General features: G+C 37.6%; 1 protein-coding gene across 1 annotated transcript; it reads left to right on the top strand.

Moving 5' to 3' along the window:
- The first annotated feature begins 84795 nt into the window (after positions 1-84795).
- Positions 84796-88376, top strand: LOC149266249 (dioscorin DB3L-like). Its single transcript, XM_089407606.1, has 3 exons — positions 84796-84936; positions 87718-87969; positions 88263-88376. The coding sequence occupies exons 1-3, from the start codon at positions 84796-84798 to the stop codon at positions 88374-88376; spliced, it is 507 nt and encodes a 168-aa protein (XP_089263732.1).
- The last annotated feature ends 199982 nt before the right edge of the window (positions 88377-288358 follow it).

Genomic DNA, 288358 nt, shown 5'->3' with positions numbered 1-288358 from the left:
ATCCTTTGAGTATCAGACTAGACATTACCATTCCATATTCATGTTGATGCCTCTCAAACAACAGTTGGGGTAGTTTTGGGACAGAAAGTGGACAAGGTACCATATGCAGCTTACTATGTTAGTAAGAACTTGGCTCCTGCTGAGTTAAACTACACAGTGACTGAAAAAGAATTTCTTGTTGTCATCTACACCATCAACAAGTTTGGGAAATATATTACCAAGTATCCCACCTTTGTACATATTGATCACACAGCAATTAGGTATCTGATGAATAAACCCATTACTCCTGGTCGTATTACAAGATGGCTTTTTTTATTTCAAGAACTTGACATTACCATAGTAGATAAACCAGGAAAGGACAATGTGGTTGCTGATTTTCTATCTAGACTGGAAGGTAATGCTAAAGGTACACCCATAGAAGATATTTTTCCAAATGAGCATCTCTTTGCAATTTCTGCTAACACTCCGTGGTATGCAAATATTTCTAACTATCTTGCTACATGGAAGGTACCTTGTCACTTGTCATACAGGGAATGACGGAAAATTATTCATCATTGTCCCTGATATTCATGGATGGTAGGGTGCCTTTTTCACATAGGGATTGATCAACAAATTTGGCGTTGTGTATCTGAGGATGACATCTATGAGATACTGAAGGCTTCCCATGATGGCCCTTGTGGAAGACATTTTGCAGATAAAAGAATAGGCCACAAGGTGCTGCAAATGGGATATTACTAGCCTTCTATCTTTCGTGATGCTTGAGACTATGTCCGAAGATGTGACAGTTGTCAACACATGGGACAACCTGGAAAATCAGATGAGATGCCACTATAGCCCCAAGTAGTCCTTAAACCTATTGAGAAGTGGGAAATTAATTTCGTTGGACCTTTCAACCCACCTTCTCATCAAAAAGTTCACATTCTAGTTGTCACTGAATATGTGACTAAGAGGATGGAAGCTAGAGCTATTGTGAAAGCAACAGAACAAGTGGTTCCAGATTTTCTTTTTGAAGAGATTTTTGCTTGATATGGTACTCCAAGGGAGATTGTTTCAAACGGAGGGGCACAGTTCACGTCCCACATGATAGTAAGGATTATTCATAAATATGGGGTTAAACACAGAGTGACAACTCCTTACCACCCCCAGGTGAATGGATAGGTAGAAAGTACAAACAAGGTATTGGAAAATATCTTGAAAAATACAGTAACAAGCGATCGCCGAGATTTGTCTTAAAAACTTCTAGAATCTCTCTGGGCATATAGGACAACATGGCGGAATACAACCGAGTTTTCACCATTTGAGTTAGTCTATGGGAAATTCCCCTTGTTTCTGGTACAATTTGAGATCAACACGCTCACAACAGCTTTGGAAGTAGGATTAGACTTATCAGAGGCCCAGAAACATTGGCTGGAACAACTCAACGTGTTAGATGAAATTCATTTAGTAGTTGTCCAGAAAACTACTACTATTCAACAGTAGAGAATGAAGTGGCATGATAAATTTATCAAGAACAAGGTGTTTCATACAGGAGATTGGGCATTGCTCTATGATTCATGTTTCAAATATTTTAAAGGAAAGCTTTGCACTCACTGGACATGACCCTATGAAGTGGATGCTATCTTTGACAATGGAATAGTCAGATTGGTTACAATAGATGATACTCGTACTTCTTTCATAGTGAATGGACATCGTCTGAATTTATACCACCGTCCAAATTCTATGGATTCCTTCATCAAACATATCTCTAATAAATCTGGCTAGATGGTTTTTGGTGCAAAAAATGCTCTCTCTACCTTCTAAAATAATAACAATAATAATAATATGTTGTTACTGCTTACTTGTTTGTCTTTTGCAGGGACAATGATCAAAACGTGACAAGGAGGAGCTGAAAGAAAATTTTCCAAGTAATAGTTGATGGTGTTACTCTGTCGGTGTTATTACTCCACCGTTGTTGTTACTCTATCGGTGTTGTTACTCCACCGTTGTTGTTACTCCACCGGTGTTGTTCCTCTGCCACTTTTGTTACTCCACCGGTGTTGTTCCTCTGCCACTTTTGTTACTCCTGAAAATTTTTCTAAGTGTCGGATGTTGTTACTCCATCAGTGTTGTTACCCTGTCGATGTTGTTACTCCGTTGGTGCTATTACTCTGCCAGTGCTGTTACTCCGTTGGTACTGTTACTCTGCCGGTGTTGTTACTCTGCCGATGCTGTTACTCCTTCGGTGCTATTACTATGTCAATGTTGTTACTCTGCCATTATTGTTACTCCATCGATGTTGTTACTCCGACGCTGCTATTACTCCACTGGTTACTCTGTTGTTACTCCACTATCAGGTAGGTCGCTAGGTATGCATCCATTTAATTTTACAGATTCAATTAAAATATTCCATTAATGCGACATATACATGCCACAGATGGCCACATTTAATTTGGGTGGGCCCCGTCATGAATAAATGACAGTGTACTTAAACTATAGTAATCATACATCATTAGTAAATCTGATGCAAATAGTAACCCAAAAATACAGTTATTTTTTAGTAATGTCCAGGATGCTTTTGAATTTGAATTATGTACGCCAATAACCTATCTGTTTTTTTCCCAATGCATCAAAATTAATTACTGTAATTATTCCATTGTATTGCTCTAATTTGCCATCATTTTTTGCATTTTCCAAAATCTACCAGCCACTTTCACTACCCTTTTACCTCGTGCCCCCACCATGCTGTTACCATTTTCGCTATTAGTGTGGATTGCTGCTACTCTCTCCCCAACAGCCGATTGCATCGATCGTGATGTTACTATTTCTATAGCGATGGGTGGGTTGGTTGTGCATCATGATCTGGAGGATACCACATTGGTCCGCAACGCTAGGAAGTGTGGTAGAGCTACGTCAATGTAGGTTGGGACGTTGATCTTGATAGGTTGCAATGGTTCGACAAAGGAATTGCAGTAGAATTCGCACTCAACTTGGGCGAAGACAGCTCACGGGTTAGACGGATAGAAACCCCTGTCATAGAGGAAGCTATCGCAAAGGTTATTGGATTACCCTAGAAGGGACAAAGCTTGTTTTCATGAAGAACCTCCCTCCCGGAGTTCCCTAGAGCATTTCTGCAGGCTGGTGAGAGTGTCATCCAAAAAGGCTAGGGGTATGACTGAAAGTCATGCATCCATGGGGCAATGTAGTAGGTTTTGTAATGAAATACATAACTTGTGAAGGGAGGTACACCACTATATTCAAGTATCACTTTAAGGTGTTAGCTCACCTCCGATTTCCATAGTAGGAGGCCTTCTCATTGAACAAGCCTTTCTTTTTGTTAAAGAGCTTCCAACTGATGGTGCAATCTACTTGGCACTCACGACAAGTTGGAGCAGTCATTAGCAACCATGAACTGTTTCAACTACTGGTTATGCATGCACTAGCCCAGTTTCAAATTCTATGGGAAACATTCCAGGAATCAACAAGAGAAGAGATAGCAGCTGTTATAGATGCTAGGGAAGAGGAGCCGAAAGGAATGGAGGAGGCACCAGCAGTAGAGGATGAATATGTAGACCAAGCAGAGCCACAAGAGATGGAAATGGAGGTCGAAGAATCAAAGCAAGGAACAATGCTTGAAGTGTAAGAAACACTCGAGGCTGTTAGATAGGAACCAACATCGATTGTGTAGCCGACGGAAGAAGAGGTACGGAGCAAGGAAGGTCTGAGATGGAAGACATTATCAGTATCACAGTTGAAGCTGTCACACAAGAACCAACCTTGAATGTGGAGCTGATGGAGGAAATTGTTAGTGTCACAGTTGAGGCTATTCCATAAGAACTAGCCTCGACCATGGGGCCAATAAAGGAAGATAGACCAGAAGAGGAAAGATTTAAAAAGGAAGAATTTGTTAGTGCCATAGCCAAGTCTATTCCACAATACCTAGCCTCGATTGTGAGGCCAATGGAAGAAGACGGGCCAGGGAAAGAGAGGCCCAAAGAAGAAGAGACCATGGAGCCGATAGAGGAAGGAATTATGGACACAATGGATGGGGTTGACACAGTGATACAAGAGTTGACCTTTATTAATGATGTGCCATAGGAAACAGTGCCAGTGTCATCTGCTCAGGAAATGTTGGATACGGGTGGTGGTGTTGCACAAGAAGCAGCACCAACCCATCTGGCTCCAGAAAATGTGGAAGAATTAAATCCTAAGGTTGACACTACTCCACAAGAACAAGTGTCAACCGCGAGACAGGAGTCCACACAGCAGGAAGACTCGGGCTAGAGCAGAATTGTTGCAGATAAGGGAAAATACCTTGACGACACAACCGGGATAGGTATAGACCAGGCACAAAACATTTTTCAACTTTCTTTTTGTGCCCCTATTTCGAGAGGAGCGAGGGTGTCTCATTATCCCCAATGCTCAAAGAAGGACGTTGTTGTTCCTCTTATTCTGAAGTTTGATGGTCTGATTAAAGGTCTGATTGCTACCAGTATATTGGCTGCAGTCTCCTAGCAAGATTTTCCCGAAGGACAGAGGGAGGAAGAACACCCCAGAGAACCACAAGAACAACATATGGGTGACGAAGGCATTTTTCAGGCAACAGATGCCCTGGAACACAGAAGAGAGGAAGAAGCAGGTTCTTCTGAAACAGGGGAACTAGGAAGGGATATTCCAGTCAAAATGCTGGTGTATACTCCTCTGGTCGACCGACCACCTGCCAAAACAGCTCCAGAGAAGGTTAGGGTAATTGCTAAGAAGGAGGTAATTCCTCTTTAGGAAGGGGGACCAAGCAAGACAGTCCCAACAGATGAACCTGTGTATACTCTCCCGAGTAATCCACCACCTGACGAACCAGCTGCAAGGCTAGTTGAGGTGGTTGTCAAGCAAGAAGTAATCAAGAGAGAGGAACAGAGGGAGGAGAACCTACCAGAAAGCCTAACTCATATTCCTATTATTAATCCACCACCTGTTGAACCAGCTGCAAAGATAGATGAAGTGGGTGTTAAGAATGAGTGGATAGAATTGTGTGAGAAACAAATGTCATCCCTTAAAAAGAAATACCAGCTACAATTTAAGGATACGATGCAGCTGAAAACAGAGTTTCGAAGGCTGAGAAGGCAGGTGCATCGACTCAAGAAATAGGTAACGAAGTATAAACGACAGGCTAAGAAGCCCAAATCTATGGTGGTCGAGGCAGAAACACAGTAGACAGTATGCCGACAACCTCTATTGCTACTAAACGAAAACTATCAAGCACTTGTTCGAAGGCTGTGAATTCTCCTTTACAGTTGAGATTCAAACTTGGAAATCCACCACCACCCACTACCAGAATGAGGTAAAAAGAGTCCTGAAGCAGGTGCCCAAGGCTATTTTTGAATATGTAGAGTATGTGGACATATTACGGCTGAGGTATGCGAAGCAACAACTCAACGTAGAATGGTTGGAAGAACAAGTGATGGATTTGAAGGCTGACAAAGAACAAATGTTCAGCCTGGCTCAAAAGGTAATGGCATGCCACCCTCCTACTTCTAGCTATGCCTTGTTCTTGCATGAGAAATCTCTTTTCTTTTGTCTAGAAAGCATTAAGGAGGAGATTAGTCATGAGATCAAGGACAGTGTACAGTTCCTTTGTATATTGAGAATCTGTGACTTAGCAACCCAACACTTGATGTGTGAGCTCTATCTCCATGGATAACTCCTACGTTCGGACATAGAATTTAATCTGGTCACATATGTGGGGGACATTCATTTAAGGGCTCTTACCTCTACACTCTCAATCAGATAAATTTGTAGAAGGCTTCTAATATGCTTGAGTCAAATCAAAACATGAAGCCTCTTATGATGAAAGGAGAGCATGAAAGGTCAATAACTATGTACAATAAGCACACCACCTTTTTAGAGATAGAGGGAAATAGAGAACGAATGCTGAGGCCCTTTCAAGATGAGGCCCTTGATAGTTGTCAGAAAAGGTTGATGATGTCACCCACATCTATCCAGAACAAGGAACCTTTTGGAGAACCAAATTTTGCACGGGCACTAAGTCAAGTGCCAAGATATGTGGCATGCGTCCAAACATGCGGGGTCCAGTGGATGGGAATCCGGTTCAGGTTCCCCGTCATTTGGTTTCCAACAGAGCACTATACCCCAGCATATAATGTACCAGATGATTGGTGGAAGGAAGTTCTTCTCTCAGAGGGATACAAGGTTCCAGGAATAGACATGGCAGAAGAATATGATCTCGCCCAACTCCATGAGGATCACAGCCAATCTAACCCAAATCTGTGGAGGCGGCAAGCTACATGAGTACATGCAGAAGGCTAGTTTGGGGGAGATGTTGGGCACCAAATCTACTTATCTCTTCCTCACATTTCCACCCATCCTTTCATCCTTTTTGCACTAATTGACATGCATTTATTATGACAAACCTATGAGGTAACCCTCCTTTCTAATGCTTATTGGAATATTTAATTGGTGAAGTAAAGTCACGAGGGTTTTGCATATGCGAACTCCTAAAACTTGTTATGTCCGTAGATTCCGATGAACAAGTATCACTTTCACAATATGTAGCAGCAGTTCCGCGATTCACAGCAATTGTTCGGCAACACTGAGACAGCATAACCAACTCACAACTATTTTCAAGCCTATTTTGGATCATTTCTGTTCTCGCTCTCTCAGCAACTAGTGTTGTTCTAAACTATTGTATATTTTGGGCATTTAGTTGCGATGTTTTGGGGAATATTTTATTACCCATGTATTCTATAAAAGGGGTTTTATTCCTATGCAAAGGGTTACCAACGTAGAGATATGTATTGTAACATCTTCTTTACATATTAATAAGATACAAGAGATCTTATTGTTATATCTTTAGATGTAAATTAACGCATACCTTATCAGAGAGTTGGGCCCGCTCTTCTGATCAGGTGTTGCGCATTTCCTTTTATGTATGTTGTTTTACTTGTTGTGCTTATTTATTTATTTCTATTACAGATCTCTATATATTGTTGTGAATTCCTTTTAAGTTCCGCGATTTGATTTCTATTACTGTTACAATGATGTTTTGATTTCTTAATCACGAATCCTTGGTTGATGTAAGGTTGTAACCTTTCCCCTACATATACCTTGTGTGTTACCTTGAAAATTATATTCACTAGGATTGATGAATTAGTTTAGGAAAGGGTTGAATAGTTTATGCACACTCGAACTCCAAAAAATCCTACAACACCTGTATGGGCGAGGTGCATAATCGATGAAGGTCTTGAGCTGGCAAGGGTTATGAGAATTTATTTGATGCAATTTATAAGGTGGGATTTTCCAATACCAAAAGTGCCTTGGATTATCATTCTTAGAGAAGGCATGCTATCCTTCTTAGAGAAATGATTAGAAATAATATTTAGATCTTTTCTTTGCATTGCAGATAATGAGTAAAGGCTCATCAGGATATGTCTATGTGTTTGAAGAATGTGTTATTCTCAATGAATTCTCAATGAATTGTATGCCTATTTCCTGTATATCTAATTTGATAGTGGTATGAGTCCTATTATGCTTGTCATCAAAACCATGAAGGCTGAAAATGTAAGGGTCATTTATGAGGAAGTTATTTGTAGGGTGCAATTGGGAGAGTAATTCTCGTTCATTTAACTCCATGGTATCTCTAGGATGGGTTTCATGAATAGTTGAATTATCATTTGCAATAGGTCCAACATCAAATAGTGTGTGGTTTTGATGCCATTTGTCATGAATTCTTTAGCAAAATCTCATATATCACGAGAAATATGACAAAACGGTTTGTATAGAATAATTTCAGCTCAATCAAATTCAGCATAACAAGGTTCCATTTTGGATGGTATTGAGGAGTAGCATGGTATGACACAAACTATTGTTTATTTAGATCTAAGTTTCCATTTGTTTGTATTTTGACACTGATGATATGATCAGGATATTCCTAGTTCTATAAGTGATGTGGATGGTATTGAGGAGTAGCATGGTATGGCAAAAAGGATTGCTTTTTGAGGTCTAAGTTTCCATTTGTTTGTATTTTGACAAGCATCATATAACCAATATCTTCCTAGTTGTATAAGTGATGTCCCATGTGGATTCTAGGGCAGATGGCTATTGGATGTATGTATCTATGATGTGAAGTGATGGAGAAGAGGTGGTGCTATTTTGTGGAAGACCCATATAATTTTTTTGGCTTACATTTAAAGAAAAGAGGGATCAACTACACAATGTCAATGGTAATTTTTGCAGCATATGGCACATTTCTTGTGCTCCAATGTCGCAATCAAAAATGGTTTTTACAAGGAATATTTGAAATGTGGATGTTGCTATGTCAGTATTAGGTGAAGCGAGAACAATTCTACGTAGCATGTGGTGGAAGGGTTTAGATTTTTTTCAGCTTTGGATGCATATTTTGTGATATATTTCTGTATGACATAGATTGAGAGTACTAGTTAGCAGTCAACATTTCCACGCAAAATAGATAGTACGGTAGGCTTATGGGTATTGAGTTGATCATCATTGCGAGCAAGGGTGTATGTATTTTTTCCATTAGAGTCAATGAACAAGGATGATTTTGGATGTAAATCCCAAGGTGCTTTATAGTGACATTCAAATGAGGAGCCTTTCTTTCATAGGAATGTGATTTCAGTGCATTTTGTGTGTTGTTTGATGAAATTTATGAGTTGATCATAATCAATAAAAGGATTGGTTATGAAAATATGTGGCGTGAATAATAGGCGAGGGCTTCAAAATTTTCGCGAGTAATGGGATGGCTTGAAATTGTAGAAAGGTGAGGGTTCCAGGATGATATGTATTTTTGAAACAATTTCTTAGCATTATAAGCTACTTCTGTGTCATCTGAGTTGAGGCTTTCCATATCAGGTGTGTTTTCTATGCAAAGGTGTGGGGCATGGAATCTCCCCCCACAACATGTTTTGGAATTCAAAGCCCAGTTTTGGTCAAATATTATTGTAATACTCCGCGAATTGCGGTCATGGAGCACGAGATGTATATTCAATCATAGTGTTGTCCACCCTAAGCTTTGTAATATAATGTAATGTAATGTAATGTCAGCCTACCAATGGTCAGTGGACCATGGGATTGTATAAATAGAGAGATGCTCTAAGTGTAGAAGAGAGCGAAGTAAGAAAGGGAGAAAGCATGAGTCATTGAGTCAAATCTGTAAAGTCTTGAGTCATAGTAGTAGGAAGAGGCTTTGCAGCTGAGTGCACAAAGGCCTAGAAGAGTCCGCAGCTGAGTGCGCAAACCACTACAGCAGAGTGTGCAGGGTAGGGTTGAGTCTGTAATTGAGCAAGAAGAATAATAAAAGGCGTTGATTCCAAATATTGTGTATCTATTTTTGTCTTTCTTTCCATGCCTTTATATTGTTTTATTTCTCACGCACACTTATACGAATGCTAAAAACTATTAAGTATAATCGAGCTCACATAGATAAGTTAAGTAATTGGTTAATAACAAATTAATAGTAAGGAATTTGGGTAATAGCATGGCTCACACGTCGAGTAGGGCTACGCGAAGGCAACATCGAAGACTGCGAGCGACTGATAGCTGCGCATAGTGACGTGCATGCAAGGTCAAACCGTGGACCACCAAAAATCATCAGACATCTCTAGGGTGTGGAAACCTAGTTCTAGCACCCTCCCATACTACTTTGGGTGAGACCTCAGTCCACGGTCTATGGACTGTTGCCAAAAGGGCCAGTAGTACCAATATTTGTTTGTCTAAATCACCTCAGAACCTGGTTCAAGCCCCATCAAGCCAACAATTGGTTCTGTTGCCGGGACCACGATCTGCATAAGGGATGTCGGATGTCATGGCACTGAAATCCAATGAAGAAAGAAATTGAAGAGTTGTTGGACAAGAAGATTCGCGAATTCGTGACATAGCAGAACAAGAATTCGTGAGTGTCTAAAGAGCAGTGGCTGGAGCACTACTTATACACGGAAATCCACAAAATTTTCTTTGCTTCCTTTCCTTCTAAGCTCTATGTGTGGATCGCGAAGCTAGCAGATAGCCAAGGAAGGTGGAGGCTTGATAAACCAATCGCGTGGACTCCAAAATTAGTGCACAGATTAGAAGCATCAGAAGATAAGATCGTGCACGTTGTGGACCATTGGCTTGATCGAATTATAGGAGGATTTTTCACTGAGTTCGCAATACATACGATTGTTAGTTACAGTGAGGCGGAACGACACTTCCTCAAAGGACCATGAGGTAAGTATATCAAATATTTGAACACTTGGATTAAGCTGCTATTGTTTGAAGGGCGGGTTATGCAGATAATTAATGTTTGGGGCTATGCGAAGTGGGAAGATCTATAGAAATGAAGGTAACGCAGGGATAGAAAATAGCCCCTTGATTTCACCACCATGAGAAAGTGAGGAAGAGCTCATGGAAGTTTCACTAAGAAGCGTTGTCAGTATGATAAGACAGCGGATCCTGGAGTTACGCACCTCCACCACCTTCACCCCCATCTCCACCCACCCCACCTCCACAACCCTTGTAGTTCAGTATGGTGAGCGCAATAAAGTTACCAGTATCCAAAGTAGGAAACGAAGATCTGGACCAATTTTGGTTCGTGGTAAAAGCTGTATGGGAAGAGCAAGGAGTCAAGGATGATAATATAAAGAATGCCACACTGTTAAGCGCATTACAGGACTGCGCCCTAACATGGTACATTAAACACTCTAATGATCATCCAAACACAGGAATCACAGAAATTCAAGCAGTGCTAAACAAGGAATTTAGCAGACCAAAGTCAGAGACACAATCAATTATTGGATTTAAGGAGATCACGATGTTCCCGGGTGAGACCCCCTGGGATCTGGATCAAAGACTGAAGAGTATGATTCGCGAAGCCAACATGACGTTGACGGATGCACAACATCGCACATGGTTTGTAGCATCACTATCACCACATTTATGGATGGCTTTGTCACAACAAGAGCTTTCCACTGAGGCTGAAGCTTTGGACATGGCAATGAGATTGCATGAGACGCCTATACAAGATCCTGGTCTTGGAGTCCAGCAAATCCACGTGCAACTACAAAAGTTTTGTTTGGAAATGCAGTGCTTGAAATAGGATAGGACACCTTGGCCAGAAGTGTGCAAGGAAGTATGGTGCATAAAATGTAAATGTGAGGGGCATGATAAGGACCATTGTCTAGTTTTTGCGAACTACTTAGCGGCAGGGGGGCCAATGCCATTAAGACTGGAGGTGCAAGCAGGGCACACTGCAGTGCCTACAATATGGTGCGTCATCTGTCAGATAGGAGGGAAACACAATACAGATAATTGTCACCTGTTGCAGAAGCATACATAGACGTCTGAACAATTGTTTTGTAATTTTTGCAGGTCAGTAGGCCATGACGAACACACCTGTAGAAGCTACGAACTAATTATGGATCAGACTCTTGCCTATAGAATGTAGACCGAAATGCGTGCCCTCGATTCGATTGAAGGGATGGGGCACGCTGAATTTCAGGGGTGTGGATGAGGATGAGGAGGAATGGGACTAGGAAGGGGTTGGAGACAACTAATTTGTTAGAATTCCAGAGGGCCAGGACACTACGCCCGCGATTGTACAAATCCAACCAGACCATCATGTTTTTATTGTGCCCAATTTGATCATGAGATAGAAGACTACCCTACACTGATAGCAAAACTGCATGAAAAAGGGGTACTCCAGCCCCTTCCAACTCAGAATTTACAGATGATGAGGTCTGAACCCTTTGAAGAAGACTCGAATGTAAACATAGTACTTAGAAGTGGTATCTCAATAGGAGATGACAAGGGTAAGCAGCCTGAAGAAAGTGCACGGGTTCGAAAGGCTCCTGCAAAGGACCCTGAATTTGATTTAAAGCGTGCGAAGGAGACATTCATGGAAGCTAAGAAGAGCTTCACGGAGGCCTCCACTTCAGGTAGTAAGGATCAACCAGAACCAGAGATGGATCCTTCAATGCTCACTACCTTTCTAGAGACATACATGAAATTGTTGTGCCACAGCAGGGCAGTAAAAGGACTACAAGAACTTATCACTAGGTGCGTGAGGTGAGGAGAACCGCACGTGGTCTAGAAAGTGGGAAAGCATGCATTGCGCATAGGAAGGGAACTGAGATTGACTGCGCAAATCGACGAATATGAAATGGATTAGGCGATTCTGGATTTAGGATCGAACATGAATGTATTACCAAAATAGACATTCGAATGCATGGGTAGGCCCATGTTGCGGTGGTTTCCTATTAAATTGTGAATGGCTGATCAGCAGAAGATCCTACCGTGGAGATTGCAAGTGGTAATAGTGGATATTGAAGGTGCGAGTGCGCTGGCGGATTTTGAAGTGATAGAGATTTTCAATGATAGAAATCCATATCCCATGCTATTGGGCATAGAGTTGGCCACTGATGGATCAAGAGAATTATAAGTTTGAAGAAGCAAAAAATGATTTTTGAAAAAAAAATCATTACGCATCATAGTACCGCTAGACCCTATCGAAGGAGCACAATACAATGTATCGGTGCGCGATGATGAGAGTGATGACGATATCGATTGCATCTACAAGATAACTGCGCAAGAATAGGATTGGGTGAATCCAATTGCAGATGGTAGGATTTCATGGGAACGTGAAAGCTCCTGCACTTCGGATTCAGATGAAGAAATAGAGCGATGGCAAAATCGGCCGCACGGATTAACAATGATCAATTGTAATACAATGATGAGAAAACTACACTGCATGACAACAAAGATAAGGGATCTGCCAATGTATGATCGATTGACAGCAGTGGAGGAATTTTTGAACAAATTTGAAAGTGCACTACCAGAATAGTAGCGGTTCAATGCACTCAAATGGGCATTGTGCGCTACGCTCGCAAGATGGTGGGGTATGCATCAAAAAGTCTTCAGGGATTGGTGCGAATGCAAAAGGATGATGCACCTATGATTTGGAAAACCCCAGTTAAGGATTAAAGTCGGTTGTGAGGGACAAAAAAACTTGCGTGACCACCTTTCCTAGTGGTTGCAGACCTATGACATGCAGCTTGCCCTAGTGGACACCAGTCCCATAATAGAAAATTGGAACAAAGCACGATGTGCGAAGTACTGAATAGGGTTCACCAGGTGTGACGTACCGACTGGGACCTATGCCTTCCAGCGATCCAATGGGCATATAGGACAATGTGCAAAACGTTGACCATGAAATCAATCCCAAGGTTGCGGAATGAAGAATGGACCCTAATCTCTGAAGAACCTGCAAAGATGAACCCACGCAGAATAGCACCTGTAGGTGCGACAGTGCATGATGCCCAGAATGAAGAAATCACACAGCCATGCAAAGTAGAACACGTAAGACTTCAGGAAGCCATTCGGCAAGGGAAACGTAGACTTCATGAACTTGAAAGGGACCGAGTATGGCTAAGGAAGAAAAGCATGTTGGTGGATGCAGAGGTCAAGAAGTTGGAAGACGAAATAAAGGAAGCCCTTCTCGTCGAAAAACCAAGGGCAAGTAAGGAAAGGTGCGCACACCTATACTGATAAGTGGGAGAGCTATTGCCAAGAATTAATTGGTGTATGCCAAGGCTCGAACCATATATCGTACAACGAAGTAATAAAGAAAACACACTCGAACCAGTAAAGTGCACGATGAAAACAACTGAGGACTTTTCACGGACTATCCTGAGGGGTGAAATGGAGCTCCACACGGGTGGTGCAACCACTTGACTAGCCATCAGAAGAACATTCTCAGCGCTCCAGGCAGTTGAAAGAGTGTGCGGGACTATAAAAAAATCTTCTTGGGAACTGTTCGATAAGGGAGGTGCGCGTAGAGTCTGTATGTCACAACGTTCGTGCACGCACATGGGGGACTGCTTTGCCATGCGGGTAGGCTGGAAAGTGATTGTTGGTGTCACTGTTCATGACGGGATGTCTGGTTTGAGGCAAAACGATGCGGATAACGAACATTTCAGACAACAATTATGGACTATATTTTGGCAAATATGCCACCAAGAAAGCATTGATGGCCCGGAATTGGAGGGAACAGTCGAATTTGAATTCAAAAAGTGCTATAAAACTCCAAGGGCCAGCCATAAGACAACAATTGTTCACTTAGCATTATTAGAGCATAGAGGGTTGAGCACTTAGCATTATTAGAGCCCCTAAGTCTGCGAAAGATAATATACTATGCAGACAAGATGACGACTACCAGGGGAGGTTTGGACTTTGAAGAAGGAACCGTCTGTTATAGACATTTTTGTGCCTTGCAGCTCCAAGCATGAAATGTCCATAAACCAAGGGATCCTAAGTCCCTAAAAGTATTGTTCCGACCCATAAAGGAACAAGGTCAACAAATTACAGCTTCTCCCAGAAGTTCTCCACTAGAAACTGCTCAGAATCAGTCAAATCAGGATCATTTCAGCTGCTCCACTAGCTAGCTGCGTTGCATAGCACCCAAGTACACTAGCTAGGTGCATTGCAACGCACCTAAATGCACTACCAGGGTGCGTTGAGCGGGAAATGACAAATGGCAGTGTCATTCCGCGAGGTGGACAGACAATGGAAGCTTCCAGAATCTTCCCCAATGACACTTGCCTCACTGAGTTCGACCAAGGTTGAGTAAGAGGCTCTCAGTCTCCAAGTGGAAGCAAGAACTGACAGAGAGAAGACATTAGTCAGATCATAAGCTGACTCATCCTCTTTGCATACATCTATATATGGATCCCTCATCCTAGAGATCCAGAGGCTGGAATTTTGTACATTGCAGAGAATTGTTGTTGGTTTTGAGATAGATATCAGAGTATTGGGTGATTTATGCTTTGTTGGAGGTGAAGAGGGGATTCCTTTGCTGGGAGGTTGATGCTGGATCAGGAATCATTGGTTGTAACTCCTCCTGGACCTTCTTGTTATATCAATAAAACTATTTGAGTTTCTCCTACATGCTTGTGTATCATTGATGTTTGTTACATTTGTATGTTTAGTTTAAATCTGATACTAAGCTATTTACGAATATAAATCCATGTCTTTGTGTAGTTTTCTTCTTCTCTGATCTTACAGGAACTTGGTGAAGCTGGGAAAGTAAGGGAGCAGGTAGCTGGAAGCTGTCAAAGAGGAGAGAGATTGGATCAAAGGACTAGCGCAAGACACAGGTTGGTTCATCCTATTCCTCTTCGTTTATAGTTCATAAAGAAGAATACGAAAGTAGTTTTCCCTGTTTGTTTCTAAGGTCACTGTCACACCTTAGTGGGATAGGGTCGTTCTGAATAGACACTTTTCCCATTAACAAAATGGCGACTCCGCTTTGTGTTTCTCTTGTTGTTTGTTTCATAAACTTAGAAGTAGCAATCGAACTGCATTTGTCATTAACAAATGCAAAGTAGACATCTACTACTTCAATCCATTCATTGGATCTGTTTATGATTTGAACAACTGATTCACAAATGATCTGATTGCCCTTTGTGATAGCTCTTAGACCTCTTTTAAGTCTACCCTCTGATTGTGCATTACTGATTGCTTTTACTCGGCCAAAAACCATAGATTAAACTGCAAACCGTGACCTAGAACCCGGATAGAATTCTCGTTTCTGCCCCAGCACAGGCTCTGTGAAGAGATTCTGCATTTCAACGCAGTTCCCGAGAGGGCTATCTGCGCTGCAATCCAATTTCTCTGTGTAACAGGTGCGCTGATCAGCCCAGCCTTGTGCAGCTGAGGTTCTTTGCTTCATTTTTTCAGTTTTGTCTCTGATTTTTGCAGCCTGTGATCAGTGTATGTGTCTATTTAAAACCCCCTTTTTGTTGCCTTAATTCCACCTCCTTTGTACAAAAATACTGCATAAGTTTTTGTGTGTTTGTTACATCATTTACAATTTTCCATTGAAAAAGTAGAATAGTCATACTGTTGTCCTTTGATTTAGATCTGTCGTAAGTGTCAATTTTGATCTTAGGAGAAAGTTTATTTGCTGTTGACAGTCGATTATGCTTTTACTTTTGCCTTTGGTTTGAATTTGTAACTTTCTAGTGTCGAAACGAATATTTATTTCAAAATCATAAAGTGTCGTAATCATCTCTGCCTTTTGGTTTCGAAAAGAAGCTTGTTTGTGTTTGTCACTTGAAAGCAAATTCAGATTTGTACATCAACTTTCTTTTTAGGCATCAATATTGAGAAACTGAAAAACAAATACATGCACATGTGCATTTGCATATTGATAATCTGTTTGTCTTGATTTAGGAAAAGTGCATTTACAGTGTGCTCTTTGCTCTTTGAGAAAAGATTGTGTCTTTCTTTTCCCCTTGTAGCTAGGATTTTCATTGCTGAAAAGAGATAAAAGTTTGCTTATCATCTTTAGATTGCATTTTAGGAATTACATCTACATCTCGTGGTGAACCCAAAAGGAAAACTTCATAAGAAAGATCAACTTAAAATAAATTGAATGAATCTAACAACGCTTTGGAACTTAACGCACAACATTTGGAGGTCTAGGCTAGAGACGTATTCCGACGTCGTAAAGCTTGGTAACTATTGTCCTCACTGACGGTTGGGTGATTCCTCCACTTTCAGACGATAAGTGCCATTATGGACTTATGCTCCCACGTACCGTCGAGTATATATTGGGAGACCCCTATAGGCTTAAAACCTTTTATCCATAGGAAGCCGTGTCGGTCGCCCTACTGATCGCAATGCACCGAACACAGCATTCGGGAAGATTGACTGCCGTACCGTAAAAAGTATTCTGCAGTTTTGTGATTGGTTTGGTACTCCCTCTACCTAGATCTCCAGAGCAGTCCCTTTCATTCCTTTTCAGACTCCTTAACGGAAAAGGTCCATCTGAGCACTTGTCACTTCAGGCTCATTAAAAATCGAAGGAGACTAGAGTCATCTTTTGTTTTTTCTCGACTCTTAAAAACTGAAAAAACAAGTTGTGTCAAAAGCGTCTAAAATTCATTTAATTCGGAAACATACTTCCCCTTTTTATTTTATTTGATCGAGTAATCCGCAATCGTGGAAGAAAGTCAATTGAAACCCCGTCGTTCGCGGAGGCTTACGAGTCAACCGTCTTTGTCTCCGGAATCGAAACCAGTACGGACAAAGCGAACTCGTTTAACCAGTTCAAAATCTCCTATTAAAGTTAGAACAAGTGTTCCAAAGACATCAGAGATTCTGGTTACTCCAAACATTTCTGGAATCCCTGCCTCTACAGAAGAAGTTCAACAGCCACAGAGGGACAGCAATACTGATCCTAGTCTGAGAGTAAACACTTGTGTTACCGAACCAGTTCCATCTACAACCGGTTCAGAGAGCCTTGCTCTTCAAACATCTGTCGCTGTTAATTCCACACCTTCTTCGACACCAGAAATATTTTACAGACCTGACGGTCTTCTCCTTCCACCTGGTCTGATTGCAATTGAAGAAATTGTAGAAGATCCTCAAACAAGTACTCCAACGCACTTTGGAGTCGGAACCATTCTATATCCTTCTTCATCAGAAGTTAGTCTACCACCAGCAGAAGCTCCCGTAGAATCGCTAGGTAATCTTTTGGATAGACTACAAATGTCTGGACAACCGTCAACATCTAGGACTGTGTCGTCTGACACAGCAACAACAGAACTCCCTGCTGTCACTCCGACAATGTTCGTCGGCATACCATCTGTCCCGACTAGCTCTCAACCGCATAGCTCTGTCCCGACTCAGGGGCTATTTTGACAGTCTGGTATGTTCATGTTTGTTCATCCGGAATAATATCCGGAAACTCTTGTGTTGAGTCTCAACAAATTGATCCATTTGGAGGTCAATTTGGGCAGTCCGGTCCCCAAGGGCAAACAATCTCCTTGAGTTCTGGATTACCACTGTATGGGGGGCAGTATGCCCTTTCATTATCCCCTACGGGAGGATATCCATACGGGAGTTCACAACAATATTCAGGTTATACTGGAATTACCTCAAGTGGTTGGGTACCTATACTACCATAACAACCAAGGGTTATGTATTTGATGCAACAATGTGTACCTATGTCGAATATCCCGACTACACCGGCTATTGTGACAGTGTCACAAGTTCAAACGCTGCTTGTTGTATGCCAACCTCAGATTTCTCAGGTTGTAATGCAACAACCCCTTGACCCTGCAACTCAACCACAATCGCCAACTAGTGGGGCGACACAGGTCCAGACGGGTACAATTACCCCACACCTTGGTCCAACGGTTAGTATAGTGCAACAGCACATGGCTTCTCAACCATGGCTGGTGCAATACCAACAACCACAATTCCAACAAGTGTACCAAGGTTCTGAGCAGCAAATCTTTGCGAACAGCGGACAGCCGTACATTCAAAACGGTCAAAATCAACCATTTTACAATGGTCATGTCCACCAACCTTATCAGTCATACCAGCATCAAATGCATTATGCTGGCATGAAAAGACCAACTGCTCAGGCAATCCCATCTTACCCTGGGTATGCTTCACCTAATCTGAATCAACAGTTACCATTCGTGGCAACTTTAGAGTTACCTGATTTAAACCGGTTAACAAACGATCCAATTGCTTACGCCCCTTGGTGGCCAGCGATTCCGCATAAACTTCCATCCGATATTCCTAAATTTAATGGAAATTCGGGTGAAGATCCATTGAATCACGTGATGACATTTCATCTATGGTGTTCATCAAACACCCTAAATGATGATTCGATAAGTCTTCGCCTCTTTCAGAGGACGTTAACGGGTCCAGCGGCAAAATGGTACATTGAATTGCGTAGAGCTTCGTTCGACAACTTCAGTACCTTAGCCACAACCTTTTTAACCCATTTTCAGTTACCGATAAGGTACGAAACGGGAACAGAACTCCTTACCAACTTCAAATAGACAACGGCCACTCACATATCTGATCATCTACATGAGTGGCGACGTCGTCGTAGGATGGTAAAAATGTACGTTCCCGATCAGCTATTAGCTGAATGGTTTATCAAGTCATTACTACCTTCCATCACGGAAGGTGTGGCAAAGGGGGGAGTCGTAACGGAAGAGCAAGTTATCGCTCGTGCACAATATCTGGACTTGATCTATACTCAGTCCGGCACGCTCTACGACAAAATACCTGACGCCCCTAGACCAGAATTCTCAATTCCTCCTCCTCCTAAATCGAACAATGACTCTCACGCCGGCGATGGCGTGATTGGCACAATAGACACGAAATCGACAAAGGCTACATCCAAGAAGGCCCGTAAGATTTCAGATCAAAATGAAAAAGACGAACTTCTTGCTTCGGAAGTAAATTCCGTATCGACAGATAAGGGCAAAGAAACCAAACAACCAGGAAGCAAGAAGAAAGGCAAGGGGAAGAAAAAGAAACAGGATGAGTCATCTCCTGAAAAATCTTCTTCAAACCCTCCTGGAAATAGGAAACCCCCTGCTGGGTATCATATATGTGATGAGGATCTGGACCGCAGATTGTCCACACAGAGCTGAGCTTAAGAAATTCTTTAAAAGTTCGAAAACCTCAGTTGTGTTAACTGATCCGTTTCCAAATCCAGGATCAAATATGGTTGAAAGTGGAAATGCTTCCCCGTCTCAAGTGCTGATGTTGTCAATTTCGAAACATCAGAATGATGCTTTGACTTTGACAAGGAACAAAGATTACGGGAATCCGTAGCTGTTGAACAACAAGGATAAAGATCAACCAAGTAGTTCGACAACAACTTCGACAGAAGTTGTACCACCCACCATTCCTAAATTGACAATAAAACTGCCGAAGGGAGTAGTACACAAGTCGACATTTAATCCCCGCGCCAGAGCAGCGCAGCATTATAACATAGTGGAAGATTTGGCCCAATCGCCATCCGCTATGTCGACTCTTGAAGTACTACAAAATTGCCCATCCCAAAGACAGGCTTTATTATCGGCCATTGGTGGGATTGATCCAAAGGATTCCAATCTTGTATCCTTCGACCACAAAGGATACGATCCTCAGTTACCGGCTCAACTAGCTTTCCTTGTTCAAGTGAAAGCCCTCAACAAAACTGTTCATCGAACAATTATTGATGAGGGGGCATCTACATGTATCATGTTGATGAGTTGCTGGAAAACTTTGGGATCTCCAACCTTGTCGCCATCTACGACGACATTAAAAGCATTTGATGGACAATCATACACTCCATACGGGATTTTAAGTAACTTGCAAGTTGAACTGGGGGGAAAAACAGTAGAAATTGATGTTGAAGTAATCGACGGAAACCTCGATTACAACATTCTACTGGGAAGGCCGTGGATATATGCCATGGCCACAGTTGTGTCGACCTACTTCAGGAAGATTGCATTTCCCTTTCAAGGAAGAATTACAATCGTCGACCAACAAACATTTCTCCCCAACAGTTCACAAGTTACGTGAAGCATCCCAATGATCCATGGAAGCAATCATTCGCTTCAAAATATTGGAGTATGCCTCCTAAAAGACCCTGCCTTAATGGGTACATTTGCCCTACCACCTTCGAACAATTTGGCGGAAGTGGCCACAGTGGAAACCTGCAATATGAAATCTTCTATATCTAATGGATTCGGAAGATTCCTAAACATTTTGTCAGCATGGATCATTTCCATTTTAGAAATATTGTAGCAATCAATTTTCTTGGCTTGGGGGGCAAACCCAAATCAACGCTCATCGATTGTTTGGATAGATAGGTCTAAGGAATATGGTACCTCTTCGGATCCTTGGTTGCATGTACATTCTACAGACGAAGGAATCATTCAATCAATGATGATGGGAGAGGCACCATGGGAAGATTACCACCATCGCTCCCATATTCCGGATTACAATGAAGATTATTCCAATGACCTTAATCATCCATCAGTTTTTGATTTTCTATCAAATATTGTAAATACAATGGATTTCGAGGATGGTTCTTATCTCGTGTCGACCTCGTTAAAAAACGAAACAAGGAGTCATGAGGATAGTTCTTTTACTGTGTCAACCTCATTAAAAAATGAAACAAATCCCCTTTCCAAATCTCAAAGGAAAACCTTCATTCCAACCACCGAGTTGAATGCAATGAAGCTTGGGGGGCATGCACCTCAATTTGCGTTATTATGCTGGGGGCATGCAAACTTATCATCGAGCAGTTTTAGCACATAGTTCAAGCTCGTTAAAAAATAAAACATAAGACATGAGAAAATGTTTCCACCCGCGTTTAAGCTCGTTAAAAAATGAACTATTCCCTGGTAAATAACCACCGTGAATGTAGCATTTCAGCCATTAAAGCCTTGGTCTTGTTTGCACCGTCACCTCCACTTTTCATTGGCTGATCATTCACCTCCATTTGATTGTTTACCCATTTTGAGGAACAGCTGCGAAGAGTGCTTTCACTAGCCATCCTTGTGACACTGCCGTGATTGGAAAATTCCAAGCCTTACCTGGAATTAGCTGCTACCCATTTTATCACTCGTTCCTCAAAAAACGAGTCTTCTTTAAGATCTTTTCAACTAACTCGTAAAATATGAAAAGATTGTTGAGTTTTTGCCTTCCAGCTCATTAAACCGACCGAAAGTGTTATCCCTCCTCTATATTTTAATATTTTTGGACCTGAGGGATTATTGCACAAAAAGATCGAGCGCTTGTTTTGTTCGGCTCGTTAAAACTATCCAAAATTCATCCCTTCTGTATTGTTTTATACTTTTTCGGACTTAAGGGATTAGATGACGAAAAAGGAATTTTGGAGTTACCTTTACGTACCTTTTCAGACTCTCTAAAATTGAAAAGGACCGAGTTATCTTTGTCGTTAAACTCGTTAAAAATATTAATAGCGACAAATTTGTCTTTAGACGAGAATGAGTTTCACTATCGCTAGGCTCGTTAAAACATAGCGATGGGTTTGCCCGAAGGGAAAATTATAGAACAAGCATATGTTATCCTCCTCAAGCTTGACAAAAATAAAGAGGTATTGGTCAGCAATGACTGGGGAAAAATTGGGAAGAAAACTCAAAGAATCTTTATTGGTAGCAAGTCGCTCTTGAACATGACACTTCCATTCCGTGCCTAAGTCGGGTTGGGTTGTTTCATTCACCGGTCACATCACCATGGTCACGCCATACCATCCACATTTGGGGTAAATGCTACCAATCCATCACATAAGTGTCACCGACATGTTCAAGAGAAGTCATCCAGAGAAGTCACCCATGTCCCATCCACTACCATACATTATACTTCATTCTTTCATGACCGCCATCCTGAACCATATATCATCAGATTGTTTTCACCTCCATCAAAATCATTTGCTCCGTTCCGTGTCATTGATGTGGGATTCATTAAGGCCCTCCTTTGACGGATCGCTTCTTGTCAACATCAGCTCATTATCCAAGAAGTTGATCTAGGAACACCCCATTCAATACTTTGAAGCTTGCATGCCTCAATGGCAAGTTTCTCGCTTCTGGCGACAGGTATACATCAATGACCTTCAACCGAAAGATTTTGCGTGGTGTTCGACGCCAAGTCCTTTATTCACACCACGTGAATTGTACTGCAGTACCTTGAGGGTCATCATCATTATCGGTGATTCCTCTCGCGCTTGTTAACAGTTTACATCATTGACTGGAAATCAAGCGATGTCTTTCCATGTTCGACTTCAGAACATTTCTCACATGGATCGACTTGTACTTCGAGTGAAGATCGGACGAGATTGAAGACCCCGGATCTAGTCTCATCCATCCGGGCTGCGATATATATTCAGGAAAATAAAGACATTGAAATGTACAACATTGCAGCACAGATAATCATCCTACCAAAAGGATGATGACTCTATCAGAATCATCAGTCTACCATCAGACGATTGTCTGTCCTATGTACATGAAAATGAATTTATAAAGCTGAGCATGGGAATGCCCGCCTCAGCTAGATCATGAAAACAGTATAAAGATTATGTATTGTATTGTATCTTATTACAGGTCTCCTCCGAGCATTGAAAGAACTTCGGATCCTCCTAATAAAGCATTTGACCCGATAAACAGCCTCATACTTTAGGGGGCAACTGTTATAGACATTTTTGTGCCTTGCAGCTCCAAGCATGAAATGTCCATAAACCAAGGGATCCTAAGTCCCTAAAAGTGTTGTTCTGACCCATAAAGGAACAAGGTCAACAAATTACAGCTTCTCCCATAAGTTCTCCACTAGAAACTGCTCAGAATCAGTCAAATCAGGATCATTTCAGCTGCTCCACTAGCTAGCTGCGTTGCATAGCACCCAAGTACACTAGCTAGGTGCGTTGCAACGCACCTAAATGCACTACCAGGGTGCGTTGAGCGGGAAATGACAAATGGCAGTGTCATTCCGCGAGGTGGACAGACAATGGAAGCTTCCAGAATCTTCCCCAATGACACTTGCCTCACTGAGTTCGACCAAGGATGAGTAAGAGGCTCTCAGTCTCCAAGTGGAAGCAAGAACTGACAGAGAGAAGACACTAGTCAGATCATAAGCTGACTCATCCTCTTTGCATACATCTATATATGGATCCCTCATCCCAGAGATCCAGAGGCTGGAATTTTGTACATTGCAGAGAATTGTTGTTGGTTTTGAGATAGATATTAGAGTATTGGGTGATTTATGCTTTGTTGGAGGTGAAGAGGGGATTCCTTTGCTGGGAGGTTGATTCTGGATCAGGAATCATCGGTTGTAACTCCTCCTGGACCTTCTTGTTATATCAATAAAACTATTTTAGTTTCTCCTACATGCTTGTGTATCATTGATGTTTGTTACATTTGTATGTTTAGTTTAAATTTGATCCTAAGTTATTTATGAATATAAATCCATGTCTTTGTGTAGTTTTCTTCTTCTGTGATCTTACAGGAACTTGGTGAAGCTGGGCAAGTAAGGGAGCAGGTAGCTGGAAGCTGTCAAAGAGGAGAGAGATTGGATCAAAGGACTAGCGCAAGACACAGGTTGGTTCATCCTATTCCTCTTCGTTTATCGTTCATAAAGAAGAATACTAAAGTAGTTTTCCATGTTTGTTTCTAAGGTCACTGTCACACCTTAGTGGGATAGGGTCATTCTGAATAGACACTTTTCCCGTTAACACCGTCGGCGAAGCCGTGCATACCCATATGGCACATGATGTTCCCGAAGGCACTGAGATTATGCCAAAAATCCCAAAATCACCTCAAATGCTGAGGTTGAAGAAAGATAAGCAGACAATGGGACGAATCAGGATGTCCACAAGGAATCCACAGTTCGGTCAACTATCAATGGAGGAAAAGGGCAAGGCAATCACGATTGAGTCAGATGAAGAGGAGGAGGACTTACAGGCTCTAATTACTAAAGCAGAGGAAGGGGAAGACATGAACGAGGATGTCTAACCAAGGCGTTCTTCAGAAAAATTACCCGAGTATGTACCTCCCTAAAAAGGGAAAGCTAAGGTACCAAATGACCTGGATGGTACGAAGAGTGAACTCTAAACCCCGCTCCTCCACGATGGAATTACCTTTGAGGGTCAGCTCCTAAGCCGTGTGCCTACCCTAAATTTTGAAGATTGGGACCTTGCAGATAGCGAGAAGTTCCTGCACTTAGCGAAGGTGAGCCCAATGAAATAAAATATGGAGGGTTCAGTGATCACATTAGAGACGCGAAAATGGTTGCGCGATGTGGAAAAGGTCGGGTTGTTGAATGTGTTATGGATACCACATTTCCACAGCGTACCCATCACCATTTTCGTCATCAAGCAGCTGCTTTGCCTGGTGCATGATGAGTACTTATGGCTGGAGGAGCCTATTCCCATCACCCCGTAAAGGACCCCGTGACAATAGCAGGAAAAAGCAATGATTTGGCTCTCATGGAAAACATGAAGACCAAATACAAGCTTGAAAAGAAAAAGAGTGTTTATGCCATCGCCAGTATCAAGGATAAAGTGGTGCATGTAGCTACCCAACTCCTGGTTGGTAAGTTAATCAGAAAATGTTACACCGATGAAGTGCCAACGTCGATGATTGTGTTGGCAGAATAGTGCACGGAGGGGGTCCAGTTCCACTGGGCTGAGTTCCTCTGCAAAGATTTCTTGGTAAATTGTCAGGAGGCCCAGCAGTAGGGTAAGACCTTCCTCTACGCATGGTTGCTCTTATCAATTTTGGAGGTAGCAGGAGAACTGTCAGAAGACAATCAGTTCTCGAATATTGAATGTGACTTGCCAGAGGCCGCGAAGTTTGCTTTGCTCTTGGCTACCAAGGATGCAAAGAGGATTTGCGACACCAAGATTTTCTGGGTGCTCATGGAGGCAAGCATCTAGATGTGGATTAATAGGAGGTCACGCCTGTCCCCCACAGTGCACAACAGTCTAAAGAGCTTTGCAGACTTCAAGGCAGACATGCACAATCTTTACATCAAGGCACGAGAGGATCAAACGTAGCAGTGGAAAAAGATACCATTCATAGCCACTGATGACGCGATCTTCATAGTGTTGGAGACATGGCCCCCTAAGTGGCGCGCCCCAGATTTGGCAGAGTTGGAAAAGGCGGAAACACAGAAAATGAAGGATGAGGCCAAATTGTGTGTCACCCAGCTGGCCGAGAAGTGGCACTAGTAGTTTTGTTGCAAAAGAAGGCCGCTGAAGCAGCAGCAACAATGCAGACAGCAGAGACCGTAACAGTGCAGGTAGAGGAGGGCCAAGGAGTGTCTGTAGGATAGGAGGCAGAGGACACGGACCTTGCAAGAGACAGTGGAGACCCAGGAACCACTTCGACCCAACATAAACGATCGCGCGTCACTGAAATATCAGGTCCACGAAAAGAGGTCAAGGCTTCAAAGCTGGGCATAGACCCAATCACGTTAATGGAAGGTGACCTCTATGACATCGGTAAGACAATTCACAATATCACCAAGGAAGCGCTCCAAGAAGTTATGATGGAGCATTAGACTGTGTTGGGGTCCCTAAGGGCACAACTGCACAAACTACAAGTGCAGGCCCCACTAGAAGGAACCTTGGCCACCTATGTCGCAACAGGCACATCAGCAGAGGAAAAGATATTACATGTGAGGATGGCCAGTACCATACAGTTATTGGAAGGAGTGCTAGGAACAGCGAAAGAGATCAAAAGAGTTGGGGTTGGCAGGATCAAGGGGTTGGGCCATAATTTGGCTGCCCTTCCATGGGAGACATCATATCAGCTGCAGGATGGAATAACAGTAGAACATCGCGCCAGGGAGGGCCACACGATACAGGTTCTATGCGAGGAAAAGATTAACATCGAATAGCTTAGCTTATAGCGCGATGAGTTGGTGTCACAAAATCGGCAGATGGTACAAATGATAGATGACGCTTATCAATGTGTCCCAAAGCTGGCTATTGCAGCAGATATACTGGTAGAAGTGTAGATCCATAGTTTGGCAAGTGGGTTCTGCAACGTGAAAGAGGAGGAAACGAATGTTGAACTACAGCTAAACCTTTAGATCGTCGAGCTTAGGTTGAAGGTGTAGCCTTCCAACCCCTGGAAGTCAGAGAATAGCAAGCTTGTGCTATCCAAATAGGGTTGGAAGAAATTGGATAGACAATGCAAGATTGTACCGGTATGTTGGAACAATATTTTGTAGTCCTCACATCTTTGCAGGAGGACCCCAACATACAACACTTGGAAACAGAGGTGCATGAGCTTCAAGAGTAGTGTGACAGTATCCAAGGAACTGTGTAGGTAGTCGTCCTCACTCAATGGCTCGCAAAGCTGCAGCAAGAAAAGGCAGTAGAAGAGTAGGTGGATGCCACGAGACAGAAAGAGGTAGTTCTCAAGGCACGCGTCTAGCCATGGATTAATTAGGCCTTCATAATTAGAGCAGATATCAAAGGCAAGCTCTCACAAATGAAAGTACTATACTTGTTGAGGCAGGGATTTGCCACTGACAAAGAATCTTCGGATGAACACATGAAGCAGATCCAGCAAACCGCATAGTAGTGCGTTGCGGACCTCCGAGTAGTACAGGACCAGTTGGAGGGACTCCGCGCCAAGATCAGCGCGCCAATAGAATGACTTGATGGTGAGTCATGATGTTTGTGTTGGGGGCCTACTAGAAATGGAATCTCCTCGCACAACATGTTTTGGGGTTCAAAGCCCAGCTTTGGTCAAATATTATTGTAAGACTTTGAATTGCAGGCACGGAGCGCGAGATGTAGATTGATTCATAGGGTTGTTCGCCTTAAGATTTGTAATATAATGTAACCTAATGTCAGCCTACCCATGGTCCGTGGGCCATGCGATTGTATAAATAGAGTGAGGCTCTAAGTGTAGAAGAGAGCGAAGTAAGAAAGAGAGAAAGCATGAGGCATTGACTCAAATCTGTAAAGTCTTGAGTCATAGTAGTATGAAGAGGCTCTGTAGCTGAGCGCGCAGAGGCCTGTAAGAGTCTGTAGCTGAGCGCGCAGAGGCCTGTAAGAGTCTGCAGCTGAGTGCGCGGACCCCTACAACTGAGTGCACAGGGTAGGGTCAAGTCCGTAACTGAGCAAGAAGAATAATAAAAGGCGTTGATTCCAAATATTGTGTATCTATTTCTGTCTTTCTTTCCATGCCTTTATACTATTTTATGTCTAGCGCACACTTATATGAATGATGAACACTATTAAGTATAATCAGGATCACACAGATAAGTTATGTAATTGGTTATTAACGGATTAACAGTAAGGAATTTGGGTAATAGCACAGCTCGCACCTCGAGCAGGGATACGCGAAGGCAGCATTGTAGGCTGCGAGGGACTGATAACTGTGTGTAGCGACCTGCACTCAAGGTCAAACTGCGGACCACCACAAATCATCAGACATCTCTAGGGTGTGGAAACCTGGTTCTATCACCCTCCCATACTAGTCCGGGTGAGACCTCAGTCCGCACTCCGTGGACTGTTGCCAAAAGGGCCAGTAGTAACGATATTTTTTTGGCTAAATCACCTCCGAACCTGGGTCAGGCCCCATCGAGCCAACAAAAGGAAACCATGGATCTATGTTGATCCTCTATGCTGCCATTCATACTTGTGAAGTATTCATTTTTATTAGAAAATTTTACATTGGATGAGGTTTGATGTTTAGAGAATTATGAAAGTAATGCGATAGAGCTTGTACCTATACCAGTAGTGTTTTGTCTACAAGTATTTCTCTAAGATAATTTCATGAAATTTTGTGAATATATTGTCCATATATAGTGATTTTAAATGGGGATTAGAGGTAATGTTATCATTTCTCCATTTTTGTTGTTTGAAACTTCAAGAGGTTCACATCCTAGAATGAGTGCATGAAGATAAGGCCATTTTGTATCAGCTACACTTAATGTGAAGAACAATGTCAGGAAACTGATTTGAGATATCATGTCTATTAGTTCATTTTTAGCTTTTTGCTAAAAATATCTTGTGCCACGTAGAGAGAAACTAAATCACATGACTTGTTCTGCCAACTTCTCGTCTAGAAATTGTTCTAATTGGATGTTCAAATCATGGATAGATGTTGGAAAGTTATCTGCAATGTTTTCTGTTTCAAAAATGGAGGTTGTTGCTTGACTACGATGTCACATCACGAGATTGTATATTTACTAGAGAAATCGTGGGTGTTTGCTAAACCTGTTATCATGGTAATGTATGAGATGAAGTGCGTACTCATGTAAATACACTTCTTCCATTCCTGGTTGATTTGGAATTGCAGATCTTGTGGGGAAAAGGGTGGGGAAAGCCATAGAGAAGAGACCTTATGTGTTGTATTCATTGATTGTGGATAGGCCAATTGGTGGCCATTCAATTACAGTATTAGAATGGTGGTTCTAAGCACGTAAATATTGTAAGATTTGTTGGATTTTTGTATTTGTATTTGGAATAGTGGGTATAAATGATTATGTGTGGTGTGGGTATGAGTTCATGGAATCTTCACTTGGGTCAAATGGTATTTCAGTTGATAGGTGGGTAGTTGGATCTATGGTATTGGAATGGCAAAGGGAGGAGGAGACATCAGTGGGGAATGTTGGTAAGGATGTTAGTGCATTGTTAGCAATATGAGAATTCTTATAGTATGAGTCATTTGCCAATTTTATTCTCATGTATTGAGCACATGATGTCTACTAACAATGCAATCATAAGCATGATGGTCATTACTATGATGGGTAACAATTAGAATGTCCAAGTCTTCAAAACATAATGGCAACATGCTTTTGATTTTTGTAACGTCTTGTCAAAAACAAATTGTGTGGCCATTGTATTTATATTTTTGACCACATGCATGTGTTACTTGGAGTATAGGGTTAACCCTAGCAATGAGAATTTCTTCTATTTTCGAAAGAGAAGCAAGGATTGGTAGTTGAGGACCAGGGTCCATGTTGTTTGATAATGAGAAGCGATGACCATTTGTTTCAGACATGCATCTCAAGCAAAAATACATTTGATTCAAATTGCGGATATGTATTCAAGGATATGATTCAAGACAAATGAAGCATGGAAACTTAGGTGCAAGTTTGTCATTCTTTTCACGGAATTCATGATGTGCTTCGTTAGTGTGAACATTGTTGAAATCATGTGCAATTGAGGCGGTGGGGCAATGAGTTATGGATGTATTTCTTTGAGTGGTTTTCTCAAGTGATTGAGAGTATGAAAATTGCAAAAGAGGATTTCTTTCGGGGTGGGAAGTGTTAAATACATAGGGGTTCGATGTAAAATGTGAATTTGCGTAATAGGTTTTAGACGATGAATGCTAGTTTTTCTTTTGCTATTAGTTTGTTTTGGAATCTATGATGCCTTTTTTAGAATTATAAAGTTCACACCGACATGCATTTATTTATTCATTGTTTGATGCATAGTATCTTCAGGCACGTTAATCATTAAAAGAAGCATACATTTGAAAAATTTAAGGCACCTATAGGCAAGAGAGGGGAAACAACAGTGTTATTTGCAGAGAAAACAACCATGTTATTGTATAAAAGGAAAAAACCATGAAGTTTTGAATATTTTTATGTCAATTTATGATTAGAACAATGTGTTGAGAGAACATTTCAGCAATTTGAAACTATACATGAATATAATTTCAAGTGTAATGCATCACGTTCCCTCATTTGTTAAAAGAAATATAATAAAATAGAAATGTGAATGAGTGTATGTAGAAAATGAAATAATAGTTACAATGGAGGACGAATATTTATTTCAATACTGGATAAGAGAATTTTCTGAGAAGGCATACAATACTATATGGTCTAAAATTGTATTTATAAAGTAAAATAATACAAATTTCCAAAAATCTAAAAGTATATGTAACAATATCTATATATGATATCGACATGTTATTGATTTCTCGAAGGATGTTATTGCATTATGTTGTAAATTGCAAGCTTTCCTCTTTCGTGATAACACATTTCAAGAATGGTATTCCTCTAAATATTTTTTATCTGGACTGATAGTCTAAAGATATGATCTGTCTAGAGTGCTTTGGAGACAATTTCGTTGATTAGATATAGATATGAGGATAACAAATGAAAGTCCTTTGCATTAATACCAAGAATTGTAGATGTCATGTATTTGAAAGAAACTATTGAAAATAACTCACCAGTGTGAAATTGTATGTCAATATAAAGTAAATCTTTGTAATCATAGTCAGTTACTTAAGTGTTGCATTTAGGCAATACCATATGCTTGTATTTTTTGGAATAAATTTTTTCATGCATTTTGTCCATTAATGATAGACGGGAAATAAAGGTAGTACAAAATTCCGTCCAATTTTTTTTATTTTTCCCTTCACTTGGTAGAATGCAAGTTTCTCTAAGGAATCTATTTTTTAAATATCAACAATTGCTTTTCTTATTGGTTGATGGCAAAAAAAAGGTGTATATCTTGTTGTTAATGATGTAGAAATTAGAGTTCATCATTCTTTTTTAAACCATGACTTTAGCATGTGGGCCTCTTCCATCTCAGGATCTAAAGGAATAATGGATCTTGTTGTAGTGCTGCCATTTTTTCCATTAAATTATCCAAGATGGGGAAACTTGATTGCAATAATCAGGTTATTTCCTTGTAGCACATGAGGAAATTTCTTGTGATACAACATCAAAATTTCTTCCCCAAAAGATCAAATCCATGTTATATCTAGACATGTCTTCAAGGTGTACTATTTGTTTAGTATCTTTAGAGCCGTCATTTCTACATATGGTGTACGGATTGGAAATGTCAGTAACAATGCCAAAAGCATCAAAAATCGAGTTGACAATTGGTGTTCTGATATCATTGTTTGATTTTATCTTGAAATGCATTGTTGGTTCACATGTTCTTTCAATAAAGGCATGGTCTATGGTAGACGTTGCATTTAATGAAATTCCTAATCATCTTTTAAGCGGTTATATTGCTTATTAGCCATTTTCACATTGCCTTTTAAGACAATGTAGACATTTCCAACTTGGATTTTGTTAAAAAAATAAATGGGAACATTGTTGAAACAAGTAATATGTATTTATCCACCTTATGTATCAAAGAGTTTAAATCCAAATACTTTTCCAGGTCCGTATTGATTTTGAAATTGTCAAAGAGGTGTTTTTCTTTGAACATGTCCTTTACTACACTAGTTTGAATGGTAACAGTTTAGTGCTCTGATGGAAATATGGATTGGAATCATGGATGGGGTTGGAATAGAAGGAAGGGAGTTATTCCTTTTTGATGAAGGTTGTTGGTTCGATGAGGTGGGAGTGTTGTCTTGAAAAGTGATCGAAATACTCAATTTTTTTGGATTACCAATTGAGGGTGCAAACGAAGTAGAAATCTAGATGTCTAGTGGCATTATAAACCTACACAGTAAATGATATTCATAGGAGTAATTGTTAGACTCGAAAGTGGTATCAAGAAAATATCTGAAGCTGAAATAATAAATTTGTAACAAAATTACATTGATGGACAAGTAGTCCGACTTTTAACATGTATAATAGAACCCCTTTGCAACAGGCTTTTTACAACACAATCATTAATATATGTTGAAAGGATAAGGTGTTTCATATGTGTGCCATCGGAGATGGTAGTGCAATATTGTAGAGTTGAACTTTGCATCGAATGAATAGGGTAAAGTTGAACAATTTGTATCAATGGTTGAATATGAGTTGATCCAGAGAGAACTGAGAAAATAGTATTCTCAGTAATTTTTGTTGTCATTTTCTGAAAGTAGAGATAATAGAATAAGTACTATAGAGAAAAAAAATTATCAAGGTGATTTTTGCTTTAAAATTGTTTATATGTAGTTTTTATTGTATTAGATGTTTACCATTAATAATATTCCTATATCAACACATAAAATGTTATGAAATAAGGAGAAGAAAGCATGTTCATATTGTTTGTAATTCAGTGGTTATCTAGCATTGTAAACAGAAATATGAAGATATTTATCACAACTTCAATATGATCATCCTCTTCCAAACATAGTTAAAATTGTAATTCAAAATTTCACAAACGTACCCATGATAAAATAAATCAGAGATAGCACCCGGTGAGAAAATTCAATAAACCTATCTATGATAACTGAGAAGACCTTTTAATTGATTTCCTATGGAGCCTTGGGAGCTTTGGTGGTGAGGCCTACAACCACCTGTACAAATTGTACACTCTACAATTATATGGGTGTACTTATAAGGGTACAATGGATACATATTTAATGTGTACAAGATTAGCATAAGTTCCATGCCTACCTTGCACGTTGGGCTATAACAGAAGGATAAACAACAAAAATAAAAATGCTATGTACAAGATATTTGCAACCACTTTCCATTTTTTGAGTGATCAACACTCTAAATATAAGTTCTAATTAGCTAAGGTCCTAAGGATATTGTTCAATAGGTTATTCTAAGCCATTATTGGTTAATGGGTATTTTCTAAACTCAAGATTTTATGGTTGGTGGGCTCGGGTTGAAATATTGTTGTTCCAAACATATTACACACAATTCCTTTGCTTGTGCATAATTGATATGCCTTCTCCTCAATCTCCTCCCACCTTGACCCTTTATGTGCCCATCTTCCTTATGCATTAGATTGTTAGATAATAGGAAGGTATGAAACAGAGGTCCCTTGGATAGTAAGGTTAGATGCAACATAGGTGCAATACTTAAAGTTTTTCAATCTAAATACTATCACCATGAATTTTACCCATCACCATGAAGCTCAATTATTTGATGTTTCAAGGACAGAGGGTGGAAAGAGTGTAGTCTAGATTTTTATTTAACTGAAAATAAGCCTAATGGCTTGAAAATGGTAGAAAAATAAGCCGAATGGCTCCAAAATGGTGGTAAACAAATTTTTTTTGCAATAATAACATTCCCCGTGGTACAATAAATATCATCAAAGAAGAACCAATAAGTATTGTTTTCTTAAATTATTTTATGAAAATAGACTATACAATTATACCTCACACACTAAAGATCAAGAAATTTGTCAGAAGAAGTAGGTTGCCCTGAAATTGCCAATCTTAAGAGAACAAAATCACATTGTTATTAATCTTTTAATCTCTTTCTGCAGGACTGATTGTCTATGGTTTTGAAAAAATATGTGCTACGTAACCTGGAAAGAGACAGAAAAATTGAAGTACATTTCCAATCTTTTTTACAAATGTATTTTAAATAAACACAAAGAATGCCAAAATTAATAATCTATAGTGCAAAGTACACATTACAAATCCGAAGGATTCGAAGGCTATCATGCCTCTAAGATTGATTAGTATTGTACTTGACCACTCGCTATTTAAAATCATGAGCTGGCTTAACAAGATTCAAAGGATTTAGGAGACCATTTAGGACTTAAGGAATAAAGGTTCTTTTATTGCTTGGAAATTGGGCAAGCTCCACTACTTGGGACCATCAATGGTTATCATGGAAGAAAATTGGTTTGGGGGTTGAGTGCAGATCTAAACTGATGTGATCATTATTATCCATAAGACATAAATTAAAATGATATGATCATTATCCATGTTTTAACCGAGATACTTTTCCTCGGCTATATATTCTTGAGAAACCTTTATGCATTAGTAATTTGTCACCTTTTATTTATATCCTCTAGATGGTCTTCTCTCGAGAAGAAAATGATGAGTAAATCTTCAGTAGTATATAAGTAAGACAATGTAGATTTTAGGAAAAACAACTGGTGGATGTAACATCCACCACATGGCCTTGGATATTGGGAAAGCCATTGATTAACAACATTGCTAATATCAAATGACCAACAATTACCTACAAGTTAATCATGAGATCTTTAGAAGGTAAATAATACTCACAGATAAATATATCATATATGTCATTCCTTTGTGCAAGATTTTATTTATCAATATAAATATTGAGCGACTGGAAGCAACGAAAGCAAAAACCAACAGTGGTTGTCCAGGAGGCGGTGGTGGCGATGGTGGGTGTGGAGGATAAGGCAGGTAAATTTTCCAGCAAACCTTATAAAAAATAAATCTTCGTACGTTATACTATGGACTCTCCACTCTGAACACTTAAGTCTGTGTAAACATAATAGGGATGTATTTCACCCACTGGTCAACTGCGTAGTCATTGTTTTACATTGAAATTATTCCTTGAAGTGAATGGACAAGTCGGGGTATGGAATTTAATTTTCCACAACATTTGAATTGTTTATAATAGCGATGAACATAATTAAAAATATGAAATGGTTAATATCAGATGACCAATTATTCCCTCGACGTTAATAATGAGATCTTTAAAAGGTAAATAATACCCGCAAATAAAAAAAGATCATATATGTCCTATGTTATTTAACGATATAAATACTGAGCCACTAGAAAGAACGAAAGATAAAACCAAAATTGAAATAGTCAAAAGGTGGCAGACACTAGGAGAAGTGTGACAGTGGTTGTTAAGGAGGCGGTGGTGGGGAAGGTGGGTGTGGAAGATGACATGGTTCAATTTTGCAGATAACGTTATAAAAAATAAGTCTTCCTGCCATTTCGTAGAGAACTTCAGGAGAATGAAAATGTGTAACCCAAAGATGACTTACCTTACAAAACAAAGTGCATGAAATTTGTGAGAAGCAGGGAATATGTTCTTTTGAAATCACCAATTTTCACATAATAGAATTGCCAATCCAGAGAACAAAGCAAGAAATTTAATGCAACAATAAACAAATGAAATAAGGAAACAAACTTAGGAGTCTAGGTAGCCATAACTAATAAGAACACAATTTTCAGAATAAAAATAAAAAATAAAAAAATTAGTCAATAAAGTAGTGAAAAAATAGATATATTAAAAGTTTAATACCAAAATGTATCTAAACTAAAAAACCAGCTATCAATATAGTTTGAAGTGTTCTATATTGAGTATATAATTATGTTAATTTTGAAGTTATTTGAATTAATCTATGTTTTATAAACTTTGAAACAGAAATAAGTTGATAAGAAATATTTAAAAGTTAATTTATTTATATATATATATATATATATGGAATAAGTTGATAAGGAAAATAAAGAAGAAATCTAACGAGAGAACATAAACTATGAAGGTTCTATTTGTTTTAAATAAATAAATGTGTTGTTAAATAACAATTTTAAAATATTTTTTTAACATTGACCTAGATGTGATGTGAATCAAGTTTTATTTATTATAATTGTATTAGTTATATATATGTTTTTGCTAATGCAAGAGTCAGACCTTTCAATTTATTAATCATAAAATAAAGTACATATATTACATCAATACCTTTATGGTCAATGACTATGGAGATGTCCCAACAAAACTATTCCTAACCCCCTACCTCCAAACTTTACCTATCTCAAAAGAAAAAAACATAAGATTGGACTAATCCAAAAAGAGGAGGACACATGGTTGTTTGCAAATAAAGGTAGCATGACCGCCCAGATTCACAAACTTAGGAATAGTCCCTCAGGAAGAACTTTCCCCGCCAAACCTAACCTTCCTCATTAAACTCATCCCTTGAGCCTTACCATTTGATCCACCGGCTGTAGATCAAGTCAGACTGAAGAGCAGCTCGCCAATTACCTCGAGTATCCACATGAGCAATCTGATCCGTTAAATCTCCATGTGTCGTCCGACGGTGGAGATTGGAATCGCGCCTGCCCACATGCACGGGTGATAGCCTGCGATGGGGGCGGAAATCCCTCCGGCCCCACTCCCACGTGGAGCTCAAAGAGTGACCAAACCCTTGGGCCCCATCAAACTGCTCGATGTGTCTAGAGCATTGATTTACCTTTTGCCATCAGACGACTGAGCAGAAAATCGCGCGCCCGAAGTCATCGACCTTTAGGGTGCGGGGAGAGTGGTTTCTGGACTACGCCCTCCACCACGTGTCATGCTTTCTATGGCATCGCTTCCGAAAATCTAAATCCACTTTTAACATGAAATTTGTGCGTTCCCTTCGAAACCACCCAAAGGCGGTTTTGACTTCTCTCACTGAAAAATTAGGATGATGCGGAAGTTTTGGTTACTGCTTTCTTCGAGCAATCTAACTCATTAAATCTCCATATGCCATCCGACGGCGGATATTGAAATCGCGCCTGCCCACATGCACGGGTGATAGCATGTGATCAGGGCAAAAATCCATCCGCCCCCACCGCCATGTGGAGCTCAAAGAGTGACCAAACCCTTGGGCCCCACCAAACTACTCGATGAATCCGGAGCGTTGATTTACCTTGCGCCATCGAACGATTGAGCAGAAAATCACGCGCCTGAAGTCATTGACCTTTAGGGTGTGGGGAGAGTGGTTTTTAGATAGGGCCTTCCACCACGTGTCATGGTTTCTATGGCATCGCTGCCAAAAATCTAAAACCACTTTTAACATGAAAGTTATGTGATCACCTCGAAATCGCTCAAAGGCGGTTTTGACTTCTGTCACTGAAAAACTAGGATGATGCGTAAGTTTTAGTTGCTGCTTTCTTCGGTCCAGGAAACTCTGTCACCTGTCACTGAGAATAGTCCTAATCCTGGTCCACTTTACCTCTAACCTTGGCTTACCTTCCATTGTACACCTTTTTCTCCCACTTGGAGTAGCCCTCTGACCGTTGACCATTACAGGTTGGGTTCTATCATTCTCCTTCTGTACTCTTCTTTGTCCTCCTCCGCCTGGTTATGGAAGAGTTTTTTGAGGTTGCTCTGTGCCATTGTATACCATCTCCTTAAGATTACGCTGTCCTTGCAGCTAACATCTTCGTTGGGTAGAATGTCTACCAATTTGTTGGCCTTTCTCCTCACATGAATGAATCTAAGAGTACGAAGTTCCTGTAGATGCACTTGAATTCTCTCAAGAAACCTAGTTAACCTCCAGTGTTTTGTGACCTTTTCCGGCATTGTTCTATTACTAATTCTTTTGGCTGTGTTTATGATTAACTCTGAATCTACTTCTATTATGACATTTTGGCAATTGCTCTGTATCAAAAATTCTAAGCATTGTTCCAAAGCCATTAGTTCTGCCATGTTGATAGTGGCTTTTCCTAAGTTACCATGGAAGAGGGAGATTATGCTACCTATATCATCCCTTAGAACTCCTCCAAAACCAGCCTCCCCTGGGTTACCTTTGGAAGCTCCATCAATGTTGTACCTTAAAAAAGCTTTAGTGGGGGGATGCCAGAATTCCTCCACCTTATCTCTCATGCTTACTTTCCTGTCTAGACCTTGAGGAGTAAGCCCCTGCATGTCTAACAGCTGGAGGATTTTTAACTCTTCTACTGAGGGAGGATTTTTGGGGAGATTCCTAAATGTGGTGCTCACTGTCTCCTTAAGTTGTTTTATGGTCAGCTCCACAAGGCTAAGTGAGGCAGACTTTACCTCTTTGAATATTCTTTTGTTCCTTTCTTTCCACACATTCAAAATAATGAAACTCGGCAAGAGATCCCACGCAGAGTTGAGAATTTCGTTATCTGGAAAATTATTCCTCTAGTTGTTTAGAGTGTTTGCAATACTTTCTTTGTCTCTATCAGCCTGTTTGAAGATGTTGGTAAAAAATTCCCATATCCTATCGGTGAAAATACAGCTGTTGAGAAGATGCTCTATAGTCTCCTCTTGGGTCTCACAGAGATGACATCTGGAGGGTCCCAGCATGTCCATTTTTTTAAGGTTGTCCTAGGTTAAAATCTTCCTGTGGTGAACTAACCACATGAATAGTTTGATTTTCATCCAGCCTTTGTGCCTCCAAAGCTTCTGCCAAGTTTTATTAGGAGATTGGGGTTCTATATCAAGGAGAAAACCTTTAGCTTCTTTGATATTAAAGTTTCCCTCTTTATTGTTACCCCATCTCAGTTGGTCCTGCGCTTCTGTTACTAAAATTATTCTCTAATCCAGTAGTCTCTTAAGGGACTCTTCTTTAATATTGAGGGTTCTATCCTCTCTACCCTTAATTTTTCTCCAGATTCTCCACTTTTGTACATTATGTGGGTTCTCCCAAAAGTCTTTCACCTTTACTAGTCCTTGATTGTCAATCTCTTGCTTGAGGCCTAAAAATTCTTCCTTCTGTAGATTAGGTTCCTGTTGCCATTTTTCCTCCCAGAAAAGTTCCAGCTCTCCCTCTCTGATTTCTCGGAAACTATTTTTTTGAACCACTTCTCTATTCTCCTAGGCCTTGTTCCATACGGGGGAGCCTTTCAATATTCTTGTCATACATATGATATCAGAATCCAGCCAGGCATTGGCATATTTTTCCTTCCAGATGTTTGCCCATTGAGCTTTAGGATCCTTAACCCACCTCCACCAAAGTTTGGCTCCTACAGCCTTGTTGAGAATCTCTAGGTTGTCCAAACCCAGGCCTCCTTGGTTCTTGGGTTTGCAGATCTTTTCCCATGAGACTAAAGCCCATCTTTTCCTTGTTTCCTCTTTGCCCCATAGAAAATCTCATTGAATACTCCCAAATTGCTGTAAGACTCCTATTGGAGCTAGGACGGTTGATAGCATGAAGATTGGGATGGCTTGGAGAACTGATTTTGTAAGAACCAGTCTACCAGCTGAATTTAAAGATCTGTTTGTCCATTTCCTGACCTTGCCTTGAATTTTAGTTTTTAATGGATCCCATATACTCTTGTGTCGGGGTTTAGCTGTAAGTGGAACTCCCAAATAATTAGAGGGAATAGATTCTCTTTGAAAGCCTAAAATTCTGGAGACATTTCTCTGGATGGCAATATGAGTGTTAAAGAAAACGAATTTTGATTTGGTAAGGCTAACTTCCATACCGGTGGCCTTCGCGAAGTCATCCAAAATTTGTTTGTAAGCAAGTGCTTCTTTGACAATAGGAATTCCCTGTAACATGGTATCATCGACGAACTATTGATGAGTCAGAACTTTCCCATTCTCCATAAGTTGGAGTCCTTGAATTATTCTCGTTACTCTTTCATGCTTGATGGACTACCCCAGCCCTTCCATCATGAGGATGAAGAGAAAAGGAGAGAGCGGATCTCCTTGTCTTAGACCCCTGGAAGGGAGGAAAAGCTCAAAAGGAGAGCCATTCACTAAAATTGAAAAGTTGGATGAATTTACAAGGGCCATGACCCATCTGACCTAATTATGATCAAAACTAAACGTTGTGATCACTTTTTTGATGTATTTCCAATTCACCTTGTCATATGCTTTGGCTATGTCCAGTTGCATGATCATTCTCGCTCTCTTGTTGCAAGTTAAGAAGTGAACCACCTCGTGAGCTTGAATTATGTTGTCCAGAATTTGTCTTCCTTCTACATACCCTGTTTGTTACCCAGAGATAAGCGTGGGAAGCATGGGTTTGAGTTGATGGCCACCACCTTAGAGATTATTTTGTAGACAACATTGCATAAGGCGATGGGCCTATATCTCTCAGGTGTTTGAACATTATCTTGTTTTGGAATAAGGGCAATAAAGGATGTATTGAGAGCTTTCAAAATGGTCTTGTTCCGTCTGGAGTCTTCTACTATCTCAACAATATCCCTTTTAACAATATTTTAGCAGGCTTTAAAGAAATCCACATTAAATCCATCCGGACCTAGTGCCTTGCCATTTTGCATTTCCTTGACGACCTCGCTGATCTCCTTTTCAGTTACAGGTTTGTTGAGATTACAATTATCCTCTCTGGATACTAGTTTAGGTATGTGTTTAATTAAATTCTTAATGAAAGGTTCTCTTCCTGGAAAGTTTTCCTTGGTTATGTCCCGAAAATGCTTTACTAACACTGCTTCTATCCCCTCATGGGCTTGATGAATTTGGCCATTCTCGTCCTTGATCGAAGAGATTTTGTTGTGAGTTCTGTTCGCAATGGTAGATCTGTGGAAAAATTTAGTATTGCATTCTCCTTCTTTTAGTCATATAACTCTAGATTTTTGTTTCCGATTTTTTTTTCTTGTTTACACAGCCTTTCCCATTCTTGGTGATATTTCTCTTCTTGATCATTTTTGTCTTCGTCAAAGCCATTCTTGATCAAATCTTGATTGAGCTCTAGGATTTGATTTCCACGATTTTTTTACTTGTGAAAATATTGCCAAATTCCTTCTGGTTCCATTCCTTTAGCTTCTACTTGATGTGTTTTAATCTTTTATGTAGTAGGAACATAGATGATCCCTGAATCTGCAGGTCTTCAACCCACCATTTTCCAATGTTGCTGGTGAAATCCAGGTGTGAAAGCCACATATCTTCAAATTTGACAATTTGCTTCTTAGGGTGCCAATGCCCTTGATCTCCATTTGAATTGGCCAGTGATCTGAGCCTCCAAAAGGAAGAATATCTGCTATTATTTCCTTGTCTAGAAGCATGAGCTCTTCAGAGATCATGAATCTATTGTGTTAGTTATATATTACTCTACATTCTATTATATTAAATATATTTTGGATAAATTTACTTTCATTGGTTATGACAATGTTTTAATAAAAACAATCATATTCTAAATATAGCCTTTGTAAATATATCTTATACATTTTAACTCAAATTAGAAAGATTTTTTAGATCTTTTGGCCTATTTCAAATGCTATTATTGAGTACCATATTAAATTTTCATCTAAATATCACAAAAATGTTTGCAAAACAGAGAAAACATCAATAAGGTGGTTGAGAGTTAAATCAAGTTTATATAAATGAATAAATAAAGAACTAATATAGGTCCACCTTAATTCTAAATCTATCATGGAATGAAAAGGTTGATTTAAATATAACCCTTATAATTATATTTATACTTATATTTTTTTCAACTATTTTAATTCAATACTATTGGACATAATACTATTTTATTATTTTCAATTTTGAATATAATATTTAAATAACATCCTATGTTATATAATTTTAATTTATTTAATTACAATAATTTGGTCCTAACTATTAATTTTATATATATTTATTTTAAATGTACAAACTAAGAATTTTTAAAAATAAATTCAGTAAAGTAAATACAAATAAAATGTAAGAAAAAATATATATATTACAAATTTAATACGAAATTTATCTAAGTTAAAAGATTAGTTACCATTGAATTGTTCTATATTGAATATATAATTATGTTAATTTCAAAAATTTTGAAATTATATTTATGTTTTATAAATTTTGGAATAGCTCACTCATCAGATAATACATGCATTATTAATTTTAGTCAAACTACACAAAACCAACTGAAAATTTGCCGTTATAGCCCAATGAAAATGTATAACAAATGAAAATGTATAACAGAAAGAAGACTTACTTCAAACAAGAAGAAGCAAGAAATTAGCCGGAAAAAACAAAAAATATGCTGCTGAAATCATAGACAAAAACTATGAATGCAGATTGCTTTAATGTACAATTTGTTAACAAGTATTAAAAAAAAATAAAAAATCTTTTAACTTATTTCAAAAAATATTATTAAATACCCTATTAAAACTTTTAATTTTTTTTTGCCCAAAAACACTTTAATAAAATAATTGAAAATCATATTGATTGAACTTATATATATATACTGCAACCTTCCTCTAAACTTAATACTTTAATTTCAAAAAACAATTTAAAGTATAAAATGCTATTCATCTACACCTTCATTATGGTTCGTGATATTCATTTAATTTACATACCATCCGCCTCACTTCCGGTTTCCATTGTTTCCATTGTAATGGGCAACTATATGTGTTTTAGCTTTATCAAAAGAATATAAAATTCTTACTTTATGCACTTGAGTTTCAATTGGAAGAATTACATGCATTTACCTTAACCATTGACTGTGTGTGAACATAAAGTGTAATTATATATATTTATTTTAAATTTTCAAAATAAGATATTAAAAAATGTCAAAGAAATCTCGAATAACGTAAATACAAATAAAATATGGAAAATATAGATATCTATATATAATGTTTAATACTAAAATTTATCTAAATTAAAAAATTAGCAAGGTCATAGTTGTTTGAAGTGTTCTATAATGAATATATAATTATGTTAATTTTGAAGTTATTTAAATTGTATCTATGTTTTATAAATTTTGGAACAAAAGTAAGTCAATAAAAAATATTTAGAAGTTAATTTATATATGTGCAATAAGTTAATAAGCAAAATAAAAAAGAAATGTAATGAGAATAGGTTTTATTTATTTTAAATAAATAAATATGTTGTTAGATAAAGGTTTTAAAATATTTTTTTAATATGTGAATCTAAGTTTTATATATTGTAGTTGTGTTAGTTCAATATTACTTTATTGTATTTAATATTAAATTTTTTTTACTTAAATTTTTTTTCATTGATTATGAAAATATTTTAATAAAATCAATTTTATTCTAAATATAGCTTTAGTAAATATATCTTATATAGAATACTTCAAATTGGAAGGAATTTTGAGATGTTTTGGCCTATTTTAAAGGCTATCGTTGAATACTACGTTAAAGTTTTTTCTAAATATCACCAAAAAAAAATTCAAAAACAACAAAACTTTAATAAGGTGATTGAGAGTTAAATGAAATTTATATAAATGGATAAATAAGGAAACAATATCGACCTTAATTCCAAAATCTATCATAGAACTAAAAGGTTGATATGTATTAATTATGACAATATTTTAATAAAAACAACAATTTTAAATATAACCCTTATAAATATTTTTTCAACTATCTTAATTCAATGCAGTTCCACATAATAAGATTTTATTAATTCTAATTTTGAATATAATGTTTAAGTAACATCTTTTTTTTTGCTAAAGCAAGAGTCGGACCTTATATTAATTTGTGTCTAAAAATATGTTACAAAAGTTACAACCGCCATAAAGAGGAAGCAATTCCTCCAGCAGAGGGAAGCTTTTTAGCAGCACTTAGTACCCGTACTAAAAAGGAAGCCCTGACAAAACATTTGGCAGACATAAAAATGGGAATAGAGAATGCAACTAAGAGATTTCAGGTCCGATGCCTTTCTCCCAGACCCACCAACCTGCTCAACAGCCAATAGTCGTCGATCTACTCCCTCAAGATCTAACGGTCAATGGCCATATCACGTGGAACATAAGCCTGAGGAATACCTGCCCGATGAGGGCAGTATTCACTCACCTCCTCAAGCCACGTGTAGACTGTTGAGTGGCATCGCATGCAATTCGTAGAAACCACTTTTGGTTTTGAGGGCACTCGATATGGGTGGTAAACCAGAAGCCGTTTTAACTCCCTTTGACTTTCTCCTCGACCCACTAACCTGCTCGATAGTCGATAGTCATCGATATACTCCCCCATGTTCAAACAGCTGATGGAGATATCGCGGAGAAAATAAGCCCGAGGAATACCCGCCCGATGAGGGCGATATTCACTCACCTCCCCAAGCCACGTGAAGACTGTTGAGTGGCATCGCATGCAATTTGTAGAAACCACTTTTGGTTCTGAGGGTGCCTGATATGGGTGGTAAACCGGAAGTTTTTTCGATTCTCTTTGACCTTCTCCTGAACCCACTAACCTACTCGATAGCTGATAGTCGTTGAACTTCTCCCCCATGATCAAACGACCAATGACCATATTAGGCGGAGAAAAAGCTCAAGGAATACCCGCCCGATAAGGGTGGTATTCACTCTCCTCCCAAAGCCACGTGTTGACAGGTGAGTGGCTTCGCATGCGATTCATAGAATCCACTTTTGGGTTTGACGGCGCCTGATAAGGGTGGTAAATTGGAAATTGTTTTAACTCCTGCTAACTAACTCTCGAACCCACCAACCTACTCGTTGGCCTGTAGCCTTTGCTCTACCGCTACCTATTTTCCTTCGAGACCACAAGTTCCCAAACTCTGTGTATCTTCCTGATATACCCCTATCCTTCACTGATGAGAGGAGACAGTCAGTTGCCCTGTCTGTTCTGGTACCACTCCATGTATGTGAGGGCCCTAAATTAATAGCCTTCATGCAGTTGGTTGTCTGGTACCTCCTCCCACCCGCAGCACCCGTTGTCTCATGTGCATCTCACCCCTTCATTGGCTAGCCAGTCTGCTACACTGTTCGCTTCTCTTCTTACATGAACGAAACTTAGAGTTCTTAGAATTCTGACATGAGCTTGTATTCTCTGATAGACCTGTAGAAGTCTCCAATGGCTTGAGACTTTATCTCGTGAAGTTCCCGAGCCTAACCGTTTGACCGAATTGATGATTAATTCAAATTTAGCCTCGATGATGGCGTTGTGAATGTTGTACTCTATTAGAATCTCCAAGCATAGCTCCATAGCCATGAGTTCTGCCATATTATTGGTGGCCCTTCCCAGGTGGCTGTGGAAGATGACTTTTAATTTTCCCTCCTCATCTCTTATAACTCCACCACAACCAGCGTCCCCAGGGTTACCTTTTGAGGCTCCATCTATGTTGAATTTTAAAAAACCATTTGAAGGAGGTTTCCAGAAAGCTTTTCCTTCTGAGGTATGCTTCACAGCTGCATTAGGACTGTGAGGGTTATGTGACTGGAGTCCCAACAGTTTCAGAATGCGGGCTTCTCTATTGCCCAGGGGCTTTGCTAGAGAATGCCCCCCTAGGCCATAGACTGTTTCCTTTAGTTGCTTTAGGATTACTGTTATGATATTTTGAGTTAGGCTAATCTTATCTTTGAAGATTCTATTGTTGTGTTCTATCCAGACATTCCAGACCAAGAAACCTAGAATCAGGGCCTAGGCAGTATTTACTGTCTCATTGTTTGAGAAGTCTTTTCTCCAGTTTTTCAACGTAACAGTAATGTAATTTTCGTTCCTATCTGTCTGCCTGAAGACATCAACTACCCAATTCCATAAGGTTGAGGTGTAGGAGCAAAGGTTGAGAAGATGATTCATGGTTTCTTCCTGCTGGCCACATAAATGGCATCTTGAAGGTCCAACAAACCCTCTCTTTCTAAGATTCTCCCAAGTTAGAATCTTTCCGTGTTGTACCAACCACATGAACAGTTTGATCTTCTTCCAGTGTGGTTTGTTCCATATATCTTTCCATGTCTTTTCAGTGCTTGGTAAGTTAAGTGCCATAGTTATTCTTTTGGATTCCTTAAGGTTGAAGACACCCTCATTATTTCTACCCCATCTTAGTAGGTCATTCGAAGTTGAGGTCAAAATTTGTCACTTTTCCAAGATGATCTCCAGATCTTTAGCTTGACTTTTCAGCGGGGTCACCTCATTGTATTCTGGAAGCTTCCAAATTCTCCATTTACAATTCTCTGTTGATTGTTCCCAATAGTCACTCACCTTTTTCAGTCCTTTGTTTATTTTATCAGTCTGAATACTATCTAGTTCCTCTCTGCTAAGGTTACCTTCCTGCTACCAGTTGTCCTCCCAGAACCAGGCAAGGTTTCCATATCTGATCTCCCATAAACTATGTTTTTGTACTAAAGCTCTGCTCTCCTATGCCTTGTTCCAAATATGGGAAACTTTTATGTTTCCTGACATTCTTGTGTGGTCCCTTTCTTGCCAATCCATTGAATATTTTTGTTTCCAGAGTTTCGCCCAGTGGTTTTGGATTTCCTTTAGCCATCTCCACCATAGTTTTGCTCCCAAGACTCTGTTTAGAATCACTAGATCATGTAGACCTAAATCACCATGGGTTTTGCAAATCTTGTCCCAAGCTACCAGAGCCCATTTCTTTTTCTCTTCTCCTTTCCCCAGAGAAAGTCTCTTTGGATATTTCTGATTTGCTGAAGGGTAATAGATCATGTAGGAAGGGCTGAAAACATGAAGATTGGGATGGTTTCTAGTACCGTCTTGGTGAGGACTAACCTTCCCGCTAAATTCAAGGATCTGCTAGTTCACTTGCTAACCTTCTCCTTAAATTTATTTGTTACAGCCTCCCAGATGTCCTTTCTCAGCGGTTTGTCTATGGGGGGTACTCCCAGATATTTGGAGGGCAGTGAATCTCTTCGAAAGCCTAGAATTTTGGAGAGATTCCTTTGAATAGAGATACTAGTGTTGACAAAGAAAATCTTATATTTTGTAAGGCTTACTTTAGTACCAACACCCAAAGCAAACTCATATAGAAATTGTTTGAATGCTTTGGCTTCCTTGATTGTGGGTATGCCTTGCAGCATAGTGTCGTCCACAAATTGCTGATGGGTCAAAGTGTCTCCATTCTGAGTAAGTCTCAGTCCTTGTATTTTTCCTTCCTCCCTGGCAGCAGCGATCACTCTACCAAATCCTTCCATCATGAGAATGAAGAGGAATGGTGAAAGAGGATCACCTTGTTTGAGGCCTCTTGAAGGCTTGAAAGTTCTATATGGAGAGCCTTTAAGGAGAATTGAGCTACTGACAGTAGTGACAAGAGCCATGACACACTTTATCCAATTGTGGTCAAACCCATATGCTTTGAGAACATCCCTGATATAAGACCAATTTAGTTTGTCATAAGCTTTCGCTATATCCAGCTGTATAATCATGCCTTCTTACTTATTGGTTTTGAGGGAGTGCACCACTTCATGAGCTTGAATGATATTATTGAGAATTTGCCTCCCTTCCACATATCCAGTTTGCTCTTCTAACACAAGTGTTGGTAGAAGAGGTTTTAGTCTATTGGCAATGACTTTGGAAATGATTTTGTACACCACATTGCATAAAGCTATGGGTCGGAATCTATCAGGAGTGGTGGCTTTTTCTTGTTTGGGGATTAAGGCAATGAAGGATTCATTAATCGCTCTCAAAACCGATTTAGAGTTCCTTTATTCGTCCACTACTTCCAAAATGTCATGTTTGACTAGTATCTTCCAACAAGATTTGAAGAAGTCTACATTGAAAGCATTTGGTCCTGGAGCTTTCCCATTATGCATTTATTTGATGACCTCATTGACCTCCTCCTCTGACACTGGCATGTTGAGATTATGATTGTCTTCCTTAGTTACTAGCTTTGGAATGTACTGGGTAAATATTTTAGTGAATTGGGATATGTCTACCATATTCTCCTCTGCAATACTTTGAAAGTGTTGGAATAGAACATCTTCCATTTTTTCATGAGTATATTGCTCTGTTCCTTGGGGATCTATAAGTTTCATTATCCTATTGTTAGCCCTGTGTGCAATGGTAGACTTGTGAAAGAACTTAGTGTTCCTCTCCTCTTCCCTAATCCATTGCACTCTGGATTTTTCTCTCCAAAATATTTCCTCCTGATAACATCTTTTATCCTATTCTTGTTGAAGTGAGTCTGCTAGATCTTTTCTTTCCTCTATGAATCATTCTGAGATGAGAATTTGATTAATCTCCTGTAATTTCTTTTCCAATTCTTCTTTAACTTTGAAGATGTTTCCAAACTCATTTTTTTTCCATTCTTTGAGCTTTCCCTTGATGTGTTTGAGTGTAATATGAAGGATGAACATTTTCGTTCGTTGGGTGTGTAACTCTTTAGCCCACCACTTCTCATTGTATCTGATGAAATCAGAGTGTGTGAGCCAGGCATTCTCAAATCGGAAGGGCTTGTTTGTCATCATTCCTATCATGGAAGTTTCCATTTGTATGGGCTAGTGGTCTGATCCACCAAAAGGGAGGATGCAAGTAGTCAAGTTGATCCCTGTGAGTAGTAATTCCTCTGAGACTATGAACCTATCAAGTCTTGAGGCTACTTGAGCTATCCCCCCTCTTGTTATTCCATGTGAATGTGCCATTTCCAGTATCCACGTCTACCAGTCTCCTATTAGTGAGGAAGTGGAATGCTACTGAGTCTCTACCGAGTATTCTGGTTCCCCCTATTTTTTCCATGAGAGATTTAATCATATTAAAATCTCCTCCCAGGACCCAGGCTAGTTCTGGGTGCCTTTCCTTCATTTCCTCCAGAGAGGTGAGGAGCCTGAGTTTTTCTTCCAAAAGTTGAGGACCATAGACATTGGTAATCATATAGCACTCCTTGTCCCCCACAAGTTGAATAATCAGAGAGAGGTGGTGCATGGATGCCTCTGCATCAAGAATACAAAATTTTTGTGGATTCCATAGAGTGAGAATTCCCCCTACTGCATTAGTTGCTTTGACTTCGAGATACTCATACTAACTTAACCATTTGTTATGCTTTTCTCTAATTTTCTCTACTGAGAATTTTGTTTCTTATATGAACACCATATGACGTTTTTCTTCCTTGATTCTGCTACTTAAATTTCTTTGTTTTCTTTTGCTCCCCAGTCCTCTAATGTTCCATGTTGTGAGTTTCAAAATATGGGGATTTTAAAGGATTAATTGGAGATATCTTTCATCTTGCCTGAGTTAATCATGAGTTTTCTGCATTCTAGCAACAATTATTGTTGTCGCTTCCTTCCTCTTTTTTTCTTGGGGTTTTGGTAGATTTTCTTGATACTAGTCCCATTGATTTAACTCCTTTGTTCTCCTGGTTGTCATGGCCTCTTTTTACTCTTATAGCCTTTTGATTAGACCTGTTTAGGAATAATTGTTGTACTCTATCAAGTTCCGCCTGTGGTAGGGATTTGATTCCTTTGTTGCTACCTTGCTCTAGAAACTTTTCTAGTTCAAGGTTACCCCACTCAAGGATCTCTTGTAGATCTTGGTCCTTTGTGCCGCTTTCACTTGGGGTCATCTCATGGTCCCTGTCTAATTCCATGGATTTTTGAGGATCCATTCTATTCTCATCTTGCTCCTATATGATTTCCATGTTAGCCTCTTTTCCTTTCTTTCTTTGGTGGTTTTCTGGTATTCTTTGTGTTCCTTCTTCTTCCTCTTCTGCCTCTTCTAAGATTTCAAACCCATTGTAACTCGATAATTTTCTTTCACTGGGTTTCTTTTAGGTCCTCTTTCTTCATCGTTTCCCCTTCCTCCCACTTTGGTAAAACCTTCAGGGTCTTTTCTTTTGTTGGTTGTCTAGATTTCCTCCCTTTTATTATGTGGACAGTCCCTGAAGAGGTATCCATGTTCATGACAGTTGCGACATCTAAATGGTATGTGTTCATAGTCAACTATCTCAACCCATTCCTCATCATAAACTTCTAGGATGAACTCATCTGAAAGGGCTCCTGATAAGTCCATTTTTACATATATGTGAGTAAAGGAGGTGTAATTTCCTTGCAGAGTTGCCTCCGATATCTTTATGAAATGCCCTAATTTATTGCCTTTAGCTTTTAAGGATTCTGGCATCTAATAATCTAAAGGTAAAGAGTATAGTCTTATCCATATCAGGACCGATGTGAATGTCTCGCGCTCTGGAACAAATTTTATCGTCCAAGGTTGCATGTAGAGACCAGCAGCCACAAAGAAGTATGGTCCTCCTTCAAAAGTTTTGTCCTTATCCTCCAAGTTCGTGAATACCATAGTAAAAAAAGCTTTAGATCCAAGATAGATATTTAGTTCTCCTTCTGGTTTCCAGGTGTTTTTTATTCAAGTGTATAGTGCCTTCTCTATGGGCTAGATACCCATAAACCTGCTTATGATCGCATAGGTTGTCATGTGATCCCTGTGCTCTTGTAGAGCTGGATTGTTTAGGACTACCTGAGGTTTAATGTTAGACTTGGGTTTGCAGGGCCCCATTTTTTCACAGTTCATAGTTCTCTGATCATTGTTTTCAGCTTTCTCCTCCTGTAGAACCTCCTCGTCGGTCCCTTACTTTTCATGGGGTTTGTTGCCTTCCGCCTTTTGGGTGTCGATAATTTTTGTCTCATTCTCCAAAGAATTTTGAGGTTTGTTTCGATTCACTCCTCTCCTTCTGTTCGAAACCACGTTGCTGTAGGAGGGAGTGGAGCTCCCTCCTCCTTGCCACTCCATGGTTACCATCTTGTTCTTGAGTCTTCTGTATCAAACCCTAGTTCTCTCCACTCCTCCTGGCTCTACAATGACATTTGTTTCTTATTCATAATATTTAAGTAACATCATATGTTATATAATCTTAATTTATTTAATTACAATAATTTGATCTTAACTATTAATTTATATATATTTATTTTAAATGTACAAATTCAATAAAATAAATATAAATAAAAGTTCAAAAATAATATATATATATATTAAAATTTAAATACCAAATTTATATAAAAAGCTTGAATATGCTCTCCCCAAATTTTAGAGAAACTATAAATACATATTGTTTTGATATACAATTTGTTAATAAATATTAGTTCAAATTAAAAAGGAATTTGAAATCTTTTGACATATTCCAAAGAATATGGTTGAATACCATATTAAAATGTCTTCTAAATATAACATTTTTTTTTGGCAAGAGGACCAAAACTCTAATAACGTAATTGAAAATCAATTTGATTAAAATTATTATTCATCAACTTAAAATATAAAATATTATTCATCAACAACTTCATTGCAACTGGATGAGTTTTAGCTTTATAAAAAGAATATAAAATCCTTATTTTATGCACTGAGTTTCAATTAAAATAATTGCAAGCATTTACGTTAACAATTGCAAGGAAAATCACGCTCAAGAACACTCAAGTCTGTGTCAACATAATTTGCATTTATTTCACCCACTAGTCAACTGTGTAGTAATTACACAATTCTTTTACGTTGAAATTACCTTATATGAATTGTCTAAATAACAATGAACACAATTGAAAATATGAAACGGTTAATATCAGATGACTCATGAGATCTTTAGAAGGTAAATAGTACTCTGAAATAAATATATCATATAAGTCATTCCTTTGTTCAAGGTTTTATTTAACCGTATAAATAATGAGTGACTGGAAGGAACGAAAGCCAAAACCAAAATTAAAATAGTGGAAAGGCTACAGAGACTGAGACGGGGAGAAGTGCAGCAGTGGTTGTCCAAGAGGCGGCGATGGGTAATGTGGTTATGGATGATAAGGTGGTTCAATTTTTCAGCCAACGTTGTTAAGAATAAATCTTGCTACATTATGCCATGGACTCTTCAGTGCAAATACAGTTTGTGTCAACATAATCTATATTTATTTCACCCACTCATCAAGTGTGAAGTCATTCTTTTACATTGATATTATTCCTTGAAGTGAATTGGCAGGCCCGAGGATGGAATTTGTTTTTTCACAATATTTACCTTATATAAATGGTCTATAATAACAATGAAGAAAATAAAAAATATGAAATGGTTAATAACATATGACCAACTATTCCCTACACGTTAATCATCTGATGTTTAAAAAGTAGATAGTACTTGCAAATAAATATATCATTATGTCATTCGTATTTTATTTAACTATGCAAACACTGAGCGACTAGAATGAGCAAAAGCTCAACCAAAATTAAAATAGTCCCAATGGTGGTAGACTGGAAGTGCCACACTGGTTGTTGAGGAGGCTGTGGTTGCAAAAGTGGGTCGGTGAAATTTTGCAGCAAACGTTGTTAAAAAAAAAAATTCCTGTCATTTTGTTAGAAAATTTACTGGGCAGAGGAGATGAGTCTTATTCATAATTCGGCCAGGTAAAAAAAAAAATTCCTGTCATTTTGTTAGAAAATTACTGGGCAGAGGAGAGGAGTCTTATTCATAATTTGGCCTGGTAAATCTTATGAGAATTAAGTTGGGTGGAGGTAAAAGTCTTATGAGAATTCAATTGCGTGGAGGTAAGTCTTATGTTGCGACATGGAAATCGCAACTACATTGAGTCTTAATAAAACACAGAAATATCACGACAAAATAGAGTAAAAGAAAAAAGGGCTTGCGGTAAATTTACTCATGAATGTTTAAGATTACATAGGAACATATCATACTCTTGATTATAATATGAAACATAAGAAAACACATTTTCCCATCACTTGGGTTGCGGAATAAATGTCTGTAAAATTCTGTAAAACTGGTTTTCATACTCGCCAATATTTCCTCCACAATTTTCTCTTCACTACCTGGTGTCTCTAACTTGCCCAACAATGAAAATGACTTTTACATTCATATTTATCTCAACATACAAATTTGTCATTAATACATGATAGAGAAAATAATTAATACAAAACATGGGTGATTTTTCATAGTAATTGGTTTTGTGAACTTGCAGGTGTTGTGGAGTGTGGGCAGCAGTTGCGGAGTAAATGATTGTCCATATCTATTTACCAAAATTTATTAAATGCCTTAAAACATACAAAATTTGTCATTAATACATGAGAGAGCAAATAATTAATACACAACATGGGCGATATTTCATAGTAATTGGTTTTGTCAATTTGCAAGTGTTGTGGAGTGTGGGCTAGAGTTGTGGAGTAAATGTTTTTCCATATCTACTTACCAAAATTTATTAAATGCCTTAAAATCTTTGCTATGTTGCGGAATGGTTAGTGTTGTACTTCTTCTCTGAATTTCGTGCTTTCCTTGCAAACAAAATCGCCACCGTGTAGTAGTTGATTGGGAAAGCATGGTGTTTGTCAGTGTGTTTAAGGTAGTAGTTGGGATTAATATTTCCAACACTCCCCCTTAATCACAATTGCTACCATTCACGATTCCCAAACAATCTCTGAGATAAAGAAAACTTTCATTTGCCAATGAATTTGTGAAAATATCAACAAATTGTTCCTGTGACCTGCAGTGTTGCAACACAATTTCATCATTGTTAATCAACTATCTGATAAATTGATATTTAGCATCATTATCCCTGGTCCTCTTGTGAAAGACCGAATTCTTTCACAATGAAATTTTGGATGTGTTGTTGCAGAAAATAGTTGTTTTTCCCTCTTGGTCATGGCGAAGATCCCTCAACATCATTCTCATCCAAACTACCTGACACGTTGCTATTGTTGTGGTGACATATTCATATTTTGTTGTTGACAATGAAACTATCGGCTTCATCTTGGAAGCCCATGAAATGTCTCTAGAACCCAAATGAAAAGAATAACCCATCGTGCTCTTTCTCTCATTGACGCTTCGTTCCCAATCACTATCAGTGTAACCAACCAGCTTAAACTCACTTGTTGCATTGTACAAAATTCCACACTATTTTGTGCCATTGACATACCTTAGAATCATTTTCACTGCTTGCTAATGTGTTTCCTTGGGTGATTCCATGAACCTCGACACCAAATTCACTGCAAAAATTATATCCAAACTAGTGGTGGTCAAATACATCAAACTTCCTATCATACTTTTGTATAATGTTGAATTGACATTGCTACTGCAATCTTTTTTTCTCAACTTCAACCCCATGATGGTTGGAGTTGGTGCGGGCTTTTTGTTCTGCATCTTAAACCTCTCCAAAATGTCTGCTACATACTTTACTTGAGAAATAAAAATGTCATTTTATATTTTCTTCACTTACATGCCCAAAAAATATCTTAACAACCCCTAGTCGGTCATTTCAAATTCATTCTACATGACTTCTTTGAAATCAGCAATGACGAAACCATCACTGCCCGTGGAAATAAAATCATCTACATATAAGACGACAATAAGAATCTTACCATCGCTCTCTTTTATGTAGAGGGTAGGCTCTCCGTCACAATTTTCAAAACCATTGTACAACAAGTAGGCATCTATCTTGCTATACCATGCACATGGTGGTTGCTTCAGCCCATAAAGAGCTTTCCTCAACCGATACACTTTGCCTTCTTTGCCTTCTACCTCATAACCAGGCAATTACGCAACATATACTTCCTCTTTCAACACTCCATTCAATAACGCTGATTTTAAGTCCATTTGATACAATTTTCATTATGTTGCATGGAAATCGCCACAACTGTATGTACTGTCTCCATCCTCGCGACTGGCGTGAATGTCTCCGCATAATCTCTTCCATGTTGTTGCTTATATCCTTTGGCAACTAGCCTTCCTTTGTGCCTTTCAGTCTTACCATTGACATTTCTCTTGGTCTTATAGATGCACTTCGCTCCAATAACTTATTTTCCTTGTGGAAGGTTCACTAACTCCCATGTGTCATTCTTTTTTATTGCTTCTATTTCCTCCTCCATTGTCGCAACCCATTTTCTTCTTTGACTGCATCTTCAAAATGGATTGGGTCATCTACATGACAAAATAATGCAAATAAAGAATCCAAAACATCACTGTGCTCAACCTCATCTTTCTCATAAATTTAATTTATATTTCCAAATTTTGGTCCTCTTGTACTTCCTGAAGATAGGCTTGACATGTCACTTGGTGTTGCGCTTTGTGGCATGCTTGGAGAAGCACTTACTTGACCACATGACACTGTCATATTATTTTTTGATGGTGTTCCTTGTTGTCTGCCTTGTTGCGGTTGAATAGGAGTAAAGGGAGTCACTGTTGAGGAATTGTTTGTTGTTGTCAATTTCTCTTTGTCCTCATGTGGTATACATGCTTTCACATTGATTGTCTTCTCTAAACTTCCATCCCATTATTCCTCTTCTATGAACTGCACATCTCTGCTAATTATGACCTTCTTAGTTGATGGATTGTAGAGATTGTATGCTTTGGATTCATCACTATATCTAACACATATACATTTCTGTCCCTTGCTGTCCAACTTCTTCCTCAACTGATTTGGGACATGTGCATATACCACACAACGAAAAACTCTCTTGTGAGTGACACTATGCCTTCTTCCACTCCATGCCTCTTCAAGAGCTATGTTTTGGACGCTTTTTGTTGGACATCTATTGAAGATATATGCTTCACATGCAACAACTTCAACCCAATAATCATTTGGCAAATGATTTGACTTCAACATGCTCCTTGTCATTTCCATAATGGTCCTATTCTTCTTTTCCACCACACCATTTTGCTAAGGTGTATATCTTGTTGTAAAGTGCTTTTGAATTCCATTTTCCCTAAAAAAACGTAGGAAATCATTTGAGTTGTATTCGCCACCTCTATCATTCCTGAGGACTTTGATGTAGTGTCCACTTTGCTTCTCAGCAAGAGATTTGTATTTGCGAAAGCACTCAAACACTTCACTTATCTATTTGAGGATGTAGAACCATGTCTTCCTTGTGTAGTCATCTATGAAGGTCAGAAAATAGTGGTTGCCACCAATTGATGGTGTCTGCATTGGTCCACATAAATATGAATGTAAAATCTCCAAAGGTTCCTTTTCCTTTACCAACTTTCCCGCTGGAAAGGTCTCTCTATGTTTCTTGCCCAAGATACATCTTTCACATAGTCTTTATAGTTTTCCTATGAGTGGTAATCCCTTCACCATGCCTTTCCTATGCAACAAATTCAAACCTCCAAAGTTGCCATATCTCAAATTCCATAACCAATTTTCATCTTTAACTTTTTCTTGAAAGTTTACTTCGGTGATAAATACATATTTTCTTCCATCCTCTTGTGAGTTCATTGATAGCTGTGCTTGTGCACCTTCTTCTTTCAAATATGATATTATCTTTAGGGGAAACATTCTACTATTTTTCCTATGAACCTTTACAATCAACTGTCTGCTTGGAGGCCTATCCAAAATTGTGCACACATCATTTTTGAAGTAGACATTGTAGCCCTTTTGAATGAGTTGTCTAATGCTTATGAGGTTATGCTTCAGACAGGGAACAAAGTAAACATATAAGATGTACTTATTCTCGCCCTTGTTTGTTAGGATATTCACTCTTCCTTTTCCGATGACAGAGACTTTGCTATCAGTCCCTAATGTCACTTTAGATTTCACACTTTCATCTAGATCAAAAAACATTTCGATTTTCCTTGACATGAGGTTGCTACACCCTAAATCTAGATACCATATATCACTTTGTTTTTCTTGTGCTACATTACAAGCTAAAAACATGCTATCATTGTTCTGATTTTCTTTTGTGAAATTTACACTTGGTTTGTTACTAATGTCATAATTCTTATTTATACATTCATTTTCATAATGACCATACTTCTTACAATAATGACATTGAATTTCAAATTTATCATACCTCTAACCTTGTACTCGATTTTGGATTGGGCCTTAACTTGGATTTTGATTGCTGACCCTTTCACTTTAACTTGAAGTGTTTCTTTTTCCACCTTTGTGTGGGATTCTTCCTCTTTCTCTAGTATATGATCTTGCTCTGCCTTGACCCCGATCAAAGGAAACTTGTGTCTTGATGGCATGCTCCAATGAGGAGCTTGTTTCTCTATTCAGTCTATGCTCATGAGAAATCAATGATACATGAAGCTCATCCACTAAGAACTATGAGAGATCCTTTATCTCTTATGTGGCCACAACAATGGCATCGAACCTTGCTAGAAAACTTCTCAAGACTTTCTCAACTATTCTCCTTTCTTGAAGTGTCTCACCATGAGACCTGATTTGAGTAACCAACCCAATTACATGTGTAAAAAACAAGTCTACATTCTCAGAATCTTTCATAGAAAGTGTTTCAAAATCTATTCTCAACATTTTCAATTTTTTCGTCTTGACTTTTGCCATGCTTTGGTAGGCTACCTGGAGGGTGTCTTATGCTTGCTTGGACTTCGTTGCTACTACAACCCTTGGGAAAATAAATTCATGGACTGCTTGAAAAATGTAGAAGAGGTATCTTGCATCCTTCTTCTTATTGTCCCTCAACAAATCCCTTTCTGCTTGAGACAAGGCATTATATGTTGTTGCATCTGCTGGTTCTTGAAAACCATTCTCCACCAAATCTCAAATGTCTTAGGAAGAAAACATGGCATTCATTGTAATAGCCCAATAATCATAATTTTTTCCATTGAACTGAGGTATCTGAGGATTAGTCAAGCTTGTGCTTGATGTTTCCATTTCTGAGTGTAAAAAAAAACTTTCTACCTGCTTGTAAATATGCTAAAAAAACAATTTGCCCTCAAAACAATTTTAACTGCTAGAAAAAATAGTTGTTTTTGCACTAAAAGAGTTTAACCTACTCTGATACCATGTTAGAAAACTTTACAGGGGCAAATGAGAGGAGTCTCACTTAGAATTCACTTGGGGCAAGGTAAGTCTTATGAGAATTCAGTTGCGTGGAGGTAAAAGTCTTATGAGAATTCACTTGCATCCAGGTAAGTCTTATGTACGACATGGAAATCACAACTACATTGAGGCTTAGTAAAAAAAAATTAACTGACGGCAAAATAGAGTAAAAGCAAAAAGGGGTTGCAATAAATTTACCCATGAATGTATAAGACTACATCGCAACATAACATACTCTTGATTATAATATAAAACATAGGAAACTACATTCACATTATTAATGGAGGTTGCATCTCCAAGTGAAAATAAAAAAGACTTATTATGATTTAGGCATCATTGGGGTTGCCGAGTAAATGTATATAAAACTATGTAAAACTGGTTTTCATGTGCCCACCAATATTTCCTCCATGATTTTGTTGTCACTACCTCACAGACTCTAGGTCTCTAACTTTCCCAACAATGCAAATAATTAATACGCAACATGGGCGATTTTTCATAGTAATTAGTTTTCTGAATTTTGGAGTGTGGAAATAGTTGTGGAATAAATGTTTTCCCATATCTATTTACCAAATTTATTAAATGCCTTAAACTCTCTGTTGTGTTGCAGAATGGTCAGCGTTGTACTTCTGCTCTAACTTCAGTCCTTTCGCGTACAAACAAAATCAGAACTGTGTAGAGTTGACTTGGCAAGCATGGTGTTTGTTAGTGTGTTTAAGGAAGTGGTTGGGATTAATATTTCCAACAATAAAGACTTTTAGCAGAATGAAATGTGTAACAAAAATATAACTTATCTCACAGAGAAAAGAGAAAGAAATTTGGGAGAAGAAGTAAGGAATATGCTATTGTCAATACTAAGAATAAAGCAATAAATTTAATGCAACAAATAACGAACAACGAACAAATGAAATAAGGAAACACACTTAAGAGGCTAGGTAGCCCTAACTAATAGCCAACTATGTTAGAAAACTAATAAACTTAAACAGTGATTTTGCATGCGGAAAGAACTAAAAGAATCACTGAAACTTAATACCGAAGGATACGAGTTACCTCCAGCCATTGGTGATGTTTTGATGAAGGCCACAGTCCACTTGCCTGCTACTTCTTCTGCACTCCAGCTTCAATTCAAGCAAAATAAAAAGAACACAAGAATTCTGAAGGCACTTCCAAGCTCTGATATCTCAGCTAGATGGTGTAGAACTGAAGGGGATTGAGATATGAGCTTGGGGACCAAACAGATGAACATATAGCTAAGCTTCCATCAAGCTTCTAAAAGCTATGTGTTAGAAAAACCACAAATCAAGGTAGAGATCAGATCAAAGTAATGGAGCACTTTAGTAGCTCCCATTTATAAATTTAGTAATTGCAGTTGATTTTCTTAACTTAAGGAAACTACTGCAGTTGGTTTCCATAAGTTAAGAAAAGCTGCAATTCCATAAATCAAGGTAGCTTTTGTGTAAAATCAATGGAGCTTAACATTCTCCCACTTGGTCCATACTTCCAAACTTAATGTCTCAAAAACCATTGACAATCTTTATTAAGTAATAGATACATGAATCATGGCGATAAGTCCTCTAATGACGAGTATTATCTTCCATGTATTACTATGCATTTATTCTTATTGTAATTTATGTGGCAACAATTTCTTAATGAATAAACCTTATGTTTATTCTTGGTCCTTCTTAAATGAATTTTCTCAAATCAACTTAAGGTGCACATAAATATGAGAAAAAACATCACAATAATTAAGAATTTCATTAACATTGTCCATACAATGAAAAACTGCATAATGGAACCAAGTCCCATATTCAATACATGATCCTTTAATTTAAACAGTGGCATGCCCTTAGTCAAAGGATCAGCGATCATTAACTCAGTGCTGACGTGCTCAATGGCCACTTTCTTTTCTTTAACACGTTCCCTTATAGCTAAATACTTAATGTCGATGTGTTTATTTCGACTCCCACTTTTTTTAGCCATAAAACCAGCAACTGAATTATCACAATATATTCTCAATGGCTTAGAGATACAATCCATAATTCTAAGCTCAGAAATGAAATTCTTAAGCCATACACCATGTAAAGCAGCCTCAAACATGATATACATAAGCATGTAGCCTTTGGTCCCTTGAAGGTACCTCATTACTTTCTTTGCAGCTCTCCAGTGGTCTAAACCTGGATCACTCTGATATCGTCCCAACATTCCCACAACAAATGCAATGTCAGGTCTTGTGCAGACTTGAGCATACATTAGGAATTGCTGATCTCTTAGGTCTAGTAGATCTTCTTAATGTTGTACCACCATCTTCCTGAGAAGTATGTGGTTCAACTTGTTGTTCAAAAGTTCTTGGCAACTCTTGAACTCCTTGATCTACTGGAATATCGTTAGCAGCTTGTGGAACTTCAACAATTGGTTATTCAACACCAGTTTGTACTTGAGGGGTGCTATGAACAATAACCAATCTTTCACTTGAAGTGGAAAGTTGAGATTCTGAATGATCTTTCTCAGAAACTATGTTTCTGGTTTGATCGCTCCCACTGATCAATTCATTTTCAAGAAACTTTGCATTTCTTGATTCTACAATCCTAGTGCTGTGAGATGGACAATAAAATATGTAAGTATGTATGATTTCTAATATGTCTGAATTCCTATTGGCACCTTTCTTTGACTTGTTGGTCTGCTTTCCCTTTATGCAGTCCACACAAGTCTCAAGATCAGTAAAATCTAGAGTATTAAGTATTCCTTCATTTACCAATCTTTTAATTCTATCTATGGAGATATGACCTAGTCTCCGGTGCCATAATTTAGAGGAGACTTTATTAATAACACATCTTTTAGTGCCAGTGTGAACATGCATTGAATCATATGTGACATTGTTTTGTAAATTAATGCAGTAAAGACCATTAGAAAAAATACCATTCCCAACATAATCAGATTTATAGAATAGACTGAAAGATTTTTCTGAAAAGTTTAAGGAATATCCAAAGGTATAAGCCTTGAAACTAAAATCAAGTTTCTAGAAAAACTTGGAACATAAAAGGTCTTTTATAACTCCAAAACAAATCAATACTTAAAGTTAAATAACATGTTCCTATAGCTTCTACATGCGAGCCCATCTTGTTTCCTGATAAGATGCTTTGCTCACTTCCCACTGGCTTCCTTAGGTTCTGCAAACCTTGCAAGGAATTCGAAATGTGAATTGTTGATCCAGAATCAATCCACCATGTGTTAATATTAACATTAACCATATCAGATTCATAACAAACAAACGAGATTACTTCCTCAAGTTCGGGAATGTCAGAACGAATTTCAGAGAAATTTGCAGGTTGTACTACTGCATCAAAATAAAGAATCACATGCTTATGTTGAGGCTTAATAAACTTTCATGTTTTACCAATGTAAAACATGCTAAAAAGAATTGAATCAAATGACATGAAAATTGCCTGTGGGCTAAATTTTCAATTCAAACAGATTCAATAAAACTTTATGAACTTTCATGTTTTACCAATGTAAAACATGCTAAAAAGAATTGAATCAAATGACATGAAAATTGCCTGTGGGCTAAATTTTCAATTCAAGTAGATTCAATAAAACTTTATGAACTTTCATGTTTTACCAATGTAAAACATGCTAAAAATAATTGAATCAAATGACATAAAAATTGCATGTGGGCTAAATTTTTAATTCAAACAGATTCAATAAAACTTTATGATAAAACTTATTAATTCATAACTCCTGTGGGTAGGTTATGAAATTTTATCCTAATTAATCACATAAATATAATAAAAATTCCTGTGGGATAAAATTTATTATATTCAGTGTAATTAATTACAATTTAATGTCTAAATAATCTTTATGTGATCTTGCCAATCAATATATAATTTTATTTAATTAAAGATGTTGTGGCTATTCTCTAATTAATTAAAATCGTATGGATCACTAGACATTATTTTGTTGCATAAACAAAACTTAACCAGAGAGAAAAATAATGTTTACTGAAAGAAGTCAAAATGACATTTTAATAAACTCCATAAAACTGTAATAAAACTGTAAACTACAAATTGATTGTTCAATTTATAAACTTAACCCGGAGATTGACTGAATCATCTTTGATCTACTTTGCATTTGCATAGCAAATGCAGTTCGAAGACTAGCTGGCTTGACTTCAGGCTCCGTCCTTAAGTTTATAAAACAACAAAAATTGACCAGCAAACAAGCTATTTTGCTCACAAGATAATGTAAATTAAAATCAAATTTACATTCCTTAGTCTAATTGTCCCATAATTTATTTAAGACTATTTCTTAAATTAATTACAAAATGGGCTCTAAACAATTTGCAAACAAAACTGCAAATTTGAAATATTATTTATATATATTTATATAAAATTTCATGTGAGCCTAAACACATGCTAACACACAAAATTGTGCAAGTTCCTTCAATCCATAAATTGAAATTTTTAGACTAGAGGTTATGACTATAAGCAGTATTGCCAGTGGAAAATTCACCACCTGTCAAAGATGACAAATTTTCTACACCATCGCCACAAAAATCTTTATAAAAAAAAAACGCCTATAAACATAATTTCCAAAACAGTTGGCTAAAATGTTTATTATTATAAATATTATAAAGAAGAGTTACGCATCTTTTCATTTACATAAAACAAATAAAACTTAAAATTACATACATATATTTTCTCACCAAAATAATTTTAAGGATTCTAATGTCGTAAGGGATTTTGTGAAAATTTGCCAATCAAATTATAATCTGCGCGTTGTTATGGCATAAGATTAACGTAACTTCACATTATTGTCATGTTAATAATTATGATAATAACAGTTATGGCATTATCAATTATGCATTAAATTATAACAATAAATTAAATTATCATTATTATCATGTTATTATCATAAATTAATAGTTGATAATGCCATAACAGTTATGACAGTTCTTTGGTTAAAGTTGTGGATATGTCCAAAGAAGAGACGGGGAAAACCCTTAAAAGAATCGGTACACATAATGGCTCTTTTCACTGTGACGAGGCTCTCGGATGCTTCATGATACGCCTCACTCACAAATATGCAGGGGCCCAGATTGTACGCACCAGAGATCCAAATTTCAGTCGCTCAGTTCGCTTCATTTTCAAAAAATTAAAATATCAAGATGAACATTAATTCCATTTCGATCTTCACAAAATCAAAATTAAAGATAAAGCGGCATTGCGTCTCTGGTTTCACCTTGCCCAGTAACCCCAGCCATTCTTCCCACCCCGGTCATATCGCCGAATGGGGCGTCAATGGCTACGGTTCCATGAAGGGGCTAATACGGCTCAGGGACAACGGTTTCGAGGTCGATGCAAGGGGCGACGAAGACTGCTCCAGCGAGGAGAGTGACGAGGATGAGCACGCGGAGATGGAGCTGAAACTCCAGATAAAAACCAAAAACTCAACTATCATGCGAATCACATTAAGCTTACTCTGTATACTTCAATGCCAAACTTTGAGCTTAAAAAATTGGAGAAGCTCGATTACAGTCTTTACATAACCATAGACCTGAGATAAACATATGTTTGTGAAAAATTCAACTATCGACACCGCTGACAAAACTCATTAACATAAATCCCGCAAAGACTTGGATAAGTTGGAGTGGAGGGCACGCCAGTCAAACAAATGACAATGAAAACAATAACGCATGCATGACATAGTCACTTGGCCAACACATAGCAAGGCAGAGGTAAAAGGGGCTCTGATACCAACTGTTAGAAAACTAATAAACTTAAACAGTGATTTTGCATGCGGAAAGAACTGAAAAGAATCACTGAAACTTAATACCCAGGGATACGAGTTACCTCCAGCCATTGGTGATGTTTTGATGAAGGCCACAGTCCACTTGCCTGCTACTTCTTCTGCACTCCAGCTTCAATTCAATCAAAAGAAAAAGAACACAAGAATTCTGAAGGCACTTCCAAGCTCTGATATCTCAGCTAGATGGTGTAGAACTGAAGGGGATTGAGATATGAGCTTGGGGACCAAACATATGAACATATAGCTAAGCTTCCATCAAGCTTCTAAAAGCTATGTGTTAGAAAAACCACAAATCAAGGTAGAGATCAGATCAAAGTAATGGACCACTTTAGTAGCTCCCAATTATAAATTTAGTAATTGCAGTTGATTTTCTTAACTTAAGGAAACTACTGCAGTTGGTTTCCATAAGTTAAGAAAAGCTGCAATTCCATAAATCAAGGTAGCTTTTGTGTAAAATCAATGGAGCTTAACAAACTAGACCGGCCATTTGGCACACCCCACTTCATCCCTCCACAATTGGGAGTTCTGCATCCTTCTAGGCTGCAAAGATGACTATTTGGTCAGAGGAGGTACTCTCTAGTATTAAATATTACTAATTTCTAATGGAAAGCTGAAACCAAAATTAAAATAGTCTAAAGGTGGAAATCACTGGGAGAAGTGCAACGATGGTTGTTTAGGAGGTTGTGGTTATGAAGGTGGGTGTGGAAGATGTCGCGGTGAACTTTGCAGCAAACATTATTAAAAATAAATCTTCGTGTCATTTCATAGAGACGTTTAGGAGAATGAAAATGTGTAATAGAAAGATGACTTACCTCAGAGAAAAAAAAGCACGAAATTTGCAAAAAGAAGCAGGGAATGTGTTGTTTGGAAATCACCAATCTTCACAGAATAAAATTGTTAATCTTGAAAACAAAAAAAGAAATTTAATGCGAAAACAACCAACAATGAAGAAATGAAATAAGGAAACAAACTTAATAGGTGAAGTAGCCCTAACTAATAACCAAATGGCCCAACCATTTGGCACACCCCACTTCATCCCTCTACAGTTGAGCTTCCACGGTTGTGCTTCCTTCTACGTTGCAAAGGCAACTATTTGGGCGGAAGAGTTGCTCTCTAGTATTAAATATTACGGTCAGCTATTATTAATTCTATTAATAATTATGTACTAATTTATAATGGCTAGGTATCATTAATTGTAATATATTATTATTATTATTATTATTAATGCCACAAACAATTGCTTTTTCGCAAAGCTTTCATGTTTTTTTTTAATGTTTTTATAACTGTATTTTCTATTTATTATATGTTTTTGTTGTAATTGTTTCATTTTTTATATTTGACAAACACACCCAAGGGATTTCTTCCTAGAAGGAACGAAGTTCTTCTTAGAGGGAAACATTATGACATACTTAAAAAAGTACTTTTGTGTTAGCCAGAAATAATAAAAAAATTCAATTTCAGTACTAACATAATTTTATATCAACTTTATAAAGAAGTTGAAATTAGAAAAAATAAATAAATAAAAATAAAAAATAAAAAATAATATATATATATATACACTTTCCAATATTAATGAGGTATGTAATTCCTTCTTATTGCATGGTAAAGCTAGAATAATTATGTATAATATATTTGAATATCTATGTTAATAAAATATTTCAATGATTACATTATATAAAATAGTTTTATATTCTCTAAAGAGATAGAAAAAAAAAATGAAAGTAAAAAAATTAGATTACTTCTTACTTTTGGGGGATATGTGTAATCCCTTCAATGATGAATATAGAGTTGACATGTAGTGTTTTAAAAAATATATTAATAACTAAAAAAATTCAACATAAATATATGGAGATGTTATTCCATAGATATAGAGGGAAACATCTATTTAAAACTATACTAGGAAAAAAAAAATATACACTATGGGACAATATGGGCCAGTAATAAAATATTTTAATTTTTATGTTAAGTAAAATATTTCAATATCAACTATGTATATATACTATGCATATATTATATAAAGTAAATAAAATTTTTAAAATTCTCATGATTGAAAGTTCATATTACATACTTAACAACAAATTTACACATGAAAAAACGAACATATATATCTAGCATAGATCCTTCTTAGGCGAGTATCTATCATGTTAGGAAAAGTATTTAAGTTTTCAATATATAAACTTTTTTTCTTTTAAATTTCATTGTAAAAGAAGTTTGGGCCTTAGGAGATTTGATTCCTATCAGTGCTTGTTAATATGAGTTATATATAGTGTGTGTCAGAGACAAAATCCTCATTGGAGGATGGTTTTCCATACAAATATGTGTGAGTTAACAGTGGTTATAAGTTCAAATATAATTATAGCCTTGAGAAAAGGATAAATGGAGGTTGGAAAGCTTACTATGGCTTGAACGAAATTGTAGGTTGGTGGATATTTTGGATTTAAGATTGAAATATTCTCCTTTAAGACACTTTCCAATACTATTATTTTATATGGATTTGAGAAATAAAGTGTTGGAAGGAGAAAGAGAATTATGGTATTCTAAGTATGTGTTCAATCCCAATTTCAAAAACCAAAATTATCACTCGAATGACTATTGTTAAGAAGAAAATGAATATTTCCAAGATTAGTACTTATTTTCATGATCTTTAGCATTTTTCAATTCCCAAAATACCATGTGATGAAAATGTTTGTAACATGTCTTATCCTAAAAGAGATGAAGATGAAAACCACTCTCTTATATTGTCAATCTTATACTCATATTCGAGTTGATTTTCCAAATATTTGTCAGACTACCAAACTTATTAAACTCAACATAACTATATTATCTTAATATTATAATAATTAAAAATTATAATAATATTTAGAAAAGTCAAAATTAAAAAGTAATAAAAGAAAATGAGATGAAGATGAAAACCACTCTCTTATATTGTCAATCTTATACTCATATTCGAGTTGATTTTCCAAATATTTGTCAGACTACCAAACTTATTAAACTCAACATAACTATATTATCTTAATATTATAATAATTAAAAATTATAATAATATTTAGAAAAGTCAAAATTAAAAAGTAATAAAAGAAAATAAAAAAAATTAAATTATGATCCATGAAAAAAGGTTTTTTCAATTGTGTTTTTTTACTTTTCTAACTTAGAAGATTAACATATATATAGGATAGTAGTATGAGCACACCCCATTAATACAAAAATTTCACTCGCTAATTTACGATTCATAACTACCGTATGAATTTATTTTTTATAATCCTATTATTTTTTTGATTTTTTTGTATTAAAAATTAATTATATTCAAATAAATTTTTTTATTAATTGAATATTTAAGATATGTTAATAGGTTTTAAATGTAAAATTAGGATAGGGAAACAAAAGAACTTTTGTTTCTATTTTTTCCAGAGGGAAACAAGTGTTGCATGGTAGTTTGTATTTGTCAATGTTAAATCAATAATAATTAAAAAAAGAAAATTGAATCTTGTTCGTGTGAAGTGGATAAATTTATGTTTCACTTAGGCATAGAGATTTACGTATATTTTGTTTAGCAACTACTCATAAGTTTACACATTTATAATCTTACTCCTACAAAAACTTTGAAAAAAACATAAATAATAGTGAAAATTAATTTCTAATAAATATATTTGTTTCTATACAAAATAGATTTAAATACATACTTAAATTAAATTTAAAAATAAATAATAATAAATATGTTATTAACATCACTATAAACTAATTTACATCGATACGAACTCTCCCCATTCTAATGATTTCCACCGTATCTTCTTCCACTAAGAATTTTGGCGGATCAGCTGCTTTGCTCAAATTAATTGGAAACATAACGACTAATTTACCTGCTTAATCTCGCTCAAACATACACGGTTGCGATCTTTACAATCTCTCTTGCTGACTGCAAATCTTTTATTTGTATGACCACTTCTCATGTTTATTAAATATAAATATATAAATGCGCTCTAATAGCACTTTGATGCAATGATGTTACTGGTAAGACTAAGCATACAACAATTCGTGGCTTCCATGCAATCCTCCCTCACCATGTAATTATAGGAAATTCGAGGTTCCTATAACTACTAACAGAAAACATTTATGTTGGACTGTTATATCCTTTCTTTTGAATTCAACCTTATTCAAACTATCGTTTAAAACAAAGTTTATGTTGGACTGTTATATCCCTTCTTTTGAATTCAACCTTATTCAAATTTAAAACAAAATACTATGTTTCGAGAGGTTCCTCATCAAAATACGCTCAGTTTGTCGGCTAAGGTTGCATGCTCATAAGCTCCTTCCAATATCCAAAAACTTTTCAATCAAATAATAAATAGACTTTATTTCTACCTATGATTATATTCATATTCCTTCAGATTTGGACTATAATCTCATTAAGACAAACATATATGCCTCCAACTTTGCTTTATACAAACTTCAGAATCTTGCCTTGATGCGGCTTGAATCCATTTTTCAACTTACGTTTGAACTTCCAATCTACAAATCCTTGTCCATATTTACTCCTTACAAAATCATAAATAGACTTTATTTCTACTTATAATTATATTCATATTCCTTTGTCTTGTACGACTACTAAGATTTGGACTATAATCTCATTAAGACAAGCATATATGCCTCCAACTTTACCTTGTTGTAGCAAACCTTCAGAATCGTACCATGATGTGGCTTGAATCCACTTGTTAGAAAAATAATTTTACAGAACGGAGAAACTCAGAAATCAGTTACGGCAAAGTAGGCAAGGTCAACTTCAATTGTAGAAAGGTAAATTTTTAGGTTGCGGCAAGGATATCAACCACATAGGGACTTAATTAGGAAATAACTCAACCACATAGGGACTTAATTAGGAAATAACTCACGGCAAAACAAATTAAAAGAAATGAGAGTTTCGGAAATTTACTTGTGAAGGCTTAAAACCATAACACAACTAACCACACTTTATATTATATGTCAAAACATAAAGAAATTACATTCGCATGATAAATGGACACTGCAGCTCCAAGTGAAAATACAAAAAGACTTATTACGATTTACGCATTACTCGGTTGCGGAGTAAACTTCAGTAAAACTCCACAAAATTGGTTTTCACACGCCCACCAATATTTTCTCCACGATTTTTTCTCACTACCTCTCACACTCTCGCTCTCTAACTTACACAATATGCCCAACATTAAAAATGACTTTTACATCCATATTTATATTAACATACAATTTTGACATTAATTACATGACAGAGAAAATATTTAATACGCAACATGGGAAATTTTACATAGTAAATGATTTTCTGAACTTGCAGGTGTTGTTGAGTGTGGGCAGCAATCGCGGAATGAATGTTTGCCCATATCTCCCCCTTAATTCCAATTGTTGCCATTGACAATTCCCAAACTATCTCTGAGGTAAACGAAACTTTCACGTCCCAATGGATTTGTGAAAATATCAGCAAGCTGTTCCTATGACTTGTAGTGTTGCAACACAATCTCATCACTGTTAATCAAATCTATAACAAAATGATATTTAGCAACAATATGCTTGGTACTCTTGTGAAAAACCGAATTCCTTGACAATGCAATTGCGGATGTGTTATCACAAAAAATAGTTGTCACTCCCTCTTGGTCACAACGAAGATCCTCAACATCCTTCTCATCCAAACTACCTGACATGCTGCTGCTGTTGCAATGACATATTCAACTTCTGTTGTTGACAATGAAACTATCGGCTTCTTCTTGGAAGCCCATGAAATGGCTCCGAAACCCAAATGAAAAACATAATCCGACGTGCTCTTTCTGTCATTGACACTTCCTGCCCAATCACTATCAGTGTAACCAACCAACCTGAAATCATCTGTTGCGGTGTACAAAATGCCATATTGCTTTGTCCCATTGACATACCCTAAAATTATTTTCATTTATTGCCAATGTGTCTCCTTGGGTATCTCCATGAACCTTGACACCAAATTCACTGCATACATTATATCCGGCCTAGTGGCGGTCAAATATATGAAGATGACTATCATACTCTTGTATAATGTCGGGTTGACATTGCTACTGCAATCTTCTTTGCTCAACTTCAACCCCATGACAATTGGAGTTTGTGTGGGCTTGATATTCTACATTTTAAACCTCTCCAAAATGTATGCTACATACTTTTCTTGAGAAATAAAAATTCCATTTTCTGTTTGTTTCACTTCTATGCCCAAAAAATATCTTAGTAATCCCAAGGCAATCATTTCAAATTCATTCTTCATGACTTTCTTGAAATCAACAATGAGGAAATCATCATTCCTGTAAAAATCAGATCTTCTAGATATAGGCAACAATGAGAATCTTACCATCATTCTCTTTGATGTAGAGAGTAGGCTCACCATCACATTTGTTGAAACCGTTTTCCAATAAGTAGGCATCTATCTTGTTGTACCATGCACGCAATGCTTGCTTCAGCCCATAAAGAGCTTTCCTTAACCGATACACTTTGTCTTCTTGGTCTTCTACCTCATAACCAGGTGGATGTACACATACACTTCCTCTTTCAACACTCCATTCAAGAACTTCAACTTTACATCGATTTGATACAGTTTCCATTTATGTTGCACGACAATCACCACAACTGTACGCACCATCTCCATCCTCGCGACTCGTGTGAACATCTCCTCATAATCTCTTCCATGCTACTGTGTACATCCTTTCACAACTAGCCTTAATTTATGCCTTTCAATATTGTTGTCAATGTTGCTTTTGGTCTTATAGAACCACTTCACTCCAATGACTTGTTTTCCTTGCGGCAAGTCCACTAACTCCCATGTGTCATTCCTTCCTATTGCTTCTATTTCTTCCTCCATTGTCGCAACCCATTTTTCTTCTTTGACTACATCTTTAAAATGGATTGGGTCATCTAAATGACAAAAAAAAGTAAATAAAGAATTCAGAGCAGTGTTGCTATCAACTTCTTCTTGCTCATAAATTTCATTTAAATTTCTGAATTTTTGTCTTCTTATGCTTGCTGAAGATGGGCTTGATATGTCACTTGGTGTTGTGCTTTGTGGTGTGATTGGAGAAGCACTTTTTTGATTGCGCGATGTTTTCCTAATATTTGTTGATGGTGTTCCTTGTTGCCTGCTTTGTTGCACTTGAATAGGAGTAGAGAGAGTCATTGTTGAGGAATTGCTTGTTGCTGTTAATTCCCCTTTGTCCTCATGTGGTATACATGCTTTCACATTGACATTCTTCTCTAAAATTCCATCCCATTTTTCTTCTTCTATGAACTGCACATCTCTACTGATTATGACTTTCTTGGTTGATGGATTGTAGAGCTTGTATGCCTTGGATTCATCATTGTATCCAAGAAGTATACATTTCTCCCCCTTGTTGTGCAAGTTCTTCCTCAACTCATCTAGGACATGTGCATATGCCACATATCCAAAGACTCTCACGTGTGTGACACTATGCTTTCTTCCACTCCACGCCTCTTCAGGAGCTATGTTATGGACAATTTTGGTTGGACATCCATTCAAGGTATATGTTACACAAGCAACAGCTTCAACACAATAATCATTGCGCAAATGTTTTTCCTTCAACATACTCCTTTCCATTTCCATAATGGTCCTATTCTTCCTTTCCACCACACCATTTTGCTGAGGTGTATATGTTGTTGTAAATTGCTTTTGAATTCCATGCTCCCTGCAAAATCGAAGGAAGTCATTTGAGATGTATTCGCCACCTCTGTCAATCCTAAGGACTTTGATGTAGTGTCCACATTGCTTCTCAATAAGAGCCTTGTATTGGCGAAAGTGCTCAAACACTTCACTCTTCTATTTTAGGAGATAGACCCATGTCTTCCTTGTGTAGTCATCTATCAAGGTCAATACATAGTGGCTACCACCAATTGATGGTATCTACATTGGTCCACATAAATCTGAGTGGACAATCTCCAAAGGTGCCTTAGCCCTTACTGACTTTCCACCTACAAATGTCTCTCTATGTTGCTTGCCCAAGATGCATCCTTCACATAGGCTGTCTAATTTTTCTATGAGTGATAATCCCTTCATCGTGCCTTTCCTATGCAGCAAATTCAAACCTCTAAAGTTGAGATGTCCAAATCTCAAATGCTATAACCAATTTTCATCATTGACCTCTGCTTGATAGTTCACTTGTGTGACAACTGCCTCTTTTCTTCCATCCTCTTGGGAGTCCATTGATAGTTGTGCTTCTGAACCTTCTCCCTTCAAATCTGATCTTATCTTTAGGGGAAATATTCTATTGTTTGTCATATGAACCTTTGCAATAAATTATTTGCTTGGAGGCCTATCTAAAATTGTGCATACAACATTCTTGAAAAAGACAATGTAGCGCTTTTGCATGAGTTGTCCAATGATTATGAGGTTATGCTTTAGACTGGGGACAAAGTAAAAACCTGAGATGTACTTCTTCTCCGCCTTCCTTGTTAGGATATTAACTCTTCCTTTCCCCATGACAAAGACTTTGCTATCAGTCCCTAATGTCACTTCAGATTTCACACTTTCATCTAGATTGGAAAACATTTCTATGTTCCCTGACATATGCTTCCTACACATTGAATCTAGTTACCATATATCACTTTGTTTTTCTTGTGCTACATTACAAGCTAAAAACATGCTATCATGGTTTTGATTTTCTTTTGTGAAATTTACACTTGGCTTTTTACTAATGTCATATTGCTTCTTTCTACATTCATTTGCATAATGACGATACTTCTTACAGTAATGACATTGGACTTCAGATTTATCGTACCTCTGACCTTGTGCTTGATTTCGGCTTGGGCCTTGACTTGGATTTTGATTGTTTCCCCTTCCACTTGAGCTTGAAGGGCTGCTTCTTCCACCTCTGTGTGGGATTCTTCCTCTTCCTCTACCATATGATATTCCTCTGGCTCGACCTTGACCAAAGGAAACTTGTGCGTTGACGGCATGCTCCAATGAGGAGCATGTTGCTCTATTCAATCTATGTTCATGAGAAATCAGTGATGCGTGAAGCTCATCCATTGAAAACTATGAGAGATCCTTTGTCTCTTCTATGGCCAGAACAATGGCATCAAACCTTTCTGGCAAACTTCTGAAAACTTTCTCAACTATTCTTCTTCCTTCAAGTGTCTCACCATGTGACCTGATTTGATTAACCAACCCAATTACATGTGTAAAAACCAAGTTTACATTCTCAGACTCTTTCATACATAGTGTTTCAAAATCTATTCTCAACATTTGTAGTTTTGTTGTCTTGACTTTTGCCATGCCTTGGTAGGCCATCTGGAGGGTGTCCCATGCTTTCTTGAACTTCATTGCTACTACAACCCTTGGGAAAATACTTCCATGAACTACTTGGAAAATATAAAATAGGGCTTTCGAACCTTTCTTCCTGTTGTCCATTAACAAATCCTTTTCTTGTTGAGATAAGGCATTGTATGCTACTGCATCTGCAGGTTCTTGAAAACCATTCTCCACCAAATCCAAAATGTACTGAGAAGATAACAGGGCCTTCATTGCAATAGCCCAATAATCATAATTTTTGCCACTAAATTGATGTGTCTGAGGATTAGTCAAGCTTGTACATGATGTTGCCATTTCTGAGTATAAAAGAAACTTTCTACCTCCTCGTAAATTCACTCCAAAGGAAAAAACAATCTGTCCTCAAAACAAGTGTTTTTAATTTCTATTAAAAACACTTGTTTTTACACTAACAATATTTAACCCACTCGGATACCATATTAGAAAAATCATTTTATGGGGCAGAGAAACTCATAATTGAGTTGTGGAAAAGTAGGCAAGGTCAACTTCAGTTGCGGAAAGGTAAATATTTAGGTTGCGGCGAGAATATCGCAACCACACAGGGACTTAATTGAATGCAAGAAATATCTCATGGAAAAACAAAGTAAAACAAATGAGGGTTGCGGAAATTTACTTGTGAAGGATTAAAACCATAAGGCAACTAACCATACTTTATATTATATGTCAAAACATAAAGAAATTACATTCGCGTGATAAAGTGAAAATACAAAAATACCTAATGCTCGCACATTACTGGGTTGCGGAGTAAACTTCTATAAAACTCCATACATGCCCACCAATATTTCCTCCATGATTTTCTCCTGACTACCTCTCAGACTCTCAATCTCTAACTTGCCCAATATGGCCAACATTACAAATGACTTTTACATCCATATTTATCTTAACATACAATTTTGACATTAATTACATGACAGAGAAAATATTTAATACGCAACATGGGAAATTTTACATAGTAAATGATTTTCTGAACTTGCAGGTGTTGTGGAGTGTGGGCAATAGTCGCGGAATGAATGTTTTCCCATATGTGGAGTGTGGGCAATAGTCGCGGAATGAATGTTTTCTCATATCTAATTAATAAACTTCATTAAATGCTTTAACCTCTTTGATGTGTTTTGGAATGGCCAGCTCTGAACTTCTGTTCTAACTTCTGTCATTCTACCTGCAAACAAAATCGCAACTGTGTAGTGGTCAATTAGGCAAACATGATGGTCGTCATTGTGTTTAAGGCAATGGTTGGGATTATTATTTCCAACACCCCTTTTCAACTAATGTTTGAAATTCCAATCTATAAATTATTGTCCATATTTACTCCTTCCTCTCCAATTAATGATTGCCTCAGTATTCAACTGGATCGTCATCTATAAATTTATGTAGTTATCAAAACATTCGTCAAGTCTATAGGATCTGCTTACTACTACCGGACCTCTCTTAGTGCTATTGGATTCAATTCTTTTCTACCAGACCTCTATTCTCCAAATCAAAATGCTGCACTAATCATGCATTTCAAATGGTCATATTACTTGAACTGTGTTCACACCATTGAATGGGGTATCTAAACCTACACTTGGTTGTTGTAAATAAATGCTACGGATCCTCGCTTGATAAGGTCAATAACATATAAACTTCCCATCAATCACTAGCATGGACAATATTACTACCATCATCAAATATCGGTAAGCTTCATACCAGATCACTACTCACTGCTCTTGATTTAAAGAACAACATCATTATTACTTTTGTGTTGATGGTTCAAATCTTCAAAATGATGATCTCCACATTGCTGGTAAGACACACCAATTCACCTTCAGGTTTCAAGATAATAATTCCAATCTAAGAGGGTCTTCTTTTAACTTGATCAAGTTATATTGGATTGAATCCCCCTTGTTAAATTTCATATACAATAACTGATGCAGAACAAGTGTGCAATCTCTTTACATAGTGATTCTACATATGAAGATTCATGTATTTCATCTACACAATATATTATTATTTGAGTGCAAATAATAAAAACACTTTAAACTACCATCATATTTCTTCCAATGGACCCAAAACCAAAATATTTATGCTATCAAAAGATGGTAATAATACTCTGCTACCTGAGATCAAGTTTACCTACACATCATAGTTTTTCTAAAAATAGAACTCATTTCCCAAGGGAATCGAATCCCTTTACAACGAATTCATCTACTAATTCCCAAAATTTGTCTTTGGATGAACTGGTAAAATAAATACCATTACTTATACCCTCTTACCGTTTACACAGGTTTTCAACAAAAGTTTTGGTTCATTAGTACATAGATGGAAATTTCCATTAACGTTTTGACCACATATTAATCTAATTTAGATTTGCTCTGAATCAACCCCCTTAACCTTTTTATCAAATTATTCCCAAATTCAACCCTTGCTTCCATCCCTTAGAAATATAATTCTCCCCCTTAAATTCGCAGCAACGGAGTTACCCGCAGTCGGGCACTCAACACAGTGGGAGGACCCGGAAGGGTATGGCCAACTCTATACAAGAATGGACATATATCAATCTTCGCCAACTCTTGCACTCAAATTCCCGTGGCCCCCAACCTCCGACGCGTAATTAAAATTCCAATTCATAATTGTTATGGGCACTCTGACCTCTGGGCTAGCCCACTTCCACCTATTAGCCATTTGTACATGAGACTTCTTCCAATCACATGTTCGTTTTAGGCCTCACTGAAATGCCCGACTCTGAAATAACTACCTCTGGCCTTGACGGTCCAAGGCAACGGGAAAATTCTCATTTTCTATAGCTCCCGTCAATTAACAATCCCTCATGCCCGATTGTTTTTAGAAAAGGAAATTTGTCAAACTGACGAGCTTCTGGGTTTCTAGGCTTCCGGGATTTTGGGCTCTGCAACACCACTTTAATTTCTGAAAATCCCTGATACGGGCTTCTATGGATTGACAAATCCGTGTCTCGTTACGTGACAGATTTCGTTGAGAATGAAAATCGACTAAGTGCTTGGCAGTCTCGGTTTATGTTATATATCTCTGGGTTTGAAGCTCTAACCCTCTCACTCTCTTCTAGTTATAAGCCCGCTCCTTTGAGTTGCTCCTCTTCATGCCTTCTCTCACCATGCTCTTTTGCTCTTGTGCAATCAGTCTCACAACCAATGTATATACATATAATGTCTCTCATCTGTATCAATAAAATATAGTGCTATTACAAATGGGACTGTGTATCTCATTAAAAAAAAAAAATTGTAGAAGGATTGGTTATCTAAAAATTTTTTGGGCACACACATTCTCGAACTTTTTTTTTTTTTGTTAAAAACAAAATAATATATAGATTATAGCATGGTTTGTTCCAATCACTAATCTAGGTCAAAAGATCAAAATACTATTTTAAGGAAAAATAACAAAAATTACAACCACTATAGCAAATTGTTTAATTTAAAGGATTACATTGTAATTACAAAAAAATCACATACTAAAAAACAACTCATTAAAAACCAACTCCTCTAGTAAATGGATTGAAAAAAAATTCAACTCCTCTAGTAAATGGATTGAAAAAAAATTCCTTAGGAACCAAATCTTCTAGTAAATGAGTTTGACCTCTCGATCAATTAAATTATGGATGCGTATGCATCACCACACCTCGATCATAATGCACTGCTCACTTATTGAATTTGCAATATCACCTAACATAGAGTAATATTGATCAATTCCCTTACAACAGGGAGAACTTGACTACCTTCAACTAGAAAATAACAAATGCAACACATATGAACTTGTTTCATAATCTACAAGGATTCAATACTCAAAAAGTGTTTTGAACCATTCTACATGAATTTTGATTTCTTGTTTCCCATTATTGTTAGAATTAATGGAGAAAGTTAGTATTTTCCTAGATTTGGTTGTTTTTTGTTGTAGGATATGATTGAGACCCTCTCATTAGGTCTAAGATCCTACTATTTAGGGAGTGCTTCAATTATGTGCTAGTTTATATGTAACAAGCCTTTGTGTGAATGAATGTAGAGCGTTCTACCAGTGACAGTCTCCAGGTGCAGTCTCTAACTTGAGAGCTACCTAGTTTGATTAATAAAGTTGATTATTTATTTATCATCATGGTATAAAAGCTTGGGATGAAAGACTTGTCTGTCTTGTGAGGCCGAGTCTTGGTGGTCACGCAAAATCTAGGGAGGCACAACCTTGAGGAGGTAAGGCGTTGACTAGAGGACAGTGGTAGATCTGGGTCGATCGGTGGCCATGTGAACGATGATTGCAGTTGAGCCATCTCCTCTTGGAACCGACCTGAGATAAGAGCTATTGAGAGTGGTGGTGCAAAGGAGAACAGTGGTGTGGCAGAGTTTTCGTGTTGTGTCTGGTGGATTGAGCAAGATAAGTCGAAGCGCGTGGTGTGTGCCTGATGCAGTCAGGAAAAGAGTTTGTTGTGGTTTCAGGAACCAGCAAGAATGGCCGAAAACCCAAATCGGGTTACTTAAGATTTTTTATTTTGAGTACCTCAAGTGGCTCATTGACAGGGACAGACAGATACACCAGTAAGTGAAAATGGTCGATCATCCAGTGTAGTCCTTCTGACTATGAATTGAAACAATCTGCCACCGCCATGAGGAGGAGGATGTGTTGACCTTGTTGGGGTGCAAAACAGTGAGGAGGCCATGGTTGTGGAGCGCAGCAAGGTTGGCTACTAGATTAAGCACAACTCGTGAGGAAGTGAATCCCGCTGGGGGTATCAGAGCAACATACACCACTTTCCTTTGAGTGCCACCGAGGGGTGCTCGCCTGGGAATTTTTGCTTCGTAAAGGAATTCTATCACCACTGAGTGATAGCGTGGTGGAGTTCATTTTTAGGCAATGAGACAACATATACGAGACCTTTGGAAAGTCACCAGAGAATGTGTTGCTCATCTTTGGAACCCACCTTGGCATGGAGTCATGGTGCAGTGGAAGCTGAGGAGAGTGATCAGTGTTGTAAAATAAGTTGAATAGGTGTGGGGCATGGTGCTGAAGAAGCCTGATGGTAGATGAGGTCTAGAGAAAGTCTGGACTTCTGGTGTTAAACGAGACCAAGAGCGAGTCGGGGGTAGTGAGCACATCCTGCAAGTGCTTATGAGTATGTAATTATTTGCTAGAGTCTTTGATAGTGACCACTGATACATTCATTGGTGTGTAGATGCTCGATGATTTCCTGATTCCCCATATCAAAGTTGGTGCAATCGGAGATCAAGCAGTGAAGGCCGAGAGTATAGTTGGTGCAGCCAGAGATCAAGTAGTGAAGCCCGAGTTTGCAAATGGTGTAGACGGAGATCAAGAAATTGCAAGGACAGTGGAGCCTATTCGCTCGGGGCGCAACAGATCCTAGCTCGACAGGATCCATGGGATTATCTTCCAATCCCAAAATCTCCATCTGATTAGATCACAAGACACTAGGGCAGGTCAAGCTTGTAGAGAAGAGAGAAGAGGAGCAAAATCCTCACAGCAGAGTCTACTATTTTTACCTATGTTCCTCCATTTTCTCCAAGAAGTGAGAACGATGGAGGAAACATCCAATGGTGGTGTTGACACTAGTGTGGCATGGATGAGTGAACTATGCTATGGTGAGAGTGAGCGCAAATGTTGAATCTGTTGGGTATTTTTGAATGGAGAAAATACCAAAACCATACAAACAGACATCACAGAGCCAATGCTCTGTTTCCTTTGTTCTAGGACCTTTGCACAGGGAAGCTATTAAATCAAATATACTCATAACAGCCCATTACACAGCCATAAAAATATTTCTATTGATTAAAATATAAAGTCTGAAACAACATTCATCCTCTTTGCTGAGAGGGATTTACCAAAACTTACATTCACCCATCAAAAACAAAAACTCTGTCTTTTCTCTCCACCTGAGAGTTCACTATGCTGGGTTTACTGCTGTAAAACCCCTTTTCCATTCATTGCTGTGAAAAACATTTTACACACATACTACTGTAAAGTAAATTTACATTTACATCTGAGTGAAACCCTTTTTTTTACATTCCTGGATTTTCACATTACAAAAAAAACTTATGCATTCTTTTCTTTTGCATTTCAATGCAAATCCAATTCATTAATAAAATCTATGCACTACTGTGCAATGTCTTCACCTGCTTCATGTGCGCTCCCCTGTTCTCTTCACTCACACTGCTGTGCATAAACTTCTATTTCATTTTTGCTCCACACCGGGCTCTCACACTACATACATACCTTTTTATTACAATGAGAAAACTGGATTATTTGTGCACTGCTGTGCAACAATACATATAGTTTTTCCGCTGCTGCTACGTTTCTCCCATGCCCAATAACAACTCCATAATACTCCTCGCTGCTGCGAACACATATGTATTTGTTCTACTCCCGTGTGCGATAATACAATGCCATACAAAGTCAACGTTTTACAAAAAAATATTTTTATGTGTCAACAAAACTAAATGTCATATTATGTGCCGTATGGACAAAACTTAAAAGTTTACCAACGCATATGACATTGCATTAAAACAGGTATGGTCAACCAGACTTAGTTTTTACTCCACGCAAACCTTGATTTGATGCGGGCGGGCTGCATCTTCGGAGATCGACGGCTGACTACACGCAACCAGATCGGACGGCGGAGATTGATATCGGAAGGCAGTTTGCAGCCGAACTTTAACGCCCGAGAAAGTGACTTTTGCTTACGTACACTGACAGCCACGCGTCTGCACAAAATTTTCTCGGGCCCTTGTGTACGGAAACCACTCTCTGCAGGAAGGCAGTCCGAGAAAAAAAAGACAGTTTTGGAGAGCGGTTTGGGCGTTGGTACGCTTGCTGAGTCGGCTGCCCACGTCTGCTTGCAGCCTGCAGTTGGAATTAACATTCCAACAGAATCATGGAGCATGCCTGGTTCCGATGAATCGTGGGCAAGGTCCATTGACCTAAATGAAGCGGTGGTAGTGGAATAGATTCTCGGTAGTAGTGGAAGCGCTTCTCTCAATAGATGCTTGAATAGATCTGTTTCACAAGGTATGGTGAGCCTGCCTTTGTGATCAAAGTCGAACTCCGTCTCCACAGTAGATCTCAACCTTTGTGATCGTAACAAGTGGGAGATGATGCTGAGACCTTGCGGTTCAGAGCAAGGTTATGTCATCGCTTCATTATCTGCTTCAGCTACATAATATACCAAATTTTATGCTGCTGCATATTCTCTGCTGCACTGTTGTGCCATCTTCTTTGCTGCGTCTACCCCACACTGCTGTGTCTACACTTGCTGTTGTGTTGCTGCACTTCACTTACATTTCTTTGCAAACTCTGCATTGTTGTGCATTCTTCAAAGACAAAATACTCTATTTTTTCTGGAACAATTACTCTGTCCCACCTTACAAATTTACACTGCTGTGTGTAAACATTTCTTACATTCACTGCTGTTGCATATGTTGCATTTCAATTCAATGAACAACACATTCATTACAGTTACATATAGTGCTGTAAAGAAAAAAATTTCTTTTACATCTGCTTCTGTCCATTACCTTTCATTTCTTCAACAAAAAACTTCATGTTGCTGCATTTTCTTATTTGCATTGCTGTGTAAAAACACATTTCTTCATTCTCTCTTAGTTCTGGTTTCATTTTCTTCGCACTACTGTGCTTCTCCTTCTTGCCATCACGGTGTTGCCTTTTCTTATGCATTGTTGTCCATACCCATAACCATAGACTTTGTCATCCCTGGGTTTTTATTTGCTGCTGCGTTGCCTCTGCAATTTGCACTGTGGCTGCCTTTTGTTTCATCATACTGTTGTGTGCCCATACACTAACTCTTTACTCTCTGTTACTTGCACATAGAGAGAAATCATCCTCACACTGTTTTGCGCTGCATTCTCCACACAACAAAAAAATAAAAAATAAAAAATAAAAAAATAAAAAAATAACACGGGCTGCTGCCTTTTCTTTTTACACCCTTGCTTCACACAATCTTAGTCTTCATTCATTTTTTTTACACAATGCACTGCTGTGCAGTTCCTTTCATTTTTCTGCTGCCACACACATTATCATTCACCCATGTGCATTAAAAATCTGCTGTCCCTGTTTTTCTTTATGCATTTCTTTGCATGTTGCATTGCATATGAAGAAAAACATTACATTTTTTTTACTGCTGTGTATTGTACTCACTCTGCTGTGAGTATGTTCTCTCACATTACATAGAAGGGAAACTACATTCCATTGCTATGCATTTCAATGCATGTGCACCACAAAAAAAAATTAGACTGCTGTTCATTCTAATCCATGTGCTCCAAAAAAAAATTTCCAAACTGCTGTCTTATGTTCTATCTTCCCACTGCTGTGAGGGTCTCCATGCTTTGCATTTTTCTCTTATCTCGCTGCTGCTCTTTACATTTCAGTGCTGCCATCTTTTCTTCTTTATGCATTTCTGTGCATATTGCATAAAAACAAAGCAAAAACATTGCTGATTTCATCGCTGCTGCATATTACCTTTTAGAGGGATTAACAAAGATTTCATTTGCAACTGCTGCGCTGCAATACATCCTCCATCAACAAATGACTGTTAATACAGTTCAGCAAACATAAAATTACAAGCTCCCCTTTAATGTATGCTTGTCTTCTTTTGGCAGACTCTTCTCAAAATAAATTTAGATCCACTGGGGAGTTCAAGGGGTTTTCAGATTGTATTACCTTCCTTCTCCATACTTGTGTAACTTTCTTCTTTTGCATGGGTCTAGCTTGTGTAAGAGCCCATGTCAAGTTACAGTCACGTGCCATATGCCCGATGTTATGACACTTGAAACATTCTACATTTTTCATGAATGACATTTCATGATTTCTTCTAAAATTGTCTCTTGGAGGTTTTCGGAGACCACAACATTTATCTTTATGAAATGCTCTACAGTCTTTTGCCATGTGACCAAAGTTTGAGCAAGCATAATAATAACCATAAAATGAACTTTGGTACCTGGGAGATGGAGGTTTTCTTGATGCACTTCTGAAGCCTTGCTACCTTGAGATCCTTTGATGATCACCATTGCCTCTTGCCTTTTTTCCATCAGCTACATTTCCTCTTGGAGTTGATTTTCTACTTGGAGCAGGATTCCTTCTATTGCTGCCTTCATTTTTCTCCTTGCCTTTGCTGGAACTAGAAGCATCACCATCTCTTTATGGCTTCTTCACATCTCCTTTTCTTAAAGCATCCTCATCGTTGTTTGAGGGTTCAGCTACATACCCAAGTCCTGATTTATCAGATGGAGATCTGTGATAGCTGAGCATGTCATCCAAAGCTTGAGAGCTTTTCATGATCTTGTTCATCCCTTCAACCTTCTTCCTGAGGAGGACAATCTCTTCTTCTAACTTTTCACATTCATTATTTTTCTTTGCTAGTTGTCCCTCAATTTCTTCCTTGCTACGAGTAGCTTCAGCTGCTACTATTTTGAAGGAGATAATATCAGACTTCATTTTGGAGATTTCTGCTTGACTGCTCTCCATTTTCTTTTCAGCTCCTTGTGCCTGCTTCCTGGCTTCTTGTAGTTCGGACTTAAGGGAGGAGACCTCTACCTTGTACTGTCCAATCTCTTCCACTAGCTTATTCACTTTCTTGTGTCTTTGTTCAAGTTGACTTGTCAAGACATCTGCCTGCTTCTTTGCACTATTCAGCTGATTTTTCATGGATATGACTTCTTCATGATGCTTCCTCTTGCATTGATCCAGCTCCTTCTTGAGCTTGGCAAGCTCTTCATCCCTTTCTTTTACTTGAAGCTTGATGAGGTCAAGCTTTTCATTCTCAGCTTCTATGATGGGTTCTTCTTGACTCATTGTCATGGTCAGTGCTCCCTTTGCATGAAGGTCATGCAGTCTGTCCCATATGTCCTTTGCTGATGTATATTTTCCTAGATTCCTCTTCACAGAATCAGGGAGTCCATCCAAGATTAGTTTTTCTGCTTGTGCATCATACTCCATGGATTCTTTATCCATCTTGCTGTCATCAATCACTGACTCCCAGAATTCAATCCCCTCAGACATTAGGAAAGCCCTCATCATTATTTCCCATACATCAAAGTTTCCATCAAACTTTGGGGTTTCAAATAGAATGTATTCTAATGGATTGCCTTCTAGTTTAGTAGAGGAGGGAGACACATTTTTAGCAGGCTTGGAGGCTTTCTTCTTTGACCTTGCCATTCTTATCTAGGCTTTAAATACTTGACTGTGTTTTCTTTTAAATCACTGACTGCTCCTTTAACAGTAACAGAAAGGAAAGCTTTGAAAAATACCTTAACTCTTTTGGCTGTGGCTTCACACTGCTGGAGAGGTTTGACTGCTGCAACAACACCTTCCTTCAGCTTCTTTGAGTCTTCAAAGAGTCTGGACTAGCTCTGATACCACTGTTGGGTATTTTTGAATGGAGAAAATACCAAAACCATACAAACAGACATCACAGAGCCAATGCTCTGTTTCCTTTGTTCCAGGACCTTTGCACAGGGAAGCTATTAAATCAAATATACTCATAACAGCCCATTACACAGCCATAAAAATATTTCTATTGATTAAAATATAAAGCCTGAAACAACATTCATCCTCTTTGCTGAGAGGGATTTACCAAAACTTACATTCACCCATCAAAAACAAAAACTCTGTCTTTTCTCTCCACCTGAGAGTTCACTGTGCTGGGTTTACTGCTGTAAAACCCCTTTTCCATTCATTGCTGTGAAAAACATTTTACACACATACTACTGTAAAGTAAATTTACATTTACATCTGAGTGAAATCCCTTTTTTTTACATTCCTGGATTTTCACATTACAAAAAAAACTTATGCATTCTTTTCTTTTGCATTTCAATGCAAATCCAATTCATTAATAAAATCTATGCACTACTGTGCAATGTCTTCACCTGTTTCATGTGCGCTCCCCTGTTCTCTTCACTCACACTGCTGTGCATAAACTTCTATTTCATTTTTGCTCCACACCGGGCTCTCACACTACATACATACCTTTTTATTACAATGAGAAAACTGGATTATTTGTGCACTGCTGTGCAACAATACATATAGTTTTTCCACTGCTGCTACGTTTCTCCCATGCCCAATAACAACTCCATAATACTCCTTGCTGCTGCGAACACATATGTATTTGTTCTACTCCCGTGTGCGATAATACAATGCCATACAAAGTCAACGTTTTACAAAAAAATATTTTTATGTGTCAACAAAACTAAATGTCATATTATGTGACGTATGGACAAAACTTAAAAGTTTACCAACGCATATGACATTGCATTAAAACAGGTATGGTCAACCAGACTTAGTTTTTACTCCACACAAACCTTGATTTGATGCGGGCGGGCTGCATCTTCGGAGATCGACGGCTGACTACACGCAACCAGATCGGATGGCGGAGATTGATATCGGAAGGCAGTTTGCAGCCGAACTTTAACGCCTGAGAAAGTGACTTCTGCTTACGTATGCTGACAGCCACGCGTCTGCACAAAATTTTCTCGGGCCCTTGTGTACGGAAACCACTCTCTGCAGGAAGGCAGTCCGAGAAAAAAAAGACAGTTTTGGAGAGCGGTTTGGGCGTTGGTACGCTTGCTGAGTCGGTTGCCCACGTCTGCTTGCAGCCTGCAGTTGGAATTAACATTCCAACAGAATCATGGAGCATGCCCGGTTCCGATGAATCGTGGGCAAGGTCCATTGACCTAAATGAAGCGGTGGTAGTGGAATAGATTCTCGGTAGTAGTGGAAGCGCTTCTCTCAATAGATGCTTGAATAGATCTGTTTCACAAGGTATGGTGAGCCTGCCTTTGTGATCAAAGTCGAACTCCGTCTCCGCAGTAGATCTCAACCTTTGTGATCGTAACAAGTGGGAGATGATGCTGAGACCTTGCGGTTCAGAGCAAGGTTATGTCATCGCTTCATTATCTGCTTCAGCTACATAATATACCAAATTCTCTTAATCTGATTTTTTCTGTTGTCGTATATTTTCGATCCACCTTTGATCGAATCCCACAAGTTTTGGTTCCGCACTTCCCTAGGGATCGAATCAGAGTTTTTTTTTTTCTTTTTTAAATATTGGCTGGATAGACAGTGAGCTTTGATTTTATTTTTTTTTTGTTTTGTTTTAAATATTGGCTGGATAGACAGTGAGCTTTGAATATGAGAGTTAAGAAGCGGGGGAGAAAATAGAAGGAGAAATGAGTCAACAAACATATTTAAAGAGTCTCGAAGAAAACTAAGGACAAAGGAACAAGGGAGAGATGCAATATATTATTTTGCTGAATATAGTGAAGAGATTCCTGTCAACGTTGATGAAATTATAGCTGATCAAGTCAAGGATCATGATGCAGATCTAGAATTTGATAAAATCGTTTGGATGTTAATTCTAGATCTACCCTCTTTTTCAGGTATGAATTATGAAAATTGGGCAACGGAAATGAAAACAACATTATGGAAGGTAAATTTATTGAATTATGATGAAGATATTATTAATTTAAACAATGATAGTGGAGATGCATTAGCATTTCTTATTATAACATGTGCACTAGATGAAAATCTCATGTTCAACATACTACATGAATATGGTAAGATCCAAAATGAAAAGGTTTTGTGGGATATTTTAGAAATGAAGTACAGTTTGAATGAGGCAAAGATGATGAAGGGTATTTTTCTTGAAAATGATGATTGTGTTTTCAATCCCATAACTGATTATGAAACTGAACATGTCAACATTGAAGATGCAATGATGGGTGATGAATGTGTTCCTGTAATTTACATTAAAACATGTGATGATGAAGATACAACCATTGTTGAAGAATCTTAAATTTTTTATGAAGAAAGCTTCCCTAATGCAGAGACCTATGAAGCCAAATTTGATGAGATCTATATATCTCATGATGAGTGGATCAATCTAATGCATGAAAAGCATCTTATTGATGAGTTGTTGTTCAGTGAGAAAAAAAGCCTATCTCCATATACAAATCGCATATAGGACAACGTGTTTGTAGAAAAAAAATTGAATAAAGAGGTTGAAGGCATGAGTCAACAAACTATGTCAGCAGAGAGAGATGGAGAAATGAAAGCTCTCTTGAAGGAGAAGGAAGACAAGAGCAAATACGAATCTAACATTGTTTTTAACTGTGTAGATATTGGCATTTAAGAAGAAACAATTGAGAATTACCAAGAACCTACAACGTTGAATGTTAGCCTACAATAAGAATGAGGAGGAAAAGAGTTCAAGTGTTCTGCCTTTGGGGTAGAAAACATGAAACGGAGGAGAAGCTCCATCACTACCTTATGGAAAGATAAGTGAAGATGAAACTTCATCAATGAATGAACAAGCGTGGACTCTGAAGCAAGAAGAAAAAAATGAAATCTCAATTACCAAGTTTTTTATGTACTATTGTAAGCCTACTTAAGACTAGACCAGTAGGCATATGCTATTTTTCTAACCACCCTTTCTCCATTAGGGGGGATATTAGAATTAATGGAGAAAGTTAGACTTTTCCTAGGTTTAGTTGTTTTTTGTTGTAGGATAGCACTGAGACCCACTGATTAGGTCTAAGATCCAATTTATTATGGATTGGTTCAAACCACATTGTTTATGTGATAGTTTATGTGTAACAGGGCTTTGTGTGAATGAATGTAGAGCGTTATACCAATAGAAATCTCTCACCTGAGAGATGATAAATTATCATTAGGAAAATTAACCATTCCTTGAGACACGTATACTAATACTTCATTATGTGAATTGGATACAGATTCATGCACAACATTTCATGAATTCATTCATTTAATCATTCACATTTAAATACAGAAAATCATCTCACAGTAAGATACGTAAATAGTTATTTTCACACTAAGAAAAGAATGTAAATACGTTCTCTATTAATCAATTCAAATTCATAAAATTTGAACTTGTTTCATAATCTAGAAATATGTAATAGTCAGAAAGTGTTTTGAACCCTTCTGCATGAATTTTGATTCATTGTATCAAATTATCACTGGGAAAGTGTTTTGAATTTTGATTCATTGTATCAAATTATCACTGGGAAAGTGTTTTGAACCCTTCTGCATGAATTTTGATTTATTTTATTAAATTATCACTGGGAAGACCAACCATTCATTGAGAAACGTATATTAATAGTTCATTACATGAATTTTGATTTATTGTATTAAATTATCACTGGGAAGACCAACCATTCATTGAGACACGTATATTAATAGTTCATTACATGAATTGGATACGGATTCCTGCGCACCATTTCATGAATTCATTCACTTAATCATTCACATTCAAATAGAGGAAATCATCTCACAGTAACCTACATAAATAGTTATTTTCACACTAACAAAGGAATTAATAAATTCAAATTCATAGAATTTCTTAGCTATATATATATATAATTATGGAAGTTGTTTAAATAGTAATCATCTTCTTTAATTACAATTACCTCTATTTTTAGAAGCCATTTCCATCTTGTCATAGCGCTTTATCTAGCAATATCCACTTAATCAAAATATCGCATACAAAAAATGATTACTTTTCATGGTGGAGTAGATATTTTGATAGGATGTTCCAACATCCTTAGATTTTATAAGCTGTATTGGTCAATGCTAAATTAGTAATGATCAACATGAAAATTGATTTCTAGAATCCTTCCTTAAAAATGACTAATAGTGAAGAAAACATAACAAAAAGCATTTCCATATTTTCCCATTCATTTCCCTTCACCTATAAAAAAACATAAAATAAGTTTTTATGTTTTCCTTAATATTTTCCTTTATGCCATCCTCACACTAGAGATTTTTTGAACATATTATCCCACAGTCCTGCCATCAATGGTGTGAATGGTCCAAATAATATAGAAAACATAACAAAAAAAGTTAATGTTCTCCATATTGTTTCAGTCCAACCACACCCTTCCTTTGTGCGAGTGAGATGTAAACAATTTGGAAAACATTGAAAAATTGTTTTATGTTTTCAATGTTATTTCCACTCTTAAATTTAAGATAACCACCACCGAAAATATGGTTGGCACATGATAATGTGGAAAATAATAAAAAAGTATTTTGTGTTTTCTTTATTATTTTATCCCATCTCCATCTACATCCTTTGTTATAATTTCTTGAGTGGGGTATATAATATGAAGAATGTAAAATACTTTCTTACGCCCTAAAGCGTTTCTTTTGAAATCAAACTCTCCTCTTACGTTGTGGATACAAGATTATGTATTAGATGACTGAAAGAGTTTTAACGGAAAAGTAGTTATGACGGGTCATACTATAACGACTGTTATAGCCTAAATAGTGAGCTGAGCTTATGTTATTTCATCTTCTATATTCCATGTCCTCACCCAGACATTCTACTATCCCACTCGTTCTTTCTTTCGCTTCCTCTTTGCTATGGCGCGATCTATAATATAAGGATTCACTGCATTTGCCCTCGTCCTCTTCATCCCCACGGTTCGAACTCAGGAAATTGGTAATTCATCTAGCACCCTTTATAACTATGTTTTTTAAAATCTTGGTATTGAAATTTGTAAAGATTAATCCAAAACTCCATTTTGTTGGTGCGAACGATCAGAAGTTAAAGTTCGAGTACAAAGAGGGTCCCAAGGGGCCTGAAAATTGGTGGAAGCTCAATGATGAATGGTGGGCCTATGGTTACAGGATGCAGCAATCTCCCATCGCGGATGTTGTGATGAGCAACGCCACATTTTGTGGGGAGCTCGATCCGCTACACAGAAGCTATGACCTTGCATTTGCAACTCTTCTCAGCAGGGGCCACGACATCTGGGTTAGTAATGCATCTTTCTTTTAAACCTTTTTCCATCTAGAGAGGTTTCAGGTTCAATTGGCTCTTCCACCTATGGCTGTATCGCATCAGGGAAACTGGACGAAAAGATGCGGACTGAATCAATGCCATTTGCATAAGAAAAGCTTCACACTGTATCAATTCCATTGGCACCACCCGGCTGAGCACAGTATCGATGGAGAGAAGTACAATCTCAAAACCCTCTTTTCAATAGTTGCTACACTAAATTATACTCTGCAATTTAAGCGTTTCTCAACAGTTTTGCATTGAAACAGGCATCCGCTAAAAATCCATCTGGTGCACAATCAGAGGACGGCGAAATTGTCGTGATTGCAATAATTTACAGGGTTGGCATGTCTAACCCATTCTTGGCGCAGCTACATTTGTGAAATCTCATTCGGCTTTGTTATATATATATCTATATATATATATATAAAACCTGAAGCGATTATATTTTGGTGTATAATGAAGATGGATTCAACGCCCTTGCTAATAATCCCAATAAAATCCTTATGACGGTGAATCCGAAAAACATAAAATTCGATAGTGAGAAATATTACCGGTACATTGCAGATAAAAACAGTATCACACGACCAAGTTACGGCTCTGCAGAAGCTGTTATTAGTTATTATTTGACTTAGGATATCTATCTTTGAAAAATGCACATTATCATTTGAACTATTAGTAAAAGATGATACAAAGATTATTTATTTGACTTGATATGCGAAATAGTTGACAACGGAGTAAAACGTATTTTAAAACATAATTATTAATTTATTTTAAATGCATTTTGATGTGTGTTAAATGGATGGACCATAGTGATAACTTCCCAATCAAATTTAAAAATATATTATATAATTTTTCAGGGGTTTTTTAAATTTCATTTTAAAGACTTCTAAGATTAGGATAAGATGTTTTGCATCTAGGTTGAGAAGAGATGATTGTATAAAATTTTAGGGAAATGGAAAATGTAAGACTTACACTCCCCTCTTGCCCACCTATTAACATGGAAGGTAGTTTAAGATTTTATGAGTATATTAGAGTAGTTTGTCTAATGTGTAGGTAAGTTCGTTTTATTGAATTGTTAATTTTTTATTATTAAATTTTGATGTGTAATATTAGATATTATCTCTCTTTTTAATGATGTATTTCTAATAAATATTTTCTAGAAAACTTATATTTTAAAAATATAAGTTTTCTAGAAAATTATTATTATTTAATAATTTTTATTGATATTTGTTTTTACATATATCATAACTTTGAAATACACCCGTCTTCGTTTATTTTTCCGCAACTTTTTAATTGTTTTTCTCCTCTAGAAAATAAACATTTAAAAAATGTAAAATTAATACTGAAAAATCATCATTTATGTAATAAATACATGGATTTAAATAACCTTATAGGAGTTTTTAATTTCAAGGCATTTTTTCAAAAAATGTAAAATCTCCATTAGACTGCATCATTTATATACTAAATACATGAATTTAAGTAATCTTCTAGGAGGCTTTAATTTCAACGCATCTTTCCAAAAAATGTAAATTTCACATTAAAAAATATAGAAAGTAAAGTACTGATGCATAAGAACTAACTATTATCTCCAATAGACTACGTCATTTGTATACTAAATACATGAATTTAAATAATGTTATACATTATATTTTAAAAAGAAAGCAACATTCCACTATTAAAAAAAAATAAAATATTTGTTTACCTGAACAAATAAAAAGATAAACCTTCAAAAGAAAGTAACATTCCACTCAGAAGAAAAGAAAGAAAGAAAGGGGGAGGACGAGGACAAGGAGGACGAGGACGAGGACAAGGAGGAGGAGGAGGACGAGGACGAGGACAAGGAGGACGGGGGGAGGAGGAGGAGGAGGAGGAGGAGGAGGAGGAGAGGAGGAGGAGGAGGAGGAGGAGGAGGAGAAGAAGAAGAAGAAGAAGAAGAAGAAGAAGAAGAAGAAGAAGAAAAAATAAATTTTATGATGAACAAATAAAAAGATAAACCTTCAAAAGAAAGTAACATTCCACTCAGAAGAAAAGAAATAAAGGAGGAGGAGGAGGAGGAGGAGGAGGAGGAGGAGGAGGAGGAGGAGGACAGTGATATAAATTTAACACAAAAACAAAAAACATAAAAATTGAAAAAACCAAATTTGGGATTAGTTAAATTCATCCATGTTAAAGAAATAGAACTTAAAAATATAGTTGAAGTTATAATTAAATAATATATATAATTATTAAAGGTCTAATTAAGATAAAGTAAATTGAAAATAAATGAAGAGATAATAACTTTATTTGATTGGTTAATTTTTTCTTAAATTTTTTTTAATAGATCGGTCAAAATATATTTTCTAAAAAGGAGTTCAAACATAATTAAGATTAAAAGTAAAATCAAAAGTTAAAAGTTCTAGTTCATGAATTAGGAGATTTAAATTAAGAATTCATAATATTGAGGATTTATTATGATGTGGTAAATTTAGAGCGCTTATAATTTGAGAAAGAGACCCAAAAAATTATTAATTAAGTTCCTTGAACTTTCTAATTATGTTAGATGGCTAAAATGGAGGGGTGATTAATAATTATAAAAACAAAATTAAAATAAATTTAATGTGTAAAACATTCTAAAAAAGAAGAAAACTTAGGAATTGCAAGGAAGATGGGAAGAAAATAAGAAATGGATGGTGGGTTTTTGATGAGATAAATTTACAGAGATTATAATTGAGGTGAGTAAGAATTACCAAGGTCCAGACATTATTAATTAAATTCCTTGAACTTGCTAATTATGTTAGATGAACTTGCTAATTATGTTAGATGGATAAAATGGAGGGTGATTAATAATTGGAAAAACAAAATTAAAATAAATTTAATGTGTAAAACATTGTAAAAAAGAAGAAAACTTAGGAATTGCAAGGAAGATGGCAAGAAGATAAGAAATGGTTATTAGGATGCTTTTGAATTTTGAGGACCTCCCTAGTGACTCGACTAGAGTGATATGGGGCAGAAGCTAGGATTTTGGTTTTGTCAAAACAAATGAGGTGTTTGGTTGAAAGGGAATGCTCAACAATGGTGGATTTTTCAAATGCAGTTGTGGAAGGTATTAGCCATGTGCTCTTCAATCGAGCTTTGAAGGATCTACCTATTTGAAGTATGTATGATTTTCCATGGGGGAAAGGAATCTCGTATACTATGGGACCTAAAATAGGGTAATTTTTATCCTTAGTTGATCTCAAAACCTGATTGATGGTTTTATGGGGTTTGAAGAAGGTTTTGATCTTCTGCTTGGAGATGATTTTGGATAAATGATCTATGACCTCTCGAGTGTAAGGAAGGGTAACTTTGGCTAAGGGAGACAGAGAGGCAATGTTTTTGGAATGGGGATGGAGATCAGAGTAGAAGGCTCTTTTAATCTAAGTAGTGGAGTATCAATTGGATTTTAGAGCTTTGGAAACATGGGCTTTTTATTTGGGTAAGGAATTGGAGGAAGAGATGTGAGTGGCTTGGAGACGAGGATGTTGAGGATGGCAGATTTTTGAGCGGGGTGGTGATGGGAATTGGCATGAAGATACCTATCGGTATCAGTCTTGTTAGCACTCCAAGAAACTCTCCTAGGTTGTACCTTAGAGATGCCTGGTAACATATAAATCTTCAATATCTTTCTCTAAACTATTGGAATGGATTGGAGTTTGGATCAAGTTAGATGACTGTTCCAACTCTATTTTCACTCAAGACATGCATGAACACCCTCATCTTGACAAGGCTTTCGACCACTAATGCTTAATAGTTTATAGATTCAATGAATAGATGGAGAATCCTGATTGTACCAGCAGATACATACATAAACACATCTGAATGGCTAGCTACATAAAGTAAATGAAGCTTGAAAATCTAATTTATCAACGTAGAGATAAGATGACAGTTACCTGGCATTAGACACAGAATAAAACATGAATAACCTATTCAAGTGCAAGCTTAGAACAGAGGAGAAGATGGAGATTGAACATGTAACAATAGAAGAAGTTTATATTACTAGAATGAAGATGAGACACTGGGAGGAACCGAGTATCCACAATCTCCAAAAGTTGAACCCCTATTCCTTTGAACTTTCGGCCATTTATAGGCTTTTTACAATACTCTCAAACTCTTTGAGGCTCGAGATGTCTTAATCTGTCTGCTCTGTCTACTAACTACTTGATGCCATAAGTAGAGAAACATGAGCTCAGAGAGCTCTGCTTCTAACAAACACGGTAATCAAATTCTGGTAATTTCGCCATGTTGTTAGGTGGTTCACTCATGCCAACGCGTTCCATGATAATTTCTGTTGGTTTGGCTATATCGTGCTGTTGTTTTTTTTTCCCTTTTTGGACATGCATTCTGTTATTTCAGTTCACTATCTGACTGTCAAAAACACTGACAAAGCCAACAAATTTCCTCCCTCGGTGGCTAGTGGGAAGTCGAGTACGGGTGCCATTGGATGGTGTGGATCGACGATTGGGATGTTGGTCAGGCACCAGAGATTGAACCAAGGAAGAATAGATGAGAGAGTGTAGACGAGCCATCAGATTGAGTTCAAATCAATGGTTAAGATCTGATCGTTAATCGCAGAGGTGAAGTGTTGGCAGACAGTGCGATGGAATTACGATACACCGATGGGCGATTAAGCGATGCGCGATAACCATTGGATCGGTGAGTGAAATGGATGGCGGTGATTAATCTAATCGAAGATCGGAGAATGGAGAGCGTAGCGGAAAAGAGATGAACCTAGAGCGGACCAGCCGATATTTATGAGCGTGGGTGCATAATTTTTGTAGTCCAGATTATGGCCAAAGTGGAGCAAGAGGAGATGTGGACCATCGAAGCTAAAACATGGGACATTTCCATTAAAATAGCAGCACTACACCTCAGGGCTAACACTGGCTCCTTCTCGGGATGAAAGCCTCCCGGTGAGGTTTCAAGAACTGTAGACTACTGCCTTTCCAGTAATAACGAAAACAAACTTATCACCTAGTGTTCCATTTGGCATGGAATTTATTTGCATAGAAAACAAAAACTGAAAAAACCTATTACAATATTAAGGCCTTAAAGCCTCATATGAAGTAAAGTTTCAAAAACCGCCCATTGACTGGGCCATCAAAAACACCTTCCCCCTCCAAATTGTGTTGAATGAAAGTATTGTTCATCTGAACTTGAGCAATGAAAAACGGTCCCATCCATAAGGCATCAAATCTACCATGGTTTCCCTTCTTTTCCTTTAATGCATCCCATTTGAGAACCCAGTCACCAAATTGAAAACTCTCCATTTTTTCCTTTCTATCAAAGGTTTCTTTGATCTTCTTCTGATGAATTCTTGACTTCTAAAATAGTTGTCTCTGATTTGTTGTAATTCAACCAAGTTACTCATTATCCTCACCATGTCCTCCTCTTCATCCTATTCTTCTTGCAAGAATTTGGCCATAGGGAGAATCAGCTGGATAGGAAAAACAACATCAACACCATAAACCAGCTTAAATGGAGAATTTCCTATGGACTTCTTATTGGTAACTCTGTCAGCCCATAGTGAAAACTTCAACTTAGAATCCCAGTTCTTTTTGTTTTCCTCCAACAGTTTTTTGATTATCCTTACAAGACTCTTGTTAGATGATTCTGCCAGGCCATTTCCTTGAGGACAATATGAGGTAGAATGCACCAATTGAATGCCCATGGATTCACACATGTCCACCAATTCTTCTGCCCTGAAAGTTGTTGCATTATTACTGACTAGTTTGGTTGGGCAAACAAATCTAGTGAAAATATTTTTGATTCAAGAACTTTATGATAACCTGATGATTAGCATTTTTAGTGGGTATAGCCTCAATCCATTTGGTGAAATAATCAGTGGCTACCAAGATCCATTTGTGATGGCCACTGGAATGTGGATTGATCTCACCTATGAAGTCCAAGCCCCATTGCTGGAAGGGACCATTGGCGTGTATCGACTTCAAGGGCATAGATTTTAGCTATTGTCTTCCTGCAAACCTCTAACATTTGTCACAAGACTTGACAAAAGAAAACACATCAAAGAACAGAGTAGGCCAATAATACCCAGCTCTGAGGATCTTGTGGGTTGTGGTTTTCCAATAATGATGCCCTCTCAAGAGGATCCCTGATCGTTCTTTCCAATAAAGTAGGTTTTTATTAATGAAGAATTTGGTTGATCTGAGCTTAAGGGCTCGGGCTTGACTTGAGCAATGCCCTGGAGGGACTTCTATCTTTTGCAAAAAATGAACTACACTGGAATACCATTCACAGGTTCCTAGATTTTAAGCCAAAGACTGATTCTGATTTGGATCTTCTACTACTTCCTCTATCCGTTCACCAACTGAATTTGAAACTATGCAATTGATGTCTAACAAACTGCAATTTTCCTTAGCCATAAGCTTAGCCAAGCCCTGGCCTTTGATAAGCTTGGTGGGTTTCACCTCTATGTTGAACTCTATGAATTTTGCAATCCATTTAGCTCTCTTTCCATCAATATCTGGCTGAGTTAGGACATCTTTTACTGAGGCTGAAGGTACATAAGCAACCACTTTGGAATGCAAAATATAAATTTTGAATTCCTTTAAAGATTTTATGAGAGCATAAGCTTGTTTTCCAATAAGGTCATACCTTAGTTCAGCCTCCCTTAGAGTTTTTCTGAAAAAGGCCACAGGGTGCTCTACACGTTCATCATTTTTCTGCAATAGAACTGCTGCAAGTGTATCATAAGAGGCAAAAGAGAAGATATAAAACTCCCTAGTATAATCTGGACTGATTAGAGTGGGAGCTTCCTTGGTAGCTTGTTTGATGGCGTCAAAAGAGCTTCTTGCACCATCTGTCCATTTTATTTTTGATCCTTTCTTCAGCATGGAAGAGATGTGCTTCACTAGCTCTACAAAGTTTGGAATAAACCTCTTGACAAAGTTAATCTTACCCACGAAAGATTGAATGTCCCTTTTTTACCTTGCGATGGACAATGTTTGAATTGCTTGAACTCTTCCTGGATCGATCTTCACACCTTCAGTAGAAACAATATGCCCCAGAAGTTTGCCTTCTTCTAGAGAAAACTATGACCTCTTTGGGTTCATAGAAATCCCAAACCGTCTGCACTTTAGAAACTCCTTCTTCCAATGCTGAAAATGTTCCTTGTGATTGCTGGAAAAGACTGTTATGTCATGAACTTACATAAGGAAAATCGTTTCCTTCTCTCGCACAAATGTTATGTCCATGGTCCTCTGAAAAGTAGCCCTAGCATTCATCAGTCCAAAAGGCATCTTAGAGTACATGAAAGTGCCCCAAGGAGTAGTGAAGGTGGTCTTTTCCTGATCTTCTAGATGTACAACAATTTGATTGTAACCTGAAAATCCATCTAAGGAAGACATGACTCTAGCCCTTGAAACTTTTTGCAGCAAGTGTTCCATCTTACGCAGGGGGTAGTTGTCTTTTTTAGACCATTTTTTCAGATTCCTGAAGTCAACATAAAGCCTCATTTCTCGATTCTTCTTTCTTACAACCACAAGGTTAGCTATCCACTTTGAATACCTTAGGGGAACTATGATCTTGGCATCCAACAACTTCGTGATTTCCTTTTCAATCAAAGGCAATAGGAGAGTGTTGATAAGTATTAATTTTTTCTTAAAAGGGATGGTGTTCTTCTCCAGTGGAATCTGATGATGAATGATGTTGGTGTCATAGGTCTTAAGATCACTGTACTCCCAAGCAGAAATATCAGCAAATTGTTTCATCAGGGTGCAATACTTGGAACTTTGGGTAGAAGACAAGTGAGTGGATAGATTTATGTACTTTGGATGGTCTGGACTCCCTACATTATGTCTATGACCTGCAAACTCATTTTCTTTTTTGGCAGGCTTATAAGGTACATCATTATGATCAAACAACTTCTCTAGGGGCACTAATCCTTTGGGTATATGGTTACTAGGCAGTTGAACAATGCTATCCTGACCAATCTCGTCCTTTTGCTTGGACTGGTTGCATTCTTCAATGGTTTCATTTTCTTGGTCAATGTGTATTTCAGAAAATTCATTAATGACTTGTGAAAACCTATTAATTTCATCATCATCTTCAAAAACTTTCCAATATTTGACATTGTCAAGTAGAGATGGTCTATATTTCTCCTGAACTTCATAGTTCAATTTAGGAGGCAAAGGAGGAATAAATGTGCTAGCAAACACAGCAAGGAAATCAACAAGTTGGTTCTTCATTCTAGGGATGTAAGAAATGTTGAAACTATTAAAAGAACTCGTGAGCTTCCATACCGCATCTCTGTATGCTTTCAGCCTTAGATACTTTGCTTGGAAAGTTTTGTTCACCTGCTGAATGATAAGTTCTGCATCTCCAAACACCTTCGAACCTTTGATGCCCATTTTTTTAGCAGTGTTTAAGCCCAATATCAAGGCCTCATACTCTGCTACGTAAGTTGTGACCTAAAAAGTTAACTTAAAAGATAAATGAATGCATTCTTGTGTGGGGGACACAAGGACTACACCTGCCCCTGCAACTTCCTTAGAGAAAGCTCCATCAAAGAACATGTACCAAATTTGTGGGCCTTCTTCCTTCATGATCTGGAAAACCGGTTTCCTAAGCTGCATGGAGGCCAACCGGGATTCTTCAATCTTAAGAATACAGGCTCCAAAATCATTGTCGACAACATAGATGGGATGATTAGTGGGATTCCTTTCATCACTGATGATATAAGCCAACTGAGCTTCTCGGTATAATCTCCTACTCTCACCTCCAAAAACTGGGATAGTAGCATAGGACAAATCATTTTGCAATGTTCCACATAATCTCTTGATCCAACCTCTGGAAAGCAACATGCCAAACTTGGGGGGTACATCTGCCACAACAATATCCATCATCATGCTCTTCATGGGAAGGTGAGACAAGGTGATGGCTAGGTCTTTGACTATTCCCAAACATTTCACTTTTCTAAAGTCAAAAGAAAATAGGTCATGATAAGGCTTGGTAATGTCAAGACCCAACTCATCCATGATAACCTTGGGTATTAGGTTATGGATGGCTCTTGTGTCTAGAAGGTAGTTGTGAAGGACTTTGTCATGGATAGTCAAAGAGACATAGAATGATGGGATTTGTCATCACAATTTTCAATCATTAGGCTAAGAACAACAGCTGGTTTGTCGTCTTGCAGATTTACATAGTCAATAGAGGCTTGGATGGCTTTAGGCTCAAGTGCCTCGAGGATAGATCTCTTGAAGGACTCATTCTTCATTAGTTCGATCAGAGGTATAGGTATGCTTAGCTTCTGAATTTCTGGTTCAAAACTGAAAGGAGAAGGAGACTTGTTAAGGCCTCTTACCTCATGAGTTGGAGCTTTGAGGATGATGGGATCAACTGCCAGTCGTTTCTGCTTATTAGCTTGCCATATTATAGGGATAGAAGCTCTCTGAATAGGAGTTTCCTTGGCATTATTAATATTTGACCTTAGATTATATCTGTGTTGATCATCAATTTGTAGAATAGCTTGACCATCCCACTCTTGGATAATCTGGTCATTGAATAATGACTTTTCATAGGTAACTAAGGTCAAAAGGGAGGCACTTCCTTTGTCTTCCAGACAATGGATCTCATCATCTTCTTCAAACTACTCTTCTTCCATGACTACATTCTAGAAAGGGGTCTTCACCCTTTCGTCTTCATTGGCATCTTTGCTTCTTTGCAGAATCTGCAACTGCTCATTTGCTCTTCTATATGGATTTGGATTTCTAGGAGAAAAGGTATTAGGAACCCTTCCTTTCCTAGGGTTCTTCTCAACCCTTAATTTGAAGATTTTAGAAGCTAATGACTCTATGATCTTTGTCATTTTATTTGTCTTGGGATCTAAAGATGATGAAGATTCACCCCTCTGTCTCCTTCTATTAACATTCCCCTTGAGCTTCTCTGTAGCCATGATGTTTGATTATACTTCCAAGGTTGCATGCTACATATCAACCAAGGTAGCACACCATCTCTCCCTCAATAGTATAAATAAGTCATAATCAAAGGCACTCGCATAGGTGAGTTTAACAGAGGTAGTGGTGGGTTTTACTTCAGCTGGTATCTTGTTGTACATGCGGTTAAACCTCTTATTAAAATTAGACAACAACTCACCATTTTCCTTCTTTAAGTTCCCCAACCTGGTGTGGTAGTAGAGTAGATCCTTCTTATCCCCCCAATGCTTTAGGAACGCATCATCTAAAGCCTCAATATCTGCTATAGACCTGGGGGTCAATTCTCTGAACCATTTTCTAGCCTCTCCATCTAGATTTTGGACAAAGACTCTCATGCATACATCATCTTCACTAATCTCCAGGTTATCAGCATAGCTATATAATGATTCAAGATGTTCCTCAGTTGTAACTCCTTCAGTCCCAGTGAACTTAGGCATATACTTTTGATATTATCTAGTATGCATGGCATTTAAGGGAGTGGGTAGTGGTAGAGGTCCATACCTAGTAGCTATGATTCTTTCCATTTTGGTAGGTGTTGCCATAGCTGTGGTGGCTATAAGAGTACTGGAAGTCTGAATGATAGAGGGTTGAGGAGTGACTGATAGGACTAAAGGAGTATGATGGATAGGAGGAGATGCTTCATTTGGGCTTACAACGAAAGGAGAACCTAAAGAATAAGGAGCTCTATGAATCTATGAGATTTTTTCTTCACTACTAGTATTAGATGCTATACTCTCAACATGTATTTGTTCTATTACAGGATTTTTCTTGAAGAGATATAGAATATTGTTTAGAGCTACCTGAACCTGATGCTCCTTTCTGCAACACCTTTCTTTCTTTGATTTTTTTCAGGGTTAGGTATTTGGTTAGCTCGTGGCTTCTGAGGATTTTTCTAAGTATGCCTCACAAACTGAGCCAGAACTATGGAGTGGAGTTGCCAAGAGGTTCGTCCCCTAGTAGAGTCACCAGATAGATGACTACAACCCAAATAGTGTCTAGACTTTGTCTATCATCCAAGTTGGATCTATGTTGTCCCCCAGGGAAGCTGAACTTTAGTCTCCTATCCCCGGCAACAGTGCCAATTATGTTAGCACTCCAAGAAAATATCCTAGGTTGTAGCTCGGAGATGCCTGGTAGCATATAAATCTTCAACATCATTCTCTGAACTATTGGAATGGATTAGGGTTTGGATCAAGTCAGATGAATGTTTCAACTTTGTTTTCACTCAAGACATCCATGAACGCCTTCAACTTGACAAGACTTTCAACCACTATTACTCAATAGTTTATAGATTCAATGAATAGATGGAGAATCTTGACTGTACCAGTAGATACATACATAAACGCATATGAATGGCTAGCTACAGAAAGTAAATGAAGCTTGAAAATCTAACTTATCACCACAGAGATAAGATGACAGTTATCTCGCATTAGACACAAAAGAAAAAATGAATAACCTATCCAAGTGCAAGCTTAGAACAGAGGAGAAGATGGTGATTGAACATGTAACAATGAAAGAAGTGTCTATTACTAGAATGAATATGAGACACTGAGAGGAACTGAATATCAATAGTCTCCAAAAGTTGAAACCCTATCCTCGAACTTTCGGCCATTTATAGGCTTTTTATAATACTCTCGAACTCTTTGAGGTTCGAGATGTCTTAATCTGTCCCCTCTATCTGCTAACTACTTGATACCATAACTAGACAAACATGAGCTCAGAGAGCACTGCTTCTAACAAACACGGTAATCAAATTCTGGTAATTTTTCCGAATTTTTAGGTGGTTCACTCATGCTAGCGTGTTCCATGATCATTTCTATTGGTTTGGCTCCATCGTGCTATTGTTTATTCCCATTTTTGGCCATGCATTCTATTATTTTAGTTCACTGTCCGACTGTCAAAAACACTGAAAAAGCCAACAAATTTCCTCCCTGGGTGACTGGAGGGAAGTGGGGTACAGGGGCCGTTAGATGGTGTGGATTGATGGTCGAGATGTTGGTCAAGCGGCGGAGATTGAGAAAAAGGAAGAGTATATGAGAGAGTGCACAGGAGTCGTCTCATCGAATTCAGATCAATGGTCAAGATCTGATCATTAATCGCAGAGGTGAAGGGTTGGCAGACAGTGTGATGGAATTGTGATATGCCGATGGGCGATCAAGTTATGCACGATAGCCGTTGGATTGGCGAATGAAATGGATGATGGAGATCGGTCTGATCAGAGATCGGAGAATGGAGAGTGCAGCCAAAAAGTGATGAACCGAGATGGGACCCGCCGATATTTATGAGCATGGGTGTACAATTTTTGAAGTCTGGCTTATGGCCAAAGTGGAGCAAGAGGAATGTGGACAATTGAAGCTAAAATAGGGGACATTTCCATTAAAATAGCAGCACTACATAGGGCTAAAAAGTCGTTTTCTGATAGTCTTGATGAGTTAAGGAATCATCAGAGAGGTGGGAGACAAGGAAATCAAGAAAGGGAAGGGAGTGTTTTGCTTCAAGCTCCATATTGAATTGGATTTCGGGTGTAATTATGTTGATATGAGAAAGGAAATATTGGAGTGCAGGTAAGTCATGGGATCAAATGAAAACAGTGTCATCAACAAAGCGATTCCAACATTTGGGCTTAAGGTGGAGGTTTCAAGGTCTTTGGCTTCAAAGTGTTCCATAAAGATATTAGAAATGACTGGGAAAAGGGAGGAGCCCATGGATTTTCCCTCTATTTTTTCATAACAAACCCCATCAAAGGTGAAAAAGGTTTTCATAAGGTAAATATTGATCAAGTTGAGAGCTTCAGGATCAATAAGTTTGGAAATGAGATCAATGGTTTCGGGGACAGGAATTTTTGAAAATAAGGAAAATAAAACCCTCAGTTAGCTGTTCATATCAACTAAGGATAAAAATGACCCTATGTTAGGGCCCAGAGTATACGAGATTTGCTGAGATTTCTTACTCATATGGAAAATCCTACATAGGTTAAATAGGTAGATCCTTCAAAACTTGGTTGAAAGAGAACATGGTTGATATATTCCACAATCGCATTGTAAAATCCACCATTGTTGAGCATTCTCTTTCAACCAAACACCTCATTTGTTTCGACAAAATGAAAATCCTAGCTTCTACCCCATATCACTCCAGTCGGCTAACTAGGGAGACCCTCGACATTGAAAAGCATCCTAATATCTTTAATCAAGATTATGGATACTAGTTAAGTGAATCCTGGAAATCGGGAAACCCACCATCCATTTCTTATCTTCTTCCCATCTTCCTTGCAATTCCTAAGTTTTATTCTCTTCTACAATCTTTTACACATTAAATTTAATTTAATTTTGTTTTTCTAATTACTAAGCACCCCATTTTATCCATCTAACATAATTAGCAAGATTGGGGTATATAATTAACAATTTTTTGACCTTTAATTCTTACTCACCTTGTCTCTTTCACAAATTATAATCTCAGTAAGTTTACCTCATCATAATAAATCCTCAATGTTATGAATTCTTAATTTAGATCTCGTGATTCATGAACTAGAGCTTTTAACTTCTAATTTTAATTTTAATCTTAATTATGGTTGTACACCATTTTTAAAAATTATTTTTTGACCAATATATATATATATATATATATATATATATATATATATATATATATATATATATATATATATATATATATTATGATTTTTTTTTATTTTTATACCAATAAAATAAAGTTATGATCTCATTTCTTTTCAATTATATAAATATATATAAATATATATATACACTAATCAACTAATATTTTGAAGTTCTATTTTTAACTCATTTATCCGTTTAATTTGATTTTATTAATAAATTATACAAATTAAATCTTTTAATCCCTATATTTAATAAAATCTCTAACGTTTATTTCTTCATTCTAAGGGCTAATTCTTATCTCCATTATCTGTATGATCTAGTCAAGCACTCTTCCTATCATCAACTGCTTCATGCTTCTTGTCCTTGAAGATGGGTGAAGTGTTCACACGAAATGTTAGGCTCTTCAGCTAGAAATGTCAGGCTCTTCACAAAATGCACAAAGGATTCCATAAGTTCTCAACACAAATGTTTTAATGCATGTGGAAGCATGCATACTACAAGATGCTCATTTGCGGAGACATCTCAAAAAAAATTTCAGGAAGAGAATGAAATTGGGACAGGTATACGACCACACACATTAGGCTATAGTATATGATGTATTCAATACTCTATTGTTGCTTGAACTACGTGAAGCCCCCCTCCACCCACCACACCCGTGGCCCACTCGGCCCAACAGGTGAGGGCCAATTCCGGAATTGGCCCTCACTCCTTGGGCCCATTAGGATGCGAGGGTGGGGCGGAATTTGTTTCCTGAAACATAACATATGATAAAAAATAAACATCATTAAAGAAACAAAAATGGATAAAATTTTGACTTCCTTCTTCTATGTTATTGTTTCTTATGCCATTGCATTACGAAGTTTCTTTTGCAACATATGGTGCAAATGGTAATTATGATTCCGTATTATTTTAACATGGCACTATCTCTACATTATCTTTACATGTAAAACTTTTTTTTTAATTTTTTTTTTATGATTAAGCTTGGAATGAATTGAAATAATATGGAAAAAATATTGATTTTTTTTGTACTTTCCCTATCATTTTCCTGTACTCCCACCCTCACCCACACATGTAAGAAAACCTTTTTATGTTAAATGTCAGTGTGGAGGTAGAGAGAAACAATTAGAAGAACATAAAAACTAGTGTGGGAGCTGGTGGTAAGGTGCAAAAAAATAATTAATATGGTAAATATTAACCAATGTTTTTATGTATTTTTTATTATTTCGCCCCACCACCACTCTTATCTCTATTTAGTTAAATGGTAGGAGTTAGTCGTAATAATAGTGAAAGAAACTAAAACATATTTTAATGTTTTGTCTACTATTTTTCTTTTATATTTATTCAAAATATTTACATGCATATGTGTAAATTTTATCTCTTAATTAATATATAATTTAAATAATTTAACAAATATATATAGAGGGAGATGAAATTAATTTCATGCTAGTCATGCTTGAGTGAGGTGGCCTACACATTGGTATATCTACTTAATAATTCACAAGGTTAGAAGCCAATACAACAATATTCAAAGGCATGAAGCCGTTACAACAATATTTATAAGCACGGAGTGATCACAACAATATTTATGAAGGAATTATAGCTCATCATGTTTCTGACGATCATTTGAACCTAGGTGGGGAGGATAATAGTCATTCTCACCACCAAACATAGATCACCACATTTGCGACATGCGTACACATATAATTAATTCAAAGTGCAATATTGAAAAATTATATTTATAACAAGTATTATTTTAGTTATTAATATTATTTTCAATTTCGCTTCAAATATTTGAGACTTTTGTCACTCCTATTATTTTATATGGATGTGATGTTTGGGGTTAAAATATCTCGATAGAGTTATGGAGGGGTATAGAAAATATCCAAAAGATATGTGTAGAATACAAAGATTACATGTAATATTCCGTGTTCTATCACCATGATTGGAGTATATCTTTCTTCCATTGAAAGCATGACTATGACTAGATATGTAATGTTTAAGAAGTTAAACAACATTGAAGCCAAAGGGATTCCTAAAATTGCCTCTAACTATATAAAAAACACCTACTTTTGTCAATTCTTCCCTATATAATTGGGAAATAACCGTGAAAAACATTTTTCCAAATAAAAAACATAAAAAATATTATTACTTCAACCCATCGATGTAGTTCAATTGCAAGCTTTGCATTAACTAAACCATACGATTTAATGTTCAAATCCCCATTAGTGAAGCTAACAAAAAAACCATATCATTACTTCAAAATTTAAAGAAATTGTGGGGTGATCTCATGATCTTCATAGCGAAATTACCCATTCACCAACTTGTAGAACACCCGGGATGAAATGGTCTCTATCTTTGCAACACTAAGAGGGTTGAAGATAAAAAGCACCGCCTCTTAGACTGTCCATCTTATATTGTCAGTTGATATAATTTTCAAAATATTTTTTATGCTACCAACCTTTTTGATTAGCACAAATATGATGGTCTTAAACCATTTTCCTTATGTGATTTTTAAAATATCTATCACACTACCAACTTATGACCTTTTAAGTAAAAAATATAATAATATTGGAACACTTCTTTCAATAATCAAGAAAGTGTAGAATTGACATGTTAAAGAATTTCAAATTCTCTTACAATCTTAAAATCTAACCATATCAAACTTAATAGGAATTAATCATTATTATCGTCATCATTAAAAATAGATCAATTATTTAATCAAATTCTATACTAATTTCATTCTTATCATCATTAAAAATAAATAAACTATTTAATCAATTTCTATACTATATTCCTTCCTTTACACCTAGATTTTTTTTATAACTAGATAGCCACCCCGTCGGGACATCGTGGAACAATTAAGATGACAATTAATTAAAATATCTCAAATTGAATTAATTATATTCCTCGATCAAATAGAATTAAAGCTCGCTGATTCAAAACGACTCAGAAGTGAACGTGCGCGAGAATTACTTTGTATTACATCTTCCATTGTATGCGCTAGAACTGATGCAGTTTTCACCTACGCACTTTTATGGATGTCTTTTCAGAATTTATATGTACATGAATCTAAGCCGAATGAAAATGAGTCAAGATTTTAATCTTGTTGACAACTAGTTTTTTATATGGTAAAAATATTTTATTTTAAAGAAGATAATATGTTAATGATTATAATCGATTTCCAGAATGGAATATCTCTTTACAATGAATACAATCTAAGAATATATAATCATGGTAACTTGGTAAAACTTGATTAATTGCGCATCCTTTTCCATGGATAATTTATTGGTAAAACTTGAATACAATCTAAGAATATATAATGATGGTAACTTGCTAAAACTTGATTAATTGTTGATCCTTTTCCATGGATAATTTATTGGTAAAACCTGATTAATTGTGGATCCTTTTGCATGGATAATTTATATGCCAATTCTTCCATACGTGACAATTCTCTTATTAGCTCTATATGACAATTCTTCCATTGGTGACAATTCTCTTATTTCCTCTACATGACAATTCTTCCATTATCTCTATGTCAACTCTTCCTTAGTAACTTAGTACTCCGACGACAAATTGGCAAGGTGCACTATATCAGACATGACTAGCTTATCATCCATTTGTTGGGTGCCTTTTGTAATTGCATTACCCAACTAACAACTTTATATGTTCATTTGTTATTGCACTACCAAATTAGAAACATTATAAGTTCATTCCAGGTGCACTATATGTTCATTCCACCCTTGTTATCTATTTTTCCCTATCCATGAGATGAGCATTCACTTTTAATTTTTTTCAGCTCTGAATGGTATTGTGTGGAACCGGTCCCAACTCTTGCATCATCGACGATTGAGATGTATCCTTTAGTGGTATTTATCTCCACTTCAATTTTGTACTCCCCTAAACTTTTGATTCGTTAAACCAAATTTAAAGGAATCAGTGTGGCATTTTGGTTCCCCTATATGACTTGTGATTCTTTTAACTCCTTAGTGAACCATGGTGTCAATAGAATTGATCCGTTTCCTATTTAACCTATGTTTGAGTCATTTACTTTTCACTGACACTCAACCTCTCCATTCTACTAAACTATGCGACATTTCAGGACATGTACTGATCATCTTAAATTTTTTTACAGGGTTTGAGTTTCTTGATTATCTAAAAATATCTACATCAAGCTATTCAATCTCGCAGACAACGCTTGCTCCCGAATCATTTGTTTATATACTCACCTTTCTACTCCCCTTCACTATCAGTGTAATTCCTGCATAATATATGACTACATTGACTGTCATATCAAAGGTTGTTGGTTTGGGAGATGATATGGGCAGCTCAAATATTGCTAGGAGACATATTCTCGAGAAAAGCTTCAATAAATGGTAGCTTCCTCTCCCTTTCTACCTCCTTGAAATCTTACTTCATCTATGCCATTCGTTCTACTCATTATTTACTATAACAACAAATCCTGCAAAATAAGAGCTACCAAGCAATGGATTTGGTAATCACCTAAAGGGTCTAATGTACATTGATTAGCTTCGAGAGAAAGGCATAGACCTCGATATTTAGAGTGAGTTGTTCGCCATGGCTGTCCACACTATTGAAAACACTCTATTAATGAGAAAAAAATGTTGGACATTTAATTCTTACTTGTGTTGTGTATATTGAATGATATTCTTTATCATTAAATATAGTTGTTTTGTGAATTATTTATTTGTTAATTTGGTTAGATTTGAGAGACTTAGTCTAAATAAAATAGCTCATATTTTTTTATTTGGTTGAGAAATTTTCTCAATTTATTGTTGGAAGAATCACCGCAACTCTATGGAATCCTCAATTTCCACCCTAGGGATCCTAGTTACTGGTTTGGAAAGTTAACCAAAACCTCCAGGTTTTGGTGTAACGAAAAACCTCCACATGGTGTCAGAGCCTGAACCCAGATTCGATTCCCCCGAGTTTCGTCTGAGGGGGGTGTCGAAAGAATCACCGCACCTCCATGGAATCCGTAATTTCCACCCTGGGTGTCACTCCCCTACACCTGCGGTAGTCTTTTAACAACTTATAGCGAGGTGTGGCACCACTGAACACTTTCTTTTGACCAATACTTATGTTCATGGACTACGCCTTAACATTCTATACTTAGTTTATTTTTCTTCACCAAGTATTATTATTATTCCTTTATAGTAATGAACACCCATACACATTAATTCTCCACAACAATTATACATGAAGAATACAATTGCAACAGTATAAAGGGAGGGGCAACTCCCTGAAGAATGAGTCTGACCAATTCCAATATATTATTCAACTTTACAAATTTTACAAGTATACTTGGGAAACACCAAGTTTCATACTTAGCCAAATTTACAATAGGCAACATCTCTATGTAGCCAATCGAGTTCTCCGTCCAACACACGAGTTACCTTGCCCAAGTTGGACGGGCACGCCCTCATATGGACCGCCAATTGAAACTCCTCAACCGAACTTTGTGTCGTGTCTTTGTTCACCCGGGGGGTGGGTGCCTTCGTGCGCCGTCCACCCGCACCTACGATCATTGGGCGAGTGCCACACCACAGTCTCAACCCAACTCCCCATCCAGCAGTGGGGCTCTCACGCACCTTGCCGAGACTTCAACCGAAATCGAACCGGCGTTTACCTCTGCACGACGGGTGCCTTCAACCGAGGCACTACCTACATTTCCTTTCGAATGGTGGGTGAGTGCCCTTGTGTGAACCATAACCCATGCCTTCACCTGACACTTAAATCTCGTGCATTCATCATGTAGCATAGCCCAAGAGCGGGCGCATAAGATCTGCGCCTTCCTTCCTGCGACCTACTCCTTCTTCGCACCTCTGCTTGTGATGATCGAATGACTCGTTTGAATGATGATGCCTTTCACTCCAACACATCCAGCAATATATATGAGCGGTTGGGTGAGTCGAGTTGCGCGGCCGACTCGTCCACCACATGAACTGGCGCCCTCACATCTTTGCTAACTCATCTATCTTTGTTGGTCGGACAACAATCCTTCGCCCGAGTTGCCATCCATATGAGGTCGGCCCGTGGGTGTTTTAGCTCATTGTCACGCTATAAGTTAACCTTCGCTCAACCATCCACATGCATTATTCACATGTTCCTTCGTGCATTTTGGCCTTAGCTTCTCACACTTCGCATAGCGGTGATGTTCCAGACCGCAGGTCCTTACATCCTCCTCCACCTGAAGTCATTGTCGTCCTCGACAATATGTCATCCTGGTAACCATCCTGCCACCAAGATCATCATCTCCAACTATCTCATCCTTGGTCCATGATATCAATCAGTCCATACACTGCAACATCCCTGCAACATATTTAAAATCAATTGTCTCCACCATGTGTCATCCCATCCTGTGAACTATCATTAGATACTCCAACATAATGCCAACATCTCTCTGGTACACTACTAGTCCTCATGACTCGAACTAGTTGGGTGATCAGTCCAATAGTCATGCTCAAATCATAAGAATGTCCATCCTTATGCCTACACCAGTCTTTCTTAGATTTTGCCACATCCTGGACTCACCAAGAATCTCCCCCATGCTTAGGTCCATGGAACTCCATCCCATCTGCAACATATCATGATGCTAATGCCGAACCATTCCTGCACCATCTGTCATACCTGCTCAACCTGTTTTAAGGACTCATTGCGATGAGCAGCTAACAATGAGCCCCATCTTCCATGTCATCTAAGAAGATGTAGATGGAGTAGAGCCTGAAGGCTCACTCTCACTAATAAGCTTAATCCATCTGTCAGTATCCTCTATCTCCATCCTCTGTAGATATGCAACCCAATCCTCCCCTCGGACATTCAGTCTCACATAAACCTCCTCGTCATCATCATCCTCAACCTCCTCTAGCCTTCTTGACAAATCCAAGATACTATCGGATAGTGTCCTAATAACCAATGACTACTCGATAAGATTTGCCCCAACAGTAGAAAATCGCTTACACATGTCATCCATGTGCTTCTCATCCTCCATCTGCATCACTGCCAGTTTACAATCAAGTCTGATCACACTAATGGTTGGTACATCAATGGGTACATCTTCCCTTCCATCGTAAATGTATAGCTTCTTCAAATGTGGAACAATCATAGCATCATATTGTTTTAAGAATTCCATCCCTAGTACAGCTTTGTAGTCATCAATCCGCACTATAGTGAAGTCGACTTTCTTGGTCCACTAACCTAGTGTTGTGTCCACTCTTTCAGCGCTACCAAAAATAATTAATCAGGAGAAGAATTCACTGTCTTCATTTGTGCCTTCACCGATACAAATTTCAGCCCAATCCTTCTCACAGTATCTTCCCTCGTGAAGCTGTGATTAGCCCCACTATCCACCATAGTGAGTATAGTAGCACCTCCAATCTTCATCTGAACATACTCCAAATTGTTCCTCTTAGGATCTCTCCGAGAGACCACCTCTGTAGTAGTAGCAGCTCCAAGAATCTGCATCATCCCCATAGAAGCTTCTTCATTCTTCGTATTAGACTATGCAATAGCTACCACTTTTGGTCTTGAAGGACAATCCTTAACCGTATGTGGTTCAGAACATATCCAACACTTCAAGGCTTTCTTCGTCTTTGTCTTATCATCCGATTTCGAAGCATCATCCTTCTTCTTCTCCTTCGGCTTATTGAACTTCTTCTTTCTCTCATCAAAGGTTTTATCATAATGCTCCACAAATTGATCCACATTAGTAAAGGCTTCCTCAAGTGCCTTTATCTTCCGCCTCTTCACTTCATTGCGTGCCCAAGGTTTCAATCCAATAATGAAGTTGAACACCTTGTCCCTCTCTGCCATGTCAGGAAGTTCCAGAACCACACTTGCAAACTCCCGCTGATATGTCTATAGCTTCCCTGTCTACTTCAAAAACTTAATCTTCATCCTTGCTTCCCATGTTTCATCCTGAGGACTGAAGTGGGTCTAAAGCTTTCTTCGTGTCATCCCACAAAGTTATGTCATTAGCACTGCCATTGGCAATTTGATCCATTCTCCTTCGCCACCACATCTTACCATCCTTCGTCATGAATTGAGCAGCCACTTTCACCTTTGTCTCATCATCAGATAGACCCAAGCATTCCAAGTATTGCTCCATATCCCAAAGAAAGTTGCCAAGAGTCTTAGAACTCCTTGCACCATCATAAGACTCCAGTTCCTTGACTTTCACATGAGGCACTCCTCCACCTAAGTTATGCCTAACGGCCTTCTTCAACACCGCGATCTCATCTCTGGCTTCATCAAGAGATTTCTGCAAGTTCAATATTTCTGCCAAACCTCGATCTCTCACTTCTCCAATCTCCTTGACTTCATTTTCAAGTTGTATACACTTAAGATCAGTTTACTCATGCTGAGCCCGGAGTTCATCGAGTTCTTCCCTCATCTTCGAAGTCTCCTCTTGATCTTTCATGACCAAGTTCATCTTCGTAGTACAGTAAGACTCCAATTCCTCCATTCTTTCCAACACCCTTTCAATGAAAGCATCTGTTTCAATTCAGCTAGATTCCCCAACCTAAGATTCACCTGCCATTTCTGCTAGTTGCTTCCTTATTTGTGATCTAGTATAGACCATCCACCAGCTTCACCAAGTCCCCTGCAACACGAACCAACTCTTGTTTCATTTGCATGTGAAACCAGCTTCCTTGAGCTACAAGTACCTGCTTCCACTATCACTTCGTCATGTACTAGCTCCAACTGTGAGTTTGATACCACCTGTCACGCCCCTACACTTGCAGTAGTATTTCAACCGCTTATAGGGAGGTGCAGCACCACCAAACACTTTCTTTTCACCAATACTTATGTTCATGGACTACGCCTTAACATTCTATACTTGGTTTATTTTTTTTCACCAAGTATTATTATTATTCATTTATACTAATGAACACCCATACACATTCATTATCCACAACAATTATACATGAAGAACACAATTGCAATAGTATAAAGGGAGGGGAAACTCCCTAAACAATGAGTCTGCCTAATTTCAATATATTATTCAACTTTACAAATTTTACAAGTATACTTGGGAAACACCAAGTTTCATACTTAGCCAAATTTACAATAGGCAACACCTATGTGTAGCCAACCGAGTTCTCCGTCCAACACACAAGTTGCCTTGCCTGAGTTGGGTGGGCACGCCTTCACATAGATCGCCAACTGAAACTCCTCAACTGAACTTCGTTTTGTGTCTTTGTTCACCCGGCGGGCGGGCGCCTTCGTGTACCCTCCACCTGCACCTACAATCATTGGCGAGCACCTCACCACACTCTCCCCCCAACTCTCCAACTAGTAGGCAGACGCTGTCACACACCTTGCCACCAGAGACTTCAACCGAAACTGAATCGACGTTTACCTATGCAGGGCGGTCGCCTTCACGGAAGGCACTACCAGCGTTTACTTCTGAACGATGGGCGGGCGCCTTCATGCGACCCACGACCCATGTCTTCACTCGACACCCAAATCTCGTGTGTTCATCGTGTAGCGCTACCCAAGAGTGGGCACATAATATTTGTGCCTTCGTTGCTGCGGCCTACTCCTTCTTCACACCTCTCCTTTTGATGATCGAATGACTCGTTCGAATGATGATGCCTTTCGCTCCAACACGTCCAACAATATATATGAGCGGTTGGGCGAGTCGAGCTGCTCGGCCGACTCGTCCACCACATGAACCGACGCCCTCACATCTTTGCTAACTCGTCTATCTTTACTGGTCGGCCAACAATCCTTCGCCCGAGTTGCCATCCATATTAGGTCTGCCTGTGGGTGTTGTAACTCATCCCCACGCTATAAGCTAACCTTCGCTTAACCATCCACGCGCATTATTCACATGCTCCTTCGCACATTTTGGCCTTAACTTCTCTCACTTCGCATGGTGGTGATGTTCTAGACCGCATGTCCTTACACTGGGATCCCAATTACTAGTTTTTGAACGTTTACCAAAACCTACTGGTTTTGGTGTAATGGAAAACCTCCACATTTATTAATTGTATGGTTTAGTATTTTTAGTTTAAATCAATAATTCATGTATTTATGTGTTTAATGTAATGCAAAATAAGTTTTTGGTGTGCAATTAATTTTATAAATTTGTATAAAAACCAATTGGTAGAGTAAATATGTTAGTGTTTTGTGTGGTAAAGGTAGGTATTCTTTCATTTGCTAAAAAGTGAGTGAGAGGAAGAGCATTGAAACGCTGTTTGTTCACTCTCCCATACCTTTTTTCTTAATGCTTCAGCTTCTATAACACCCATTTTTTCTTTATTTTTGCCTCTCGTTGTTAAAATATTTGATCTCCTGTTGCATCTTAAAGGGAGGCATTGGTTTGGGAACAACCATGAGGACCTTGAAACGATCACGAACAAATTCGTCAATCTTGAACGGATTCCTATTGTGAAAGTTGTTGTGCGAGTCGAGAGAAATAGTTGTCATTCAATTACCTCTGGTTAATGTGTCGGAGAGCGGTAGCTATTGTGTCGGAGTGCAAAAGAGATATCGTTGTCAATTCAACGACCATGGTGAAATCACAACAAAAGAAAGATGGCACAATTTGGAAGAGTCAATGCGGTTGAGAATCTAACGATTTAGAGCTGTAAAGGCTGAGTGTATTTATGTTCGACATGCGTTTGGAGGAGATCCTTAGTGCTATGTTGGTATGAGTAAATCTTGTATGCCAATTATCTTGCAATAGATCGAACCATTTACATTATTTTTTTTTTAATATTTTTTTTTTTTTTTTTCTATATTAAGACTAATCTACGTACCCAAGGGAGATTTGAACCGGTGACCTATCGCAAGGAGTGCCTTAACAGCGCACCCATTCACCGTCAATCCAAACCCCCATGGGCAATCGAACCATTTACATTATTACCTGTGCTAGTATTGACCTTTCTCAGCATCGATCCCATCATCTATGCATGTACAAGACATGTTTAATGGAAGATCCCAAGATCCTGCTACCATTAATTTTTGTATTGGACATTTGAATCTTCCATCGACCGGCACGCTTCTATAAGTGAATTCGTGTGAGCACCACACCACTTTTGTAAGGGAGCTACATAATGGAATTTTGTCTTAGTTGCACCGGAGGTTCTCGGGTAGACGGCCATGGTAGAAATGATCATTCAAATTTACTTTAAAATGGCCATGCAGATGCAATAATCAAAGCGTAAAAGAAAGGAGTTTCCCATTCATGTTTGTTTGTTTTAGACGGTTACTACAGGCCCGGAAAGTCCATCACATCTTCCAACTATTAGGGATTGTTTAGAATGATAACCTAGATCATGTGAATCTTGGTGGGGTAGTAGTTAGATTATTAATATTATAATTAGTTTGTAAAATTGGTGATGATGAACTTCTAAAATCAATTAAAATGGTTATTTTGTAAAATTAATTTTAGATACATTTAGTATATAACTACCCAATATAGTTGCTAGTACCTATCTGTTTAGGTGGATGGAAGCTCATCCATAGAATTACTATATATAACTAGTGAGTATAGTTGTTGGCACCCATGTGTCTAGGTAGATGGATTCAATTTTTATTGTAAATAAGTAATTGATTGTGCCTCAAGCTACTATTTGAAGAGGTCAAGTGGAAGTAAAAATCAATATGGATGGTTTTCCAAATAGTTTGGCAATTGTGGATCTAGGTAAGGATCCCTTATGTGGTCTTCTAGTGATGTTATGGGATCGCTCGGGATGTCGTTTAGTAATCGGGAGATTCGTGATCTTGGAGTGGAACTCTCGAATCCATCTCGCCAACTACACCTTTACGAGTATTATGAAACAACTTGATAGAGTTCACTCTATGTGATTCCCAAAATATTTAGAGAAGCTCAAGGAAATGGTTGAGAAATTCTTTCAACTAATTAATTTTATCTTTAAGATAGTATTTTTCTCTTAAACCAATAATTGAGATATTTATATGTGTGTTTAAAATAATGCAAAATAATTTTTTGTTGTCCAATTAATTTTACAAATAAGAAGATGAATGATAGCTAAGTAAACTTTTCTATAATACCATCATCAACCCAATATATGCAAAATTATTTAAAAATTTATTTTTCAAATCTATTTCTCATATTAATATCATGATTATTAGAATTTTTTTCTGAGATATTTTAAGAAATAAATATTTTGTCATTATGTCAAACATCTATCTTCCCTATTGCATGCTTCATCCATTAGCAAGGTCACACGGACACGAAGTTGAAGTAAAATATCAAACAAGATTATTGAGGTTTGAATTCATGGAGAAGCTTTAATCTATCATTGAAAGAAAAAATATTGGTAGAATTAAAAGTAAACAATGAAAAGCCATATTAATAATCCTAGAGCAAGGTAAATAAATTAACAAAAATAGAACTTTGAAAATTAGCCAGAACTATAAAATATTATAAATATAAAAATTATACATATCAAAATATTGTTATGTCTCATAAAAGTTAAAGAGCGAATAATTATTTGGACGAAAATGAAGAGAGACTAAACAAACGAAGAATAAATATTAATATTTGAATTATAAAACTAAAACAAAATATTAGATATCATTTTTGGGATTCAACTGCGTTAAGTAGGTCATTCAAACGTATGACCATTTCCATGAGAGGTAGTCGTAACTGACTAATTTCTCATGATTTTTGAATAGTTCACTTAGCACTCATTGCATCGGGTGATGCTCACAGGGGTGAAGAAGTGGGATTGAAACTAGTGAAATGTGGAGAACGAATCACATAGCATCAATCATCACTTCCGGGCTTGCACCCGTAACCAGGACTTCCCAGGAGGTCACCCATCCCAGAACTCCTCTGGCTCAAGCGCGCTTAACTGTGGAGTTTTTCCCCACAATCAAGCCCACTTAGCTTGCTACCCCATTTGCAAAACCTTAGCAAGTATTGTGCTTCATGAACCATTCAAGAAGAGATCCCTTGACTCTTTTTGAATTTAAGTATGGGGGATTTACGCAGTGCATTATATTAGATATCATTTTTGGGATTCAACTGCGTTAAGTAGGTCATTCAAACGTATGACCATTTCCATGAGAGGTAGTCATAACTGACTAATTTCTCATGATTTTTGAATAGTTCACTTAGCACTCATTGCATCGGGTGATGCTCACAGGGGTGAAGAAGTGGGATTGAAACTAGTGAAATGTGGAGAACGAATCACATAGCATCAATCATCACTTCCGGGGCTTGCACCCGGTAACCAGGACTTCCCAGGAGGTCACCCATCCCAGAACTCCTCCGGCTCAAGCGCGCTTAACTGTGGAGTTTTTCCCCACAATCAAGCCCACTTAGCTTGCTACCCCATTTGCAAAACCTTAGCAAGTATTGTGCCTCATGAACCATTCAAGAAGAGATCCCTTGACTCTTTTTGAATTTAAGTATGGGGGATTTACACAGTGCATTATATTAGATATCATTTTTGGGATTCAACTGCGTTAAGTAGGTCATTCAAACGTATGACCATTTCCATGAGAGGTAGTCGTAACTGACTAATTTCTCATGATTTTTGAATAGTTCACTTAGCACTCATTGCATCGGTGATGCTCACAGGGGTGAAGAAGTGGGATTGAAACTAGTGAAATGTGGAGAACGAATCACATAGCATCAATCATCACTTCCGGGGCTTGCACCCGGTAACCAGGACTTCCCAGGAGGTCACCCATCCCAGAACTCCTCTGGCTCAAGCGCGCTTAAAACAAAATAATATGAGAAAAGATGAAGGAGACGTTTTAAAATTAAGGGAAAGTTTATATATATAGATATAGATATAGTGTTTTATATTTTAAAAAAAATAGAAATTACATATTTAAAATGTTTTATATTATTACAAACGAGTTAGAAATTATATAGTTATTTTAACTAGAGAGTAAAGGATGTTTCTACTAATTTTTAGAGAGGTTAAATTATTTAGGTTTTTCTATCCATTTTAGTTTACAAAATAAATAAAAATGTATCTTTTGTTTGATCACAAAAACTTAAGGCCAAATACACTAGTAAACTATTAGAAAATATAGCATAATACCAGCCATAGCTAACAGACATAAGCACCATTAAGAATTGTAGAAAGAGATGGGAGTACATTCCTTGTCACTTGATCAAACAAGAGAAATAATGTCTAAATCGCAATGCATGTGTCTTATAGGAGCCAGCCTTGAGTCAGGCCTATCTGTAGTAAAATATTGGTTCCACAACATCATATTATGTCTTCCAGAGAAGAAAATATGTTATACCATTCTAGATGTTTGCCTTTTAATACCACAATAAGCAGATCCTTCATCAACAATTGAAGAGAAACATAAGAGAACCCATCAAAAGACCTCATCTATAATCTCAAAATTAGAGTGGGACTATCTCCCTGCTCCCACCTAAGTTTCCAACTTTCTAATTTCTCGTCTTATCTCTTGGGGTACTGCTTTAAAATATGTAGTGACCTCGCCGACTGCTACCACCTCCACAACTTCTTCACCCCATGCATTTTCTAGGTGTCATGATGCATAGGAGGGGATTAGACATCAAAAAATCTAAACATGCCACAACTAGTGAGCTGATAAGAGAAGGACCTAGACCAAACACAAGTGGCAGAGAAACCCAACAATATCACCATTGTCATAGTAGGACATGGACCAAAGTCACATGGAAGAGCCATGTATGCAAATACCTGAGGACATACTTCACTCTCTAAGGAGCCTGTTGCAACATGTGCTAATTAAAAGACAAGAAAAAACCAAACCCCACAGGGTTTCATACATCCACTAATTACACAAACTTAAATAAAAGAAGAGGGAACAACAAGGTTGACCCTCAACAACAAAATCAACATGATAGTTCCCTTAACCAAAATAAAACTTATTGCAAATTTCCTTTGCCAAGCTAGACCAATCCTAGGACCAAACATGAACATGGACACCATGACAATAATTCGATAGACAGGGATTGAGCTAACACAACCAAGAAATATTCTAAGAATTAAAAAGCATGTTAGAGGGGTCAATACTAACATGTCAGTGTCGTAAATCACAAGTTGTGGCCAACACTTACCTACATAACCAAGCTCTAGAACCACCAGCCAATTGTCCTCTTACCAATTAATTTCCTTTCCCCCCCCTTAGTTTACCCGACTTACATTGCAAATTATGCTCCCCAATCTTGTTACAAAGTTTCTAGACTTATATCTCTCCCACCATAATAGGAAACAATCACCCAAAACCCAGCTTCAATGGCAATTCCCCTTCTTACCTTAGGAGAAACCCACCCCCCCCCCCCCCCCCCCAACTTCCCCAGCACTAGGAAGGAATTGATCATATCAGAATACAAACTATGTCCATAATTAGTCCAAAATACCACAAAATAGTACCCATTCAAAGGGACAAGCAACAAGGAGGTCAGCTCCTTGACGTTGCACCTATAGCAAACCTTCAACTCCACCATCAACATGCAAATACTATTCAAGATATCCTCTCCATTATTTAATGCTATTTCGATGGTTGCATGTTGCAAGCCCAAGACGAGCCACACCAACCCCATTGAGTGACCATAAGATGGGTGAGGTGTTAGGATCGTCCCCCAAGCCCCCTCTCAGATATTGTGCATAGCCCCATTATGGATTCCCTATCCTTCTCTAGGATATATTGGAGAAAATTTACTCAACATTCCTTTCTTCCTCGAAACCAGATTTCATTAGTGGAAAGATAACATCTTTGGTAGCCAAGGTTTTCCAAAAATCCACAGCTTTATTTCTTAACCTTCTAGAGTGGAGGAAAATAACGTAATCTAGATGAGCGATTGTTTCTCTAATACAATTAATTAAAAATTATAGCTTCCTTGTTTTTTCGAACATAAGTAGTGTGGCCATGGATGAGTTTCTGAGTCGTCATGTTTACTAACTTTGAATCTCCATTGATATGAATTTTCTAGTATCCTTATGTTATTTCTATCTTCAGACCTCTCTCTAGTGCCTAGAACTCTACCACATTATTGCTAGTAGTCTTGCAACTTTGAGAAAATATCCTTAAGGTGTTCATTTTATCATGCATGAAGACTAAGCCAAACATCATGATTACTTGATTTCCCTTAGAGGTTCCATCAAAATGAAAATTAAATAATCCAATGGGATGAGGTCTGAATATGCTAGCATAAGTACTTCTTATCTCTATACTTTTATTTTTCGTACGGGAAGACATATTTGAGGATAACTCTAGCTTTCTTTGGATTTTTTCCTCCTCGAGATTTATCTTCCAATCTTTTGAGGACCAAGATTTAACAAATATGTTTTCTATGATATTTTATTTGATTATCTCCCATGTCCTTTCAACTAACATGCTCTTATTCCTGAATATTATTCCATTTCATTTTTACCATATCACCTAAGAGACAAAACCTCCTACAAGATCCAAAGCTCTATTTACCACAGGGTTATTGAATAAATTGTATCTCCATTGGTCAAGTGTACCTACTATGTTCTATGGACTATGTTAATTATATCCAAATTCTAAGTTTATAAATCACTAAATTTATTCAACATAATTACATGAATTTAGGATGTGTTCCATATTTTTCTCCTTAATACCACATAAGTGACACTAAGATGTCCATTGGTAACCTTTATTTCTTATGTGGTCCCAAGTGAATATTTTTCTTCTCGCCACCAATCATAGAAACTATAATACTTTTGGCCAAAATTTATTAGTGTGCATATTTTTCCATATTAAAGCTCTTGGAAAGTATTTATGGCATGCTATAACAAAGTAAAATTACTTCAAGTTGAACATTGATTTAATTTTGTAGCCCCTTTTTAATTTATATAACTCTTGAGTGATTGGAATCCTCCTTCCTTACAACTCCTCGCTAAGGCTATTCTAGTGATACTCCTCTTGATGCTCAATATAATCTTGTTTTTTCTCCCACTCTCTCTAGATGGAGGATTATTCGTTCTCCTTCGAGCCACCTTGATCTTCCCTTGATCCATAGTGAAATTTTTTATTCCATGAGTTCTTATTTCTAACTAAGTCTTGGGAGTTTTTTTCAAGCCTATTTCTAGAATAGAGTTATATCTCCTATCTTAATTTACTAGACGTATCTTTGGATCATGCTCTTGTTTTCCTGGGCTAGATTCTAGATAAAGGAACCTTAGAAGACAACCATATCTCAGGTTTTATCCACTTGTAAATAGGTTTTGTTATATTTTCTTTTCCAAATGTTCTTTCATAGTTATCCTCCCCCTAGATCCATCACCATCATAGTTTCACACCTAAATCTTGGATCAATATTTTTGGATCATGTAATCCCAATCCCCATATCGACATCAAAGTGCATAATTTCTCCCACGCAACCAATGATCATATTTTGGATTTATTAGACTCTCTCCATAAGAAGCCCTTGAATTTAGTCCTAATTTCTCTGTAGATATTCTTCGGATCCAACATCCAAGGCATTTAGTAAATATGCAATTTGTAAAGGATGGATTTGAGCAGAACTAGCCTTTCGACCACATTCAAAGATCAAAAGGTCCAATTCTTTAACTTGGAAGAAATATTCTAAAGGGTATCGTTCTAATAGGAGTCTTTCTTACACTTTGTCACCAGTGAGACTCCCAGGTATTTAGCTAGAAGGTTTACAACCTGAAAATCTAGGACTCTAGCTAATTATGATGGATGGGATCATGCTAATTAATGAATAAAATACTCATTTTCTCGTTTCTGATAATAGTTCTAGATTCCACCATAAAATATGAAAGGATACCACATATTTCTTTTGACTCTTTGGTAGTGGCCTGATAGAATAACATGATATCTTGCAATAACTATTGGTGCATTATAGGGAGGTCATGTCCATATAGATGCAGGCCTTTGACATTACTCCTTTCACATGTTTTTTTTAGATATCTACCTAACTCGTTTGTAGCTAGGATTAAAAGTAATAGTGAGAGGGGTTTCCTTTTATTAGACCTAGCAAAGGGTTAAAGGTATTATTGGGGGACCCATTGAGTAGTATGGAAAAAAGGGGTTGGATATTAGAGATTGAATCTAGGATATCCAATGCCATGAGAATCCAAAGGTGTCTAGTACCTAAACCAAATAGTCCCAAGTAAACCTATCGTAAGATTTAGATAAGTCCAACTTGATTAGCATACCCTTGTTCTTCAATTTCTTTAGAGACTGAACTACTTCACGAGTCGTAACTATTCAATTGACATTTTGTTGCCCTTCTACAAAGCTAGTTTGTGTTGGTGAAATTATCTCTTTAAGAAATGACTTGAAATGATTGATAATGAATAAGGAGATAATATTACATAGCACATTGCACAATGCTATGGGTCTAAAACCACCTTGTTATTTCATCATACTTGTCTTAGGAACTAGAATTATGAATGTGGCTTCAAAACCTGTACATACCTTCCATAGAAGCCTAGACTATTGTACCAATGGGTAGACTTATCCAACAAAATTCTAATAGGATTTGATGAAGTTTGTGGTAAATTCATCTCAACTTGGAGCCTTGTTGTTAGTCATGGCCTTTACTTTCTCCTCCACTTTCTCATAAGATATCACTCTCATCATGGCCTGAATTTTATCCTGGCCTACTAGCTTCATGATATAGGTTATGATCTTGTTTATGGCTTATTGTCTTGGTTCCTCTAACTTTGCCATCATGTTTTGATGATATTTAATTAAATCTTATTCCATCTTATTGTGTTAAATAAATCTCATTCCAACCTTTGAAATGTGAGAGAAAATCCTATTATCATGCTTATGTTTGATCATTGACTTATTAAAGAAGCTTATTTCCCCCCCGTTCCCTAAACCATTGCACTCTATATTTCTAATTCCATAGTATCTCCTCTTATTTTCTTCTATATTACAACTTACTAAAAATATGTCATTCTTCCACATTCAATTCTTTTAGTCTCCCTTCCACAATTTTCTTATTTTTGAGCTCCTGTATAAGACCCTTTAAGAGTTGTTTCTCCTCCAATATATGGGAAAATTATTTCATGTTCCAGTCCTTAATTTTCATTGCAGTTCTTTCAACTTATGTTGAAACATGTGCATATTTTTATTTCCCCTCGCCTCAATTTATTTCATCCACTCTTCTACCTTATTAACAAAATTAGGGTCATGGAGCCAAAAATTTGAAAACATGGAAGGGTGGTTTCTTAGTGGCTTATATTAAATTGATCTCCAACTAAACTAGCCAATGATCTAAGCCCATGCACAGGAGTATATCTGCCTCAACAAATAATTGGTTTACCTAGAGGTGCTTCAGATACCAAAAATCAATCAAATATATAGGCCACCAAGTGTTTTCCCCATACTTTGGTCATTTAGGGTATATATATCATTAATAGTTTCAATATCCAACAACCTCATGTCTAGGATAATCTCCCCAATTTTTGTTTCTTCTGGGTCTACCGTCCTTATGCACCCAATTGCTTCCTGTAATATCCTTATCATATCAAAGTCTCCTCCTACTATTAATAGCTCATCCTGGAGAATTCCTCTAATATCTTGTAGTTTCTCTAAGAACTATCCTTTCCTTGTAGGTATATCAAGGCCATAACCTGTTGTGAGACTGACAGTTTCCTTGGACCCTAGATACCAAGATCTACAAGAAAACATTCTAGGGCATACCATCCATTCTTGGGAATAAACTTCTAATAAATTCCATAAGATTGTTCGATGCCCTACATTTCCCATTGCATCTAATGCAATTACAATACATCCATTATATCATATTTCCCCTATATCCTACACTTTTTCACCGAACATGATAGTTTCTCGTAGGATTTGTATGTCTAGATTCTCCATGCAGATCCTCTCCCTTAGATATGTCTTCCTTCCCTTAATACTAAACCCTCTTACATTCCATGTGATTATCCTCATTGAGTAAAGTTTTGTGAGCATAATATCTCTAGTAATGCTAGTACCTACATTGAGTTTATCAATTTCTCTCCCGTGATTTCAATTGCTTCCTTTGTAGAATTCTTGTGTTTTCATCTAAATTCTTTGTTATTCTAGTCTCTACCCCTATCACTGAGTGACACAACCCCTCCTACTCCACTTCTCTCCCCTTCGAGCGATTCTCCCTGATTCCTCCACTACATGTACAATTGATAGTATATCTCTTTCTGCTCAACTAGAATTTCCTCCCAAATCTTACCTTTCCATTCCTAAATTAGATTTTTCTTGAAGTGCTCCTCCGCGTATAGGGTTTTCACTTGTTCTTCTATCATCAACTCCTTCTCTCTTGACTTCAATTGCCCCTGTGTTACTTCCACCTCATCTCCACTCTCTCAAGTAGTCTGCTTTATGTTGCCTTTGGCTTGAAAGCGCTCCATTACCATATCTGCCACCATAAAATCCTTTAGAATCAAAGGCATTATCCTTAGTGATTCCTTTTTCAGACCAGTGGTGGTTGTTGTATCCTTGGGTTTGTCTTTCTATTAACAACCTTGTGAAATCTATAAACTAGCCCCCTCGCTCCTTCTTCCTCCACTTCGATTTTTCTAAGTGGGAAATGTTTGAACATAATTTTCATATTCATGACACCTTCGACATATGAATGGTAAATGTTCATACCCCATTGGTTGAACCCTAATTTCATCATGGTATTCTAGTTCTATCGATTCAATAAGTCGCTGTGAGATATTCATGTATATACAAATTATTTCATATGACATATAACATCTCTTTCTTCATCTCTCGGAGACCTTAAGAAAATACCATATGACATTGCTAATTCCTTCTAGGATTTTAGGATCCCAAAAGTCCACTAGTAAGGAGTATAAATGAACCGAGACTAGAGCTCCAAAGATTCCTCTTTATTAGGGTTGAAGCACTCTTCCCATTGTCTCATGTAAAGACTAACATTATTCAGGATATAGGGACCTCCTTCAAAAATCCTAGTTTTATCCTCTGCATTTGAAAAGATAAGCATCAAAAGCCACTTTGCCCCCAACCTGAAATATATATCTTGCTTCGGTTGCCACTTCAAATGCATCCACTTTTCCATGTCTTTCTTTATCGACCATCCTCTTATGAACTTGCAAATGAAGGCATGACATATCATATTCCTTTGCAATTCTTCCAATCTATTTGGTAGGATCACAAATTTAAGGTTTGTCATGACTTTGGGTAAACATTGAGTGAGATACTGATATTTCTACTAGGGTCCCAGAACTCGGTTTTTCATCCTGTTTCCATTTCCTCACTACTTTCCAAAAGCCCCAAAATTTATTTGCTGAGTACCTATTGCTACATTTCTTTAAGAAGATATTTCACCCCTTCCCTGAAATAGTCATTCTCTTGGTTAGTATAGTCCAAAGAATTTTTAATGGAGAAAAAACCCACTTGAAAAGGAACTACATTCACATGACCTACTTGGTTTTCAAACCCTAAATTAAAGTCATATATACAATCAAACTATACATCAATTTAAAAGTTAGGATATCAAAATAGAATAAATAGATAGGCCAAAGGGCAAAAAACTGGTTGAAGCAACACATAATTGAAGAAATTGAGAGAGAACAAGGAGAAACACATAATCATTGAAGAAATTGAAAGAAAACCCCGAGAAACTATTTATTGAGTTATTGAATAACATGTTCCCATGATTTCCTAAGTTTATATCCATTTTCATAATTGAAATGGTCAGATCCTTTTCCATTTCAAGTGCTTCAAAGGGATTCAAATAGACTAATAAAGCTTAGAACTAGTAATTATGGTTTTACCAAATAAAATAAAATGGTGGGAGTGTTTTGGAATAGCTAATTTTGTCATGTGGTTATTCGAAGCGTTAACAATATGGCCTTTAAGTTGGCATTCCAAACATTTACTAATTTGTAAAATGTATGACTTTCCGCATAATCGTGTAGACACTATGGCCTAGCATAGGCTCCTATATTTGTGTGTAGATGCTTTAAAAAGATATCTGAAAATTTTGTAAAGTTTAATATTTTCTCAAATGTAAGAAAGAGAGATGAGAGATAAAAGAAAGACGGATGAGAGAGGAGAGAGAAAAACCCATTATATTGTTAAAAGGTTGGGTGGGTAACCAAAATTTTAATGACAGACAAATTTTATGAGGGGGTGATGATGAAACCGGACATGAAGGATTTCTATATAAGTTATTTTAACTTTTCTCAGTGCCCTAGATTTCTATATACCAGAGAAACGTTCCTTGCAATCAGGTCGCCTAATACGCAATGTCATATTCGAACTCATCCACGTGTATTGAGTTTCGCGCGTTCCATGCATGTGATTCAAGATGTCGTTCCTCATCCTTTGATGTGTTTAAGAGGTATATACCTAACTAGTTTTGTCAAGAGGTATTATATATTTCAGATATGTAATTTCAGAATTTATGTTTTCTATGCTATCATTAAATATAGATAAATAATTAAAATATCGTAAAAATTAAATATTTAGTGAGATAAATCTCAAAACCTAATCTTCATCTTTTCTTCTTTATCATTTTCTCTTTATCATTTTAAATTGATTTGCTTCGATTTTGTGCAAATACCCACAGATAAGGAAGGATCATGTTAATGTTCACCATGGGTGGATGTTGCTTTCTGTTGCTTACCATCGGGTCAGCTCACACGCTTTGAGACAAATTTTTCTACTTAGAATTAATTCACAAGATATAAGTACAATGTTTTGTTTTTTCAATGACAAAAAACCATAACATCTTTCATCAGAAGGCAAACATATAACCATGATTGGCGAAAGAAACAAACATCATTTCCAGAATACACAGCTTGTCCAACAGCTATGAAATGCATCTCAAAGTTCGAGCATGGACACTTACTTCAGAAAATAGTTAGAATTGGTTCGTTGACCGCTTGGGTTGTGGAGATTCTCTCAACAACCAATTTCTTAGTTTAGAAATTGTAATCTCTTAGTTTAAAAATTTATAAATCTGATAAGCATTATATATATTTTGGAATTGTGTGATTAAAATGTAATAGAAAAATAATCATGTATGTGCACATCTCTGATTTCTTACTTTGTACCAGAGTAGCTCTGGTTTAATTCATTTTAGGAGAGGCCGGCAAAATGTGAGAGGAGTAAGAGAATTGTTCTGAGCACAAGGTGATCGATGGAGAAATTCTTCCGCTTGAAACAGATCTGTGTTACGTATACTACATTCACAAGGTATTACTAGCGAGTATGTACACCCTGTTTCTATTTCCTATAGCGATGAATTTATTTGTTGAATCACTGTTGTTGCCGAATGTTAAATTTGTACCTGGAAGAGAAATGTTCAGGAAGCTACAGTAAATGGTTAAGCTGGATGGACGTTTGGAAGAAGGATTCATTACCTGTGATCTGTACCCTGAAGTTGACGACTGTTGAGAGAATCAAGACTTTACTGGATCTGACGCTGTCAGAATTGGCGTGCTTGCTAATTCATTTTGACGACCACAATATTTTATTTTGTGGCCTCCTTAATTCTCTGGCTGCTCCCATCCCAAACATATGAAAGCCATCTGCACCAATATTCTTTGAGTTCATGTGAAGTACAAAGAGTAATAAGGGTTTAGCAAGTTCGTGAGCAGCCTCTGTCATGTTCCTTTTTTTTTCAAATTATTACGATCTACTTTTTTTTATTGCAAAGTTCATGACAGGGGCAAGGACCGTTTATTGAAAGATTAGCGTGAAGGTTGTTGCTTCTGTCGAGGCTCGTTTATTAAATGATTGGTGTGAAGGTTGTTTCCACTGAGATTAAACGGGTCTTCATATATTGCTTGAGCGGCGTCCCTCTACAATTTAGTTGGCTTTGTATCAAAAATAAATTTTGGCACTCTATTTCGGCGCGAAGCTATAGGCATTTTTTGATTGCGGTCTCATCAAACTTAAAGCTACATTTTTTTATTTGTTCGTAAGTTAGAAAGTCGTGTTCATGAGATAGAAAGCCAATTTTCCACGTGACAATATAATTATAGTTGTTTATTTTAAATATGGAGTGAAGAGTTGTTGAAAAATTCAATGGGTCAAACTTCCTTATTTCGAAGGCGAAAGTCCAAATTAATTTGATGCAAAAAAATGTTACTAGCTTTGGTAAAAGGACTAGAACCAACACCCCAAGGTCCAAAAAAATTAGTTGAATGACAGAAACACAAGAAAGAGCTAAGTCTATTATAGGATTATTTTTGTGACATTCACAAGTTCACCTTATAGACTTAAGAAAGTTCTCTTCACAAAAATAGGAACACCTAAGGAAGATATTTGAGGCAAAGATTGTGAATGCAAAATTCTATTTGAAATTGCAGTTATTTAAACTCAAAATGCATAATGGGGTATCATTGTCTACACACATAAATGATCTAAAATCAGTCACAAGGCACCTAGAGGAAATTCATAAGGCAACTAGAGGAAACTGACGTAAGAATAGAAAAAGAAGATTCTAAAGCTATTTTTTAAATAACCTATCATCAAATTATGATAATTTTATTTTCACTTTAAGTCAATTTTCCTCTGAATCGTTAGAAGAAATGATTGCAACACTCTTATCAGAAGAGAAGAGGATGGAATTAGGTCATGTAGAAGACAACTCACATGATAAGATGACACTATTTCAACGGGCAGAGTCAATAAAAATAAGAACTCGGTAGAATGCTTTTACTGTCAAAAACATGGACACACAACATTCAATTGTAAAACCCATGCAAGAGATCTCTTACATGGGAAATTAAAGGAATCAACAAACATAGGTACAATTGAAGACTTGTCAAAGGCCAACATTGAGGACTTCTCAGATTGTGACAGCAATAATCAATTTAATATTGAGCCTCTGATCCTTTTCTAAATAGCTCTCATTTGTAGTATTTATTAATGTGTGTATGTGTGTGTGAGAAGAAGTTAGTTGAATAATTGATTGTTGGATAAGCTCTTAACGTAGACAGGTTACCTATATAACTGGAAGTGTGCATTTTGGGGCATACTACTAGGATGGAAACTTATCCATAAGATATTCAATATCTCATCTATTCTTTAGGGCAATTAAGAAATGCCAATTCTACAAAGCTTCTCAACGATAGTCAAAGGCGGGTATGCTTCAAATGTAGATCAAGTGGTCGCTCGTGTGGTGGTGAAAAAGAGCAATGTCTCCAAGATCATAGAGTGAACGTAATAACTAATGAAGACCATATTAGACTTGTGTGATTTATGTGTAATTTGTGACTTATGTAATAATGTAAGAATTAAGGGGGTCAACTTGGAAATAATGGTTACTTTAGAAAATAGTTAGAATTGGTTTGTTGAGATATTTTGTCAACAACCAATCCCTAGTTTAGGAATTGTTAGATATGATAAGCATTAGATATTCTTTGCAGTTGTGTGATTAAGATGTAATAGAAAAATAATCGTGTGTGCACACCTATGCTTTCTTTTTAAAAACACAAAAGAAAACATCCTAATCATACATCGAAGGAGCCATCTTCTCGGATTGAGCCATGTAGAAACAATTCAAAAGCATTTTACCAAAAAATAGGTGCACTCTAAGTTTAGATAGGGCATCAGTAACCCTATTTTGTTTGCTTAATACACGAACAAAAGAGATATCTCACAATAATGGAACGATATGCAATATATAGTCCATCCGGTTATGTAGGAGGAGAATTTGGAGGGAGTTCTGACCCAACACCCAATTAGTGATCGATTTAGAGTGTTAAAAATCTCGATGGAAGCAATTTTGTGCATTTTCGAATCCCCCAATCTCAGCCCTGAAATGACAAGTTATCTTGTCATTTATAGGTATTGAAGTTCTCCGGCACACACCTACCTTTTATGGATATTATGTATATTATGTTTTCAAGGTGATTTTGTTTTTGATAAATTATAGACTAAACTCACTTCCTCATAAAATATTGAATCCTTTTAAAAATAATTTTGGCATGTTTTTATGCTTTGAAAAATAATTGCAATAACATTGAAGACAAGCAACGAATTCGAGTAATGCTTTACTATTATTTTTGGAATGTCTATACTAAATTTCCATTCACAACTCACAGCTCGGGCACGAATGTCTCTATTAAATGGTTTGAAAGCATTCTATGCAATATTATTTAAACGACATTAAAACATTATGTTTTATGAGATTTACGATTGTGGACAAAAGTATCTCCCCTAGGTCGGTGGCTAACCCAGGAAATAGAGAGACAAGGAACTCAATGATTTCCCTTAAAGTAAATAGATAACAGAGTAGGGCCTATCTAAAATCCTTCACATACTTAATTCCTTCTTTAGCTTGGAATCTCTAATTTGAGCTTCAAATACCAAAATTAGAACTTGCAAAGTTAGACAACACAAGCCAAGAAACTATAAGATCTATGTCCAGTATCATCTAAATACATCATTCAATAGATCATCTTGGTATTGAAATATATGAAATAACAACATAACATATAGGAAAAAAATGAATTCATTGCATTAATATAAATGGAACGAGATTACAACCATAAGTAGCAGTTGCTCTGGTAGAAGAGATACTCCAAGTTGTTGACTCATCCATTCCTTGTCACAACATCCACCTCCAATCACCTTAAATGCATGAGATAATAGCCACTCAATGCAGCAGCATAAGGGCATAATCACTTCCAAAATCCAACCCCAAACCACATAGAAGGCTGGGAATATATAGAGAAGTAGGGTAAGTTGGGACTTCTTATCCAATTACCAATCTAGCAATTGAGATCCACCATTGATAGAGGGATACACTCAAAGCATAAGTGGTGAAAACTAAAAAGAAGGGTAGGATAGGGCCCAAATGTTTTATCGAAGGCAAGTATTTAAAACTAATTCTAGAAACTCCTAGAAGTGTAAGCTTCCATAATCCCGATGATTCTCCCAGATTTCTAGAATCAAAGCAATTACAAAGGGGAGCAACCTGCTTGTGACCAACATAGGCTACAATGGAGCAACCTGTAGGTGATCATATCCCAGTAGGCATAAAGGGAGTGTTGGTCCTAAAACTGGCTCAGATGATGTAGTTTAGGGCTGAAATTTTTGGGATGAAGGGAACATGCTTAGGGATTTCTACAAGATAGTGACAGAGGGGGAATAGAATGTTGATTGATCCCATTAGGAGGCTCACTAATCAAATGTGAAAAAATATCCTATAACAGAATGCCTCATAAAGCTCAAAGTCAGAGATGATGACTAATGATTGAAGTGCTTTACCTTGTAATAAGTTGGGATCAAGGACAACCGGTGAGATTCATATGTTACAATACATTTACAACATGTCATATTTGTTTGCTGAGGGAGGCATACCCATACTCATCTCATAAGCTAAAATGACATGTATAATGATTAGAATACACATCCACATATGCAATTGGTGGACCTAGGATTGGATGACTATTTATATGATCATGGCCATCATACATTGTGATGTTGTATAATCCTGAAATTGAAGCCCAGATGGAAAAAACTAGAACTAGGGTCTTCTATCTTGTTCACAACCAACCAATGTAGGACTCTAACCATGCGAATCAATGAGTTGAGGTTGAACATGGTAGACACCATCCGATTAAAGACCAATGATGTAATATGTTAACAGATGTGAGAGAAACCACCGATGATGTTAATGGATTTCAAGGTAGTATGCTACAATCCGTACGGTGTGAGTAAATGTGTTGATGTCAAATGCTACACAGAACCTTTCAGTCGAAGGCCATTAATGTAAACTTGTTGCTGAGAGTGAGGAAACTTTCCATTGATGTCTGAAAGAAGCAAGGTACCAAATGTGTGTTTCTATGTCAACTTCCTGGATGATGTGTTGATTTTGATAGGAAGCGACCCATCGTAAGAGGGTCTTGATGTATCCCCCATCAATGATATGAAACAGGTATCATGATTGAGACAAAATTATTACAATTATGCTAACATGGATCTGGATCAGGAAAGGCAGACATGCAATGAAGGCTTAGGAGTTATTGAAGAAGATATGAACTAAATGAATTTCTTGAACACACACGATGCACTGAATGGAGTTGGCAATATTGACCCAAAACTGAAATGGAGGCTCTAAAACGGGTACGATAATGAAAAGAAAAGAAGATTACCCAACCCAATAGCCATGGAGTTGAAGTGGAAGACTGTCATGTTCAAGAGTGGCTCATTGCCATTAGCAAAATGGAATCTCTTATTTCCCCAATATTCACAACCATACTGGTCGATACCTCTTTATTTTCTATCAAGATTAAGGAGGATAACATATCCTTGATATGGACGTTCATCCTTTTGGTGAATCTCTCTGAGTATATTTAAAGAACCACGGGGAGGAGTGGTTCAGACTCATCATCATAGATGAGTCCATCATTGTTTGATTTTTTTATGAGTACAACGAAGGTAAAACTTGACAAATTTTTATTGTTTAAAGAGTTTGAAAAGAGGCGAGAGATAATACTCTAAATATCCCTTTTTGTAGGCAGTCCCTTAGGTCTGAAATGTAGAAAGAAATACATAAGAGAACCTCTTAGCCATGTTTTACTAGAGTATTGCTTCTTCATAGATAGTCTATCTCAATCCAAAAAAGTGTTAAACTTATACTGAGTAGACGTCTTTTCATTTACTTTTACTAGTTGAAAAAGACAAGTGCTCGAATTTTTTTTCATATTTTTAGAGATAGAAAAGAAATAAAAGAGGAATTCTCCTGGAGATATGAGTGGTATAAAGTGTAGCAACTAATTCTAGTCATGATGGAACTACTCAAAACATGCAGAGGTCATGAGGCCGGCTAATAAGACCACCCATTGTAGTTATTCCATAGGAAAGGGTAAAAACCAAGTGAAATTGTATGATCGGCCAAGTAGATGGTGATGATGGAATGAAAAAACCAAGGCTAATCTAAAACAGGCTGATAAAAATGGTAATCACGAGCGATAAAATGGGAATCGTTTCATTTTTACAGAATAAATAAACATGGGAAACTATGCTTGAAATAATTTTGCATGCCCCCATCATAATGACTCAATTTGGGGTACATGCCCTTAAGTTTCTTTTCATTCACTTAAGTAGATTATTGGGTACTAACGGGTGGATGGAATGAAGGTTCATTTATGAGATCAAGTGAAATACCTAACTGGGAATTTACGAGATGTAATCAAAGAATCAAATTATAAGGGGATATATTTCTTCTTTTAATGACCTTGACACAAGAAAAGAATTATTCTCATGGGAACCTAGTTTATTTTTTAACGAGGTTAACATAGTAAAAGAACTATCCTCATAGGAGCCTGTTTCATTTTTTAACGAGCTTGACACAAGAAAAGGAACTCTTCTCAGGGAAACTTATTTCATTTTTACGGATCTTGACAAAAGAAAAGGAAATCTACTCCAAGACCTTCTTTCATTTTTTAAGGAGCTTAACACTAGAAGAAGAACTCTGCTCCAGGTCTTGTTTCATTTTTTAAAGAGGTTGATGCAAGAAGATGAATTTTGCTCTGGACATGATCATGGCTGCCCCCAAGAGACCATGTCTTCCAATAGGTTCTCATCAGATGGGATAAAAATTCTCTAGAAGGGATATATATATAAAGGGATCCAATGGAAATTCCAGACTCCAATTCCCCCAGTAAATGATGCACTACATCACCTACTAGATCATCAGTAAACACGGGCATGGAACAAGTTACCACATAATTAATCTATGGCGGGGGAGATACCTCTTACATATAAGGACCATTTAGGGAAGTTGGTTGATGGAGAGTTAAATTAGGACCATTGAACGAGAGCTGGTCAATAGTCACAATTCTTCTGTCATGCGAGAAACACATCACATGAAAGAGCGAAGAGACAAGAGCTCCCATGACATAAACATAGTCATGCCCAAGGAGTAAACTAAAATGCAAATGCCCTTGGATTACCATCATATTGATATAGAGAATTCGCCACCACCCCCCCCCCCCCCAAAAAAAAAAAAATTAATAAGAAATTTAGGAAGGTTTCCTAATGGTTGACTGGTTTTTTTGTTAAAATCTAATAGATGTTGGGTAATGCGCGCAAGCTATTGAGAACCTAAATATTGCCAAGTAGTTGAGGACATAATACTAACATATGAACCTTCATATATAATTTTTATAGGTACAACCACATTATAATCCTGTACTATGATCTGAAAGGGAATGTAAGGAGGAAGACAATATCCTGTCAATCGATTCCAATCAAAGGAAGTGACCATACTACTTGGAGGGGATACATGGGAACATGAGAACTAAGGGAGGATCATCCCTCTATATCATGGGAACGAGAGTATTTCCCCTTGAGTTCATTGGAATCTATAGAAATAATAAGAACCTCAACAATATGAAACTCACTCTCTACAAGAAAGGTACGATCAAATTAAGGTGGAACCAAGTCAACTATTTTCTCAACCGATGGTTATCCAGGAACAAACTCGTGGGAGAAAGCTTCTGATCAATCGCTTCATAAACTAGTGGAGGATTGCGAGAAAGCTTTTGGTAACCAGCTGCAAGTCGTGGCTAAGAAGCTCTAAGGTTTTGCAACACTTTTGAGGCTTCATCCATTAAAGGAAAAAGGTGAATAGAATGATTCCGTTCACATAACTTACAGGGAAATTTGACTTTACCCTTTTTCCCATGGAGCTTACTATCACTAGTTGAGGGTTTGTCACTAGCATGATCTCTAGAAGTTGACGACAAAGGTCAATGTGAGCCTGTGGACCACACTTATAATACCTTGGTAATACTAGGATAATATATAAGAAGGTGGTCACCCTTGTATAACATGCAACATAATTTAAGTTTGTGGGGCTGATTAGAATGCTTGCTCATAATATTGGCATCCATAGCAATGGTTTCTTGGTTTCCCCCTACTTATTTTTCTTCTTTTTCTTAGTACTTCTATTCCTCTTCTTAGCTTCTTGGTTACTCGAATAAAGACTTCCACTAGGCGTAGAGGAAGACAGGGATGAAGAAACACTAGGTGAATAAGGAAAAGAGTCAACTTTAGGATCAACATGAGGTTGATGTTGTTTGGGTGGAGGAGAGGTCGGATGAGAAGTAGTTTGGACATTCGAAACCATAGGGGTAAAAAAATAACCAAACTAGAAAACCAATGGTAAATCCGGGAGGGGACAACGTTACCGTAGAAGGAGCACCAATATTTCCAAAAGAAGGAAAAGGACCAAGATTCCTGTCAAAGGGCTTCCCTTGAATGGTAGACTCCAGAATTGTTTCCATTAGTCTCAATCTAAGATCCAATAAGGATTTGTTCCATGGAGAGGATGTTGTTTCATAACCAACTAATTGATTTTAAAAATTAAAGACACAAAAAAACAAAGGGGTAACTAGGAATAAACATTATCAAGCAACCGTGAACTACAATATACACCTTTTCAAACCAAGGACTTAATGCACATGTAGTAAATCTCCCCGAATTATATGTTTGGTGTGTCACAGTACACAAGAAAACCGAATCAGTGACCTATGGATGGATAAAAACCTATAGGTGACTCCCAAAATATAATCGACGGTACATGGGAGTGAATTCCATAGTAGTGTGGTCTAATGGATAACCATTTGATGGGAACATTCAAAAATGCTTTACGTGGGTGGACCTCCACCAATATACTCGAAGGTACATGGAGTAATATCCTATACACACATATGTGGAATGCGATTTCACCCTTGGTATGCAATGCTAGCAAACAACCACAACTCCTACGTTTAACGATATCAGAACACGTCTCTAGCCTAGACCTCTAGATGTTTGCGTTAATGTTACAAATTATCATTAGGTTGATTTAATAAATTTTACTCTTTATCTTTGATTATGTTTTAGTTTTGGGGCTCACCGGGAATGTCACCTAAATAACCTAAAATGAAAATATAGCTTGAGAAAATAGAAATTTTTTCTCTTTCAATCAAAATATAGCTAAGGAATGGAAGGAAAAATCAAGATGTTGCACACAATATCCACAAAAAAAGATGCAAGATTCAATTTCCCTTTTCGATGCAACTATTCCTCTGCTAATGTAATGCAAAACCTTATGGCAATGCAAATTTTTCTTTTCACTACACTTAATTTTCGAAATGAAGAAAACTAAGATGCAAATTTTCAATTACTGATTCAATTACATTTTCTGTAATGAGGACTAGAACAACAATTCATTTAAGTGATCAATGATAAAACGAAATCATTTTTCAAGTGACCAAATGATGAGAACAAAGAAAAATAAAAAACAATTGTTACCAAAGGAAAACAACACAAATGCAAACTAAATGGAGGCTTTACAAAGACCAAAGGACACTCAAGACTCAAGCAAGTTTAGATGGAACTACACTGACCAAAGAGAGGCTCAAGAAACAAGGAAAAAAGTGTACAAAAATAGAGACCAATGCTGGTGTATAAGAGGCACTATTGCATTGCAACGTTGGTGTAGAGTGGGCCGAGGTGAGGTGTAACTCTCTTTCAGAGCCGCTGGGGAAGGTTTGGGCTTGGGAAAAGAGATTTTGACACAAAAATTGCAAAACATGCTCAATGAAATCACTTCCTAGGTCTTTTCTTGGTTGGATGATACAAAAAAGCTCTATCAAGGAGATAATTAAACACAATGGGCACGTAAACCACCAAGGAAATACCTTTTTCCCCAGTGGAGTCGCCAATTTGCTATATGATATTTACAATTACAGAAAATGTATCTCCCCTAAGTCGATGGCTAACCCAGACAGCGAGAGAATAAACTCAATGCTTTTCCTTAAAGTAAATAAATAATAGAGTGAGGCCTACCTGGAATCCTTCACACACTTCACACCTTCTTTATCTTGGAAGTTCCAATTCCAGCTCTGAATTCCAAAATTAGAACCTTAATAGTCACATAACACAAGCCAAGAAACTACGAGATCCATGCAGTATCATCTAAGTAATTCAGTCAATAGTTCAACTTGGTATTGAAATATATGAAATAACAACATCACATATAGGAAAACATTTAATTATTTGTATTAATATAAATGGAAGGAGACTACAACCATAAGTAACAGTTGATATTCTAGAAGAGCACCTCTAAGTTGTTGACTCATCCTTTCCTTTTCACAATATACACCTCCAATTAGCCTAAATGCATGAGATAATAACCACTCATAGCAGCAACATAGAGGAAGAATCACTCTCCAAAGGCCAATCCCCAATCACATAGAAGGACGGGAATATATAGAGAAGTAGGGTAAGTTCGGAGTTCTTATCCAATTACCCATCTAGGCTTTGAGATCCACCTTTGATGGAGGGATAGGGTCAAAGGATAAGTGCTTAAAACTCTAAAGTAGGCTAGTATAGGATCTGAATGTTTTAACAAAGTACCTTTTAGAAAATCCTAGAAGTGGAATCTTATAGAATCCCAATCATTATCCTAGATTTCTAGAACCAATGTAGGTGCAAAGGGGAGAAACCTCCTCATGACCAATGAAGGCTACAATGAAGCAATGTTAGGCCCCTATACTACTAGTGTAACCCTTATTGTTATTAGTACAACCCACTTATTATATTGATGTACCCATGTAGTGCCTCTATTGTTATTATTGTGCCCTTACATTATTATTGTTATGTCGGCTATGATTATGTTATGACCCCTTAGACTCCTATATATAGAAAGGAGGTCTTTTCATTTGTATCATCCAAGAATTTTTCATTTATGTAATGTAAAGGAGGTTTCCCCCTCGCAGAGGCTGAATTCTAAGGCGTTGATCTATCTTTTCTATCTTTTCTTGAGCTGGTTTCATAACAAGCAACCAGTAGGTGATCATACCCCAGTAGGAATACAACGAGCGTTGGTCATAAAATTGGCTAAGATGATGCAGTTTAGGGTTAAATTTTGGGGGATGAAGGGAACATGCTTAGGGCTTTGCGCAAGATGGTGACAGGGGGGAATAAATAGGATGTTCATTGATCCCATTAGGAGGCTCACTAATCGGATGTGCCAAAATGGCCTATAACACATTCATTTATCAAAAAAATTTAACATCTACTATGGTAGGTTAAAATGAAGAACAGTTAGGAATTTTTAAATTAGAAAAATATCCAATATATATAATTATTATTTGTATTTTATTAAATATAAATATAAATGAAAAATTATTAATTAAATTACATCCTCTTAACAAATGTATTATATTATTATTAATTAAATTTTAATTTCTTTTTTATTTATCTAATCTCTCTCTTAACAATTACCTTTGTTGAGATATAAATGTTACTGTCTCCTAGATGTCATGATATTTAATTTCATTGTCTTCTAGGTGTCATAGCCGATTTTGATTATCTTGAGTTTAATTGAGTTCTAGTTTAGTTCCACTGTAGTCATTTATTATTGATGTCTCCAATGTAATTCTATTTAAGTAATTTTGAATGATGAGAAAAGTTGTTAGCTCCTTATTTAGTTTTATGCCTCTTCATTTTTTCCTCCTCATGGTATCAATGCCCCAAGTCACATAAGACTCCAGAGAGAGCATTGTGTCATCAGAGGTTGAGGACAAAACGCCAAGGATCCTGATGGAGAAATTGCAACAACAACTTGACTTATGCACCTCTGAAGAGAGAGAAGTGTGTCACTTGCACACCTGTAAAAAGGCCAAGTTCATCACTTTCACATCCCAACAAACAAAAAAAGTGCCCAATAGTCATGGATATGGGTTATAAATTAATAATTTCATATATTGGATTGTGAATGTTTAAAAGGTGATGACTGATGATACGTAAATCATTTCGCTAGTTTCAATTGTGGTTATTTATCCTTAAGAATCAGTGGTTGCAATGTGTGCTAAGTGGACTATCCAAGATATTAATATATTCAATGATTGTAACAAATATTCATCGATATAAGTTATTGATTTACTCTATAGAGAAATCCAAAAATAATGGCTTGTACAATTTAATGTCTTATTGTTGCAAAAGGTGTGTTCACCAGCCTAGCATAAGGGAGATGTGTCATTCCTTCCATGCATTTGATAGGTTCCAATTTTAAAATGAAAATTAAATATTATTTAAATAAAAAAATAATGATGGTTATAATTTAAAAAATGAATATATATATATATATATATATATATGAATTACAAGACATCAATAATCATGGTCGACTTCGATTTGACATGTGCCTTTTTTAATATATTAATAATATATTCTCTAAATCAAAAGATAATGTTGTATATAATAAAAAAATGAAAATTAATATACATATTAGAATCCAATACGAAGGAGATCTCCCAACCTTTCTTGAGTGGGACCTATGACTACGTTCTCCTACTCTTCAAGCCTTATAAGGAGGGGCTAGATATGCCTCTTTGAATTGAACCATGGTGAGTGAGAAAACAAACAATGCTCCTAACCACTTCAATTATCAACCCAAAATGTGTGCTTACATAAACTTTAGCATTCAAATTTTTGAGAGTAGGTGGGCTCTTTGTCTTAGATGTGACGTTAAAACTAGATTATTGTTATTATTATTATATAAGGCTAAAAAATATGAATATGCTATAGAAAGTAATTGAATAAGTAACTTCTTATCGTTAAAATATTGTGAGTAGTCTCACTTTTTCTACATCTTGGTTGTATTTCAATCAGTTTTGTTTGAACTCTAGTAAAGATTTTTTGAAATTGAAACTTTAAGATATATAGTCTACAAAATCCAAGTGCACAAGAGGATTCTCAAGGTATTGAAACCGTTTATGCATTCAAAAATCCAATTTAGACCTCAAATATATTTATATAATGAAAAATCCATTTTATAATATGAAACATGTCACATCATGTGTTTGTGTATACATACACAAACACACACACATGAATGCATATCCATCCTAACCACAGATCTACCAAGCACTAACTAGAGGTACAATTTTTTCTTTTCGAATTTTGCACACCATGATAGTTTATACTTCTTGTCACTTTATATATGTTGATAAAATTGATGTATACTGGTAAAATACTAAATTATATTATGAAGAAGGTTGTTTTTCTTCCTATAATATGGAAATGATTATTTTGGATTAGGAATGGTAAAAGGAAAAGTGTAGTAGCGGTTATTTGAAATTCAAATCATAGAAAGTATGTTAGCATTAAGTATTTCAATAATAAAAGTGTTATTTAAAGGTATTGAATCCATTTTTGTATAAAAAAATAGCATTTTAATAATCTATTTTACATCAAATTTATTTGAATCCTATAACATAGATGAATGTATACTATACGATGTGTAACATTTCTAAATTCCAATATAATTTATATACAAATTTATCATATTTATATCTTAGCCCATAGCATGATAAAATGTCCATGAGATTTAAAAAATGTGAATGAAACTATTAAAACATATATAGGACAATTAAAACACTTGAAACACAAAGAAACATTCAATAGTAACATCATAATATTAAAACATTAAAATAAAGCTAGTGAAAAGAATAGTTATATTTGTAAGAAAATGCAAGACCAATTACATGTATTTTCCATTCCATGCAAGCATAGACCTTGTTTCTCTACATATGATTCCATAGAAATGATGGTTGCTATGGTGGTAATTATCCACTCAAGAATCCAACAAATAGTAAAAGCTAATAACAACTAACTGATACAAAAATCCCAATACACAAGTTATATTTCCCCTTAACCTATGAAACCCAAGGAATCTAATCACCTTATCCACACCATAGTGTAATCAGGCTCTAAGGCTTTGGCACAATTTTTCTAAGAAATATATGTATTTTAGAGTCTTGGAATTCAGTTTCAATAGGGATTCTCAAATCCATATAATTTTATCGTTTGGGTAATTTATTCCAAAGATATCTTAGATGTAAAATCCTAATTCTTGATGGAAAAAAACTCCCTTATCTCTTATTATTTAAAAACAACCCTCTCCCCACTTTAGAATTACTTTCTCAACTATATATATTTGACTATGACTACGACTATTCCCAAACATGATATTTATTTGGAAATTATTTTAATATCTATGTTATCCAAATTTCTTATAAAAAATAATTCAAAATCACTGGCACAACCAAATTAGTAAATGTGGTTGATATACATCAATCAAGATCATTTTGATATGTTTATTGAAATATAAAAGGTGGAAAATTCCATTGATCAATGTATATCAACAACATTTAACAATGTTGTTGTGATAGTTGATGACCACTAAGCATGGGAAAGATTACGACACTATGGTTGATTAGGGCTAAATCTATTCAAGATATTGCTAACAATTGTTTATTACAATTAACGTATAGTTGATATGGATGACCATGCTTATCCAGGTGGAACTATACTTGAATATTATGGATTGTGATTGATAATAGTTGACAATACTTGACCATATTTTTCCATCTTTAATTATTTGTAATGATGGTTGACCATTGTTTACATTGTTTTGGGATGACGACCATGGTTTTACCATGTTAACCAAGGGTGAACATATTTTGGAAATTTTGGCCATGGTTAACCATAGATATCTATGATAGACTATGGTTTCCCATGTTGAGAATGAATGGCCCTGGTTGGCCATGTTCAACCATGGATACCTAGGTTTACCGTGTTGGATCATTATAACGATGGTTGGCCATTGTATGCCATAAGGAGAAGGAAGAAAATCCATTCTTAAAGGTTGACTATTGTTAACCGAAGATAACCATCATTAATCATGGTTAACGAACGTTAACTATGGTTGGACATGGTTGACTATGGCTAGCTAAGGTTGTTTATGGTCAAAAATTCATGACAATAAGTGACAATATTTCACCATGTTTGACCATGGCTGAGTTTGTTTCACCAAATTTGACTACAATTAAGCTTGCTCAAACATGGTTGACTATGGTTAACATTTCACTGACTATGGGTGTACATAGTTGATCAAGGTTGTTAGTGTTTACCTATATATGGTTTTGGTTTACCATGGCTGACCATCATCTCCATGTTAACTATGGTTGAATACATTAAACCATGATTCCCATGGTTGAACAGTATTGAACAGGCAGACCACATGGACCATTATTGATAATGGTTTAACCATGTTTGACCTTAATTAACCATGGTTTCCCTAGTTATCTATTGTGTACTATGGTTTGCTATCATTTACTAAGAATCACTATGGTTTATTGTGGATAACTAAGTTTAACTATGGTTCTATATGGTTAACATATGGGTGACTAAGGCTAAATAAGGTTTACCATTGTTGACTATGACTAACCATGGCCGATGATGGTTGAAGAGGGTCAATCACGGTGGATAATTATTGATGATGACTGGACATGGTTGATAAGGGTAACGAGGATTTACCATGTTTGACTAAGGGTTGATAAGAATTGACTGTATATGACCATGGCATGCCATCAGTGACAAGGATTCACAATGATAGACTATCATTAAATATGGTTGACCAATAATGATCATGTGAAACATGGTTGACCAATATTGAATTGATTTTAGATTGGTTGACTATATGGTTGAGATCGTTGGCTATGCTTGACAAAATGGTTGACCATGGATGTCCTTAAATGATCATGGTCGCCATGGTTAAATATGTTGACCTTGGTTAACCATCGTTGACTTGTTTCAAGTGTGGTTGTATATGGTTGATCATGTCCTTTATGTTGAATATGTTGACTATGATTAACTATGTTGACTGTGCGATGATGTTGACTATCATTAAACATGTTGCAATAGTTGACCAGTGTGACCATGATTGGCCCTTATGATATTAATATTTTGCGAAAATGTTTGACTGTGTTGACAATGGTTGACCATGTTTGGTAGAGACAACTACATTAATGTATATCAACCATGGTAAACCAATAGTATAATGTGTATTCCATATTTTGTTCAATGTGACATTGTAATGATGTATATTGTTGACCACTTTCTGACAACATTTATTGTTCATCGCACTACAACATCATTTGTTATTGTACACATTGTGATGATGTTTATTATTCATCAGATTGTGATGAATTCTATTATTTGTGACACTACAATGGGATTTATTATTTGTCATATTACAATGGTGTCTATTGTTTTTGACATTGCAATGGTTGATGATGTCTAACCATGCTAGAAACAGTTGATGACAGTTAACCATGGTTGACTGAAGGATTGACCATAGGTGACCATGGGAGATTATTGGTGATAAGGATTGATAATGATTATTAATTGATGACTATGTCTAACTATTAATGAACATGTTAACCATGTTTGAGTATTGTTGAAATGGTTTGAACATGTTTGAATATTGTTTAATGTCTTATCCATGTTCAATGACAATAAAATTATTCGATCATGAATGTAATTATAAGAGCATGGTAAACTACGATAAATTATGGTTAACCATTGTTGATATGTTTCAATCAGGGCCAAGTTAATTATACTTAACATGGTTTTCCATTGTTAGTTATGGTTGACGATGCTCAAACATAGTTAGCATTGTCAAACATGTTTATTTATGATCAACCATAGTCAACCATTAACAAAAAAATTCAACCAGGTGAGTATAAGTAGGCATGCCTATTTATGGTCAATAAGAAAAAATAATAAGCCAAGGTCAAACATTGCTAAATTATTGTCTACAATGGCCTACATGGTCAACCATGGGCAACATGGTTAACCATAGTCAACATGGTCATCCATTTTTTAGCATGATTGATTATGATTGAATTTCATGTCCATGTGTGAACATGGTTAGCTTATTTGACCATGGATGTGGCTATGGTTAAGTATCATTAATTATGGTCAAGTATTATTAGCTATGGATAAGCATGGCTAACCATGGTTATTAACATTTAAGAGTAGATGATGGGGTTGAGCATGTTCACTATTCTTGAAAAAGTGGTTGAGCATGGATATCCATGGACGACTGTGGTGGCTATGGCTAACTATGATGATTTTGGTTAACCATCATTGAGTAGTTTCAAGAATGGTTGACTTAGGTTGACTATCTTTGACCAAGTTGACTACGGTTGAAAATGGTTTATCACGTTTTGTATGTTGAATATGTATAGTATGGTCAATTATGGTTGATCATGTTTTCTATGTTTCATATGTTGGCTATGGTTAGATTTTTTGAGTGTGGTGACTGTGGATGACTACGTTTATTATGTGATCATATTGACTATGGTCAACCATGTCACAATTGTTGAACATTATGACTATGATTGACCATTTTGACCATGTTTGACCATATTCACAATAGCTAACCATGTTTGAATATGTTTGACAACGAATACTATGCTAATGTATGTCGACCATGATCAATCCATAATACAATGTGTGTGATATATGTTTTTTAACTCATTGCAATGTTCTTTATTGTAGGTCACATTATGACAACACTTATTACTCATCACATTGTGGCATTGTTTGTTGTTTGTCACATTGCAATGACATTTATTGTACAATGTATTGCAATGATGGATATTATTTGTCACACTGCAATGGCATTTTTTTCATCACAATACAATGAAATTTATTATTGGTCACATTTGGCATCGTGTGTTATTCATCACATTACAAATAACATTAAAATAAATAAATTTATATTGGGAATAATATAAATTTAATGTTATACTAAAGATATATTATAGTACAATAAATAAAAGTTATACTAAACAATAAATATGGAAACACTAAGATATTGAATAATATTAAAATTAAATATTCTATATAAATTTATTAATGTTAAAGATATTAACTTTAACGAGTCTATTAATTTCTATGTGTTTGTTAACTTTGTGCATGTGTAACATAATGCCTACAACTGAATATGGTTAGAAATGATGTCAATGTTGACTATTATTTATGAGTGTTTATATAAAAATGATTGTGATTGACCATGATGCCCATAGTAACCATGGTTCACCATGAAACCGATGTTGACTATTCTTAGTGTTATAACGCATCGACCATTAAAGTTATGAGTTCCAACTTTTGACATTGTTTTACCACAGTTGATACATTTTCCATGGTTAACCTCTTCGTCATGGTTGACCATGTTGTCTAAATATAACTATGATTAACAATGGTTTTCTATACATAACCATGTTTGGCCATGGTTGGTTATGTTTACTCGTGGTAGGTGACGTTGTTGCATCATTGAACATGGTTGACCATCATGACTGTGGTGGACAATGGTTGACCATGTTTAATCATGTTGCATATGCTTGACCATGTTGTCATATATGGTTTTGTTAAGCACATTATGTTTGTTGATTGTTTTTTTCACATTGCCATATTGAGATAGATGAGCAATATTGTAATGTCATATTATGTTTCTCATATTAAAACATTGGTACATGTTCATGACATTGTAATGATGGGTGTTATACATATGTTGGAATAGAGGATTTTTTATGTCATAATATGTCAATAGGAGATTTCCATCACATTTTAGTGTTGGATATGTTTTTCACATTGTAATACTAAGTTTTCTTCAATTGCAGTAAAATGTCATACGAGTGAAGTTTGAAGGATTATGTTAAATGAGAAGTTGGATATTCTAATCACAATGTCATGTGAGGAAACGTTTGTCACTTTGTGACATCGAGTTTTTTTGTCACATTACAATATCAGCTTATTATTTATTTTTATTATTAATAGTTTTATTTTTGTTAAAATTAATATTAATGTTATTACATTAATATTGATAATAACATTGATGTTAGTAATAGAATTTCTATTAGACGATTTGTTACATATGATAATATCATTATATCAATGTTATTTATAGTGTATTTATGTTATGATTTGTAATAGCCCCCTATATTCCTATGAATACTATTTTTAGTAGTCGAACTATTGTTAGTAATGGCATGGAAGCCATAATTAATCTTTCTGGAATAACTGTGATGATGTAATTAACTAATTTGAATAATATAAAAATATCACTTTGGAGAACTAACTTGGAAAAGAGCAGGTGAATGAATGAGATCACTATTCCAATCCCTAACCCAATATGAATGGATAGGATGGAAATAAAACTTTCCCAAATCACTCCTAAAAATCCATAGGAGCAAATTTATGTGATTGATTAGATGGTGAGAGAAAAATCTAAGAATATCACCCAGTGTGGGGGAAACATCACTGGAATGGGCGAATAAAGCACCCTATTGGAAAATACTAGCTTTAAAGGAAAACAATAATCCATTAAAAGGAAATTAGGAAAATCCTATGCTATGGGGATTGGCAGAACCCAAAAAAATGGGACGTCGTTATGGAAAGTCTGCTAGGGGAAGTGAGGCATAGCAATGCTTTACCAGAACAAAAGAGGTTTGTTGTTTCTGGGCGAAAGATGATCTCAACATGGGGGATAACCATAACATAAGGTTCATGGTTGGAAGGCAAATCGTTCTTTCCAAGTTATTTGGGTTGTTACTGTAAGACGTTACTAGATAGGAATATGTTCTAAATTTTGGTAAATACGTTCATTGTGATGTACTTGAATAAACCTAATGATATTCTATGAGTGAAAATTGATAATTTGGCTAGAACATAGGTTGATGTTTACTTATGGTGAAGACTTTACCATTTTTAACAAGGTTGGAGTACCTTCTGGTTTATTTTTCTTTCCATAAAAAGATGCAGAAAAATTAGAGGAATTTAATTAAAAACTAGGAATATAAAAGGATTAAATTACAATAATGGAATGTGATGAATTATCTAATCACATCAGAAAATGATGAGAAATGCAGTTGTATATACTGACATGTATTAGTAACATCTAGACTTGGATATACTATAATAAATTTAAGGTATATTAATATCACAGTTGGGAAAGGGAATGAATGTTGTTAAAGTAAAATCGATCGACATAGCTACCAAGTGATGACTTAAATTCATGTGCAAAGTTATAAACAAAGTCTAAACATTTTTTTAAGTAAAATGAAACCCTATATTTACCAACTTTAATTTATTATGAGACTAAAATAAATTTCAATAAATGTGAGTTGATATTGTTAATTATTGCCACCTAGGGTATACAAGTGATTCAGGAAATATTTCTGAGGTTGCTTGTCTTACTTAGAACAAGAATGTGTTTAGTTAGAGACATGAATAACGGTACCAATGAAGGGTCGAAACGTTTTGACACCACTATGGGCATGAAGCAATTGAAATACAAATTTGTAATGCTTCTGGAGACCAGGGAAACCCAAAAATAATGATTCTACCAAAGGAGAACCTATCTTCAAATAAGGAAAGAAGGACGATTTAAATTGATTTAAAATTCTGAAAAAGCATGCTTGTTCTCAATCATAAAACCGTAATGAAAAATTGACAAATTCTATATAAAGCATGTTCCATATCGTCCAATCCATATACCTGGAGAACAGGGATGGAAACCACTTAAAAGAAATAAATATAGGTACTTCAATCATTAGAGTAAGGTAAAAAACCAAATTTTCAAGTCAAACATCACAAGTTACAAGTCAAGATAACTCCTATAAAGAACTACGAGTGTATGGACAAGTATAATTGTCCACAATGCATCAAGCATACAATAACATATTGAAGATCGATTCACCTTACAGACAACACAATACAAAGGGCTGAATATTTAGCAAATACAAGAATAAAATGGCAGGGGTATGTTGTAGGCACATAAATGCATTCATCGATGTAAACACAATAACAGTGAATACCATATGAAAATTATAGGTAAAGAATAACGAAATTTACTATGACTATATTCAAAATTTAATGTATGGAACCAAAAAAAATGGTATTGTTTGGTGTTTAGCACCTTAACCCCAACTGAGGGGAAAGGAAAAGAGAATTAGTTCTTCCATTCAGCTGGAATGTCATATATACACTCTAATTATAGAAAAACAATTTGGGGAATAGATGGTTGCTCTGAAATTTACTGACTAACGAAGTATTCACTATTGAAGAAGAGGTGAACACCATTGTTGGGATACTTGGTAGCACCAACCTGGAGAATGTGTCGACACACGAATCTTGTAAAGAGAGAGAAAATGAGTTAGTGAAGGCCTTACGAAGGGCTACGACGACACTATGAAAAGCATGCGTTAGTGGGTCAAGACTTCTTACCTGAAACTCAAACAAAAGAGACCATCATTGGAAAAACAAAGGTCAGAACCGAACTGGCAAAAGGGTTGTAAATGGTTCCATGAAAGATTCTAAAGTGGATAAGGGTAAATGTGGTACCTATATAGCATGGGTGTGAAAAGAACGATCATGGTGGCGCCAAGCCCCTGTTCTGCCATTTACACATACATAATTAACCATAAATGTTAGGGAAGAAAGAGATAAAAATAAACCTACATAAAATGATTACAGAAGGTGTCATTCAGAGGGATTTTACCTGACAATCGACTCTTGTGAGGAAGTGGAGTCGCATAACACCGTTGGTTTAGAAAACCCACCAAGGAAATCGAATAAACTGTGCCATTGAAATGCCAAATAGAAATAAATTAATTAGGAGTCTTTGGGGTCACTAAGAGAAAGAAAATGGGGATACTATTAACCTTGACACCATAGGTCTAACTGTAAAAGAAAGAAAACTTACCAAAATGGTGTCTTCGATAATATTCATTCTGCAGTGATGTCGCCCGCATGAATGGAATAAAAACTCCACAATGATGAACGGAGTTAAAACAATGTTTATACTCCTCTGTCCATGTAGAAAGAAAATCACTTGTATAGTGTTAAACCCACACATCCTTCAAATAGTAAATCCTGGCAGGAATATGAATAAAGTACTGAAATATTCCCAAACAACATATGGGTAATGTGGAAGAGTGACACTAAAGGATGAATTTACCTGGAAACAGACCTCTGCAACCGACTGCGCACAACTGAGATGATCCAAGCTAAGAAAGATTGCAGTGATGTGGAGTTTGCATCCAACGTATAGGGTATGCGTTGAGGGAAGGTTAAAGGAACCACTCAAAATTGGTACATAGAGAATTCCCACACCCATGGTCCTTGGCAACGCATTTGTAGGAGGAAGACTTCGGCCAAAGAGAAAATGGGAAGACGGAAAACCGAGTTCTAGAGGGAGGTTAGGGTAATAAAACGAAAACACGCCCAAGTTGTAATTAGGGTTTGATTGGGCTAATGAGCATCATCCGACTATCTCAACCTATCTGGACCATTCATGTAACCCTTGGCAGGACACCCCATGAAAACCATGTGACCAACAAATGGAAATGGACAACTGTAATGGTGAGTGTAGAGGGCACAAGTGCCAGGGGTATGTTGAACACGTCAGATTAAGAACCTTAGAAGCCAATGGGTGCACACTTGGGACGGTAGGGAGTTATGGACATTGTTGATCATAAAGTCAAAATGTTATAGGAGTGGTGCTTAGTAAATGGTAAAGCAGTGTTAGGCATTACCAATCACATGAATAATTGTAAGGTGGGTATTGATTATGTAGTACAAGTAGACATATAGCATAATTTAATCCAATACATAAAACATACATAATAAACCTTAAAAATAAACGAGTTCCCAAAGTAGTATGAAACTATTATTTCATGCATGAAAGAGGTAGTATAAATAAAAGCTATGGAAGTTACGAATTGCAATGGCAAGGCAAAGAGTAGTGGAACGAGAAGGGTAAGTAAATAAATCCACATTTCATGCTAGTAAGAGGACCATATTGGGTTAGGGGATAAAACAATTAATCTGAATCTTACCACTTTACATGATTTGGAGTGCTTAAAGGATTCATGGTGAAATAAGTTAAGTAAAGGGAAATGTAGTTACATTAATCTCACTAGGTTGAATTTTTTTAATTTTTTTGAGTGCAAAGGAGATATGTTTCATATGGTATCAAAGACCAAGTTTAACACTGAATCTTGTTTGGACCACTATAATTACTATATATATATATATATATATATATATATATATATATATATATATGTATGTATATATATATATGTGTGTATGTATATATATATATATATATATATATATATAAGATATATATTAGATATATATATCTTTTATTTTTATTTGATCCATATACTATAAGTGTTTATAATATAATGATGTTGTGGATATAAGATACATAGGTACAACAGATTGATGCATTTGAAAAATAAATCATCACCTCCAGTTATGTCTGGAGGGGAGGTACTATATGTGGAGCTGGGAGGGGAAGGCACCACCTCTAATCCCAGCCCTCAGATTGTGGAGGATATAAAGAATTTATAACAAGAATTAGTGCAGCTCAGAATAGAAAATGAACAACTATTAAAGGAATGTGAGGACCAAGAGTGTATGATAATAGAATTAACCAACAAATTCAGCTTTAAGATTGCAAAACTAGAAGGGTTGAAGCATAAGTAGGCAAAGACAATGCCGAAAAAATATGAAAGTTTTGAAGAATCTAATAAAACAGATTGTAAATATGATAAGGATAAGAAAAAGAGGGAATTACATGGAGAATTCCATAAAATTAAACCCCCTACCTTTGACATGGAATGGGACAAAGATGTTGAAGCTTGCCCTTTGAATATGGTCAAATACTTTCAAGTGTATGAATATGAAACCAACTTGAAAGAAGGATTGGTTATTTATCAGGTAGAGGGGAAATCCACACTATGGTGGGAGGAAAAAAGAATTATACATTTATTGTATCAGAGAACAGTCTCATGGGAGGAATTTGAGAAAAAATTTAAGTCTTATTATTTGAACGAGAGATTATAATGATCGTGAAATTTTTTTCCATGACTTAAGGTTAGGGTAGCTTACCATGGACGCGTTTGTGACAAAATTCACAAACTTACTCTGCTATGTGCCATACAATAGAGAGGAAAAAGTCAAGCTACAAAGATTTTTGAATTGTTTAGCAGCAGTGTATAAGGAAAGGATTGAACTCAACAATCCAAGGACTATGGATGAAGTAGTTAGGAAAGCCAAACTTTGCTACCAACATTTTAGAAATCAGAATTAAGGTTCCAGACCATGGAAGAATAGAGACAAAATGAAAATGGGGATGAATGTGAAAATATAGAAGGTTGCATATCTAATTTTTTTTGTGAAAGATCATTAATGAAAAAATCTTAACAAGGAAATCAAAATTAACCGTCACAATCACAAACGGGATCAAAACCCATGGAACTGAGTAGTAAAAATGGAATAGGAGGTAAAGAAAGGAGCCACTAAAATACAGGGGTTGTGGTGAACCGCATATGTTAAGGTATTGTCCATAGAATCCGAGAAAAATTTAGAATAGCCAAGTTGTACATGAGGCAACTACGGTGAATGATGTGGCCAGAAATATTCTAAGGATTAGTGCGATGTTAGAAGATCTGTAGGCTAAACATCGATCTACAATGATTAAGACTGAAGGTACTATCCAAAACCAACTTGTGTCTATTTTAATGGATCTCGGGGCTAGTTTAAGCTATATTAGCCCTCATTTGTGGAAAAGTGTAAATTGCAGTTAGAAAATTTTCAAAATTCTTGGTTGGTACAGTTGGCCACCAGTACAAAATGAAAAGTAACACATAAAGTAAAATAGTGTACGGTAAATTTAAATGGATATTCCACATAATTAAAAATAAATATCCTTCCCTTAAGGTCATATGATATATTAATTGGTATGGATTGGTTGGTATAGTGAAAAGTTGTTATAAATTGTTTAGAAAAAATTGTAAATTGCATTGACTCACAGGGAAAACCATTCTTTAGACATAGTTACGAGAGAATCCACAGTAAAACTTATTTTCCATCAACGTTTCAAATCCCAACTTGGATCCATCATCAGGACTACTTGAACGCTTGATAGAAGAAGAGCTAAATTGAGGGATTTAAATAGTAATGAGGGGAGGAGATTAAAGGATGAGATGAATGTTGGCTGCCAAAACCATTCTTGTTAAAAGGAAAACCAAAACTAGTCCTAGTCAGAAAATATGCTCTTTACAGTTGAAAATAATAACAAGGAATGGATTCCAAGTTTATATGGTTCATGTGGAAAATGATGAAAAATAAACATAAACAAAAATGTTAGAAATTTTAAATGTAATAAGAGAATTCTATGATATTTTCCCAGAGGAAATTCCTCAATTACCCCCTCATAAAGACATAGATTTCTCTACTGACTTAGTGTTGGGTGCTACGCCCGTATCTAGAGCTATGTATAGAATGAGTACACGAGACTGTTAGAGTTGAAAATGAAGCTACATGTGCTGTTAGAGAAGGGTTATATTAGAATGAGTGTGTCACCGTGGGGAGCTCTGGTATTATTTGTCCAGAAAAAACATGGCACATTTAGAATGTGCATCGACTATAGGAAGTGGAATAAATTAAACATAAACAACAGATATCCCCTACCCAATATTAACAATTAGTTTGACCGAGTGAGGGGAGCAATTGTTTTCTTAAAGATTGATTTGCAAACTAGTTATCATCACTTACTCATAAAAGACGATGATACTCAAAAAACAGCCTTCAAAACGTGGTATGGTCATTATGATTATGAGGTGTTACCTTTCGGTCTCACCAATGCACCCGAAACCTTGATGTGTCTAACGAATAGTGTATTCCATAAGTATCTTGACCACTTTGTACTAGTTTTCATTGATGACATCCTAGGGTACTCTAAAAATGTAGAAGAACACCAGGAGCATCTCATATTGGTGTTACGAACATTAAATGAGCATTAAATTTATGTGAAAATAGATAAGTGTCAGTTTTATAAACCCAAAATTCAGTATTTGGGACATATTATATCTAAAGATGGGTTGGCAGTGGACCTTAAGAAAGTTATATCCATTATGAATTGTCCTATACCAAAATATGTATAAGAATTTTGCTCATTTATGGGAATTGTTGGGTAATATCAAAGATTTTTGAGGGATTTTCAAAACAAGCTTATCCCATTACCTCCCTACAGAAGGAGGGAGTAAAGTTTGAATGGAAAAACAATTGTGAATAAAGTTTCGAGAAATTGAAGAAAATGCTAACAACTCGTATTTTAAAAATAGCAAATCCAAATAAGGAATTTATAGTATGTACAAATGCCTCTTTGGAAGGATTGGGGGGGGTGCTACTGTAAGAAAATTCTTTCATAGCTTAAGAGTCAAGAAATATGAAAAACAATGAACAAAATTGTGGTGTATATAACCTGGAACTAGCTGTTGTAATACATGCCTTTGAAAGTTTGGAGGCATTATTTAGTAGGAAAAAACTTTGCTCTAGTAACTAACCATATCAACCTAAAGTATTTTTTTAGTCATCCTGATTTAATTGTGAGATAAGCAAGGTGGTTAGCATTCCTTAGTGATTTTTAATTTGAAATAAAATATATCGAAGGAAAGGCAAACAAGATTGTTTATGCACTAAGTAGGCATGCTCATTCCTTGATATCAAACTCGGGATGCATCGTAAAAATAAATTTTGAAGAACATGTGAAACTAGCTGTGCAAAAAGACCTTAAGTATCATGAAATGCAGGTGAAGATACAGCGGAAAGGAATTCCAAGGTATGCTTGTTACAAATCCATTTGGGCACATCAATCCCATCATCTAGATCAGTGTTTTAGGGCTCATCAAACCCTAATTTCAGTTGCTACATGCCCTAAAAAAGTCACCCCTTTGAATGCCTCCTTCCCAGATAGTTCCATGACTTGAAGACATCCATAAATAGCCTCTATAGGGACCAACGTAGGTAGGCCCTTGTAATGGTGCACTGTAGAGCAGTTAAGCCCATGCCAGCATGCTCTGTAGAGCACTTAGGCTTCCTTTCACCTACGCTGGGCGAGATTGAGCGAAATTCACATAGGGTTTGGGGAATATTCTTATCTTTTGGAGTCATCTAAAAGGTTCCCTCACTTATCAACTCCTATGAGCTCAAAAATGGATGATGAATGAGTTAAGTTGCATCCTATCCTGTCATCCCTTCCTCCATGGAACTAATTCTAAGTATGGAAGGCCATTCAATGCCACCATTTATGACGAAATCTCCTTCATCTTCCTATAAATTGACCACTCATCTATGTGATCAGAGGTTGGATTATGTTGATTTGTAAGGAGATAATGTTGTTATGAGATTTGGCTTTGAATCAAGTATTATAATGCTACAAGTTTGTCATGCTTTTGATGTGACGTGGATGGGATCCAAGCTGGAGGAATGGCTTTGAATCCGACACAAATGGTTGTAATTCCTTCTTCTATTCAATAAACTTTTTTAACCTTTCTCCCATATGTTTGTATTGTTTTATAATGCTTATATGTGTGAACTATATCTGATTCCATTCACTTATATTCAATAGATCTTTTGCTTTGAATGATTCTTTGTTTTCTGTTGTGTTTATAGGTACTTCTCAAGCGTATTAGGTACGGGAAGGAGCGATAGGATCGATCCAAAGGAGACGAGAGGAAAGTAGAACTACAAGTATGTCTTCTCATCTTCTCATATTATTTATTGCTTATAGGAAAATACTAAAAGACTTTAAACTGTTGTTCTAGATATAGCTACATATCTAGGGAATTATCATTTATCCATAGATACGAAATTCTCCAAAACAAATTGGTGACTCCACTAGGGAAGATCCTCTTTCCTAGTAGCCTATCCACCTCCTAGGACATCCTTGTAGACCTTACTTGTGTTCATAGATTGTAATTCAGTTCTTTGGATTGAAATTTTGGTTAAAACTGTGTCAAATTGCCTCTTGAAATGGCTCACTGTCACCAGCACAGGCTTGTGAGGGACACAGTGTGCTGTAGAGTACCCTTGGCTTAGGGACAGTGCTCTGAAGTGCACTGTCTCCCATTCAGTGCTACATTGATCCTCCTAGGTTTAGTTTTCCACCTTTGGAAAGTTTTTTTGCCAACTTTTATCTGTTTGTTTGTTTGTTGATTGATCAGTGAATGTTATGTCTCAGAGAACAAGTTTCTATCTCCTTGACTAGCCCTACTTTGATTTGGTTGATTAATGTTTCTTTAATGTTTTTTTTGTCATTATCAGTCTATAGTCAAAGTTAGAATATAGCTAATTAATCTTCATTTGAAAGAAAGTGTCATAAAGTATTCTTTTCCTTCGAAACAGAATTGTCATAAAAGTCTTAATTCTTATGAAAGATTGATTGATTGTATGTGCATATTTCCTTTTGTTCATATTCACATTAAGGAAATCGAAAATAAATACATGCATGTTGCATTGAAAAACTTTGTGTGTGCTCATAGGAATAGTGTAGGAAAATTGCATTAGATTGTGCTCTTTGCTCTTTGATTGAAAGAAATCTGATTGCTATATCCCTAAGCAGTTAGGATTTTCATTGTTAAATTGAATGGAAAGAATGCCTATCATGATAGTTCCATTCCTAGGAATTTCAGAATACATCGTGTGGTGAACTTGAAAGGAAAATTCCTAAGCAAGATCAAGTTAAAATTAACATCAATTTACCTAATGGAGCATTATCATTAACGAAAACATTTAATGGTTCTAGGCTAGAGACGTGTTTCGGCGTTGTAAAACAAAGTAGTTGTCACTAACTTTTCTGCAATACATCCCAAGTGTGATACCTCATTCCACGTACGTGAGTATATCATAGCTAGTCCACGTAACTTCAGGAATATAGGGCGGTGTTACAGTACGTAAAGTATATGGGAGTGCTCTCACTATGCGGTTTTGAATTAGATAGCGCTTATACAAATTGGGCCTCCACATACCTTTGGTTATATATGGGAGGACAACAATAGGTTGCTATCCATCCCTAGTTAACCAAGTTAGCCATCTTGTACACTGTGATACACCAAACACAACATTTAGAGAGATTTTCTACCTCTACTTCTTGGTTCGCCAGGAGGTATTCTGCAGTTCACAATTGCTTGGTAAACCTTTTGCCTAGCTTACCCTTTTTTGTTTATATCTTTTTTGATAATAAAATTAATCAACAATCTTGGAGGAACATAAACTCTTACCTCATCGTCATGGAGAACAACGAGTAAACCGCATTTGCAACCTGAAGCTACACCTATTCGGTTAAAGCAGTCTCGCTTAACTGAGTCAAGTACATCAAGAACTCCTAGTTCTTCATCTGAATTACCTAAAACATCTATTTCAGTAAGTACTGAGACTCTAGTTACTCCAACTATTTCTGCTACATCTGTTTCTAAAGAAGAAGTTTCAAAATTACCTGAGGACATTAGTACTAATCCTATTGAAACAGTAACTGAAGTTGTTCAACAACAAGTTGATCCTCAACTTGAGGTTTCTCAATAAGAAATTACTTCTGAAATTGAATCAATTCAACCAAAAGTTAATTCAGAATGTATCATAGTTCAAACAAAAGTTACATCCGAACCTGAAGTTGTTTAGGAACCTCTTTCTGAAACTGTTGTTCTTTTGCCTAAACATCTGGACTTCGAATTTGAACATTCAGAAGTTGTTACTTTACTAGAATATGATCAACTGGTTACCCCTCAGACATCAGTAACTACTGAAACTTCCATTTTATCAACACCAAAAATATTTTATGGACTAGATGGTGAAGTTCTTCCACCTGGTTTAATTGTTGTCGAGGAAGAATTGGAAGAAGATTCTACACCTAGAACCCCATTCCACTTTGGAACTGGGCTTTATCTTTACCCTCATACTCATTTTACTACTCCATTTGATCCTGATTATTTTCAAGTACCCTTCGATTCTTTAGGACAACTTTTGGGTCAGTTAACTATGATTGAACAACCGTCAACATCCCAGACTGTATCATCCGATGCAGCTGTAGCAGACTCTTCTGTTGTAACCTCTTTGAGGTTTTCTACCACACCCGAGTCGCACCTATATGGTGAATCGTCCATCTCAGTTGGTTACGAATATTTATCTCGAACCCACTCAGGGGTTACTTCTACACCATAGTCATCACCCATGTCCTCAACCATATTTCTACCTAGTTCTTCTTTAACAGTAACTCAACAGCTTGATCCTGCATATCAATATCAAGCTGGGCAATCTAGTCAACAAAGACCTATGTATCCATTAAATACTGGATTTCCACCATATGGAGAGCAATATGCTTATTCGCCTTATCCTCCCTATGGAGGACAGTCATATGGAGTATCCTACAGTATTCAGGTCAACCTGGAATTCAATTTTTTCAATGGAAACCAACAATGCCAGTTCAACCAAGGCTCATGTATCCAACACAACCAATGCAAACTCTTTCATCTATTCCTACTACACCTGTTGTTACTACTGTACCACAATCACAAGTTCAAATTGTTGTATCTCAACCGGTAAAAACTGGTCCTTCCACCTCTCAACTACAAGTTTCGGGTCAAGAAGTTAAAGTTTCTCAGGCTGTTGTACAACAACCACTTATGTCCAGGGTTCAACAACCTCAGATTAGTATAGCCTTATCTGGACTGACCCAGGCTTACACTGGTATAGTTTATTCACAACTTGGCCAACCTTTCATTGCTGGGCAGCAACAACCACTAAATCAACAACAGTTGTACCAACAACAACAACAGTTGATTCAACAACCGTGGAAGCCCCAATTTCAACAACCTCAAATCCAGCAATTCCAACCCCAATTAGGACTTGCCCAATAGGCTCAACCTGGGTTTGGATAGTATCAAGCTTACCAAGGTCCTGGTCAACAAGGCTTTGTAGGTTATGAACAACCACAAATTAAACCTGGTTATCAACAACCACTTTATGCCAGATTTTTCAACAACAACCTTATCAAGGTTACCAAATCCAGATGCCCTATGTTGGTATGCAAAGACCTATTGCTTAAGAAATTCCATCATATCCTGGGTATGCTCAACCTGACCTGAATCTACAGTTTCCATTTGTAGCAACTTTAGAAATACCAGATTGAAATCGACTCGCTAACGATCCAATCTTATATGCACCTTAGCGGCCGGTGATTCCACATAAGTTACCTTCTGACATTCCGAAATTGAACTGAAATTCCAGAGAATACCCATCAAATCATGTTGTGACCTATCATTTGTGGTGTTCATCAAACTCCTTAAATGATGATTCGGTTAGACTCCATCGTTTCCAAAGAACACTCATTGGTTCGGCTACTAAATGCTACATTGAGTTACCAGGAGATTTTTTGACAACTTTATGACTTTAGCCACCACATTTTTGACCCGCTTCCAGTTACCTATTAGATATGATACTGGAATAGAACTCCTAACCAACCTTAAATAGACTACAGTTACACATATATCAGATCATATTCATGAGTGGCTGCGTCATCGTCAAATGGTTAAGACATATGTTCCTAGTCAGCTTTTGGCTGAGTGGTTCATAAAATCCTTGTTTCCATCAATCATCAAGGATGTGGCAAAAGGTGGAGTTGTCACAAAACAGCAAGTAATTACTCGTGCCCAATATTTGGATTTGATTTACACACAATCCGGCATGCTCTACGACAAAATTCCCAATGCGCCCGATCATCACTCACTCTTTCTCCTCCTCCACAATCAAGTAAGGACTCTCATGCCGGCGATGGTGTGATCGGTTCTTCGAGCACGCAAATGGCAGGAAGACCATTTGGTCAAACTCTTGCCATTACCAATCAAACTACCAATGCATCAGTAAACGCTCTTTCTTCGGAAGTTAATTTCATGTCATCTGACAAAGGAAAAAATCAAAGTCAACCAGGAGGCAAGAAGAAAGGTTAAAACAAGAAGAAATAATATAACTCCCCTCTAGAGAAATCATCTGATTCCTCTACTTCGGCAAGGAAACCTAGTTATCCATGTCTAATCTTTAATGACGAGCATTTTAAAATAGATTGTCCACACCGCTCAGAAGTCTCCAAACTTCTAAAGACTTCTAACACATCTGCAGTGTTGACTGATCCCTTTCCAAACCTGGAGACACATTTGGTTGCAACAAACCATGCTTCCACATCCCAAGTACTCATTTCATCCATCACAAATCCACAAAATGAAGGTTTGGTGTCAACGAGAAATTAAGACTGTGGAAATCCACCATCATCATCGAAGGACCAGACCACTAATCAACCTAATCCTTCAACTTCGACTTCATCTAAAAATATTCCACCACCAATTGCACCAAAATTAACAGTAAAACCACTGAAGGGAGTTGTGCATAAATCGACATTTAGCCCTCGAGCTCGAGCAGCTGAGAACTATAGCATAGTGGAAGATCTTGTTCAATCACCTTTTGCTATGTTGACACTCGAGGTGTTACAAAACTGTCCCTCCCATAAGCAAGCTTTACTATTAGCAATCGGCGGAATAGACCCTACGGATTCCAATCTTATGGTTTTTAACCATGTGGGATGTTCATCAAAATTACCGGCGTAGTTAGCTTTCCTAATACAAGTTAAAGCTGTCAATAAGAATGTGCATCGAACTATTATTGATGAGGGGCATCTACTTGCATTATGTCAATGAGCTACTGGAAAACACTTGGTTCACCACCATTGTCATGATCACCAACTACATTAAAAGATTTTGATGGATGAACATATACTCCTTGTGAGATTTTGAGTAACTTGCAAATCAAACTAGGGGAGAAAACAATTACTGTTGAAGTTGAGGTAGTTGAAGGACACCTCGATTACAACATTTTACTGGGAAGGCCATGGGTATGTGCTATGGATGTTGTGGTTTCCACGTAATTTCATACTCTTGCATTCCCTCATAAGGGTGGAATCATAGTTATCGATCAGCTTGCCTTCTTTGCCAATGGTTCACAGGCTACGGGAAGCATTCCATTCATACACAGACCCCTGCTGTCACTTCAAAGTGTTGGAGTAGGTCTCTTTAAAGATCCTTCCCTAATGGGTACTTTTACACTACCGTCTCCATCTAATTTGGTGGAAGTGGCAAGAGTAGAGACTTGAAACATGATTTCCTCCACCTCATCTGATTCAAGGAGGATTACCAACAATTTTGAAATTGATAGTAATACTGATGTTATGCCTCTAAGCCCCATTGAGCTAGCATAGCAATCAATATTTCAGGCTTGTGTAGCAAGCCCAAATCAACATTCACCAATTGTATGGGTAGACTGTTTGTTAGAATATGGTACTTCCTCAAATCCTTTCTCACGTATACATTCTATGGATGAAGGAATCATCCAATCAATGATGATAGGAGAAGAACCTTGGGAAGATTATCATCATCATTCCCATTTTCCAGACTACATTGAATATTATTCAAATGAACTAAACCACCCTTCAGTTGTTGATTTCCTCTCGAATTCACTTTTCATAGACACAGTAGAATGTGAGCGAAACCTGTCAAATATTGAATAAATGATTTCTATTAATATTTCGACCAAGCCTAATATTGTAGATAACATTCATGTCGGAAAATAGTGTTCTTCATCAGAACTTGATAGTTACCATACTCTCTTTCATGAGTTTAGAGATATATTTGCATGGTCTTACGAGGAGATGCAAGGCATTGAGTCTAGTATTGTTGAACACGAAATCAAAATGTGCCTTGATTTCAAGCCAGTATGATAGCAGCTTTGACCTGTTCATTCAAAGAAAGTCGTTACAATTAAAATAGAAGCTGAAAATATTTTGCTTGTTGGTTTCATTTACCCTATACCTCTTACCGACTGGGATTCCAACATTGTTCCTGTCATGAAGAAACAAGGGACAATTCGAGTGTGTGTCGATTATAGGGATGTAAATCAAGCATGTCCAAAGGACAATTATCCTACTCCTTTTATCGACTAGATTATTGACGAATGTGCGGAATGTGAAATATTCTCATTTATGAATGGTTTTTCCAGCTACAATCAAATCAATATTTGCCCACAGGACTAGTCTAAAACAACTTTTATTTGTCCATGGGGCACATTCTCGTATAACAAACTCCCATTGAATTTGAAGAATGCAGTGGCCACATTTCAACCTTACCTTGATGATTTACCTACTCATTCACAAAAGCGGACTGATAACCCGCAACATTTGAGAGCAATATTTTTATGATGCTGAAACTACAAGATGTTGGTTGATAAAATGCGTATTTTAAATTCCTAACTACCCCACATTAGTCATCAACCCAGCAAGTCTTTTTATTCCAAGAGTGTACACAATATGCGCATGCTATGAATCCACATAGTAATGTTTCTTAAAATGAAGTATAAACCTTTAATACAAGAGTAAACGGATGCATGTATAAAACTCAAATTGCACTGTTAAAGGAAATATTACATCTAACCATCAAGACTTAACCCTCTACTGAAATTGTAATCAAATATCACACAGGCAATTCAATTGACAATAGCATCAACCAAGAGCATAGTAGCAATAACCAATCTCTTCTTAGCTGATTCAATCTAAATCACACTCAATCTCAACTAAGTAATCCAAATGCAAATGATGTCAATCAACAGTTCAATAGCAATAACCAAACTCTTAGAGCTGATTAAATCAATAAGATTCACTGTCTTAACGGCTAAATAACTTAATCTACAATAAGAGTAAATAGAATCAAATGACAGTGCTATAAAACATATAAAGAAAATGTACTAACTTCAATATAGGAAAGCGGTAAATAGCAAATAAGATAAACTCACATAAAAATGGGAAAAATATCAAACCAACCAAACTTGCGAGAATCAGAAATATATAACACAAGGGAATAGTTTAATCCACCAGAGGCTGGGCCCTTAGCCACAAGCGAATACTGTTGAGCTACTTCAAAGAATACGAATGAACAACATCGTCAATTATATATTAATCATTGAACTTAAGTAGCATTACAATACAGTCGTGTTCTCCAACAGCATGAGTCTGTAAATTAAAATTACAATTTGAAATAACAGAGATCCATCCCCTTTCCTCCTATAGTCATTTTCTTTTATAGTCAAAAAGAGCTAAAAGATAAATGTGATCCCTCAGGATCTCCCGATCCTGAGGGATTCACAACTGAATGCTATCTTCTGACACCCTTCATATCTAGCATTGATCCTCCTGATTTTTCCTCCATCTTGACCACAACTGACATGCCCCATTCTTCCTTTGTTGGTTTATGTTGTTTCGTCGCTAGGGAAGAGCAATTGTTCCTTTCATTGTTTCTCTACATAAAACGAAATAAAAGTTAGTTACGATGGCTAAATCTTACGTGAGAGTAGCTCATCCATTTCTTATCATAATCCATCAATATGTTACTGTATCAAGATATGAAAGAGATAAGAAAAAAGGAAAAAGGTGATGGAATTAAGAGTAAATACATACCCATTTCGTAACTAAACATACTCCCCTACTTACCTTGTTTCATGTCCTCATGAAAAGTAAGTAGTTCTTATGCAGTGTAGTTAAATAGTAGGTGGGAGAGAAAACGTCAAAAATTGGTCTAAAACCATGATGTTGAGCCAGGAGCGCAAAGGTGGGCCCTTCCTTTCCTTTAGGAAATTCGTAGTTAGCTCGATAACCTTTAGGGGGACACCAAATAATGGGGCTCTGAAACCGACATCCTAACCAGTAAGGTCCTTCTCTCAAAATAAGATAGCTATAGGTGACCAAACGGGTCATAGCTGCTTTAAAAATTTTGTAATTAAATGGTTCCCTATCCTTCACACAACTAGTGGAGACCATCCATCTGAGCTTAGATGCAGTCAGAGATCTTTCTTGAATGGAGAGGAAATATGATACTCCTTTCTATACAATTTCCTTATGAATGGGCCCTAAAGATTTAATCACCCCTTCTCGTGTCATCAAACTCTTATGGTTGGCAAACATTTGTAAGGGGTACTTAGGTTAACTTCTCACTTAAAGATCCAATCCATGTTCCTGTCTCTGAAATGCATGATAAGTTTTAAACCATTTGAGCTGGTTAACTGCAAACGAAATAAAGGCCTGGAATTGAACATCTCCGACAAAATGGTTAGCGTTCTTTTCCACCTCGTTCTTTAATATAAAATTGCACAAATAAAACTCACAAAGAAACCTTTGGACCTTTACACCATGTTTCTTGTAGCAATTTATAAAATCTTCAATTGTTCCGAATTCAATTGGTTTACTAGATCTTACGGATTTAGTTTTCAATAACAGTATCGTTCTGACAAAAACAAGGCATAATTGGTGGCGGGAGACCTGCATGCCAGGACATCCATATACAATGAGCAGATGGTGTTTGTATGACTTATGACTCTGTCTAGCTTGAGCTTGATCTTATTCATTTTTTCTTCCACCTTTCAACATCTGTCAAAAGTCTCGCTCTCTATTCTATTCATTTCCCAAAACTATTTATGTAGCTCTTGATATTTTTGTTTGGAAACAGTTTCTTGTTCAAGTCGTTCCAATGCAAGCTGAGCTTGTGCCAATTCTTCCTGAAGATTCATTAGAATGGGGTCATGGTGTGTCATGATGTCTTCGGCTTGTGTGCCCATCTGAGTGATTATGATATAAATAGGGATATCTTCTGTCTATATTTCATTATTGTGGGAGGTCCAAACCTTCATCTAAGTAGCTACGTCTACTAAATCTGCATGTGGTTCCTCTTGAGTGATGACTGTTTGAGTAGGTATGTGCTCAGTTTGACTTCCTGTAGCCCTATCTTCATATAATTTTGTTTGCATGGCCACATTTACTACCTCAGGGGTATTTTTCGAAACCTTTCACATTGTGATTTCTTTTATTTTTCTTCGGAGCCTCTTGACCATCTTAAGAAGCGCTGGTGTTCTTTTCTTAGATTCTTCATTTTTGTTCTAGCTCTATACCTTTTCGAAGGAGTAACTGATCTGTTGATAGTCTCGTTAATAGCTTATGTCTCTAAAGAGCCCAGTTGTTCACCTTGGCTTTGTTCCAATAAGACTTTGTCTCCAGATTGGTTATCGGATTCCTAAATAATCTTTGTCTCTACTTCCTCCTCTTGACCTATGTTTTCTGGGTCTAGACCTTCATGACTGTTTTCGATTAGGAGTGTGTCACTAGATCGGCTCTCTAATTCTTAAATAGCCTCTGTATCTGTTTTTGCTTCATGGTTTGTATCTTTTGAGGGAGACAAAACTCTGGTATAGCCTGAATTCCCAGGAGATTGGGTTTCTCCTAAATTAAGATTAAGCAGTCCTTCAGGCTGCATGTAGACATTCATGGTGGCCAGGACCTGGGCCATACCTATCTCAAAAGCATGCAATAGATCATCTTGAGAACTCATATTTGGTGTTGGAGGAGGTCCCACTTCATTTCTTCGGTCATCCTCAGAATGCCCTGCTCCTTCCTCAGGTTTTGGTTCAGGGTTATCTTGTCCTTCTAGCTTTGGTTGCAAGTCTTGTTCATTTACTGGGCTAGATAATTCTATGGGTTAACTAGTGCTGCCTTGAGGGTTTTCAGACACTCCCTATTTTGACTTCAACCTTGTAGATCGTCTGTGTTTGTGAGGTATCCTTCCTGAAAGGGCAACCCTCTTTCTTTTTGGAACAGGGTTAGGTGCTGGCAGGTCTTCACCTCTTTCGAGGGTTGGGAAAGGTTGTCACTAACTATTAACCTGATCAGACAATGGTGGCTAAATATTGTTTCTGTGTGTTGAGACCATCTCAACCATTTGGCAGTGTCATGCAATAATGAATTCAACAGTAAAGGAAAATCAACAAAGCATTTTTGTTTTAACACTGCTAAAAGTTTGAGTTGTCACGGCCTTATCACGTCTTTACACCCATCAACGGTAATATAGTTCTGGACAATTCATTCCAATTCTCCCCATGGATCTCAGAGAGAAGATGGTTGAATTCCTTCCCCCTTCTTGATTACCTCCTGTCCTTCGTCCCTAAAAATCTCCATAACATCATGTAGCTTTAATCTCTTGCCATCCCATACTGGTCCTTCTGTCTGCAACCCAAACACTTTTGTTATCACAACATCTGTTACACTGATTTGTCTGCCTCTTACCAAGGATTGTCCATTTTGTAGATACCGAAAAAATTCGATGGTGATTTCCTCATTGGGCAGTTTAAATCTTGTAAAATATGTTGTCCATCCTGTGTGAGCTATAATTTCCCTGGCTTCATCGGAGACAACCAGTGTTGAAGGTTCTTAGCGCACTTTTCTTCCTCCCATGATGCTTAAATTTTGCAAATGATTAGTGTAGTGTTGAAATCACAACAACGAACAGAGCCGAGAGATGGAACAACAAGTGGTTGTAGTGGCTCTATTAGGTGATGCTTTATAAACATAAATACTGTTATCGAGGACTGTTATAATGCCACATGCTCTGTGATCATGGGATGCCGTATTGTTCTATAGAATCAAATGAAAAGATGACAGCAAATGCATAAGTATACTGTAGGTCCTCACCCCCTCTCGAAATGATAGGTTGCCTATGACCGAATGAATGAAAGGATGACATGCTGGCAGCAAAGTACAGGGGTGATGGATTGGGTAATGAAAGTGGCAAGGTACGTATATTAATGAAAGGATCATAAAGGATATTAGAGTAATGAAAACAAGGTGTGTAATGAGAATTATCAATAAGTACAAGATGTCGTGAGGTGATGCGATAAAGAAAAAGGAAACCATATGCAGGAAATAATACCTTACCGCCGTTATTCCACTTAAAATTGTTGTGATTGATTTGAAAATATTAAATCATGCTGAAATATTCAAGGTAAGTTAGGGACATAATCTCTCCATAGAAAAGATAGAAACATAAGAAGAGGGCATTATGATAATTATTGGTGTAGAAAGTAAAACTTCAATACCATAAGCAGGGCTTTTGTTGCCTGCAGGCATCCATATCCTCGACAGAGTTGCTTTCTAACCCTTGGGAACCACGGTCCTATATGTATAATTGGGGAAGTGCATTATGATGTCCATAGTAGAGACCAATGTGTTGGCATGGTAACCATATGAACACATTGCCATTCACTGGGAAGTAGCGAAAGTGGTCAGGCCGGCTCGTGGTGAGACCTCCTGTTCCAAGGACTTTGTTTCTTGATGCATCCATTGGATCATATCACTGGTGTGGTGGACATAGTTGGAATTTGACTTTGCTCCTTATGATCATGGTAGGTTGACTCGTGATGAGACCCCGTATCCTCCATCTGTGGAAAAAAATCATAAAATTTTTAGTGAATATCTATATATATATATATATATATATATATATATATATATATATATATATATATATATATATATATATATATATATATATATATATATATATATAAGCACTCCCCATTTTATATATAGAGGGTGGCTCAGTACTCCTTAAGAGTAGGGATGGCAGAAGAAGTTTGAACATATCAATAGAAAAAATATACCCATAGTCTTATTGATAATAAACAGAGAGAGTTATACAGGACGGGGGAGAACCAACATGGTAAAGGTAATCAATCAGTTTCATTTATAGTAGAAATGAGGACAGTGAAGTGATATAGATAATTGTGTCCTTTCTTTTTCGATCATCACAAAGCAATCTTATTAAAGATGATAATACTCAAGATCTTTGCCTGCTTCAGTAGACTCCATACTTGTTGTCCTTAGATATGTATTGTACTTTTATGCCATAAAGAGGATCATAAAGAGTGAACTAGGATGGCCTAGGAATGATCATGCAAGGGGGAGAAAGGGTGTTCTAAAAAATACTGACAAGGTGTTGTTCCCTGAGGGGAACAACAAAAGAAAATACACAAAAAAAGTGTTGTTCCCTGTAGGGAACAAGAAAGAGAAAATACACACAAGAAAGTGTTGTTCCCTATAGGGAAAAATAGCTATTCCCTGTAGGGAAAAGAAAAGAAACATACACGCGGAAAGTGTTGTTCCCTATAGGGAACAACAGTTTCCCTGTAGGGAACAACAAAGAGAAAATACATGCAAAAAAAGTGTTGTTCCTTATAGGGAACAACAACTGTTCCTTGTAGGGAACAACAAAGAGAAAATAGACACAAAAAAAGTGTTGTTCCCTATATGACTTTTGATTAGATGATGGATTTATTGGGCCAATGAAATCTAACGCCCATCGTTCAAAAGGTTCGATGACTAACTGTGGATGTAGGGGCATCTCATCAGACTAGACAAGGCGGCCCATTTCTTTGGCAACGATTGCATGCCTGAACAAATTTTTTGGTGTCCTTAAAAATGGTGGGCCAATAATAGCCCATTTGTAAGACTTTATGTCCAGTCCTGCAGTCTACAAAGTGTCCACCACAAGTTCCATCATTGCAGGCTTTTAGGATATCGTAGATTACATCTTCCCTGACACACCTACAGATATGCATATTGGCTCCTGTGTGAAAGAGGTATCCTCCGATCCAAGAGAACCGAGTGCTGCGTTGCACTATTAATTTTCTTTCTCTGGGGTTCAGGTGATTGGGTAATTTTCCCACTGCTAGTTAATTTGTGACATCTGCGTACCACGGTGTTTTCATGGTCACAACAAATAGGTGCTCATCGGGGAACTAGTCTTCAACCGCCACTGCGTCGTCTATTCTTGGCACATGTGAGAGGAAGTCTTCCACCAAATCTTCCTTTCCTGGTCGATCTTTGATCGTTATGTCAAATTCCTGCAAAAGGATTAACCATCGTGTCACTCTTCCATTCATAATAGGTTTATTAGCTAAATATTTGATAGCAGAGTGATCAGTATACAAAACCACAGGGTATCATGTTATGTAGTGTTTGAATTTGTTAATAGCATAGATTACAGATAGAAACTCTTTCTCGGTCACTACGTAATTCAACTCAGTAGGAGTTAAATTTCTGTTGATGTAGTATATCCCATAGGATTTCTTGTCTTCCTCTTCGCCAAGAACTGCTCCAATGGTCGTATTTGATGCATCGGATGAAATCTAGAATGGTAAATCCCAGTTCGGGCCCCATAGTTCTGGGGCTATTGATACTAACCATTTTAATTATACAAAGGCAATGTCACATTTGTCAGTCCATATAAAATCAATATTTCTTGTCAAAGCATATAATGGTGCAACAATTTGGGAGAAGTTTTTTATAAATCTTCAATAATATGTAGAAAATCCCAAAAAACTGCATACCTTAGTTTGAGTGCAGGGGGTAGGTAGTAAGAGGACTGAATTTTTGTTGGATCTACCTGAACTCCAGCTGTTGAGATGTAATGGCCCAAGATCAGGCCTTCGGTCATCATCATATGGAATTTCTCGTGGCCTAAACAGATCCTAGTAGCAATGCATCTTTCCAGGACTTTCTCCAATGTCTGTAATGCCTTCCCAAAGCCATCTCCATAGGGTGTAAAATCGTCCATGTACACCTCTAATCCCTCGTTTATCAAGTCTGCGAAAATACTGAGTATGGCTCTTTGTAATGTAGTAGGTGCATTGCATAGTCTGAAGGGTAATACCCTGTATGAAAATGTCCCCTAGGGGCAGGTGAAGGTAGTCTTATCTTGGTCTTCAGGGGAAATTTGGATTTGGTTGTAGCCACTGAAACCGTCCAAGAAAGAGAAGAATCTTTTACCTGCCAATGTGTCTAGGACCTGGTCGATAAATGGAAGGGGAAAATGATCTTTTTCCATTGCTTTGTTAAGCTCTCAGTAATCGACACATATATGCAATTTCCCATTTTTTTTGTGAACAAAAACTAATGGAGAAACCCACTTGCTATCAGATATAGGATAGATGAAGTTTACATTTAATAGTTTCTGTAGTTTGTCTTTAAAAACATCCTTTAGGTGAGGGTTTAATCTTTGTTGAGGCTGTCGAATGGGTCTCACATCTTTTTCAGTGTTGATGTGGTGCATACATAATTGGGGGTCAATCCCTTTCATATTTGGGTAATCCCAAGTGAAAGCCCCTTTATATTTCCTAAGGAGTTGCATAAGCCTCTGCTGCTGGTCATCAGTCAGGTTTTTTTTTATGTTTAGGACTTTCCCTAGCTCATTTTCAATGGGTTTGCTATTATAAATAGTTGTTATTGGTATTGTTTGGACATTGATATCTTTCAAAGGATCTTCTTCAATTTCGATATCTAGTGCTACTTCAATCATCTGACATTTTAGATTACATACGACAGTTGGGTGGTTAATGTAAGTGTTGATAATGTCATCTTCTGTTTGATTATTAAATTCAAGAGCATCTGTTATAGTTATTGGTGATCGAATATTTTCGCTTAAATATGTTACAGGTTGCTTCCTAGTTTTTATTATAGTTAGGCTTGGCTGAGCTAGAGGATATAAAGTCAGGTTCTTCACATTGTTTCCTCTTACTATATTCATACTACCTGTTCGACAGCTTATATAAGCATCTGCGATTGCTAGCCAAGGTCTTCCTAATAATAGAGGATGTCCATCTAGCCGGTTTCTAGGATTAATAATCAAGAAATATGCTGGGTACTCCCAAGAATCTAGAAACACCATTACATCCTGTAATGTCCCTTCTAGTTTAATAATTGATCGGTCAGCAAGTTCCACCAAGGTCGTAGTTGGATCTAGGGTTGTGATGCCAAGTCTCTAACAGGTTGTTGTTGTGAGAATATTAATGGTTGCCCCTAGATCGACTAACGCATTGGGAAAGGAACATCCATTTATTTCTATTGTGACTATAAGGTTTCCTGGGTCCTCATATTTCACCGGTGTATCTCTGCCTAATAATAAATCAGACAACATTCTGACTACGTGGATAGTTGGCGTTACTTTTATTTTCCTCGTAGGATTTTTGGTACACAATTCCTTAATGGTTTTGCATAGATTGGAATGTCCTGAATAACCCGATGGAAGGGTATTTTACAAGAAGATTTTTTAATTCTCCCAGGAGATCAAAGTCGGGATATTCGATTGGGCGAGGTATAATCAATCTTTCTAGGAATGGCGGAGAAGAGGTAATAGTTTGTTCATGGCTTTTCTGTTTGACTATATTCTCCCTTTGAGGTGTTTGTTTTACAGGTATTGGTTCTTCCAATTGTATATTTTTATCATCCTCTTACTCAATTATTTGTCCAGACCTCAACTTGAGTTCATTACACTCTCTCAACTAGTTTCCCGATCCATACCTTCAATAATTTGTACCAACTGGACTAGTTTGTTGTTGGGGTTTGGGTTGGGCTGGGCTGGGAGCTGTGGTCGTAGATTGGGTTGAGGATTCTGCTACAATGTGTAAGGTGTTGGTAGCATAGGTTGAGGTAGAGGGATTGTCCCTACTGGCTAGTTCATAGGTCTTTGCCAGCTTGATTGCCATTTTTGGTTTTGTGAAGTGGAGGGGGACCATTGAGATGGATATGGATTATTCTGCCAAAATGGTGGAAACAAAGAGGAATTTGGCAAACTATTGTTTGGATTTGACTGATTGGACCAAGGTGGCATAGAAAATGTTTGTGGTGGCCAATTAGGAAAAGGTGGTTGGTTCTTCCATGTAGCCCTTGTGTATGGCTTAGAATTATATTATGAAGGTTGAAAGAATGAAGATGGGTCAGTAGGCATACCTGTCTGTCGTGATTTCCATTGGCGACGCTGATTTAATAGGTAGACTGGTTCTGCTTATTTCTCTTTGAAGACTACTTTTAATCCTGGGAGTGATTGACAATTTTCGGTGGCATGTTCTTTAGTGCATATGGCATAGGTATGTACCATATCCAATGGAGATTCTTTATGACTATGTTTCTTCCAGCATCGAGGGAAAAAAATAACCAGGTTTTATTCTGCTTTAGCCTACTTTTGCTTGGCTTACATAATGTCTAATTGTGTTGTCAAGGTTCCTAGGATATCCATTTTGAAATATTCCAGCAAGTTACTGATTTCAGTATGAGTAATGCTTCCACCAGAGATTTTTCTATCCCTGGTGATCATAGCATGTTCAGCTAGTTTCAGTCTTGTACTGCCCCTTGAGCATCTGATACACAAATCAATAATGTTAGCATAGTCTTCTTGATAGATATCACCCTTATCGATGATATTTAAGTCTCTATCCAGTGGTCTTTCATCCTCTTAATCAGCGTAGTTTTTAGCACATTATCAGGCAGAGGCAGATTTGCATATGGAGACCTTTGGAGGTTATATTGGAAACACTCCACATACTCTTCCAAAGTTTCGCTACGCCTTGCTACCATTTGGAATATCTCGTATTTTAGTTCTCTAGATCTGCAATAATCTTGATATTTTTAAGGGAAGGCAGTTTTCATTTGATCCCAATCATTTATGGTCCCCCCACATAGTCCCATGAACCAATGCAGGGCTGCTCCCTTTAAAGTGGAGGGAAACAACTTCAGTTTTTGGGGATCGGTGGTGTAATCATAACCTCAACATAGGATGTCGAACTCAAACAGGAATGCATCTGGATTTTCTGAAGTGAGTCCATGAAAGGTGGGAATATTTTATAGAGGGGTGGCTTTCATGGGGGCATTGACAGCTGTGTCAATGATAGGATACTATAATGTAAAGGTTTGGGGTGTCTGTGGATTATTGGCCATTTGATCAAAGATATGCCAGTATCATTCTGGGATCTCTGGAGCTAGAGAGTTATCCCTAGGATGTATAGAAAAGGTGGGAATGATCCTAACGACACTCCCTTGATCTGGGACACTACATGTCCTCTGCTCAATTACTACCTCAGGGGATCTTGGTTCCTTGGATTCCCTTGTTTCTTCTTCTCCTTCACGGATGTTGCAAGAATTCCCTTCTTGTGAGGGAATTAACCACGAATTTCCAATATCTTGAAAACTCTGCTCAATCCATTCAGTTTTACTGTGGACCTCAGAGTAGGCTACAGATGGTGAGCCTGTGGCCCTAAGGGAGACAGTAGATTGTCTAGAAGCAATCGTTTCGAGACCTACTGATGGCTGAGATTCAGCTTTTCTTAAGATGTCATCGATAAAATTTGATCATCCAAGGGTCATGGTCCCTTAGATTTTTTATGTTTGGGGTCTGGGATTGTATTGCTTTCTAGTCTTTTCTTCTTAGTCATTCATGCAAAAATTCAAATGTTTATTTCTACCTTAAATTCCTAGCAATTCTACTAGAAAGTGGGTGAGGGAGCAGGAATTTTACTTGCTCCGTATGTAGGTTCTTACCTTCTATTTTTAATACCCATTTCTCTCTCACCAGACAAACATCAAACACCTACTTCACTTTTCTGTAATTGTGTTGAAAATCGGGCGGAGGGGTAAGCACTTTACTTGCTCAATACATAGGTTCTTACCTTTCGTTTCCAATACCCAATTATTTCCCAATAGCAATTATCCGATATGCATCACTCTTTGTAAAATGGCGACACTCTCCCCGGCAATGGCACCAAAATGTTGGTTGATAAAAGGCTTCTTTTAAAACTTCTAATTACCCCACATTAATGATCAACTCGGGCAAGTCCTTTTATTCTAAGAGTGTACACAATATGTGCATGCTATGAATCCAGAGAGTAATGTTTCTTAAAACGAAGTATAAAACTTTAGTACAACAGTAAATGGATGCATGTATAAAACACAAGTTGCACTGTTAAAGGAAGTATTACATCTAAGCATCAAGACTTAACCCTCTACTGAAATCATAATTAAATCTAACACAAGAAATTCAATTGACAATAGCATCAACTGAGAGCATAGTAGCAATAACCAATCTCTTCTTGTTGATTCAATTTAAATCACACTCAATGTCAACTAAGCAATCCAAATGCAAATGATGTCAATCGACATTTCAATAGTGATAACCAAACTCTTACAGTTGATTAAATCAATAAGATTCACTGTCTTAACGGCTAAATAACTTAATCTACAATAACAGTAAATAGAAACAAATGACAGTACTGTAAAACATATAAAGAAGATGTACTAACTTCAATATAGGAAAGCGGTAAATATCAAATAAGATAAACTCACAGAAAAATGGGAAAACTATCAAGCCAATCAAACTTGCGAGAATCAGAAATATATAACATAAGGGAGCAGTTTAATCCACCGGAGGTCAGGCCCTTAGCCACCAGTGTATACTACCGAGCTACTTCAGAGAATACGAATGAACCGCAACGTCAATTATATATTAATCATTGAACTTAAGTAGCATTACAATACATTCGTCTTCTCCAACAGCAAGGGTCTGTAAATTAAAATTGCAATTTGAAATAATAGAGATCCATCCCCTTTCCTCCTACAGTCTTTTTCTTTTGTAGTCAGAAAGAGGTAAAAGATAAATGTGATCAATTGAATGCTATCTTCTAACACCCTTCATATCTAGCATTGATCCTCCTGATTCATGCTCCATCTTCACTGCGACCGACGCGCCCCATTCTTCCTTTGTTGGTTTATGTTGTTCCGTCCCTAGGGAACAAAAACCATTCCTTTTGTTGTTTTTCTACATAGAAAGGAATAAAAATTACTTACGATGGCTAAATCTTACCTGAGAGTAGTTCATCCATTTCTTATCATAATCCATCAATATGTTAGCGTATCAAGATATGAAAGAGATAAGAAAAGAGGAAAAGGGTGATGGAATTAAGAGTAAATACATACCCATTTCGTAACTCAACACAAGATACAACTCAATCCACACAAATGTGTGTTTTTTGTTGGTTCTGGTCGATTACTTGGATTTTTAGTGTCTAGAGAGGGGATTCGACTCGATCCATTAAAGGTTCAGACAATTCTTGATTTACCTCCACCTTAAAATCTTTTAAAGTTATAGAGACTCCAAGGGAAGGAAAACTTTCTGAAGAGGTTCATTCCTAATTATGCTAAGATGGCTAAAGGTTTTACGCATCTTTTGAAAAAGGATATACCCTTCCATTGGGATCAGGTTGTGCAAGCTTCCTTTGATTCTCTTAAAAATACCTTGATTAGAGCTTCATTAATGTATTCTCCAAATTATCAAAATGACTATTACATGTATCTTGTCACTGCAAATATAACCATTGGCATGGTTTTAGTCCAAGAGGAAAATGGTATTGAATATCCGATTTATTATTTGAGCTGCAATATCAATGATACAAAAATTAAGTACTCTTATGTCGAGAAACTAGCTTTCACAGGTATGCAAGCTGTTCAAATATTTCATCATTACATCCTGCTCTAGAAAACTACCGTCACTTTGGATTGCAACCCTATGACATACATTTTGTCACGTCAATTGCTGGGGGGAAATACTCAAAATGTATAGTCATTTTGCAGGAGTTTGATCTGGAATTCATCAAGTCCAAATCAACGAAATCTCTAGTTTTCGTAGAGTTACCTTGCGACCTTCCCTCGGCCTCTATTGATTTAACATATGAACCATCGATTTTGGATGAGTCTCGGTTTCTGATATCATCATCTGACATGTGTTATGGAGATATAATGATCTATCTCCAGGCCCAAAATTTCTGACCTGATACCTCTCACTTGCAACAGTGACATATTTGATACTAAGCCAAAGATTATCTGATCATTGACGACACTCTTTACCATCGTGGTGTCGATATGATTTTTCAGAGGTGCCTCACGCATGAGGAAGTCGAGAAAGCACTCAATGATTACCATTTAGGTGCTTCTGTTGGACACCTATCTGGATATGCAACCACACAAATAATTCTCCTTGTCGGTTACTTCTGGCCAACTATATTCAAAGATTGTATTATTGTTGTCAGAAGCTGTCACGAATGCTAGATATACGACTAGAAAACTAGATTACCACCTACACCATTGCATTCAGACATTGTTGTTGGACCATTCGTCAAATGGGGCATTGACTTCATGACATGTAACCCCACCTCAACCGGGGGGCACAAGTATATTATAGTCGTCATTGACTATTTTACAAAATGGGCTGAGGTGATACCAACATTAAACAACAGTGGGAAAAATGACTGCTCTTTCGTTTTTGAACCATGTGGTTTACCAGTTTGGTGTACCACAAGCCATAGTTATAGATCATGGGTCAAATTTTCGTAATCACATGATGGCTGAGTTCACTGCTGAGTTAGGACTACAACATGATAGTTCTACCCCTTATTACCCACGAGTGAATGGACAAGTTGAATCCATCAACAAAGTCCTGAAGTGGATGTTGCAGAGAATGATAGGGGTTCATAAGTAAAACTGGCACTTAATCCTATACTCTTCCTTGTGGGCATATTGAACCTCGGTGAGAAATGCAATTGGATTCACACCCTTTCAGTTGTTGTATGGTTTGGAAGCAATCTTACCGATACAATGCGAAATTTCATCTCTCAAGCTCATGATTGACCTATTACCCAACACTTCTAAAGAAGAAGTACATTTCTTGGAATTAATCCATCTGAATGAAGCCCGTCATGATGCCACATTGGCTAACAAAGTGCATAAGAAATGAATCAAGGCGCAATATGATGAAAATGTTAAGGCTCGTATCATCTCAGAAGGAGACCTGGTCTTGCTTTACGATCAAGAAGCTGATAAAGTTGGAACAGGGAAACTCAAACCAATGTCGATGGGTCCTTATATTTTCGAGCATGTTTTTCCAAAAGGTGCCTACGCGTTAGTAGATTTTGATGGGATTCCATTGTCGTAGCCCCGAAATAGGTTGTACCTCAAATGTTACTATGCTTGATTGAGTGTAGTAAAACTCACTGTATATATGCTTTCATTACATGTGTGTGTGTGTGTGTCTTTTAGAGTTTTTATCTGGTTAGTAATCTGCTTTTCATTTCTTGCAGATGTTGGAGTCTTCGAAACCTTTTGTTGGTTACGCCGATGGTGCTAGTCATAGCACGTAGAACTTGTCTTCTATAGCATGGGCTATTTTCACTCCAAGTGGCAAGTTAGTGAGTTTTCAAGGGATTTGTATCAGTTGATCGATGAAAAACATCGTTGAGTATAGCGCATTGATTGAACTTCTCTCTGATGGCATTTCAGTTGGCATTCACTGAATCATCGTTAGGCTAGACTCATAACTCGTTGTACTACAACTAACAAACATTTATACTTTCTAAAATCCAACAATTTTTATATGTTCCTTAGAGTTCATATTTGAAAGGGATTTTGAACACATTCAATATCAACATATTTCCAGAAATCTTAACACATTAACTGATTATCTAGCGAATTATGTTTTAAATAGACATTTGTGAAACATGTAAAAGTAATATTTTCAATTCACATCATTAGTTGAATAGGATTGCATATAACCATAGAAATCTCTGAAAGTAAAATAGATAGGTGTTTTAAAACTTTTTACAAAATTTGTGTCCAAGACACGTTTTGTCATCTGACCCAAAAAATTAAAAAGACATGCAAAACATCCTAAGTAGATCTAGTGGTTCTCATGGTAACAGGTCACAGCCTGTGTTATCATGTGTAAAAGCCTTGCCCAGTGGCTAGGAACACCAATAATGTGGAACTGTAGCCTCATAGGTAATTCATTGATTCGGACATCCTGAATACCAAGGGTTAATCCCTCTATGTGATCCTACAACTCTACTAAGGTCTCAACAAAATCTAAGTCTTGGAGAACTACTCTCCCAATATTTCTCCCCATCGGCCCACCTGCACCCTATTGGTGCCCTGCAGATTGAACAGTACCCACATATGCGTGCAGAAGAATGATTTTAGTTTAGTCTTGGAAACATTAAAAACACAAAAAACATGTAGAAACTTGAAAAATCAAAAAACACTTTTGGTCAAACAATTTACCCATAGCACCCCATTGTGGTCCAACTGGTAGAATCAAATCTAGATCTCCACGGAAATCCATCCCTGAGTATGGATTCTCATCGATGACAAGGTGTTGTTGCTCGAGCCAACTAAAGAATGCAATGGAAAAGATGATTGTTGACTGACCCGCATGTCAAGCTATCAATTCGACCCACGTTTGAATACGTGGATCTCTAGGACCAGCTACACCTAGTGATACATGTTGTGGTTGCATCAATGAGATTCTCTCTAAGTTAAAAGAAATTAAGATCAAACCATAGCAGAAATTCTTCATCTTATCACCTTTTACCTTGGTCAGTTGTTCTTTCAGTGAGGAAAGCATAGCCTCGCACCAGTTGAAAACTTTTGGCTCTACACACTCCAGTGCATATTGCATATATGATCTATTCGCCAGATGTAGTGTCACACTGCCAACCAATTTTGCGATTGTAAAGAAGATCATTCTCAAAGGAAAATCACCTACATCCCTGATGTTTATTTTCCCATACTTGCGAGGCTATGTACCTGACCGACAAAACTGTCTAATATAATGTCTCACCAATTCACCTCCACGAGAAAATCTAGAAAGTGAGATGGGGGCACCTCGCCTCAATAGTTTGTTAAGGAATTCAATATCATCAATGGTAATAGGGACCATCTTGTCCCTAATGTGAAAAGTTTGATCTGTCGGATCCCACGCATGAATAAGGAACTACAATAGTTCTATTTGTTGCCTCATTCCAAACAACTTGAAGTATTTGAGTAACCCATAATTTTTGAGGGCCTCAAGTATACCTAGATTGTTGATGGAAACCATGTCTTGTTCTTTGTGCTCTCTTTCTCACCATGTAATCAACATTCTGATTTGATGAAAGCCTGAAACACAATCATAACCTTAGTTAGGATCCTTTCCATGCAAAAAATAGGACAAATTATCGAGCAAGCAACTAAATCAAACTTGGGAAAATCGCCCAGCGATCCTAAGCACAAAGATAGTGTTTTGCAGAGCATGCAGCGTTCTATCTGGGTGCTCTTCAGCGCAGTTTTTTATGTGAAAGCCTGCACTGATCCCAACGCAAAAAATGTAACACTAGGGGCCCCAAAAAACCCTAAAACTTGCATGAAATGACAAAAGAATGACTTGAAAAGAAAGAAGAGATGTTTAGCTCCTACCTGGTCTAGATAGCTCGAGAAATGGTCCACAGAATCTCTCACAATCAGCTGATGAAGTTCGAGGTCAAAAACTGGCTCAGAGCACAAAACTGAATGGTAAGTTCCAAATGGTAAACACGTCATGGTGAAAACTTGTTTTATGTTTATTTCGTGTTCATTAATCGAGTAAAAATTAGAAGTTACCCATTTTGGCCTATGAAATAGGTATTTTTAATCCATTTGGTGGTGTTTTGAGTAGGTTTCACGAGTGACTTATAGAATTCAACGTGCTCGATTATAAATTGTACCTTTGACCACAAAACACTTTTATCTCTTTTTCGAGCTCTATTAAAAATGAGAAAGGAACCCCCCTTGGACTCCTCTTTAAACTCTTTTCAGACTCTCTAAACGTGAAAACATCATCGTGCACTTGTCCTTTCCAGCTCGTTAATGGACTGGAAACGATATCTCTCTTGTATTATTTTACACTTTTTTGGACTTGAGAGATTAATTTACGAAAAAGAACTTGTGTAGTTTTCTTTTTGTCCCTTTTCAAACTCTCTAAACATGAAAACGACTGAGTTATCTTTGTCGTTAAACTCGTTGAAACATCAAATAGTGACAAACTTTTCCATCTAGACAAGACCAAGTTTCACCTTCGCTAGACTCGTTAAAACATAAAATAGCGATGGCCTCACCCGAAGGGTGGAATTATACAACAAGAATATGTTATCCTCCTTAAGCTTGATAAAAATAAATAGGTACTGGTCAACAATGACTAGGGAAAATTGGAAAAAGGGGAAAACTACTTTATGGTAGTAGGTCGCTCTTGAACATGACACTTTCACTCCATCACCGTTACTATTTGGGTTCGGTTATTAGCTTGATGGTTATCACACCTTTTGTCTATCATACCATCCATCACTTTTTTTTTGGGTCAATGCTACCAATTCATTTTAGTGTCTCCAACATGTTCAAGAGAAGTCATTCAGTCAAAATTCATCCTTTGCAATACCATAAACCTTCATTTTCATGACTGCCACTCCTGAACTTTGTGTCATCAGTCAAATTCCATCTCCAAAATCACTACACTCGTTTCGTGTCATTAATGTGGGATACATCAAGGCCCTCCTGCGATGAGTCGCTTCTTGTTGACATCAACACAATATCCAAGAAGTTGACTTAGAAACACCGTTCGAGTACGTTGAGGCTTGCATACATCAATGGCAAGTTTCTCGCTTTTGGCGATATGTTAACATCAATGGTCTTCGACCGAAAGACTTTGTATGGTGTTCGACATCAAATAATTCATTCACACCATGCAGAATGTACTGCAATACCTTGAGGATCATTATCATTATCAGTGATTTCTCTCGCATCTGTTAACAACTTACATCATTGGTTGGTAATCAAATGGTGTCTTCCCGTGTTCAACCTCAGATCACATATTCACATGGTTAGACTCATACTTAAGCGAACAATTGAATGAGATAGAATACCCCGGATCTAGTTTCATCCATCCAGGTTGTGATTTCAGGAGTACTAAATCATATGTACAATGGCTTTACATTGATAGTCATTCCAATCATGGGTCTATATCTGTAGACGACTATTTATGTACATGTAATGAAAGTTTATATGCTGAGAATGGGTATGCCTTCCCTTAGTGATTCATGTAAAAATAAAATATCATGATATATGTATTGTAATTGATGTAAGTCACCTTCCACTTCGATACCTCCTCATCACATCGTAAAGCATTTCATTCGACATTGTGATCTTTCCGACTTCATGCTTTAGGGGGAAGCTGTTACAGATCCTCTTGGGCACATCAATCCCATTGTCCAGATCAATGTTTTAGGGCTCATAAAACCCTAATTTCAGTTGCTACATTCCCTAAACAAGTCACCCCTTTGAATGCCTCCTTCCTAGAGAGTTTCATGACTTGAAGACATCGAGAAATAGCCTCTAGAGGGACCAGCGCAGGTAGGCCCATGTAAGGGTGTGTTGCAAAGTATTTAAGCCCATGCCAAGGTGCTCTTTAGAGAACTTAGGCTTCCTTTCACCTGCGTTAAGCGAGATTCAACGAAATTCACATAGGGTTTGGGGAATATTCTTATCTTTTGGAGTCATCTAGAAGGTTCCCTCACTTATCAACTCCTATGAGCATGAAAATGGACGAGGAATGAGTTAAGGTGCATCCTATCCTTTCACCCCTTCCTCCATGGAACTAATTCTAAGTATGGAAAGCCATTCAATGCCACCATTTATGACAAAACCTCCTTCATCTTCCTATAAATTGACCACTCATCTAAGTGATGAGGGCCTTGATTATGTTGAATTGTAAGGAGATAATGTTGCTATGAGATTTGGCTTTGAAGCAAGTTTTGTAATGCTACAAGTTTGTCATGCTTTTGATGTGATGTGGATGGGATCCAATATTGAGGACTGGCATTGAATCAGACACAAATGGTTGTAATTCCTTCTTCTATTCAATAAATTATTTGAACATTTCACCCATATGTTTGTATTGTTTTATAATGCTTATATTTGTGAAATGTATCTGATTCCATTCACTTATATTCAATAGATATTTTGCTTTGATTGATTCTTTGTTTTCTGTTTGTTTATAGGTACTTCTCAAGTGTATTAAGTACAGGAAGGAGTGACAGGATTAATACAAAGGAGACGAGATGAAAGAGGAACTACAAGTAGGTCTTCTCATCTTCTCATCTTATCTATTTCTTATAGGAAATCACTAAAACACTTTAAATTGTTGTTTTAGATATAGATACTTATCTAGGGAATTAGTATTTATCCATAGATACCAAATTCTCCAAAATAATGCTCTAAACCCAAGATCCCTAATTACTCATGAGGACAGACTATATATTCCCAATGTGGCAATATTTAAACAAATGATTTTGGATGATAGCCACAAGAGACCATATGTTGATCACCCAGGATACTAGAAAATGATAAAAAGCTTAAGAAAAAAATATTTTGGCCAAGTATGAAGAAGGAGGTAGCAGATTAATTGGAAAAATTCTTAGAGTGTCAACAACTAAAAGTGGAGCACCAACATCTGGCAGGATTACTGAATCCATTACCCATTCTTGAATGGAAGTGGGAGGCGATCTCCATGGATTTTATAACTGAATTACAAAGGAAAAAGTATCAAAATGAATCCATTATGCTAGTGGTAGATACATTGAATAAAGAAGGACACTTTATACCAATATAGTCTAATTTTGGGACTGTAGAAGTTGCTAACATTTTCATGAAAGACATTTTTAGACTACATGTCATATCAAAAATGATAGTTTCAAACATAGATGCAAAACTCACCTCCAACATTTGTAAGGACTTGTTCACGGGCTTGGGGACTAAGTTGAACTTCAACACTACATACCATCCTCAGATGGATGGATAATCTAAAAGGACCAATCAGATTTTGGAGGATATGCTCCAGATGTACATAATGGATAGACCCACAAAGTGGGAATATTTTATGCATTTCGCTGAGTTTTCTTACATCAAAAACTATCAAACGTCTATCAAAATGAGCCCCTTGGAAGCCTTGTATGGAAAGAAATTCCTTACACCACTCAGTTGGAGCCAACATGAGGATAAGTTGATTCTTGGCTCAAATTTTTTATAGGAAATGGAGCAAATAATGCGAAAAATTCAACACAATATTATAACAACTCAAGATCAAAAAAAGGCTTATGAGGCCAGAAAGTGGACACAAAAATATTTTAAGGTTGGAGAGAATATATATCTAAGAGTTAAACCTCATAAAAGTACTCTCACAACTGACATTTGTGCTAAATTAGCACCACGATTTTGTGGGTCGTTTGAAATTTTGGACCGAGTGAGTCTAGATGCATATCGCTTGGCTCTACCGAGTCACATTAAAATTCATAATGTATTTCGTGTATCATTATTAAAAAAATATGTTCATGATCCTTCTCATGTAGTTGACTCAAATTTGATATAGGTGGAACCCAAAAGAGAGTTTCTACTAGAGCCACACCCTATCTTGGAGTGGAAAGAGACCATGCTCAGAAATCGAGTCGTCTCTCAGGTTAGAGTGTAGTGGAAGAATGTTTACTCCCAAGCAGGCTACTTGGGAACGTGAAGATAGTATGAAAGAAACTTATCTAGCCCTGTTTGAAAAGGAAGTGGCAAAATAATAAACACTGAGGACAATGTTCATTTTTTCTGAGGGGCAAGATGTAATACCCCCCTATGTTCCTCTGAATACTTGTTAGGATATTCGGACACATACTAAACACTTAAGAACAACTTGGGATATGATTGAATGATGTAAAAAGATAACACAATAGGATAAGGAAGAAGTAATTAGAGCCTATAATCCCTTAGTGACAGCTTACTGAACTCCAACCATAAATCAAAGTTTAGTAAACCTCACCTCTGTGAGAGCCTTTGTAAAGATGTCTGCAACTTGATCATTGGTTGAACAATATTTCACATCAAGAAAATGGTCATGAATGAGGTTTCTGATGAAGTGCATGTGTAGTTCAATATGTTTGCTGAGCTAATGCTGGAATGGATATTTTCATAGTTGAATGGCACTTTCGTTACCACACCAAAGTGTAGTTGGATGTTGTTGCTGAAAACCAATCTCTGACAGGATCTCATGAAGCCACGGGGGTTCCTTACTAGCTTCAATGACGCCATGATACTCCCATTCTATTGAAGAAAGATAAATGGCACTTTATTTCTTGCAATCCCTTGTAATAAGTCCAAAATCAAGAGTGAAGACATAACCTGTAGTAGCCTTTCGATCATTAGGGTCACCAACCCAATCACAATCAGTGAAACTAACCAATAGAGGAGATTCTTCTACACTTTAATGAATCCCAAACTGAACTATACCTCACACATAATGAAGTATTCTTTTAGCTTCTTTCCAATGACTTTCATGTGGGTTTTTCATAAACCGAGCAACAAGGGAAACAACAAAGGAAAGGTCAAGACAGGTATGGGCCAAATACAAATGTTTTCCAACGAGCTAATGGTATATGGTTGCATCAAATTTAGGGGAAGTACAAGTGACCGAAAGTTCGGCTCTAGAATAAAAGGGAGAAGGGGATGGATTACAATCTTCCATGTGAAATTGTTATAGAAGATCACAGGAATACTTGGACTGGGAAATGGAAATGCCACCTTTGGATCACAAAACTTGAAGACCAAGAAAATAATGCAAGTGCCATAAGTATGTGATTTCAAGCTAATTTTTAAGGTTGGACTTCACATGTTTTATAAGGTTTGGATCACTACCGGTAAGGATAAGATCATCAACATAAACAAAAGAATGATAATTGACTTACCCACTTTCTTGGGGTAAACAATATTGTCAGAATGACACATACAAAATCTAGTATCTAAAAAAAAGCTATCCATTTTGTCATACCAAGCCTGAAGGGCTTTCTTGAGACCATAAAGGGATTTCTTAAGACAACATACAATATTGGAGTCTATTTGTATAAAGCTAGGAGGTTGCTCCATATATATTTCTTCATGCAAGTCTCCATGCAAGAAGGCATATTGAACATCCATCTCATTGACTTCCCATTTGAAAGAGCCAGGAAGGGAAAGAACAATGCAGATATACTTCATTGTTGCAATAGGGGAGAATTTTTAAGTATAGTCAATGCCTTCAACTTGTGAAAAACCCTTACCAACAAGACTAGATTTATGTTTATCAACTTTTCTATATGTTCCAAACTTGGTTCTATAAACCCATTTGCATCTAACAAGTTTTTGTCCCTTTGGAAGAGGAATGCGGTCCCATGTATGATTTTCCAATAGTGAAAAATATTCTTCATTTATAGCTACTTCCTAATCTGGATGCCCTGAAGCTTCTGTAAAGGTGTCAGGATTATAATTCGCTAAAGCTTGAGCCAGTAAATAAGAGTCTATATTGAACTGAGAACATGTACGACGTTGATCTGTAGCATCACCTGCAAGAGCACCTACTACATCCCATGTAGTGGGGACCAGTTTTGGAAGTGTTGAAGCCTCGAAAATCGTTGCCTCAAAATGGGGGAAAACCACCTGATTTGGACCTTGGTTGGCAACTCCTTTTCCATTTGGAGTAGTGGCTCCAACTAGGGACAATGGGACCAATTTCCCAATCTATTTAATGCTTATGCTAATGGGGTGATGTGTGATGTTTTAAAGTAATGTCTAAGCTAAAACTAATCTAATCTAAACTAACAATCACATGCATTTCATCCTAATTTAATCAATATCTAACTAGAAATATACCCGAACTTGATGTATGCGATCTACAATAATTTTTGAAAGCAATTGGTAATTAAGTTCATCCAATTGCGATTAGAAGTTAATCTGTTTTAAAAATAATCATTTCATATAAAAAGTTAGCCAAAACGATTGTGAAGGATATATTGCATGATGAGTTACTCATATATTCAGCTTAAAATAAAGGTCATCATCATATAGAAGTGCAATAATGGCAATCAACATGTAGACTTTCATACATAAACAATTTGAAAAGAAATAATTGCTTAATACATAAGTAAAAAGGATTATGAGATAAAAGTACCATTTATAATACGTCCTACTCATATGGTTCAACAATATTGATCTATCTTCAGTCCATTCAACACCATCTAAGAGTACAAAAGTGCAGTTTCAATAGAAGATGCTAAATTAGATAAAAATAAATATTGTTCCATATATTTCACCAGAACTTCCTCGAAGGGACAGAACTGCATGTTTTGAAGAGAGTTTCTGATAAAATTCTGGACCCTTCTCTAAATGTATGACAAGGGTTGAAATACTAAAACTATAAAACTAAAAATAGATTATTACAAAAATAGTTGAGGAGGTTTAAATTCCCTGCCTCAATTTGTGCAAAAATGATCCGAATTGGATCCATAAAAATTCTCAAAGTGCTATGATTGTATCAAAATCATGACAGACTTTAAAACTTCTGAATAAAGAGCTATCAGGAAGGACCTCTGGATAGTGGCAATTTGTAGCCAGCAAGGAACGACGAGGACCTCGGTCAAAGTGCACTGACTAAGGCTCATGGAGACTACACAGGACGCAAACTAGCAATTAGGAAGTCCGAATCAGAAAATGGAGGTTGTTTTTGATTCACGATTAGCACTGGGAAAAACCCCTCGAGAAGGAAAAGCCTCGAAGCACTCGGTCGCATGGGAAGCTGGGAAACCGTAGGGAAGCATTAATGCAAAAGGCGGGCCCCGCGCTCCAAAACAAGCGGAATATCGGACGCATATTGGGTGGTAAGAGAATTTGGCGAGAGAATGAGCGATTCCATACATTGCACGATGCGTGTCCAGTGGATGAGAGAGAAAACCACCTCTTATCGTGGGCTAACAGTCAAGCAGGTCAACTACGTGATAAGAGTGAACATTGTACGATCTTGGGGCTCTAGATCTCACGGCGGAGATTGCTCCCGATGAATGACTGGATCTGGAGGGAGAAATAAGCTACAAAACATAAAGTTTGAAGTTCGATTTGACCACTATGTTGGCGGAAGAATCATTACACAGTGTAACTGAAATACCGAACGGTTTGAGGAAGAGCTGGCGCAGTTCGTGAGAGGACAAGTGGCCACTTCCCTATGAGACGTTGGAGATGATGTAGAGGCAGGGATCTCCAAGCAAACAACAATAGGTGATTTGAAGGGGTAGAAGAGGAAGCGAACAATCATGAGCTGTATTGGCTTTAAGCCATGAACAGACAGAGACAGAGATAAGGAGAGCACAAAGCAAAAGTGAGCGAGCACTATAAGAAATAAAGGAGAGAGTGGGACAGAGAGACAGAGCAAAGAATAAGCAAGAAGTAGAAAACAAAGAGACGAGCTAACCTGCAGAGTAAGGTAACATCAAGCAGACAGAAGGCTTGAGAGGTTCAAGCAATCCCTGAGAGGATATTTGTCCGGAACTGGGTGCCAAATTAGACTCATCCCATTCCAGACCAGTTGAGGTCGAGATTTAGTAAGGAAGAGTATGTGCACTCTAGTGGCTTGGGGAATCCAGGAACCACCTTGCTAAGCATCATCTATTTCAGGAGACTCAAATTGAGCTCCTCATTGTAAAAAATCTGCTTTAAAGACATAATAAGAAAAGGCCACCATTGAAAGCTAGTCTGAAGACGTAGCCCAGGAGGATTGGGTGAACTCCTTGTTAATTTGTTGTGTTCTTGTATTTTCTTACTATGTTTCTCTTATTGTTTTCCATTGCCCAATGTCTGTGTATTTTGCAATCTGATCCATCCATTTCCTAAGATAACATAGAAACACACCAACACATGAGTCTGTAATACCTTCATTCATTAATTAACTAACTGAGATAACTTACAAGTGATTTTTAGATCAAGTCGTATCAGAGCCTTAGGCTGTTAAGGTTAGACAAGCTTGTGTTGGATTTAGCTATTGAATGCTAACTAGGTCAAAGCTAAAATTAGGAGAAGGAGAGTTGGTCAAAACTAATCCTGAAATTGGCAGAGTCTATCCTCGGAAGACAATGTTAGAGGAAGGTTCTATGGGGCCAGACCCTCAATTCATAGATAGTTTCCTAGCCATAAAGTCCATGGTAGAGGAAATGTATAGGGACTTTAGAAAACACAAAGATGAAGATTCATCAGGCTCCAAACAAGACAAAGGAGAAGATGAGTCTCACTTCCATGACCACTCAAAAGGCAAGGGGAAAGAAGAAAGATTTCTCACACCTCCTAATAGCCCTGCACATAAAAATAAGGCATCTTTAATTAAAGTAGATGTCAAATTTGATTTACCTATATATGATGGAGAGTTGAATGCAGAAAAGATGGACAATTGGATTAGACAAATTGATGTTTATTGCAGAGTGTCGAATATCGATTCAGACAAGAGCAATATTCAGCTGGCAATCCTACACCTTGGAGGCAATGCCTTGGTTTGGTGGGAAGGCAAGATCTAAGCTGACCTAAAGAGACATGGCAAGACTATCTCTGTCTGGAATGAATTTGTTTATGCAATAAAAAATCCGTTCTATCCATTGGCCTACATGCAGCAAGCCATGATGAGCTGGCAAACTCTTCGACAGCTGAAAGGGAAAAGTGTACAGGGATACACTCGAGAACTTAGAAAGAGAGCATTGTTTCTAGGAATCTCATTAGACTCACCTGAGACTCTGTTGAAGTACATTGGTGGTCTACACAGCTACATGAGGCACACTATCCTCATGTTTAATCCCACTAGTATAGATGGGGTATCTGTACAAGCTACTCATCTAGAAACTAGAGGAAAGAATGGAAATCCAAAAGTTGGGGGATCATCCCAACCCACTGTAAGCAAGTGTAAGGAGAAAAGAAAGTAGAAGTGGAAACCAAGGAAGTCTAACACTACATGGAAAAGCAAGGTTTCATGCACTCACTGTAAAAGGGATGGGCATGATGATGAGCACTCCTAGATTTTACATCCAGAGCTGAGACCTAAGAAGTTCGAGGGCAGGAAGAAGAAGACTGTTGTAGCTATTCAGAAATATTTGGGGTCAGACTCAGGAGATGAAACAACTATTGCAGCCATAGATATAAGAGGTAAGAATCCTGAAGCCTCTACTAGTAATTCTGCACAATCTACTATTGATGAAGAAAATGAGAGAAAAAGACATGAGCTTTCCCATATTCGATTTATTTCCATACATCAAAAGATTGAAACTTTGTTTGATAGTGGCTCAAAAGTAAATTTAATTTCTGAAGCAATTGTAAAGAAGTTGGGATTAGTGACTACACCTCACAAGAAACCATACCCATTAGGATGGTTAAATGATAAAGCACAACCACGGGTGACTAGACAATGCAAACATAAGTTTTCTTTTGGGTCAGCATTTGTAGATGAGGCTGAGTTAGACATAATTCCTTTGGATATATGTGGAATTGTTTTAGGAAGTCCTTACTTGTATGACAGAAAAGCTATTTTCTATAGAGCTGAGAACAAGTATCTACTTGTCAAAGATGGAATCAAATACTTTGTAAGAGCTCATAAGCTAAAGAATAATTATACTCTCATAAACTCAAGGCAAATGAAAAGAATGATAAATTCATGCAAACAATTCTTACTGATTGTCGTAAAGGAAAAGAAACCTCATAAAACCAATGTATTTGAGGGTTGTCATGCTAAACAACAAGATGAATTAGAAAAGTTTGTTTTAGAGTAGTGATATCTTGTTTCATGAACCTAAAGGTCTGCCACCAAAAGAGGAAATAGTGCATGATATTATTTTGCAGCAAGATCCTCCATTGCCTAACATTGGAATGTATAGGTTGTCCACTTTAGAGAATGCAAAAATCAAGAAGTAGGTGCAGGAGTTGCTCGAGAAAGGGTTCATCAGACCTAGCACATCACCATGTGGGTCACCAATCATTTCAGTGAGAAAGAAAGATGGCTCATGGAGAATGTGCACTTATTACCGAGCACTGAATAAGATAACAATAAAAAATCATTATCCCCTTCCTCGCATCGATCATCTTCTAGATCAATTGAAAGAAGTTGTTTATTTTTCCAAGTTGGACTTGCATAGTGGATACCATCACACTAGATTTGCAGAAGAAGATGCATGGAAGACTTCTTTCAAAAAAAAGCAGGGATTGTATGAGTGTTTGGTTATGCCTTTTGGCTTAACAAATGCTTCTGCTACTTTCATGAGATTAATGAATGATGTACTCAGACATTTTCTTGATGATTTCGTTATTATGTATCTGGATGACATTCTGATATTTAGCAAAATGTGGGAAGAACACTTAAACCATGTTAAGTAGACACTAGATGTTTTGAAAAGAGAAAAACTTTATGTTAAACTCTCAAAATGTGAATTTGGCAAAACATCTTTGAATTATTTGGGTCATATAGTAGGGCGTGGTGAATTGAAGATAGATCCCTCTAAAGTGGCAGTCATTGTGAATTGGCCTAAACCCAAATCTACTACAGAAGTTAGAAGCTTCTTAGGAGTAGCACACTATTGGAGGAAGTTTATTTCTAACTTTTCCTCAATTGCAGCTCCCTTACATGCTTTAACAAGATTGAACAAGGTGTTTTAGTGGGTAGGCAAACAGAAAAAAGCCTTTGACACCTTGAAAGAAAAGATTAGTACAACACCTGTACTAGCACTTTTTGATCTTCAAAGACCATTTGAGATCCAAACGGATGCCAGTGACTATGCCATGGGAGCAGTGTTGACATAGCACGGTATACCCATATGTTATCATTCTGAGACATTTTGATTCCGTAGTAGTTAACTATCCTACATATGATAAAGAATTTTATGCATTAGTACAAAGTGTGAAAAAGTGGAAACATTACTTAATGGGCAAAGAGACAGTAATACATACTGATCATCAACCACTTCAATATCTACACTCCCAAACTAAGTTGTAGCAATCAAGACACTATATATGGATGGGTTTTCTACAACAGTTTCATTTAGTCATCATATATAAAAGGTTCATATGTAACAAAGTTCAGATATGTTATCTAGACCCATTATAAATGTATCTACTATACTTAAGCATAATTTTCTGTTACATGAGAGTTACATTGAATAATATGCTCAAGATATAGACTTTAAAGATGTATATGCAACTTTAATTCAAGGCAAACGAGTAGAAGAATTGGATTATCATGTAAAGGACTGACTCTTATATCATTGTGGGAAGTTATGCATTCCACAAACTGAAAGAGTAAAGATAATTCGAGAATCACACACTTCTCTAATATCAAGTCACTTTGGGGTAAGTAAAATAGCTGCATAGCTGCAAATATTTTGTTATTGGCCAAAAATGAACGAGACAGTTTCTAGATATGTAAGAGGGTGTATTATGTCTGCAAAGAGCAAGCCCAGCAATAGAAAACTAGGCTTGTACACTCCATTACTAGTTCCTTCTCACACTTGGGAAAGTGTTTCCATGGATTTTGTTGGAGGAATGCTTATTTCTAGGAAAGGTCATGATTATTTGTATGTTGTTGTGGATAGGTTCAGCAAAATGTGGATTTTGATACCTCGCAATAAACAAATTACAGCTGAAGAAACTGCAAAATTGTTCTTTCAACATGTATGGGTTCATTTTTGATTACCCACTTCCATTGTATCTGATTGAGACACCAGATTTGTGGGAAATTTTTAGTCAAGTCTGTGGGAACTGATGGACACCAAACTGAAGAAAAGCATAGCTTTCCATCCACACACTGATGGCCAGACATAAATAATTAACATGACAGTGATCCAGTTACTCAGGGGATATTGCTGCAAGCATCCTAAACTTTGGGATGAACATTTATGCTATGTGCAACATGCTTATAGGAGAGCAAAACATTCTTTTACATAGAGATCTCCTTTTGAGACCTGTTTTGGTCTCACACCAAGGTCTCCTTTGGATTTTGTCTTTGGTAAAGACACCACAGTTGAGGGACATAGTGATGTGGATAGGGAAACTAGGTTCATTGAACAGATCCAAGAGATCCACCAGGTAGTATAGGAACAGCTGGAAAAGAGACAAGCCAAATACAAGGCAAGGCATGACAAGCATCAGATGGAGCATAGTTTCCAAGTTGGTGACCAAATCTGGCTGTATATCAGCAAGGATAGGATGCAAGGTGAAGGTAAAAGGCTAAAGCCTATTAGGTATGGACCCTTCAAGATACTTGAGAAGATTGGTGAGAATGATTTTCACCTTGATCTACCAGCTTACATGCACATCTACTCAGTCATAAATGCAGATTGCTTGAGATTGTTTGAACCATCACTAATTGAAGATCCCAAAGAGCCGAGTCAATTTCCTTCTATTGATGACCTGCTACCTGAATATCTTAATGAATTGCAGGAAGACACCATTCTGGATAGGAAGGTGAGGACGACGCATAGGGGAGATGCTGAGTACCTTAGAGTTGGGCTCAAGGGTTCAAAGTCGAGCAGTGAAAAGTGGATAGAGATTGGAAAAGTGAAATAATTGTACCCTCACTTAGTCGATGCTTGAAAACCAACTTTTGGTGGTCCAAAAGGTTTTTCAGTGGGAAGGTCGTGATTCAAATTGGATCCATAAAAATTCTCAAAGTGCTATGATTGTATCAAAATCATGACAAACTTCAAAACTTGTGAACAAAGAGCTATCAGGAAGGACCTCTGGATAATGGCAGTTTGTAGCCAGCAAGGAACAATGAGGACCTCAGTTAGAGCACATTGACCGAGGCCCATGGAGATCGTGTAGGATACAAAGTAGCAGTTACGAAGTTTGGATCGAAAAATAGAGGTTGTTTCTAATGCGCGATTAGCGTTTAGTGCTAATCACGCATTGCTGGGAAAAAGCCCTTGAGAAGGAAAAGCCCTGAAGCGCTCGGTCGCATGGGAAGCCGAGAAACTATAGGGAAAGCGTTAAAGCAAAAGGTGGGCCTCGCACTCCAAAATTGGCAGAATATCAGAGGCATATTTCACGGTAAGTGGATTTGGTAGGAGAATGAGTGCTTCCATACATTGCACAATGCGTGTCCAGCGGATCAGAGAGAAAACTGCCTCTCAACGTGGGCTAATGGTCGAGCAAGTCAACCGCACAATAAGAGCGAGCACCATAGGATCTGGGGGCTCTAGATCTGACGGCAGAGATTGCGCCAGATGAATGACTAGATCTGGAGTGAGAAATAAGCTACAACACATAAAGTTTGAAGTCTGATTTGACCGCTAAGTTGGTGGATGAATCATTACACAACATAACTGAAATACTGAACCGTTTAAGGAAGAGCTGGCACAGTTCGTGAGAGGACAAGTGGCCACTTCCCTATGAGACATTAGCGATGACGCAGAGGCGGGGAACTCCAAGCGAATAGCAGCAGGCAATCCGAAGGGGTAGAAGAGGAAGCAAAAAATCATGAGCTGTATTGGATTTAAGCCATGAATAGTTAAGATAGAGACAGAGACAAGGAGAGCGCGAAGAGAAAGTGAGTGAGCACTGTAAGAAAGAAAGGAGACAATGGGACAGAGAGACAAAAAAGATAATAAACAAGAAGTAGAAAATAGAGAGCCAAGCTAACTTGCAGAGTAAGGTAGCATCGAGCAGACATAAGGCTTGAGAGGTTTGAGCAATCCCTCAGAGGATATCTGTCGGGAATTGGGTACCAAATTGGACTCATCCCATTCCAGACCAGTTGAGGTCGAGACTTAGTAGGGAAGAGTCTCTACGCTCTAGTGGCTTGGGGAATCCAAGAACCACCCTACTAAGCATCATCTGTTTCAGGAGACTCAAATTGAGCTCCTCATTGCAAAAACTCTACTTTAAAGACACAATAAGAAAAGGCTACCACTAAAAGCTGGACCGGAGATGTAGCATAGGAGGATTGGGTGAACCCCTTGTTAATTTGTTGTGATCTTGTATTTTCTTACTATGTTTCTCCAATTGTTTTCAATTTCCCACTGTCTATGTATTGCAATCTTATCGATCCGTTTCCTAAGATAACATAGACACACACCAACACATGAGTCTGTAATACCTTCATTCATTAATTAATTAACTAAGATCACTTACGAGTGATTTTTAGATCAAAAAATAAAATCAAAGTGAAAATAGACAAGGTGACTAGCTATCCTACATTTGATCCTTCAGATCGCAAATATTTATCATGGGCTTTAGTTGTGTTGGTTGGTCGACTTCAGCTTTCAACTGTCCAGTGAATACGAAATCGGTCAGCGCTTGTGCCATTTTCTCAATAGAAGTGGTTAGGCATCGCAGGGTCATTCATTAGCTGTGAGTCATGAACAAATTTTACCAATATGCCTCCAAGTATAACCTCGTCGTTTGCCTTATCACTTATGTTTTTTATGCCACTGCCTGTTTTCATTGCTTTTCAAGCTGTTTCGAATTAGGAAGGAAACCTGGAATGGATTCTGCCATAAGATTGGAACTATGAAAATTTTCATTAAAATTTTCTACGACATTGTTTATTGCCACCCCCACGTCTTTTGTTGCTTTTTCTGCTTCTTTAAGCTAAGAATCCCACCTTGAAAATAGAATTTCTTTATGCGATTCTTCTATCTTGGGAAGGTTGACCTTTCTCCCATATTTTTTATTTTTTTCAGGTGATAACATCGGAGACTCTTTTAAAGATCTCATCGTATTCAAGTCTCATCTCTATGACTTGACTTGTCATTTTATCGCTTGTTTAGCAATAAGATTTCCACTGTGAAATCTTCTGGCACAATAATTCTTTCCAGTGCATCAGTTGGGAGCTAAGATCGAGTGCTTTGATAATAAACTGATCAATTTTTGGATTGTCTTCATGTAGATCAGTTATTTCCTACGCCTGTCCTTCCTTCTCGACTAAGCTGGTCTAATGTTCTATTTGCATCTATTCAAATACCTGTTGAAGCTTGGCCATCTGTATCTGTGCATTGTGGTTGTTTCTTTTTCCATGTTCATTGTAGCATAAGCACCTGCAAAGCTGTGAGAGTCTAGTAAGGTTGGCGGATGGGTCACCAGGTGAGTCCTTCCATAGAACATCCATTGGTTCATTTTTAAGGGTAGCAGCAGCTATAGAGTCCAATTTCATTTTCTTTCTTTGTCATTTCACCACGGCCTTATGCTATGGGCTATAGAATACATCCAGAGGGAGAATTTCTTCAACTCTCAGAATTATTTTAGAACTGGGGGTAGAGGTGCTCTAACTCTTGTGTATTTGCAGTCTCTTCCACTGTAATCTCTAAAGCCGTTTTCTGTTGTGGAGTTTCCAACTGTAGCACCTATTCCTCTATGCTGAGACTTTTATTAAAGTTGTCCCACTCTTCCTCTAATTCAATTACAATGGGTTTTATTGGCTATGCGGAGGTAGTAGGGATTTCAGCCTGCTTGCTAGTTGAAGCTTCTCCAGCTATCTTCTGTGTAGAATGGGTTGTATCCTACACTGACTCCATGCTTATGCTTTTTGCGATGATTGTTGCAATTCCCCGATAAATTTCTCTTGATATTCTGCTCCAGAATCAGACTTGGAATTTTCTTTGGAGTCACCTTCTATAGTCACATTAGGAGTAGGCCCCCTTATTGGTTCAATCGATAATTGGTCCAATGGGACCTTTGCTAGCCTTCTTTCTCTGTACCTGTAAATTTTTCCATATCTTCACGGTCAAAAAGTAGTTGTGCCATATGCTTCACCTCTGTGAAGGTGTTTTTCTACAAAAATATGTCATCAAAAACATCCTCCTCATTACTGAATACTTTTATTTTCACCAGAGTGGTGAAATTCTCAACAATGCCAAACGGGTCATATTACCATCCAGGGAATTTAGGTAATTGTAGAGATAACATGTTCTCTACTTCTTTGAATGCATGCCCTAGGTCGTGTAATGCAAATTCTCCACACTGTATAGGGAATGTAGCCCAGATGGCCTTGTTTGAATCCTTCAATGTCTTTCTCATTCCTCCCTCACTAACTGTTTTATAGGCTATCTCTCTAGCCATCAGCTTATCTGGAACATAGTATGGGAGGACATTGGGGGAGGTGATGCTGCCAAAAACTTTGATATATGTAAATGTTTCCTCCTCGAACCATCTAGCCACCAAGAGGATGTCAACTTCAGCTTCTTGGCAAAACTTGGGGGCATCTCGATTATAAACCTGCTTGTGAATAAGGAGCATAACTCCATGGCAAATCTTGAAAAAATGTGGGTGAAAATCGGATTCCCACATGTCCTTCTGGTATATCTGAATGGGAAGTGGATTTCCGACAGTCCATTTCCATCCCATGATAGGAAATTTTGAACTAAAACAAATAGCATCCATGACATAGGCGCTCATAAAAAATGGAATGTAAACCCTCGAAGCAACACTTCTTCTCCTTCTATACTCGATAATTGTTTTTTTTATATTGTCAGACAAAATTTGTGCCCAATTAATTATAGTTCTATTAACAGTTTCATCTATTAATGATGACCACTTTAGGGAGAACTTAGTACTATCAGCCCTGCCAAAATAGTCTACATAACATGGCCACTGCAAAACTATAAGGGGGCCAAACAGATGAGGTAGTTTACATATTTTTTTTACATTTATTGATTTTCTCTTCATTATTCAACCAGGCACAGGTGCAGTCCACTGGGTCGTCATTCTCTTTGGCAAATATGTCCACGAATTTCCTGTTGTAGATGACTTGTGGTTCTAGTAGGTGATACATAAGCTGTAGGTTTTCTAGGGTAAAAGATCACATAATCCCTTGGCTTCTTGTCCTAAATTCTCTGTCTGAGATGTCGGCTTCATCAATAACCCATTTAACCATGTCGGTGCAAGGGATTATCTTTGGCCGCACTACTATGCAATGCAAAAATGAGCATGTTGTTTCTAGCATGGAAGTGGCTAAGGAATCATGTCTGTCAATTGTAATTTTTGTTTCCATAATCCTCATCTGCTCCTCCTCCAGTATGTTATACATAACATCCCATGTAGAGTTTCCTCCCTCTCTGTTGCATGTAGTATCCATAAACAAAGGACTCATTTCTGACTTCTTAGAAGTGATTGCCTTGCCTTTCTTCACCATTGTTCTCAACGCTTTGCTCTGCGGACTTTTCATGAAAGTGAAGAACAACAACTATCAGATACACAAAGGTGAATGTAAAAATGAAATAATGCAGATAGCTTGTAAAGGTGGTAAAAGGGGTTTTATTTGAACGCACCTAAGAGGATATCATATCAAGCTAAATGGCTTTTCACACATAAATGCAGTTATTTCCCACTAAATGCCCACTAATGAATTCATTATCCCTTAGTTTAATGCTCATAAATGTTTGCATTGTAAAACAGGAAAAAGCTTCTAGGGTGGTGAGCCATTGTACTGTGATGATAGCGATTGTGCGATTTGTGAAGCAATATTGTAGATCACAATATCGCAATATGTCCCCTTTACCTTTCTTACCTCTGGTCAAGTTTTTGTGGGAACGGGTGCTAATCACATTTCGCAATATCAGCTAGTGGTAACTACAGGGTCTTTGTTTGAATGCCCGAAATGCGATACGACAAAGGTCACAATGACATCATAGTTTCACATTTTGCATGTTTCGCAATATCATTTTAAAAGCAGGACCTTTATAAGTAGTGATATCCAATGCAAGAATTAAGCTTGAAAAAGCTTAAGGACTTCTGTTTACGTCAAATTTTATGATAGTTTCAAGCATAGAGTCCGTACCTAATCGATTTTCTTGATTTTGGAGGGTTAGAAAGGCCTTTTGGTGGGTTTAAATCATGCTATATGTGAAAAGGTAAGTATTTGGTAGTTTCCTAAAAAAGGTTTTTTGATTGTTATCTTTGCTTTATTACAAAAAATAAAAGAAATGCCTAAATCCTAAGTTTTGTTTTTTGGATAGAATTTTTAAGGATCCCCATTTATTAATGCCATATTAACTACTATCATTAATAAATGGGGGTTATTGAATACCACAACAATTGGCGATTCACTTGGAAGAACTAGTTATCTCTGAGACATTTTTAAATTTATAAAATTCCGAAATAAAGATAATTTTGAAAATAAGATTGTTACATGGAATATAAGGTAATAAATATTGCTCTTTATTCGTAAAACAACATCTACTTAACTATTGTTCTTTTGATTATTCTTTTCTTATAAGAAGTCCCTTTTTCTACATCAGTATTTACTTGGTCTTTAAAGATAAAAGCAAGAAGTCTCTCCCGCAGATCAATTTTTTGGTATACTCAGTTGTCATGGGTAGAGCCTGTGTTGCCAGCAGGAATTCATGGCCTCGACAGGGTTACCTTTTAACCATCAATGATCCAGTATCCCACTTAAATCATAACACAATTTTAAAGATAAGCTCATAAGTATACTTATTGCTTTCTTTCTTTTCTAAAGTAATTCATTGTTGCTTCAGCTCTTCATATTTTCTTTCTTAAAGGAGAGTGTCTTGGTTTGGTGACCAATATTGACAATGCCATTCAATTGATTTGTAACTTAACTGAACAAGCTGGCTTGTGATGAGACCCCTTCTCTTTTGATTAACATAATCTTAAGCCATTACCCTGTTTTGATATACAGTGTTGGTAATGTTAGTTAGTTATAATCTTATGATCATGGTAAGATGACTCTTGATGAGAAATTTTATCCTTTAATTTTAATTATATTTTAAAATTACACTCTAAAAATGAAAGCTAATTAAGTGGGGAGGATCATTGGTTCTCTAAGAGCTACTGGACGACAATTGTAGAGTTTTGAAGATGCCTTTCTAGATAGGAACTTTGCTTTGTTATAGATACTTTTCTAGATTGATGTAAAGGAGCAGTTTCTTTCTTAAATAAGTTTCATCAAAATCAGATAATTAAAGCAGAAAACAGGAAATTTAAGAGCAATTGAACTTAACTATATATTTCATATGTGAATATTACTTTCATAACAATCTTTACTTATACAAGCGAAAAGTCAAAATTAAAAAGAGACTATCCTTTGTAAAACCAAAAGTAAATGCTTTTGAATTGGTATTATTATTTCTAAAGGAAAATTTTAACTAAAGGCAATAATATATAGTGGGTAAAAGAGATCATCTTCTATGGAAAATATTTCTTTAGAACTTGTCCATTAATAGGTAGAGATTCTCTCTTACCTGATAAATCTAGTAGTAGAAAAGTCGATGGGCCTAATTGTTCCACAATCTCAAATGGGCCAAGCCACATTTGTTGGAACTTGGTATGCTTACCTTTCTCTTCTTGGGCTTTATCCCATTTTAATACTAGGTCTCCGAGTTGAAAATATTTTGAAGTTACAAAATTTGAATCAAAGGAGGCTTTGACTAACTACTGATGATGTGCATGCATGGTCTTGGCCTTTTCCCTTTCCTCTTCAAGCTTGAGAATTTGTAATTGTCTAACCTGCATAGAGGAGGAAGGAGTTTCTCCAATAAATTTAACTAAGGCTAAGGATGGAATAACTACGTTTGTCAGTAAGACTGCTTTTTTCCCATAGACCAAATTAAAAGGAGAAGTGCCAATGGAGGCTTTTTGAGTTATTCGATCCACCCATAGAGCAAATATCAAAGACTTATGCCAGTTCTTTTCGCCTTGGTCAACAATTTGTTTAATAATCCTGATGAGATTTTTTTTTGTTGATTCGGCTAATCCATTTCCTTGCAGATTGTAATTGGATGAATACTTGAGCTTAAAGCCTCTTTTAAGAGAAAATTCTGTCATAGCATTTCCTGAAAAATAAGACGCATTATCAAACATCAAAGTAGATGGTAAGCCAAATCTGGTGATGATAAATTGATCTATGAATTCAATAATATTTTCTGAATTGGCTACCTTGAGTGGAATTTCATCTACCCATTTGGTGAAATAATTAGTTGCTGTAAGGATGTACCTGTGCTGTCTAGAGTATGAGGAATGATCTCACTTATTACATTCAATCTCCATTGTTCAAATGGTTGGTCAATGTTGACAAGTTGTAATGGTAGCACGGGTTTTCTCTGTCTTCCAGCATCTATTTTACAAATCTTGCATCTCCTTACATAACTGTGTGCATCTTTGAACAACATTGGCTAGTAATAGCTGACATGTAGGATTTTATGTGTTGTAGTATCGCCTCCAAAGTGACCACCAGCTGGTCCATCGTGAAGTTCCTGCAACCCCTTCTCAGCCTCAATTTTTTTAAGACATCTACGTAAAATAGAATCATAGTTTATTCAGAAAAGAACATCATTTACATTTTGATACTACCTAGATTTTAATATCAAGGCTCTTTTCTTTGCGTAGTTTAATTTGATTGGTGCATATCTGTTTTTCAAGTAAAATATGATATCAGCATACCTTAATTCTGTGTATTTGAGGCTTACCTCATAGAATTGTACATTAGGTCTGAAAAGGTCTGAAGTGTTTTATAGATTTGAAAATAGCAAAAGCTTTGTTTTCAACATCTGAGTAATTTAATTCAGCTTCTTGCAAATTGGAGCTAAAGAAAGAGATTGGAGCTTCGCCATTATCTTCAATTAATTATGTAAATATGGCCGCATATGATTTCTTGCCAGCAAAAGTATATAGAATGAAATGATTGGAAAAATTGGGGGTTTCTAAAGATGGGGCATTTATAATTGCTTGTTTTTTCAATCTAAAAGCTTCATGTTCCGAATGTCCCCATTTAAACAGAGATTTCTTCTTTATCATGGATTGAAGAGATAAAACAATTCTCCAGAAGGCAGGGACAAATATTTTAACAAAATTTATTTGACCGAGGAAAGATTGCATTGATTTCTTGTTGTGTGGTAAAAGGTATTTCAGAAATTTCTCTAATTCTGTCAGGGTCAATATGAATTCCTACTTTGGAGACAATGAATCCAAGGAGCTTTCCTTCACCTAATGCAAGAAAACACTTTTTGGGGTTCAGAGAAATTCCATACCTTGGGCAACGTTCAAAGATTTGTTTTAAATCTCTTAGATGATTACTTCATTTTTTGGAGTATACTGTCACATCATCCAAGTAGATCACTACTAATTTATTTACTAAACCTTTGAAAGATATATCCATAGCTCTCTGGAAGATAGCATCTGCATTGATCAGTCCAAATGGCATCTTCTGATGACTGTAAGTGCCCCACTTTGTCATGAATGTAGTGTTCAACTCATCATCTAGATGTACTAAGATTTGATTATAGCCTGAGAATCCATCGAGGAAAGATATTAGCTCAGAGCCTGCCACCAATTGCAAAATCTGTTCCATAGGAGGCAATGGCAAATTGTCCTTTTGGCAAGATTTATAGAGGTTGTGGAAATCTATGCATATCCGAATATCGTCGTTCTTTTTTTTAATTGGGACAAGATTCGAAACACATCGGGAGTGTCTAACAGGAAAAATAATTGTGGCTTTCAGCAATTTATTCAACTCATACTTAATTTGACATTCTAAATTAGGATGGATCTTCCTCAATTTTTGTTTAATAGGTCTTTCGTTAGATATCATGGGAATAGTATGTTGAATAATATAGGTGTTGTATGTCTTGCGATCTTCATAGTTCCATGCAAAGAGATTCTTGTTGGCATTGTGATACAGGTATTGTCCTTGATGGCAACTCACTCAGATGAAAGATCATAGTACAGCAAGTTAACAACAAAGAATTACAGATCAGTCTACACAGAATGAAGAAAGAGATGTATACGCAGGTTCACCTTGACCAAGCTGCGTATACATATAAGTTCACAAACCAGGAGTAGCGTATACATACACATGCACTTTCACATCAGGAAAAGCATGTATACGTTGGAAAACTAAGTTTTTGGTCCGAAGTATTTGGTCCATGGTATTTTGATCCATGGTATTGGTCCAATGTATCTGGTCTGAGGTATTGACCCTAGGTATTTGGTCCAAGGTATTGGTCCTAAGTGGTTTTGGTCCATGGTATTGAGAAAGGCCTAAATCTATAAAAGGAGGAGAATATCATTAGGCCAAGGTGTGCAAGTATCGAATATTTGATGAAGTGTGAGATCTAGTATGTAGGTTATTGGCTTATGGTGTTGTGCTTGATCTGAACCAGGGATGAACCTTAGCGGTTGATGGAGGATAAGATCTAATGATGGATCAGGATCTTAAGGCTTGAAATGAATTATCTTTATATGGTTTGATCATGTTTATTCTAGATTTGTATACTAATTCATGTGTTGTTATATAAATATTATGATCTAGGTATAATTGAATTTTGGAATAGCTACAGAATTATGAATTAATATTTGCAGATGTATACGTTGGTTGGCTTTGATAAAAGCGCATGTACACAGAGGTTCGATACATGGAAGTAGCGTATACCTTATAAAATATGTTTCTATTTGTTGTTGCAGAGTTCTAGGTTCTGGTTTGAGTTCTGGTTAGTGTATTCTAGCGACAATATTTCGAATGACCAGATTGATGGGTTGTCAAAGTAATTAATTGATTCGGTTATGGTTAGCTCAGAAAATTGATTGGTTGATGCAGATGTATTTGATGATTGAATTACATTTGTGATGTTAATGGATCTAGTCTGAAAAATTATGAAACGTGGTCCTCGAAGGAAGAAAGAAGGTTGTATCCTTCTCTAGGTCGCAACCTATGTACTAGTAAACATATTGGCTGGTACAAGAGTTAGGCGATTGTAGCTCCCTTCTAGGAGAAGCTAGAGAATGAGAGAAGGTTGTTACTTCTGCAAGTAGATGCCTGCATACTGGCATAAGTCTACACCAGTACAAAATTGTAAATAGATTTTCTCATTATTAAAGGAAGACAAAGATGACAGCAGTAGGTAATTTTCACCCACATTGGGTTTCCACCTTATATCCTTTTTTTCATGTGTGTTGCTTATGTGTGACGCTTTATTATGCTTTTACTGCACTATCTAATAAATCTCTGATATATTGGTTAAAGTTCAATGCATGATAAATTGGGTAAATCAAAAGCTCTCTGCATATACGTTGGTTGCCTTAAGTACAGTCGAGTATACACGCTATAACACTTAGCCGAAGTAGCATATACAAATTTGTTTGGAAAATTAAATTATTGATCTGATAATATTGATTCACCCCCCCCCCCCCCCCCCTCTCAGTATTATTTCAAACAATTAGTATCAAAGCAAGCCCCTCAGAAGAAGCTTGATCTCTTGAAGGGAGATCCATCATCATGAGTAATCAAGAAAGCATGGGATCCATCAGACTACAAATATTTGATGGGAGCAACTTTGTTTATTGAAATATAAGAAACACATCCTATCTACAATCACCTGGAACAGATGTCTAGAAAATCGTGGAAGGAGGATATACATTTCCATCAGCAATTCCTAGAGATACAGAAGTTAAAAAGAAATATGAAACCAATGATAGGGCTGTCAATACATTATTGGGAAGTCTGTCAAAGTTATGCAGCTCAAATCAGCCAAAGAAATATGGGACAAAATCATTCTAAGCTACGAAGGAGACTCTCAAGTAAAACGTGCTAAACTGCAAACTCTCAGAATTCAATCTGAAACTCTTAAGATGCACAATAATGAAAGTATAGCTAGTTACTTATTACGTATAGATTAGGTTGTTAATTGCATGAAGAATCTGGGTGAAGAGATAAAGGAAGTTACCTTAGTTGAGAAAGTTTTAAGCTCCTTGCCTGCTAAATTTGAATCAAAAGTATCTCCCATAGAAGAAAAATAGGATCTACAGACTATCACTATGACACAGCTTCACAGAATCTTAATTGCCTTTGAGATGAGAAAAGGAGGCCTACTAGATATGAGAGAAGCCTCATTTAAAGCTTCGGTAAAAGGAAAGGAAGAGCTCAATGAATTAGGACATATTTCAGAAGAAGAAGATGAAGCAAACTTTGTCAAGAAGCTTCAATGGGGTTCTGGAAGATTTAGAGGTAAACTACCTTTCAAATGTTTTGCTTGTGGTAGAGTCAGTCATTATGCTGCCAAATGTCCTCATAAAGATAAATATGATAAAGGGAAGGAATGTAAAAAATGGAATAGAAAACAAAGTGTAAGTAAAAAGAGTTACTATGCTCATGAAGATAGCGATGGTTTGTCAAATAGTGACGATGATGAAAATAGTAATGACTATAGACTTCTAATGGCTTATGAAGATGATAATTTTTGGGATGCTTTAGAAGAAGATGACCTTCATGATGAAATCTCTAAACTCAAAATCTGTTTAGAAGAAAGGAATATGATTATAGATACCTTGACATACAAACTTGCTGAAAGAGAAAAACACAATGAAAAACTGGAATGTGAAATTGTGGGTCTAAGAAGGGATCTTGAGAAAACAAAACCTCTCAATCCTAGATTTGCTAAAGGATCAGAAACCTTAAATGAAATTATCAAAGTGCAGCATTCTCCTTTGATAAAGACAGGTCTTGGATATACTGAAGAAGCATCTCAATCATAGAAGCCATCAACCTCCACTAAAAGCTATCTTGATGCAACAAAGAACAGTGAACAGTTTGACAATCATCAGCAAAGGCATAAAGTAGATCACCAAGTAAATCAGGCTCAATTTGCTTCAAGGATGAATAGAAGCCACAACCAACCTCAGGTAAATCATACTCAATTTTCTTCAAAGATAAATATCAATAGAAACTACAATCACTAAGTCAATAGATTCGATAATCGCACGAACTTATTTAATGGTCAATGTTTCTCATGTCATAATTTTGGACACAAAGCTTCTCAATCTGTTGCTTACAAAACCATCATGACTAGACAAGCATGAAATCAAAGGAATGTGACAGGGATCAAGAAAAGTTCCTATAATAACTTTTCTCTTCTTGAAAATGAAATAGAATGATCAATCTGTAACAACATTGGCCATGAAGAATCTGAATGCAGAAGTAAATTTCGGCAAATATCTCAAAAGGAGAAAACTCCATTAAATCCCAAAATATGGAGAAGGAAAGAACCACAAAAAAAATATGTGGTATAACATTGTACACAGAAGGACAAGAAAATCAGTGGTACATCGACAGTGGATGCTCAAAACACATGATAGGTGACAAAGAAAAACTTCACTCATATAATGCCTTAGAAAAGGAAAAGAATGTCTCATTTGGAAACAACACTCCTATTGTCATAAAAGGTAAAGGCTCTATTTTCTTAAAAGAAAAGGTTAAAGTTGGGAATGCTATGTATGTAGATGGTCTAAAGCATAACCTGTTGAGTGTCAGTCAAATGTGTGAACAAGGAAATGAAGTGGTGTTTCAATCAAAGATTTGTGTTGTTCGTGAGCTTGATACAAGAGAAACCATGATCAAAGGTACAAGAACTCCAAACAACTTATACATACTCAAGGGAGGACAACAAAAATGCTATATAAGAAAAAATGATGAAAAATGGCTATGGCATAGAAGATTGGGGCATCTAAGATTTTCTCAAATAAGAAAACCATGCAGATTCTAGGCTGTTCGTGATCTTCCAGATATCAACATTCCTGAAAATACAATATGCAAACCATGTCAATTTGGTAAGAAAATCAGATCTCACTTCATTGAAAAAGAAGGGTTAGCTAATAAGCCTCTTGAACTTGTTCATATTGATTTATGTGGACCATCAAGGAAAAAGTCACCTCATGGAGAAGAATACTTTATATTGTTCATTTATGATTTTTCTAGAATGTGTTGTATAGGTCTTCTAAAGCAAAAAGATGAAGCATTTGAAAAGTTCAAAGCCTTAAATGCTTTGGTTGAAAATGAATTATATCGCAAAATCAAATGCCTCAGATCTGATCGAGGAGGGGAATTTATCTCAGATGAATTCTTTGATTTTTGTGAACAACATGGAATAAAAAGACAGTTCTCCACCGTAAGGACTCCTCAGCAAAATGGAGTGGTAGAAAGAATGAATAGAATTGTTCAATAAATGGCTCAACCTATGCTAGATGAATTTGGAACTCTTGCAACCTTCTGGGGTGAAGCTGCATTTGTTGTCGTCACTATTCTCAACCAAGAAAACATTCGGGTAAACAACACTCAACCTCCACATGAGCTTTGGTATGGTAAGACTCCTATTGTAAAATACTTTAAAGTTTTTCGAAGCAAATGTTACATCAAAAGGACTGATGAGAAACTTGGTAAGTTTGAACCCAGAGCAAATGAAGGTATTCTTCTTGGTTACTCTTCCCGAAGTGAAGGATATAAATGTTATAATAGAAGGCTTAGGAAAATTATTGAAAGTATTGATGTTGTGGTTGATGAAGTATGAAAAAATCCAAAATAGATAAAAACCGAAGATTATGGCAATGAAGAAGATAGGGATTCTTTTCCCACATCAAATCACACTAACTCTAAAGAAGAAACTAATGAAGCACAAGAAGAAGAGATAGCGGTAGAAGAAAAGACTATGTCCAGGTATGTTCAGAAAAATCATCCAGAAACTCAAATTTTAGGGGAAAAAGAGGCAGATGTACAGACAAGAAGAACTATTATAGAAACGTCAAGCTATCTAGCATTACTATCCTCCATCGAACCTAAAAATGAAAATGAAGCATGCAAATATGAATGTTGGGTCAAGGCCATGAATGAAGAGAAAATTGAAAAGAATAATACTTGGGAATTAGTTCGTAGACCTCATGATAAGAATATCATAGGAACTAAATGGATATTCAAAAAAAATCTGAATGAAAATGGATAAGTTATTAGAAAAAAGGCCAGAGTTGTTTATAAAGGATATGATCAGCAAGAAGATATAGATTTTGAAGAAACTTTTGCACCTGTTGCTAGACTTGAAGCCATAAGGATGTTTCTTGCTCTTTTTAGTTTTCAGAAATTCAAAATATACCAAATGGATGGAAAATCTACCTTCTTTAATGGAGACTTAGAAGAAGAAGTCTATATTGAACAACCAGAAGGATTCATTCTTGGAAATGATGCGAAAATTGTATGCAGACTCAGAAAGGCTCTCTATGGTCTAAAACAGGCTCCGAGGGCTTGGTATTACCGTCTTGACAAACATCTCCACCAACAGGGTTTTTCAAAGGGGTCAACGGATAGCAATCTATATACAAAGATTGACATTGATAAATTGCTAATAATTGTTGTTTATGTTGATGATATCATTTTTCGTAGCAATGAAGAATCCATGAGTTAGAATTTTGCTTCAATAATGCAGCAAGAATTTGAAATGTCCTTGCTTGGTGAGCTTACCTATTTTCTTGGTCTACATGTTCAACAAAATAAAGATGGTATTTTTCTTTCACAAACCAAATATCTCAAACAGATCTTGAAAAAGTACGGCATGGAAGATTCTAAACTAGTATGTACCCCAATGGTAACAGGATGCAGTCTCAGCCCAAATGATGAATCAACAGCAGTACATCAACCAACTTATAGATCCATGATTGGCAGTCTGCTTCGACCTAACATCATGCATCCAGTAGGAATAGTTGGAAGATTCCAAACATATCCAAAGGATTCACACCTTCAGGCAGTCAAAAGGATTTTCAAATACCTTCAAGGAACATAGAACTTTGGTTTATGGTATCCTAGATATACAGATCTTACTCTTCATGCATACATATATGCAGATTGGGTAGGAAGTGTTGATGACAGAAAAAGAACTAGTGGTGATGCATTCCATATGGGTTCCAGGTTAGTGTCTTAGTTCAGAAAGAAACAAATTCAATTGCATTGTCTACAGTTGAAGCAGAATATGTGGTTGCTGCATCTTTTTGCACACAACTACTTTGAATGATGCAAACCTTGCAAGATATTTAGATCACAAGTACTCCACCCATGTCCATTCTATGTGATAATACAAGTGCCATCAGTATTTCAAAGAATCCAGTCATGCACTCCAAGACCAAGCACATACCCATCAAATATCATTTTTTATGTGAACAAGTGCTTGAACAAAAGGTAAAATTGGAGTATGTTCCCTCCAAAGAACAGGTTGCTGATATATTCACTAAACCACTACCCAGAGAGACATTTGAATATCTCAGGCAAAATCTGCTAGTAGTTGTTGCATCATCCTACTGTTAAATCCTATTTTTCATAAAAAGGTTCTTATACGCGAGTTTCTTGAAGCGTAGCCACATACATACGTGGGTTTTTGTGGGCACAGTCACATATATGTTGCCTTGAAAACAAAAAGCAGTGGGCTAGACTTTGGAACAAGGGATCTGATATTGTTCAGTCAATTATTTGCTCTGTTTGATGATGGTTACGATCTGTTGATAACATGTGGAAATATGTTGGTCCTCATAAAGTTGTTGATAACTTGATGTATATCTAATTGATGATGATGCTTTGATATTTATTACTGATAAATGCAATAATCAAATCTAACAATGAACATCTGGCATAGGTTCAAGGGTAGCATATGCTTCTAATAATTCATTGTTGGCATTATCTTAGAAGATCTTGGTACAGATCTGCATAATTGTTTTGATTTAGGTGATTCTTTTGATGATGGAAATATACAGGTTGTTTATCTTGATGTTGCTAATGGTGTAGATCATATATGGTCTATGATAGTTGCTGATGACTATCATGGTCTTCTTTAGATCGGTTGTCCTTATTATAAATTCCCTGCATATCATTTAATGTAAAGGTCATGAGAAGACCTAATTTGTAACCCCACTATGCATGGGATGGATGATGTAATATTTCTTGTTTTTGTAATGTATAAACATTTGGTATATCCCCACTTGTTTGGGAGATGGATGTATGTATGATTCATTGGTGATACGAAAGTCATTAGTGATATAGAGTCATGTTATTCATTTAGAAAATATTTTTGCAAACTTTGCTTGTGCTCAAGGGGAGCATGGACTCAATCATGGGAGCTCAATCAGTACACTTCAGCATATCAGAGAATTCAGCATGTACTCAGTGGGAGCATGACCCATTTTGCCCTTGATGTCAAAGGGGGGGAGTGACTTGGTGTTGTTTTTGCCATCAAGTCCAAAGGGGGAAATTGTTGGCATTATGATACAAGTATTGTCCTTGATCGAAACTCACGCAGATGAAAGATCACAGTACAACAGGTTAACAACAAAGAATTACAGATCAGTCTACACAGAATGAAGAAAGAGAGGTATACGCAGGTTCACCTTGACCAAGTTGCATATACACGCAGGTTCACTGACCACAAGTAGCATATACGTACACATGAACTTTCAAAGAAGGAAAAGCGCGTATACCTTGGAAAACTAAGTTTTTGGTCTGAAGTATTTGGTCCATGGTATTTTGATCCATGCTATTGGTCCAAGGTATCTGGCCTGGGGTATTGACCCTAGGTATTGGTCCTTAGTGGTTTTGGTCCATGGTATTGAGAAAGGCCTAAAACTATGAAAGGGGGAGAAGATCATTATGCCAAGGTGTGCAAGTATCGAATATCTGATGAAGTGTGAGATCTAGTATGCAGGTTATTGGCTTATGGTGTTGTGCTTGATCTGAACTAGGGATTAACTTTAGCGGTTGATGGAGGATAAGATCTAATGATGGATCAGGATCTTAAGGCTTGAAATGAATTATGTTTATATGGTTTGATCATGTTTATCCTAGATCTGTATACTAACACATGTGTTGCTTTTTAAATATTATGATCTAGGTATAACTGAAGTCTGGAATAGTTGCAGTATTATGAATTAATATTTCCAGATGTATACGTTGGTTGGCTTTGAGAAAAGTGCGTGTACACACATGTTCGATACATGGAAGTAGCATATACCTTATAAAATATGTTTCAATTGTTTTTGTTTACTGTTGCAGAGTTCTGGGTTCTGGTTTGAGTTCTGGTTACTGTATTATGGTGACAATATTCCGAATGACCAGATTTATAGGTTATCAAAGTAATTGACTGATTCAGCTGTGGCTGGTTCAGAAAAGTGATTGGTTGATGTAGATGTATTTGATGATTGAATTACAGTGATGATGTTGTTGATGGATCCAGTCAAAAAATTTATGCAATGTGGTCCTTGAAGGATGAAAGAAGGTCGTAGCCTAGGTACTAGTAAACATATTGGCTAGTACAAGAGTTGGGGGGTTGTAGCTCCCTTCTAGGAGAAGCTGGAGAATGAGAGAAGTTGTTACCTTCTATAGGTAGAAGCCTGCATACTGGTATAAGTCTGCACCAGTACAAAATTGTAAACATATTTTCTTATTATTAAAGGAAGAAAGAGATGACAACAATAGGTGGTTTTCACCCACATTAGGTTTCCACCTTATATCTTGGTGTTCATGTGTGTTGCTTATGTGTGATGCTTTATTTTTCTTTCACTGCACTATATAATAAATCTCTGATATATTGGTTAAATTTCAATGCATGATAAATTGGGTAAATCAAAAGTTCTCTGCATATACGCTAGTTTCCTTAAGTACAGCTGCGTATACACGCTAGTTCACTTAGTTGAAGTAGCGTATAAAAATATTTTTGGAAAATTAAATTATTGATCTGATAATACTGATTCACCCCCCCTCTCAATATTATTTCCAACAATTCTTGTATCTTTTCAACAAACCTATAAAAGATGCTTTTTTGTCTGGCGTAATACCAAGACCTAAGTTAATATTTTGAGGTTTTAAGTTAGTCCCAAGATTGATCAATTCAAACCTCAGAGTTGAACTCTGAATTTTTGAATTGGTGGGTCGTTTAAATCTGTCTTTAAGGTCATATAAATCTTCCAACTTAACAACACATTTTGGTATAGCATTAATGACTGTTTCTTGTTTAAGTTGGTTATCATGTTGGTCTTCATCTACTATCTAGTCATTGTAAGAGCCTTCTGAGGTCAGGAAGCTTATGATATCTGGATCGTTATTAAATACTCTTCAGCTGGTGATATTGTGAGCGGGAGAAGGCTTAAAAATTAATTAAATGGAAAATCTATCTGGGTTGTAATCTTCTGGCGGAATAAGCCTGGAAGCAACATTGTCTAAAAGATCGGCACTAACATTCAGGAGTCTTGGAATAGGGGAAATATAAAAAGCTGTAAAGTGGAGAGTCAGGTGTTGGACTAATGACTGATATTGTTTCAAATGTCCTGACAAAGAGTGTATAGTATTTCTCACATGTTTTATGACAATCTATGAATCTCCAAATGCTTGGAGATATTTAATGTTAAGGCCAACTGCCTTATACAAACCTTGAACTAGTGCCTCATATTTAGTTGTATTGTTTGTACAATCGAATTCAAGTCGGCATGCTAGAATAGTTTTTTCCCCCTTTGGGCTGACTAAGATGCAACCCACTTCTGCTCCATCATTGGATTTAGATCCCTCAAAAAATATTTTCCAAAATAAAGATTTAACTACGGGTTTATCTAGAAAATTTACACATTTAGAAGTGTATTTTTGAGAAAAATTTTCAACTTGAGAGACAACAGAGTTTTCTAAGAAAGGAGAAGTATGAGCATTGAAATTTCCTAGAAATGATTCTACAGAATAATTTCCAATGATATTGTTGTTATACATGACTGGTTCGTTTTCTCCTTCTAATTTTGTCACTTTGAAATTTTGATGTTTCTCGCAACCAACCCTTATTTGATTTGGTTTGCCATTATAGGGAAGCCATAGGTGAGACCAGTCAATTGCGAAATAACCATGAAGTTTTTTTAACCAGTATCTACTAAGGATTAAGCCATAGAGTTCATGAATATCAGCTACAAGTATGTAAATGACTTGGAAAACTTTAGGGTTCGATGAAAGTCTGATGGTTACTTGGTTAAGTTCCCCAACAATTTCGACTTGACAGCGATCCAATTGAACTATTTGTCCAATATATTTCTGAGGCTAAACCTTCAACTTTGCACAAACTATTCTGGGTAAGATGTTAGATGAAGCTCCGAAATCAACCAGACAATCATGTAAGTTTTTGTTAAAGACTTCAAAATTAAGGATAAATTGCGGGGTGAGGGATTTTGATCTTCCCACAATTAAATCTATATCAGTTGGATCAATTTTGTTTAAAGAAGCATTAGGGGGTCTTCCCATTTCTTGGGTAGCCTGTGAGATCATAACAGTAGGAAGTGGTGCAGTAGGAACTGCTTTGAGTTCTTTGAGAAGTAACTTTTGATGATGTTTCAATTTACTAAGCTCATGAAATGTGATGTTTTCCCTAGTCTTCTTCATATCATCAATAATATTATATTCCATTTCATTAGAAACTATTAAAGCTTTAGATGAGGGAGAAGGATCCAATTGAGTAGGTGTAGTTTGAGTGGATTTTGTTACAGATTTCTTACCTATTGCTTTATCCCTAGGGGTGGCATTGAAGCCTTCTATTTTATATTTGTTTATGACAATTCAACAAGATTTTTACTTCAGGTAGTGATAGGTAATGCTTCTTGAGTTTCTTCATTAGGAAGTATAAAATCCCACATCCCTTGTAACTCTTCTACTTCCTCATCGTCTGTTTGTTCTTCATTTGTTGAAACTTCATCCTCCTCTCCATATGATTCAACATTTGATATGGCATTTGGGGGTTTAGGATTAGTAGGGGAATTCCTTTTAAATGGTCTAAAAGGTTTCTTAGAGGAAGTCTCTGCTACCAGTTTTTCGATATCAACCATTTCGTTAGACATGGTCTTGAGGACTTTATGTAACCCCTCAAGATTAAAAGGATCTTTTGGTGGTTTCTTCTTAGATTTCTGTTCTTCTAGTGCATTTCTCTTTTCCACAGCTAGAATGTGTTTTTCCAAAACTATTGCCTCTTTCATATTTTCTGCCAAAGTTGGTTTGGCAACTCTATCAACAAATATAGTTGTGTTTGATGGTAGAGAAGAGATGTACCATTCATTTTGGACCTAATTTCTAGGCTTAGATGTCGTTGGTATTTTATTCAATAATTTATAGAAGCGAGAGTTGAAGTTCTTAATGGGTTCTCTTGGCTCAGCTTTCAAATTGGAGATATCATTGATTAGGGTAGTCGTAGATCTATCATCTCCAAATTTAGTTAAAAATTTCTCTTCAAAAGCATCCCAATTGTTAATAGAACTTGATGGTAACAAAAAGTACCATGATCCTACTACTCCCTGTAAAGTATATGGGAATAATCTTACAAATGCGTCTTATTCCTCTAATTCATTCAAGTTAATGGACAACATAAAATTATTTATATGTTCCTCAACTAATAGGCCGTTATCAGGACTGAATTTGGGCAACCATTTCTCTGGTGTGCTGGTAATTGATGTAAAGGTCCATGCATCCTAACAGCCCCTGGATTTGTCCATGGCCTTGGAGGATTCTGTGCCATTACCAGTATGTGGGTAGGGGAATGTGTATTAGTAGTGTTTGAAGGCAATTGAGTATAGGAAGATGTAGCTCCTGTACTTGTGTGAATCACGATCTGGAGGGGTGAGGTGGATGATTGATATTGTGATGGTATAGATGGAATGAATGAAGATGATGATAGAAGCTCACTGTGAGATTCAGATGGTGTTTTCTTAGCTCTCTTTTGGCTTGGCAGAGGAAATTCGAACAAAGGAATTCTGAACTTCTTGCTTTGTGCTCTAGTCAATCGTTGAGATGGAGGGAACTGAGAGGTAACACTATCCTGAGATAACTCAGATTCTTCTTGAGATAGCGAAATCCCCTGTAATTTATGAATCAAAGCTTGAACTTCAGGGGCTTCAGTAAAAGAAGAATGATCTAGCTTGTTTGGGATTTCAACAATGTGTTGTATAATATTATGTGAAACTTCTTGCTTAGAATGAGGGGATTTGGAAGACTTTCGAGATGTTGAAGGTAAGGGTGAGGGAGTTTTACTCTTAGAATGGCCTGCTAATTTAGATTTACTTACCATTCACAGTCAGGCCCTCCTTCTAGCGCCAAAATGTTGAAGCCTCGAAAATTGTTGCCTCAACATGGGGGAAAACCACCTGGTCTAGACCTTGGTTGGTAGCTCCTTTTATGTTTGGAGTAGTGGCTCTAACTGGAGAGAATGAGACCAGTTTCCCAATCTATTTAATGCTTGTTCTAATGGGGTGATGGGTGATGTTTTAAAGTAATTTCTAAGCTAAAACTAATCTAATCTAAGCTAACAATCACATGTATTTCATCCTAATTTAAGCACTATCTAACTAGAAATATACCCAGGATTTAACTTGATGTATGTGATCTATGATAATTTCTGAAGGAAATTGGTAAGAAAGATCATCCAATTGTCATTAGAAGTGAATCCATTTTAACAATAATCATTTTGTATAAAAATTTAGCTAAAACAATTATGAAAGATACATCACATAAGGAATTATTCATATATTCAGCATAAAATAAAGATCATCATCATATAGAAGTGAATAATGATAATGAAGATCTAGAATTTCATACATAAACAATTCTGATGAGCCCCAAATTTGGTAACATTTTGGGCTCATTTGGCCTACTTACCCTTGCTCAACCCTTCATTTTTCATAACTTATGCATCATTTTTTTAGTATATTCATGTCATTTGTACGAAGGAGGGCAGTCACTATTCCTAGGTGGCTAACACATGTTTATTTCAGGTTTTTTGACATTTAATGGAGAAAAACCACGCAGATGAGGGCTAGGAGACAGCCAAGATGGGATTGAGGTTTTGTAGGAAGGTTGTCCACAACATTGAATGGCCTTCCTCGTGATCTCCACCCCAACTCCGAGCTCCAACAACCACCACCACCGAGCTAGAAGGCAGCCAAACGAATTTTGAGGAAGCAACAAATTACTCTTAGTTTGGTCAGCCAAACCCCACTAATTTAGGAGGCCAGCTTCGCCCTCGTAATGTATAAATGATGAGGTTGTAGCCTTCGATGGGGACTTTTGAAACTTTGTTGCATATACTGGATTACGAGCTGATAGCTCTGTTTTGCTCTTTGTAAGCCATTTTTGGCATGTTATTTGACTTATGACTATTATCTTTTAATGAAAAGAAGGCATATTTGAGTTCAGTTCTGAGTTCTTAGAGGAGCCATAGCTCTCGGGGTTGGGCCCAACTTGAGAGCAATAGGCCTCCTTTCTTTGTATTGTTACTTTCCTTTCAGCATTATATTTCTTTTCCTTTACATGCATTTGGAAACACAGTTTGCTGAGTTGAATTTCTTGGTGTGGTTAAGTAGGTTGGTTTTCTGAACAAAGTTGCTTTTAGTAGTTTAGATTAGAGTAAGGAGATTAGAGTTAATCAAAGTCCCAAAAAGGGTTCACTGCACGCTCACTTCCACCTCTGTTTAGAGATTGGAATTGCAAACCGTGCCACCCACCAGAAACACTGTTTTACATGTTCATGCAAGCTTTCATGCAATGTTCTCGGTTGTAGCAGCATCCATGTGTTCAGATCTTGTGGAATGAATCGTTGCTTCAATGCCATGCAAAGTTTCCTTACAAAATCACGTTGTTGTTCTATGGTTTTATAAAAACAGTTAGAATAGGTTGATGAAATCTCGGTTTTGTGCAAGACACGGATGATTTGTTTCATTTACACTGTGCAGTGCTACTCCCTCACTCCCCTATCCTTCTAAGCCATGCCTAGGCCATCCACTCATCCCTCAGTTAGACCACTTGCCTCCTAACTCTTCTATCACCCACGTGACTCTACCTTTTCGGCCTTCCATCTCCTCTAACCTCCTCTAGACCAACCAGCTTTGCACACCCCCTCTTCATCTCATCTCTCTGTCCATAAGCCATCACAAGCTCCCCTCCTACCTCCCTATCCATCCATATAGCCTCTTCCACTCATCCATCACCCAAAAATCCTATTGCAGAACATCCTGTAGGAATTAGTGAACTTCCTGTAGAAATTCTGAACATCCTGTAGAACCCCTGCAGACTTCCTGTAGAAGCTTGTAAACACGGTTGCCAAGCATCTGAACTTTATGAACTTCTCTGAAAGGATGCTAGGGATCCCTTAGACCCTCTCTAAGCCTTCCTGACCTTTTCCAAGCATTTCCCTCCTTGATCTATCCCTGCATAGTCAAGACCCAGTTAGAAGCACACACACATAATAATTCCAACAACTTGAACAAAAATACAAAAATATGCTTTCTTTAGATCAAAGTAGTCTAGACACATGCATCTCACCTTCCTAGAAGTAATGGTACCTCTTTCAGTATTTTTCATTCCCACCTTTGCATCAGTAGGACTAGCTGGTAGAATTAGGGTTTGCTAGGGTTTTCATTTCTTGTTGGCTTTCAGTTCCTTCCTACAGTAGGTTAATTTCCTTTGAGATAGCTTTCGTTCATCGGTTAAAAATCTTCTTCTGAGAACTCATAGAAGTTGGCCTCAGCCCTAGCGGACTTGTGCCAGTTGACCAAGTGACAGCTGTGACAAGAGCTAGTACTTGTGCATACAGCACTGTCGCTTCCAAGTTTGTTACGAACCACCGGGTTGATAAAATTAGAGAAGAAAGCTCCAGGAGTTGTAGCATTATTGCTACAATACTGGAGCCCACCATCCTTTTTGGCGCCATTGTCGGGGAAGCGTAAGAGTATTAGTAATTTTTTCCTTTCTTCTATTTTCCTACTCTCGCCTTCTGCCAAGCAGTTTATTTCATTTCCATTCTGCAAAAGTAGCATAGACATTTCCTGCTTTCATAGGTTAACATTTCAATTCCGCAATTTCATTTTTGCAAGCGTAGATTAGCATTTCAATTCTGCAAGTGTAGACTAGCATTTCCATTCCTGCAATTTCATTTCAGCAAAGTAGATTAGTTCTTTCCTGCTTTCATTTCAATTCTACATTTTCATTTCAGCAAGATAGTTAGTTGTAGATCAATCTGTTTCAGTTTTTGCAGGTACCAGAGAAAAAAAACAAAAGCAATCAAAAGTCTTTCCATTTCATGCCTCGTAGGAATCGAGATAAAACAGGCATATTCTTACCCAACACCCCCACTACGTCACTGAGTCACCCTTCTCTCTTCTTTGGTGACAGTGACCCAGAAGAACCTATAGGTGAACCTCGTGAGATATACGAAGATCCTATAGCAGAAGAAGAGTTAGAGACCATTCCATCTGAAGCTATGGCTGACAATAGGGGAGAAGATGAGAGAATAGAAGGTGCCTTCCCCATCCGAGAGACCAATGGAGACATGAAAATGAAGAACATTAGCCCCTCCGCTTTACCTCACTTCCATGGACTGACTACTGAAGATCCTGATACCTTCCTGTTTGAGTTTGTTGTCCTTTGTCAAACCTATGACTATACTGAAGATGAGCAGAAGCTGAAACTCTTCCCCTCAACCCTTAAGGATGCAGCATTGCGCTGGTTCATGGGCTTACCTGGGAACAATATCACCACTTGGGCTCAGATGCAGCAAGCTTTCAATACCAAGTACCGGGACTACTGTAGGTCCAAGGAAACCAAGGGAGAAATCTTTCGGATGACCATGGGAAATGATGAGTACTTAGAGGATTACGAGGAAAGGTTCCAACTTAGCTATAAACGGGCCAGGTGCACACTTGACCCTGAATCCCTCAAGTTGGTCCTGCTCCGAGGAGTCCCTGAAGACCTCTTAGATACCCTTCACATGTTAGCTGGAGGAGATATTTACCAACTGCCTTATGAGGACATAAAGACTGTGTTCAGAAACCACTCTAGGGCAGCCCGGAAACGAGGTAGATGAAACCTCCTCTCAGCTGGTATTCCTTTCTCCAAACATGAGTTTACAAATCAATTAGAGGATCTCAAGAGTGAGGTGAGACAGACCATTGCCATGCAACTTGATACATTCAGGATCCAGCAGAAGAAGGAAGAAGCTGAGAGGGCCTTGGCTATCTTCTGCCCTAGGAGTACAAGGAAACACCCTAAGAACGAATGCCCATTACATTCAGTTGAAGTATCATTCGTTTGTGAGGAGGATCACCCCACAAACCAATGTCCAACCTTACCTGGGCTTAAAGCCATGTATCAAGGGACAGAAGCCCCCACCGAACCTCTCTATTTCCTCAAACAAAGGAGGCCACAAGGACCTAGACCTTACCAGCAGGGGATGCAAGGGGCACCCCAAGCTTATTACAACCCCAACCAATCTACTCATATGCCTTCCTGGGGTCCCCCTGCTCATCCTTCCTGGTCTATGCCTCCTCCATGGTCTTACCCACCTCAGTACCATACTCAACCCACTACTCATTCGTATCACTCACATGCCCAGCCACAGCCTCAGTGGAATGCACCTCAATCGGGGTGGAGGCCCTAGTACAACACTCCTCCCGCCATTTTGCCTCCACCACCAGTTCAACCACAACCATTACCTCCTGCTCCTCCAAGGCAACCTCAAATGCCTGCTCAACCGAACCCGAACCCCAACAACAGACAGGCCCAGCAGGTATATACTGGGGAAACATCATGCCCTACCTATGCTGTGGAGATCCAGGAGATCAATCTGTGGTCTGGAAAGACTCTTCCGGATTGCCAACCTCCTCCCCCAGAGGACGAGGAAGACAAACAGGAAAGTGAACCAAAGGCTATTCCACCCTTTCCTGAGAGACTAACAGCCCCCACACAACCCAACCGAGAGGAGGATGAGCTTCTGGGAGAGCTCAAACAGTTGTGTGTGAAAATACCACTCTCCAAGCCATCAAGGATGTACCAATATACAACAAACTGGTTAAGGAAAAGTGTTTCAGACACCCAGGCAGGCGAAAGAGGGATGCTTCCACCATCAATGTCATAGGACAACTGTCTGACCTTATGTTGGGACAAGTCATCTGCCCAAAGTATCTAGATCCTGGGAATCTTGTAGTAGATGTCCACATCAGTGGAACCATCATACCTCACACCTTGATTGATCTGGGGGCTGCCATTAATGTGATGACCAGAGATACCATGCTCAAACTCAACCTTCAGGGTTCCTTGAGGAAGACCTCGACAGTCCTACAACTAGCAGATCGCTCCACTGTGACTCCCGAAGGGATTGTGGAGGATGTCTTGGTCTCTGTTGACTCTTGGGAATACCCTGCAGATTTCTTGGCACTGCAACCGAAGGCAAAGCTCACTGGATATCCTCTTATTTTGGGAAGGCCTTGGTTAGCCATTGCAGATGCTTACATAAGTTGTCGTGCATGAAACATGACCATCAAAAATGGTCCTATGTCCAAGCAGCTAGTCCTATAACCTCCTGCCCAACCCTCATTAGAGCATGACTTACCACTTTGGTTGGAGGAAGGAGAAGAGGACGAGGTGTACTCAGCACCTTTGTGCACCCTAGACACCACTAGGGGAGACCCCCCAACCGAGGACGATCTGATTGAGACCTTGATCCAGAATCCACCTCCCAGTGCACTGTCCTTAGAAAAATTGGTGGAGGATGCCCAAGCCAGCACCTTAGTGGACCGTTGTGCGACCAACCCTGTCACTCCCAGAGTCAAGAATGTGGAGTTTGGCCCTGAGAGAACGTTAAATATCAGCTCCTCCCTATCTCCTTCCCAGGAAAAGGAGCTATGTAGTCTGTTGGCCAGTCATCTAGATGCTTTTGCTTGGAGCTATAAGGAGATGAAAGGAGTCCATCCTTCGATCTGTACCCATCACATCTACATCAAAGAGGATTGTAAACTGGTTAGGTAACCCCAGAGGAGAATGAATCCAGCCCTTAAGGACATTGTCAAGGAAGAATTGCAAAAACTGTTGGATGCCGGATTCATTTACCCCATCTCAGATAGCGAATGGGTGTCCCCTCTGGTGTTGGTTCCCAAGAAAAATGGGAAGTGGAGAATCTATGTGGATTACCGAGAACTGAACAAAGATACCAAGAAAGACCATTTCCCTCTACCTTTCATAGATCAAGTGTTCGATGGACTAGCAGGAAAGAAGTTTTTCTCTTTCCTAGATAGGTTTAGCGGGTACAACCAAATCCAAATCAGCCTGGAAGACCAAGATAAGACCACCTTCACTTGTCCTTGGGGTACCTTTGCCTACCAAGTTCTTCCCTTCAGACTATGCAATGCTCCTGCCACCTTCCAGAGAGCCGTCTTGAGCATCTTTTCTGAGCTGGTCCATGATGCGGTGGAAATCTATATGGATGACTTCACTCCTTATGGGTCCAACTTCCAGGAAGCATTGTCCAATCTGGGAAAAGTCCTAACCAAATGCATTGAGATGAACCTGTCCCTTAGTCCTGAAAAATGTGAATTCTTGATGACTGAAGGGACCGTGCTAGGCCATACCATTTCTTGCCAAGGGTTACAGGTGGATCCTAACAAAATTGCTCTCATTAAGAAGGTTCCACCTCCTCAAAAGGTAAGGGATGTTTGGAGTTTCTTAGGATTAGTAGGGTATTACAGGAGATTCATTAAAGACTTCAGCAAGCTAGCCTCGCCATTGTTTGGCCTGTTGGCAAAAGATGTGGAGTTTAAATGGACTGACGATTGTCAGAGGGCTCTGGATGAATTAAAGGACAAGTTGGTGTCTGCCCCAATCTTGAGAGGTCCAAACTGGGCCCTACCTTTCCACATCCACACTGATGCCTCGAACAAAGCCATAGGGGTAGCCTTAGGACAAGTTGAACAAAAACTTTCGTATGCCATTTACTTTGTTAGCAAAAACTTATCCAAAGCAGAACTGAATTACACTGTAACTGAGAAAGAATTCTTGGCTGTGGTCCATGCACTGAACAAGTTCCAACATTATATCACTGGCTATCAAACATTCGTACATACTGATCATGCTGCAATTAGATATTTAATGAATAAACCAGATGTGAATGCTCGTATTATTAGATGGTTACTTTTGTTGCAGCAGTTTGATTTGACTATCGTTGACAAACCAGGTAAAGAAAATGTTGTTGCTGACTTTTTAACTAGATTGGATTTATCTAGAGATGAGGATGGAACAGTGGATGACCAGATGCCCGATGAACATCTGTTTGCTATTTCAGTACTCTCTCCATGGTTTGCTGATATAGCAAACTACCTTGTTTCAGCACAGTTCCCTCCGCACCTATCCTCAAGAGAGAAGAGCAGAATCATTAGAAAAAGTGCCTCATTCACTTGGATCGGGGGCAACCTGTTCAAGCTTGGCCCTGATCAGATCTTAAGGCGTTGTGTAAGGGAGGAGGAAGTCTTTGATATCCTCCTCACCTGTCATGATGGGCCCTGTGGAGGACATTTTGCAGCAAAGAGGACTGCCTTCAAAATCCTGCAGGCAGGTTACTATTGGCCCACACTTCATCAAGATGTCAAAAGGTATATCAGCCAATGTGACTGATGCCAGAGAATGGGGAAACCGACTCAAAGGGATGAGATGCCTCTCCAACCTCAAGTGACTCTTGAGCCATTTGAGAAGTGGGGTATGGATTTTGTGGGTCCAATCAACCCTCCTTCGAGGCAAAGTTCTTACATCATTGTGTGCACCGGCTACCTGAAAAAGTGGGCAGAAACTAAAGCAATCAAAGCAGCAACAGAAGAAAAGGTGGCTGAGTTCTTAAGGGAAAACATCTTCTACAAATTTGGCTACCCAAGAGAGCTAGTCACCGATCAAGGAAGCCAGTTCACATCCAACTTAATTGAAGACCTACTAGCTCATCACAAAATCAAGCATAGGACTTCCACCCCCTATCATCCTTAGGAAAATGGGCAAGTGGAAGTCACCAACAAAGCATTGGAAGGGATTTTGACTAAGGTGGTGAGCAGCAGTAGGAAAGATTGTGCAGATCGCCTGGTTGAGGCCACATGGGCTTACGACACCACTTGGAAGAGCACAACCGGCTTCACACCTTATGAGCTAGTCTATGGGAAGAGAGCTTTGCTGTCAATTGAATTTGAATACAACACTTTGAGGATGGCAGCTCAACTGGACCTAGATCTCAGCCATGCCCAACAAGAAAGGTTATTGCAGCTGAATGGACTGGACGAGCACCGAATGCAGGCCCTCCTTCACTCAGAAGTGGTTCAACTTCAGAGGAAGGTGTGGCATGACCAACACCTCAATGACAAGCAATTTCAGCCAGGATATTGGGTGCTGTTGTATGATTCCAGGAATAAAGATTTCAAGGGGAAGCTTAGAACCAGATGGCTGGGACCATATGCAGTGGAAAAGTGTCATGACAATGGATCTGTTCTTATTCGGACCATTGATGAGGAGGCCATCCCCATGCTTGTCAATGGGCATCGACTGAAGATCTACAGGAAACCTCTCTCAAGACAAGAGTTCATCAAAACTGTGGAGAAATCAGTGTTGGTCATAGAGGAGGGTTCTGCCTCTGTTTTGGGCATACCCTGAAAGATCTTTAAAAAAATAAAAAAAAATAAAGATCCTTGGGTGAAAACCTTTCTAAGGCTCCCAAGGCAGATGGTAGGGGTGAAAACCTCATTGAGGCGCCCCTGCTGTCTTTCAAAAAAAAGAAAAAAAAAAAAAAATTTGAAAAAGATCCTTGAGTGAAAACCTCTCTGAGGCGCTTAAGGCAGATGGCAAGGGTGAAAACCTCATTGAGGCACCCCTGCTGTCTTTCAAAAAAAATAAAAAATAAAAAATAAAGGAAAAAAAAAAGAAGAAAAAAACAATAAGCAAAAAAGACAGGGACAGCAAGTTCACAATGTGGCAATGCATGCAGGTTGCAGGTATTCTATGAAGGAGAGGAGGTCTCTCAACTCAAAGTCGCGTGTCCTTATCATGCTACCAGGTGACCTCACCAGCACCTCCTCCGAAAACACTCATCTTCTCCAAGGTATGGGCACGATTTCATCACAGCTTAGTCTTCTACAGGAAGCTGCAGACTTTCTACAGGAAGTTCTGTATTTCTACAGGAAACTTCTTGTAGAAGTTCTGGACGGCCCAGAATTCATTGTGTGGGGAGATCTAACGAACAAGGTTCGACATGGAGGCATGCAAACTACTATTTCCTCCATCACACACTGCTGTCACCTCCTTCTACCACCCCAGTCGACATGCAATAAAAGTACCTGCACAATCAAAACAGATCATTGAGTTATCAAGAGGAAGCGATTCTTAAATGAAAAAATGCTGAGATACCATGCAATACCCATCACAGCTATCCGAGGGCCCTGTGAGCGTGATTGTGTTGCCACTGTCTTCATCGTTCAGCATGCACCCGAGGAGGAAAAACTGCTACAGGACATCCTGCAGGAGTCCCGTAGCAGTTAAGCCAACTAGAGTGTACACCATTCAATCGCCTACAACATGCAATAATAACGCGGCCACATGCAACCGAGTCATAAGCTTCATCATCAGCAACCTGCGCAAAGGAACCTCCGGGCCTGTGCAATTAAGCAGCAGCAAGCAAATCTAGTCATTGTCGTCCTGAAGCCTGAGAAATCGTGTCGCGGTCGCACAGGTAAGTGCCTCGCCCTTTCTTTCGTCGAATTACATGAATATCACTTTGAAATGTTTGCAAGTATGAAATGAATGGGTTGAGCGGTTGTATGGCCATTCGACTGGCCACGTCGACCAGTCAGATGGTCTAGTTGGATGTGTAAAAGGTGGTCGTGGCAAAAAGGAACGGGTAGTGGACACGTGAGAGCCATCTAGTCGGGGAGAAGCGTGTTTTAACAGAAATTACGGCGGCAGATCTGCGGAGAATGATGCGGCAGTCAGGGAACTTGCAGGAGAATGATTAAGTGACGTCGTCCAATGGTCCGGCAGGGACAGCTCACCCCCGCGCCATGGATTTCGCCGGATTCAAATCTATCGGCTAGATTGCCACCCCACGCATTTATCATCAGCCGTTTAGAAGTCGAGTGAGCATCCGGATTCCTCTGAAGCTCGACACTCCAAGTCTTCGACCGTTCGAACGTCTGATAGCAGCACAGAGGGCGCAGAACCACTGCAGTGTTCTCCAGAATCCGTGTGCTTCTCCTACAGGAAAGCTGCTTCTACAGGAAGCTCATTGCCACGAGGAAAATTAGGCTCTTCATGTCAAAGGTGGCGAATTAAAGGTAAGCCTGAACCTTGCCTCCCATACAATTGGTTTCGAGGGTGGCGAAGTCGACGTTCTACAGTCTGCTCATAAAAGAATTGCAAGTGTTGTTTGCTGTTTGCATGAATTGTCGTCGAGGTGTATGAAAGGTTTCCTACAGGATATGATTTGTAATTAAGCCCTGTTGAGGCTCGTCTGGAAATAGTCTTCGTAAATTGTATGCGTGGCAGAGGCGTAATTCTACGCTCTGTCCCAAAAGGCTAGTTTTTTGCATCCGCCACCTCCAGCCAACGTAGCAGTTTTTCACCATGCCGGGTGGGTTCATCAGAAAGGAACCAACCGACTCCAAGAAACTAAGAGAGAACCCTGAGGTGGTGGAGCTGTTCACTCGCGCGCAATGGATGTCATTCTGCGACAAATTGCAAGGGTATGATGATGAGGTGGCAGAGGATTTCTTGTGGGCTCTGAAGCCAAAATCAAAGACATTAGCCACTGTTAATTTCAGGGGTTTGAGTCTCAGACTCACCCCACAATTCATCAGCCGAGTTACTGAGCTCCCAATGGGGGTACCATGGGAAAAAGAAGAGAGGAAATTAGGCCAGCAGGCTAAGAAGGAATTCTTCCCACCAGAGGAGCAGTTCTTAGGGGATAAAAACGGGGTTCGCAAGACTAGCTTACTGCCACTTTGGAGCGAAGTCAGCCTCCAAATTATGAAATACATCACCTGCGAAGGTCGGTTTAGCATTGTGTATGGGTACCATTTTCGGCTACTCACAGAATTAAGGCATCAGATGGACCTACCTGTGGAGAACAAATTAAGTATTCCCTACTTTCTACTGCAGTCTATGACTGAATGTGCCACCAAGTTGAGAGAAGGCACACCAGACCAGGTAGCTCATCAGGGGCTCATTAAGCTCCTCGTGGAGGATGCACTCCACACATACAAAGTCCCTCTCTCATGGGAAGCCTTCCGAAATTTGACCAAGGATGGCGATATAAAAATGTTGACTAAAGAGCTTCATTCCTCCAGCAGCGAGGAGAAGGAGTCACTACCCGCAGGGAAGAAAGAAAAAGGCCAGAGACCCACGGCCAAAGCACCGAAGACAGAGAAAAAGGAGAAACAAGAGAAAAAGGGTGCCAAAGAGAAGGAGGACACACCCATATTAACGCCCAGAGAGAAAAGATTGCAAAGCAGGGTGGACAAGACTGCGTAGGTCCACGTCAGCAAAGGCACCTCGACAGCAGCCTCGACCAAGTCAAAAAGCAAAACACCCTCAGCAAATCAAACTAAAGTGGTGCCACCTGTTTCTACAGGAAAACCAAAATCAGCGTCTACAGGAAGCCAGAAATCAGCTGAAAAAGGGCCTTCTACAGGAAGCCCTGAGAAAAGAAAACCCAAGGAAAAGAAAGCCGATGTTCTCGCGAGGGAGGCAGCAGCCGTGCTGGCCGCCCTCAGTACACCTCCTAAGCCAAAGGAAAAGAGAAAGAGGGAGGCCCCTCTATATTTTAAAGCTAGGAGAAGTGTGAGAATAAAAACGGGCAAGCCACAACCTCCATCCAGTAGCCCAATCACTATAGAGGATGCCCCCACTTCGCCCAAGGAGATGTCCCCCTCAAAGATATCAGTCACCTATGAGAGGGGGAGCCCGAAAACAACTACTTGGAAAGAAAGATTAGACCAATTGGCTTCAAAAGCCCGGCTACAGGATGTTGAGGCTGCTCTACAGGAAACCTTAGCCCGGGTTAAGGAGACAGAGAGAATGGAAGGAGAAGCACCCTCATCACCACCGAGGGAGGGCGAAGTAGAGCCACCAATAGAAGAAGAAAAAGAGCATATTCCAGAGCCTAGCCCTCAACCAAGTCTGAGCTCATACTATAACTTCTTAGAAGCTGGCAAAATTATACCACAGAAATTCACTGTGCCACTGTTCTTTCCATTGGAGGAAGAGAGAGTACGAACACACACGTGGATGAAAATAGCCAAATCAAAAGGTGTGGCGGACATAGGCCCCTTGGAGGAGAAACTCAAGGAGGCAAGAAGGGAATTAGCTATGGCTAAACACGTGGCAAATTGCCAACGGGTGTTCCTACAGGAAGAAAATGAAAAACTTAGACTGCAGCTACAGGAGCTGAGGAGAGGAACAGGCACATTCCCAGGGGACATCACAGCAGAACAACAAGGCAGAAAGGAATTGCAAATCGGTCCTGGGGAGCCAACCACGCATCTACAGGAAACAGAACTGCAAGCACAAATTGAGGTGCAAGCTCTCAAACAACAGCTGTAGCAGAAAGAGGCACAATTGGCCTGCATGGCCAGTTGGGCCATGGATGCTATACAATGCAGGCAGCAGGCCAAATCCTATGGCCTGTACCTGAGAGACCAATGGCTACAATTTCAAATCAATACCTTGGTGCAAACGGGTATCTCTTAGCTCCAAGACCCGCAACAGTTCACTAAATTATGCAATACCAGTTCATCAGAGGATAAGGCCAAATTATCGGAGTTCTACCTCCATAATTTGGCCCTTCCTAATGTGACTTCATGGGATCCCAACACGGTCTTAGGGGACATGCAGTTAATGGCACTTGCCTCATGGTTGAACCATGAAGACAAAAGAGCAGCAGAAGCCAAAGCGGTCATGAACCGAGAGCTAAATGAGCCATTACTAATTAGAGCAGAACCAGGGGATCCAACTGCATTAATATCAGCACACCAACACTTATCCACCAACCCTCAATCTTCATTGAAATATATGGATCAGCAAGCCCAGGCCATAGCGCATTTTGAGGATATGGAGAGACTGCTAGGGGACAACTGTGTTCACGCTTGCACCCACCGATGGAATACATTGGCCCACAGTCTAAAAATCAGAGAGTATCATACTCCAACTCGAATGAGGGAAGCTCTTGTATGGGTGCCCCTTTATAAGAAATCTATGCAGAACCTCCAGGCCAGCTAGATTGGCCTCAAGCTAAGCCCACCTCTGCTGTTAGGATTGATGGAAGGCAGCACAGAGAAAGATGAGCATGAATAGTGGGAAGAGGTGGAAAGAAAGGCTGGGTTCCATGTCAGTAAGGAGGACACTACTGCAGAAGCTTGGGATGTGAGGGTGGCAGTAAAGGCAATGAAGGATGAGGAGCTGGATTAGTTGCTCAAGGATGAGCAATCATTTTAGCTGGGGGGTGCCAAATTTGGTAACATTTTGGGCTCATTTGGCCTACTTACCCTTGCTCAACCCTTCATTTTTCATAACTTATGCATCATTTTTTTAGTATATTCATGTCATTTGTACGAAGGAGGGTAGTCACTATTCCTAGGTGGCTAACACATGTTTATTTCAAGTTTTTTGACATTTAATGGAGCAAAACCACGCAGATGAGGGCTAGGAGACAACCAAGATGGGATTGAGGTTTTGTAGGAAGGTTGTCCATAGCATTGAATGGCCTTCCTCGTGATCTCCACCCCAACTCCGAGCTCCAACAGCCACCACCACCGAGCTAGAAGGCAGCCAAATGAATTTTGAGGAAGCAACAGATTACTCTTAGTTTGGTCAGCCAAACCCCACTAATTTAGGAGGCCAGCTTCGCCCTCGTAATGTATAAATGATGAGGCTGTAGCCTTCGATGGGGACTTTTGAAACTTTGTTGCATATACTGGATTACGAGTTGATAGCTCTGTTTTGCTCTTTGTAAGCCATTTTTGGCATGTTATTTGACTTATGACTATTATCTTTTAATGAAAAGCAGGAAGATTTGAGTTCAGTTCTGAGTTCTTGGAGGAGCCATAGCTCTCGGGGTTGGGCCCAACCTGAGAGCAATAGGCCTCCTTTCTTTGTATTGTTACTTTCCTTTCAGCATTGTATTTCTTTTCCTTTACATGCATTTGGAAACACAATTTTCTGAGTTGAATTTCTTGGTGTGGTTAAGTAGGTTAGTTTTATGAACAAAGTTGCTTTCTGTAGTTTAGATTAGAGTAAGGAGATTAGAGTTAATCAAAGTCCCAAAAAGGGTTTACTGCACGCTCACTTCCACCTCTGTTTAGAGACTGGAATTGCAGACCGTGCCACCCACCAAAAACATTGTTTTACATGTTCATGCAAGCTTTGATGCAATGTTCTTGGTTGTAGCATCCATGTGTTCAGATCATGTGGAATGAATCGTTGCTTCAATGCCATGCAAGAGTTTCCTTACAAAATCACGTTGATGTTCTATGGTTTTATAAAAACAGTTAGAATAGGTTGATGAAATCTCAGTTTTGTGCAAGACACGGATGATTTGTTTCATTTACATTGTGCAGTGCTACTCCCTCACTCCCCTATCCTTCTAAGCCATGTCTAGGCCATCCACTAATCCCTCAGTTAGACCACTTGCCTCCTAACTCTTCTATCACCCACGTGACTTTACCATTTCGGCCTTCCATCTCCTCTAACCTCCTCTAGACCAACAAGCTTTGCACACCCCCTCTTCATCTCATCTCTCTATCCATAAGCCATCACAAGCTCCCCTCCTACCTCCCTATCCATCCATATAGCCTCTTCCACTCATCCATCACCCGAAAATCCTGTTGCAGAACATCCTGTAGGAATTAGTGAACTTCCTGTAGAAATTCTGAACATCGTGTAGAACCCCTGCAGACTTCCTGTAGAAGCTTGTAAACACGGTTGCCAAGCATCTGAACTTTATGAACTTCTTTGAAAGGATGCTAGGGATCCCTTAGACCCTCTCTAAGCCTTCCTGACCTTTTCCAACCGTTTCCCTCCTTGATCTATCCCTGCACAGTCAAGACCCAGTTAGAAGCACACACACATAATAATTCCAACAACTTGAACAAAAATACAAAAATATGCTTTCTTTAGATCAAAGTAGTCTAGACACATGCATCTCACCTTCCTAGAAGTAATGGCACCTCTTTCAGTATTTTTCATTCCCACCTTTGCATCAGTAGGACTAACTGGTAGAATTAGGGTTTGCTAGGGTTTTCATTTCTTGTTGGCTTTCAGTTTCTTCCTACAGTAGGTTAATTTCCTTTGAGATAGCTTTCGTTCATCGGTTAAAAAGCTTCTTCTAAGAACTCATAGAAGTTGGCTTGAGCCCTAGCGGACTTGTGCCAGCTGACCAAGTGACAGCTGCGACAAGAGCTAGTACTTGTGCATACAGCACCGTCGCTTCCAAGTTTGTTACGAACTATCGGGTTGATAAAATTAGAGAAGGAAGCTCCAGGAGTTGTAGCATTATTGCTACAATACTGGAGCCCACCAAATTCGAAAAGAAATAATTACTTGATACATAAGTAAAAGGAATTACGAGATAAAAGTACCATTTATAATACGTCCTACTCATATGTTTCAGCAATATTGATCTATCTTTAGTCCATTCAACACCATCTAAGAGTACAAAAGTGCAGTTTCAGTAGAAGATGCTAAATCAGATAAAAATAAATCTTGTTTTGTATATTTCACGAGAACTTACTTAAAGGAAGGGAACTGCATGTTTTGAAGAGAGTTTCTGATAAAATTTTGGACCCTTCTCTAAATGCATGAGAGGGGTTTAAATACTAAAGCTATTAAACTAAAAATTGATTATTACAAAAATAGTTGAGGAGGTTTAAATGACCTGCCTCAATTTGTGCAAAAATAAAATCAAAGTGAAAATAAACAAGGTGACTAACTATCCTACATTTCATCCTTCAGATCGCAAATATTCATCATGGTCTTTAGCTGTGTTGGTTGGCTTACTTCAGCTTTCAACTATCGAACGAATATGACATCGGTCAGTGTTGGCGCCATTTTCTCGGTAGAAGTGGTTAGGCATCGTAGGGTCATTGATTGGCTATGAGGTTTGACAAAATGTTGCCAATATGCCTCCCAGTCTAACCTGGTTGTTTGCCTTATCACTTCTGCTTTTTCTGCTACTGCCTCTTTCCATTTTTGTTCAAGATGATTTGAATTAGCAATGGAACTCAGAATGGATTCTGCCATAATATTGGCACTATGCAAATTTTCATTAATATTTTCTATGACACTATTTGCTGCTGCCGCCATGTCTACTGTTTCCTTTTCTACTTCTTTAAGTCGAGAATCCCAACTTGCAAATAGAATTTATTTATGCGATTCTTCTCGCTTGGGCAGGTCGGCCTTTCTCCCATTTTTCGTATTTTTCCAGGCAATAACATCGAAGACCCTTTTAAATATCTCATCGTATTCAAGTATCATAGCTACAACATGACTTGTCAGTTTATCACTTGTTTCGCAATATGATTTCCGCTATGAAATATTCTGGCACAGTAATTATTTCTAGTGCATCAGCTGGGAGTTAAGACTGAGTGCTTAAGTAATAAACTGATCAACTTTTGGACCGTATTTATGTAGATCATTTATTGCCTGCACCTGTGCTTCATTCTCGGCTAATCTGGTTCGATATTCTATTTGCATCTATTCAAATACCTGTTGAAGCTTGGCCAACTGTATCTCTGCGTGCCGGTCGGATTTGGCTTGTTGTAATTGCTGCTCAAGTGACATTGTTTTATCTTCCTTTTCTCGAAGCAACTTTTGGATTTCTGTTGCTTTGTCCATGGTCATTATAGCATAAGCACCTATAAACTGTGAGAGTCTAGTAAGGTTGGCGGAGGGGTCACCGGGTGAGTCTTTCCATAGAACATCCATTGGTTCATTTTCAGGGGTAGTAATAGCTATAGAGTCCAATTTCCTTTTATTTCTTTCTCTTTTCACCATGGCCTTATGCTATGGGCTATCGAATACATCCAGGGGGGAATTTCTTCAATTCTCAGAATTATTTCGGAAGTGGGGTAACAGGGATGTGCTCTACCTCTTGTGTATTTGTAGTATCTTCCACTATAATCTCTAGAGATGTTTCTCATTGTGGAGATTGGGTTGTATCCTTCACTGACTCCATGCTTATGCTCTTTCCATTTTGCGATGACTATTGCGATTCCCTGATAGATTTATCTTCAGATTCTGCTCCACAATCGGACTTGGAATTTTCTTTGGAGTCACCTTCTATAGTCACACTAGGAGTAAGCTCCCTTATTTGTTTAATCAGTAATTGGTCCAATGGGACCTTTGCTAGCCTTCTTTCTCTGTAACTATAAAAAATTTCTAGATCTTCACAGTCAAAAGGTAGTTGTGCCATATGATTCACCTCGTGAAGGTGTTTTTATGCAAAAATATGTCATAAAAAACATCCTCCTCATTACTGAATGCTTTTATTTTCACTAGAGTGGTGAAATTCTTGACAGTGTCAAATGGGTCATATTGCCTTTCAGGAAGTTTAGGTAACTATAGAGATATCATGTTCTCTGCTTCTTTGAATTCATGCCCTAAGTCATGTAATGTAAATGATCCACTCTATACAGGGAATGTAGGCCAAATCGCCTTCTTTGAATCCTTCAATGTCTTGCTCATTCGTCCCTCACTAGTTGTTTGGTAGTCTATCTTACTAGCCATTAGTTTATTTGGAACATAGTATGGGAGGACATGGAGGGAGGTGATGCTGCCAAAAACTCTGATATATGTAAATGTTTCCTCCCTAAACCATCTAGCCACCTGGAGGATGTCAACTTCAGCTTCTTGGGAAAACTTGGGGGCATCTCAATTATTAAGCTACTTGTGAATAGGGAGCATAACTTAATGGAAAATATTGAAAAAATGTGGTTGAAAATTGGATTCCCACATGTCCTTATGGTATATGTGAATGGGAAGTGGATTTCGAAAAGTCCATTTCCATCCCATGATAGGGAATTTCGAACTAAAACAAATAGCATCCATGACATAAGTACTCATAAAAAATGGAGGGTAAACCCTCGAAGCAACACTTCTTCTCCTTTTATACTCGATAATTGTTTTTGTTAAATTGTCAGACAAAATTCAAGCCCAATTCATTATAGTTGCATTAACAACTGCATCTATTAACGACAACCACTCTAGGGATAAGTTAGTATTATCGGACTTGCCAAATAGTCTACATAACATGGCCACTACAAAATTATAAGGGGGACAAACAGACGAAGTAGTGTACATACCATTTTTGTCTTTCTTGATTTTCTCTTCATTATTCGACAAGGCACAGGTGCAGTCCACTGGGTCATCATTCTCTTTGGCAAAATTCTCCATGAATTGCTTGTTGTAGATGACTTGTGGCTTTGGTAGGTGATACATAAGTTGTAGGTTGTCAGGGGTAAAAGATCCCATAACCCCTTGGCTTCTTGTCCTGAATTCTCTGTCTGAGATGTCAGCTTCATCAATAACCCATTTAGCCATGTTGGTGTAAGAGATTATCTTGGGTCGCGCAACTATGTGGTGCAAAAATGAGCATGTCGTTTCGAGCATGGAATTGTCTGAGGAATCATGTCCGTCAACTGTAATTTTTGTTTCCATAATCCTCTGCTGCTCCTCCTCCAGTATGTTATACATAGCCTCCCATGTAGAGGTTCCTGCCTCTCTGTTGCATGTAGTATCCATAAACAAAGGAGTCATTTCTGACTTCTCAAAAGCAAATGCCTTGCCTTTCTTCACCATTGTTCTCAACGCTTTGCTCTACGGAATTTTCTTGAAAGTGAAGAACAACAGCTATTGGATACACAAAGATGAACGTCAAAATGAAATAATGCAGGTAGCTTGTAAAGGTGGTAAAAGGAGTTTTATTTGAATGGACGCAAGAAGGTATGATATCAAGCTAAATGGCTTTTCACACATAAATGTAGTTATTTCCCACTAAATGTTGAAAAATGTGCAACAAGAAATACTAAATTTAGAATGTGCTAAAAATAAACCTGCTAAAAATAGCATGTCTAAAAATAGTAGTTTGGCCAGTGAGGTCATTGACCACATTGGGTGAGAGGTGAAACTACTAAAAATAGAAAGTTATAAAAATAGCATTTCTGGGTCCCTTCCTATTTATAGCAGTCCCTAGTCTATCTATAGGAAGTAAAGTTAATTTTGGTCTTAACAACAGTTGGAAATATTGATTAATATAGTTCAGTTAATTAGTTAAGGAAATTAAACTTGAAGTCTTTGTGAGATCATGCAATTATTCTCTCCCTTGATTTAGGAATTTATCCCTTGATTAAAGGAGATAAGGTTTAGTTCTATAATGAGAGAATCAGTTGACTTAGTTTTAACTAGTGAAGTCTAGTTAGATTATTTAACAAGTTGTTATATTTTCTATATTCAGTTTGTTAATGCTTGCATGCATGTGACAACTGATAACTGAGTATTTTCTCATGGATAACTGATGCATGGTAGTTAAGACAAAGACCCAGTTGAGATCAGATGAGGGACAATGTACTATCAGATGCTAGGATATTTCTAGTAGGTATTCCTTACATGAGGAAGAAATCTATTTTCTTCTATGACTATGTAGGTGGACCTGAAGTGACAGCAGGTATGATTAGGAAAATTTTCAGCCTATATAATTAGGCCTAGGTAGTCCAAGATTTTCATCTTCTGATTGAAGATAATCAGGATCTTCTGATCACAGAGAGAGCATGATAGCTATTGAGCTGATTCTTTTTGTATGTTGAAGAGAATTTCCACCTGATTGATAATACAGTGTTGGGGTTTTATGCTGGTGCTTTCCCCAGTGATATATTCACTGTTATGTGTGATTGATTTCTCTTGATCATTTAAATGTGTTCTTATTGATGTTGGTCATGGTTGATTAAGCTTCTTCTAAATTGTTTGTAGAAGTAGATCAAGTTTTTTTCTTTAGTACATTGCGTTACCAGGCTATCTGCAGGTGGGAAATTTCTACATGGTATAAGAGCACAAGTGATCAAGCAAGAACAGTATACTAGCAAGAGAAATTCGAATTTTATTATTTGTCATATAGATCTCAAGTTCTTATCACATCTATTTCATCGATGGCGTTCTATGGTTTCAGGCTTGAGTATGCCCTTGATGGCAGCTCAAACTATATAGCTTGGAAGGATCGCATGGAGGCAGTTTTGGAAAATAATGGCCTTAAGGATTTCATCAATCAAGAAATTCCTAAGCCTACTGACAAGACTGAGCAAGTGGAATGGAGGAAGTGCGTGGCTAGAGCTAGGAGAATTCTCTTGGAGGGAGTGCAAGATCACATTGTCTCGAGCCTCCATGGGAAGGAGACTCCACATGCAATGTGGAAAACATTGAAAGATTTATATCAGAATAGCAGTGATCAGAGGAAGGTGGCACTGAAAGACAAACTTCAAAAGATCAAGTGTGAAAGGGATGAGACGATCTCTATGTATCTGACCAAGCTCATCACATGCATGGATGAGATTGCAAGTGTAGGGGTCATGACATTAGATGAGGATATGGTGAGTCTAGAACTCCTTGGCCTTCCTAAGAGCTGGCATTGTTGGCATTATGATACAAGTGTTGTCCTTGATGGCAACTCACACAGATGACAGATCATAGTGCAACAGATCAGTAGCAAAGAATTGATGATCAGACTACAAAGAATGAAGAAAGAAGAGTATATATGCAGACTTAGAGTATATACGCAGGTTCACCATATACCAAGTAGGGTATACACATAGATTATACGTAGGTTCACTATGTACCAAGTCGCGTATATACGCAGGTTCGCTATATACCAAGTAGGGTATACACGCAGGTTCTCTACATACAAAGATGCGTATACACGCGGGATTTCTGATCAAAAGTTGCGTATGCGTATGCATGCACTTTCATGCACGGAAATGCGCATACATGTGGGAAAGCCTATTCTTGGGTCCGTGGTATTTAGACCTATGGTTTTGGTCCTTGGTATTGCGTCCAAAGTGTTGAACCCAGGTATTAGGTCCCTAGTATTGGTTCTCAATGGTTTTGGACCATGGCATTGAGTAAGGCCTAAGACTATAAAAGGAGAAGAGGATCATTAGGCAAAGGCATTGAGAAAGTCTTGAATATCTGATGAAGTATGAGATCTAGTATGCAAGTTATGGGTTGATGATGCATTGCTTGATCTGAGCTAAGGAGGAATCTCATCGGTGGATGGAGAACAAGATCTAAGGATAGATCGGGATATAATGGCTTGGAATGAATCATCTCTATACGGTTTGATCTTGTTTATTCTAGATCTATATACTAACGCATGTAATGTTCTAAACTGGGTATAACGTAAGTTTGAAATAGCTACAAGTCATGATTGAATATTTATAGATCTGTACGCAGGTTGCCTTTGGTGAAAGCGCGTATGTACGCAGGTTTCGTTCATCGTAGTGGCATATACATTATGAAGTATAATATTTGAAGTTGTAGTTGGGTCTGATTGTTATTGCAGAGTTCTGTTGTCTGCTCTGTGTTCTGGTGACTGTGTTGTTGACAAGGTTTCAGTGTTTCAGTGATTCAAGGATTGATGATTTATTTTGTGCTTCAATGATATTGATGGGTCCAGTATGAAAATTGGATGAAACGTGGCCTTCAGACTATAGTGTTGTGTGTTAGGAATATCCAGTCTGAAAATGTATGAAATGTGGTCCCTAGAGGATGAAAGGAGATTGTAGGCCGGCACCTACGTACTAGTACATCAGCTAGTACAAGAGCAAAGGGGGTGGTATCTCCCTTCCAGTAGCAGCTGGAGTACAAGTAAAGGTTGGATCATTTCAGTAGGCCGGCACCTACATACTAGTAAATGGATCAGCTAGTACAAGAGCTAAGGTGGTTGTAGCTCCCTTCCAGGAGAGTCTGGAGAACAAGAGAAGGCTATAGCCTTCTGCAGGTAGAAGCCTGTGTACTAGTATAAGACTGCACCAGTACAAAAATATTGTAAAATGAATTTTCTTATTAAAAGAGGATAGAGACGACTTGCAGCAGGTGGTTTTCACCCACATTGGGTTTCCACCTTATATCACGGTGTTCATGTGTGCTTCTTGTGTGTGATGATCTGTTCTGTTTTACTGCACCTTCTTACTATTCATATGGTTAATTATGTTCTGATGCACTAACTAAAGATCAACATTTAATGGATTAACTGAATCATAAGTATTCTGGATATACGCTAGTTGCATTAGACACAGTTGTGTATACACGCGGATTCTATTAACTGAACTAGCGTATATGTATCTAAGTATGGAAATGAAAAGGTTTTATTGATTTAATAATACTGATTCACCCCCCCTCCCAGTATTATTTCCAACAATTGGTATCAAAGCATGTCCTTTGGTAGAGGCTTGATTGCTTGAAGGAGATCCATAGATCAATGTGAAAGAAGCTTAAGCAGAAAGCACCTAAGAAGAAGAAGACATCTCAGAAGAACTATGACAGTGGGAGCATCGATTGGGGATTATGTGGAAGAAGCACTTCAGATTCAGAATCACTTCAGAATGAAGATGAACAAGATCTACTAGGTATGAATTTGTTATCCTCTGGTGATACATTTATCCATCCATGTGAAGATGATGAAAGCGATAGCGAAACATCTGAATTTGCTCTTATGGGTGAGCAAGAAAGATATCAAATAGAGGCAGAATTTAAAAGGCTAACAGACAAAATTAGAGATCAACAAGATCTATTGAACAAAAGGGAATGTGCCTTCAAAGAAGTAGCTACCAAACTAAAAGCTCAACTAGAGGACAGTAACAAGGTAAGGAAGCTATTCAAGGAAAAACATCAAAAGTTGTAGGATGAAGTGACATCATTAAGAAATGAAGTAAATGAAAGAAGCACAACAATCAAGAAACTCAGAGATAGATCCAGTTACTATGAAAGGCTTGAAGCTACGATCCTCTCGCTAAAGGAAGATCTTGAAGAATCAAATAAGCAGAATAAAGAACTACTCCAAGTTCATGAAAAACAAGAAAAAGAAGTTCTTGATCTATTACATCAGTTGGAAGAAGGAAGAAATATTGAAGAAAACATGAAGAAGCAGTATCTTGAAAAGGAAGAGCAACCCAGGTTGAGGTAAATATTCTAAAAGATAAATTAGAAGAAAAGGATATGCTCTTACGATTTCAATATAGTACTAAGATCTTGGATGATATTCTTAGTAGTCAAAGGTCTCCTACTATCAAAGCTGGTCTTGGTTTTCATGAATCTATTGAAGAAGAATCTAGTAAGAGAAGGGAATCTAATGCAAAATCTGAAATGCACAACAAGGAAATGAGAGGTCAACCCCATCAACAGCCAAGGAAAGAAATTCTTCAAAGAAAATATTTTACTCCTCTAATGAATAAGGTTGAATGTTATGTATGTCATAATCTTGGACATCTTGCAGCAAGATGCAGAAGAAGAGTGGTTCAAGACCGTCATGCAGAAAAATCATCACATTCCAGGTACTTTAATGGATATTGTTTTTCTTAAAATATGTTTGGTCATAAAGCTGCTGATTGTTGCAGGAGGAATATGAAACATATGAGATGTTATGCATGTAACAAGCTTGGGCATATAGCAAAGGAATGTAGGAACAAGGTACGGGTACCACACCAAAAGGAGAAAACATCATCACATTTGAAAATATGGAGGAAGAAGGAAGTAGAGTCAGAAAGATGTGGCACAACACCATATACAGACATAACAGACTCAGGGGGAGCTAAAAGTGTAAAACTTTAGTATCCTAAATCTCATACGCAAGTTGCATAAAGGGAAGTCACGTATATACGCGAGTTAGACACTGCACAATCGTGTATATGTCAGTCTGAGGAAAAGCAGAAGGGGCAGGCTCAGAAAAAGGGTCTGATATGATTCAGTCTATTATTTGCTCTGTTTGATAATGGTTACAATCTGCTAATGATGTGTGGAAATGTCATGATGCTCATAAGATGTTTAGAAGTTTTTTTGATCCTATCTTGATGATGATGATGTCATGATACTTCTTGCTGATATATGCATGATCAGATCTGACAATAAATAGATGGCACAGGTCCAGGGGGAGCTTTGAATAATGCATTGTTGGCATTATGGTTAGTAGTCCTTGGTGATGATGCTTATATGGCTAAATGATATATCTTGCTATGATATGGTTATGAGTTGTCCATCTCATATGATTCTTGGGGTTACATAGTTGATTTTCAGATCAGATTTGTGGTTGATTCTCTGATGATGCATATATGGTGTTCATGTGGATAAGGATTGTTGCTATTGATGATATCAAGAAGTCTTGTCTTGAGCTCTAGATACATAGTGCTCTATACAATATGCTGGATAAATGGAGTTGCACTGTTGGAGATATGATGATGATGAGTTCTTACCTATATGATGATAGTTTGATACTCACGTATGTTTATTGATGATTATCAAATAAGGGATATTCCCGGGTAATGTTACATGGATGGTATATAAGATCATGCAAATCTTGATGATGATGAGATGACTATGGTATTTTACACATATGATATAATGTGAATTATTTTATGATGATGATCAAAAGGATGAGTGGATATCTATATGCAGACATACCTTTACAGATTGTTGATCTAGAAGTGGTTGTACGTGAGTTTCATGAGGAGGATCCGCGTATATACGCCTGTTTCTATGGATACAGGCGCGTAGATGTTGGTTTGATTTTAGGTGGAACAGGTGCAGAAGGAGAACATGATAGCTGATTTGAATGATGATTGACAGATGCTGCTGATGACTCTCATAAATTGTTTTAAATATTTCGTCTCTATGTCATGTATATCTTTTCTTATCAAGGTCATGTAATGGCCTATGTTGGTTTCCCCACTATGCCTGGGTTGAATAATGTAATGTACTTATTTGTCATATGTAAAATTCTGGTATATCCCCACTTGGTTAGGAGATGGATGTATGTATGAGTCTTTGGTGCTAGGAAGGTCACATATGATGTTTAGAGTCATGTTCTTGTAGAACATCTTTTTGCAAACCTTGCTTACAGTCAGGGGGAGCATGAACATCACACTTCAGCAGAACAGAGCATTCAGCATGTACTCAAAAGGAGCATGGACAGATTGGTACACTTTGGCATATACAAAGGGGTAGCTCATTCAGAGATTTCAACAGGTACTCAGGGGGACTATGGACAGCAGAATGTTTGTCAAGGAAAGAGAATATCTTGGTCCGCCCTTTGCCCTTGATGTCAAAGGGGGAGAGTGATTTGGTGTTGTTGCCATCAAGTCCAAAGGGGGAGATTTTTGGCATTATGATACTAGTGTTTTCCTTGATGGAAACTCACACAGATGATAGATCATAGTGTAGCGGATCAATAGCAAAGAATTGATGATCAGACTACAAAGAATGAAGAAAGAAGAGTATATACGCAGACTCAGAGTATATACGCAGGTTCACTATATACCAAGTAGGGTATACACAAAGGTTATACGCAGGTTCACTATGTACCAAGTCGCGTATATATGCAGGTTCACTATATACCAAGTACGATATACACGCAGGTTATACACGCAGGTTATCTACATACAAAGACGCGTATACACGCGGGATTGCTGATCAAAGGTCGCGTATGCGTATGCAAGCACTTTCATGCATGGAAAAGCGTGTACATGTGCGAAAGCCTATTTTTGGGTCCATCGTATTTAGACCTATGGTTTTCGTCCTTGGTATTGGGTCCGAAGTGTTGAGCCCAGGTATTGGGTCCCTAGTATTGGTTCTCAATGGTTTTGGACCATGGTATTGAGTAAGGCCTAAGACTATAAAAGGAGAAGAAGATAATTAGGTGAAGGCATTGAGAAGTCTTGAATATCTGATGAAGTATGAGATCCAGTATGCAGGTTATGGGTTGATGATGCATTTCTTGATCTGAGCTAAGGAGGAATCTCATCGGTGGATGTAGAACAAGATCTAAGGATAGATCAGGATCTAATGGCTTGGAATGAATCATCTATATACGGTTTGATCTTGTTTATTCTAGATCTGTACACTGACGCACGTAATGTTCTGAACTAGGTATAACTTAAGTTTGAAATAGCTGCAAGTAAGGATTGAATATTTATAGATCTATACACAGGTTGCCTTTGGTGAAAGCGCGTATGTACATGGGTTCCGTTCATCGTAGTGGCGTATACATTATGAAGTATGATATTTGAAGTTGCAGTTGGGTCTGATTGTTATTACAGAGTTATGTTGTCTGATCTGTGTTCTGGTGACTGTGTTGTTGACAGGGTTTCAGTGTTTCAGTGATTCAGAGATTGATGATTGATTTTGTGCTTCAATGATATTGATGGGTCCAGTATGAAAATTGGATGAAACGTGGCCTTCAGACTATAGTGTTGTGCTTCAGGAGTGTCCAGTCTGAAAATGTATGAAATGTGGTCCCTGGAGGATGAAAGGAGATTGTAGGCTGGCGCCTATGTACTAGTACATCAGCTAGTACAAGAGCAAAGGGGGTGGTAGCTCCCTTCCAGTAGCAGCTGGAGAACAAGTAAAGGTTGGATCATTTCAGTAGGCCAGCACCTATGTACTAGTAAATGGATCAGCTAGTACAAGAGCTAAGGGGGTTGTAGCTCCCTTCCAGAAGAGTCTGGAGAATGAGATAAGGTTGTAGCCTTCTACAGGTAGAAGCCTGTGTACTGGTATAAGATGGCACCAGTACAAAAATATTGTAAAATTAAGTTTCTTATTAAAATAAGATAGAGACGACTTGCAGCAGGTGGTTTTCACCCACATTGTGTTTCCACCTTATATCATGGTTTTCATGTGTGCTTCTTGTGTGTGATGATCTGTTCTGTTTCACTGCACTTGCTTACTGTTCATATGGTTAATTAAGTGTTGATGCACTAACAAAAGATCAACATTTAATGGATTAACTGAATCCTAAGTATTTTGGATATATGCTAGTTGCATTAGATGCAGTTGCATATACATGCAGGTTCTATTAACTGAAGTAGCATATATGTATCTAAGTATGGAAATGAAATTTTTTTATTGATTTAATAATACTGATTCACCCCCCCTCTCAGTATTATTTTCAATAGGCATAGCTACCAGGACTCGGTGTATGGAAGGGAGAAACTACCAAATTGTGAACGACTATGGTCGCATTTGATGCAGGAGGAGATCAGACAGAGCACTAGACATAGTTCTTCATCCATGCATGATGAGGAGAACTGTTCCTTAGTGAGTAAGGCGAAGAAGGGGAAGGAGAAGGTTTCTCTTTCCGAATCTAGTTCTTCCAATGATGGGAAGAAGTTTGACAAATCGAAAGTGCAATGCTTTCGTTGTCATGAGGTGGGCCATTATGCTACAAATTTTCCACGAAGGAAATACAAGAAGGGATCCAGGGAAGGATCTGAATGTGAGGCACTTGCTTCATAGTTTGAGTTGGATTTCACACTCTTCACATGCATGGTTTCATCCATGGTGGGAAGTGGTTAGTTTCTTGACAATGGAGCTTCTTTCCACATGACTGGAGACAATAGTTTGTTCAGTACTTTGGAGGAGAAAGATGTCCAGATACTCATAGCGATGGGTAATGATGAGAAGTATAGTGGTCTCAGCTATAGGCATGGTTATTTTTCAGAGGGAGCATGGATCTCGCCTTACCTTGACCGATGTCAAGTATGTACCAGGACTAAAGAGAAACATGGTGTCGATCGTGATGCTGGAAGATAGAGGCTATGATGTAGTCTTCAGTAAGGGAAAGGTTTTCCTTAGACACATCATCACTAGATAGGTGAAGAAGATTGGTTCACGGGTCAAGAACCCATAGGCTCTCGAGGTTCAAGATGCATGCAAATCCTTGAGCAGCAAGGCAACTGATGGAGACTCGGTGGTTGAGAGGGAGGGTATATTTCCTCTCAACATGCAGAGCCAGAAGAAGTCTCAGACGATTGTGGAGGAGCCACGATTGGTGCAGTAGCTTCAGCAAGTTGTGGAGTAGCCACAATAGGGGAAGCTGAGTGGAGATCGAGTAGAGACATCTACTCATGTAGAGACCTCTAGTAGGGGGAAACTTCGAGCCAGGTGGGCTGAGGGATCACATGCAGCCATACCTCCAAGTAGGAGGTGGGGCGATATAGAGTGATCATCCTAAGGAGGAGGGGCAGGATCCTTGAGGTACCCAACCTCTTGGATGAGACCTTGTTACGGGAGCCCCGATGTGGAGTAGCAGGAACTGACTGATTGGGTAGGAACAGATGCGGATGGAGTGGTAGAGAGCGCGACAGTGCAGGGAATCCCAGGAGAAGGCATAGCTAGCAGGCTGCAGTAATGCGAGAGGCACAAGTGTTCTGCATAGTGCTAGGTGGCACAGAGAGGTGTGAAATCGTGTGAGATGCATGGAGATGTTGTAGTAGCGTAGATTTCAGAGAGGGAGCACTTGTTAGCAGCAGGTAGAGCTTCAACATCAGAGTATGTTCCTAGCCCAACAGAGTGGTGAGTTGAGAGTGTTTTTGTTCCAAGTGTTGTTGGAGCAAGTGGATCGAGTAGATGTGTTGCATGCAAAACATTCCAGAGTTACAGGATCAGGTTCGAGAGAAAGCCTTTCTTGTTGAGAGGGAGTGTTGAAAAATGTGCAACAAGAAATGCTAAATTTAGAATGTGCTAAAAATAGACATTCTAAAAATAGCACGTTTAAAACTAGTAGTTTGGCCAGTGAGGTCATTAGCCACATTGGTTGAGAGGTGAAATTGCTAAAAATAGAAAGTTCTAAAAATATCATTTCTGGGTCCCTTCCTATTTATAGCAGTCCCTAGTCTATCTATAGGAAGTAAAATTAATTTTGGTCTTAATAGAAGTTGGAAATATTGATTAATTCACTTGAGTTAATTAGTTAAGGAAATTAAACTTGAAGTCTTTGTGAGATCATGCAATTATTTTCTCCCTTGATTTAGGAATTTATCCCTTGATTAAAGGAGATAAGGTTTAGTTCTATAATGAGAGAATCAGTTGACTTAGTTTTAACTAGTCAAGTCCAGTTAGATTATTTAACAAGTTGCTAAATTTTCTATATTCAATTTGTTAATGCTTGCATGCATGTGACAACTGATAACTGAGTATTTTCTCATGGATAACTGATGCATGGTAGTTAAGACAAAGACCCAGTTGAGATCAGATGAGGGACAATGTACTATTAGATGCTAGGATATTTCTAGTAGGTATTCCTTACATGAGGAAGAAATCTATTTTGTTCTATGAATACATAGGTGGACCTGAAGTGACAGCAGGTGTGATTAGGAAAATTTTCAGCTTATATAATGAGGCCTAGGTAGTCCATGATTTTCATCTTCTGATTGAAGATAATCAGGATCTTCTAATGACAGAGAGAGCTGGATAGCTATTAAGCTGATTCCTTTTGTATTTTGAAGAGGATTTCCACCTGATTGATAATACAGTGTCGAGGTTTTATCTTGGTGCTTTCCCCAGTGATATATTCTGTGTTATGTGTGATTGATTTCTCTTGATCATTTATATGTGTTCTTATTGATGTTTTTCACAGTTGATTAAGCTTCCACTAAATTGTTTGTAGAAGTAGATCAAGTGTTTTGCTTTAGTACATTACATTACTAGGTTGATCTACAGGTGGGAAATTTCTACATGGTATCAGAGCTAGCTGATTTGTAGAAAAATTCTACAAAATTCTACACTAAATGCCCACTAATGATTCGTTATCCCTTAGTTTTAATTCTCATAAATGTTTGCATCATAAAACGGAAAAAATCTTCTAGGGTGGCGAGCCATTGTACTGTGATGATAACGATTGTGCGATTTGTGAAGTAATATCACAGATCACGATATTGCAATATGTCCCTGATACCTTTCTTACCTCCTGCTGTGTTTCTGCGAGATGCGAGATGCGAGCCGTTCGTTAGTCATTTCAAAATGTAGCTAATTGCTAGGTTTATCCTATGTAAAATACCTTCTTATTATGTGGCAGACTCAAAACATTTGCTTATGATATTTTAAGGTGTGGGTCTAGGTGCTAATCACATTTCACAATATCGGTTGGTGGTAAGTACAGGGTGTCTGTTTGAACGCTCGAAATGCGATGTGATAAAGGTCACAGTTCTATCGCAATTTCACATCTCACACATTTCACAATATCGTTTTAAAAGTGGGTGCTTTAGAAGTAGTGATATGCGATGTGAGACTTAAGATTGAAGAAGCTTAAGGACTTTGTTTATGTCATATTTTATGATAGTTTCAAGCATATAGTCCTTACTTAATCGATTTTCTTGATTTTGGAGGGTTAGAAAGGCCTTTTGGTGGGTTTAAATCATGCTATATGTGAAAGGTAAGTATTTGGTAGTTTCCTGAATTTTTTTTTTTTATTGTTATCTTTGCTTTATTCCAAAAAATAAAAGAAATTCCTAAACACTAAGTTTTGTTTTTTAGATAGATTTTTTGAAGGGTCCCCATTTACTAGCGTCACATTAACTACTATCATTAATAAATGGGGGGTTGTTGAATACCACAACAGGAAGTTGAGGAGCTGAAGAGGATCTTGAGAAGGTGAGGGAGGATTGTCATACTATCTATCATCATTTTTAGAAGGAATATTTTCATAAGTAGAATGGATAGAGAGAGGTGGCACATTCGTCGAACTAGGCTCGTAGCCCAATATATTTTCAGGAAACTTTACATCTCTTCCAATGATAATACTTTTGGATTTAGGTTGAAGAAGTCTATATCCTTTGACATCTTTAGAATATCCAACAAAAATACATTTTTCATTCTTAGGTTCGAAGGCTTTATGTTTCTCATTTGGAATATGGGCCCGTGCTTCACTTCCAAAAACACAAAAGTGACTTACATATGGTTTATTTGAGCTCCATACTTCTTTTGGAGTGATATTCTTTAAAATCTTAGTAGGAGTGCGATTTACTATGTAATTGGCATAGTTAATTGCTTTTGCCCGAAAATTAAGACTAATCCCTTTAGATTGAAGAATATAATTAGCCATTTCCTTTAAGGTGTGATTCTTCCTTTCAGCTACACCATTTTTCTGTGCAGTATGTGGAACATTATGTTGCAATTGAATTCCATGCTCAGTGCAAAAGTTGATGAATTTGTTGTTAACATATTCTCTGCCATTATCAGATCTTAACTTAAGAATTAGATATCGATATTGTTTCTCAACAAGAGCCTTAAAGGCCAAGAATATGTTAAAGACTTCACTCTTGAGTCTTAAGAAGTATACTCAAGTGTGTCTGGAGAAATCATTAATGAAAGTTAAGAAATACTTATAGCCAGATAATGAAACAACTAGAAGTGGACCACATAAATCACTATGCACAAGTTGTAAAGGGGATGAGGCATGCCAAGAGGCACGCTTTTCAAAACTATCCAGATAATGTTTTCTGAGTACACAACCGGAACAAACACCATCTCTACAAGATACCATAGGAAGAACTTTCGCCATATTTTATTTACATAGATTTTGAAGGGAGCATTATTTTAAGTGACCAAATTGTTCATGCCAAAGTTTTCTCACTTCATCGTTATGAGAAACAAATATCGAGGGAAGAGTTGATGACCCAATGTTCTTAAAATTATACAACCTTGTAGAATCATTAGCAATACCAGTAGCTAAAATCCGTCTCGGATCTTCTAGGTCCTTAATTACAACATCATGAGGTGAAAATTGAATGGTTTTACCTTCACCTGAATGTGTTATCTCATATATAGATAAAAGGTTGTAGGATAAGGTAGGAACACATAATACATCATTTAATTGACCATTGTATAGATGAATAGTTCCAGTCCCTAAAACACTAAGATATCTATCATCACCAACATATATATTTTTGGTGTTACAATCATTTAAAGAAGAAAAGAAGCATTTTTTTTTGGCCACGTGATAAGAACCTCCAGAATCAATGAGATACTCATGAGAATGAGAAGAAGAAGATACATTTCTTTCATAACTAGACCGAGATGCTTGACAACCACATGCAGAAAGTAACTTTCCTGAAGATGAAGTTGAAGTTGAAGAGTGCTCCAGATGGATGTTATGTTTCTTCCAAGGCTTCCATCTTCTTAAATAATTTGGATTCTAAGTGGCCATCACGATTACAAAAGTTGCAATGTCTATCAGTCTTCTTTCCTTTGTTTTTAGCTATCTTATCATTTTGTTGAGTTGGTTTTTCATTTTGAGACTGAAATGGCTTAGGATCCTTGTTTGGTTTAGGATCGTTCCTTTTAGGATGTTTCTTCTTAGAATTATTTGAACTTGGTTGCTACTAGGCTGCTAAGGATTTCTTAGAAGAGTTCCCGGTATTAAGAAGACCAAGATGTAAGAGTTTTTCTTATTCTCTTATTAAAGAATCACAAAAGGCATCAGGGGGACTTGTAGTCTTTTCCTTAAGAAATAAAGGCTTCTCTAATAGAATGGAAGGTGGAAACAAACATACAATAGGATGGTCCTAACTTAATAAGAATGGAATAGATAAGGCTACCATATTCTTTCTTAACCTTAACACCTTCCAAGAGAAGTCTAAGGTTATTGAACTTAGACAAAAAATATGTAATGGAAGAAAAATTATTGGGTTCCAACATATGTAACTCATTTTCAAGTTCATGGACTCTAATTTTATTGTTAATTCCAAAAACTTTATTGGGTTGTTTCATTGCTTCATCGGGGGTATCAAATTCTACAATATGGAATCTAAGCTTTGGAGAAATAGATATCCCTATCAACCCACGTGCTTGATCATTCTTATTTTCCCATTTGGCATGCTTATCTTCATCTTGAGGTTTAGACTCTTGGCTTGAGGTTATTCTATGAAGGCCTTTACTGCTAAGTAAATCCACCATGTAGGATAGCCATTGGAAGTTGTTGGTGATGTCAAGAATAATTGGGTATGGACTTTCTGTTTTAAAAGAAATTTAAGCTATATATGCTGAAACTAAGTGTTCCAATGGAAAGATCATGAAAAATTAGGTTGCTTAAAGAAAACAGCTCTGAAAACAGCTTCGAGACGAAGAATTTGTGGCATTTTGAAGAAACGTTATTGAAGATGATGACGAACCAAATCACCCCTAAAAATCTCTAGGAGTGGATTTATGTGATTGATTAGACAGAGAGAGAAAAATATAAGAAAATCACCAAGAGCGGGGGAAAGAACATTGGAATGGGTGAATAAAGCACCATAGTGGAAAATACAGGCTTTAAAGGAAAAAAGAATCCATTTAAAAAAAAAAAAAGTAGGAAAAACCTAGGCTATGACGATTGGTAGAACCCATAGAAATGGGACGTCGTTATGGAAATTCTTCTAGGGGAAATGAGGCATAAGAATTCATTTACCATAATGGAAAAGGCGTATTGATTCTAGGCAAAAGATGATCTCAGCATAGGGGAGAATCAAAAGACAAGGTTCATGGTTGGGAGGCAAATCATTCTTTCGAAGTTATTTCGGTCGTTACTGTAAGAAGTTACTAGATAGGAATATTTTCTAAATTCTTGTAAAGAAGTTCATTCTGATGTACTTGAATGAACTTAATGATATTCTATGAGTGCAAACTAATACATTGGTTAGAATGTAGGTTTTTGTTTACTTATGGTAAATAATTTTCAGTTTTTAATAAGGTTGGAATACTTTTTGGTTTATTCACCTTCAATAAAAAGATGTAGACAAATTAGAAGAATTTAATTACAAACTAGGAATACAAGAATGATTAAATTACAATAATGGAATGGGATGAATTATCTAATAAAATTAGAAAATTATGAGAAATGTAGATGTATATAGTGACATGTATTAGTAACAACTAGACTTGCATACTCTGAGGAATAGTAATATCACAGTGGGAAAAGAGGCATGAATGTTGTTAAAGTAAAATGGGTTGACATATCTGCCAATTGATGACTTAAATGCATGTCCATATTTATAAAGAGAGTGCAAACCTTGTTTTAATTAAAATGAAGCCCTAAATTTACCAACTGTAATTTAGCATGCAGTTACAAGAAATTCCAATAACTGTAAGTTATTTATTGGTACCTAGGGTATCCAAGTATTCAAGAAATTTTTCCGAGGTTGTTTGTTTTATTTAGAAGAAGAATATGTTCAGTTAGAGACAGTAATAGCCGTCCCAATGAAGGGCCAAAATACTTTGACACCACTATTGGCGTAAAAAAATTGAAATACATATTTGTAATGCTTCTGGAGACTAGGGAAACCCAACAATAAAATTTTACTGAAGGAGAACCTATTCTTAAATAAGGTAAGAAGGACAATTTAAGTTCATTTAAAATTATGGAAAAGCATGCCTGTTCTTAATCATAGACCTGTAATGAAAAATAGGCAAACGATTTCTGAAGCATGTTCCCATTTCGACCAATCCATATACCCGAGAACGGGGATGGAAACCACTTAAAAGAAATAAATATAGGTACATCAGTCATTGCAGTAAGCAAAACAATCAAATTTACAGGTCAAACATCACAACAGGTTACAATTCAAGATAATGCCTATATAGAATAGTGAGAGTATGGACAAGTATAATTCTCCACAACGACTCAACCATACAATAACATATTATAGATGGATTCACCTTATAGACAACATAATATAAAGGGTCGAATATTTAGAAAATATAAGAGGAAACTCAGAGGGGTACGTTGTAGGCACGTAAATTCATACATAAATGAAAACACCATCATAGTTAATACCATATGAAAATTATACGTCCAAAATAAAAAAAATAAAAAATTATAGTGACCTTATTCAAAATTTAATGTATAGAACAAACAAAATGGTATTGTTTGGTGTATGGCACCTAAACCCCAATCGCGGGGAAACCAAAATAGAAATAGTTCTTCCATTCAATTGGAATGTCATATACACACTCTAATTACACAAAAACCCTTTGGGGAACAGAAGTTTACTCTGAAATTTGCCGACTTTATATAGAAATTACAACAGTATCTGCTATTCAAGAAGAGGGGAAAACTAGTGTTGGGATACTTGGTAGCACCGACCTGGAGAATGTGTAGATACCCAGATCTGGTAAAGAGAGAGCACATGAGCTAGTGAAGACCTTACGAAGAGCTGCGAGGACATTATGGAAATCCTGTGTTAGTGGGTGAAGCCTTCTTACCTAAAACTGAAAGAAAACAAGACCATCATCAGAAGCCCATCATGAGAAAAAAAAGATCATAAAATGACTAGCACGAGGGCTATAAATGGTTCAATGAAAGATTGTGAGGTGGATAAGGGTAAATGGGATACATGTATAGTGTGGGTATGAAACGAACGATTGCGGTGGTGCTAATACATAATTAACCATAAACATCAGGGGTGAAATAGATAGCAGTCAACTTGCATAAAATGATTATAACAGGCATCATTTATAGGGATTTTACTGGATGATTGAAGTTGCATAATACCGTTGTTCTGGAAATACCATGAAGGAAATTGAATAAACCCTGCCATAGCAATGTCAAACAAAAATCAATTAATTAGGAGTGCCTCGGGTCCTTGAGAAAAAATATAGAGATACTATTAACCACCGGATGATAGATTTACAGTAAAAGAAAGAAAACATATTGAAATCATGTCGTCGACATTCTTCACTCTGCAGTGGTGTCACCGAGATCAAGGGAAGGAAAACTCCATCGTGATGAACAAAGTTAAGAAACCTTTCATACTCCTTTGCCCATGTAGCACCAAAATCACCTATATAGTGTTAAACCCACACATCATTCAGATAATATATGCTTGCAAGAGTATGAATAATTTAAAGTACTGACATGTTACCAAATAGCATATGGGTGATGTGGAAGAGCACTATTAAAGGATGAATTTAACTGTAAATAGACCTCAAGAACCCGCTGCGCACTATTGGGCTACTGAGATGATCCAATTTAAGATAGAGAGTAGTGATATGGAGGTTCCATTCAAATTACAGGGTTTGTCTTGAGGGAAGGTTGAAGGAACCACTCGGCATTGGTGCACAGAGAAATCCCTCATGGTCCATGGTAACGCATTTACAGGAGGAAGACTTCGGCGAAAGAGAAACTGTGAAGATAGGAAATCAAGTTCTCGAGGGAGATAAGGGTAATTAAACCAAAATGGCCATCATCTGATCTCCCAGGAAATCTAGACCGTTCACGTAACCCTTCGAAGGACACCGTATGAGAATCACTTGACCTGCTAATTGCAATAGACGGTTGAAATGCTGTGTATGGAGGGCACAAGTGGCAGGGGTACGTTGAACACCTCATATGTAGAACCCTAGAAGCCAGCTCATGCGCGACTGCCAGGGTAAGGAGTGTGGGATATTGCTGATCATAAAGTTGAAACATTCAACGAGTGGTGCTTAGTAAATGGTTAAGTGGTGTTAGACATTACCAATCAAATGAATAATTGTAAGGTGGGTGTTGGTAAGGTAGTACAAGTAGACAACCTGCATGACTTGATCCGATACATAAAACATACATAGTAACCCTTAAAAACAAACGAGTTGCCAAAGTAGTGTGAACCTATTATTTCATGCATGAAAGAGGTAGTATAATTAAAATCTATGGAAAATTATGAATTACAATGGGAAGGAAAAAAGTAGTGGAATGAAAAGGGAAAGAAAACAAGTCCACATTTCATGCTAGTAAGAGGACCATATTTGGTTATGGGATAAAATAATTAATCTGAATCTTACCACTTTACATGATTTGGAGTGCTTAAAGGATATATGGTGAAATAAGTTAAGTAAATGGAAATGTAGTTACATTAATGTCACTTGGTTGATTTTTTATTTGTTTAGTGAACAGGAGGTATGTTACATAATTAATATATTGTTGTTAATAATGAACCATTTTAAATATTTCTTTCTACGTTGTTCACAGACTCTAGAAATTAGTGACTACTACTTCCATAGAATATTTGTACTAGGAAAATCCACCCTAAGGGATCACTTCCTGCAGGCTAGACCATGGAACATGACCTTGGGGGTTTTGAGAGAATTAAACCGATGACCTCTCAATAGAAAAGGCACTTTAATGATGGGGACTCGACCAATTCAACTAACCCTCGTGGATTTTTTCGTTGTGGTTCATAGACTTTAGATATGAGTGACTTCTACTCATTGGGATCACTTCCTAATGGTTCAACCACAGAGATTGACCCTAAAGTTGTCAAGACAATTGAAACTATGAGCTCTCAATACAAAATGTGCTTTAATGATGGGGACTTGACCAATTGAAATAAACCTTGGGACTTACCATTATTAATATTATTATTGATGTGACTAATATTTTCTTTTATTATTAATGATAATAGTAATGTATTAGTGTTATATTTAATGCATTACTGTTATTAATGTAAGTGTTAATGTTATTAATGATATTATTAATAGTATATTTATAATATTAGTATTATATTTTGAATAATATTGTTAACATTAAAATTAATAACATTTTTAATATTATTAATTCTCATGGTATCGTAACAAATTATCTTGGTAGATAAAGAATCTCCATAGTAAAGTGGGCTTCATGGTTAAGAATGTTTTGCTGTGTTTTTTAAAATGGATATATGTTGAACTTATATATTAAATATTTTATAATTAATAATAGTAATAATAATTTAAAATAAAGCTATAATTCAGTTAGTTTTTATTGTTTTCTTTAATTTTAGCAATGTTAGATGTATAATAACGTAAGTATTTTGATGTTTATTATAGATTAATGTCTATCAATTGTTGTATGTCTCCAATAGTTTAATACTAACATTCATAATTAATACTAAAACTTCAATGTAATAATAAGACAATAATATAATATTAAAGTTAAAAAAATTCTTTTGAAGATAAAATCAATTACTTTACTATTAAAAAAAGTAGCAAGGAAGGGTTAATTTCACTTTAGCCTTAGTCAAGTTAAGAAAATAAAATTTCCACATCAACGTGACAACTTACACGTAGTTAACTAGTGTGACATGGCACTTGTCACTTAGTTAGCTCAATAAATTCAAGTTAGGGGCTTGGAGATAAGTTATGCATGTGTTAAATGCTAAATTTTAGAAATCTAGTTAAGTTATTTTCAGCTGTATTCAATCAACCGACCTCTTACTATTGATAGAGTCGGTTCAATGTTAGTTTTGCAGTAGGACAACTACCTAACTTAGAGGTTTATCAATTAACTAATCAATCAACCCAAAATAGCTAATGTATACATGGAATTTGAATTCCTAAGTTGAAGTGGACATGACAAGGCAATGTAACATGAGTTGTATACTAGTTAAGTGTACAATTATTGCATGGAGTCTAAACATCAATTCTTCAAAATTGTGCTAGAAAATACGAGAAAATTCCTATGTTTTAGGAGCTAATTTCCTCAAGGATTTCCCAAGGAAATAGGAGCCTAGATGAGCAGATAATTGACTATGTTTTGGCAGAAGTTTCTCATTGAACAAAGAGAACAATTATTGTTTTGTTAGTTGTGCTCAACACTGGATCAAGCAATTCTAATAGCTTCTATATTCAACTAATTAATGCAAATAGGCTTGAGGGTTTTTACCTATTGAGTTCCCCTAGAAATCATTGTGTACCTGTGATTTTTCTTGTTGAATGTCTATGCATGTTGTTCCAAATTGTGATTTCCATTCTGCGGATCATTAGAGTAGAATTGTGTCTCTTTTTTTTAGTTTCAAATCTTGAGCAATTGTAATTTCTATAAAATTTCTACATGGTATCAGAGCCCTAAGATCACATTATAACTAGTATTTGAAACTTTTCTCTCAGAAATTTCAAATTTGTGACTTCGTTGTAGCCATTTTTCTTCAGGATCGGGACAATGTCTTTCAACATTCTAAGATTGAAGTGTGCCCTAGAAGGTAGCTCGAATTTCATAGCATGGAAGGATTGAATGGACGTAGTGCTTGATGACAATGTTGTGTTAGAATATGTTAAAATTGATAATGCAAAACGTGCACAGTCGGATGCACAACCTTCAACCAGTGGAACAAGGATGTTTAAAAGGCCAAGATAACTCTTTTGGAAGGTGTGAGAGACCATGTGGTCTCAAAATGTCCATGGAAAATAGACACCATTTCCTATGTGGAAGATAGTGACTAAGTTATTTGAAGATAGCAGTGACCATAGAAAATTGGATCTGAAAGACAAACTTAGAAACATTAGGATGTAGAAGAATGATACTATTCTAGAATATCTCTATAGGCTTATCAAGGTTTGAGATGAGCTTGGAGCGATTGTGGTGAATGTCGTAGAAGATGACCTAGTGATCCTAGTTTTAGTGTTAGTGTCTTCACACTTCCATCGGTGATCATATTTCTCTTTTGCATCCATATTAGGTGTCTCATTCGATCAGCTGCATTCGATTAGGTCATGGATAAAACTGATGGTGGTGGTTTCATGTTAGCTTCCCTCATGATATCCACCTGCTGACCTATTTACACATTTTTTTTTTAGTCATTCACAGTCATCAAGTTTCATTTCATGTATAACAACTAGTCCTAGGGTTTAGTCCCATTAGGTCTTAGGGTTTGTCAATCATGCTCAAATAAAGAGGCCAGTAGGCACATGAAGGTTCATAAAGTTATAAGTTTACTTTTAATATGCTCAATAAATCTTTTTCACCTCAAAACTCTGTTTTGAGGTGAAAACAAAGTTTTTCCATTTTTGTAAAAATTTCATGTAATTTAATTGTTTCTATATGTAATAAGCACTCAGCAGTTGTTCCTGGTCACCTTGCCAACTCCTGCCACTACAAAAGAAAAAGTATCAAGATAGCAATCCATCAAATTGCCAAGAAAAAGTGTCAAACTTCAAAATGAAAAACAGAGTTTTTGAAAAAGTGACTAAGACTTTAGAAAAGTGGGTTGGAAATGAACAAAAATTAAAGTGTATGGTATATAAAGAAAATTCATGCTAGCAAGTCATTCCATTGTGCAAAAAGTCAAGTGGAGAGCCAAAATCACGTTTTGAGGGAAGATTGAGCAAAGCAGGAAGAAAACCCAAAATTTGGAACAAGTTTGCCTGGCACTGCACATCAGGGGGGCGCTGCGCATCAGATAGTTTTTCCCAGTGTAAAAATACACTGGCGCTGCACATTAGGCAAGCGCTGTGCATTGAGCTCAGTGCACTGTGCATTGGCCAGGGAGGCTTCAAAATCACACAAATTCATCTAAAATCCTCTCAAATGCTGCATTCACCTCCTAACAAGTAAGTGCTCTTATATCCTAAGCTTAAATAGGGTTTTCCATGTTTGGTTCATGATTTTTACTTCCTAAAGGTCAAACCCTAGCTTACCTCCAGACCCTATTTCACATCATTGAAAAACTTTCACGTCATTGCAAAACCAACATTCTTTGTCCCTTTTCCCAACTTCATTGCACTAAAACTACCCCTTAATACTATTTTCCTTTTCCCTATTCCCGTAAGAAACTAATCCCCTTTATTAAACCCCAAGTCCCTCATAAATTAAAACCCTAGCTCCCTAAATCCTTCCCTTTATTCCCCTACCTCATTCATTACTATTGTTCCATTTACAAAATCTCTTCATACTCACCTTTTGTTCCCACCTATTATCAATTATTCACCATATCATCACCCCAATATCTCATAGAGACAAGCATGGAAAGAAGCAGTGAATCAAATTTTGAAGAGGACATACTTAGTGATATCTCAAGAGAAATAAATGTGCAGTCCAAGAAGCCTCACAAAGGTGGAAAAATCTTAAGGGAGGAATCTACCAGCATGAGTAAAATCCTTGCTTGCCCACTAGTCACCACATGTTTTAGATATTAGTCTTGTTTTGAGTTTGTGAAATGGTTGATAGGGTTAAATTTCACCGTGACTTAGCAAGGCAGTTTGTGATAAACATGGATAACAACATGGTACATCTTGCTGGGGTAAACTTCACTCTTTCACCAACTATCATTGCAGAGGCCACAAGAATTCCAGATGTAGGGGAAAAGTGGAACAAAAGGAAAAATATTAGTAAGCAGCATTATGAGCCTTATATCAAGGCCAAGTACCATGGCAAACTCAGCAGGGTGTTTCCTTTTAAATTCCTGGAGTACCAGTATGTTCCACTCATGAAACTTATCATTAAATACTTTACATGTGAGGGTAGGTTCTCCAGAATTTATGTCTACCACATCAGATTGCTCATGCACTTCACCAAGGTCAGAATGATGAGCATCCCTTATTTCATATGCAAAAACATAGAGAGGATGACAGTGATTGCAAAGAGAAAACCATATCCACAACAATTCAATAGCATTTATCATTTTTCTGTCATCAAAATTATTGTTTTGCATCAGCTCACTCATTTTGGAATGCCATGGGAAACTGTCATTGCCCATGAGTGCTTCAAGGCCTCAAATATTTTCAGATCCCCAGGAGGAAGCTGAACCTTCCGAGCAATAAAAGGATCCTGAAAATAAAACAGAGGAGGTTCATATTCCTATGTTTGTCACCTATGAAAGAGGCACTAGGATACTCTTTGTAGCTACCAAGTGAGTACTATCTCCACAAGGAGTGGAAGGGGTCTCGTTTTCTTCACCATACCATAGACAAATGCTATCTCCATTGGGGGTGGAAGGGGCTTTGCCTTCTTCTCCAACTATACAAGCTGGCCAACGGTCAAAGAGAAAAGACAAAGGGAAGCAAAAGATGCATGAGGAGAGCCCTACTGAAGGGCAAGATAGAGAGTTTATTTTGATTGAGGAGGATGTCACTGATTTGGGCTCTCAAAGATCAAGACTCAAGGATATGGTTATCAAAGAGAAGGAGGCTGAAATACAAGCCTTATCACTTAACCTTGAGAGGGCCAAATGGATCATCAACTTTCTTGAGCAGGAAAACAAATAGTTGATAGATAAGAAAACTATTATGGAGCTGCAGATGATTAGGAAAGATAGGAAAGAGGCCAAGAAAAGAAAGATCGAGATGACCTCCCTTGAGCAAGAAATTGAAAATGACTGAGAGACATGGTTGGAAAGGGTGAAAATTCACCTTGGTAAGTTACTTGGGAAAGCCAACAAAGAGAAGAAAATGTTGTGCCATATGGCCTATCATTACTTAACTCAGAACAAGATTTGCAAAACAACAGTAAAGAGGCTAAAAGCTGAGTTAAGGAGAGCCTTGAGGGCCAAGAAAGAACATGATAAACTTAAAATCTTGGCTGAAGCTTCATTAGCTCAGCAAAGCACTTAATGAGGTTGCCTCTTGCCAAATTTGAGGAAATTTTGGAAACTTTTTGTCATTTTGCATTTTTGTAAATAGAAACACAGGAAATTTCAGCTGATGCGTAGCGCCGGCGATTGGCTCACTCTTTTGCCAAATGGCTTGTAGTTTTGGATTCAACATGAAAAGACAACCAAACCCAGAAAATTTCATCAATTTTGGAGAAGATCTGGGCCACCAAAAGGGAAAACGCACTCAAAAAATGCCCTCTCTGCCACTTTTTGGACCCACAAGAAGCAGTCTTGGGCGAAATGAGCTTTGAAGGGGAAAATAAACTCGAAATCAAGAAATTCAAGATGTTCCAGAAACTAGACAAGTAGGGATTTACAACAAGCTATCTTGGGACTGATTTAGTGAAGTGGAAGGCCTCCAAAAGTAGTCTTGAAGTGGCAGTATGCCTCAGGCTCAAGGCATTGCACATCATGCAAATTTTTGTCAATTTTGCCTAAAACTCAAAATTTCGTCTAGTTTCTTCAGTGGTTGACTTTTCTTCTTTTCTTGGTAAATGTATGCATGGTAAACGATGTATTTGATGTAATTATGGATGAAAATCACCTCATAGGGTAGATACATCAAGTTCCAAGTGGTTTTGAGCTATAACGAATTGGTTCCCTAAGTTTTAGAGGCAAGCTATTCCACTACCTACTTTTGTGCTCCTAGTTTAGATGTGGTTGAAACCACTCCTTTTCTCATGGATTTGACCCTGATAGCTAGCAAGAATGGTTTCCTTGCCTATATTATGTAATTTCTTAGTCATTTGTAAAGGTTGAACTTTGGTAGAAGTGGTGGCACTAATTGAACATTTGTATCAGCAATTTGGTAAGGAATAAAACCAGGTCTCACAGCTATTTTAGTGGGATTCTTGTGACAGTGAGTTTATTTATTGTTTCTTCTTTGTAATGATTTTTTCTTATGTTTTCTGTGTATCCAAATCCATTTCTCTCTTCTAAAACTAAATGAATCAAGGTGAATAGACAAAATACACTGTTGTGCTTTGTCTTCGGAATGCATTTGGTTTTCAATGTTTTCAACTGTTTGAAGAGGATTCATAGTTTCTTTATGCCCTCTTCAACTCCTTAGCTATCTTAATCTACCATCTTAATCCATTTCTAGTACATAAACCCTTGTCTACCTCACCCCTCAGAATATGACTGTATCCTTGAGTTGATTTCCTGAACCCAATCTTCCTTCTCCAATTGATCCAGCAACCAAAACCTAAAAATCAAACCAGAAACCCTGAGGTAGTATACCTAGCCTAAAATCTACATTATATTCAGTCATGTCAAGCCCTAATTGCCAATATCCTAATTGAGATTGACAAGGAGAGAGCCCTCTCCCAACCTAGTAGGGCTAGCTACCAAGTTAAGCGTGGTTTGATATTACCCTAGACCTGCCTTCCTTCAGCATGAGGTAGATTCAGGCCCTAACACCTAGATCTTCCTAGCCTTCCAAAATCTTGGCCCAACTACCAAGATTCTATGAATGGAAGGAAAAATTACAGAATTAGGAAAGGTTGTGGTCCAATTTGGTTGGAGAAGAGTTTAGGAGAAATAACAGAGACAAAAAATCCTCTACAAGAGAGGATGAAGATAATTTTACATTGGTTTTAAAGGGGAAGAAGGGAAAAGGAAAGAATACCCAAAGAAAAGTTGAATCTAGTAAAAATAATGGCAACAAGAAAGACTTGACCGATAATGGAGGTGAATTTGTTCGCATGCCTTCAAGATATTTTGTGCTAAAGAAGGTATTTGAAGAGAACTGATATCACTTTATAACCCACATCTAAATGGGGTAGTTGAAAGGAAGAACAAGATCATAGTGGGAGAACAAAGACGCATGATGCATGATCAGGGGTTGTCATTTCACATATGAGAAGAAGCATGTAACACAACAATCTACTTGTAGAACTAGAGTCCTCATAGAATAATTGGCATGATCACACTAGAGGAAGTTTTTTCTATGAGAAAGCCTGAAGTGTTTGATTTCATAATTTTGTAGCTTCATGTTATTGTCATGTCTCCTAGGATTCGAGGAAGAAACTTGAGCCTATATAAGAGTTGGGAATCTAAGTAGGACACATCGAAACTCCACACAATTACTTAGTGTATTTACCTTCACTCATGATGACAATTATGAGGATATATGTTAAGTTTTAAGAAGATAAGACTATGAAATGCTCTCTAGAATGATATATGAGTATCCCACCAAAGCAAGAGCTTATAGCTCGAAAGGAGGAGCCTCTAGATGAGAAAAAGGAGGTTGTGTAGTAGCCACATGCAGCAGAACAAGAGGGAGGTATAGTGGAGGTTCCCACTCAACCAAAACCATACAGAGAGAGGAGAAAGATAACTAGAGAAGATGATAAATTGTTGCAGTATGCTAGGGGAATGTGGACACCCCTAATTCACAGGACAGGTAGAGGAGGTCACCTGATAGGTACAATAGTTACATGGCTCTCATGATAGAGCTCACTGAGATAGAGGCTTCTTCAGTTAAGGAATCAGTTTCTCACCCTATTTGGTTTGATGCCCCGGTGAAAGAATATGAATCCATCATAAAGAACAATATATGGGAGGTGGAGTTTAAACCATAAGGGAAATCAGTGATTGGTTCGAGATGGATCTACAAAGTGAAGCATGCAGCTAATTGGAGCATTGATAATTATAAGGCCGCATTTGTGGTAAAAGGATTCTCTCAGGTAAAGGGGGTGAACTATAAGGAAACTTTTGCACTAGTTGCAAGGTATTCGTTAATCAGATCCATTCTAGAATTCACTGTATAAATGGGGTGGAAAATCTACTAGATGAATGTGAATACGACCTTTCTCAATGGAATTATTGAGGAGAACATTTACATATAACAACCAGAAGGATTTCAGACATATGATCAGGTGTCACATGTGTGCATACACAAGAGAGCATTGTGTGGTCTCAAACAGGTTCCCCAACCATGGTACACTCAGATCGACAATTACCTCAGTGGATTGGGCTTCACCAAAAGTGTAGCAGAGGCAAACATCTATCATATTGTGGTAGATGGTAAGCTGCTTATTCTTGTTTTATATTTTTATGATTTAATATTGATAGGTGATGAGAAACTAACCCTCTCTTGCAAAGGGGATCTTGTGAGGGAATTTGAGATGAAATAAATGGGCTTAATGCACTACTTCCTTGGGCTAGACATACGGAAAGGGGATGGCTAATTGTTTTTGTCTTAGGGAAATTATGCCTCTAAAAAAATTCAGAGATTTCATGTGGAGAATTATAAGCCCGTGGACAAACCTCTAGCTACACACTAGAGTAAGGTGTTATGTGGACTTATCCCTCTTGCATACAAGAGAGATCTCTCAAGATTTTCAAAAAAACCTAGTAACAACCAAACAACCAAGCTAATTCCTACCCTGAATCTACCTTTCCTTGAATCATAAGCTAACAAGGTGAGAAAAGGAAATTCACACCTTATTACAACATGCTTGATGAAGATTCCCCTTTCTGTTTCAATGCAACTCCTCCATGCTTGAATCCATACATACATGCATGGAAACAATAAAGGATCAAAGACATATGTGTTGGGCACTAAATTTGGCTATCTTTATGTCCATTTTATCATCCTTTTTGACCCTTTTTGTACTCATTTAACCACGTTGCTATGCTAAACTTATGACGTAAATACCCCTAACTTGTCCAATTGCAATATTTAATTAATGAAGTAAAGTCACGTAGTGTTATCTATTCGCAGCACTAAATTCAATGTTTGACCACAACTTGGAGAACAGGAACCCTCACTTCAGCATTTTGCAATAGATCTGGTAACAACCAGCCCTGAGGAGACTGCACAGCTGGAGTCACGATCGCCTATAACTATTCTTTGGCCTTTTTGCTATCTCGATTATCTGGTGTTGGTGTCGTCCCAACTAATGTATATTTCTGTATATGCAGTTACCATGTTTCAGGGAGATCTCTTATTCTCCTGTGCTGTGTATAAAAGAATGATTGTTCCTGTAAATGGGGATTCTCCCGTCGCTATTGTAATCACCTGTTACAGATTAATAAAGTATCACCTTTTTTTCTGTTATAAACTTTTCTCTAGATAACGTAGCCTGGTCAGAGAGTTGGGTCCACTCTTCTGATCAACTGTTGCATCTTCGTGTGTACATTATTTGATAGTTTATGTTTGCTGTTACAATTCTCTATTTCCTATAATTGTTTCTGGGGTTTTGTAATTTATTTACTCTTACAGTCATGTTTTCATTATTAGCCGTGAACCCTTGTTCAGGACGGATTGCGCTTTGCCCCTGCATATACCTTGCACGTTGCCTTGAAAGGATACACACCCAGATTGATAATTTAATGTCGGAATAGGGTGAATAAATAATTCATACATGAACACCAACATTTTGGTGCCATTGTTAGGGAGGCTAACAAGGTGCAAATAACGATCCAGACCAACTAGAGGGTCAATCTCTTGTCCTGGGGAGAGAATGAGTTTTCTCACTCTGCTTCAGGTCCTGAGTGTAGGTGTTCTTTTTGTTTATTTATTTTTTATTTTCTGTTTATTTTGGGCCATCCTCTTGTCGTAGGGAGGGAGGAGTCTTTTGACGCCCTGCTCTAGGTCCTGAGTTAAGTTTATTTCTTTTAACCCTTTCTTGTTTTCTTTTTGGGGAAAACCCTAGATTTCATCCTGGGGAGGGAGGAGTCTTTTGATGCCCTACTTCAGATCTAAAAGTATTAGGTCTTCCAATGGTTTGTGTTTGTTTCTAGTTCTTGTCTCAGTGAGGGAGGAGTCCTTTGACGCCCTGCTCTGGGCTTGAAACCCTAGATTTTTGTTTTTTAGCTGCCTTTATTTTTGCGAAATTCTTTCATCTTGGGGAAGGAATAGTCCTTTGACACCTTACTCCAAGATCGAGTCATTGTAAGTTCATACCAAGATTCTCTGTTATACCAACTCTTGTATGAACAAAGAATCAAATAAGTGGGGGAGAGGGAGAGCCCCAAAGAGGGGTGGACCAGATCTGGGAAGAAAAACCTATACAGTAGATTATAGTACAGGCTGGATCAAAAGCATCCTCTTGCACAGCTGTGAGACCAGGGGAAAGGAGAGTAAATTCCAAGGGCTAGTCGGTAGAGCAACCAGTGTTGTCTACAACATTCCTTCGTGATTCGACACAACAGGTTCCTTTAGCAATGGAGGAAACATCCAGCAGTAGACCTGACTAGGAGAACATTGGGCTAGCGATAGCAGAGATGGAAATTACAAGTAGAACATCAACAGGGTCAGACTACTCTAGTAAGGGAAAGGAGGTTGTAGCTGAGGGGTCAATCTATTAGGACATAGGAGAAGGGAACGAGGAGATACTTGCATCACCAAGGGACCAGGGAAGTGTTGCTAAAGCGACTCAAGTTCCAGTGGTAAGGAATCCTCAGCCATCCTCCAAAGAGCCTGTTGAAATCCCCAGTGACTATTGGAAGATATTTATGGCTCCCACAACCTCCACCATCGATTTTTTGATCATGGATCTGGGAGCTGGCACGCCTACAAAGCATATTCCATTGGAAGCTTTACCAACCTTTCATGGGCTTGTTTCGAAAGACCCCGACATGTTTCTGTTTGAGTTTGACATAGTGTGTCATGGGTATGACTACACAACAGATGCCCAGAGGTTAAAGATCTTCCCTTCTACATTAAAATGAACAGCTCTGTAATGGTTCATGGGCCTAGGAGGAAAGTCTATTACCACATGGGATGATATGCAGAAAGCTTTTCTAGAAAAATTCCAGGATTATTATAAATCCTGGAACATTAAGGAGGAGCTTTTCAAGTTCACAAAAAAAGAGGATGAGAGCCTAGAAGACTGTGTGGAAAGTTTTCACTACACCTTACAGAGATCAACTCACTCTCATTTGGATAAGGAAATTTTAAAAATTATCCTCCTACAGGCTTTTCGTGAGGACTCAATGGAATTGCTGAACATTGTAGGAAAGGGAGACATCTCCAAGGAAAGCTTCAATACCATTTGTGAGTTATGCGTTCAGTGCTTAAGGGGGCTTGCAAGAAACAGGCAAGGTATTCATACAGCAAAGGGGTCTGGCACGGGTGTTACAAAGGAAAAAATTGGAAACCTACTAGACAACTTGAGGATAGATATCCTCAGCACTCTGTCGACACAAATGGATACTCTTCAAGTAAAGCAGAAGCAGTTGGAACTGGATAGGACCATGGCAATATTTTTCCTGAAGTGCATAAAGAAGCACCTGGAAAGGGAATGTCCACTAAATCCCATAGAGGAATGTGCGATCTGCGAGCTCAACCATGCAACAAGCTCATGTCCTTCCTTGCCAGGCCTGAAAGCAGTATTTCAAGGAACGAGGGAGGACACGGAGCAACTATACCTCATGGGATCTAGGAAGCCATGGCAGCCTCGACCACCAATGGGAAATCAAGGTATGTACCGAGATCCATCTCAGGATAATTGTAACATGAATCCTCAGACCATGCCTTATCCTCCCATATGACCACAATACCAGTTCCCACCTTGGCAGCAATGGAACCCTCAAGCTAGTACAAGCTCTCCATGGGCTCCAACTTGGCGAGGTTCCTCTCCTAGTCAGTTTCCTTAGTAGTTGCCACAGCAGATGCCTCAGCAGCAACTCCGACTGCCCTCCAATATGCCTCCTAGTAATGTTATTCTCTTAACCTGCAAGACAATACCATAATACCAAATATGCGAAGAAATATACCCACAACATAGAAAAATGAGAAATGACAGCAAGCATTTTATTATTCAGAAAGCAATGTTCACCTACCTCTTCGAGGGGGCAACCTCCAAGGGAGCTGAGCTCAATTACAAGATAAGACACGATGCTCCTCTACGGAGGTCTCTATCCTTTATATAGGATTCATACATGGAATACAATGGGGCAATACCATGGTTCTTATTAATACCATCTATCTAATACCATGCCTCATTTGCAACTAACTATGGTCCCTTCATTAAATGCAGGTTAACCACTTACAATTATTAATATGGGCTTTATTGACTCTTTACTTAACTATAACTATGACTCGATCCTATTACATAAATAAGGGGGTTAGGGTTGGACCCTAACATGCTCTCCCCCATAAGAATCACCTTGTCCTCAAGGCTGAAGCTGTGGAAATTGCTTAAGGATAGTAGCCAGTTCCCAGGTTGCATCTTCCGGAAAGGTGTCTTTCCACTTGATGAGGACATCCTTCATCATACGGCCACACAAGTTCCATTCTCGTGTGTCAAGAACATGTTCAGGTTGGAGCTAGATTGACCCTTCTTCATCCACTTTAGGTAGACTGGTTTGAATTCTGCAATGGTTTCAAATCACTTTCTTGAGGCATGAGACATGGAAGACTGGATGGATTTTTGTAGTGGGTGGCAAAGCTATCTTGTAGGCGACTTCTCCAATGCGCTGAAGTACTTGATACGGTCCATAGAATTTTGGAGATAATTTCTGACAACCCTTGTCTTTGAGTGATGTTTGCTTATATGGTTGGGGCCTCAAAAATACCTGATCCCCTTCTTGAAATTGGCATTCTGATCGATGTTGATCTGCCTGTTGCTTCATGCGGTTTTGGGCTTGATGAAGATTCTCTCTAAGGTGGGCCAGCATGGTTGTGCGGTTCTGTAGGAGTTGATCCACTACTTGTACCTTCGAGCATCCCTTGATATAAGAAGTAGGGGAAGGAGGGAGTTGACCATAAACTGCTTCATATGGAGTCATTTTGGTGGTGGTATGATAGTTGGTGTTATACCACCATTCGGTTAGAGGTAACCATTATGCCCAGAGATGTTGCTTTTTGGAAGTGAAACACCTAAGGTAGGTCTCCAGACATTTGTTGACTGGTTCAATTTGACCATCAGTTTATGGATGATAGGAGGTACTGAGTTGTAGTTGGGTACCTTGTAGCCGGAAGAGTTCCTACCAAAAGTTACTGGTGAGGATCGGGTAACGACCAGACACAATGGAAGTGGGCATGCCATGCAATTTGAAGATCTGATCCATGAAATATTGAGTGACCAAATTCGGTGTAAAAGGGTGGGTAGGGCACAAAAATTAGCATACTTAGAAATTCTATCCACAACCACCATGATGACTAGCTTGTTTCCTGACTTTGGAAGACCTGTAATGAAATCCATAGAAACCTCCATCCAGATTGAGGTCGGGATGGGCAATGGCTATAATGTGCCTGGTGATTTGACTGTTTCTCCTTTGTGGCACTGACAGACGTCGCATTCAGCTACAAAAGTAAGAATGTCCTTTTTCATGCCTGTCCAAAAAAATGATATTTGAGTGCGAGCATATGTCTTCTGAAAGCCTGAATGTCTTGCAGTGGGAGATGAGTGCAACTCCGCCAAAATGAGGCTTTTGAGGGTGGATGTTGGTGATATTACGACTCTATCCTTGTAGTGAAAAATCTCATCCTGCCATGAGTAGCCCTCTGTGGAATTTGGATCCGCCTGTAATTGATTAATGAGTTTGGAGAGCGAGGGATGTGAAAACGATTTCTTACGAGCCTCTTCAATCCATTCTGGAATGAGAAGGGAAATTGCGAGCAGGGTACTTTCCTCCTCAAATTGGTAGGATAATGCATCTGTTACAATATTTTTGCGCCCTTTCTTGTAAATTATCTCATAATCATATCCCAGCATTTTGGCGAGCCATTTATTTTGTTGTGGCGAGGATAGACATTGCTCCAAATAATATTTAAGGCTTTGATGGTTTGTGCAGATTTGGAAACGCCGCCCCAATAAGTATGGTCGCCAGGTATCTATTGCATGTAAGATGGCCATCATCTCCTTCTCATAGGTAGATTGTCCAAGATTCTTCCCACTTAGTTGTTGGCTCATGAAGGCCAAGGGTCGACCTTTCTGCATTAAGGCTGCCCCAATACCCGTACTAGAAGCATCACATTCAATCACGAAATATTTGGTGAAGTCCGGTAGTGCTAAGAGTGGAGTGGAACACATGGCATGTTTGAGAGCTATAAAGGCATGTTGTGCTTCATCATTCCAGAGGAATGAATTTTTCTTGAGGATTTGAGTGAGGGGTCTAACAATGGGACCATAATTGCAGACAAATTTGTGATAGTTGCCTGTGAGACCCAAAAATCCTCTCAAGCTCTTCAAGGTCTTTGGTTGAGGCCAATCCTACATTACCTGGATCTTTTTGGGGTCCACCCTGACACCTTCACGCCCCACAATGTGGCCCAAATACTCAACTTCTTCCATGCCAAAAGAGCACTTGGACATCTTGACAAATAATTTATTCTTTTGAAGTAGTTGTAAGAGCAGATCTACATCCTGAAGATGTGTGGCCCAAGTGCGACTGTAGATGAGGATGTCATCAAAGAAACAAGGACAAATTTTCTGAGATATGGTTTGAGCAGGTGGTTCATAAGGCTCTGAAAAGTGGATGGAGCATTACAAATACCAAATGGCATGACTAGGAACTCATAATGGCATTCATGAGTTCGAAAACCAGTCTTTGGAAGGTTTACTTCTTTCATGTGAATTTGGTGATAGCCTGAGCGAAGGTCAAGCTTAGTAAAGAATTGAGCCCTATTTAGTTCATCTAGAAAATCATCAACAACCAGGATGGAAAATTCTTCTTTGACCCTCAAATTATTGAGGGCCCTGAAGTCTAGACACATACGCCATTCCCCATCTTTCTTGAGCACCATGACCACCGGCAATGAATAAGGACTAATTCTAGGATGAATGATGCCTGCTTCCAAGAGTTCCTTCATGATTTTTTCAATCTCATTCTTTTGGGCGAACGAATATCTATATGGGCGCACATTTGGTGGTTGGGCCCCTGGGACCAAATTAATCCTATGATCATGTTCCCCTCTCAAGGGTGGAAGCTCATGAGGCTTGTCAAAGACTGGCAGATGGTTGTTTAAGATCTGTTGCATCTCAGGATGAATATGAAGAGAATTGGGTTCGAAGGCCTGGATGGCATTAAATTGGGCTATAACTCCATGGTGGCCCTTTTTTAACAATTTTTCCATCTGATGTGAGCTGATGATAAAGGGAGCTCCCACCTGGAGTCCACAGAGGGTATGTGTGTGGTTGTTCTGCTTAAAGCTCATATATAACTCCTAGAAATCCATTGTGATTGGGCCAAGTGTATGAAGCCATTTAGCACCTAAGACAATGTCGCACCCTTCCATGTGTATGGAAAACATGTGGGTCTTTAACTGATAATCCCCCATTTGAAGTTTGACATTTTCACAGTGGCCTTCACATTTCATTGTCCCCCCATCAGCAATTTTGACCTGGAAGATAGAAACTACTCAGAAAAAACAATGCATTGCTTTCGCAACTCTTTGATGGATAAAGTTATGTGTATTGCCACTATCAATCAAGACTACTACTGGGTGATGATTAATAAAACCTTTGATTTTTAGAGTTTGGGAGAAGAAATCCCTGCCAAAGCATGCAGCAAGATAACTGGTTCTTCAGGTACATTGTCCTACTAGTTGTCCTCTTCTTCCTCCTCTGGTTCCTCAAGTGGTGGGGCTTCCTCCGAGAAACTATGATCAGTAGCATCAATTTGAAAGTATTTGGGATCCTTGCATTTATGCCTGGGGGAGTATTTCTCATCACAGTAGTAACACAATCCTGCTTTCTTCTTTCCACCATTTCCACTGGTGACACCTTTTGAACCTTGAGTTTTTGGGTAGTTCTTTGAGCCTGGGTGGGGCGACCCTTGGCTATGAAATTTGGGCGATTGGACTGGGTCACTAATGCACATTCTACTTCACGAACTATCCTACAAGCATGCAACCATGAGATAGGCTGTTGCAGTTGCACGTGGGCTTGTATGGCTTCTTTGAGACCACTGACAAAACATTCCACTTAGAACTCATCGTGTAGACCTCCTGTGCAGAAAGCCAAGGCTTCAAAGGCTGTAATATATTCGTTCACTGTTCCTGTCTATCAGAGCTTAGTGATACGACCCAAAAAATTAGATTCATGGTCAAAGCGATCCATAAGAGCTTTTTTCAATGTCTCCCAAGTCAAGGGCCTTCCATAGCAACGTTGATGCCATTGCCACCATTTCCATCTTTCATTGTCCAAGTACATGCTACCCACACTAAGCTGAGTCGCATCATCCATGATGTGATTCAGTGTGACATATTTCTCCATTTGTGCTATCCATGTGGCTAGGTGAGATCCATCAAATTTATACATGTCCAGCTTGGGTGGTCGCGGCTAGGATTATTGGTGGGTGCCAAAGAGGTGAAGAGGCTGGCTATACTCTTCCTCAATGTTTTCATTCCCAATATATGCCTCCGTGAGTTCCTCCATCTTTCCCTTTGAGAGTGTTTCATTTAAGTTCTTCAGCTGCAACTGTACATCTTTCAATGTTGATTCAAGGTTTTCAATCCTCTCATAGGCCATAGCTTGAGCTCTAGTTTGTACCATACACTGATCTGATGTACTTGAAATTTGTGATCGCCCAAAATTTTTGGCACTAAAAATTGAATGGTACCACCTTGCTCAGCTCATCGACCTGATTCTTATGGGCTAAGTCTCCAATAAGCGTCCCAGGGGGTCTGAGAATTTTTTTTTTTTTTCTTTTTTTTTTTTCTAACTACGAACGGAGTTTTACTCCTTTCTTAGGAATACTGCAGTGGCTGAATCCCAGAAAATTCAATGTTTCCCAAAGTCTTGTGATAATCATGCCCAAGTGTAGGAACCCACACAATTAGTTAGATCTGAATGGCGGATCTAATTGTTGCGACGACTATAGAACTCGAAATACTAAATCTGGATGGTGGATCTGATGGATCTTATAGATCTGAATGGTTGATTTGATAGATTTGAACAACGGAACTGATTGCTAATACTGTGACAAAACCCCACCTGTGAGATCTAATTTGGAAAAGATGATGCGTGATACAGAGATAGAGAAGGGAACTATGGGGTCCAGGAGTGTCAGGTGCTATAGATCGCAATATACATCAGGGTCTGATAGTGGTACTCAGCCCAATCTTTCAGGGCACTAACCAAGGAGGATCAACCGTACCCTTAGCCGTACAACCCAACTACCCTATCATACACACGAGTAATCTCCTCGAGTGTTGTTCTAGGTGTACTGTAGCAACAAGACGGCCGACGATTTATCTACAGTGAGGTTTCAAGGGAGCTAGGGGGCTTCCAATATACCCAGAGGGTACTTGGATGACAGTCTGTGCACGGTTCTGTCTAATGCACTACTACTTGAAGGGGTACCCACAGGGGTTACAAGGGAGTCCAACAAGCATGACCACCTCTTGTATTTCCTGCATGCATGCCTCCCCAAATCCGCAGGTTTATTTGGTCAATGATAGATCCTGTGGTTTAAAGACGTCGGAACACGTCTCTAGCCAATTTTTTTTTTGCTAAAAATTGGAGATCCCACTGGCCCTGGAAAGCGCTCTGATACCGCTTGTTATGCTCTTAACCTGCAAGACAATACCAGAATACAAAATATGCGAAGAAATATAACTAGAACATAGAACAATGAGAAATGACAACAATTATTTTATTATTCAGAAATCAATGTTCACTTGGCTCTTCGAGGGGACAACCTCCAATAGAGCTGAGCTCAATTACAAAATAAGACACGATGCTCCTCGAGGGGAGTCTCTGTACTTTATATAGGATTCATACATGGAATACCATGGGGAAATACCATGTTTCTCATTAATACCATCTATCTAATACCATGGCCCATTTGCAGCTAACTGTGGTCCCTTCACTAAATGTGGGTTAACCAGTTACAATTATTACTATGCGATTTATTGAGTCTTTACTTAACTATAAATATGACTCGATCCTATTACATATATAAAAGGCTTAGGGTTGGACCCTAACAGGTAACCAACCTGCCCGTCCTCAACTTCGAGTACAGCCTAACCTAACCCTAACAATAAGGGAACTCGTCAATCTAACGTTCTTAACCTGCCTTCATATAGTATCTCCACTGCAGAGTTGTATGAAATGAACTTGCGATTAGGGCGGAAAGTTAATGTCGAACCTCCTCTAGTTATCATTGAACAACTCAATAGTGAAGGTAAGGAGGCAGAACCAGTTAGTAAAGAGTTGAAACAAACTAGTAGAAACCAGACGCCTCCTGTGAATCAACATCAATCTGAACTGCCTTACCTAGAGAGACTAATTACGAGTAAACCAAGCCTTCAAGCTGAATTTGATTTTTTAGGAGAATTGTAGAATTTGTTTCTTAAAATTCTCTTGTTACAAGCTATGAAGGATGTGCCAATATATGCAAAAACTCTTAGGGAATATTTTTCAAAGAAACTTGCGAGGAAAACTAAATATCCCCTCACTATACATGTTATTGGAAAACTATCAGACTTCATAATGGGAAAATCAATGCTGGTGAAACATGGACATCCAGGGAACCCGATTTTGATAGTACAGATTAATGGGGTAGAGATTCCAAATGTGCTAGTAGACCTAGGTGCTGCCATTAATGTCATCACTATTGAAACTATGCATGCTTTAGGTCTTCGCAATTTGAAACATACACCTACAGTATTGGAACTGGCAGATCAATCTACAGTCAAACCTGTAGGGAAGTTGGATGATGTAACAATTTCAGTGGATTTATGGCACTACCCCATAGATTTACTGGTATTACATACACAATCTTCAGTGGACGGTCATCCTTTGATTTTGGGTAGACTATGGTTGGCTACTGCAGACGCTTAATCTGGTGTCATTCAGAAAATATGGTTATTTCTAATGGGAATAACAATAAGAATTTATTGCTATATCCACCTGCAGAACCAAATTCACCCATGAAACCAGCAGCAGGCAAGAAAGTTGTATCTAGGATAGAGGCCAAAATGGAAAATGAGGAAGTGAGGGCAGTCCTTACTATTGGAGAGGCCCTTCAGTTGAAAATGGAATCAGAAGATGATGTAATCACTTCCTTCATGAATGATCCTTGCTCCATTTCAGAGCCGAACCAGCAGATTCTAGAATCTATCCTAAGCTGTGCGACTCAAGAAACTATCGAAATAGTAGAAGGATTAGAGGAGCCACCTGTTGATGCACCTCATGAAAGCGTTTAAGTAGAGATATAACCAAGAAAAACTCTAAATATTAATCCTAATCTATTAGAATCCTAGAAGAAGCAGCTAGTAGATGTTCCTCGGAAGCATAAAGAAGCTTTAACCTGGGATTATTCAGATATGAAGGGGATACCGGCCAACCTATGTAGCCATCACATATATATTAAGGAACATTGTCATCCTATAAGACAACTGCAGAGAGGAATGAACCCTACATTGAAAAATGTTGTGAAAGAAGAGCTTCAGAAACTACTGGACATGGATTTCATCTACCATATCTCAGATAGCCAGTGGGTCTCACCATTAGTAATGGTCCCCAAAATGAATGGCAAATGGCGGATCTGTGTAGATTATCGTGAGTTAAATAAAGCAACATAGAAGGACCATTTCTCTTTGCCATTTATTAATCAGGTTTTGGACACACTGGATGGTAAGAAGCTTTTCTCTTTTCTAGATGGGTTTAGTGGATACAACCAGATCTAGATAGCTCTGGAGGATCAGGATAAGACCACTTTCACATGCCCTTGGGGAACATTTGCATAGTGGGTCCTTCCTTTTGGTCTGTGTAATGCTCCTGCAATGTTCCAGTGGGCAATTCTCGGAATCTTCTCTGACTTGATAGATGACAGTGTTGAAATTTATATGGACGACTTTACTCCATATGGGGTCTCATTTTTAGAAGGGCTGAAGAATCTATAAAAAGTTCTTGAAAGGTGTATACAAGCACTTGTCTCTCTAAGTACAGTGAAATGTCATGTGATGATGGAAGAAGGAATCGTTCTTGGGAATTTGCTCTCATCTGAAGGAATCAGAATGGACCCAACAAAGATAAAGGTAATTTTGCACTTCCCAACACCTAAAACACCCACACAGGTACGCAGTTTTATTGGTTGTGCTGGTTATTACAGGCATTTCATAGAAAATTTTGCAAAAGTAGCACACCCACTATTTCAATTACTAACAAAAGACTCAGAATTTGTGTGGTCAGATGATTGTGATGCAGCTTTTACAAAGATTAAAGAATTGGTTTGCAGTGCTCCGATCCTTAGGGTTCCAGACTGGACATTACCTTTCCACATTCATACAGATGATTCTCAAATAGAAATTGGTGGAGTACTGGGACAGCGGGAGGATAAAGTACCCTACGCAGTCTACTATGTTAGCAAGAATTTGGCTCCTGCCGAATTAAAATACACAGTAATTGAAAAAGAATTCCTTCTTGTCATTTACGCCATCAACAAATTTCAGCACTACATTACCAGGTATCCTACTTTTGTGCACATTGATCATGTAGCTATTAGGTATTTAATGAACAAACCTGCTACCCCTAGTCGCATTACAAGATGGCTATTTCTGCTATAGGAATTTGATATTACTATAGTATATAAACCAGGGAAGGACAATGTGGTTGCAGATTTCTTATCTAGGATAGAACATGATGGTAAGAACACACCAATTGAGGATAATTTTTCGGATGAGCATCCTTTTGCAGTTTCAGCTAACACTTCGTGGTATGCAGATATTGCTAACTATCTTGCTACAGGAAAGGTGCCTCGTCATTTGTCATATAAAGAGCAAAGGAGGAACATTCACTAGAGTACCCGATATTCATGGATGGCAGGATATCTCTTCCATACAGGGGTTGACCAGCAGATTCGGCATTGTGTGGTAGAAGACGATATTTTTGAGATATTAAAAGCTACACACGATGGACCCTATGGAGGACATTTTGTAGATGAAATAATAGGTCATAAGGTGCTGCAAATGGGATATTACTAGCCCTCCATATTTTGTGACACTCGGGATTATGTTAAAAGGTGTGATAATTTTCAGTGGATGGGACAACCTGGGAAAGCAGATGAAATGCCTCTTCAACCCCAGATAGTCCTTGAACCATTTGAGAAACGGGCCAATGATTTTGTTGGACCCTTTAACCCACCTTCTCATCAGAAAGCTTACATCCTGGTCTACACAGATTATGTAACTAAATGGGTGGAAGCCAGAGTGGTCACGAGAGCAACAGAGCAAGTGGTGGCAAACTTTATTTTTGAAGAAATCTTTGCCTGATATGGTACTCCAAGGGAAATTGTATCAAATGGAGGATCACACTTCACATCTCATATGATAGAAAAGTTGATACAGAAATATGGGGTCAAACATGGAGTGACAACTCCCTATCACCCACAGGCGAATGGGGAATTAGAGAGCACAAACAAGGTATTGGAAAATATCTTGAAAAAGACAATAGCAAGTCATCGTTGGGACTGGGCACAAAAACTTCCAGAAGCTTTGTGGCATACAGAACAACATGGTGGAATACAACAGGGTTTTCTCCATTTGAATTAGTCTATAGGAAACCCCCCTTGTTTCCAGTGGAATTTGAGATCAGTCCACTCAGAACAGCTCTAGAAGTAGGCCTAGATCTATTGGAGGCACAAAAACACTAACTGGAACAGCTAAATGAGTTATACAAGATTAGATCAGTAGCTGTCTAGAGGACTATTGCTGTTCAACATCATAGGATGAAATGGCAAGATAAATTTATCAAAACTAAGGTGTTTTATGTGGGATATTCGGCGTTACTGTATGACTCTCGATTTAAGGATTTCAAAGCCAAGCTTCGCACTCGCTGGATGGGACCATATCAAGTAGATGCAGTGTTCTAAAATGTCATGGTCATACTAATTACAATAGACAAGAATCAGACCACATTTGTGGTGAATGGGCACCGTTTAAAACTATACCACCATCCAGCCTCTAAAGATGCCTTTGTCAAAAACCTTTCTGATTCAGCTGATCTAATGGTTATTGGAATAGAGGACACTCTCACTCTGCTCTAAATCTATAAAAATAATAAATAAAAAATAAAATAAAATAAAATAAAAAAATATATCTAAAAAAAATAATAATATATCTATATATATATATATATATATATATATATATATATATATATATATATATATATATATATATAGATATATATATATGGTTATTACTTACTTGTTTTTATTTTGTAGGAATAACAAAGAGATATGGTGAGGAGAATTGTAACACTCAGTGCTGCTACTCCACCAGTGTCGTTACTCCGCAACTGCTGTTACTCCGCCGGTGCCGTTACTCCGCAACTGTTGTTACTCCGCCGGTGCCATTACTCCGCCACTGTCGTTACTCTGTCGGTGTTGTTACTCTGCAACTGCTGTTACTTCGTCAGTGCTGTTACTCTACAACTGACATTACTCCAATGTTGTCGTTACTCCGTTGGTGCCATTACACCGGAATTGTTGTTACTCGTTGTTGTTGTTACTCACTGTTGTTGTTACTCATTATTGCCATTACTCACTGTGCTGTTACTCCATCTGATATTTTTGCTACTACTCCACCTTAAGGTGGGTATGCAGGTACGTTTCCATTGATTTTATGGATTTAATTAAATATTCCAAAAAGGACATTCAAATGTGCAGAGGACGGCCGTCATTTAGTTGTGCGGGGGAAACCATCATAATGAATGACGACGTACCTCGAAAAAGCATTCATGACACACAATTTTCACCTAACCGAATCTAACGATTTCACCACTTTGTAATCATACCCTTATGTGTTGGAATGCGTATTCGTACGTGTAGAGTCATATCCATCACCCTCCCAACACGCTGCATTAAATTCCTGAAATATCTAACAATACCACCATAATCTGTCATCATTTTCGAGTGTACGAGTACTATTTCATCCGTTGTATCAAAAATCGGCCATGACGTTATTTCAGTTGCCAATAGTTTGGAGAACTATCACTCTCCCCTACCAGCCAACTGTAGTCGTTGTGATGATTCTGCCTCTGCAACAATGGGTGGCTGATCGGTGCGACATGAACCTGAGGATACAATGAGAGTTCGGAGCAATCGTGAGGTGTGGCAAGTGTTTGAGAACACAGGTTGGGAGGTTTATTTCGACAGGATGAGAGGATTAAATGAAGAAATCACGATGGATTTTGCATTAAACCTGGGAGAAGGAGGCTCTCGGGTTCGTGGAATCGAAATCCTGGGGACAGAGGAAATCATCGCGGAAGTCAATGGGCTTCCGCAAGTTGGAGAAGGCTAGTTTTCGATAAGGACGGCCCTTGCAGAATTCTCGAAGGCCTTCCTGCAAGCCGGAGAAAGTATTGCGCAGAAGGCTCGGGGATACGACAGAACTTCGCTACCACATCCATGGATAGGAGTTGCAGAGTTCGTCATAAAATATATGACTTGCGAAGGAAGATACTCCACCATCTTCAAATACCATCTCCACATACTAGCTCACCTTTGATTTCCACAGGTAGAAGCTTTTTCAGTGAATGTGCCCTATTTTCTATTAAGGAGCCTTCACTTAATGGCACATTCAGCTCAAGGGTCACAATAAGTATTGGCGGTCATCACTCACCATGGGTTGGTTTAGCTATTAGTAATGAATGCCATTAGAAGGATCCTGATTCTGTGGGAACTATTTCGGGATTCCACAGAGGAGGAAATAGTAGCCGTTGTGGCCGTTAGGGTGGAGGAACCTGAAGCCATGGAGGAAGATGTAGAAGATGATGAGTATATTGACCAGGAGGAGCCAGAAGAGATGGAGATGGAAACTGAAGAATTTGAAGAAGAGACGGCTCCCAAATGGTGAACTGAAATTGTGAAGTCAATGGAAGATACAAAGATTGATACAGAGATGCCCACTAGTACTACAGCCGAGGTTGTCCCACAAGAACCAACCCTGCCCATGGAAATAGTAGAGCAAATGGATAACGTGATGACTACGAAGGTAGACCCATAATAGGCAAGAGTGGGCGAATCGGTCGATATTTCAATAGAGGGTACCCCGCAGGATCTCTGATCGCCATGGAGCTAATGGAGGAGGATAATCTGATTGGAGAAGAGGTCGTGACCACTCCAACCAGAAAATCCATGGGAGAAGAAGAACGAGGACAGGGAAAGCCCAGAGCTGAGGAAATCAGCGGACCCGCGGACGAAACTCCGGGAGAACCAGGGTTTGTGGTCGACGCTGACCCACAAGAACGAGCGTCGACTTTGGGGCCAAGAGTTGAGGATTTGTTCCAGTTTTCCTTCTTTATCCCAAGAGGAGTGAGGGTAACTCATCCCCCGCAGCAGAAAGAGGAAGAAGATTTTTCCAATTCCTATGGCTTCGAATTTAGCACAAAGTCCACAACCATGTGGGGAGGATGCTACTCAGGCAACAGGAACTTTGGAGCGTGAGAGGAGAGAAGAAACGAATGTTCCTGAGGCTAGGGAACTGGAAGGGACTCCAATAGGCACATTAGCAGGAGAGCATCTCACCAAGGCATCGTTGGTTGTGGAAAGTGCGCATGAAGAAGAAATAGCTCTTGGCGAAGACGAGGGACCAAGCGAAGCAGTCCCAATGATTGAGCCAATGGAATAGTTAGGCGAGAAGGGAGTGAAGTGTGAAATAATTGAAGAAAATCAGGCAGTGGAGGAAGGAATGACAGTCAGCAGAACAAAAGCTATCCTGAGTAATTTACCTCCAGCTACCGAAACAGAGGAAATATAGGTCAAGTAGGAATGGGTAGAGTTATGCGAACAACAAAGACTCCCAATCAAACAAAGATATCAGCTGCAGTTTAAGGAAACAATGTGGCTCAAAATGGAAGTCAGGAAATTGAGGAAACAGGTGCACCAAATGCAGAAACGGATAAAGAAATATAGGTGGCAAGCTAAGAAGCCCAAGGCCGTAGGGGTCAAAGCAGGAACTCAGGTGGACCAGATAGTCACAACCTTGGCTGCCACCCAAATAGACCCAGTCAAGAGATTGTTTGAAGGCTGGGAGTATGCCTTAATGGCTGAAGTATAGACTTGGAAATCTACTGCGGCCCAGTATAAAAATGAGATCAGGAGAACTCAGGAAAGAGCCTCCACAACCATCTTTGGATATGTGGAGCGCATAGATATCATGAGATTAAGGCATGCGAAGCAGCAGCTCAAGATGGAGCAGTTGGAGAAGCAAGTGGCAGAATTAAAGGCCGATAAGGAGCAGATGTTCAATCTAGTGCAAGAGGTGATGGCATGTCATCCCCCTGCTTCTTGTTATTCCCTACTTTTGCACAAGCTTTTTCTTTTACTCTGCATGGAAAGAATTAAAAACGAGATTAGTTATGAGATAGAAGATGGTGTACAATTCCTCCCGATAATGAGGAATCATTACGTGCCAACTCAACACTTGAGGTGTGATTTTTACCTACATGGTATCTACTGTGTTTGGATAGATATTTCAACCCGGTTCTGTATGTAGGGGACATTCATTTAAGAGCCCTCACCTCTTACTCTCTCAATCAGATTCATTGGCAGAAGGCTTTCAACACTTTTGAATCCAATCCAGTTACCAAGCAATTTATAGTAAGAGGAGAGCATGAGAGGTCAATAACAATGTTCACTAAGCACAAAACCTTTTTGTGAATCCAAGGGAACAATAATAGGATGTTGAGGACACAAATATGGTGCCTTGATCTTTGTGTCAATCAGTTAACTGCTTTTCAAAAAGGGTCCCTTGATTGCTGTCAGAAAAGGTGGATGATGTTACCGACAGCTGTCCAAAACAGGGAACCTTTTGGAGCACCAAATTTTACACGAGTGCTCACCAGAGTACCCAGATATGTGGCATGTGTCCAAACATGTGGGGTTCAGTGGATGGGGATCTGGTTTCAGTTTGTTATTATTTGGTTGCCTGCAAAAATTTACACTCCATCATACAATGTTCCAACAGATTGGTGGAAGGAAGTTCTCCTTTTAGATGGGTTTAAAGTTCTAGGAACAGAGATGGCCTTAGAATATGATCTCACCCAACTTCATGAGACCTACAGTCTGCAAAATCTAGACCTATGGAGGTGGCGGACTGCATGAGGACATGCAGAAGGCTAGTTGGGGGGAGATGTTGGGCACCAAATCTAGCTATCTTTCTATCCATTTTTATCATCCTTTTTGACCCTTCTTGTACTTATTTACACACGTTGCTATGGTAAACTGATGAGGTAAATACCCCTCACTTGTCCAATTGGAATAATTTAATTACTGAAGTAAAGTCACGAAGTCTTACCTATTCGCATCACTAAATTGAGTGCTTGACCGCAGCTTGGATAATAGGAACCCTCGCTTCAACATTTCGCAACAGATCTAGTAATTGCCAACCTTGAGGAGACCGCGTACATGGAGTCACAATCCCCTGGAACTATTCTTGGGCCTTTTTGCTATCTCGGTTATTTGGTGTTGGTGCCATCCCAACTGATGTATATTTCTGTATATGTGGTTACCATGTCTCAGGGAGATCTGTTCTTCTATCGTGCTGTGTATAAAATAAGGATTGTTCTTGTAAATGGGGATTCTCCCATCGCTATTGTAATCACCTATTACAGATTAATAAAGTATCACCTTTTTTGTTTTTCTAATCTTTTTTGCGGCTAACTTAGCCCTGATAAGAGAGCTGGGCCCGCTCTTCTGATCGGGTGTTGCATCCTTGTGTGGACATTAGTTGATAGTTTATGTTTGCTATTACAGTTCTTTATTTCTTGTAATTGTTTCTAGGGTTTTGTAATTTATTTACTCTTACAGTCATGTTTTGAATTTTAGCCGTGAGCCCTTGGTTAGAACAGATTGTGCTTTGCCCCTACATATACCTTGCGCGTTGCCTTGAAAGGATACGCACCCGGATTGATAATTTAATGTTGGAATAGGGTGAATAAATCATTCATACCTGGACACCAACAATATGTAGCGTAAATGATTTTGTTATAAATGGGCTAGGAAAAGTTGGAATGTGTAAACCTTCAACCAACTGTAACTATTTCAAACCAACTTTAGACTGGAAGTTAGTCCTTCCAATCTAAGAGGGCTCTCTAAAAATATTTATAAAATGACTTGTGATAAACTCAAAATTCAAATGACTAACTCTGATTTCTTTTTGTGATTTTGTAGGTGAAGAAATGCTATGAAACCAGCTCACAAAAAGATAGATAAGATAGATCAAAGCCTTAAAACTTAGCCTCTTCGAGGGGGCAACCTCTTTTACATTACACAAATGAACAATTCTTGGATGATTCAAATGAAAAAACCTCCTTTCTATATATAGGAGTCTAAGGGGTCACAATATAACTAAGCCAACCTAACAATAATAATATAAATGCACAAAAATAACAATAGAGGGATTCTATTGGGCACAATAATAACAATATGGGTACAATAGGGGCACAACAATAATAATAAGGGATACAATGACAATAGTAATGGGGGAATCACTAGTATTATAGGGACCTAACATGCCCCTCTCCTTCAAAAAAGTGTTGCCCTCCATGCTTGAGTAGTTCTGGATGCTTCTATATAAAATTCTCATCCTCCCATGTGGAATCTTCAATGGGTAAGTTCTTCTACTTGATGAGATACTCTGAAATTGATCGATTTCGTAGTTGTTGAGTTCTTGTTTCTTTGACTGCTTCAAGTTCCAATATGATTTTTCCTTCCTCATCAAGTTTTGGCAATATTGTTTGAACTAGAATCGTGCCACCTATTACCTTCTTTAAGCATGAAACATGGAAAACTAGTTGCACTCGGGAAGCTGCAGGAAGCTCCAATTTGTAGGCCATAGTACCTATCACCTTGTATGTACCATAATACTTTGGTGATAATTTATTATCATTCTTAGCTTGCTTGAGGGACATTTTTTTATATCGTTATAGTCATAGTAATACCCAATCACCTACATGAAAACTTCTTTCGCAGCAATGTTGATTTGCCTGCTGTTTCATTCTATTCTGCGCCAAGGTGAGGTTATCCTTTAAGAGTTGGAGAACTTGTTGCTGATGCTCGATGTGATCTTCCACTCCTTGAACCTTAGAACTTTCTCTTAAATATGATGTGATGGATGGTGGATGATATCCATAGAGTGCCATAAATGGGGTCATTTTTGTTGTATTATGGAAGGAAGTGTTATACCACCATTCAGCCAGAGGCAACCATTTGACCCATTGTGCCTATTTATCAGACACAAAGCAACGAAGATATCTTGCCAAACATTTGTTTACAATCTTAGTTTGCCCATCTGATTGGGGATGGTAAGATGAGCTATGAGCTAACTTAGTACCAAGACAAGAAAATAATTCTGTCCAAAAATTTCCAGTGAAAATGGGATCTCTGTCACTTACAATAATCTTTTGGTTTCCATGTAGCTTTTGAATTGTTTCCATAAATGCAATAGAAACTGTACTCGCTTTAAATCGATGAGAAATGCACAAAAATGTGCATACTTGGTAAGTCTGTCAACTACCACCATGATAAAACTATCTCCTTTGGACATGGGTAAACCTATGATAAAATTCATTGAAACCTCCTCCCAATGTTAGCTTGGAATGGATAAAGGTTGTAATAGTCTTGGGGTCTTAATTGTTTCAACTTTATTTTTTTGGAAAACCAAACATTCCGCCACAAACTTTTGAATATCTGATTTAAGGCCATCCCAGAAAAAATCCTTCTTAACCCTATGGTAGGGTTTTAGAAATATTGAGTGCCCTCCTAAGTGAGATGTGTGAAATTCCCTAGGAATCTTTTGTTTGAGTTGGAAATTATTACATAGATATAACCGATCATTGTACCATAACAAATCACTTTTCCAGCTAAATGTATCAGATGTACTGGGATCTTGTTGTATATTTTGAATGAGTGCCCACACTTCCTCATCATTCTTCCATTCATCCCTTGCTTCGTTTATCCAATCTGGTTGGATAATAGAAATGGCACAAAGAAATGCTTCCACATCCTCATCCTTTCTTGAGAGTGCATCTGCCACAACATTTTGCTTCCCTTTTTTGTAGATGATTTCAAAGTCATAACCCAGCATATTTGTGACCCATTTTTGCTGCTCTTATGATGATAATCTTTGTTCTAAAAAGTATTTAAGACTATCATGATCTATTTTTACCTTGAAGTGTCTTCCCATTAGGCAGTGTCACCATTTCTTAAGTGCATGTAGTATTGCCAACTTTTCCTTCTCATAAATAGCTTTGTGTAAATACTTTCCTTTGATTGGACGACTTTTGAAAGAAATGGGCCTTTCTTCATGCATTAAAATAGCACCAATTCCATTTCCTGAGGCATCACATTCCACAATAAAGGTTTTTGTGAAGTCCAATGTAGCTAAGACTGGTGCTTGGCACATTGCCTCTTTAATATTTTCAAAGGCCTTCGTTGTTTCTGGAGTCCACGAAAATGCATCTTTCTTCAATAATGTTGTTAGAGGTGCTACTATCCTACCATAATTCTTAACAAACTTACGATAATACCCTGTCAACCTGAGAAATCCTCACAGATGCTTTATCGATGTGGGGATTTTCCATTCCTTAATGCTTTTAATTTTTCTAAGGTCTACGTTAACACCTTCATGAGATACAATATGACCCAGATACTCCACCTCTTGTAATCTAAAGAAACATTTGGAGATTTTTGCATATAATTGTTTCTCCTCCAATAGTTTGAGCACCATGTCAACTTGTTGGCCATGATCCTTCAAAACTTATTGTAGATTAGTATATCATCGAAAAATGCTAACACAAATTTTCTAAGGAAGGGTTTGAAAATGGAATTCATGAAACCTTGAAATGTAGAAGGTCCATTAGTAAGGCCAAAAGGCATGACCAAAAATTCATAATCACCCTCATGAGTTCTAAATGTTGTTTTTGGAATGTCTTCAGTCCTCATTCTGATTTGATGATATCTTGAACGAAGATCCAACTTGGTGAAGTAAATTGGTCCATGCAATTCATCCAATAATTCATCAATGACAGGAATGGGAAATTTATCTTTAATAGTGAGCTTGTTGAGCTCCCTATAATCTGGACACATGAGCCATGATCCATCCTTCTTGTGAACCAATACTACTGGAGTAGAGAAATAACTTTGACCAGGTTGAATTATACCAGCCTCTACCATTTCTGCAACCATACGTTCAATTTCACTCTTTTGGACATAGGGATATCTGTAAGGCCTGATGTTTGGAGGAACACTTCCTAGAATCAAATTAATAGCATGATCATGATCATGAATAGGTGGGAGGCCTTGGGGAGTCTCAAATATCCTGGAATGAGTGTCCAAGACTTTTGGAGATCTCGAGAAATGAATGATTTCGATGTGGGAACCTCTAGTGAACATAATTGTGCAATTATGCCTCGTTTTTCTTTCTTTAGAAGATTTGTCATTCCGTTAGAGCTGATTATCTTTCCTAGTTTCCCTAAGATACCCCTTAATTCAACTCCCTTTCCTTCTGAAGAGAATTTCATGAAACGTTCTTGAAAATTAAAAGCTATTGTACCCAAGGATTGTAGCCATTGGACTCCTAGTACAACATCAACACCACCCATTGGAATGGAAAGCATTGGGCTATTCAATACATATTCTCCCATGGATAACCTGATATTATGGCACTTTCCTGAGAAATTTATGGTTCCTCTACTTGCAACCATCACTTGACACTCTGGTGCTGGATACAGGAAGCAATTCAATTAATTGGCTATCTTACAATGAATAAAATTATGGGTACTTCCTGAATCAATCAACACTATTACCTTTTTCTTCTTGATATGCCCTTCTATCTTGATAGTTTGAGGAGTGGTAATTCCAACCAATGCAGTACAATATATGGTTGGATTCATTTCTTCATTTTCTAAGGTTTGTTCTTGGTGTATATCTTCTTCTTTTGACATTTCTTGTTCCTTTTCTTCCTCCTCTTCACAATCTCTGTAAAATAAATTCTTCTCTGCACACTTATGACCTTTAGTATATTTTCTATCACAATTGTAAAAAAGCCCTTTTGCTCTTTTTTCTTCTAATTGTTGTGGTGTCAACCTTGTAGGTTGTCGATGGATAGGGGCAGTAACACTTCCATCTTTATGATTATGAGTGGTAGGATTCCTTGTTTCCATAATTTTTCTTTCCATTTTTCTTTCTTTGGGGCATCAATTACCGATAAATTCTTCACTATGCCCTCTAAATTCCTTCAAACTATTTTTTCAAACCAAGCTTATGCAAAAATTTAAAAAAAACTACACACCTTTTTTCACTTTGTAGGAGCTCAATATTGAATCTGATGTATCTCTGCAATTTTGGATCTCCTAGGTCTAAAATTACGTCCTATGGTAACCCTATGAGAAATATTTCTAAACCCGTAAGTCTGATCAATATTGGATTCTCCAATGAAGAGTTATGCCAAATCTCCCAGGATGACCTGAGTATAGACTAGTTCAGTAGAGTGAAGTTGTACAACGTGTCGTGGGTCACTGTTTCAACCTTAGGTTCTAAAATTGATACTCAAGAACACTACAGTTTGTCGTTTTTCTATAACTTCTTACGCAAATTTAATCTGATGCTCAGAGTGAAAGTTATGATGATTTTCCCAAGGTGAGTTGTTTGAATGTATTTCGGGGTCTGCAAAAACCCTAACTTCCTCAGATTATATCTCCAAAACTATAGCGATATAGGATCAGAAATTTGTGCCTAAGATTCAGCATGATTTCATCTCAAATGGGTTTATTTTTTAGCTTGTGAAACATCACATAACAAGAGTTATAGCGAAAATTCCATTATGACCTGTTTGGAGTAGTGAAACCCTAGAATCCAAAGCTCTGATCCCAAATGTTATGAAACTAGCTCGCAAAAAGATAGAAAAGATAGATCAAAGCCTTAAAACTTAGCCTCTTCGAGGGGGCGACCTCATTTACATTACACAAATGAAAAATTCTTGGATGATTCAAATGACAAAACCTCGTTTCTATATATAGGAGTCTAAGGGGTCATAATATAACCAAGCCGACCTAACAATAATAATATAAATGCACAAAGATAACAATAGAGGGATTCTATGTGGAACAATAATAGCAATATGGGGAAAATAGGGGCACAAAAATAACAATAAGGGATACAAAAACAATAGTAATGGGGGAATCACTAGTATTATAAGGACCTAACAAGAAAAATGTGATGACTACCACCATTGGGCATGGAGTCAAATTAAAATAGATTATGATCAATAAAATTGTTTAAACCAAGTTGAGGCATCTATGGATTTAAAATTCATACAAATGAACACTCACATTCATACACAATAAATGAAGGAAATTGGATTTGTTTGATAGATTTCCATGTAATCAAGATACTATGTAAAACTTGAAACAACATAATAGAAACTCATCAAAGCCATAACACAAATCCCGAGTACAACAACGGGGTTGCGGCTGATTTTCTATTAAAAGAGAAAAATATTACAGAAGGTCATTTTTTCACACTCTCCATCAACTCCTCCAAGTTTAAAATCTGCCTATTTATAGAGAAAATATCCCTTTACATATCTTTCCACTTGGGCCAAATTTGATTTATTGTTCTAGAGACTTGTTCCTAATTTTATTCTAACTAACAGAGATTTCATAGGCATTTTTTGTTTTAACAAAGTTTGAATACAAATAGGAGTCAAATCTAAATAGAATTCATCCAACTGTTACAATAATTCATAAAAAATTGCAATTGTTTGTAATGTTGCAGTGTATTTGTGGAAATTCAGAGCATCTGGCCTTTCGAATTCTATTGTGTTGTTTCTAGGCATTTAAATAAGCAATATTGTTTATCATGCTAGTAGGCATGTTGTTTGTTGTTGGAAACATGTTTGAAAGTTCCTTCACTGTCCTCTGTGTCTCGCTATCCTCTTCTATCTGTGTTCTATTTGATAACCATGCTGTTGGATATACGCTGAAAAGCACCCTCACTGTCCTATTTTCTCATTGTCTCTTTGATGACCATGCTACTGAAAAACATCCTTGTTGTCTCACTGAGCAGAAGTGAAAAGGGGAATTTAATATTCATTGATCTAGGCTATTGTTATGGGATGATTTAATCTGGGCCTGTTGTTATCGCAATCGCAATATGCCATCTAAAATTGAAAAGAAGCTTTAACATTGAATTTATAGTGATTTCCCAATATGTCGGACCTGTAATTTCTCAAAACTATAATACATACCCTTTTGGATCCATCGCAATCTAAAGTCAGAATGAAGTTCAGTGGAGGAAGCAGTTATGTTTTGTGCAATCCCCAATTGCGATATCGCAATTGGTGGGGGGAGTATTTATCGCGATCGGCAGGGAGGACCTTATCACGATCAACAGGAAGGTCTTTCTCAAAATCAGCGGGCAGAGTGGAAATGGAATGTGGATATCAAAATTGGCAGAGAACTTGCGACATGTGATATGGGTGGAGGACTTGTGATATGAAAATCATTGGAGGACTTGCGATATTGCAATTCGTGGGTAGGAATTGCGATATCAGCGAAGGAAGGACTTTGCGATTTGCGATATCGTAATCGTAAGCAGAGGAGGGACATGGGTGGATATGGTTTCGGAAAAGGGAAAAGGCCGATTTCCATATAGATTGTGGGTCCCAAACTTTTAAAAAAGTTTAAAACATTTCTTATTAACATTTTAAATAAATTTCAAAGGGGAATGGGGAAACACCGCTAGAGTTGGAAATACAAAGGGATTTCGGCTAGAGTTAAAAAGTGGGTCACTGCGGCTAAAGTTTTCAGAAAACAAAGGGGAAAAACAGGGTTTTTGAAAGAAAATGGACTTTTATAGAATATGGTAATTTCTCCAAAATAATTCAAACTGGACCTGTTCTTTCCTTATTTAATCTCCAATTTTAAAAGTACAACTACCTCTTTCGAAAAAGCAGCAGACAAATGCAAATGATTAATCAAACTAAGAAGTATTTCTAGATGTTATCATGAATAACAATGGCTCCAATGGGGATGTTGTGCCCCTGTGGTGCAGTAAGGAAATAGTAGACCAGTTGCTTTATGGAAAACTAAAAATGACGACATAATCTCCAAGTTTTTATGGCTTTCACTTCGGGCTCCAAATTCTCAAATATATCACCCACACCTACAAATGAGAAAAATAAAATGGAATATATACAATGGTATTTCTTTCAACTGGATCAAGAGATATAATGTTTGAGAAACCTTCGATTAACAGGTCCTCCCGCATATAGTTTACCATCTATCTCTTGAAATATAAATATATTATCCCCATGATAAGCTGAAGTCTTATACGCCCGCTTCCCACTTCAAAACTACATCTTGAGGACTGAAATTTTCTAGTTTGATATTTTTTCCAAAAGTCTTTTTGATTCTGTTATGAGATTGTTGATGATCGCTATAAAGTTCTTCTCTTTTTTCCTGCAGAGAATCAACTGGTTGATCCTCCTTTGGATAGCATTTGGTTCTTCCTCTAGTTCTGTAACAGATTCATGACCGGAACTCCAAGCGAGCTAGGAAAAACAACTTCAGTTCCATAGACTAACTCATACAGAGAAACTCTTATAGAAATTTTATTTCAAATTATATCAACCCATAGAGAAAATTTAAGCTTTAAATTCCATGACCTTTTATTTTCCTAGAATTTTTTTTTGATGATTCTAACCAGGATTTTGTTCAAAGATTCAGCTAAGCCATTACTTGTTGTGAAAAATGTTGGGGGGGGGGGGAGGGGGGTGAATCAGTGTTTTAACTTTCACAATAATGATTTTCCTTTCTAAACAATATACTCTACCTTACTGAAACCAACTAGTGTATCTTTGTGACTATAAATAATGAAACTAACGTATATGTAATAACGAACTAATTCATATTCTTAAATCAGAGTGTGATGCATTAACCAGTAAACAGATGCAGTAAGAAAAAAATAAATCAACACACATAAGTAGCACACATGAAGACCAGGATTTTTCAGGTGGAGACCTAATGTGGGAGAAAACCACCACTGTTGTCATCTTAGTCTTCAATCTTCTTATAATAAAAAGTGTTCACAAATTTTGTACTGGTGCAGACTTTTCCAATACATATCCATCTACGTGTTGAAGGCTACAACCTTCACTTGTTCTCCAGCTTCTACTAGAAGGGAGCTCCAACCCCCTCATTTTTGTACTGGCTGATATGTTTACTAGTACGTAGGCACTAACCTACAGAACACTACTACCTTCAATCTTACTCCAGGGAGCACGTTTCATAAATTTTAAAAATGGATACTCGTAGTACATAAAAACACAATATGAAGGCAACTTTTCATCAAATTTTCATACTGGACCCATCAATAACATTGAAGCTCAAAATCCATCACTAATGCAATAACTGCATCAACCAATAATCAGTCAATCTGAATAGTAAGATCATTGTCACCAGAACACTGTGCTGAACCCATAAAATTGCATCAACAACTAGAACCAACTAAAACCCTAAAAATCATATGCCAGAATGTATACGCTACATCAATGAAGCCAAACTACATGTATATGCTGTTTTCTGTAATCAAACCTGCGTATACCTCTAAAAATACTGAATCATAAAAACTTTGAACCAAAATTGTACCAACCAGAATATTCTAAAGATCTACTGTCAAATTACAGAGTTCTAAGAAGATAGCAGCAAAGATCACCCTTCTCAATCAATCAATCAATCAATGAGACTCAATCTCCTTATATAGTCAATTCTACTTTCAGATCTAATGAATACATCATTGACAGACAGTAGTGAAACACCAACACTGATTAGATAGATTAGTCATCTCTGAACAACAAGTTTTTCTTCAGCATACAATACTTGGAAATGTTGAACTAGTGTGTATACATGCCTTCACCAACTTGAACCAGCTTATAGATATGCAAATAATAACTTATAAATTTGCATCTATTCAAGACATCATACATACCCAGATCATAACATTTAATGAATAAAACACGCATTAGCATTCCGATCTAACCCAACCATTATCAGATCATACAATCATAAGTCGTTTCAGGTCTCATGATCCTGATCCAACATTGTATCCAAAGGTGTACAAGATATTTCAGGTCATACCATAATCATAGCCCCTGCAACATAAACTATAATTTAGATAGAAGTATTCCTGAGAAACCCTTTCACTTGCACACTTAGCCATTTGATCTTCTCCTCCTTATATAGTTTTAACCTTTCTCAATATTTGGGACCAAAACAACACTTAGAACCTATGGTATTCTTAGACGGGACCAAGTAATCATTATTCATTTAAATATTGTGGGATAATACCAAGGTGTGGATCCATGGTATTCTTTAATCTTAATTTTCCTTAATTTTCCATCCCATACGTACTTTTCTTCTTGTGAAAGTGCGTGCATACGTACACACTCCTTTTGTTTTGTGAACCCACTTGTATATGCTATTTGGACAAGGTGAAACAACATATACAACTTAAACCATTCTCTTTCTTCAATTTCTAGAGTCTGTTCTATAATCCTTTGTTGTTACCTTTGAAATGACATGTTACGATGTGAGTTGCTCTTTATCAATTCTAAACTAACCTGTGAGTGGGTTGCGATCAAGGACAACAATTGTACCATAATGCCAACAATCTCCTCCTTTGGACTTCGTGGCAATGATATTGGTGTTTATTACATTAAGCTGTAGAACATGTTAGATATATCAAAAAACACCGAGATACTCTCCCCCTTTGACATCAAGGGCAAAGGGCAGACCAAGATATTCTCTCCCTTACTACATGTTGAGATACACTATATTGTCCATGCTCCCCCTGCACACATGGAGAGTCTGCAGAAGTAGTTTTCAAAAGAATAACATGACTTAATAACTCAACTATGTGAGTATGACCTTCCTATTACCAATGACTCATACATAAATTAATCACCCAACCAAGCGGGAATATAGAAAATGTTCATACATAACTGAAAAATAGCAATTATTACATCATCCTTCGCATGCTTAGTGGGGCTACAAATTAAATAATATGTCCAAAAGGACTCATTCATAATAGACTATGACAGGAGGAGACATATTATTACACCATAGGGCTTTACATGACCTTTACAACAAATGATATGAATATCTAAGACCATAGTTGAATTCAGCAACCATGATGCCAACAATGCACAATGTTTTTGAAGGTTAGTGCTCCCATTGAACCTCTGCGACCTATGCATTGTGAAAAAATTCATTTATCAAGGCATCTTAAACAATAAAATAAACAGTAATGGACTAGGTATATCAGTAGATTGTAACCATCCATGTTAAAAACTGATTTTGAGTCTGACCCACTATTTTTCTATTAGAAAAACACATATGCAACTGCAACCATAGAAACTCGCGCATATACGTGACTCTGCTTCATGAAACCCGCGTATAGGAAATATTCCTTCGAAATTGGTTTTAATAGCAGGATGATGTAGAAACAACTCCCAACTTTTGTCTAATATATTCAAATTCTTCTCTGGGAAGTGTTTTGGTAAATATATCAGCACCCTGTTCTTTGGAGGGAACATACTCCAATTTAACCTTTTTTCCAAACACTCGTTCTCATAGAAAGTGGGTCCTAATGGGTATGTGCTTTGTCTTGGAGCGCATGACTAGATTTTTTGAAATAATAATAGCACTTGTATTATCACATAGAATGGAGATGGGTGGAGAACATGTGATTTGAATATCTTGTAGTGTTTGCATCATCCAGCGTAGTTGTGCGTAGCAAGCTGCAGCATCCACATATTTTTCTTCAGCTGTAGATAAGGAAATTGAACTTTGTTTCTTGCTCAACCAAGATACTAATCATGATCCTATGTAGAATGCACCTCCACTAGTGCCTTTTCAGTCATCAACATTTCCATCCCAATCCGCATTTGTATATGCATGAAGAGTGGGATCTGTATCTTTATGATACCATGGACCAAAGTTTTGATTTCCTTGGAGATATTTGAATATTCTTTTTACATCCTGAAGAAGTGATTCCTTTGGATTGGCTTGGAACCTTCCAACAATTCCTAGTACATGCATGATATCTGGTCTAGTAACTATTAAATAAAGTACACTTCCAATCATAGATCTGTACACTGCTTGATTCACTGTAGGAGATTCATGATTACAACTGAGACTACATTGTATTACCATTGGAGTACATACTGGTTTGGAATCTTCCATTTCGTACCTCTTCAGAATCTGCTTGAGATATTTAGCTTGTGAAAGAAATATGCCATCTTTTGTTTGTTGTACTTGTAGACCAAGAAAATAAGTTAGTTCTCCAAGTAAAGACACTTCAAATTCTTGCAGCATAACAAAATAATTTTTTTGACTCATAGATTCTTCATTACTGCCAAAAAAGATATCATCAAAATAAACAACAATAATTAGTAGTTTATCATTCTCAATTTTTGCATATAAGTTGTTGTCTGCAAATCCTTTTGTGACACCTTGTTGTTGAAGATATTTCTCAAGATGATAATACCATGCCCTTGGAGCTTGTTTCATTCCATATAAAGCCTTTCTGAGTTTACACACAAGCTTTGCATCATTTCCAAGAATGAATCCTTCTGGTTCTTCAATATATACTTCTTCTTTTAAATCTCCATTAAGAAATGCATATTTTACATCCATTTGATAAAATTTGAATTTTCGAAAACTTGAAAGAGAAAGAAACATTCTTATGGCTTCAAGTCTAGCAATACGTACAAACATTTCTTCAAATTCTATACCTTACTGTTAAGCATACCCTTTAAAAACAAGCCTTTCTTTATTTCTAATAACCTCACCATTTTCATTCAACTTATTCTTGAATATCCATTTTGTTCCTATACCATTTTTATCATGAGGTCTAGGAACTAATTCCCAAGTATCATTCTTTTCAATTTGGTCTAGTTCTTCATCCATGGCCTTCACCCAACATTCAAATCTCCTAGATTCATTGACATTTTTTGGTTCTATGGAGGATAGTAATTCTAGATAACTAGAAGCTCCTACAAGAGTTCTTCTTGTCTATACTTGAGACCCTTTTTCTCCTAGAATTTTAGATTCTGGATGATTCTTTTGAACATACCTGGATGGAGCCTTTTCCCTATCAAATGCATCTTCCTCTGATACATCATTGGTTTCTTCATCTATATCATTTCGATTTGATATGGGAAAGCATTCACCATCTTCATCATTATCATCTTCCTTTGCTGATGTCACATGTTCTGGATTTCTGCATGCTTCATCGATTACAACATCAATGCATTCAACAATTTTTCGAAGTATCTTATTATAACATTTGTATGATTTACTTCTAGATGAATAACCAAGAAATATTCCTTCATCTAGCTTGGGTTTAAACTTATCAAGTTTTTCATCAGTATTTTTGATGAAACATTTGCTTCAAAAAACTCTGAAGTGTTTTATAGTAGGAAGCTTACCATAACAAAGTTCATGTGGAAGTTGATCACTATTTACACGTACATCCGCTTTGTTGAGAATATTTACTGCAATATGTGCAGCTTCACCCCAGAAGGTGTCAGGAGTACCAGACTCATCTATCATAGCTCAATCCATTTGTTGAATTGTTCTATTCATTCGTTCTACCATGCCATTTTGTTTAGGTGTTCTAGCAACAAAAAATTGTCTCTTTATTCCATGTTGTTCACAAAATTCAAAGAATTCATATGATATGAATTTTCCTCCCTGATTGGATCTGAGACATTTGATTTTTAGATCTAATTTAGTTTCAATTGAAGCTTTGAAGACTTTCAACTTTTCAAATGCTTCGTCTTTATGTTTTAGTAAACCAATTCAACACATTCTAGAAAATCATCAATGAATAAAATGTAGTATTATTCTCCACAAGGTGACTTTTTCTTTGTTGGTGCACAGAGATCAGCATGAATGAGTTCAAGAGGCTTACTTGTCAATCCTTCTTTGGCATTGAATTGAACTCTGGTTTGCTTACCGATTTGACGTGGTTTGAGATGGTATTTTTTGGGATGCTGATATCTAGAAGATCAGGAACAACCTTGAGCCTGCATGATTTTCTTATTTGAGAAAATCTTAGATGCCCCAATCTTTTTTGCCATAGCTACTTTTCTTCTATTTTTCTTAGATAATATTGCTCTTGACCTTCTTCTGGTATATATAGATTTCTTGGAGTTTTTGTACCTTTGATTATGGTCTTTACTGTGTCAAGCTCACAAACAAAAAATCCTTTTATAGAAAGACAAATTAATTTCCTTGATCACACATTTGACTAACACTCAACAACTTAAACATTAAACCATCAACATACATAACATTTCTAGCTTTAACGTTTTCTTTCAAATAAACAGAACCTTTACCTTTAATGATAGTTGGTGTGTCATTTCCAAAAGAGACATTATTTTCCTTTTCTAAAGCATTATATGAAAGGAGTTTATTGTTATCGCATATCATGTGTTTAGAGCATCCTCTATCAATGTACCACTGATTTTCTTGTCCTTCTGCAAACAGAGCTATTACACATGTTTCTAACTGAAATTCCTTTTTTTTCCATACCTTGGAATTTGATGATGTTTGATCCTTTTGAATTGTTGTCCAAAATTTTCTCCTACATTCAGATTCTTCATGAATAAAGTTATTGCAAAATGAACATTCAATTTTATCTTCAAGAGGACAAAAGTTATTATAATAATTTTTTTTTATTCCTATCACACTCCTTTATTTTTGTGCTTCTCTAGTCATGATAGTTTTGTAAGCAACAAATTGAACAACCTCATGACCAAAGTTATTGCATGAAAAACATTGTCCATTAGAGAAGAAGTTTATGTGATCATAAAATCTTTTGGATTTGTTCACATTTTACTTAGTGCTTCTATTGATGTTCACCATTGGATTAAAATGAGCATGATTTACCTAAGGAGTACGTTTAGGCTTTTTCCTAGGATTGACGCATTGTTCACTAGTTTTTGTTGCACCAAGAGAGCTTCTAGTGATGGCTAAATGATTTTCTGATTGGGATGTTTCTCCAGTATATCCAAGACTAATCTTTATAAGAGGATAATGTTGAGCCTTGATCACTTCATCTAAGGTTTCTCATCCTTTAGCAAATCTAAGATTCAGAGATTTTGCATTCTGAAGTTCTTTTCTTAGACCCACTACTTCACATTCTAATTTTTTTTTTTTCTTTTCTCTTTCAATGAGTTGATGTGTCAAAGTGTCTATGACCATATTCATTTCTTCCAAATAGATTTGAGGTTGAGTGATTTCTTCAAGAAAATCTTCCTCTTCTAAGGCATCCATAAAATCATCATTGATAAGCCATGAGTAGTTTGATATCTTGTTCAGATTCATCTTCATCACTATTAGACAAGCCATCTCTATCTTCATGAGTATAATAACTTCTTCTATTAACAAACTATTTTATATTACCTTTTGCAAACTCCTTTCCTTTGTCATAATTATCTTTATGAGGACATTTAACAACATAATGACCAACTTTACCACAATAAAAACATTTGAAGGGAAGCTTACCTCTGAATCTTATGGAACCCCATCGAAGCTTCTTTATAAAGTTTACCTCATTTCTTATGAAATATATCACGATTACTTGAGATATTCCTTTTCTTTTCCCTTTTTCAAGGTTTTGAAAGGGGCTTCTCTAATATCTGATGGACATCCTTTCCTTATTTCAAAGGCAGTTAAAATTCCATGAAGTTGAACAATAGTAATAGATTGTAGATCCTACTTCTCTTTAATGGTAGATACTTTTCACTCAAATTTAAAAGATAGAGATCTCAAAATTTTCTCTACTAA

The sequence above is a fragment of the Pinus tabuliformis genome, chromosome 6 (assembly GCF_031772625.1).
Source record: "Pinus tabuliformis cultivar Carrire ecotype Pingquan chromosome 6, CPIR1, whole genome shotgun sequence".
Lineage (NCBI taxonomy): Eukaryota > Viridiplantae > Streptophyta > Pinopsida > Pinales > Pinaceae > Pinus > Pinus tabuliformis.
The sequence above is the reverse complement of the archived record's forward strand: the minus strand, read 5'-3'. Positions and strand labels throughout refer to the sequence as shown.

Bases quoted from the DNA above. Each gene is read 5' to 3' on its own strand.
- LOC149266249 (XM_089407606.1), top strand. From the start codon at position 84,796: ATGAAGTACAGTTTGAATGAGGCAAAGATGATGAAGGGTATTTTTCTT. The intron at 84,937-87,717 runs GTAATTTACATT...AAATTTGTAAAG, and splicing joins TGGGTGATGAATGTGTTCCT to ATTAATCCAAAACTCCATTT. The intron at 87,970-88,262 runs GTTAGTAATGCA...GCATTGAAACAG, and splicing joins GCAGGGGCCACGACATCTGG to GCATCCGCTAAAAATCCATC.